General features: G+C 37.5%; 2 protein-coding genes across 8 annotated transcripts; one reads left to right on the top strand and one right to left on the bottom strand.

Annotated features, from left to right (window-relative positions):
• Positions 1-48445: 48445 nt before the first annotated feature.
• DNAJC1 (DnaJ heat shock protein family (Hsp40) member C1) lies at positions 48446-155092 on the top strand. Its single transcript, XM_032707866.1, has 12 exons — positions 48446-48625; positions 85895-85996; positions 86732-86778; positions 93095-93260; positions 94156-94253; positions 95320-95413; positions 105142-105232; positions 114730-114896; positions 140102-140221; positions 152861-152909; positions 153364-153827; positions 154882-155092. The coding sequence occupies exons 1-12, from the start codon at positions 48461-48463 to the stop codon at positions 154948-154950; spliced, it is 1632 nt and encodes a 543-aa protein (XP_032563757.1). The 5' UTR covers positions 48446-48460; the 3' UTR covers positions 154951-155092.
• Positions 155093-160832: 5740 nt separating this feature from the next.
• MLLT10 (MLLT10 histone lysine methyltransferase DOT1L cofactor) lies at positions 160833-286224 on the bottom strand. Of its 7 annotated transcripts, none has more exons than XM_032707796.1 (21): positions 286207-286224; positions 285519-285687; positions 281705-281784; positions 263347-263401; positions 251030-251139; positions 246780-246883; positions 244230-244323; positions 242228-242323; positions 228505-228600; positions 222753-223008; positions 220603-221169; positions 195090-195268; positions 179534-179651; positions 178127-178199; positions 173483-173637; positions 171505-171693; positions 171006-171094; positions 170530-170888; positions 165521-165623; positions 164571-164786; positions 160833-162460 (listed from the first exon to the last, which is right to left on the bottom strand). In XM_032707796.1, exons 2-21 carry the CDS (start codon positions 285685-285687, stop codon positions 162392-162394), a joined length of 3177 nt encoding a protein of 1058 aa, XP_032563687.1. In that variant the 5' UTR covers positions 286207-286224; the 3' UTR covers positions 160833-162391. The 7 variants fall into 7 exon arrangements, with proteins under 7 accessions (XP_032563687.1, XP_032563678.1, XP_032563695.1 ...); XM_032707787.1 differs by lacking the exon at positions 286207-286224 and adding an exon at positions 285874-285920; XM_032707804.1 differs by lacking the exon at positions 286207-286224 and having other exon boundaries at positions 160833-162443; positions 285519-285859.
• Between the last annotated feature and the right edge of the window lie 2134 nt (positions 286225-288358).

Here is a 288358-nt window from a genome sequence, read left to right as displayed (position 1 = left end):
AGTTTTAAAAAACCCATAAATCACAAGAGCACAGCTATACCAAGACTCGCAAGAGAATCCTGGGGGTTGCTAACCTTGCTGCCGAAGAATGCAGCTTCTGCTGCCAGCCTGGAGTCAGAGCTCCTGAGAGAGCTGGGACGGGCCCAGGCAGAGAATTCACTATTCCAACAAGGACGATTTCAGCCAAAATGCAGTAGTGGAAATGCTAGAGAAGTCTGTCATTTCAAAGTAATATACAGTTCTTTTTATAAGGTCTCCATTTTATTGGTACAATTTTTTCCTTGTAAAGGATTGTGAGTGTAATTAATTATAGGCAATAAATTGTAAGTGCATTTCATAGCTTCTGTATGTCTGGCTATATGACAGCACTCAGAAATGCAGTTATTAAACATACTGAAGAGCAATAGAGTAAGCAGTCATTTTCTCTAGATTTTTTTTTTTTTTTATCAGAGCGTCTGCAAACAGTGTGACAAAAATCAAAAATCAACATTTTCATGAAATGTTTTAATTATGAATGTCAACATAAATTTTTCCAGACACTATTTCAGTGTTAAGAGCAGCAATGCTGCTAAAAGTTAACCTAAAAATACAATTATAGAATTACGTTACCTGTTCTTGTTGGAAATAATATATTCATGAATGAATATGGTTTTGCATTTGTCTACAGTTTGAATTTCTTGTGCTTGCTTTTAAATATAACTTTGAAATTTAAAAATACAATGCTTTTAAAAAAACTAATTTTGAAGTTTTGATGAGAACTCAATGTTAATTTTAGCAATGTTAATTAGATATTAATTTTAGTTTGGTTACATTTAAATTAGTTCATAATGCCTTTAACTTATTAACAAGAAAAATGGACCTGAAAGAGCCAGAATGATTTCTGGAGATACTTTGCAGAAAATCTTGTTTTATTGTTTTCAGGTTTATAGAAATGTAAATTTACTTCATTTAAAATAAAATATTTAAAATTAGTTCAGCAACTTGAATTCTGCATGTATCTGATTGATAGAAATTGTTAACATTTTGAAAACTGGAAAAATGGAAAAAGGAAACTGGAAAAAATAGTCTGAATTAACAGGAAACAGTACTTCATGCTGCATGTCCCATTAAAACTGTTAGTTACTTTTCAAAATCTAATAGTTTTTTTCATTGATTAAAACCAGAATCCAAAATAATATAGGACAAAAACATACTAAAGCTGTGTTTGAAGAATGGTAGAATTCTTATTCATTAAGCAGGAATTAAAACAGGTTTCAGTAATACATAATCTGTTGTACAGGGGCATCTGGGTCAGCAGCTTGAGGCCAATATGAATACTTTTCTCTTTAAGAACAGGGCACATTCTACCTCTTCTTTTACCTAGTACTCCATTCTTTGGTGATTCTTGTTTTGTGTCACTGCTTTCATTCACCTTTAATTGCAGTCACTGTTAGTTTCAGCGACAAGCTCTATATGCTTCTTCCTTCTCCTTGATTTGTACAGTAACTAGCCACAAATCCTTTGACTTCTCCAGAACATAAGCCATTGGTTTCCACAGATTAGGAGTTGACTGGTTACAGGATATTCAGTAAATGTTCTTCCTAAGAAGTAAAACCATACCGTTTCTTTGTTTCAGCTGTAAAGAACCTGCCATGATAACAACAGCCTTTAAATGATGATGTCAAAATGTCAAAGAGGAAAGTGGCTGTGTGTGAGGTCAGGAGTCTCACTGATGCAGAAAGCAACTCAAGAAAAAACTAGTATGAGTTCTGGTGAATTTTGGAACAGGTTCAAAAAGGGAATGTTTCTGAGAGTGGCATAATATATTTATTCTGGATACAGGATCTGCAGGTTTCCTTTTTTTTTTTTAGGTTAAACGTCCCTCTATATGACTCACCTCTAGCCCTGCACACTTCCTCAGATGAGAGGAAGAAGGAGAATTTGCGAGTCTAATCCTTGTATAAGACTCTTATTTAAGCTGGAGTCTTGGATGCACAGAGTTGTGGATCTTAATTTATATCAAGATTGTGGTGATATTTTTGAATGATGTGGATTTTGTATATCCTGCACACTTTACATAAGCTGCTGTATATGTGGTCAGACTTCACACACACACACACACAGAGAAAATATTTTGAATTGGAAGGGACCCACAAGGATCATCTAGTCCAACTATGAAGTGAATGGCTGATACTTACACAGATAGCTGGGATTGTATCTGACTCATACTGCTGGTCTATTAGTGTGTGGTGCAGGTTTGCCTAAAAGACACAGGTGTTTTTTGCAGAATACAGACAACTATTGAAAAATCAAGCAGCTGTTAGAATGTGCTATTGAGGAAAGAAAACTGCTAGAATGCAGCAGTGCTTTCAGTGCAGGCATTTTCTCCAGTGTGTGTAATGACTGACAAGTTGTCTCTGATCCTGAGTGCTTGGATGGAGTCTGGGAAATCTCATCCTGGTTGTTGTTACAGGCAGGACTGTCTGGATGGTGCTTTGGCCTTCAAGCCAGACACTCATGGGCATCTGTGCTCCTACCCGTGGTCTGCTACCAGCAGCAGCAGATGATGGTAGATGATACTGATATTATTGTTTCAAGGAACTGCAGAGTGGGTTCTTTTAAGAATTATAATAACAATTGTCTAATAACAATTTGAAGGTACTACAGACCAGAAGGGTTATTTTATATCAGAAATGAAATTTCCAACAGTTCACTTTATGGGGTGCTACCTAGGAAAGCTTTTCTAAAAGTTTGTTTAAGGCACAGAGATAATTCTAATGCATAAATGGGATTTACTAGTATCTGTTATAGGAATAAATGAATCACTTCTTGCTTTCAGGACCAGGCAGATAATTTACCTGCGTTCATGTAATGATTTTTCACTTTACTGGACATAAATTCACACGTCTCTTAGATAAATCAGGCATTATTTTCTGCAAAGGAGAACCTATAGCTCCTATGGCACTTGTTGTCTGTCTCTGGGACATACCAGCATTTTGTGCACTTGGTTACCTTAGGTTTTGTAGCATGATTTCCTTTGTCCAGGGCTAGGGCTAAGTAGAGATGCTCACAGCTGCTGAGGATATCTCTGATCCCAGTTGCTCTTCAAGGCACAGTGGTGTTTCTGTGACCTTATTAAGTGAATGTGGATCACTCCACTCTCAACAAAATTATAGCACTGAGCAGAAACAAAGGCAAGACATGGCTGTCGTTTTGGTGTTGATATTTACAATTCACTGTTTTTAAATAGGTAATTTTTTTCCCAAATGTTTTTAAAATCTGGTCTTCTATTCATTGAGCAAAGAAAGGAAGAAAATCAATAATACTTGGTCTCTGGTGAGCAGAAGCTTCATTTTAACTGAGATTTCCTTATTTGCATGCCCAAGAGTCATAAGTGATGCTGCTTTGGAGTCAGAGAAAGTGCTCTGAAGACAGGAGATCTCTAATCAGGAGAAAACTTCCTTGAAACTCAAGCCAGAGAGTTTTTCTTACGACTCTTATTTGTCTATCTTGGTAGAATTATTAATTTTAAAAGAAAAGCATTTCTTGTCTTTTTGAGAAAATATAAGTGACGATTTTGTGTCATACAATTTTCCTACATTTGTTCTGAGCAGAGGAGAGAAGAGAGCTTCAAACTTTGTGTCATATGGAGTTTGTTTAAGCTAGGTTTGGATTTGTAGACTGCAACCATTTGTGAGAGAAAGGCCATTCGAAATACATGGCAACTGTAAAGGTTTCACCCGCTCTGTGAGATTTACTCATGGGCTGTTTGGATCTTTTCCTAAAACTCTTGCTATGGAAATTTTTGAGGAATCGATGCCATGCTATTTACTAGCTGTATGATTTGGCATGGGATTCTCTGCTGGCAGCAGCATGGGACTGATCCCACCTTGAAATGCCGTGACCCATGTTAGGCCTGGGTGTTGGAAAACTGTTTGTCTTTACTGTCAGATGCTGGAGGAAGATCAGAGCTGCAATTAACCTATTTACAGCTAAAGCTTGCACATGACTTAGAAAAAAACCCTAAACTGTAAACCAAAAAAAGATTTAAAAGTTATAGAACAAATGACTGAATAGAGCAAATCTGGGTTTAATTAACTGTAAAATTGGTTGCAAATGTTTTCAAAAGCTTCTAACATTATGGGTTGGGAATTTGCTATTTTGGAAGCTCTTGGCAAGTGGCACAGCTCTCCAGGGAGCATGTGGGTGGTGGAAACACTGTGCTGGTGTGGGTGATGGAGCCAGGTCTCCCCAAGGAATGCTGATGCCTCTCCCAGGAAGCTGCTGAGCCTGGGGCTGTGCGCAATGCTTGCTTGCACAGAGGAGTCCAATTTGATGGATGTGAGGATGGTTTAGGTCCTATTGCTGCTGCTGTTCCTGCGAAAATTCAAATAATTCAGAATTTCCATGCTTAGAGATGCTTCCTTGTGCAGTTGCCTTGGGACCCAAAAAGCACCTCGGTGTGGACCATCAATGAACAAAGTGCTGTTGACCCCTAACCTAGTGGGATTGTCCCAAACAGTGAATCAGGTGCCTTCCTCAGATGCCGACTGCGTGTGGAGACCAAGAGAAGCAGGGAAGGTTGAGGTGTTTGAGAAAAGCTTGTGCTGTCAAATGTTGCAACTGCAGATGTTTGGCAAAACCTTTTTCAAGGGATTGGAACAAGGGGCTAATTTTAAGAATTGATCTTGTAATTACTGTGGCTGAAAGGGATGACATAGCAAAGGAAAAGGTATTGGTGTTTCCAGAGCAGTCAGTCTTTCAGCTTGTATTTGTTTATTGTAGAGAAGCATCCAAAACTCTCAGCCAAACCTCAGTGCTTAAATAGCAGAGACTGGCATAGAATGAGTCAAAATACAGTGTATATTTGCCAATTTAGGTTGTAAATCTAACTTTTGATCTTTTCCAAACATATCAATGACCATTATAAAAATTGTGTTTGGGCAGAAGCCTTTGCAAACTGAGGTATTTATTGGCCAGTAATAGGAGTTGAATGTTAAAAAAAAAAATGTGTTTACTATCTAGGGAACATTTTAAGAACTATATAAGTTCTGTAAAAAATTCAGCCCTTTTCTGGAAGAGAGCAAACCCTGAAAAAAATCCCCCCGAAACTCAAAAAATCAAGCTTTGAAAAATGTTTTAATAATGAAGCTGAGAAAATAATTTAAAAAATAATTTATTCATTGTATGCAAATAATGTAATAGCTCACAAAAGTAATACATTTTTCAATTTCATTAACTAATATTTCTATATTTTAATTATTACCGGATGGATGAAAATATTTGATAATTGTCTGGAGTAGCTCTTGGTCAGAGTTGTTGTAGTAGTAATAATAAACTCTGTTCCAGTTCTGCGGTCGGATATGCATACAGCCCTATCATGGGAGATTTTTACATGTGTCTGTTTAAAATCTTCCCACATGTGAATGTTTGTACAGTAAGTGGTTATGAATGCCACTGTCGCATTTTTTTTGCTGTTTCAGTCAGCAGGCTTTTCTTATCAGCTCTGATTAATGCTTTTCCTCCTTCATTTTCACCGGTATAAGCTGACATCTCATTGGGTCTCTGTGATCTTGACTCTGACAGTGCTGAGAGCTGCTGGAGCTATTTTACCTGTCGTTAGCATATGTCAGGAATTCACCTCTTGCAGCTGTGATGATCTTCAAGCAGATCCCATTTTTGATTATGGAGATGACCATGTATCCTCTTAAAATTACCAGTTTGTGCTGAACACTTTAGCCCAGTGTGCAAACACTGGGGGGACGGTGCTGCTCTGCAGGCACTGCTGCTGCTCACAGCTCTGCCTCTGTCCTGTGGGGCAGGGCTGAAACCCCAACAGACACAGCATGTGAGTACCTCAAAGGCACATTTTTCACAGCCTTCAGGTGAAGTAGCAAGGTTATTTTGGTTTTACAAGTGACAGAAGAGGTACAGAGTCACTGCAGCCCAAATCCTCAAAGAGATTAAATAACTAGTTCCTCTAGAGGTGTTGGCCTCAAGTAGACATCATCTGTCTGATGCAGGTTCTGCAGATCTTTCCCACCAGAATGAGTTTCATTTTCTTCTCTTTGTAAAAGGAGGAAAATATTTGTTTCAGGGTGCAAAACTTCAGTCTCAGAGGCTACATGGGTGCTGTTAGTACTTGGTAATTTTACTGTTACAGAATAAGCTGCTAAATGGTGAATTTTCCTTGTAAGGCTAGGAGTTGTGGTTCAGAAAACTTTCACTAGAAACATTTACAGTCCTCATCAGGAGTAAGTAATAACTCTAATGCAGCAGTTAATTAGTTCTGCTCTTTTCAGACGGGATCATTAGAATTTAATGAGAATTAATAATTTCATAAACCATGGAAATATATTGCCCCAAGCAAAATATGGTAACACACATTTCACAGATAGCTATTTTAAATGAATACAGTGACATTTTCTCATATTGTTGGATGATCTATGCAGAAACTCAAGATAAAGTATTTGGCTCACATTATAATGTGTTACTGTTTGAAGATACAAAGTCCCCATTGTTTGTGAATAAGAATATAAACCTAAATACATGTAAATGTAATTCTTTATCACTGTTGGCTTTTTCCTTGAACATTTTAAAGGCAAAGCTACCAAACACCTAGAAGCATCGTTGAAGAGCAGCAGAATTCCTTTGCCATGTGCTGTAATATTCTCTTGTGTCAGTTCTACCATGCTACCTACCTTGATGAAAACAACTGTTTGAGAATAAGATGTCGTAAAAGCAGGACAGAAAATATTTATAAAACACATATATTTGGAGCTATTTTATTTGGACATTGTCTGGCAACGTAATAAGTAATGTAACAAGCAACACACAAGTATTTCATTTTGAGTCTAGCATTTTATGTAAATGCTTATCTATAGTTATTGTGCCTCAGCTCTTGTTCATGGTATAAAAAGAAGCCATTTCTCACTTTCTGATTTTGGGCTGCTTTAAATTGGCCTGACTTCCACTGACATTCATGAGGTTGTACCAATGTCTGAGTGGAGAATGGGGCACAAATGCTTTAATGAAGGCTTTGGAGGTCCTAGAAGAGGGGGAAGGAAATTCCTTCTGGTTCAAGTGTCCAAAGCTATTGTATGTACTATAACTGCTGATGACTCCTCTTCACAGAGTTTTTTCCTTTGCTGGTTGAATATACAGATGATAAAGTAATTGATCAATAAAACTAAAATGTGATGGATATTATGAACTGTTCCTCTGAATGTGGCCTGGACTTGCAGGCTAAACAATCATAGCATAAAATGCGGAGGCACCCAAAAAAAAGTGTTGCTCCTGACTGACCTCCACCCCTGTAGTGTGATGCAACATATTAAGTCTAACACAGTTAAATCAGTATAAAGCTGGTATAATGGGGCAGATGTGCAGACTTGCCCAGTTCTAATCTTATTCCTGAAGGAATTATAACTTGGACTAAACATGTCAGAGTGAGTAAGGGCCAAAGTAGAGCTCCCCTTCCACTGGGGCTAGGCTGTGGTACCCTATCATTAGAGTGCTGTTTGTGGGGAGATATGAATTCCTTACGCTCTAGCAAAACCTAGCCAAAGCACAGACAGATCAAACTATTCAGCTTTTCATGATGGTCCAACCCATTTCATACTTTAAAACTGCAGAGTAGTGAAATGAACCATTCTTTCTTGCTGGCTCTTCTGAGTGAAAAAAAAAATAGCAAGAGAAAATGCTGGCTCAAACTTCAAATGCATAATACATCTCCCGTCACAGATGTGAAAGAAAATTACCTACCAGATCTTTTTTTCAGTAGGAGTTTGTATTTAAAATGAAACATGACCATTACAGATTTTCAACAGTTAGATGAAAAAACAGCTGAGATGTAGATATATAGATATAGATATATATTTATAGATTGAAAACTCTACAGGAGATGAGTAATTGGAGTGAGCATTCCAAGTATTGGCCATCCAAATATGCAACAAACTGTATTCTGCTTCTTTCATTTTTTAAATTAACTTTTATAGATTTAAGACTAAAATATATTTTTTCTCAGCCTCTTTTTTGCCTTCCAAGCATGATGTTTTCTGTTACTATAACGATTGTTATGTACTGCACTAGTGGTTGGAAATCAAGAGCTACCGTTTCCATATAACAAAAAGAAAATATCTTCCATAAAGCTGGCAAATACAAGAATATAGAGAGAGGATTGGTGGCCATAACAGAGCAGGGAAGATATTGCAACAGCACTGCTTATTGTATATGCAACTGTGAAGGGTGTGATCTGACCAGTGCTTGGTAATCACTGGGTGGGAAGCAGAACAGACACAGGACCTGGAAGCATTTTAAAATCCCTGGTGCCTGATGCCTGCTGTGGTACCTCTGGTACCTGTGAGCAGCACTGGGAGTGAGAAACCTGCCCAGTCCTCCTACTGCTTCCTCTCCTACGCTGGATCATGTGCTGGAGGTAGCCCAGGTTTGGCAGTGACGGTCATTTTCCATTCCTGTTCTGCAAGAATTTTCCCTTGCTCTCCCTAAGCAAGTGGGGAAGGTGAGGGAAGGAGAGATCATGTCTGCTACCTCAGTTACTTCTGAGTTACATTTCCATCTGCTCTGGAAGTGTTGATGCTATGAAACGACCATGCACTCCCTGTGGGAGGACAGGTGGTGGAAAACTCTCCGTGCTCACTTGCAGGTAGCCAGCAGCCTTACACTGCTCCTCCTGACTGGCCCTGCTAGAGAGATTGCCAGAGTTTTCCTTTTGAAGTCTGCTTTACACCTGTCTCTATCCTCACAGGGTCAGGGCCATGAGGAACAATTGCTTTTCACTCACATAATGGGTCTTTTCTCAATATAACATGTAAAGAAAGTGAGTGGCGATAATGGCTTTTCTAACTGAGACCTTTCATGTTGTTTTAATGTTGGTTCAGGCATTAATTAGAGAGAAGTCAGCATCATCAGTCCTATGCTTGATCATATATCATGTTATCAAAAAATGAGCTACTTGATCCCATCAGATGATTAGTATCTTATTGCTGTATTTTATTAAATATTGATGCCAAAGTTTTGTTTTCAGCATTTGGAAAACCTTTTAGTCAATTAAGAGTAAAATAAAAAGATTTAAATTTGGTGAGAGCTACTGTAATTATGTTTACTTTGCAGTTTATCACCATACTTTGAAAATGCTTGTATTTTTGCATTGCACCTACAAACTCCATTAAAAGAACATTAAAGCTGCAAATGAAACTAGGACATTACGGAAGTGTGTTTTCCTGTGAAACTTTAAAACTCTTTAGGGAAACTAAACCTGTGTGTTAGCTGTCTGGATGCTGTCTACAGTGCATGAGGAGAGGCAGACACCTCCAAATGGGATTTAAACAAACATGTGAGTCACTACAATCACAAATTGGGAGTTTGAGAGACAGGGTTCCGTCTGAAATTCAAGCTCTCTCCAGAAGTGAAGCACCTGGCTGTGGTCAGGAAGGAGCTTCCTTGGTGTGTGTGGGACCTGCAGCCTGTAAAAGCAGCTGTGCTGGTCTGCACTCCTTTCCCAGGGGAGAGAGGCATCAGGACAGTCTCTGAGAAAAAGGCATATTGCTGGGGAAAATGCCACAGTTCCATAGTGCAGTGAAATTTCTATTTACTTCAGGGAGAGTGTAACATCCTGGCTGTTAAAGAGCTGCTTATGCATTGTACCTATGATTGTAACTGGATAAATATAGGAAATATTGCAGGAGTAGCTACTCACTTGAGAGCTCCGTGTCTCAGGCAGGACCTCCACTGCTAGGTATGGGGATGTGCTCTTGGCCATTTTCTGTGGCTCAGTGGATCTTCACTTCTTTGCTGAACTTCAGCACAACTTCAAAATGAAGGGGTTAAATGCCCCCGCACACACACATTTGCCCTGTAGATGGGAGCTAAGAGCATTTGAACTCCCTTCAGTCTGTGGAGAAGTAGTCTAAGTCTGCTCTTCCTGTGCAAGTCCTCAGTCAGGAAATGATTTTATAGAAGGGATTAGTGCTGCTAACTGCAGGGGCATCATAAAACCAGTGATCCCTGCTCCACCTCTGGAAGGAGAGTCTCGAGGTAGAGAGAGATTTCAGGCAGTGCATCCCAAAAGGATACAGGTACTACAGCCCCAAGGGAAGTGAGGAGCTGCCACAAGTAGTGAGACAGAAGAACTGCCCATGTCCTCAGTGCACTTCTTTAGCAGAGGGCTAAGGACTATTTGCTCTTTAATGAAAGTTGAAATTGTTTGATACATTTCAAGAGAGGCTTGGAAGGCAGGCAGAAACCACACATACGCACCTCTGGTTTGACCTTGTCTGCTGTCCCTTTCTTTTTATTCAGGAGGATCTTCAAATGTGTATATCCTGAAGATTTTACACAGTCTCATCCTGGATCTGATTTTGAACTCCGGGGTTACCATTCATGTGAGCAAAGAAAAACTTTACAGTGAGAAAAATTCCTGCTGCTTCAACCCACAGAGCTACAGAGCTAGCTTTTCGCCTTGCAATGGGCTGATTGGAAGACTTTTGCCTGGTGCCCTGGCTAGAAACTATTGAACTTGATTAAAGTTTGTGGGACTGGGAGCTATCTAAATAATAGAGGATTCAGGCGCCACTTTAAAATATTGTTTTCATGAGCACATAAATCCCATTTAGCAGTATTTTTGTCAAACTGTTCCTTTATGTGGTGTTCCCTATGTGATGGTATAGGAGCCAAACCTAAAATTTATTCTTCGATGTGTTTCAACCTCAACTTCTGGCTGAGTTCTTTAGCTGGTGTGAATTCATTTAGCTCCTTTGGCTTTAGAGGAGATGTGATGATTTACACCAGCTGAAGAGAGGTTCCCTCTTTCTAATCTCATTTCCCTGAGTCTTTTCTACATGGTATTTTCCTGTAATTTAATTTTTCATTCTTTTACCAAGAATCTTAAATGTTACTGTAAACATTAAAAATCCACTCATGTCTTTGGCATCAAATATAACAATAGAACTTGTTTTTACATCTCTCCATGGTACAATATAGAGGCATTGCCAAAAGCTATCCGCTATCATTACAAACATGGCAATGGAAGACATATATAAACATAGGAGTGTAACCCCTTTCTCGAATAAGAGTTTATAATAGCAACAGTGAACTTGACCCAGTGCGTTTCCTGCAGGGATAAGGTGACCTGCAGGGGTTAATGGCCCGTGGCTTTGCCTTGGGCTATCATCTCACCCAGCCAGTGATTAATCCTGGAGAAATGCCCTTTGCTCCCATCATTATCCCTTAAATGGAACCTTTAGAATTCAAAATGATTTTGTAAGGAATTTACCACTGCCCTGCACTCCATTCATTGCAAGGAGCTATACTGTAACTGCATGTCACGCTTGCATAAATAACCTTCAGAGGAAAAAAAAAAAGAAAGATGAAAGGACTGGCCCAGAAAAAGGAATAAAACTCCAGTGCAGGCTACCACTGCTGGTAATATTCCAACAGCAGGGCGATGCTATAACGAGAGGTTACAACTGCTGCAGCAAGTGGAGGTAATCAGAAAGTCCTAAAGTATTTGCTGTATGTAAGAATCTTCCTGTGCAAGCATTAGGTGTAGTATATTTTCAGGCAGCACTATATGATGGGGTTTGTTTGTTTACTTAGCTGCTTCCCAGGCTATTCTTGAAAAATTAGATTCTCTTATTAAATTTAGGATGGGAAGGTCCTTGCACTGGCAACACAATGGTCTGGAGAGCTGCTTAATGAACTGGTTATTCCCTTGGACAAGTGAAGTGCAGAAGAGACCATGAATGTCAAGGTAGTGTTCTGCATCAAAATCAGACAGCTTCAATTCCTCTGCTGATCTCTCCTGTGGGTCTATCACTTGCAAATTTTATCTGCTGGCATAGCAGCTCATGTACCTGTAGAGCCTATTGCTTAAATTTTATTCCTGAGAAGCCAGTAAAATTTATGTTAGTATAGAAATCTGCACCCTCAGTCAGTTCTACACTCCCTGCTTAATACAGCTGAAGTAGGTTTCATGCCTGACTATATTAAGATAAGCATGCCTAGTACTCAAGGTTGTAGAAACAATTAAATCTACTTACTGGGTTTTTATCTTTTAATAGACACAAGTTTCTTCATGCACTGTTTTAATCATGGAATGTTCCAGACAGAAAGATATTAAAGATCAGTGCTGGACATAACTCTATGATTAATACACTGGTGGCAAAAGTTTGCAATGCCATTCTTGCAGGCTCCCACATCACCTGTACTGATCACACACACCAGCAGGAAACATACTCCTAGTGTATTTGGAGTAATTTTCCATATGGAGCCATGTCACCTGTTGCTGAGATGAGATTGGTGGTAGGGATCACCTGGTGTATGTCTATTTTGATCCCAGTCAGGGCCACTTTTTATTCAATAGCATCTTGCTTTTTTTTTTTTTTTTTACCTTATTGTAGATCAACCTCAGGCAAGGCAACCTAATAGTGACTACTAAGTGGAAATGTTCTCCAGGTGGTTCAGGGTTATCAGAGTTTGGGATGCTCTCCAATAAGCTGCTCACTATTCCTCAGGTGTGTGGCCAGCATGCAGCAGAGTGAAGCAGGGCTATCCTGCCTGAGAAATTAGGCCTGGATCCTGAACACTGTCCCTGTGTGGTGCTTGTCTGCCAGAAGCTACTGACAGCAACACAGAGCAGCTCACAAGCAGAAGTGGCCATGCTTTTCTCTTTTGCTCTTTCAAGGAGTGAACCCAAATCAAGACTTCCATGGAAACTGCCCATTCGCCCTGGGCCAGCATTCCCTGCAGGTGGTACCGGGAGTGGTTTCAGATTAGTATGGATGGTGGTGTGGCCTTTCTCTGAACCCTTATCTTGCTTGCTTACCAATGAGCCTCAGATGGGCTTTGCCTGGTCTCTGGGCTGTGTGGAGCCCTGGTCTCAAATCCATGAACAAGGACTTGGTGGATCTGGGTCTGAAGGTACAGTCATAGGTACAAGGTCAGCATAAGAGGAATTTATACACTGAACAGCCCAGACTTTTATATGCTTAGGGTTTAGTTTTTAAAACATACTCCAGCTCCTCTCCTTCTGCAGTATCCAGAAAAAGCTGTACTGCTGTGCTATGGCTTTCTGTGGCCACCTGGCAGTAGTGCCCAGAGAGAAGTGCAGTTCCTAAGTTTGGGACCAGGACTTTGGGGGTCCTTTTCTAAGTTCCTGCTTTATGCTGTGCCAGTCAGACCTAACACAAGAGCATAAAATACAAATGTGATTCTTTGGCTTGCTGGCCTTCTTTCTTGATAACAATCTAAGCAACCTCTCTTGTGTCTCACCCCCCATTCATGGTGTCTCAACTAAATTGTGAAGTGGTTGGAGACTGTCACACTATGGGGAGCTGCAAGACCTCTCAGGATACTGTTGGAGAGCTGTACCAACCGGAGTGTGCAAATGCAGACCTTGGACCTACCTCTATCTGACCCTCTCCCTCATATTTTGAAATACTTTCCCCATGCTTTCCTCAAATTTTCTTCATATTCCAAAATCAAGCTAAACCCCTGAGTATATTTTTCTTACCTGCCTATTAAGTGAGCAGTAATTGCACATAAAGATTTAGCATTAATCATTTAAGCTAACATGGAAAAGGAAAAGAAAGTGAGGACTGGTTTTGGGGTTTTGTTTGTTTGTTTGTTTATGATGTCTGAAAAAGGCATTAACTGTTTTGGGGATATTTGATTTTTAAAAATAAGATTTATTTTCTTTCTTATTTTCCATCAAGATTGCAAACATTATGCAATCATGTTGTTTAATTATCAATACTTACATAACTCGGATGCCTATAGGATTTCTGGGAGAAGTCTTTGCTTCTTTGTTAAGAGAAAGCTGCTATTCAGCATCAGAGATTCCTGGTACATTCTTTAGCAAAACCAGGTATCAGAATAGATGCTTACATATAACCAGATACAGAAGTGTATGGAAGGAGTGGTGCATGTCTTTACTTTTGGGAATAATTTTAATTCTGGAAATCAGAAGAAAAAAGCTTACAGTTAAATTTTTCAAGTGTTACAGCTGTTAGGAAAAGAAGGAATTTTTATCTGAAAATGAATGTTCTTATTTTGGTTAACTAGGAAGGAGAAATAGTAATAAATTGTATCATGTTTACAAGCACCTGTACAAAGTGTTGCCACATGTGTAAAACCTCAGGGCATGCAGGGCCAGTACTGTAGCTGGGACACCCATCCTTCCTTCTGTTTTGCTGGAGGAAGGAAGTGTCTTGTCCCCATCTTGGGACTGGGAGAGGCAGTCTGGGATGGGACCAGAATTACTGCCATCACTGTAATCCAGGATTACCAGAATCAGATTTATGTCGTGTTTTTTACTAAAAGACAATGAAATTCCCATTAGTTTCATGTCTTTTTTTTTTTCCTGCTATACTACCAGCTATGAGAAAACATTTAAAACAAGCCTATGCCTGAAAATCATTATGAATTCTGTTAAATTCTCCCAACTGTTTTCATTTTATCATCAGCCTTAGAGTCATGTTTCATTGTGTGTTTGGAGGGAATCAGGCACCATGGAACCTGAAACCCAAATGAGACCCCTACATTTTATTAGGGTATAAATAATGGTAATAATTTGATGGGGCTCCTTGCATAACACAACAACAGAATGGGGTTTGGTTTACAGAGTCATACCTTGCCTTGTCTGTAGGGCTCATGCTTTCCCACAGACTGGTTCCTGCCAGTGAGAAGGCCATAAATGCCCACCTTAATCACTGGCTATGTCTAAAAATGCCAATTTAATCCCTATATAGGGCACCATGTACTTTTTAAGATGCAACCTGAAGAAATTAAAAGAGTGGAAAATACGTTGTTATTAAGATGTAGTTGAGGTTGCCATTTGATGATACAGGGGCTGGGACAGAGAGTTAGTCCCAAGTGCGTTAATCTGTAAAGGGAGCAAATAACAACCCTGCAAAGGGTTCCACAACACCCTCTGCTGAGACACTGGAGGGGCCAGGATTCGTCTAGAATTCCTTTTGTTTTATAAAATCATTTTCTTCTGTTTAAAACAAGAGCAGGGGATAGAGAGAAAAGACAAAATTTCTTAAAACTTGACAACAGAAACTTTTGTAACTTTTGTAATCATTTTTTAAACCAGGTGGTGTTTCTAGCCAGCTCTATGGATTGGCACATGGATGGCTGTGGACTTCAAGCTTCTTGCCTCTGCTCAAAAAGAATTCAAACATAAAATATCACTCAGGGGAAAATAAAATGGAAAACTTCTTTGGCTGACTAATTTTTTTCCCTTTCACTTCCAAGACTGTAGCTGATCATCATGACCTTTACTTCAGGGGAGTTATTGTTATATGTGTTGCCTTTGCTGGCACAACGAAATAGGCTGGTAGACACACTTTCTACTGGCAGTGTAATGTCTCTGTGCCCATTCCCTGGTACAGAGATCCTTAAGCCCAATAGAAGGGGACAGGGACGTACAGCAAAGCCATGCACGAGAGATCCCCTCAGTGTGTCCTCCTAGCCAGTGACCATGTGTATTCCCCAGACAACTTTTTCAGCGGAAGAAGAACAAATGGCCTTCTGGAGTAATCCTTGTTTGCAGAGATTTGAGTGCAGCTGTCAAGTAAAGGCAGTGGAGCCAGTATTGTTCCACAGAGACTTGTGGCATCATGGCCGTGATGCAGCCATTTATCATCAGACTCTGTCATTCCCAAACTGGGGCCTCTCACATGATAACACAGAGTGCCACTGCTCCTTTACTGACTTGGTCCCTGGTTAATCAGTTTGTTCAGGTTTTGAATGCTGTATTCAAGCATATTTTTAACAATGAAAAGCTCTCTGTGCTAAAAGAAAGGTCCTACGTATTTGAGTCACATTCTTTTCTTTCCAATTGTTTCAGGTTTTGTGTCACTTGATTTGTACTAGCTGGGGCTCACTATGAGAAGTATTTGTCAGTGTGGGCACTAAGGCACGCACAGCCCTACATGCAAAATTTAATTATGGGCATGGGAATTTCCTGTCCATTCCCTTGAAATATTGTTGCTTAAAACTTGATAGAGTGAAGGTTTTGCAAATTGAAAGAGAGAACCATGAAGGAAGATAGACAGAGGAATAGACAGAGGGGTCCAGAGATGTCTGATGTCTGGGGATTGAAGAAAAAAGCCAGGTTCCCTTAGGAGCAGTGAATGACCTTGTAGCCATTGGAACAGAGAAAAAAGAAGACACCCTGAAGGCACAGAGGGATACAGGATGGAGTCTGATGACAAACACTGAGGAATGGGTCCTCGAATCTAATCGAGAGAGAAAAAAGGGCTTTGAGGGGAGAAAGAAAGAAGGTTAGGGCTGGAGGGAGTCTTCTGGCCAGGGGACCTTTAAATCGGACATTGTGAGCACAGGATGCATGTGCTGATAATACAGTGTGAGGTACTCAGAATAGTTATGGGATAAAATAGGCATAATTTTTACTTCATAAATTTGCTCTGCCTCTCCTATCTCACTAAAAAGATTTGAGCAAGTGCCGAGCCCTGGTCAGCAGTGCACAGCTGGGCAACAGAGGGACTTTGCCTCCTGCAAATGAAGCTGTTTGCTGGGAACCTTCCTGCTCATGCAGTGATGCCCTTTGTGTCTCTGCTTAACAGGAGTTTTACAAAAGATGGAGAAATCTTTCTTTGCAGGTGAGCAAGTGATATCTTCACTGTCACACAGGACTTTTGTTTGTCAGGGACTGTATTAAGCATTTCCTAAGTATTCAGAGATTCTGGCTGCAGAATCCAGTCATGCTGCAGAATTTTACTTTGTCTTCTGAAATCTCATTTAAGAAAAAATCCCATAGTTTGTAGGCCCCTTTGCTCAATTTAGGTCATTATACCATGACAAGTGTTTCCTCTCACCCTGTAACCTACCTAGCTCAAGGCACTTGAGCTCAAGGCACACCTCTCCTCCCAGGGGGCATAGCTTTGACCCTCAGCTCCATGGTGGCTGCTGTGGGGTTTCCCCAGTGGCAGAGCATCAGTCCTATCATAAGCATCATCACATACATGGGGCAGAATTTTTTTTTTGAGAGAAGGAGATGGTAACAGGTAGCCTATTCCTGCTACAGCATCACAAGCAGCTCCAGCATTATAACAGAACTGAGGCTCATGGAGGCATTGAGGTTCCCTTAATTATTACTCTCTTTCTCCCTGCTCTAAATCCATTCCTCAACTTCAAGAAGGAGCTGAGGAGCCCTGCTAGCTGCAGCCTGACAGATAACAGTGGCATGTTACTCAGTGGAGGCTGTGGTATGGTCGCAAACTTCTCAGGTGTTTTTCTCTGCCTACCAGTGTGATGCCAGCCGCAGCTGCTCACTGGCTGCTTTTTACTGATGAACATCCAACAGATTTTGACCAGGCTTCACAACGGTGCTGTTATCACTTGTGGTGCAGCTACAGAGAGCTGCATGTTATCTCTGTGCTCTTGGGAGGGAAACCATCAAAACACCAGCAGACAGCAGAGTTGCTGCGTTGTCTTCCTGAGTCTGCAGATGGTATGAAAATAGGAACCTTTCATTTCAGCAGAATGCTAAAATCTGAAACTTAATTATGACAGCTGCATTTACATTAACTGTTTCAGTACCTCAGCATTTTAGCAACATGTTAAAACCATGAGTTCCTACTAGATACAGTTACCTATCAGTTCTGTCATGATCATGACCTCCAGTTCAGAAGTTAACTTTCAGCATCCACCCTGTTAACTTCTGATGCTGTTTTCAGTTGCCAGTCTACATTGGCACGTTGGAAACTGAAAATGTAGATACATTCATTTAATAAATCACACTTTAGACCTTTAGTCCATAAGTCCAAGTGTTATTTCTGGAGAAAGTAGAATGTGAAGTGATTGCAACAGGAGGTGTTTTTCAGTGCTATCAGCCATTGGACAATAGGAGAAAAGTATAAAACCAGACACATACTTGAAAGCTAACAGCCTTATTTGCAACTTATTTTAACTTAGCGCTATCAGCATAGTCTCCATTATTTGGTGCTGGAGTCATATAGTCTGCACTGATGTGCAGATAATGTCACAGTCTCGGAGTAATAGTTTTCTGTTTATAGAGTATTGAAAGAACAATTGTTAGGAAATTAAGACTTCAGAGAAGCCTGAGTCCTGAGATAAAATAATGCAAATAAAAAATACCTTATTTACCCATATTTCATTAGAATCCAAAAAGTAAAGGTATATTTCATATTGATAGCAAGTTATGAAAACATCACTATCAACTTAGTTATGGTTTAACAACTCTCACACTTTTAAGGAGAGTGGGAAGGGCACCCCACAAGAGAGAAGAACTGAGAAAGAAGACTCAATAGGACAGGACACCAGGACACACAGTACTAGGCAGAGAAAAGGAGGAAAAACCAGCTCACTGCAGACTGTAGCTAGTAGAATGGGGGTGGGATCAGAGGAAAGAGAAAAGAGACTGGGAAGAATAAAATGCTTAACCAGTATTTGCCAAGGGATAATGCTGGGGTAAAATGTATAATTGTTAGTAAGACACTGACAGATTTACAAGCATCAGACCAAACTGACTCACTTGCTATCAGCTGTGACTATATAAAACATGCTGCTCCAACTAAATTGGCAAAGGGAAATAAAAAAAGAATGGTTTGCACATAAAGAGCTAAATTTTATGTTGATTCACCATATGTCCTTTGCCACCTCAGAGAAATAAAGATCTGAAGAGCATAAATATGCAAAAAATGTTGGCCAGGTTTTGCATTTTTAGTATTTTCTAATTCTTCCACAAGTACAACACTCTTGCATCAGGTCTGACTGCTGTCAGCTGTATTGATTGTAGAATTCCACCACTGACAGATAGTAAAATACAGATCATTTATGGGTCCCTTTTTCTTCTGGTTGGAGCATGGGATTTACAGAGAAAGGCAAGTCAGCTTGTTGATATTCATTCAGTTAGAAGAGCGTTTCCAGAAAACATGCTTAACATGTAAACTTTTGGAGTCTGAACTGTCTTTTGTTCTGTGTTTGTACCAGGCGTCTTGGTCTCTAAAGAGGGGTTCTGGTTGCATTAATAATAAATAATCTTTAAAGATTATAGTAGTTCTTGATTTGGAGGTGACAAAGAGGTGTAGAAAGCAAGCCAGGCATTTGTAAAAATCCGGCCTAGGCTGACTTAGCCTTTTCAGTGCTATGAGCCAAATGTCAGCTTTGGGGCACCTCTGTAAGCTGATCTCTGGAGCTCCATCAGAGCAGGGTTCTCCTCCGACACAGGTGGGCTGACAGTTTACAGAGTAAGTGTTTGGGCATGTGGAGGTGCTCTGGGAGGTAATATGCCAGCTGACACAGTCCTGGCAGCCAGCTCTGACTCATGGGCTGCTGCTTTGATCTGGCCTTTTCATTGCACTCATGAGAACTGCTGCATTTATTTCAAACATGTTGATAAATGTATCGTTTTCCTCTGTATTTGCATAACTCATGTAATCGCTATGAAGTGACTTGAGAGTTCTCTGTAAGTATTCCATAATCCGTGCTTGGGAGTTGTGTCATCTTGATTAGGTGTGATCGTGTAGGGTCTTGCAATGAAGGTTTTGTTTCTGGTCCTTGGCTGAATGAGAACTGAGACACTTAGGGCAGAAGCGTGAGTGCCACCAGCACTGCCTTTCTGCCCACTATATCACGGCAAACACCACATTTTCAGGTGGAATCTCCTAAAATTAATCTTTATCAGACCAGTGTTCAGTATAAACAGGCAGTGGGATATAATTACAAGTCAGGATGAATGAAATAGGTGTCAGTAATATACTGTAGGCAATCACTTATTAGAGAAACACACAAATACGTAGCACTGAACTGTCTGTTTGCTCTTGTGTAAGAATCAAACCATGACTGAGCTACAGTGTGCACATTAGCACACAAAAGACATGTAATAGGGTCAAGTAATACATGTATGCATACAAATTATATTATGTTTCAAAAATTATGTTACTGTTTAACTTTGAATCAATTATTGAAAAAAAAATTAATGGGCCAGGTATTTGCAAAGAAATTCAATTCTATAGTATGCAAGTCAGGTACAGTTTGGAAATACAGTAGCAAACTGTGATACAAACCCTATTATAATTACAAAGAGATGAAGGGCTAAAATCAGAGTGAGAATAAGAGACCCTTATAAAAAGGAGCACATAATTCATAATACTTTCTAAGGTGTGTGTGTAAAACTGAGGATTAGCCTGATTGACCAGCAGAAGCTGGACCACACACACAAGGTTCAAAGACAGGATGGCTCAGAATATATGGGGGAAAAAACATTAGCCAAAAAATCTTGTGTAAACACATCATACTAATTTGCACTGTTTTGCTCCACCTCTTAAACCACAAGTTTTGGTTAAAAGTTGCTGCATTCACTCTCAAGAACCTGTATAGTGCTGGCTATCCTTTTCTTTGGAGCTCCAAGCAGCATGAAACTTCAAGGAAGCACCTGGCCAAGGTCACTGCATCAATGTCTCGAGAAGGATGCGAGGCCACGAACTTGGCAGCCATCAGAGGTAAAAGCATGGTCTGCCTCCCTAGGCAACTGCTTCCAATCTTATTCCTATCTCAGGAGAATGTGAAGAAATGTAATCGCTCCTGTTTATCACTAAAGGAAGGAAACGAAAAAGCCCTTACTTGTGGTCAAAGGGAGCAATCGAGTAACACATTTTGGCATATAAAAAGACAAAACCTAAAAAAAAAGAATTACTCCTATACTTGACCCGAGCAGTTAACCAAAAATCAGCCTCATAAATGTATTTTGTTGTAATAAGAAATTCCTGATGGATTCATGTAGTTCTTTGATGCTGTTGTGATTCTTTTCAAAGACTGTGCACAGACAGTCCAATCCCTGAACACAGCAGAAATGCGACAGCAAGGAACAGTACTTTTTTTCTATAGATCCAAGTACTTTACTGGCCTTTCTATTCCCTGTAAAAGGGGAATTCCTTTAACATAAAAGTAACTTACACAGTCACTAAGCCTACCATACAATTCATTTTCCTACTGCATATGTTTGACATCTGTAAGAAATATTGTTGTACATGGCTTGAATATACAGCCCACCACTCAAGCCATGCAGAAAATCTGGAGGAGATGGCAGAAGCTCAAGACATCTGAACAGAACTTTTACTGTTAGAGAGGTATGTGGGTTTTCAGTTAGAATGATCTTGATGCGCTAAAAAGGAAAAAAGAAAAAAGATAAAGTATTTCTGTCTTAAACATTTAATGGTGAGCTCATTCACTGCATTTCAGAGCGGAAGCAGTGGGGTTGAACAGCAAATGTTTCAGCAATGCAATTCCAGTCCCTCGAATGTTGAAATCTGGAAAAATTCCGATTTCTTCCTGTGCTCTGATACCACAGGAACAAGAGGAAATCATCAATTCTAATTTTTAATTTGTCCGTAACTTTCCTGTCTTCTACTTTAAAACAAATGACTAATCCTTTTTATTTTCCTAATATATATCAGAAATTTAATCTATTAATTTGTACTGATCTCTTATTTAGGCAAATTATCTATAAAAAAATTTTATTCTTTAATTGAAAATCTGCGTCTCTTTTTTTTTTTAATGCTAAGAGAAACACAATATAAAACATTTAAAAAAATTTATAGAGACAATATAAAACCAGACAGGACTACTACACAGCTCTGCAGACATCAAATCCCTGAGCAGGATTCTCTCCTGGCCTCAGAGAAGATTACAGCTGTTGTATTAAAGGCCAGTTCCCAAGGGCCTTTTCCCCCACATAAATTAGCTGGAAAGCACTGGCAGGGCGGTGAGGCCAGAGATGGGCATTGGCACTGTTGAGAGTTTTGATCTGCTTCTGTCTGGATGGAGTAGTTAAACAACTGCCTAAGGATTTAAATTTGAGGAGACAGTCCTGTAAAGTATTGGATTCTCTCAAGACTTCTTTATTTCAATATTTTGTGGCAGAACTGAGGATCTGGAAGAGCAGTACCTGAAATACAGAGAGTTGCACTAGCAGTTCACTTGTCTCTGACTTGGTGCCTGGATCTTGGCTGGCACTCTGGCCCCAGGGCAGAGAGAACCTGTGAGGTTTCTGGTCAAGACACTCAGGCATGGCCTGAATATGACGCCAGAGCAGAGCTCAGCTTTCACAGCCTAGCTCCGGCTCTCCAGGGCCTGGATCACTCCAGCCACCCTGGTGCTGGGCTTTGGGTACACCTGCACTCAGTCTCAATAACCCACCTACCAGCCCTGCCCTGCCCTCAGCACCTCATTGCTATGTCCACCAGCTGGTGGGTTCCCTCTCCTGTGTGGTTTTCTCTTTTTCTCTTTTCCAGAACCTGTCTCTGGGAGTTGTGTTGGCTGCCCAGAAAGTGGGAATCTGGAGATCAGAGATGTAACTCTCTCTCACTGTCTGGAAGTTTCTTTGCAAGATAAATTTTCTATGTGAACAAAACCATGAATCTCGTTGTCATGATAGGCACGGCCCTCAAAGGTTGTCTGGCCAGTGGAAGTATAAAATAAAAACCATAAATTGGTCTAAGTTGCCGGGGACCCAAAATAGTTCTCTTATAGTGCAAGGTGTGTATTCCCTGTTGTAAGGATTTTGTGGAGGTCAGTTGTTATGTCATATTCCTTCTTCTGCTGGTTTACTGTTTAAAGAGACACCTGGCAGAGTTCTGCCTTCTCCAGCCAACTCAGAGCACTTTTGGCAATGTTTTCAAAATGGTGTGAGTACCAGAGGTCATACAAAAGTGTATTGACTGCTCTGCCCAGGTTTCTTCTTGCCCAAATATAGCATGGATGCAACCAGAGCAAACAAAGACAACTTGAGATGACAGTTTGAGATGACCTGATCTTTGCCATTTGGCTCAGCACACCTAAGCCTGAACACAGCAGTTACTAAATAAACACTGTGGATGTAGCCAGGGCAACTGCACTCAGCAGAAAGTGGGTGGAATCACTGTTATCAGTCCTGTTCTAACCCTGCCCATCCCAATTCTCTCTTGTGGGATAGGGAAGAGGAGGCACAGAAGCTGTTAGCAAACCAAGCATAGATGTCCCATATTGTTAAGCTTCCATGCCAGACCTCCTGTTTTTTCCACAAGGTACTATCAATGTATTGATTCCTCTGCTTTGGGAAAGGTATTATAGCGATCAAAGGAGGCTCTTAATTAGAAAGAGAGAGTTCTGGAGGGAGTACTTTGCAGGGTGTAGGTGAGAACTATCTTTTCTGAAGCATTTCTAGCCCCATTATATATATATATATATATATAATATATATATTATATATAATCTAACTGCATCCTGTGGAGTGTCAGAGATGGAGGTGGAGGAGTCCTCCCAGATTACAAGGAGGTGGCTCTGTTTAGTACATCACTCCATCCCAGGGCCTCTGTGGAGTTTGATGTGGGAGGTGAGCAAGACAGGGAGGTGAGTCCAACTAGCAAGTATTTAACTTTTTTCTTTTTTTTTTAGCACAGAGAATAAGAGGGAGGGAGAAGAGAGGAAAAAAGGGGAAAGGTGGCAAGGAGCACTGACATCTGTGCTCCTGCAGTGGGCTGGGCTCTCTGGCACCAGTTTACCAGTGTCTGTTACATCTTTTGCTTAATTTTAAAAGGAGTTTCTAATAGTTTATCATGTTTTTGACAGAGCAGAAAGTAGAAATGGTGCTGTAAAAACTCTGGAAATAGTAAGCAAATTAAAATGAGACAGCTCTTTCAGGCTTTTCCAGCCTCCCAAGAAGACAGCTCGGACTGCAGCACAACACACACCACATTTCATTGGCATAGGTCCACTGTTTGTGTCATGGCCAGACAGCTTGCATTAGAGTTTGGCCTGAATGTGAAAAAGCCCTGTTATTTGAATTTAATTGAGAAATAGGGAGTTACATTCAGGTTTTAAAGCTTTTTAATTAATAAAAGGCTAGGACAGAAAGTTCAGTATAGCCTGTTACTGCTGAATCCAGACAGGGCTTGGAAGGTGGACATTCAGAAGGTGGGTGCTTGCAACAACCTTCATTCTTGCAGGTGATGAGCCCTCTCCAGCCCCTTTGGTTTCCTTGGGAGCAAATGTGCAGTCTTTCCTAGCACTTATGTTATCTGTCAGGTTAAACCTACAACTCTTGAGGGTAGGTGCCCACCTGTGACCCAGGACTCTGTTAACAGCTGTCGACAGAACATCATTTGGAGAGGTCTGATGCCAGGTGAAACCCAGAGCAACTCTATTTCCCACCAGTAGAGTTACACCAGTGTAAAGCCACTGCAGGAAAAATCAGAATCAAGCCCAGTGTGGAGAAACTTACTGGAAAGTGTAAACAGGTGATAAATCTTACTCAAGCTGCACTTGAGATGTGGAAGTTTTATTCTGGACCTGGAGTATTACTGCTTTGGGTGCTGAAGCTGTCTTGAAAATTACCTAAGGGTTTCCTCAAGTAAGTATTCCTCACCATTCCTCTACCTTCAGTGAAATGCAAATCAACACTTGAAACAGAGTGCTCAGGCTTCTGCTGCAGCGTAATATAGAGCAGTTTAGGAAGTGGGATCTTGGTATTATGCTGGAGTTATATTGCAAGCTGGTTTGGCCTTTGCCTAGACCAGGACTGAAGGAGAGGGAATAAATATGTGTTTAGAACTAAGATTGGGATTCAGGATTTTCAATTATTCATTCAGCCACCACAAGAAATTTGAGGGCAACCAAAGTTATTTGCAAACGTGAGCTGAAATTGGCAAATAGCTTCAGATAAAAAAAAAAAAATAGAACAGGAATAACAAAAAAAATTTGAATTAGATCAGTTTGGAATTTTCTGAACTATTTCCTAAAACCTTTTCAGACCAGATTCATAGGCACACCTGAGTACAGCCCATATAACTGAGGAAGATGAGGTCTGTTGCAGGGTGACAAACTATTTGCAAGCTGTTGACCATGTCTAGGATAGTCCTCTGAAATGGGAGATTTCAGTCAAATTCCTCATCTGGTCAAGTGAGAAGAAGGATTGGAGGGCAGCTCTCCTCCCTGTTGGAGGTATAAGAGAGGACACAGGAAAACGATACAATTTGTTGACTTGTTTTTAATTGATTAAAAAATAGCTTCATGTTAACTCAGGACAGGTTTTTTTTCCAAAGTCAGACAAAAATTATTTTCATATCTCTGCTTAGAGCAGCACTTCTGCACAGCTCCCCTTGGCTGAGCTGAGCACAAGCACAGCCTGTGTAAGCAACAATGTGTCCCTAGGTATGATGGACCATGAGCGTGGATGAAGGAATTACTGTATAGTCTTGTTCTTGATTTGGAATTATGGTAAACATTTATCTACCAATGCAAATCAGATTCAGTCTATGAAGATTGATTTTCATATAATTTGACCTTGTCTAATAAGTCTTCTCGACCAGACGAATTGCAGGGACTTTGCACTGATTTATTTTTGCTTATGCATAAAGTACTGCATGCTTGTTCATTTATTATGCTTAGCACATCAGACTCGGGAAGATTATATTATTTGAAAATTAAATTTCATACATTCACATCATTTTAACATAGACCTCTCTTCAGCTGTTTGACTATATACAGCCCTGTCCTCCAACACGAAAAAAATGCATAGAAAAAAAATTACTTGTTTTTCTGAAGTCTGCATATTACGTAATAATCCTAGAACTGTCACTGTGCCTACTCATGCTGTGATGGAAGAAAAAGACTCAGTAATACAATGTTACTTTAAGTATTTTACCCTAACCCATGTCCACAAATACTGACACGAATTAATTATAATTATAGTGTTATTGTGTCACTACAGGGAGATTTTGTCATTATTAGATCACCTTATCTTTATCTGTATTCTTTAACATATTTTGGTTTCTATTATTCTTTACATTAACTTCATCCCAAATCCAGAAGTTTTAGTGAGGCTTGATCCAAAGTTACTGGCATTAAGGGAAAGGCTCCCTTTTATTTTAACAGACTATATATCAGGCTCCTGAAGCCAGCAGTCTCTTAAACTCTTGATTCTATTTTAAACAATAACTATATATGAAGATAATTTTGTGAGGGAAAGATAATTAAGATTGTAATTAATCTTTCTCGTATTATTATCTTATATTTCAGCTGAAGTAACCTCATGCTGCTGCTTTCTTTTGATTACTATGGTTCTTTCCCCCTGTCTTTGCTTACATTGAAATTTTTAAAAAATCATATACTCCTTTAATCAACTGCCCATTTTAGAACATTTATGCTTATAGTAAATTTGTTTCAACACTGACTTCTTCAGTGTCTCCCTAGATACCTCTTTGCATCTATTTCAACAAATTGCAGCCTATTTATAATTATTAATTGTTTACAGTCCTTCAAGCAGTCCATGATTTACCTCAAATTATTTAATGTAGACCCCTCATTTTTTTTAAATATGAAGATGAATTATGTTATTCATCCAATTACCCGAGTAAATAAGGAGTGTGGTTATTATGCTCATTGAAAAATAGTTATGTTTTGGCAACTGTATGGTTGGACAATAGACAGAGCCTCTATAAAACTCAGCTAGTCATGTGTGTGTATATTTCCTTTCAAGCAAGCAACAATAAAAACTGATTTGTCATATGACTTTTATATATATCTATACACATGCACACACATACATATATCTGGAATCACATTCACTTCTTTTTTAAAATAAGATTTTAGCTCTGTTAGAGTTAAGATATTATGTGATTTTTCCCCTATAGGTCCATGTTTGTAGGGCCACGATTCTCCAAAGCATATAAACATGTTACAGTGTGGAATTACACTGGTGTCAACAGAATGAATATGCCTGAAGAGATGTATTTAAGACCTGTGAGTGAATTTAAGTGGCAGAACTTGGGGGCAAACCACTTCTAAAATAACTTTGTATGGTTCTTCTGTTATTGAAAGTGTGAACATTTAAACAGTGGATAACTGTTACTGTCTTGCCAGTGTCAGAAGCAAGCGCTGAGTCTTATAAGAAAACTATATCTATTTCTTTTTATGATGATAGAGATCTAGCCCTTTGGCTACTCATGTTTTGAGATTGAATAGTGTACCTCAGAAGTAGGTAATTCTAGCAGCAAAATATCTACATTTAAGAGGGAAGGAATATTTCCCTAGAAGACTGATGAAAATTAAATATCAGGTGGATGAAAATTAAGTACCAGGTGTTTGAAATTGCTCAGGTGTTTAGAAAGTTAGAATTTGCTGAAGGGTAAGGAAACTGTACCCAAAGATCAGGCAATACATTAAAAATGCATGGGAAAAAATGCAAAAAAACCCCATAGGATGCATTGTGGAACCACGTGATAAAATCGATTTCACAGTGATTCATGCAGCTCTGCAGTTGGGTGTTGATAACTCACAGTTCAGCTGAGAGTCAGAAAATATTTAGGTTTGGGGCTTTTTTTACAGCCCCAAACTCTTAAATTCATATGATTACAGCGGGAATTCCAACTTTAATTAAATTGATGTAAGTCTCTGCCTGCAGAACAATGCTACAAGCCATGTTCATGTAGGCTCTAAAGACTTAGAAATCAAAAGACAAATAAGAGCAACCTGTAAATTTTTGTTTGTGTAGACTTTTATTGCTACTAGATTGTAAATAAGCTTTATTTGTTTCATCTGAAAACTGCTTTATTCAAAATGAGTAACAATCTACAGTACTGAGCTAAATAGAGGAATACAGTGAAATGAGACAACCTACAAAGCATTCTATTTAATTTAACACAGGATTGCAGAGTGACAAACTCTATCTCAGTAAACTAAAGCTCTAGCAATAAAGGTTAATGAGGTAAGAGCAGAAATGTCATCTACCTTAATGCCAGTGAAAAGATCCGCCCAACCGCTGTGTATTTCCAACTAATAAAACACGATCAACATGTGTTACCAACTGTGTGTAAAGGAGCCAATAAATGATGGATCAACAGACAAATCATCTTTTTTCCCCTGTTATTTTTGCATAAAATACTCAGTGACTTTATCAAAGAACAAGAAAGGTCTTTTCCAAGAACTGCCACAAATTTACTTCTTTGAAACTCTGGGGTATCCTTTAAGGATTTGCTCTGATCAGTTCTGGGGATCATAAGAGTTATTACAGATATATAACACATATATAAAAATAATGATAACATTACTGAGGTTGAAAAATAAAGCTCCCCAAAATTAGGAAGTGCCACAAATGTGGCTTTGTGTAACTCCAGTCTTTTATGAACTTGTATCTAAGTTTTGACTAGCATGGCTAGTAAATCTTAACATGTGCACCTAATGTTGAAGATTGCTCTGTTTAAGACCTAAAGAGGTGCCTGTCTGTCCAAACCCTTTATCTCCAGCCAACACAATTTGATCTAATGAAATACACTACTTTTGACTGCAAATCTCACTTCATGAGTATTTCTGATAGTATTTTGTGATATCAGCAAACAACCATATAGTTGTTTGATGATATCACCATATAGCACTTAGTACAATTTTCCTGCATACATTTGGTTGGAAAAAGCATGTTCAGATGCTCCAGCAACAGCAGATGCCCACTAAAGCCACACAGGATTCTGGAAGCAAAGGAGAATACTTTGTGGCATGGGGGGAAGGCACATCTGTGCTGCAGTCACATCGGAGCTACAAGCAGATGGAGCATACTCTGTTTGCAAAGTGAATGTTTGGTTTTTGTAGATCTGTTCAATTCACAGATCTGTAGTTTCATGAAAAGAAAAAATGTACACAAAAACCTAGGCAAAGTTGCTTAAAGAATGTCCTTCTGCCCTTACTGTTTCCCCCTACTTCTTCATCCCCAGACATCCATTCCTAGCAAGGTGTGAATTCACTGCTCCCCACATTGGGCTGATAGAAATACTTACAGGGCCATCCTGTTAGCTGGCTCACAGCAGTGATGTGGTTCAGGATCACCACTGGGTCTATTCATAGCCTTTTACAATGTAGTTAACTCAGATTTCAAGTGTGAAACAGCTTATCCTGGGTTACGCTAATTCAAGTGACAGTGGCTGCAGTGTAAAATTTCATCTGGGGTCCTGTGTCTACATCAGCACTAAGAGAGTTATTTTTGTGGCAAAAATATTTCTTGGGATACGGCCCATGACCGTCAACCCTGTAGCACACTAATTTACTCTAAAAATTTTCCCAAGGAATTGTACTTTCTGGATGGACGAGGAGGGTGGTGGAGCTGCACAGAAGAATGTGCAGTAGAGTGGCTTTGCCAGGACTCCATAAATTGCAGGATGGTTATGTTAGCAGTTGATGAGTCACAGTGTTTTTAAGTTAATACCTCTTGTTGATCTTGGGTCAACCAATATAAACTGCAAATAACTATATTTGATTTGTTTGGTTTGTACTTTTTTGTGTTTAGGATTCAGGTCAATGTTCTAAAATGTCTGTTTCTGATTATTGTCACTTTTAAACATCATCCATCCTTTCTGCTTTAGTCTTCCCTTTTTGCAGTCTTCCTGACTGCTTGACTCAGTGTCAGAGAGGTGGCGAGAGCAGGCATAGAAGACAAGAGGAAGCAGAGGGGCAGGTGCCAATCTCTTCTCTCTGGTGACTGGTTTCAGGACCTGAGGGAACAGCATGAAGCCATGTCAGGGAAAGTTTAGTCTGAATATTAAGAGAAGTTTCTTCACCCAGAGGGTATCTGGGCACTGGAACAGGCTCCCCAGGGAAGTGATCACAAAACCAAGACTGACAAGAGTTCCAGAAGTGTTTGGACAACACTCTCAGGCATATGGTGAGGTTCTTGGTGTGGTCCTGTGCAGGGCCAGGAGGTGGACTTCAGTGATCCTTGTGGGTCCCTTCCAACTGAGAATATGTTATGATTCTATGAAATAGTGGAGGAGAACATGGGTATCTTTTGATACTTTCTGATGTCTTCCAGAATCGGTCCTGACTCAAACTGTACTTGTTCTAGTAACTGAGGGACACTCACAAGTTATGACTGTATGATTAACTATATGATGAAGACAAAAAACACTGAAAATTACGTCTTACCCTGTTTGTGGGAAGAAGAGATAAAGCATCATGGGATTTAGTGGAGCTGCTCCTACTGAAATGAGGAATAAATCTGGAAAAAAGCAAAGCTTAGTTTTGGAGTTCTGTGCTTTTATTAGTATTTACAGTTCATCAGCACCACAGGACCTTTCTCTGGAATTCAAGTGCAGCTTATGAGACTGTATCCCTGCAATCCCATTGCGCTCTTGTCAATAGGATTGTTGTGCTTTTCCCAACAAGATTATAAGCGCTCATTTGCTTTCAGCAGAAGTTTTACCAAGCATCTATTCATATCTTAATGGATTATTGACATAACACAGCAGACTGTTATGAAGTATTCCACTATGTGTAATTAGAGAGTATTTAATCTGCATAATAAAAATCCATACGAACAGTTGTTGTCATTTATGCCCAAAAGCTGCTCATCTAAATGAAGTATCTAGTTTGCCCTATAGATTTAGGGACGGGAAACAGCATTTTGAATAAATCTCATCTAAATTCAAGAATGCCAAAAAGGTGCTTTTACTCAGCAGTCCAGATGTGGGCAATGTGATTTCCCCCCTTCCCTAATAAAAAACCCGCATCTAGATTTAAATGTTACATTCCAACTTGCATCTCATATAATGTTTTTACAGCCATTTGTTAAGTATTTACTGTCCCATTCCTTATGCCATTGGTAGGATGCCAAGACAGTATCCAAGGAGCTTGCTCAGGGTCCTCCTGTGAGGGCTGTGGAGGAAGGGTGAGGCAGGTTCTCTGCACTGTAAGGCCTTGTGATTATTTTAACAATCCATCCAACCAGTGCTCTCACACCTATATAATGGGCAAAAGGTCAAGCTGGCATCTGTATATCATTTAAGACCAGCTAATGCATGTAAAGTAGAGCTTAACTCGGAATACGAGTTGTTCACAGAGCATCACTGGGTACTCTGTAATGGGAAAATTTTAGGGTTAAAAAACAGCAAGAGAAGAGAAGCTGTGACTGATAATGCAGCCTCATAGTGCTGAGAGGGTAACCAGTAAATAGGAGAAATATTTTATCCCTGTAGCCTGCTAGAGCTTCCTTCAAGAAAGGTTTGACTTTGCAAAATTTGCAAAGACAGTGCTAGCAGGAAAAAAGAGTTCAAAATATTTAATAATATGTTTATGCATCATTTTTTTACTTGTTTAAATAAACATTTTTGTGATTTTTATTTTGCCAAAAAAAATCCCTGAGTTCAAAATTAGCCAAACATGAAGAATATTAACTCCCATTTTAAAGAAACATTCTGTTCAACCACTGCCACTGCTTCCTATGTCGTGGTGAAAATCCATCTCAGAGTAGCTTGAAAACAGACAAATGAAAAGAAGAAAAAAAAAAACAACGAAGGTGAAACCTCAGCTGTAATTTTCACATCAGTTTTTTACAGTCAGAACACAACACAGCCATTTTGTGGTATCATAAAGAATTGTTAGTTGTTCTTCTGGTAATTTAAAGCCCTAAAATGGTCCACATAGTCTAGAATATTACTGTGCACAAAAGAAAACTCCACTGCATAAATTCCATAGAATCTTTTCATTTTGGCATCAAAATAATAAACTCAGTTACTTGAGAAAAGGCATGTGTAGGGAGTACAGTGGGCTTCTCATGCCGTTCATGAGGAGGGGTGTGTGTGTATGTGTTGAATTAAGCAGAACTGTTCACAAAGAATAGAAAAATCTGTGCTGATACATGACAGTAGTACAATATTCAGGTGAGCAAGCCCTATAAAGTGCCTAGTGCAGAACTCCTACTTCTGTATCTAGAACTTAATGCCAAATTAACAGGCAGAAAGTTGTTTTGGAATTGGTTCTAATTCTGGTATTTTACTTTTGAATATTTGCTTTTACAACCCTAACAATACTCCTTAAATGTAGCTTCTAGAATAAAGTGAATTTTCACAGCCAGACTCATAAATTGCATGCTCCTCTAGATTATGCACGAATGCATCCTCAGCTGAAGAGGTAGGATTTGGGGTTTTATTGCAATTTAAACCAAAGAATGTTAATTGTAGTGTATGCGTAAAACACTTGGAGCTATCTTAGAAGAGTCTCAAAAGGCTTTATCAACCCAGATACTATGCAGAGCTTTCAAGAAACAGGACTCTGAATGTCTGAGTTTAAGAAAAAAAAGGCAAATATGATAAGAAATATGCTGAAAGACATTCTAAATCCCTTCAACAGAGGGAGAGAGAGAAAAATAATAACACTCGGTAGCTAAAAAATACAATCTGTGGAAATCTTAATGAAGCCTAATGAATCATGTGAGCTGTATTGTTAAATTTACTACCCCTATTTTACAGCTACGAAAAAAGAAATATGAAAGTGAATACTGACATTTTCATCTTTTGGGTGTATTAAATTCTACAACTTAATCCATATTCTTACATGCTAGTGAAAGAGAGAAGCATTTAGTTCTTATTGAAAGTAAAAATTAAACTATCACACAGAGGGGGGAGAAATTTGCAAGGGAGAGAAAAAGACCCTCATTCTGTCAAGCATCCCTAACATGGATGGTTTGAAATCAGGATGCTGAAAGCTTTAAAATGGTAACCCCCAAATGTCTTTCCTGTCTAAAATAAGAATGTGTATTTCAACAGTTCTCAGTCCATGCCAGTTTGGTCTCCATCTTATGGAGCCTGCACTTGAATGCTTGTAGAGTGAGCATCCACAGGGTTTTACTTGGTGTGCTGTTCTGCACATAGTCTTCTCCTCATATTAGGTGATCATCCTTTGGCTTTTTGACAGTCTCTTCTTGGAATTTGTAAATTTAGGATCTTACTAATTTTCCTCCTTTTCCATCAAAAACCCTTCTGCAGTCTGTGTGTGACAAACACCATCTCTATGAGCCAATAATGCATTTTGAGCCCCTACTTTGCTGTTGTACATACACATAACGTACCGTACCATAGCGATTTTATGACACTTATAAAGAACTAACAATTTTGATACAATTTTCAAATCATTTAGGATTACAGTGTGAAAATGTTATGCTCAACATTTTGGTCTCCAGCATCAGGTTCTGGTCTTTCTTTTTCTTGGGCATACTTTACCAGTATTTTTATGATCTTATTGTGTCTATGTTTTTTGTCAATTTGCTGTGAGTTTAGCTTCCTCTTTTGAGTACCTATCTACATGTGTCTTTACACTGTCATCTATTGATGAGGAAGCAAAATGATCCAAGTGAGATATGCACAAATGCAGCCTCATTCCAGACATTAAGTTTTGAAGGATTTTGTGGCTCGATCTTAGTAGTCTGTCTGTTTTGGAGTAAGACCCCAGATCCTTGTTTAAAGTTCTGTACGCATATGATTATTTATAAAAAAGTTTCTTTATAGAAGGTATATATCCACACACAGATGTATATATACATATGTATATGTATGTATGTATAAATCCTATGTAAATAATATGAAGTATAGATTTTTAATTCCATATCAATATAAATACATGTAGATATAAACTCTGGTCAATCTTTCAGCTTCTTTTTGGCCAAAACTTCATCAGCTGTTATCTGCTTTCCTTACTTGGCATAGACTGCTGGACTTTTCCCTGGGGAGCCTATTTTTCCACTTCTGATAGCTGCTGTTGTCTTAACTGCCCTGAGGAAGGCACATCCCTGGCAAGATGTTCAAAGTTGGATTTGAACCATGTGGGGATCACTGGTGTTATCTCTGAGAACCCTTAATGAGGAGATTCAAAGGTTCTACAAAGTCAAACAAAGCCTGGAGAACAAACTGGCTGACTGACAGCTCTTGGACTGGTTCGTATTTCTACAACCAGAAAGAAACAAGCTTTTGACAAAGAGACCGCCGGCTCTCAAGATGTGCTTCGGTCAGATGTAGGTCTACAAAGGTTGGTTCTTCACCTTTAGCTCAGGCCATGTCTTCTGACACCTCCTGGTTTGGAACAGCAACTCATAAAACTCTGCAGAACAGCTGTGACTTTCACATTTTTGAGATCCATAATGGTATTCACTGTGTTTCTTACAGAGTCATTCATAGATAGGTCCTCTCTCTTCAAATAGCTTCTGTTTGTGTCCTGGGGTTTTCCCAGAGTTCTATCATTAAGAGACTTGGTCATTGATTCAACAGCATTTACCTTATTACCTTCTTTTTCTTTGAAAGCTCTTCTGAAGAGAAATTGGTGGACTCAGTAGCTCTTCCTCATCTTCCCTGGGAGTCAAAAAGGCTTTCCACTCTTTTGTTAGATATTCCTGAAGAAACCCCTAACTCCCTAAGCAAAAGCACAAGACAAAGATCATAGGCTCTTTAAACACTAACCTGTTCTTTTGAAACAGTTCTGCTTCCTCAGTGTTCTTCAAGACACAAGAGCAGATTGAAAGTCTTTCACTCATTTTTATGGTGAGGGAGCTGTGTTATCACATTACTCCTCCACCCTAACATGGCCAGAGTGATTTTGTATGGACTTACATTGACTTGTTCCTTGTGTAAGCCACATCCCCCACAACCTGTTCTTAATTTAAAAGCCTTCCTTTGATATATAATGATAAATTATGTCCCTTAAAGAAGCCCACTGAACCAACTTGGTGAATATCCTCTACCACCTGCCAGAGATTGTCCCCTATGCCTTCGAAGTCCACTGGAAGCACCAGTCTTTCTGCCCTGGAACTCGTTTATCTCTATAGTTCTTGTTAGGCAGTTTCTTGGTTTTTCAGCTAGAGGAGTATTTCTTCCCAGAAGTTTCTTTCATGACCGTAGTCACCCAGCAGGTAAGACAATATATGACTGTAGTGATTCTTCCATGGCCTAAGGCAGCTTTTTCTCCACTACTCTAGAGTAGCAGTAGAAACTGGCTTTTGGTACAGTTCCCTAAAACACTGCTTTTCAGTGCGAAGGCCTCCTGGTGCTGAGCTTGCCTCCAGTCAGCAGTAGGCAATGGCTCTCTGGATTACAGCTTACTGGTTATCCTGGTTGGTGACCCCTTGATAAACAACAGCAAAGATTTCAGTGGGCACATGCAGCACTTGTGCTGATGTATGATGATGATTTATAGGACAGGATGTTTTGATCAACTTGTTTGAAATTCCCCTGATAGTCACCCACTGCAGTTTGCTGAACGTTTTTGAAACTTCCCAGAGTTTCTTTCCATCAGGGACTTGGCCCTCATTGCCTTGTAAGCTTGTCTTTATGTCTTTGGTTGTACACTTTCCAAATCTTGTTCCATTCTCCATTTCCCAGTGAAATCAACCTCACAGTTATTTCAGTAAGGAGAGTAAAAGGAGATTGTAGCCTTTATAAACAGACTGCTGTCTATCTCTTTTAGAGTTTATACTCACCCTAAATACCTTCCTAAGTAGTGTCAGAATTCTCTCTAAGTTGGGAGAGTGACTTCTATCAGCTGTTCCTAAGCTACATGCTTCCAGGAGTGAGCTGTCTGGCATACCTTTGATATTATGTCTCTTGCACCAAGACATAAGTTATCTGGCTAACTGTGCTTGCATATAGCTAATTCTGACAGTCTGAGTGACATTCAACCACATATCTCAAAGAAAAGGGCACAGATAAGCTACCTTTTCTATGTTACTTTTCCATTCAATTATCCATTTAATTATGTTCTGCTTTTGCTTTATATTTTTTCTTGTGTTTTTCTTCAGAATTTGCTTTATCATGTAGGTATCTGACACTTCCACTCCTAAAAAAGAAACACTGCTTCATTTTTGAAACAGCTGAAAAACTTAGCTTTTCTGAATTTTATGTTGCCTTGGTTTGCAGTTCACATTCCCAACAGCACAACTCCTATGAGATGAGCCTTGTTTGTTTGTACTCAATACAATTAGAATTTAATTTCAAAAGACTTCTCTTGCTGTGCCTTCAAATATAGTATTACTTGTGTACTGTGTCCCACTGTAAATCATATGTAGTCTTTTCATATTCAAAGTGATAATCCAGTCTTTGCACGTAGCAGCCTCTTGCAAAATTTCTGCTGTGATTTATTCTTTCTAGCTCTTCTTTGCTTCTCTTCAGCTCTCATACAAGACTTTTGCAGAATTGTTTTACTTCTTACAAATATAACGGATTTGCCTAAAGGCTGCTTTGGTCTATATTTTATTTCAAGCCTTTGTGCAATCTTTTATGTGACTTCTTGCAAATCTGCTCTGATTGTATTTTGATGACTTCTCTATAGAGCCTTCAGTTTTGTTTTGCAATTGCATCTCTTTACGGATTTACAGTTGAAGTATATATATATATAAAGCATCACACATCCCCTTTTTGATTTCTTATGGGAAAATGATCCCTCTGCAGCTTTACCCTTCTGTAACTGAAGGATACTCTCCATATATTTAGTGCTGTGTAACAGCTGCCTTATTCTTTCTCACCTGCACATAGGCTATTTGTCTGATCTGGTACACCTGCCCAGCAGTATTTTTAGGCCACTTTTTCATCTTCTCAGGAGTAGAAAAAAAGCTGGTCCTGCTTTGCTTCAATTCTCTAGAGTATTTCTGAAAAGTTAGATGTGCAGTGCAGTTGTTACTGGTTTCTCTAAGATATCCTTTACTCACTATCTTTTCTTCTACTTGTTCTTTTTTGTTTCTATTTTGTTGCTGGTGGTACAGCATATTCTGGGGTGGCAATGAAACAGAACTCCAAATCAGGACTTAGAAGTACAATAAATCATTATCATAACTAAAGAGAAACCAATGCTTGGGAAAGATCAGCGTGCTTTACTCCATCAGGTGGTTAGCACTGACTTAGTGCAGCTAATTCAGACCAAAATTCTTTCTTAAAGTGCCTTTTACCATGAATGTTATTTAATGTTCAGAGGTGTTATGTACTTAAGACTGTCTCTGAAGTTAAATGAGGAAGGAATGAAGTGGTATATTTATGCACCAAATTTAAAAGACCAAGGTTAAAAATTGGCTTGTAATACCTTACTATTTAGTTCTTACATCCATTTAAGTTATTCAATGTTGTTTTTTATGGAGATATTCCAGAAAACTGCTTTCAGTTCTGGGATGACTGATCTCCTTCTAATTGAGTGAAACTTGGCAAACCTCAGATCTACAAGAAGCACAAAGAATGCAGGTACAATACTTTGCTATAGAAGAGGTTTAATTGAATACTATATTTCTAAAATCATCATAGCTGAAAAACCACCATTTTGTTTCACTTACTGTGAAAAGGCAAACTGTAACCAGAAAACAATAAGATTCAATTTGCTCATTCCTCAGCTACAAAATCTTTTTTCCAAAATAAATCTTTATACTGCTTCTTTCTCCTTCTAACGAACATTTTGGTCACTTGCTGGCAAAAATGAAAACAGACGGAAAGACAATAGTTTGTGAACAGTCTTTTCCCTTGGGAAATATGACTTTATAGTAACTGTAGTATCATCTGTCATAACTCCAAATATAACAGAGAAGTACAAAAAGAAAGCAACAATGGTAAGTGCCTCCCTGGGTGTTTCATGGTAATTACAGCTCTCTGGCTGAGAGAGCTGATGGCTAAAGGCAATTTAGACACTTAAACTGACCAGTTTGATTCCTTTCCTTTTAGGTTGAGATCACTCTATTAACAGGCATGTAGATTGATGGCCTATCCAAGATTTTCTGGAGTGGGGTGCAGTTTCAGGAGACAGCCTTCAAACATCTGGGTAAAAGAGTGGCAGAATCACCCACATGATAACTGAGGCATATTTAAATAATAGTCAGGAGAGTATTTTGACCACCATTTACAGTTTACCTTGACTGCTATTGCTATTTTGTACAGTTTTTAATATGGAGGAGACAGTGTGTCTGGTTGTCATAGAACCATAGAATATGCTGAGTTGGAAGGGATCCATCAGGATCATGAAGTCCAGCTCCTGATTTTTACGCACCTATAAGCTAAATGAATATTTGTCCTGTAAATACTATTACTAAATGTTTGCCAAATATTCTTTTCCATGAGACAAATATGTTTTTCAACGTAAATTAACAGAGTATTATCTTCAACAGTGAGCCATGGAGTGAAATTTTAGAACACTGATTACAACAGTATTTAACATTTTCTATAAAGACACACAGAAATTCTAGCTCAGGAGGGACCCATTGCTGTACTCTTGCCTCTTTCCAGATCAGCTTTGTTTTCAATATTCCTGTACTCTAAAAGGACCTCAAAGGGTGGGATTTTGGCACACATGGGAAGTGCTGCAGTTATGGAAGTGCTGCCATTTTGGTGATTTTAGTCCTGTGCCCAGTGGGAACAGGAGAAGTAGTGCAGAGAATGGGGGCAGAGTCTGCTGCTGGGCCTGAACATGGGGCACTGCTGTGGCAAGTTAGCTTGCTTATAATTGCAGAAAGTCCTAGGTTACATTTTTTAATACTCCTGGGAAACCAGACAACGCTAACAGTCACAAATGCACCCAAGGGATAAGTAAAAATTATTCAAAATCAAAACTGAGATGAAAAAACCCTGCAGTTAATCATTTTAAGCAGAAAACCTGATTATTTTTTACCTCTTGTGTTTCAATGTACTGCATTCTTCAATGTCAAATTTCAGAAATATACTAGGATGGGATTATTCCTTTACCTGCCACGATCTACAGCATCTGGAGGGTTCTTCTTCATCTCTGTCAGCCATGCAGAGGGCAGGTGATCATAGACACATCTCCTGCTCCACTGACATGCTTTGGCTTGTTTTTCATGGTCAGAGTACTCAATGCATTCTTAGATGGATCTAGTGACATAACAGAGTGGTTCTGCCCCAAAGTCCAGAACTTTAAAGGAAAAGCTACCTTGTTAAAGGAAAATTGGGTGGTAATGTAGGACTTTTGGCTAGAACTTGTCCATTATGACTAGCCTTTGGAAGGTTACCAAACACTTGTTCCCAAGCTGCATGGTCTAAATCAGTTTTTTTTCTCCCAGAAAAGTCAGCAGGAGTGACCATTGGCACATAACAGGAGGAAGCAAGAGGGGCACCAGCTCTGGCTGCTGCTCTGCACGTGTATGTGGTGACAGAGGACAAAAATATGTCCAGGTGCCTCCTCCACAGGAGGCTGAGGTTGGTGCAGATGCTGGGCTGAGCAGCAGCTGGGGAATTCAGAGAGGCTGGGGTGGACGAGGAGTGGGAGGGAGAGGAGGCCACACAAAGCAGCGGAGGAAGGTGTCAGGAAGGGGCTGCACGGCTGCAGGGAGCTGCTGGTGGTCTCTAAGACTGAAGGGCAGGCAGAATGGCAGTTCCCTGTGCAATTAGAAGCTCTCTGCAGGCCAACCTCGTACCACACAGTGCAGGGAGGGGCAGGTGCCAAGGCTCTCCTGCGTGTTGACAGCAATCAGCCCCACCACTGCAGCTCAGTTTGCCTCCTTCATCCGCCACATGCGTGATTTGCTGTGCCTACACAAGAGTGTGCACATGCCCTGCAGTCAGCTGGGACCCTCCTGGCTTTACACTGACCATCTCTAGCCCTGGGCTTGATAGGACCACAATCACTGATGTCTGGTGGCACATAAATTATCTGTCACTGACATATGAGTTGTGGGAGAGCAGCCTGCACCCAGCAGGAGGTACTGCGGAGGGAATTCCTTCTGCCCTTTCCTCTAACGTGCTCAAGAATAAATCACCTACTCAGCTTAAATGGTGCTTAAGTGATATAATGGAGTCCTTTGCTGGGTTGTAGACAGAGATAACAGCACTTTGATCTAGCACTGATTAAAATTCTGCTAGTCTGGTGTTTGTTTACTGTTTTAAAAATATTTTGCAACAAAAATAAAGCTGAAAAATAGAATTTGACTATAAAAGCATATCTGGTATAAATGGAATAAGGACAAGAGAGCTGTTGTTTGACAGAAATATTTGTGTTTAAAGATATCCTAATGTCACGCAAAGGACTTCGACATCAAATTCCTTAATATCTGCAGAATATAAGAGAGTTTTAGAACTTGCATTATTGATCAAAAAAGAAGAGAATATTTGTTTGGCCTCTGCAACACAAGTGAAACAGTGGATCTGTAATTTAACTAATCACATTCATTAGCACATCTATTAAAGGCCATTGCTTTTCCCAGTTTTCACAGATAGTTTTGATTTTGGGAGATTGCCATGCTATTGACAAGCTACTAAACAGTCTTTTTTGTCCAGTAACTTTTTGCTACTTTGTGTTGAAAGTATGACTCATTAGTGCTATTCATGTAAACATGGATCCAGGTAATACCACTGTGCTCCCCAAACACCTTCTCAGCCTGCCAGTGACAGAGAATATGTACCTGGAGCATTCACTAAGTGATTTCTTCCTGTATATGCCACGTGGAGAAGAAGTCAATATTTATACCTCTCACTTGATAGAATTAATTAAATATATTTTGGTAAATAATACTCTATATTACATATTCCTTGTCTAATATTTGCCCACAGAAGAAGTATTTGTTATGTGAATTGAATGCCTAGTTAAGAACTAAATGAGTACAATATATTCAATATTTATTTGGTAGCACAATACACTAGACATAGGGGAGGTGAGAGAGAATGCAAATACAGGAGAAAGAAAAAGTGATTAAAGGGCACAGACAGAACATGAACTATTTCTTCAATGACTACAGTGATTCTGAAAATAAGTAAGCAGCAAGTTATTTGGATTTTAGAATTTAAAAGTAAAATATTTTACGGAAAAAATATTTAAGGAGGACTGTAAATGACTATTCACAGCAGTCATGCTTTGTCTAAAAATGCATTGCTTCAAGAGTACTCCAGAGGTGATTCACTTGTAAGATCTGGACCATTTGGGTTCTTCGTGTTGAGACCACCTTCTATCTTCAATGACAGGTTCTTTGTACGAGAAATCTTGATTTTTCATTTTCTATTGTTTTAGTCTGTGATGTAGTGCATGAAATTCACACCACAGCAAAATGTAGCAGCAACACCAACAAACCCCCAGTTCCTGAGAGCTGTTAAAGCTCTGTTAAAGACTACTTACTGGAGAGGTTGGTTATGGAGAGATTGTACTGGCACACGGGATTTTGTGAGAAATTATATTGCAGAATTTTCTCAAAGAAAGTGCTTTGGACAGTAATTTGTTTTTCTGAAAATAACATTTTGTACTTATAATAAAAGTGCACTGCTCTATTTTCTGAAATATATTCCTTGAGAGCAAGCATGTACAGTCACAACTGTGAAGGCAGAGGCAGGATTTTGGCCATTTATGTTATGATTTGAAGAAAATTCAAATATAATCAACCAGGAGCAAGATACTGTGACATGTTTAACACTGAACTTTTAATTAATAAAAGCAAGTGACTGCAAGGAGCAAATATATGTCTACTTGATATCATATAAATGTAAGAAAAGCTATATCAGATGTTATAATGCTTATTTTAGCAGACATGTACTCGCATTTGAAGCTGTCAGTGGGATTTCAAAGGTGCCCTTTTGGTAAATATAATCACAGAATAATCAAACCTCATTTCTTTATATTGATTTCTAGCTATGTATTTTTTTGCTGTGTAGTTGTGATTATCCTATCCAAACTGGTCTTCCTAGGAATTTCTTTTTGGTATCTGTATAGACTGGAATTTTGTGAATGAGAATTCTATGAATTTTTTTTTCAAATCACAATTAAGCGCAGTTAAATTTAAGATGGAATTTGAAGAATTTTTACAGGATCTTTGTTAGAAAGACTCATGTACACATACATCATGTTGATGGTTTTCTGTTCCGTTAGTTCTGCCGGTTTTGCACTCTATAATCACAATCTGACTACTTTGTTAATGCAAGCCTGACGTGAAAACTATATAGCTTTAAATGTATTTTATAAAGAAAATATTTTTAACATTCTGAGCAAATTTCAAAGTATTACCCTCAATTTTGAACAGGACAGTAATTTACCATCAAAAAAAAAAAAATCTATGGCACAGAAACAGCAGTTTTGAGTAAACAGTGTATTCTATGCTCATCAATCATAGCTTTCAGTTCCCTCTCTGAATGGATTCAGTCATTTTATTGAAAAGATATCCCACAAACCAAATGTTGTCCATGATTAATTCCTATATATGTTTGCTGTAACAGGCTCTTCTGTTGTACTGTTGGCATGTTGTGCTGCTGGTTGCACAGTTTCTCTGTGCATGGTCATAGTTATATATTAGTTTATTTTATGGTGATGTAATTTTGGGTTTGGATTTGTCTGATTCTCTTTCTCTTCTACAATATTTCACGGTGCTAGCATGTTCCTTTCTCAGGAGTGTGCCCTACCAAATGTCACAAACATATATACCTACCACATTAATAAATGGGAGATGAATGTTACGTACTGACAAATGGAATTGCATGATCTTCATAACAATAGCAAATTCTCTGGTGATGTTTAAACTTGTTCTTTTCATTTGCAAAATCAAATTCTTTTTTTTTTTTATTATTCCTAACATCAGCTCCTCTGTGGCAAAGCAACAAGCAGAAGGAGGGACCAAGCAGGAACAAAATAGCACTGACAGCATTGTGCAGAGAATTAAAATCAGCTGAAATAGAGTGATTCTGTGATAAGTGTTAGAATACTGGTTGCAATGCTGAGTTGCTATTGTTATCTGGTTTAGTGCATAGGTGGTTGTCATTTTTTCTGTACCAGACACAGCACAGCGTGTGACTGACAGAGGCACGGAACAAACACATGCACAGAGGACCGAAGCAGCTCTCCCATCACAGCCATCTTGTACCACCTCTTCATGGTCCTCCAGCTTTCTCTCTCTCCCAACTACTGTCTTAACGTTAGAGCAGTCAGTTGGAAAAAAATGGTTAAGATATCCCTCTGGTGTATTTTTAGGTCTGCAGACTTTTTGTTTTTAATCACATCTGCAATTATTGTGAAGTAGAAAAGGCCCTTGGAAGGGTCATGCATCTATGAAACTGATATAAAATGTTCCCTCTGGAGAAATAGTTCTTTGCCCCCTGGTGGTGAATTAATTTTGAAAAATATTACAAAACATTTTTAGGAAAATTTACCTGAAATGAAAAAGAAATACTAATCGCTTCATGGAATACAAGTAATAATAAACTGCTAAGCAACACTTCATGCATCAAGCATAATTAGGAAAAATCCTATTATGAGCAAGCTCCATCAATCTTTGATAGTCATTGCAGAATAGAACAAAAGTAGTCTGAAAACTGTATGAGACCTTCAAGATTTCAAAATCGTGTTTCTTACTTTTCTTTTCTTGGGAGGGTTAACACAAATGTGTTGAGAATGTAGTGTAGTCTTGAGAACCCCTGATTTCCAGTGTTCTTACTGGAAATGGCCTATGGGAATTATAGTCATCTGAACAGCAACATTCCCTGGCTGAAAATTTTAAAAGAGCTGTACATATTTCTAAAAGTAGTTTAGAAGTCTTCAGCTTGGGTATGCTTCATATGTGAACAGACTACCAGGATGTCATTCTTGGAATAATAATAACAAAACTGACATTGGAAATCATCCACTTGGAATTTAAACCGCAGATTATTTTGAAAGGTGTTGAGAATATGTTGTTTAAAAAGATGGCATAGGCTTTCTAATCACTGATTTTGTTTTGTCTTTCAATTCTTGTGCCTCCAAAATGTCTGCCTAAGACAGTGCTTCCCCATGTTGATGTTCTTCACATATTGAAATTTAATGACAGTCTATTGTCATGCCATGCAGCAAAACATTATACATTTATGCTGGAAAAAGACCATTTATTAGGGCTTTCACATGCTAGCTTTATACTAGTAGGATATGGCTGATATTCTTAAAACGAACCCTCTTTTCCTATGCTACAGTCTGTGAGTCATCTTGTATGATAGTAATGTGGCTTCAGGTAGTTTTTTTCAGTTTGGAAAACAGCATCAAGGGTATGGCATGCTCAGCAGGCAGGGATTGTCTGGGTTTTGGCACTAACGATGTAACATGAAAAAAACGGGGAACAAAAAGGAGTAACGTAGCTAAAGGAGACGACTGAGCTGGCCAGACCAGGCATGAATGAGCTATTTCCTAAATAATATTCTTTCATGTCTGATGGACTGTAATAGCTTTCTGGTTTTAGTTCTGTTGCTTTTGCTTCTTTTTCCATTTCCACATCTCTTTCACATTACTTTGACTTATGTCTGGCCTAAGGTAAGAGCTGATCTACACAAACGGCATATTCCTTACAAATCTTCCAGTGGGCAGGGTTGCTATAAAGCGGTCCTGCCCCCCTTCTTTTCCCATTGCCACGCTGGATGTTACCTTCCCCCGATCTCCACTCCACTCGTCTGTTTGCGTGGCTAAACGCTAAACTGCATTTGCAAGATGATCTGACTTTAGAAAAAATCCCTTAAAACGGCAATAACCAGACCACTTGCCTATCGAGATGGAGCACTACAGGACTCCTCGGAGCAAGGTTACTGCTTCCTCGCCGCTTTGGCAGGAGAACCTTCTCTTCCGGTGCGAGTCTTCAAACGTTCCTGCCAGCTGTGAAACAATTCCTCCCTCCGCTCTGCTCAGCCTCGCACTGCTTGGGAAACAGCTTTCCTTCAGCTCTCCGGGTGTAGTTATACAAAGGGGTTTTTTTTTTCCAGTGGGAAAGCCAGTTTAAATCGGCCAGTTTCCTGCCTGCTCTGCCCTCTTGTTCTTGCTCCCTCATCGGGGTTCGCTGTCCCCTGGACTGCGCGAGTGCAGCTGTTTGTGGGTTGTGATGTAACTTGGCTCAGTGAAACACATCTGAGTTTTTCTGTGCGTGTGCATGTTTGCGCGCAAGTAGCCTTCAAAAAAAAAAAAAAGGAAAGAAAAACCAAAACAAAAAAAAACCCAACCCGGATCATTTCAGTCATTTGATTTATAATGTGGCCCACAAAGAGTCGAATTAGCACAGCTGAGGAGGCAGAGAACAGTGGCTCAGAGGTGGGAACGAACGCCTGGGCTGGGGGGAGGGCGCAGGAAACTCTTAAGCCAGCTTTGTTAGGAGAGAGAACTGCTGTTACTGTACAAACCCATGCCGAGCACCTAAACTAAACTGCCGGAATAGAAAACTGGAATAGAAACTGCAGAGCAGTCAGGCTCTTGAATTGCTGGAGATAAGGCTTTATCTTTCGGAAGAAAAGGGGTAGTCCCTTAATAAGCTCTTTCCCCTAGACGTCTGCTATTCATTTGAGACACCGAAATCGCAGGCTGTTTAGCTATTCAGAATATGATCGTGTGAATCCTGCTGGGCTTATGAAGCATGTTGGTCTTTCAGTGCTGTTAAAAACGCTAATAATAACTGGTTCATGCCTCGGGCCTTGGGTGCTACTGTCAATTAGCGTCAGAACAGAGATTTATTTAAACAAATTATTTCTGTATATGCTTCTTTCCCTTACGGTTTGTAAAGTAGAGCTGCGTGGCCAAGTGGACCTGATTTCAGTGACACCTGCCTGCGTGTGCACACGAGCTTGGGGCACAGAAAGAAAATGCCATCCTTGCCTTCATAGTTCTTCATATTCTTAAATTAAAGGAGCTGTCCCAGCTGCAGAGACTACATACAGGATTTAAAACATTTCTCTGATCCTGTAGCCATTTAAATGTCATGTTTGAGCCACAGGAAAAAAAAAATACTAATACCTCCCACCAGGAGTAGTTTTAGACAGTGATGAAAAAGCCATGTGTAATCCTCTACCTCCTCCTCTACCTTTGTGCCAAGTACTGAGATTTAAGTTGTCCTCACTGCTCACCCAATTCACCAGCCATTGCACTTGTCACTGGGAATTTCTCATGTGTATTGTTGCAGGCTCATAGCAAAGCCAAGCACTGCTGAATTTGATTATGTTTGTTTTATATTTTAAGTCTTTCTCTGAAGCCAGGAGAGAGAACTGACTTATAATTTAACTATTTTATGTTGGGGAAGCCTAGTGTAACTTGGATTAATTGAAGTATTGGAGAAGGGGGAAGGACTCTAATGACTCACCATCATGAAGAAGAAAACAGAAGAATGAGAAGATAATAATATGTCATTATTATGGTGGTGCTTACAGCTTTTTAATAGCATTTTTAGCATTTTCTTCACAAATTTCAGTATTTATGCTTGGAGTACAGAACAAATTAAATGGAAACATTTAAACTAATCTCATAGTCTAGAAATTTTAAAAAATCCTTTTTAGAATTGTTCCATGCAGTATTAGGCCTTCTGTTCTAATGATTTAAGGAGTGGAATAAAAATAAGTATTTAAATTTCTCCCCTTGTTAAAACCAGTTGGGATAATTTAACTATGCTTACTTAAATGTAAGAAATATCTTAAATATGTGTTTTAAATAATCATAATCCTGTTATCATTACTGCATTTTTTTCTCCTATTATTCTTTCTAAATTCACATTCCTCTTGACTGAAAGAAACTAATTTATTTGAAGAATTCAGAGGAATTTCTTTCAAAATGGCTATAATCTGCTGTGTTCTCAGAAGGGTTGATGCCACAAGCCACCTGCAATTGGTGGACAGTTGTTCCTAGTCTCAGTGGAATGGAATAGGTGCCCTGCTTTTATCAGGTTTTTTGAAGGCTATTTGAACAGTTTCAGCAAGAGCAGCCAGAGGTGGATTTTGAAAGGGGTCATTTTTCATAACAAATTCCAAATGGTGAAAAATAAGATCAAGGTAACAAATGCTTCTCTTCAAGGTTGATCATTGCATTAGATTAGCTTAACTAAGGAGGCTTATAAGATAATGAGGCAAGGGGAAGTAGATATGGAAAATACAGAATTAGTCAGAAGGAAAGGAGAATTTGGAAACATTTATTAAGGGGAATGAAGTTAGGGTAAATCTCACATTTTAAAAATTCTTTCACCTGGTTTAAAAATACCACTACTTTATTGAACTCTTCATATGCCCCTGAGGGTTTCTGAGGGTACTTTGCATCTTTAAACTTTGTTCTACAATCTAATGAGTAGGTAACTGTTTGAATCCAAAGCTGGTATTTTTCTGCAATAAAGCCTGAGGCTTGAATGCAAGGAGAATGTAAATATACCAGTCAACAAATTTATGCTCTGGATACTGATGTGCAAAACAGAACATGTTAAGAAAATAAGGATGTGGGAAGAAACTGATCTATAGCGGGTTCACTTACTACAGCCAAACAAAGCAGATGATAAATTAACTAGGCCATGACTTTCTCTGTACTCTGTCATTCTCTAGAAAAGGATTATTTTTTTGCCCTTATGATCAAGTGGGAGGAACATTTTTTAAGATGATCAGAATTAACAGTTAGGTGCTCCTTTTTAAGAAGAGTGAATTAAAAGGGGTCTACATAAGACACTGTTGGCTAAATTATATTTCCTGGCAAATGGGTTTAGGTGTCTTTTCAGAAAGCAGAGCCAGAGGCAAAATTGTGATCCTAAAAGCCCAGTGGGCATGCATATGGGATATGGAAACATGAGTTTAAATATCAATCTAATTAATATTTAAACAGTTTATACAAAAGGGAACAGTTTCAATAGGAGAGAATATCTAAGACTACTCTATACTTTATGAGTTGGAAAATTGATAATGGTTATGTTGGTTCAAGTCCTTACTCTGAATTAATCAGTGTATTTCAAAGCCACATCTTGCTATTCCCATGGAGTATCCAAGGCAGTGCTCTACTGTACAGTGATTCTGTAAATGGTGCCCAGCTCCTCTTAGGTGAATTCAGGCACAGACAAGATTGGCATTTGAGATTTTTTTTTTTTTTAATTGCAAAAACTACTTTCTGAACTCGATTTAGTTCACAAATATTTTTGGGATGAGTGAATCCATCTTTTCTTAGAAGATTCCCATAGTGAGTTACTAACCAGGCCTAGCTAAGAGAGAGACGGAACAGATGGGGTGTGCCAAGGAGTCTTACCGTGCCAGAGAAAATGCTGATAATTTGTATTGTTCATCCAGTAAGTTCCCATCTAATTTCTCATCTAACGTTCAACGTGAAACGTTTCATATTAATTTAAGCGAGGAAAGAACGAAAGGTCTGGGGAAAACCAGCTGAAAAATCGGGTTGATACCGACAATACGCTGGAGCGATTTTAGGGTAGAACAGGTTACAATAATCAATGCCACACCTCGAGAGTTTATAATAAAGGACAGAAAATCGAGAACACGATTTGGAGCGCGGGGTCCCCGCAGCCCCACGGGCACCGGGCTTCCATGGGCGCCACTGGGTGCCCGGCGCTCTCCGCCCGCAGCGGGCACCGGGCCGGGCCTAGCTCGGCTCTCCCGATCCGTCCCGGCTCTCCCGCCATTCCCCACAGGCTCTCCCGCCGGGAAGGGCGCGGGGGGGGAAGGGCCGGCAGGGCGGGGCGTCCGCGCGCACAGGGCTCGTGCCCGGCGCGCCCTTCCCCCTCCCCCCGCGGCCCCTCCACTGCGCGAGCGCCGGCGGTTGCCGGGCTGCGTGACGTCACGGACGACGGAGGCGGCGATTGGCTGCGAGGGGAGCCCCCTCCCCCCCCCGCGGAGCCGCTGCTGCCGGGGCCGGGCCGGGCCTGGCGCGTCCCCTCAGTGCGGAGCGGCTGCCGCGGCGAGCGCGGCCTGCGCGCAGCGTCCTGGGCAAGTCCCCGCTCCGGCACCGCTGCTGTGCCGACACCGCCGGCGGCATCATGGCCCGCACGCGGCCCGCACCGCGCCCGCGGCTGCTGCCGCTCCTGGTGCTGCTGGCGCTGCTGGCGCCTCGCGCCCGCGCCTGGGACAGCGGCGACCTGGAGCTCTTCGACCTGGTGGAAGAGGTGCCGCGGAACTTCTACGACTTTCTGGGGGTTCAGCAGGTGAGCGAGGGACCGAGCCCGCCCCCCGCCGCCCCCTACCCTGACCCGTTCCGCGGCTCCCGCCCGTCACCGCCGCCGCGATCCCCGGCACGGCTGCCCGGCTCCCCCTGAGCCCCGGGTGCGCCGCCGACCCTCGCCTGCTCGCCTGGTGCTGTCACCCGCACCCTGCCCAGGGCCTCCAGCCCCGGCTCCCGAGGCTCGGGGCAGCGCTTCTGTCGCTTCCCGGTCTCTTCCCTCCCACCGCGGGGGCTCTGCTCTCTTTCAGGTACTGCTCTGTTTCTTATCCTTCTGGCCCCACCATAAATCAGCGCTCCCTCCCCAGCCATACCTTTGTGTGTTCTACTGCCTGTTGCTCTTCTGAATGTATCTCTTTTTCTCCAAATGCATCTACAGACAGACAGAAGTAGCTTCTGGGCTTCTTCCACTTCCCATACATATTTTCAGAATGGCTGTTTTTCACTTTTCCCTCATTCTGTATAGCTGCTGGTTTCTTATCTTCTTCAGATTGTGCATTACCAGGTGGCGTGGCTCATGTTTTCTCTCACGAGTGCCATGTGGTAGATTGTGATCCTTTGCTATGGTAGTGGCTTGTAGATTGTTACATTTATTTACTTGCCGTGTATTTTGATTATTGTGCATGGCTTTCACCTCTCTTTGATAATTAACACCTAAGATTATCTTAAACTATTTATTACACACCTTCAGCGAATTTTCATGTCAATGTAGTCAAGATAGGAACTCCTGTTAGAAACACTTTTATCCCGTGGTTCTTGTGTGTATTTTAGATGCACTTGCTGGTTTTGCAGACACTTGACATGTTTTACTTGTATCACTTGTCCTGGCTCCTGCATGATGCCTTTCCTTCTCTCTAGAAGGTCTCATTGTGTGACCTTACTTAATATTTCCTCCTGCATCTTAATTTTTTTTACTCTTTATTCCAGTCAGTGTTCCTCTCCTCAATAATGAAATATACCATTTTCTATAATCTGTTACTTCACCCAGAGTCCCCAAAAGACATCTTTTCATTGTCTCCTAGTACATTCTGTACACCTAGTACATTCTCTTCAGTGCTACATTCTGGTGAGTGATTTTTCTATTCGAATTCCTTCCCTGACAACCTTGAAGTTTATTCTAATGTAGTTCTTGTAGTTTTTGAGAATAATGGCTGTATTTTCAGGTGCTTTTCATTAGAGGGAAGGTGTCGGCAATATCTAAGGGTCTGGTTTTGGAAACTACTGGCTGTGGTTGTTAATGATGGTTGAGGGATCCTGACTCGGTTTCATCTCTTTCTTTCCTTTACTCCTTCTTAAGCACCAGTGTTAAATACTATGGAATACTGTATATACTATCATATATATATGTAGCATAGCAAACACTGCTACCCAAGTTTCAGTTTCATGAGCGTAAAAATCTAGGTGTTAATTTCTCAAAGACAATTTTAGTGTTAGATAATGGAGGGACCCAAAACTTTGTGTGTTCCAGTTAGTGATGTTCAGATCTGGTATGCAACTCTTTGTTAACATCTTCCACAATCCTGTTTTCTAGGGCCAAATCTGTACCTTGTGTTGTGTGTTTAGCAAAATATATTAATGTTAGCGAGCAAATATTCTGCTAGTTCACACTTCTAATCATAAAGGAGAACTTATATGACTTGTAAAGTGCAAGCAAGAAAAAAGGTGGTGGAAGTCCAACACAAATGAAATAAAGCTTTGTTTGTTAAAAGTGTACAGCAGTCACTCATAATGTCATTATAGCCTGGAAGTGTACATAACGTGGGATGTTTTGCACATGCAGTGGAATAGACCTGTGAGTCCTGTAATGCAGGACACAGTGTTGAAGCTGAGCTTCAATAGGAATTTGTAAGCATTGGAAGATGCTATATAGGCATAGAGGTTCTTTCACTCTGTGTCCTTGTTCCTGCTGCTTGCTTCTCCAGCTATACCTGAAACTTCCAGCAAGATCCTGGAGCGGGATTTTGATTTGCAGTGACTCTCTAGGCAGCTGCAGCTGTTTGAATTACCATGAGAAGGGTAACTGGTCTTGTGATGGGGTTGAGGGAAGTGCCCAAATCTCAGGTGTGCTCTATCCTGCCTTACGTGTCTTAACCATACGGTTATGGGCCTTTTACCATAATGGTTCAATGTGCTGTTTGCATGTTTCTTCAGATTTTCTGCTATTTGTTAATATTATGGTTTAATAGAGCTTACTGGTTGTTTTGTGTGTCGTTATTGTTTCGGCTGGAATGCTTTTGATTAGAATGCACTTTTTGTAGTTCTGGTGCCAGTGATTTCATTCCCTGTGCTTAGGTGGTTTTCTTGGCATTTTAGTACAAGAGAGACAGTGTGTGTGACAATAGCCTTTGTGGCCATGCCTTTGGACTGTTTAATTATCTTCCATTCATTAAAGCTTGCTTGTCCCATCCCCCACCTGTTCCTATTTCATTCCCTTGTATCATGTCCTCATAATTCCTTCTTCCTTCACATACTTCTGGGGGAAGGGAGTGCTTCTCCTTTATGCAGGATGTAACTTCTACGTCTGAAACACGGATGCTCAGCTGTGTTTGTTAGCAGACACAGGGCTGCCAGATTTTTTCTAAATGTGTCATCTCGTGTTTTGAAAAAAGTACTGGAATGACTCAGTGCTTCCTTAAGGCATTAAAGCAGCTTAGGTTTTGATGGGAGAGTTGTGGCACTGACTGCTTGTTGAACTCATACGCAATGTCAGAAGCTGATATTGACCTCAACTCACAAAGTGCAGGAGGCATTGTGGGAAGTCCTGTAGCTCTCAAGCTTGCTTTGGTGAAGCCTCCGTCTGATGGATTTTTCACTCAGATTGGAGAGAAATTATGATTTTTGGTTTCATTTCTGCTCTATGGCTGCAACGGTATGGGGTTTGTGTTTTGTCATTTCAAGGGCCTTATGAAAGCTTCCTGGCATTGTCAAGTAACTCATCCAGCTCTGCTAGGGTGTTAGGCTGGAGCTGCTGCAGTATTTTCTGAGATCAATGGCAGAGACAGATGATGATGTAATGGAAGCGATTTTTGCTGTGATTGTGAATGTGGAATGACAAAGGAAGAAAGAGTAAGATTGTGACTGTCTTGGCTGTTAAATAACTGACTGTAGTGGTGACTTCGAGGAGTTGGCTGAGGAATCTGCAAATGCTCACAGAATGGTCCAGGTTGAAAGGGCCCATCTTGTCCAACGCCCAAGTGTTAGGTCTGAGCACCTGGATTAAGAAATATCTGATTTTTGTACAAGGACACAATCTATCCATTTGGTTTTTTTATCTGGCCTAATAGTAACATAGCATAAGAAAAAGTGTTGCATTGTTATGTTGTTACTATTGCTGTTCTGAATGATGTGGGAATTGCTCTACCTTCCCTTTTTTTGCTGGTTCTTAAGTTGATGATGTGATTAAATTAAATGGCTCATTTAAAGCATTGCTGTTCTCAAGAAGTTTGACCTAGCAGAATGGGAAGATAAGATAACCTTTGGCTTGAGAAAAAGGTTACATTTCCCTATGCTTTTCTTCAGGTGGTTACTGAAGAAAATAGAATCATAAACTCTTGACAGGTCAGATGTAATAATCATTTCAGTAATCACTTCAGTATAACCAATTTCAAATTGACAAGGGGATCAGGACCAAATAGTGTTCATCTAAAAACTCAGTTAAAGCAGCACAGTTAAACCAGAGGCTATGCAAACTCAGTAATATGATGACCCTGTTACCTGAGAATGTGAACATACAAATCTGATATCAACTTCTTAGAAAAATTCTAGGAAGATCTGAGGAGCTACCATCTTGTATAGTGGACAAAGAAACTGGTCAAGTTAATTTTATCATCTTTTACAGCTTTCAGTAGCTGATACCTTCATAAATATGATACTCTCTGGATGAATCAACTTGGTATCAGTTGAATCTGTGGATCTCCTTCCCAGAATGTGCTTTTGATTATAACTTGTTAATATGGCTTCAGGGGAATGACCTGCTCCTCCAGTCTTTTGTGCTTGCAGCAAGGAAGGCACTACAGGCATCTGAATGTCTCTTGAAACTTTGTGATACAGTTCTTGGATACAGGGGATCGAATCAAGAAATTATTAGGAAATGTTGTTTGTGAAGATGTGTTAAAATGCATGAGCTGTGTGGCTGGAATTGACCTGCATGGAGCAGTGTATCATGTGTCAATTAGGACCAAGGAATGTGTGAATAAGGCTTTGGCTTCCACTGGTAATCAGGTAAGGGAATGGATATTGAAAGTTCTGCTAGGTCTGTGCAGTGTATGGAACCAAACAGAGAAAGTGTCCCTGGGTACCTCTGAGGCAGCAAAAGAGACCCTGACACCTCAGATTCCTGAGGGAGAATTAACATGAGTGGGACTTGCTGGCCAACACTGTGAATAAACATATAACCCCTGAAAAATGTTGAGAGAGATATTTTCTTCGGTATTGGCTTATGCCTTCCTTGTGGCTCGATATTTATTTTGAAGCAGGCTCTAATCTGTTTGTGTGGCTTTACTGTTAACTAAGTGTTATATCCCTGTCATTGCAAGACGATGCAATTGTTAGATGATGCTGCAGCACAAAGTCATAACTGTGTGTACAAAACCTGATTTTGGTCTGACAGCCTCTGAGGCGTTGCTATGTTAGCAACTCCAAGAAGGTCAAGGCAAGAAAACTGAGCAGTTGGATTTCTTTGGCTGTGGGAAGCCACAACCTCTCTAGATGAGGTGGATGTATTGGGCTAATAGACTTCTTTCAGGAACGCTGGAACAGAGGAGCTACTGTGTCAAGTAGCAGGATCTGACAGGGTTGTGTCTGTAGGATGCAATGTTTGGTGCTGAGGAATTGGTGTCTATACTGTTTACATTACAGAGATTTTTTTATTGTTGTTGTTGAACTAATTCCAGGCTGGATGCATGGACTCAGTGTCCGTTTGTGTTGAAGCCTGGTGTTTGTGCTCCTGGTTTTATATCTTACAGGTCTGTTCTATCCCAAAGGGATCTTGTTCATCCACTCTAGGACTGTTTCATGATATGCAGACAGTAGGTACAATGATGAAGTTTGCTTTGTACGTGCACTCCTGGTCTGCACTGAAAAAAATGAGATAAATGCACTAAGAAGACCATAGTTTATTGTAAATGGGTGACATAGAATTTTACCTCTTGCCATTGCCCTGTAAGAACCTTACCACGAATGAACATCACAACAAATGGTGTGGCTTTTATGGTATTATGAAGCATTACTAGAGGCTGAAGAAAATTCTTGGTAATAGGATTTCCACAGTCTGTTTTATGCAAGCGCTTTGACTGATGGCATGACATATCACTGCAGTTTCAAAGTTGTCAATTCATATGTTATGTAAGTAAACTTCTTGGACATAGATTTGGTTGCCTATTTTTCATAAAGAATGGCAATCTCTGAAGTTCTTAGTGTTGTATCATGTGGCACTTCTGTAGTTCTGGCTTTGAACGGGTTACTGCCCAGAAAAAACTCTAGATAAAACTATTTTTCTTCTGGGGAACTTTGAGTACACAAAGTAGTCCCCTCAAGTGAGAAGAAGCATATGAGGGAGAGCTTTATCAAGAACAGCCTTCCTGTACCCATACAGTTCTGTCTTCCCTGGCAAGTGAGGTGCACTTATAAGTACGGCAAGGAAGGGAAAATAAGAAGGGATAGCCCAGAAACTCAGCAGTTTGCTTGTTCTTTCCGGTGACAAGCTGGATCACACTCCACAGACACATTTTGGTTGCTCTTCTAACACTTCAGACTGTTCTCCTCCCTGCTGCTTTTTAAGGTTAATGTATGTGGGTGCAGTGTTACTAAAATCATGGAGTGTGCATCATCTGCAAATGTTTTGGTGATAGTGCTTCAGTCTTCCAAGCTGTATTTGATCTGGCAAGACAGAGTTTCCCACACATGCAGTTATAACATCACTTCTTCAGATGATTGTGTCAAACCTACAAGCTGTAGGCTATTCTTGCTTTGTTTTGTAGGATTATTTTGACTTGCATGACAAATAGGATATTCACTGTGACCTTCAAAAGTGTTGTGCTGTGAAATGACATGGAGCCATGAAGCAGCTTTGTGTCTCAGTTACTAATTTTTGAGGTAGCAAAGTTGTTTTGGTGGTGATTGAACATCATGTCTAGTGGTCTCAGCCTGTTTCAAGATTGCTTTCTGCATCTTGTTCAAAATGTATGTTAAGGAGATCTAATTTGGAAGGCATTGGATTTTAATGCACTGTCAGTTGCAAGATCAGAGTTCTCAATTGGAAAGATGAAATATGTTTCAATTTTCTTGCTCCAAACTTTCAAAAAGAATTAACTTATTTAATACACAACTAGGTGAAAGTAGTAGCAGACCTTTATTTGGACAGTGAGGGATCTTTGTAATTCCTAAAACTGCATTTCTTTTAAGCCCACAAATGTACTGTCAACATCGAGGCAGTAATAGTCCATGTGCTGGTTTAAAGGTAAACCGGCAGGGGAAATGAACCCAACTCAAAAGAGAGATTATAAGTCAGAATAACAATTTAATAAAATAATACAATAAGTATGATTATACAGACAAACAATTGGTTTTAACCCACAAAACCCAAATGAATAACCCAGCACCCTGGGGCATGAACAGAGTGGTGTTCGTTGGGCCCTCTGAGTCCAAAGTAAAAGGAGAGGGAAAAAACCTGTTGGTGAGAGTGCTGGTGCAGTCTGGTTGAGAGTGGTGGTCTGCAGTCTGGTTGAGAGTGGTGGTCTACAGTCTTCCTCTGGATCCCACGAGTGGTTAAAAAAGTCCCAAGACTCCAAGATTATACATCCTCCAGTTCAGGCAGGAATGCCCAGTACTTCCCTCAGGGCGGGGAGTTCCACAATGGGTGAGGACAGGGGGCACCCTCCGATCTCACAGGCCTCTTAACACCCAGTTTATAGCCTGAGGAGTCAGGCTGCTCTGGGCAGAGGGTGTAAATGGTCTATTGATAACAGTTTCTGGGAAATGGCATGGAAGGCTATAGAATACACAGTTTTGGATTATACCCATACAGTGATGAACTGGTCCCAGCTGTTCTAACTAGGACAGTCCATTGTACCAGTTCAAACAAAAATAACATTAGAAAATCCAGGTTTGTTTCTAGTGGCTTTAGCTGTAATCTGAGTTCATTCCCTAAAAGTAATTGTGTGTTTTTTCTCAGCGTGCTATTGCGACACAATTCTGCATCCCTTCAGGGTTTAAAACCTCCCATTTGAGTCCGTTACTTGTAAGTTATACATGGAACTGAGATTTCCAACAGTTCTGGAAACTCTACTTTTCCTAAAAAATGCAAATTGTTAAAATTGTGTGAAGCCATCATTGCAATTATTCACTTGGATCCTATCGAACAAAGTTGTTCCAAACTGTGGAGTAGTTTAATTGCTCACAATTTAATTCAATTGTGTACCACAGAGAAGCAGGAATGATAACTGCTCAGTCTGTAACTGAGGATGGTGCAGAATGTGGGGGTTTGTGTGGTTTGGTTTTGAACTTCCAGGTAAACTGCTGACAGATAATGTGTTCTGTTCTGTAAGTACCCTGCCCTGATGTTTTTGTTGCATATAAAAATGATTGAAACATCTAGACATGTAAAGCTTGCATTTCCCATAAAAATGGTTTTTTTGTATTGTTGCCTATTAAATTTCTGCTTGGAAGTTGTCCAAGAAAATGCAGGGTTTTTTCTTGCTGTCATTGCTGTCTCCTTTCTTAAAGACACAAAAGTGTTTCAGAATCTACCAATTTAAGTAGTTTTAAAGACATTCACTCTTAACTTTCCCTGACAATTCATTCATATAACACTTTCCTGATTTATTTCAGGTTATACTCTTTCTTGCTGTGTAGAAGGACATACAGCGATAGGAAACTACTATATTTGGGAACCCAAGGGAACTAATAGTATGCAAAGTGCAGTGAAAAGGATAAAACAAATGGTCTTGATTGTGTGGGTTTTTGTTTTTCTGTCTGCAGCAGCAATAATGTTTTAGCTCTTTCTCTTTATACTTCTTTCTTCACTAATGCTTTAAGGATGTATCCATAATAGCTTGATTTTCAAATTGCAGAAATAAAAAGTGGGCTATTTTTTCCCCCCAGAAGTTCTGTGCTAGACCTGGGAGTGACCTGTTTCTTGGTGAGGAAGGGTAGGTAACCTCTGCTGGTGGCCTCTAGTGCTTACACAAGCCCGTGTGTCTTAGGCTTGTTCCTTTGTTGAAGTTTTCCTGCGTGTGCCTGTGTTGGTATCTGAAACAGTGACATAATTGATCTAATGTGGAGTTTTGTAAACAACTTCCTGGTGGCCTTTTGCTACTTGATTGCTGTGGATTGTGGTCAGATGTTTGTCTGTAAAGCTGTCTAAGGAAAAACCTTAGAGTCAGCCTTAATTTCATTCTGTTGAATGAGAAACCTTTTATGCTCCATCTAGAGTAATTTTGCAATTAAGATTAACGTGGCTTTCTGATCAGATCTAGAGAAAACTGTAGCTTTAAAGGAGATGTTTGCAGCTATCTATGGTGCTATTTTAACTTTAAGTATGTGATAAAAATTGAGAAATAAAATTAAAATTCAGTTTATAAACTGTTTCTTAGTTGGATTGGTTCTTCTGATGTTCTCAGCAGAGATGGTAACAAAGAGCCTGTGTGGTGCTGTTGAGCAGCTGAACCAGTAAGAATGAGAGTAGAAGTGATAACAAAGGTTTTTTCATCTCTAAGAATGGGTCTGATATACATTAATTTCCTCCTTTTATTCATTTTAATATCTAAAATGTTTTGGTTTTCCGCAGCATCCTAGTGGGCTAACAAAATTCGCACAACGTGTGAAAACCTGCAGTTTTGCTCTTGATTTACTTGCAGTGTTTGGGCTTTTGCTTAGCTAGATGCTGTGCAGATTAGAAGTTTGCTTCTCTGATTTTTTTTTTTTTTCCCTGCAGTCTAAAGTTTTAGGTTTTCCCTAAATTATGAGCAGATTTGGGGGTTCTGGGTTTCTTTTGTGTATTGTTTGTTTGTCTGTTGACTTTGTTTGGATGTTACTAGCTCTGTATAAAAGTGATTTGTAAACAGTTTTATGTATGTGGCAGTGTGTTGTACACATGGTGTGTGTTACAGCTGTGCAAATGATAACACAGTTAAAAGCAGGATTGTGTGCTGCTGGGCTCTCCGATGAGGGATTGCTTCAGTGCAGATTTCTTAAACGACCTGGTTTGCAGGCCTTGCCAGCTGTTCTTGATGTCAGATGAGAAGTGAAGAAAATTCATAAGCAGTCTCTGATAGATCTGACATTCTTCCTTCTTTGTGTTAATATGGAAAACTTATGGAGAAAACCAGAAGATGCATAGGAACTGTTGAAAGAAAGTCACTCTGCAATCTTTTTCTGACTGAAAAGAACTAGAGGAAGAACTAGAGGAGTCTTGCCACGTGGGCTGTAATTCTGAAATCTGCTGACTTCAATGCTAAAGTACTTTCGTTTTTTAAAGGAAGCATTCAGTGCTGGTGAGGACACAAGAAAGCTGTGAAACAGCATTATTTGGGATGAATAGCTTCTTCCTTAAGGGGCAATAATTGTTTTTACTTATCCCTGAAAATATTGTGAATTATTTTTTTAGTCTGATTGATCAATGTTTTATTAAATTTCAAACTGATTTAGGCTAGCTTTTATACTATTAATCACCATTTCATAGTGATTCCTGTAGTATTCTTCTGTGGGATATAAATACTGTCATGGGAGAGTAGGAGAGCTGTATGTCAGTTAACTTGTTGACAATTTACAGTCACTAATTGCTGTACTCGATGTTGTGTCTTAACAGGGGCTGCTACAGTGTTACAATAGAAGAAAGTCTGTAAAATTTCGTCCTATATGGGAGTCTCTTCCCATTTCCTATTAAGAACTATTAATAATCTTATTCAATTCAAGCATTTCTTTCAGTTGCTTAAAAATTTGAAATAAACTTCTTTTCCAGCCTGAGTCTACCTGTCTGTTGAATAAAAGGTATTTCTTCTGTCAGTTTGTAACCTGTGTGGCTTGTAGTTTCTGTTCTACTGAATATTTTTCTATTTCTGCTTCAGTAGCTTTTCGGCACTACAGGCTAATGCAGCAACGTTCAAAACAAAATAATGAATTTGAATGTTGGATTGTCTCTGATAATAGTATTTCAACAATGGTTAAAATACAGATTGAGAGGATCAGCCAATCAGTTGTTTCTTGCAGCTTACAGTGGTGAAAGAATGGACCTCTTCTGTACGTAAGTTATGTGCTATATTTAAATATTAGGTATAGCTGTCTTGCATTCATTCTCAGTTACATAGTACAGAGTTCCCATTTATGAGACTCATCCCATCTTGTGGCAAGTTAGTCTCTGTGGTAGCCTTTGGTGTGGAACCTTGTCAAAAGCTTTTTCAAAATTGGACTGTACTGTGTCTGCTGGACCTCCTCTCTCTATCCTTGCTGATGCACTCCAGTGCCTGGGTTGATGAGGCAGGTTTTCTCTTTTCAGGAGTTATGCAACATTTTTTCCAATAGACCTCATTTATCTCTGTCTGCAATGACTTTATTTTTATAGCACCTGCTGCCTTTAGTAAGGGTGGATGACAGACTTTCTGGTCTGTAATTCCCAGGATCATTTCTGTTTGGGTTGGGTTTTTTTCCTTAATGTGTCTGTGGCAGGCTGCCAGGTCCCTGGTGGCAGTTTTTTGCAGTACTGGGTTACTTTCCTCACCTGCAAGTCTGCAGCTTTGTATTTAAATTTCATTCTTCAGTCTCAGGTGAAAGCCATGATCCTGGTGACTTCTTAACATCTAATTTGTCTCTTTGGTATGTCTGTATATTTATTTCAAGCTGAATTAGCTTCTCTTGGCCTGTCTAATGCAAAGAATGTGTTGGTGTGGGAATGTCTTGAACATCTCCAACAGGGAAGATTCATTAAATAAATTATTAAATTGTGTGGCTATAGCTTTGTTCCTGAATGAAGCTTTTCATAGTTTCATCATCAAGCAGTCTGTAGCATCCTCGTTTTGCTTACATTTAAAGAAATAAAAGGGTTTTGAAAATCAAATAAATTGCCACTCTAGTTTGCTTGGACAAATACAAAAGTCCTACATGTTGGAAATAACTAGTCAACATGTTTTTTTAGCGATGTGTTCAATGAGTTCTAATGGAACTGGCACAAAAATCTGCCACATTGCTCTTGTAGTTGCTGACCATGAGAGGGAAGAATAGCTGCTGTTACGCAGTTTTCCTGTTTGATTAACTGCTATGCATGAATGATTAAGCACATTTTCATAGGAACTCATGCTTTGAACTGAGATATCTGGCGGGAGTTCAGGAATAAATCATCTGCTTCTGGTTACTTTGCTTTAGTGACTGGCCTTAACACTGTTTCGGACAGTAGTTTTCCAAAGGTAAGATGGAGGGCTTTGATATGTATTGCTACTTAAGACTCAAGCAGAGTTGTTCCTTTGTATCATAGTAATTCTCTGGATTTATTGATTCTGCAGCAGGGTTCTTACTGTGATGTACTCAAGTGTCTTGTTTTGGAAACAACGAGATTATTTTACTGCAGTTATTCTAATTTTGATGGTACCACATACAAACTATGTCTTTGCTCATTCCTACTGGTTTAAGCAAAATTTTGGTATTGCATTATTCCAATTATATAAATCACAGTGAAAACTTCAATTTTTGTGTTTTCTATGGAATGCTGACATTGTGAGGAGAAACATGACAGGGTTTTATGAAATACCTTCACTTCTAGAAATTTTAAAAAGGTAGAAACTTGCTGAGGTAAAGTTTTCAGCAGAGAACTTGTTCAAAATACAGGAACTTTAATTGGATATATTAAAGCTAAAAGTTGCATTGAATGAAATGTATTGCATTTCAAGGTTTTAGTACAGTTCTTTATTTCGTACAGTACTTTATTTAGTACTGTAGTTTTTACAATAAAGAACTGTAATTTTCTTTTTCTTCTAAATAAAGTTGATCTGTTTATTGTTCAGAGACACGATAAACTCATGCTTCTAGGTACTATCTAAAGTAATTGAACTCTGTATCTAATCCTACGTTGCTTCCGTGCTGTGCATGTGCCTTGACTGTCAAGATGTGGATTTAGGGTAGGCTGTGGTCTTTGCTAACATCTTCATGTCTGATAAGTTTCAGAACACAAAGAAACAGTAGCCAGAAAAAAAGTGTGGGGTAATGAAAGACTAAATCAGACTGTGTTTTCTAGGAAGTCTAACTTTATAGGTACAGTGTGTTGGGTGCAGAGTTCAGATGGAAAATTTCATAGGAGAGGTATTAGTGATAAGTATTTCCTATTTGGGGCTCCTTTAACAATTGGACCTGGGATCATCCCTTAAAAGCTCCAATCTGTCATGGCAAATTGCAATATATTGCAATTGAACATCATGTAGTTTGCAGCTGATTTTTATCACATATGCCTTACCTTCATCTTGATTTTTGGGTAAAACCATAGTGTTTAATTCTGTCAGTCTCCAAAGATGTATGTTTGAGTAGACTGTGTTTAAATCCAAAATGTTTACATCATACTACATTGTCCAACAAAACAGAATAGAGTTGGAGAGAAATGTACCTGAAGTAAAAATCATAGTCCAACAATAAAGAACTTAAATCTTGATACTACGCTTCCTATTTTACATCATGATGTTTAAAAGTTTTCAGTACAAAACATTTGTTTGCATTAATTTTGTAGTATCTGAAGTCTAAAAAGTAAATTGGGACGCCTTCTGTTTAAAAAGAGCCCTTGCATAGATTGCCATTTTTCATTGCAGAATGTTGGCTTCTCTTCTAAATGTATTTGTGAATAAACACTGTTTAATATTGAATATGGATATCTGTACTTTCTTTCTAAGGCATAATTTCATTTGTCTTCCATGTGTTTGACTTCCTCAAAGTTCAGATTTTTAACACAAAAAATATTTTTTTCAAGAGAAAACCTGACTGGTATTTAGACAACTGTTAATAGGGGCACGGTATCTTAAATTTCTGACCTAAAGGAAGCAGAAGGCTGTAAAATGTGAGTTTCTTCACTTCTGGAATATGTAAGATGCGTTCCCGTAGCTTCTCTGCTCTCTTGGAGATTAACTTGAAGACACTGTCACTGAATTAACGGTATCCCATTATTATCAGGGTATTGGTTATCCTGTCTGCTGTCATGAGATATGAGAGCCTTACATGACAGCTGGTTAGACGTGATCGGATTGATACTGTGGCCAGGAAAGACAGTACTGGGCTAGGTTGCTTTCAAAAATTGATTTCTCCGTCAAGATAGAATTGTATCTTGATCAGGTATTCAATATTTTGCAATTCAGCCAAGACAAATATACAAACTATTTCCCATTCCAGCTGCAACTGTAGAACTTGCTGTTATCATAAAGCCCAACACCCGCCCCCCTGGCTTACACAAGGGTTGCTTGTGGAGTCTCAGACTGTTTGGCTGCGAGCCTGAAAGGAGTACATATATCACAGTCATTGCCATTCTGCACCTAAGTGTCAGATTCACAGGACAAGTTGGTGAGATGATTACTTTGATTGTTCTTAAAGGGTAATTTGATCAAATAGAGGTGCCTTTTGAACTCTCCACTGGCAAGGAGTGGGTGGATAGAAGAAAAGTCACGCACACAAAAAAATATCGGTCCCCCCTCCAAAAAGTATCTATTAATGGATTTAGGAGTGAAGGTAAGAATGCCTAAAACGGTGGTATCTGGTATAAATTGGCAAAACTGGAAAATAGCAAATATACTTCCATGGTAAAAATCTGGTGTTTTGTCCTGTTATATGGTGAAACCACTATACCACTTAAAATGAGATGGTATAAATCCTGAAGTGATGGTCAAAAGAAAAAATTAAAGACTCCCTGAAGGATATTATTCTTAGAGTATCTGAACAATCAAAATATGAAAAAAATCCAGTGTGTTGTGAAAAGTGTGAATTAACAGATCCTTTCCCTCCCCCCATTTACTGTTGGGGGGGTGTTGTTGTTTTGTTGGTTGGTGATTTTTTGGTTTTGTTTTTGGATTTTTTTGTGTATGTGTTTGTTTTGTTGTGGTTTTGCTTTTGTGTTTGGTTTTTGTTGTTGTTGTTGTTTGGTTGGTTGGTTTTTTTGTTATTTTGTTTTTTGATGATTTTTTTTTTGGTATAACTAAATTAATCACAAGTTACTTATTTCTTTGCTAGGCTATACTAAGAGTATTTGAGATAATTGTTCAGTCTAGAAAATGCTGTTCTGACTCAGCTGAGTGCTTGTGCTCTGGGATCTACTGGGGGTCAATAGTAGCAGATTCATACACTGGCAGTAGGCACCTTGAAAACAGGACTTGTTTTCTCAAGGGGGTGGCTTGTAATGACTTGATTAAGGAAAAACGTCATCGCAAGAGGTGAAAAAATACTCTAGATCAGTTATAGTAGTGTAAAATCTATCGCTTAGTCAGGTGATACACTGTGTGGGATAGCACTTTGTTGAGTCACACTAGCAAGAGGAAGGAGAGCAGAAGAATCTGGTGAGCCAGCATGTGCTTGGAATAGCAGATTATTCCAGGCAAGTTTCTTGTGGGCACTTTTGCTGATTGCCTAGCAAGGTTGAGGTCTTCTGTATTAAATTTTTAAGGTAAATATTGAATTGGGGATTTTAGCAAGAATTATTGCATGTGCCCTGATATGAATGTTCTAAAATTTTGTTTAGTTTCAATTATCAGTAATTTGGAAAACGCATTACAGTTTCTAATGTAGCCCAAGGAAAGGAGCCAGTCTTCAGAAGATTCATTGCTGATCTTTTGATGACATTTTAAGTTGCATCTTGCTTATTATGCTGTCCTTTGATTTCTGTGTAGATTGAACTGCCTACTCTATTTTCTCACAAAGCCTGGTCCTGACAGTGTTTCGGATGAGTTGATCCTCAGTTTCTATGCCACAGCCTTCCTTCTAGAGTCCCAGTGGTAGTCCCATCTTGACAAAGGAGAGCAAAGCAGGTTTCCTTCCATCTACTACTAGAATAAACACCTGTGGCCCCAAAAAGGAAGCTGATGCTTCCTGTAGACTTCCTGCATATTTTGTTTTAGCTGTGCTTCGTTATTTTCTTTACTCAGAAATGATGCAAATGAATACTCAAAATGAGTGATCTATACTGATTTTTTTTTTTTACAGTCTCTTAATTTCTCTCTAAACTTCCTAGCAGATCTGTTTAGACCTGCCTGCCATGGCTTAATTTTCTAGATTAATATTTGGCAACAGGTTTACCATTTCCACTGCCATTGGCTTACTGGGCATCATGGTGATTTCCCCCCCCTCCCCAAACGAAATCCCTTTCTTCAAACTGTCAGTCCTAGAATAACGATGGAGAATGAGGCAGTTACGTAAATGGTTTCTTGCTCTTTGCTTGAAGCTTTGTTTTTCACCCAGACAGCACTGAGTGTTTCTGTAATGAGGGCAGTGGCCAAGGTCCCTGGTGGTCACAGGTGAGAACTGCTGTGCTTGAGTAGTGTTACGGCTTTGTAAGTACGTCTTAGGAACCTTCTACAATGCAGTTCTGGAGCTAATAATTATTCTCTTTTCATTGATGACACTTGCCGTGGCTTTTGTGCTAGTGAGGGTTTTTTTGTTTTGTTTTTTCTGCTCTAATTTTCAGAGGCTGAAAGAATGAATGGTCTGCCAGTCCTCTCTGTTCTGCTTGAGTATATACTGTATTTTGTCTTCTGATTCCTCTTATTAACTGGAATTGTCAATCAGGGATATGATACGGGTTTATCTGTAACTTTTAAAGCACCCTTTCTCTGGTTACTTTTTCTTATCAGTATATTCGATACATCCTTCTGAGAGATCTGCAATCAGAACTACATGCTGTTATGTTTGGAAGGAAAAACTAAGGTGGTCCTTTTTTAAAAATCTCTAATGTCTTCTGTTTGTCACTCTTAATCTTAGAGGTCATCTTTTCTCTTTATTGTGTGGTTGGTTTGTTTGTTTTTAAATGTATTCCTGCTGCCATCAAATTTTACTGTGGCTTTCACTGCTCATCATAAATTCAATCCTTTCTTTCAGCTCAGGAGCTGAAGTGGTTGCATGCACCCTGGTTAACTTACATTTCAATTACTTCAGGAACACCCTCTTTGTCTAATCCCTGTGCTTTCTGTAACTAAAATGACTGTCTAAAATTGGTTCTGGCTTTTCAGTTGGACCTGGAGATGAATTGCCAAGCAACAGGCACCTAATGTTGCCTTGATATTAAAGCTGCATGTGGCTTTAGGCTGCATGTTACAGTCCCTCTGTATATTCCTTTTTTTTTAATCCTGCCAATTTTTTTTAATCCTCACACACTTTAGTTGGTGGTGCTGCTTTTTTGTTTGTTTGGTTTTGTCTTTGCTAGTTCACCAATTTCTGTTTAGTTTTTGGTTTCTTCTTACTCATGTCATTTCTGAAAATCCATTTTTGCTTCTGCCTGTCAGTATCAGTCCAGTCCTTCCTTTCCCAAAATTGCAGAAGAAATAATTGTCTGAAGTTTCATAGTACATATTTTTATTATTTGTGGCTTTCTTAAGTCATTCTCAAATAAATACTTGATATGGTCTCAGTTTCAATATGTAGGTGTTGTATCAATTATTATTTTGAAGAAGGATTTTTCACAACTGTGTTTGAAAATTGCTTGTCTATAAACGAAGTGTCTTTGGATGAGCAGGCTGGGTTCCAGGGACAAGCAATGCAGGAGTCAGATCTTTCAAACTCACCTCTTCCAGCTGGAAAGTTTGGCTGTCTGGAGGTTGCTTTTCCAATGGCAAAGTTTTAGCAGACTGCTTTGTATGACCCTGCTTTTCAGCAGAGAGCTGGCTCTGCTCAGAAGTAGGTAAGTGGCCACCCAGTACTTACACAGAACAGATTCAATCTGTGGATTGGTAGACTCAGGATTTGATAGAAATTGTTCAATAGTTCTTTACCGATGAAGTAATGATAAGCATCTCTACTATAGAAACTGTTTTTTCCTATTAATTTTAATTTGATAACTACTCCTTTTTCTGTTTTTAAATTTTCGTAACAGAAGTTGAATTCTTAAATTCCATTGCCTGTGCTGGTCACTGTTCTGAATAACAGGACAACACCAAGAAGTCTTTGTACTTTATCTTCTGCCATGCACAAAATACTGCATTGGAATAACTGCTGAAAAGAAAGCATAGTGAAATAAGTCTGTGTGCATGGAAGAGCAGATAGAAGCAGTTAGTGCAGTTTCACTATGTGCTCTAGGAGGTTTATTTTAGTGGTATTCCTGGTCATGGCAGAGACCTTGTGGGATTTCTGGAGTTAGGGGCAACCATGGGAATAGTAGGACCATAAGTCACTGAGGGGTCGAAATGGAAGTAATCCAGGTCTTGCAGCCTGGCTTCATTCTGCTATTACTTTGTTAGTTCTTTTTCCTATTTATTTGATCTAGTCAAACCCTCCCAGTTTTTTGGTGTGTTGTGAGCTTGTTTCCCAGTAGGTCACTTGTGATTGTAGAGCATTAAGACTTCTCCCGACGTAACAAATGCCCACAGTTGATTACAGCTGTGGAGCACAAAGGGAGAGACTGACACAGCTGCATACTTGCTGCATTACACACTGCGAAGAGATGGGCTGCTGTTTCGCCCTTTCTTTTGAGATGCTGCCAATAGGCAACACTGAGTCTAAGGAGATGTTTGTGCTGTTCCTTCTAATTATGTTATGGAATTCCTCCTAATTGCCAAATTAAATATTTTTAAAGTGTTAAGCATTACGTATACTATTGCTTAAAAATTCTTTAATTGTGAGGCTTTTTTTTTAAAAGTATAATGTTGGGGATTATGGATGTAGAATTTTATTCTGTGCAATTTGAAGTAAAAATGAACCTTACAGAAAGAGACTTAAAACGATTGCTGAATTTATCGTGTGAAGCATTGTAGTGCTCTGGAGTAGATATACCAGAACTTCAGTGGAAAGAATCACAAAGACTTTCAGTATTCAGTATTTTAAGTTATCTCCCTACTGTACTGATCATTTAATCTGATTATTGAGATTTTACATTTTTAAGTTCAGTTTTGGCTTCTTACCACTTGATGGCAGTGAAGGAGCTAGTGTTGCCAGGCAAAGGTTCAGGGCAAGAACCCATTATGAATAACAAAAGAGGAGGTACAAAGGAAGCCTCTGACATTTAATATTGTTCACATTTCTAGGTGATATTACATATACCACAAATGACAGTAGAGGAAGAAAAGCCTCTAGATGGAGCTTCAGTACTTCCAATGGGGGAGAGATTTTTATACTCAAGTGGTTTGCTCCTATTTATAATAATTATTTCAAACAACAACTTTCCCATTTAGACCTGGAATGATACCAGACATAATCAATAAGTAATATCAGTGCTTCTGCTAATATAAACATACTACTTGAAGAGCATGCAATTCTGACATTTTTCTCACACCTTCTGTTCAAATCCAACCTCTCAACATTCTTAGGAATTCTCAGGTATTGTTAGAAATGTTAAATATTACAGTGCACGGATGTGTGTTTGAGGCACTTTATTAGTGAAGGTTCTTTTGCACTTCCTACACCCATGTACACCTCTTACCAAGCTGGTATGGGGAAATGAACCATATAATGGCCCTGCTATAGTAATTGGCTCCACATGGGTGGACTCTAGTACATAGACAAAACCTTATTTGAAGTAATTGGTGCTTTGTGTAGGTACAAGGGTCTGTACATGCAGATTTATTTTGGATCCTGGGTCAAACCTTGGCATTAGTAAAGGTTTCAATTTCATGCAGTGTCTTTGACATGTAAGTGATTTCGAATGAGTATCAAAAACATCCATGCAGATGATAGCAAGCAACTTGATTGAACTTGTTTGTTAAAATACACATAGCTAATACTTGCAGTTATATTTTAGATTGGATACTAAATAAAGAATTTGGTTTGTTAAGTTTTCTGAATGTACAGCCTGTTACTAATTAAAGAAAATGTCAAAAAGCAAATTATAAGTTTGCATAATTATCGAATATGTTAATCAGTGTCAGCATTATTCTAGTTCTATAATAGGCAGTACTATATAAACTCACAGTTGAAAATAAGTGAAAATTTACCAAAGTTATCAAATATTTACTTTAGTTTCAGATGCTACTCTTATTTTTAAAAAGCACTCTTATTTTTAAAAAGCACTCTTATTTTTAAAAAGCACTCTTATTTTTAAAAAGCACTCTTATTTTTAAAAAGCACTCTTATTTTTAAAAAGCACTCTTATTTTTAAAAAGCACTCTTATTTTTAAAAAGCACTCTTATTTTTAAAAAGCACTCTTATTTTTAAAAAGCACTCTTATTTTTAAAAAGCACTCTTATTTTTAAAAAGCATTTAAGCACGTTATTTCTAGTCTTAGCTGGCATCTCTTAGTCTAATTGATGGGTTGCTGTGCTGGTTTAATGTAACAGCAGCCAGAGCGTACTTATTGGGCAAAATTCAAGTTTATCTTACCAAATAAGTACCTAACACAAATTCTGTCTGTTGGTAGAAAGAAAAGGTTAGAAAATGGAGTTGAAAATAGTGCAATGTTTAGAATGATCGTTTTAGCCAGTGGAGACTCATTTGCTGGAAATGCCCTTGTGAGATTGTAGCACTTCATCTATGGCATTGGTTCATCCTGGGGCATAAAACGGTATTGAAATGAGTTTCTTCTCAGTGCTGTTTTCAGTAAGATTTGTTAGAAAACAATGAAATTTTACTTCATTACATGGGTTGGCTGCATTTATTGTCAGTGGAAAATCTTAGCTACTGTGGTGCAATACAATTTTAAGATAAAGGTAGTGCAAGCTTTTCCAACTGTTTCTGTTCAGGGGAATCTGAAATTTGAAAGGTACAAAGAAAATTATAACAGCATTTGGAACTTGAAATCAATTTGACTTAGGAAGGTAGTGTTAATCCTGCTGTGTTTTGCTTGCCAGGATGAACAGCATAATTGCCAAAAGTCAGATATGGGAAGAATACATATATTTGTGCAAAATAAATTTTATTCTTCTGGGTGGCTGTCAAGAATTTTAGCAAATGGTAACTTTAAAAAAATCTGGTTTGTTTGTTTGGGTTTTTTCACCCTAGAGATAAACTTATCTAGCTGATGGGCAATTTATTCATTCAGGGGTGTATGTTTTATGACGGCATACAATTGTTAAATCTTGTGTGCAAGAAATCACATTTTATAAAAGGGGGAAAAACAGGCTGTGGGTATAATGTAACTCATGCTTCCTGAAGGGTAACTAGTTCATACTAAATAGTTTCTATATTAATCAGTGCAGTAGTAGCAATTCCCTAGAAGCAATGTGTTACTTTTATTTCTCCTTATCTGGTAAAGAGATGCAGATTGGTAAAGGTTTCAATTTCTGGGTTTCATCTCTGTGAAAGTCAGTAAATTCATATTGATCTTTTAAAAATCCTTCGGCTTTTTTCTTTTACTGTGCTAGCACTTGGGATAATTTTTGCCCTGAAACTGTCTCTTAGTTATATCTTTATATTAACTTTATCATTAAAACTTTGAGGTTCTTTGATGGCATTAAAAAAAAAAGTTGATGGCATTTTTATTTATCCTTGACTGCTGAGCAAATCTCAAACGGTTACTTCCTGTTTGGTAGAAGGAACAAGTCCGTTCTTAGAACAGGCATAAAATTGCACAAATTAGGAACCAGTGTGTGGAGTTAATTTCCTTGCATATTCCTGTATTCACTACTAATGTGTATTTTGAACAAAGAATTAATTCCCTGTCTGTATGCAATACTTTACTTTGTCATTTTTAAATAAAAATGCCCTACCAGAACTGAAGACTGTTGGAGAGTTCATTTTGGTTCTTAATAGTGATAGAGGAGATTCACTAATTAAAACTACTGAATTACTGTAGAGAATAATCAGAAGTTTCCCTTCTGTGGGGAGATTTTCTAAACAATTTTATTTTACTTTATTATGATTATGATAATATGAAAAAAACCAGATAAAACTGATCACAGAAAACTGTGTAATGATTAGCTGTAGTGTTTAGTGGGAGCAGAATAAATATGAGGAACTTAAAATTGCTCATAGAATTAACTCTTCATGTTTTTGTTTTGCTTTGCCATGAGAGCCTTTCAGAATTCAAATTTCATGCAATTTATTAATGTAGTGAGCAGTAAGTTTTTTGTTTGTGTGTTCTTTATCGGTATTCACCTGAATTTCAGACTCAATTAAAGATGCCTGGAGACTCATTTGGTAAAGAAAGCAAAATCTTTGTCTGTAATTTCTCAGCTCAGGGATATTTTGAGTCCAGTTGGAGATCTGTAATATTATCGAATAAAAGTTTAGCATGCCTGTTAGTTTGAGGGCATAATTCCACCAGTATTTAGGCAGTAGTTAGTTGTATTTGACTCCCATGCAAATACATGCTTGAGTCCTGGGATTCCTGGAAACTTGCAGAGTTGGAATTTTAGTGTTTAAAACAATGTTGGTTTAATTACATGCAAAGTTTGATTGCCCCGTGTGGGAGTAATGTGGTTCTATATTTTCTTTTACACAGTGCAGGAAACCTACATCAAATATAAAATACATGAAATATTGTTTCAAAATATGACGACAAATACTTAGATTCTTGTTCCTTTTTTTTTTTTTTTTTAAGAAAGACTTGGATTAGTCATGTTTATTCAGCTTGATGGAATTTGTCTTCCAGGGTATATAAAGCTTTTCAGTTCTTAGTCAAATGTTTTACATTAAATGTGATGATAAAATGAGATAGAAGTGATACTGAAGTATTGCAAGTAGTTTTTTGTATTGATAAATGCTAACAATGCCATTCACATAAACAAAACAGTTCTGGATTGTTTATAACTTCTGAAAATGTGCCTCACAAATTATATTTCAACAAGATTCCAAGTAATTTAGTTTAAAAATGGTTGCAGTAATTTGTGGTCTGAAAGTAGACATCTCTATTTGTGCTTCTGGAGTACCCTCTCATGTAGGGAAGTTCTTCTGCATTATTAAGGAAGAATTTTGCTGTACCATAACAGAATTAGCAATTAAAACACTTAACCATTTTCTCATGTGGCTCCCATTACTTTTAGAATCTCATTACTTTCATTGTACTTGAGAGATTCTGCAAGGTGCTGGGGCTTGGGCTGCTTTGACTTAGGTAATAAAAATACATAAGCCTTGCAGAAAGTGCTTGGTAAATACTTGTGGGCCTTTGGAGACAAAAAGTACACTTTCCTGTAAGAGAATCATCAGTTGGCTGGACACTTTGTGTTTCAGACCTGTCCATCTGCACCTGGGCTCATCTCCTTGAAATACAGGCAGTCTCTTTCCCCCTCCTCATTGACGCCCTCGGTTTGCTGATTTCTCCCAGCTCTTCCACAATGATGTAGCAAGTGCTGGCTTTTAGTTCTGTGCAGACACCAGTACTGCTGCATATCTCACAGAAACCTCACGCTTTTATGGTTTTAAGGAAGAATCCATAATACATTATATTTGTGTTAAGATTTGTAATTTGAAATAGGCCAGTTGATAACTAACCAGATCGTTTTGCAATTTAGTGGAGCCTGTTAGAATCAAAATGATGCTTTGGAGAGCTGAGGTTTATTTGAAGAGGGGGGAAAAGCACTGCTTGTGAGTTAGTATTATAAAGCAGGTCTGCATTGCTTATGCAAATTTCTTTTTCCTTTCTGAATTTACTTGTTTCTGTCTTTTTGTACAACAGCCATGTACCTTAATATCACTTTTAAAAGACTAGTAATAAATTTCCAGAGCTGCATACTCTAAAATTAGGGAATGTCAGTTTTCAGAATGTCTCAAATCTTAATTTGGTTTCTTTGTGCTTGTTCATTGTGATGATTTTTAATTCACTACATTATATTCTACAGGGTCTTTACTTATTCAGGCTCAGGGAGAGATCTGGCCCCAGTGCAGCTTCAGGCTTATGTATTGAAAGAGACTGTTGTCTGTAAAAACTGTTTAACCTGTAGATGTTGAGGGTATGTAGAGAGTGGGGGAGAAGATTGCGGGGGGGTAGGGGAAATGGTTTCATGGGTAAGCTAGTCAGACGAAAAGCGCCCTTGAGGATTGAATTCTGTTCCTCTCTCTGCCACAGAATTCCTGTGTGATGCTAGGCAAGTCGTTTAAACGAAACTTTTCCCAAGTGGTGACTAATTGATTTGAGTGCTCTGCAATTCTGGTTGCATAATTTGAGATACTAGGGGCTTATATGCAGAAATGCTGAGGGTTTGCAGCTGCAGCTGAAGTCGATTAAAGTCTGTGCCCTGAATGTATGAAATGTTGTTTGATACTGAGCACTTGGAAAAAATCATATCTGAGATAAAATTAGCATCTGAGATTACTGAAGATTTTACCTTAATCTGTGCCTCACTTTACAATATATGAAAAAGGCAAGTACTGTACACTTGTCCCTTAAGATATTACAGTGGTAAATAATATTGATGAACTCTGGTGCCATTGTGATGGGCTACAAAACAAAAATAACCACGGCTTACAAACGTATTTGAACAGCAAGCAGCTAAGAGCAGATGAGGCCACAAATGAAAAAATGCATGGAGAAAAATCCTGAATAGCTGCTCGCTGGGTAAGCAGTCATCTGTGTTGCATAAAGACAGGGTGGCAGGAGTAATGACGACAGATTGCAGTTCCTTTTCAGGGAACTACTCAGTTCTTCCCAAATCCCCTTTACTGGTTCAGAGTATTCATTATTGTATGTAGCATCTTTATCATGTTTCTGTTATCTCCGAATTTTAAAACTGTAAATTTATATTTTAGATTGAATTAAACTTGAATTAAACTCAAGTTAATCTCTTAGCTTTTAGCAATCTCATTATTTTTTGACAATACCTTCTCTTGTTACTTAAAAAATAAGTTGCACCCTTTCTCTTGATTCAAAGAACAAAAATAGGAACTTGACCAAAAATTTTTATCCTTTTGGTCTGTTTGTCAGAAATGTGCTCCTTGTTAACATTGCCACAGGATATACAGCTTCCACTGCTGGCATCTGCCTAAAGTTGGCTCAGGGTGGGAATAATTGGAAGATGGGAACTAGACGAGGAAACAGATTAATTTTAGTCCCCTTCTTCCTTTCTTCCTGCTTCCTGGTTTCTTCATCCTGCAGTAAATATTTCTTTTATTTTGTCCAGCAGTACTTACTGTGACTGATTTTTTCGGAAATAGTTTTGCAGTATTTCTGCCACCACTGTTTTGTGTTTGGGTTTTCTTCCTTCCCTGAAAGAGAAGTTATGAGAAGAAGAAATTGCGTCTGATGGGGAAAAAACCTATGGATTAGATTCCATGGCTGGGGTTATGAGACAGAGGAAATGCAGCTTTGGAAGCTCGCAGGACTGTCAGTAACAGAATGCTTATTTCTATGTAGTTAGCTTGTGGACTTGCAGTCTCAGTCCTTTCCTCTCCACCTGTGTCAAAAGTTACCTACTGATTATATTCTTGCTTGTATGTTGACCTTTCTTTTAATCTTGACTTTTGTAACTTGAAAACCTGGGAGAGAACCCATGTTAGGGATTATCCTTGCTTCTTTTAAGTCCTGTGATCATAAAACTTTTCCTGTAGCTTATGCATTTGAAATATTCTACATTTGCCAGTGTTTCTACTTGAGGCAGTAGGACCAGTTTTATCTCCCAACTTTCACTGTTGTCTTTGACGCTGATAATCCTGTAATCCCATGTTGAGAGGCAGGTAAATGAGTGGGTAATAGCCACTACCTTCTGCAGTCAGTTGTCTGAAACAAGACTTCTGGTAGCATAGTTAATGGGATGTAACCTGTGCCAAGTTCTTATTGCTGCTCACTCAGCTCCTGATTCTTCTTTTCCACAGGCATAGAAAAAGGCATACTTTTCCTCTTTATTTTGGACGTGTTGCCTTTTGCAGTGTTCGTCTTGCTACCAGCTCTGCTCACCCAACTTTGTAGTCCCTGCAGTTGGCTATTGCTCTCTGTCCTGCTGGGTAATGCTTCCAGACTGAGGAGCTATCCTTAAAATACAGGTGTCAGAGGAAAAGTCCTCTTATCTGTTACTTCTGCTTATGATGATGGGCAAATGAAAATGAGGATGGAGGAAGCAAGAGATTTCTTTAGTTGTCCAGTTTCAATTCTGCTGTTAAGACTTGAGAATAGGCCTCTGTGGGTGGATGACAGCTGCCTTTCAGTATCAGTGGCTGAAAAACTGGCCTTACATTTGCCCCTTTACTTACTTTTTTCTCAGGATCAGGGAGTATTTCCCACTCTGTTTCACTCATGACTTCAGGGGCAATATTGGGTAAGAGCTATTATTGTGCCTTTCTCAGTCCTCCGATGGTGCTGATGGGCTACTTAGCTTCTCAGCAAAACAGGCTTGTTTTTGCTGAATTATTTTTATGAACAAAGAGAGAAGCAGGCACATACGTGTGTTTGATGCTCACTGCCTTTGGTTGTGACGAGGTTGTTGGGTGTTACACTCAGCTAACTGGAGAACGCTTAAAGTAGATTGGGAGAAGTGTTTCCTTCGTGCTCATCTTCTCAGCTCTTCTTCCTTGTGCAGACCTGCCCTCTGTCTCTTCTAGATTTATCTCAATTTCACAGCATCTGGTTCAGCTCCAGCCTTGCTGTGGATATTGCTGTGAGAGCAGAAGCTCAACTCATCCCAGCTGCTGCTTGGGTGCTTCTGCAGGGAAATGCCCCATCGGGAGGGTTTCCCAGTTTGGGTAAGGTCTGTCTTCTGCCCTTCTTTCAGCTCTTGTAGGCCACGAGTGGAGGCAATTTATGGATCAGCATGAATTACTCCCCTTCTTCCCTGATGCAAAAGATGCCTCCAATATAGTACTGGAAGAGAAAAGCAGTAAGTGCTTGTGGGGAGAGGCTTTATGAAAAGCAGGGAAGTGATCTTTCTGCCCCTCGCTTCGGCCTGGGTGGTTCAGTTAAAACATTTTAATTTGAGAAACATAAAGGGCAATTCAGGGAACAGCGTGCCACTGTGTGTAACAGTATCTGCCCACAGCTGCCATAAATCTTGAGAGGTAATTATCTTCCTTAAGGATTATTTGGCTCATTCTCACTAGAAATAATGTCAGATAAGCATTTTTAGAGACCATAATAGCAATTTTCCATACAAAATTGCTAGTGAATGGGAAGGGCTGTCTTCAAGTCAGTTCCATCACAAGTCATTGCGTATATGTGGCTTTTAAAATATGGACATGATTTTTAATTTTTAAGTTTATTTAGCTTTCAGTTGCTTATAAGTTATTTGTCCGTGTGAATTCTAATTAATGGTAATCCGAGTACATTTGGACATTGGCTGCCTAATTTATGACTCATACAGATTCTGGCAGATTTTATCAATTGTCTTTTGAGATGATAGTGTCCTCTGCCTTCTGCCCCGGCCCTTGATCAGATTTGCAATGTTTTGTGCCATCAAGCTGTGAGCTGAAGTGGCCTGACAGTGTTCCTGCTTTCAGTTTATTTTGTTAGGACTGGTTTAGCAAAGTGGTGGGCCATAGCAATAGTAATCTGTTAAAGCTTATTGGAGTTTAACTGAGCTGCTTTTCAGGTTTTAGGCTGGGATGTGTCCTACATGCAAAAATTTTGCTGATGCTGGCATCTGAACTACAGAGAGCGATGGAGGGCATTCCTGTATTCTTTCAAGGAGGCTATGTACTAACTCAGCAGTGAATTACTATATAGGTAGTGGCATGTTACAACCTCCCTGAGGTCTTCTGGGTCCCGAGGTAGTAATAGCTCATTAAAATGGTAGTTAATGAGTATAAAGGGATCATTATATGACTCTCCTACATGACGGGTTGGGCTAAATCCTAACTAGTTCAGTAGAAGGTATTCTAAATAACGAAGGAAAGAATTGGATAAATGCTGCTGGTAGTTTTTTATAAACCTAGCTATTTAAGGCAATGCTTTTGAAAAAATACTCATAGAAATACATTTTGAATAAATATATACAGATTCATAAATGTATTTTAGAGCTTTCAGAGGTATTAATATCCCATATAATCTCAAAGTTACGTTAACATAGTCTGCAGCATCTTTGGCTAAAAATATGCAGTGTTTTGCCTCTTCTGATCAGTTGGGTTTGAAGTTTAAAAAAAAAAAATATTTTCCCTCATAACTCCTTACATTTGGTGGGTTTTTAAGATTTCAAGATTTGTAGACGTTTTCTGCTCTATATGCCAAAAATAAAAGGTGGAACATTTTGTGGGAGGAGGAGAGTAACATTTCCCTAATATGGTTTTGGTCATGGAAAACATAAGCACCTAATACATGAGATTATATTTTTTTATGCTTTTCACTTAACTGGTTATTTTCTGGAGAAAGGTATTTAGAATTTATCCAAGCTGAACAATGTGAATTTTGTAGCAGGGAGATGAAAAACTTCACGATCTCAATAAATGCTTCATGTCTTCTTTCAGGCTCTAGAAGGACAAAGAAATTAAAGACTGCAGGCTCAGGTACACTTAGATCTCACAGCTCAAGTTCAGTGAACGAGGCTGTTTCTGAGTGTCCTTTACCTAAGGAAAATAACATTGCTTCTACAAAATGAGCCCTTCAGAAATATCATAGCATGGTACAGAAGCTAGGGAAACAATAGGAAAAGGAGGGTGGAAGCAGATACAAAATATATTCAATGAAAGTGTATCAATATATTGTAAACATATATAATATGTATATGACTTTGAGAGAGGTGCTCCTGCTTCCTGTCTTAAATTAAGAAATTATAACTGCTGTGCACGGATATGGTTTACTACAGTGGCTCTACCATATTCTCATTTAGGTGGTTTTGTTGCAGACATTGAGTATGTATTTATAATAAACCACATACATTTTTAAGGGAATAGTTTAATTTAAAAAAAGTTTTAGTTGTAAAAGTTTCTGCCTGGTTTTCTTGTTCAGTTTAGCCCTTATTTTCATTTGACATTGTCAAGGAACCTTGCTGATCATATCTGCTTTATATTGCCATCTTTCAAGGTTAAAGCTGATAATGGATGGAGAAAGTATTCTAAACTCAAATTATGTGGATGCCTTATTAGTGATCACCTACTACAAGATCACTTTCTTATGTCAGAGCAACTACTGTGTAATAGGAAAAATAAGCCCAATGCCTAGCAGTCCAAGTCATGGAGCGAGGTCCCATGGGACTTCATAGCAAAGAGGTGTTTCCTGCTGCCCCTTTATACTTGCCACTCCTTTCGAAGCCCTTTTAGGTTTTGTGAAAATCTCGTCTACTCTTTCTTCCAGCATGAGCATCTGTCACCTTCAGTGTGACAAGAATACTGTCTTTCAGCCAGGACCTTTTAAACCACATAAACAGGTGCAGTAAATCCAGTTGGAATATTTTGAGAACAATTATTAAATTGATCATCAAAAGGATATTTAAATTCTAAAATACAGGAATGTTCGTGACCTACTGTACCCTGCTGTGACAGAGCTGGTTAAATCTAAGTCACGCCTGATATATGTATGCAAGACCTGCTTGTAAAGGAGACTTCATCAATCTGTTCCACTGATATGCCAGTGATGCTTCTAGGAGGTTTTCCTGGTATCTAACTTGGATCTTCCTGTGCTGCTATCTAACGGATAGTGCTTAGCCCTGGTAGATCAGACAGGGCAATTATTCAAGTTTTTCTTTAAAGCTACCTTTTACGTATTTGAAGATGTTATGTCCTGGTGTCAGCTACCTTTTCTTTAGGCTTAAGTTACTCTCGTTCTTTCAGTTTCTCTGAACAAGTCACTGTGTTTTTTTTCCTCCTAGACCCCCTATTAGTAAGATTTTTTTGTTTGTTTCTTATCTGAGCAGGCTCATGGCTCTCTCTAGTCGCATTGTTTGAACTGGCCACGGCAATCTGCTGAGGTCTTACAATTGCTGCGTGACATGGCACGGCCGCTCGCTGCCATACTGCTCGTGTCACGGCGCTGTGCTGCACGGAGAGAGAGGCAGCACCATGCCACTGACTCATGCTCAGCTTGTGATTTACTGATTGTTTCTGCCTAAATGCTTTTTTCTATCCTGTGTTTGTGTAGTTGATGAATTCTGTCCAGATGTAGACCATTAGTCTTTCACTTAGGAAATAATGTCATATTTTTCTTAGAGCAGTTGTCCATTTTGTCCAGATCTTTTAAAATTCTAGTTCTCTTTGACTGCATCTGGTAAGTTTTCCAGGTTAGTGTTAACGACCAGATTAAACACGATTCTATAATTCAGCTTGCTGGCTAAAATATTGAGTGTGGTCTTGGGGCAAACCTCATAAAATTCTGTTTGATACACCTTTTAATTTTTGACAGTTAGAGCCCTTAACTATTCAAGGTATTATTTATTTTCTTTCCACTTTGTCTTGCACCTGTAAGAGAAGCTTTGTGATACCCATGTTTTTGTAATTTGTTTAAAAAAAGGTTGTACATTAAAAACATTACTTAAGTCACATATAAAAATGATCACTCTGTTCTTTCCAAGCTTATTTAACTGTGTACTTAAAATATTTTAAGAAGTTAAGCAGTAATTACGAATATAAATTAGGATATTGTATAAGTATTAAGTGCTGCTGGAAAGGTAAGCTTGTTTACACCTTGTTTTGAAATTAGCATGTGTATATGTATAAAAATATATAAGGTGGATGTGTGTGGGTGTATGGGCATATATATTGGTGTCTTTAGCTGCCGATAGGGCTGAGGAAGTTGCTAATAAATAGTTAATGTTTATTCTGGAAGTTGATGCCTGTGGGGATTATTTTACCCTGTAAATGTTGTGTTGATGCATAAAATAACAGGTAGATTTTTGAAAACTTCTGTGCTGGAAGTAATTGTGCTCTGTTGGCTTCTTGTATGGCTTTATAATATATTCAGTTATACATCCTATATCCTGTCTTGAGTGCCCTTTCCTCATTTTTTGGATGTCAAAAGGGAGAGTAATAAACACCTTTAAAAAATATGAAAAGTTTTAGCAATTAAAGATGTAGTCACAGAAGTGACAGTAACCATTCAGGTGACACAGGAATTCAGTAATTAGTAGCTCAAGCAATTTTTGGGGGCTTTAGTTTACTTATTTATTTAGATATTTGTTTTTTGTTAAGACCTAAATCTGTGGTCATTAGAAATCTCACTCCAAAAACTACCTTAAACTGAGATCTAGGAAGCAGTTATTTGAAAAGATGGCTTGCTGTGTCAGAGCATGAGTCAGTAACGTCGGTTCTGGTGGCAGCGTGTAATGAGAACAGGAATAGCAGGAGGAGGAAGGGGTAAAGCTCTGGTATGGATATAGCCTTCCTGATTCTCTGATTTCCTTTAATTCCTTACCCTTTGAAAAGAAGTTGGAAACATTCTAAAGCAGAAGTGTAGCAAGAAAACTATATAAACAATAAAATAGTATATTTTTGGCATTACACTGTGGGGAGGGTCAGAACTTGTCTGATCCAACACCCCCAAATTTTTGCTGCCTTATGCTGGTGCTCCACAGTGGTGAGTGTGGACCGCACGCAGCTGTCCTTGGGTATAGCGTCACCTCTCTTGTAAATCCACAGGCTGTGTTATCCAGCAGCAAAAGTGTGGGGCAAGAAATGCACTGTAGGAGACTCTACATTTTGCTTTCTCTGCCAGCCTGGACTGTAAGAGCAGTGGTCTTTCTTTGTAGCAATTTAGTTCCTGTGAATATGTTGCAGGATTGGGAGTTTTGTAGGTAATGTTTTTATCTGAGAGCGGTAGACTGGAAATTTCTGATACAATAGGCAGATTTTTAACATAACTCCCTAGAAACAACTTTCTTAAGCCTATAAGGTAATACATACAGGTATATATAAATATATATAACTATATTATAAAATATATATATAACACATGTAAATATGTAAACAATAAATTACATATATGAACTAGAATAAAAATAAATATGTAATAGTGTTTGTGGAAAAAGATGTGAAATAAATAAAAAACCTACTCATTCCTTCTGTTTGAACTACCAGAATAGAAAACTAAGTGGAAATAAAATATAACAGTAGGCAGGATTTTGAATTAGTTAGTGTTGGCTTGAGTAATGTCCTCAGCTGTTGTTTCACAAGTTCTATCCATTGTGATTTTGAAGAGTAATTTTTAAAATTTTGGGAGCTGATGAGTGTTCTCTGCATCTCAGAGACAAAGCTTATGTTAAAACATAACTTATGGTTGTACATGACAGTGTTCTCTTGGCAATCTAATTTTTCCTAAGTAATCAGTTTCTGAAAAAAATGTAAAAGCATGAAATAGTTTCAATGAAGAAAAAAATTATGTATAAATACTGTTGTTCAAATTGGTCAAGAAAACCCAAGCCCATGTAATTGTGCACATGTGCTGAGGAGAACACTTTTTTTGGTTTCTCAAGCATGAGGCAGCAGAATTTTCATTCATTTGGCATGCTAGACTGAAAAGAGAGTCGTCTTTCATTTGACACACTCCCCTGGAAACAAACATGCCAGGAAAGGGATTGTGCCAGTTATCAGAAGCTCACAGGAATACATTGTACTGGTTTGTATTCATTTTCATTTCATGACTTGCTTTAAAACTTAGCAAATAAAAAAGCATTAAAACACCTTTTTAGCATTATTTTTAGTTCCTATGTATTTCCCTGCTGTGCTGTTATTCAGTTTAAATCAATGGAATGTTGTGAGACACATGGCTGGGTTTGCAGCAGAGCAGATCTCTCCTCCTGCCTGCGTATGTTCGGGGCATTCATCTGTAGACAAGCAGCAAATTTGAGTTTCACCCATTTTACATCCCTGGAAAAGATGAGTGTCTTAGAAAGAAGTTGGATAAAATAAAGGGTCGTTGAACAAAGGTTATGCAGTGAGAAATTTAAGCCAAAACTCAGCTGGTATCTATTAACTATGAAAGTTCACAGATAATGCTTGGTCTTCTGGGAGACACTTGTTTTCCTTTCCTGGAGTCTTTTACACATATATCTGTATAACCTATATATATTCTTCAGGATTGCCAGCAGGTCCTTCCCACCTCTGGAATTTTCTACAAGATTCTATTTCCCTCATAAATGTTTTTCCAAGTGCAGACTTGGCAAACTCAGGTGTACTTCTTGGAACTAATGTGATCATGGGAGATTAAATTAGGACCAGGTTGAAGTGAATATGTGTGAAGCGAATCCGGGAGTGGTATTGAAGAGGTGTGTGTCAGCCTGTGCTGAACCAGCGTGAGGGGAAGAATCAGGCTGGAAGAAGGGTTGCTGCCATATGGTTTCCATCCTAAGAATTACCTAGAGAAGGGTTGTGGAGCAACAGTGGTCACTGTTCTGTCCCCATATGAGAATGAGACACAAAGGAGGGGATCACATTGAGTTCCTTGATGCTGCTTAAGGAATGAGGACAGGGAATATTTAATTGTTGACCTACAGTCGTGTTTGCTTGTTCTCTAACACTTAGGGATATTAGTTTTCTGTGAACTTCACATGAAGACAAACAGGTAGAAAGTAGCACTGTTGACACAGTGTTTAATAGACGGTGGCAGCTTCTGTCTGGTATCTGCCCCTGCTTGTTTGTGAACTCTGTGGGACAGCCTGTGCATCCTGCAGTTTCAAATCACGGAAGAAAAATATGTGATGGTGAATTTGCAAAGCTTACTTTCTGTTTCTTTTTCTGTACCATTCTTCTTCAACTTGTATGCCTGATGGTTACCAGAAGGAAAGTAGTGGCTTAGACCCCTTCTTCTACACGAAAGTACGGAATGAAATAGTTTTGTTGAAGAAACCATATACATTTGAATGCTCAAAAAAAAATAAAAATCCAAACACAAGTGTTATGTAACTTTGATTTATAATTTGGGAAGGCTAAAGAAGGCCTCATGAGGGCCTGCCTGCACTGAAGTTACTTACAGGTTTGCACTTGAAATAGTAAGCTGGTGCTCTATACAACTGTCACTTTTTGCAAGATAGCTTCAGTAACATGGCTGTGGAAAATTCTACTCCATCATTCAGCAGCACTGCAATGAAATAGATGCACTGATGTCTTTCTCCTTTCACCCATTAACTAGTGATTGGACAAACTGCGAGTAGAAATGTGATTTCTATCTGCAGACTTGTTTCCTGGACCACGTGCCTTCCCATTGCTAATAAAGATACTGCCACCTATTTGAAGACATTGGCAGGCATATTTAAAACCCAAGATGAATTGAGCACATTTACTGCATTAGAAGCAGTTGCTAAATTGTAAGTAACTAAGTCTTGTTGTATAACTGCATTGCACTCAAGGGAACAATTTAGATTTTGAATTGTGTATGTTGGTAAGTGAAAACTATGTAGACATTGATTATTTTTTCCCCTTGACCTAATCACTGTTTGCCTATGGCAATATCTGATATGTTATGTGTTCACCAAAATTGTCTTGGGACCACAATGAGGCTTTTTTTTTTTAGCTTCATTAGTAATCATAGTTACATTAGGAATAGAAGGCAATGGAACAGTATACTTGTACTGTGTACGACACCAGTTATTCTGTTTATTGTAAGGATGGAAGTGAAGTCTGTAGTGGGAATCTGAATTTGTATAGACAGAGGAGGAGACCAGATTTGAATCTTTGTGCATTTTCAGCAATAATTTAATTTTAAAAGAATAGAAGGCAAATGGCTATTTAGATTTTGGGGGGGGGGGTGTGAGAAAAATTCTTTCTGTGTTTCTGTGTATGTATTTGTAGTGTAATGATAGAACTTATCTTGGTAAGACTAGAGAGTATGAAAAGGATGCTGAGTAAAATAAAATTTAGTAATGTATTTTTCATTGTCTGAATTAAACAAGCTGCCAAAAGTAGATGTCATAAATAGTGAGAAGAATGTTTCCTCTTCTCCCCCACCCTTTGAATATGACATGTATTGTCCTTGAGGCAAAAATCTATAAGTCCAACAGAGAACTTTAAGAAATGTGTTTAACTTTTAACATTCTGTTGATTCCTTCAAATGGTAACTTTGTGTGTTAAAACACTGGTTTGTAATGTAAGGGATTATGTGAAAAATGTAGAAGATTGAACTTCTAACTTCTACCTAGAGGTCATGTAACTAGACACATGGATACTCTGATTGTTCAATAGAGTGTTAGGAATTTAAAAATTCCCACGTGAATACTTGCATATTTGCATGCATAAGAGGCCAGACTGTGGCCTACCTAAATATAGACTTGCAGTTTGGTATTTCTGAGAAGTAATTCTAGCCCAAAACAAAGAGATGGTCGACCTTGGAAGTATGATGGCACAATATTGCTTTGGAAGGATAGATAGGTGAAATAGGGTGATTCGTGAGATGTTTGTATCCACATGAGGGAGACACTGTGACAGGCTCATTTGCCTTAATTGGTGGCAAAATCTGCCAACCTGAAGCAGTGTTGGAGAAATCAGTGAATGCACTTGCTGTCTATAACATTACCAGCTCCTTCTGCTGTTAACTGAGGTACCTAATACAGGTTTTATTTTTCCCTCCCTAGATGTAACTGAGATCAAGGTTTCCAAATTCTAAACAAAGCCATCCAACATGTTCCCTGAGCTTTTTCTTTAAAACAAACAGAACTTTAGTGTGATCATGGCTTTCTCTAGTCTTTGGACTTCTGCCCTAATATGTAAAATAATGTCTTAGTCTGCAGAAAACACTGACTCTTAACTCTGTGTTATGTTGCTCTGCCTTTCTGAAGATGTTACTGAAGGTGGCCAACAGAGCCAGGTAGCTATAAATGATGGTCTCTTAGAACAGATGATTTCAGGTGGGAGATGTTTCTTCATTAGTTTGAAAATAATCATTCTTTATAGTTTATTTAGAGTCCTACATTGCTAGGAAGTCCTGTAGTGATGAGAGGCTTTTCTCAAAAACCAGCCATTTTTGTCGAGGGCAGGTCCTGGAGAATCTGGAACCTTGCCTGAAGATGCCTAACATTACCTGTAGGTAGCCTTAATTAGGAAAATGTTTGGAACATACAACATTCCCCAATGTTGTGTTGGGTGGTATTATGAAGAGTTGCTTAGCAGGCAGAATTACTGCTTTAGAAATTCCTATGTGCCAGTTGTAATGAAATAATTTACAGTAACATCCCATATTTAATTATCTATTGATTTTATTGTACCCTCTTCAACCTTTTAGGGGCTTAATTACAATCAGCTGATATGGTGATAAAGATCACTTTCATAGTTTAGCTAAAACCATAGCCAGTAAACTATTTCCTTTTATTTGATACAGTAGTGTTTAAATAATTATATTTTGTTTGAAGACAAGCCCGTGTTGTTTATGAAGTGGCTGACTGGGTTGGTAGATGAGGGGAAACAAAACAATCTCTATATTATTTCTGGTAGCTAAGATGAACAATCTGTTTTTGTGAATTTATACATTTTTTGTTTCAACTTCTCAAGGTGAAGCAACATAAATATTTAAGCAACTTGATTATTTCAGAGTTGCCTTGGGATCTCTTGCTTTGCTTAAGCATTAAACATATAAACTACCTTTTGTCTTGATCTTTTACACAAATAATCCTGCTGCTCCCAAATAAAACTAAGGTTTAAATTCTTCAGATACAGCTGAAAACACTGTAATTTTTTTTGCTTGTTTGTTGTTTGAAGTAATTGGGAGAGCACTGTGGGACAACTCGTTAGTGCTCCAAAAAGAATACCAAGCATCTAAGTGCGTGGTAGAAAAGTAGTAAACTGTGGTTGTTTATCCCAGGTACGTGGTCTAGAGGCACTCATTTGTTGAGGTTATCATGGTCTCAATCCCTAGTTTTTAAAAGATATTTTTACATGACATTTTCACATTTATTTCGTGTAATTCTATTAAGTCTACGTCTCAAGAATTTAATGTTTCTTTGAGCTTAGAATAGATGTTTAGTCACTGTCTCTTCCTTCCCCTTAACTGAAAGTTAAAAATAAACCTATAAAACAATGGCAATTTGAAACAACTCATTGGCAGTAATCAAGCTGGAAGCAAACTGGTACTTCAGCGAGGAATTCTGCTTTGGTGTGCACATGCCTTAGAAGTAGCTGCTGAAAATGGAAAAATTAAAAAATGCATATGAGGTCTTTTCAGGAAAAATCTTCTTTTGAGTAATAAAAGCATCTTCCTTTGACAGACAAGAGACTATGGGCACTCCAGTCTTGTATTAGGGGATAATACCAACTTCCTTAAAATATAATTTCAGAGCTGAGTTTTTCAAATTCTGCATTTTCCTCTTGTTTTTCTCCTTCCCCTCATTCAGTCTTTTTTATTCACTCTGGGCCCAAACTTGTATACAGCATTGTAATAGCCTGATGTTATAAAACTGAAAATTTTAAAATGAAAATAATGATTTGTAATAAAAGGCCTGACAGACTAATTACAGTATTGCATTAATTATTATCTTGTTTCAGCTCTGTTCCACAGCTAATTCAGATCTGGGTTTCGTTGTTTTTTTAATCCCTATTTACACTGTAATTTTGAGAGAGTGACTATACTTGGGAACAATATAAATAAAATCAAGAAATAAAAATTGTCAGGTAAAGAGTTCATTTCTAAAATGTTGCCTCAGACATGTGATGCTTTGTGGATCTTCTGGTGAGGGTAACACCTATATAACATAGAATACAACTCTGGATATCTTTGTTTCTGGATATCTTTATAGCATGTACTTAATAGCAGTCATTAACCCAGAAACTTGATTTGTGCAGCTAAGTTGGTACATCATTTTACATTTTGAGTTTTATTTTTTCTCCTAAAATGTGTGCAGTTCTTATAATGGTTAAGGTATAGATTGATGTCAGTGCTGCAGTATAGCTCCAAGACCACAATTTGAAGCTACTTTAGAAAAATGCAGTTCTTTAGACATAGTGAAGCTGAAGTTGAATGGAAGTCCTATTAGGAGTGAATTGCATGTAAATATTAATAAGGGAAGAGTTCTTAGCAAGTCCTGAGTTTGGGAAATTGAGCATAATTTGCTGAAATTATGTCTGTCTTGAAGATATGCAGATGCAATAATTTTCAGTTTTCATTTGAACTTTTAAATGGTGCAGAAGGTGCCTGGGTTAGGTTTTAAGCAAGAAAGTGTTTGGAAGTATTGGCAAATGTCGTTGTAATGGATGTATGGTAATGAAGGGAGTTAGAATGAAAGATGAATTGGGCTGAATGACTGTTAAGTCATTTAGGCTGGGGTGGTTGCAGGTTTGGTTGTTAGATGTCTCAAAGTACATTTCCTTAGTTCCTGCACTTGGTTGGCTGTCTTCAGATCTTAAAGTTCAGGGAATCAGTTTCTGACAAATTGCTTTGTTTTCCTTTTTTTCCAGGATGCTTCATCTGCAGACATTCGGAAAGCATATCGAAAGCTTTCACTGGTTTTACACCCAGATAAGAATAAAGATGAAAATGCGGAAACACAGTTTAGGCAAGTAAGTGCATTGTGTGGCAATAGAAGTTTTAGGGCAAATAGAATCAAAATTTTTTTATGATGTTGTCATTTTAGTAAGAATAATGGTACACCTTTGAAATGAATAAGTTAAACACTGAATTACACTTCCCCTGATGTAGCTATGCTAAAACCAAATACACTTTTATGGAATTAACTTGTTGAATAGCCTGGATTTAGTATTTACCTGTATATTAAAAATAATTTGAACATAATACTTATACTCTTAGGAGGAAAATATGTTTTGCACTTTCAAAAGCAGTGTGGAAAATTTCTGATCAGTTCTCAACACAAGACCTAGGTAGGCATAATTTAATGAAAATTATTTGTTTTAATTATTTAATTTTCACTCTTTGAATCTTTATAGAAACAACATGGATTTGTAATGTAGCTCTGATGACTAAATACAGCCTACTTAATGATACCTACTTAAAAATGATACCTGTTTTTAAGATGTAACTGAAATAAGTTTGACAAATGTGAGGAGGGGACAAAGTCTTGTGCAGGAGTTGCTTGTTCGTGTCTGATGACACTTTGTATATGAATATGTCACTGTTTCTTTTGCATATTGGGTTTGCTTCTTAGTCTTGAAGGGAAAAGTGAAAATTGGCAGAGGTCATTCGTTGGCAGATGTAAATATGATACTACTATTCAAACTTTATAAACTCAATCATAAAGTAAAGTCTTTTTGTGTGTGTTTGTTTTCTGTTTGTTTTAGTTGGTGGCCATCTATGAGGTTTTAAAGGATGAAGAAAGGAGGCAGACGTAAGTTAAATTGCACAGGTTCTTAAATAAAGCACTCATACCAATGCTGTATTCAAGTCCTATTTGACTTAATTGTAACACATCAGATGATTTTTTTTTTTTTGCATAATTCGAGTTTGTAATTCCTAGGTAGATGTTTAATTAAAGATTCTATGTGGCTTAAAGGCGAAGGTGGTATTTTTGCATGACAGACTTTTTTTCTCCTTTAAAACTAGTATTTGAAAGAATTTTAAAAGCCAGCTGTTATTTCAAGCAATTTTTAAAATCTCTTAACAGTTTTTTTTTCTCAGTTGTGCCAATTATCATTGCTTATTTTATTAAAAACTGTGGTAAAACTGTGGTAAAAATATTGGCCACCGATTCAACTGTCAATCATACCTCCCTGTGTCAATACCAGGTTTGTTGCATGATATTTAGGGGTTTTTTTCCAGTGTATGTCATCTTCAGCATTGTTTTCTGTTGCTTAGTTCATAGGGTTTTTTTTTCTTTAAGATGTATTCTCTCTAATATTATAAACTTTGATATATGTAGCATATTTTTTTTAATAAATGCTAGTTGTCCTTGCTACTTCAGGAGCAGTTCCAAGAGAACCTGAAAGGGATAGCATAAAGAACTGAAAACCTGGGGCTGATCTGCTTTCTGGAAGACTATTTCGAACTTTTTTTTTTTTTTTTTTAAAACAAATAGGCATTTCAACCAATGATTACCAGGAGAACGGAGATATAAAAAGAGTTTTGCTTTTGGGTTGGAGTTTTAATAAATCATCTTTCAGCTTGCAAGTCTTCAAACAGTTTTATGAGACATTTCTTGAAGGGATTTTGGCTTTGTAGATATCTTGGCAGGAGTCTGGGGTTTATACTACAGATTATATACTTTGTTAATCTCCTCTTCAAATGTCATGACAATGTACTTCATAGAAGCACTTCTGGAAATTTGTATTTTTATTTCATCCCTCTAAAGAGAATTTCATTGTGAAGTTACACTTCAGGAAATTTAAAAAAAAAAAAAAAGGTAAGTGATTTCAGACCACTTGAAGTGAGTTATCCCCCCCCAAATCTTCCCAACTTTTCGTTTGTAACATTGTTTACATTGTACACTTTGAGATATTGCATCTCTGGAATTTAGCTCCATCATGGAACTTGTAGGAATTTCCTTGCAGCTGTAGTAGAAGCTTTTTGCATGGAACTGTGATGCAGTAGTTTGTAAAAGTTATGGTTTAAACCATGCATACGTTACAAGCGTGACTAATGTACCCAACTACTCTTAATAAGTGCAGCAGTGATTACAAATGAGAAGTTAAAGCAGCAGTAGATTGTTCTAACTTAGATTGATTTAATTGTCAGTAACTTATTTTGCACATAGACAATGTCGTATTTTTCTTGCACAATGTGGATATATGGATGATACTGATTCTATAGTTTAATAAATATAAATGTAGTGGATTAAATAGTGCTGCTTTCAGAGAATTTTCTGGAAACAATATACTGAGTTTAGAAATAACATGTTGAGCAGAACTATCTGGTCTTACTGCTCTGAGAAAACCTTTGTTGTTCCGGTTTATTGCATAGTCTAATGATAAACCCTGTTGGGCTCATAAACAGAGGGTGGCTTGTCCTGTGTCCTGTAAGGCGTTGTTGTAGCACGTCTCTAATACAAGTCTTAGTAAGTGTGGTAGGAGCTGCTCTCCCTGTAATATGGTTTCTCATGTAAGGTAATTGGAGGGTTTCTTGCAACTCTACAGCAAAGGGAAGTGGGGAGTTGTTGTTTGGAATCTTTCTACTTTAGTTGTTGATATTTGCCTTTACATTATGTGAGGTGATGGACCTAGTTGAAGAGACTCGAAGTTTATTGTGATGCTCATGCACTGGGGAAAAATTATGCACCTTTGGTCTCTCAGGGCTTATTAACTCAGTTTTATACTCATTCCAGAGACACTGTAACAAGACTTTCTGCCAAATTTCTCTGGGTGTTTCTTTTCTTGAGGGTTTTTTTTTAAACCTGACCTGAAGACCTGATGAGGATGAGATGGAAATTAGTTCTACTTCTTACAGGTTGGTGAGAAATTCTGGCAGTTGAGCTATGACTTCACAATTAGGCACCTAAATGATTTGGAACATGGGTTTGCACCGCTGAGAGAGAAGAGTGAGCTGCAGGCTTCTGCTTCTGTAGTGAAGTTAACTGTACCTGCCTCTTACTGTTCATCTCCAAAGTGATGTAATGCAGCATTGGTCCTGTGTGTGCAGACACTGGAAGCAGCAAAGGCAGGAATAAGGTCTTACGCTGAATGAGTGATGAACTCACTTTGAAACAATAAAACCTCTTCTCCACATCTTGGCAAACGTCAAAGGTGTTGTTTGTGTGAGTAGAGAAACAGTGTTCTAAAAAGGTGGATCTGTTGGCCAGCTACATGTAATTATTTTTCTAAAACCATCAGTGTATTTTTACTTTATCTGGTGGCAGAAGCCTTTCTTAAAATGTTCTATTTACTGACAGTTACAGTATAGGGCTTTAAAATGTGGTTTGCTTTCTTGAGAAGGTTATAGTTGCTTGTGAGGTACACTAATATCATTAGTAGTGCTACAGAATATAGTAGTATTATGTGTTAGTACTTTTGTCGTCACACTTGGAGTGATACATAATCAAAACATTCAAATATTCTAACAGTAAATGTATGTGCAGCACTGTTTAATGTAGCACTGTTTGACATTAAACATCCATGCAGCAGAACACAAATTTTTGTTTTGTGTACACACTGTGTATTTTGCTAGTGTAAAATTCTACAAAGTTTATCTTTAGAGTGTGTAGAGATAGATGCGTTTATTGTTAAATCAATTTATTAGCCTTTGACTATTTTAATTTATGAAAAAATAGATAGTCTTATGCACTTCTGGTAATTGTAATTAGGCAAAAATCTTAGATTTTATTTTCACTGTTTGTTACCATTTTAAGGAGCCTGTATTACTTACCAGGCCCATCCTCTGGAACAATGTGGGCTTGATTACAGCAAGCATTTGCAAAGGAATCAAGATATACTTGTTTAGAGTAAGAAAGGTGTTTATTTTAGTTCTCATTATAATTAAATGTCTGTATTCATAGGTATAAATTGTGCTAACTGATGCCACACTGGAATTTTTTGCTAGCTTGAGGAAAAAAGGCCCCCCCAAAATAAAAAGTAGCAGTGCAGTCTTCCCGTAGTTCAGAATAGATCTCATTAATTCAAGGTTATAGTATATAAATGATATCAGATCTCTGAAATAATTTGAAATATGAAATGAAGTGGCTCTCTTAAAGGGAAAAGTAAATTGTAATTATATTGAAATAGGTGATACTGTAATTAGTTACTACAGTTAATGGATTTTTTTCTTGCAGTGTAATTGATTCACAACGAGTTCTAAAAACTGTTTTGTGAAATTTTACAGAAGAAAGAAATTTTAATAGCCTTACAATTTGTTACTTGTTATTTAGAAGACTAACAAGTCTTGTATAGAATCCTGAGCTTTAAAGTAAATATTCAACATACTTGTAAGTGGGGATTTGTTTTTGTCTTTTTGTTTTGTACGGGTGCTTTGGGGTTTTTGCAGCTTGTTGTCCGCTGCATTTCAGAGGTAACTGGTAGACATACTCATGTGTAAAAAATTTGCCTTATTCTGTGTGCATATGTTTTAGGGAAAAATACTACAGATATATGTTTTCTTTTCAGCTTGGGGTTTTTTTTTTCCTTACATAGATTTACAGTTAATACAGGTTGCCAAAATAATGCTTTGTAATTAATTGTGAATGTAGTTCTTGATGCACACAGATTAACTAACTGTCTTTCATAGTTAATATAAGTTTCTATAAAGAAATACTTTAATGAGAAACTTGCTTTTAATGAAACCACATTATAAATTTGAAAAATCAAGATTTAAAAATTATGGGAAGCTTCTGAGTTTCAGTAGGATCATTTTCCAGCTGAAAACCTAAAAATCATTGATATCTTTATTTTTCAAATACAGAGCTTAATGACTATTGAAAGCAGTGATTTATCTTTTAACAGTATATATTCTAAAAAGTGGGTTATAATAGAAGCTATCTTCCCTTAAAATGGCCAGTCGTGTGAGCCATAATGCTCATTGATAGTAAAATCAATAGAGCATTGATTCTGAGACTTAATCCTTGGAGACTGTTGTTCAGAACAGCGGCCGTGGCCTGGTAAATACCGAGTGCTGTTTAAAGCGCTTAATGCAAGAGACTCTGCTGTCTTAATTTATTTTTTCTCAACAGATAATTTATAATAGAATATGGTTGCCAAACATTAGTTTGAAATCTTGGTTTACATATTACTGTATTATTACCATCGGCATATATGGGCCTTATTTAATCAGTGGCCACTTTTTCAGTACGTCAGTTAACAACCATTAGTGTATAAGAAAGGCAACTGCTTAATAAATTTATAGTAGTATTAAAAAAACTACTTGCTTCTATATGTATTTTTCTGAAGCTTTCAAAAGAACATCTTATGTGAAACCTTGTTATGAACCTATTTTTTTAAAAAAATGGTTTTGTTTCTAAAAACATTCTATTGTCAATAAAATCTTTTGTAAATGCATTAGTATTTTTTAAATGCTAAAACTTCTACTTATTTCTTAAAAAAAAGTAAAGTAGAAGTTTTAGTTTTGGAATAACATCCTACGCAATTTTTCTGAACAGAGTTTGTGTTAAGGCATCAGTAGCTAATTCATTTTGACTTACTAGGAAAGGAAAGAAGTTACTATTTCAAGTTTTACAATAATGGATATTTATCTTCGTATTCTTGTAGTTGTCATCGAAGACAGAATTTTGTTATATGAATTTTACTTCTGGTAGCATTCAGAACACAGAAGAATCCTGAGGTGTTAAATCTTTTGCATAGAAATAACGGTGACAACTTGAACAAATGTTTTATCAGAAGTCAGCTTTCTAGATATGCACTAAATTAAAGTGTATTTTTTAATTGAAAACCACTGCCTCTTTTTCTGCTTAAAAAATGAATTTGCATGTGGAATCTTTTTTAGTACATCTCCAAGGTATCAATTTAATAACTATCAAAGTAGCTAGTGCAGTTGTTGCATTTAAATTGATTTACATGTCAAGACTGGCAGTTTAGCAGCTGCGCTATTATTCCTGGATTGGTCAATTTACTTGAGAAAAACCTACTACTGAGTTCTACTGACCTGCATGACAATATAGGCCCTATTTCTATTCCTGTAATTAGGCCCGCGACTAACTCAGAATATTTTTAATTAAAATATTTTGGTCAATGTGTTGCACCAAATTAGGCCTTTCAGTGCAGATTTAATTCTGGAAATGGTGTGATTAGAATATGTAATGAGTCATGTTCAATTTAAGGTTAACAGGTTGTGTATCTTAAACATACAGGTTTTTGAATTTACTGTAGAGATTTTTGTTTGAAATTTTACTCTGAAAAGTTAATTAAAAAAATCTGGTTTGCATGTCTGTGGTTTGTTTATTTTTAAATTTATTATATACCGTAAATAAAAGACCCCAGACATACTATGATATTTCAAAATATTTGTGTGAAGGAAAACAGACAAATTGTCATAAAATGTTTTCTGTACGGTTAGTAGTGTTAGTAAAATTAAACGGTCTCAAAATAGACTTATTTTGGAGACAGCTTTTCAAATAGAAAATAAAAAAGTGGTGAACTTTGTTTTCAAACATCAATATCAAGGCTCTAACTTAAGTTCATATCTTACGCTGAATGAATGTTAAGTCTGGCAGGTTTTTACCTAATGGATATCGTGCTACTAAAGGACCAAAAAAAAGCAAAGATACCTCTCCCCTCCCACCAGCACTTGTGCATTTAATTTGTAAAAGAAAAAAGGGTTTCTAGTGCTACCTATTTAATACTTAGTGGGTTGTTATTTACTTCTATCACAGAGACCTGGCCACTGATTACTGGGCAGGTAGAACACATCTACGTTTTTGAAGCCTCTTATTTCAGAAGTGAATGAACTTGGATGGGCTTGACGGGCAGGGTGTGTGTGTGGGGAGTGTTGCAGGAGCATTTGAATTACTTTTTTTTTTTTTTTTCCGCGAAAGACTAGGAATATTTCCCAAGCGTTTGGTTCTGGCCTCTGTTTGTTTCCAGATGCAAGCCTAGCTGCTGACAAAACAAGACATTGCTCTCTTAAAAAAGAATAAAAAAAATTACAAAATGGTCTTTTGTGTGCGTATTATTCAAGCGCGCTGTGGATTATCTTTTGTTTTATAATTGGATGGTTTGGCTTATTTAATTTTTAGCTCTCCATGAAACCTGTTATGTTTGCTACTGTAGGTATGATGATATTCTGATCAATGGACTACCAGATTGGCGACAGCCTGTGTTCTACTACAGGCGGGTGAGAAAAATGAGCAATGCTGAGCTGGCATTACTCTTGTTCATTATACTCACAGTGGGTCATTATGCTGTGGTTTGGTCAATCTACCTGGAAAAACAGCTGGTAAGTATTGGTAATAAATCAAACTTGCTTCAATTATTAGTATTGAATTTCCTGCAGAAGTTTGCATGTTATAGAGATCTTTACCACTTCCCCTTGTTTAAATTTGCATTTCTCATATTTCAAAAGGATTATGTTTTAAATGGTGATAATTACAGCATGAAATATTTAATATGTCAGAAATAGTAATCTAAAAACCACTTAGTTTTCCTAGAACTGGTAATAAATTGCAAGAGATAGTCCTTTGGTTTTTAACTGAAAGGAAGAAGAGAAAGTAAAACTCTTCTGTCATTTGTTGATGCAGAATAATATGCTACTGTAGTCACGTCTGTGGTTCTCCTAAGTGGTGTTTAAAAATAATCAGGTTTTATTAGTATAAAAGTCATACTTGGTTTGCCTTTCTTCTTAGCTAAATGCTTTTTTGTTGTGGGCTTTTGTTAACAGTGGGGAATTGGTAAGCAGTATAAACCACATTATTTTTTGATAATTTTATTTTTTGTCGTAGAAAAGTCTATTGCACTTAGTAGACTAGGAAGAAGACTTAACATAACTTGAAAAATATTCATACATTAGCATCTATTTACTTTTTTTATTTTCCACTGCATTATCGAAGTTGATGAATGAGAAAGGAGGCAAGTTGAATGCTTTCTCCTCTTAGAAAACTTTGATTGCTATGGAGATACACATGAGTGACAGAACTGGACTTCATGTGTGTTTAAAGACTGGATACCATGGCAACAGTTATTGTTAAGATAGATCATTTTACTTAATCATGTAGGACTCCAGATGCATTTGCATAAATGCTACTCTACTGTTTACCCTTCACAGAAGAGTCCCAGTAACATTTGTGGTTTACATGCTAATGATAACCTGTAACCATAGTTCTTTCTACATCAAGGATGAACTGCTTAGCAGAAAAAAGAGGGACAAGAAGAAAAAAACAGGCATCAGGAGTACAGATGAAGCCAAACTCGCTGCCCTAGACAAAAATGAAAGGTGGGAAGGAACTCTCTTGTTTTCTGCATTTTAAACATTTTGTCAGTTACTGGTTTAGTTCTACCATTTTCTGTTTGTGTCTTTGAAATGTTTTGTGAGAAAAGTAACAGTATTTGTAGCAACAGCCATTGCTGATACAAAGTGTGCAAGTGTAGATGTGTTTTCAGGTTTTGATTTGTAAATTCACATGTGGTATTTATCCAGCAGATAAACAATAATTGAAATATTAAGGCTGAATTAATGATATCTGGCTTATCGAAGTGTAATATTTCTGTAAGTTGATTTTAGAAGACTTTATGACTTTTTCTGTCTTAAAAGGTTTTTGCCTTTGATTACAATTAATGAATTTCAATTAATTTGAACCTTGTTACTATACCAAGCAAGGAGTTTTTATGGGGTTTTAATGCTTGTCTGATTAAATGCTTTTTATCTGATCAACTTAAAACCAAGCGTGTTGCTAAAGGCTTCTAACGCATTGTTTGTCAAGGAACACATAGGGAAATAGTGACTTTCAGGACGCTCCAAAAGATACCACCATTTCTTCAATTGATTCATAGAAAGAAATAAAGGGTTTAAATAGTTCACACAGCAGGGGTATGAACTGGATCAATGTGGGATGGAGATCAGAGACCATTCTGCCTGTCGTCTTTCCTGATGACATCAGTGAGTAATGCTCCAGTGAACTGCAAATGACATTAATTTTTATGTATTGTTTTGTTTATGCTACAGTCTTCATATCTGGTTGTCAGCACTTGTGAACACTTGGTTGAGGCTTGAGTGTTCTTTTGATTTGGGTTTTTTTAAAACTGATTATGTGGGTTATGAATTTATTTTCCTGAAGAAAGGCCCTTTAAGGAGATCAAAATACAGTAATAATTAGAAGTTAACTGTTACATATTTTGAATTAAATATTCAAAATATATGTTTAATATTATGTAGTTAGACATTTTTATAGGAGTTGACAAATGCTAATCATCTTAAATGATAATGGGAAATTTCTTTGGCTTTTCTTTCTTTGGAGATTGTGTGGCAATAATGAAAAAACTACAATTTTATTTGACTGCAGAATACTGGACAAACCACAATGGCATGACTTACTTCCATGCAAGCTGGGAATATGGTTCTGTCTCACAGTGAAAGCTTTACCTCAGCTATTCCAGGTAATAGTAATAATTTTAAATTGTATTACTTTATTTTTCTTGATGGTGTTATTATGCATAATCAGATGTATAGCACTTGTTCTTAATTAATATTTTGGCTCAAGCACATACCATATATGTGTGTGTGTATATAAATTACTCTTTGAAGGCAATTTTAATATCAAATTCATGGGGATATGAATATATTCCAACTGGATATTAATCTTAACATGCTAGGGAAGCAGTTTCTGTTAGGCAAAACTACAAGAATAAATGATGGGAGAAGAGTGATATATATCCATCTAATTAGGAATAGCAATGTCTTTTAAGTGATTTTGACAGAAGTACTTTTATCTCAAATTGGCAATTTCATAGCAAATTTTAATATGTCATTTAAATTTGAGGTAACAGTGAAATTGGTTTTTCTGATTGAGTTTCCTTTCTTTAATTCACTGGATAATGATACAAATTGATACCTGGAATTACTAAGATAAAGTAACAAAGGTATGGTTGTAATTTGTGAACATCAGTGTGGCAGACTTGCTCACGATTGTGGTTTTTAATCTAATAGTGTAAACTGTAAAATTTAGCTGGTATTCAACCAGTGTAAGTATTGTCAGATCAGTTATCAGAATAACTTTTTTAATATCACCTGTTCTTTCTTTTATTTTCCCTTGAATACACGATTTTGTTTTTAATACCCTTGTCTCTGCTAATATGGATCAGGGAATGCAAGGTGGATTTACCTTGGTTTACAGAAATACTGGGTATTAATTTAAAAGTACAAGTAGTATAAATGTCATTAGTGTTTGTTTTTTGTCTGTGTTCAAGATGGAAATAAACCTATAGTTCAGAATTCATACCTTGTTAGCAAAAACCTTGTAAAAGTTATAAATGCAATACAGTCTGGTCTCTCAGCATCCATTTTTATAGCCTTTAACTTTTCCTACAAAGAGATGCAAAAGTTAATAGTTCTTCCTCTTTTAAAAATTTCATCAGAACTATGTGGCTGTTTTATTAAAGAAACCTTTCTTTTTGCAAGCTTTAAAGCAAATTAATTGTGCTTAATCAACTATTGTGTCCCAGTTAAGCTTTGATGCTCATCCCTCACTGAGGTGAGTCAGACAGAAAACAATTAAAGTCAGCAAACTGTTGCTGCATTTTAAAAACTTTATTCATAATTATAGTACTTTCCCTTTTGTCTTGATTGTAAAATATTCAAAAAATACAGGATATAGTAAGATTCATGAATAATTTTAAATTAGGACTTCTTATGGGCTTCTTATCACTTTTATGACATAGAGTGTTACATAAGTATAACAGGTTTCAGATTTGCTCTTCAAAAAGCAGCTCCTATGTCTGCTTAGAATAGGCAAAAAAGATGAATACAACAAAAGCGATGTTTTGTGCTTTGTAGAACTTAGCCTTTCTTTGGATTCCTGATTCACTGAATTAATGGCAGTAGAAAAAAAAGTCCAATAACTTCTGGAAAATTGGAGACTATCAAACGGGTTTGATGGCACAGGAAGCGTGATGTAGAGAAAGTCAGAGCAGAAAGGCTTCGATGCAAGGAGGAAGAAAAGAGATGGAGGTTCTAGAGTAGGTGGTTCTAGAGTAGGTTGCTCCATATATGAATGACACTACTGCTTAACTGAAGGGTTTGTTTTGTTGTTGTTTAATGTGACTTGCTAATTATGTAAGTTAAAATACAATACATCATATATAATCTTCGATAATAAGAATATTAAGGACTTCAGGTGACTGAAATAAATTACTGTAGCTTATTAGTTAACAATACTTAAAGAATTATTACCTCTTTTGAAGGGTGTAAAAGCAGCAGTGACCTCATGTTGGAGCTGTTTTCTGAAATGACAGTTGAAAAGATGCCTGGTAGGTTGTAGCTACCTGGACAGAGAGTCTGGGCTTCTTTTGAGTTATATTTAACATTTTGGCAAGTTCTGCTTAATTGCAGTTACCAACATAGAGTAAAAAGTTATCTGTACTTGTAAGATTATACCCTGGTACAGCAATCCTGTTTTGAATATAAGTGCTTTTCTCTTCAACACTAACACAGGCTTGAGATTTCTGAGTATTTCATGCTTTTAATGTAAGTAGAATCACTAGGGCAGTTTTTCTAGAAGAAGGAGGATCCTACAGATACTGAGTAGTGTTACATGTCCAGGTTACACATGCAGATTATTTAACGTGGTATTGCAGTGGTTGACATCAGAATGGACACTACAAATTTTAGTTGTTTATTGCTTTAATTCTAAGGATTTCTTCAGTCATTTAAGAGCCAACAAGTTGTTTTCAAAATTGGCTGTCATTCACCTGCAACTAATGCAATTGTAGATGGACTTCTAAAAATGCATCCATATTTAAATGAACCCTGTTTGGGACAGGGTAGGGTAAGAGTTAATACTTTTAATTGGATGTTTCTTCTACCATTGAGTTTTTCAAAGCCCTGCTGGAGAAACAGCTGAACTGTTTCCTCAAATTAAGGAAACTAAACCACCTGCCTGTGTACACAAGTTCTTCCTCAGAGGAGACTTTATTTAAAACAACCCCAAAACAAAACAAACACAAAACCAAACCAAGAACACCAACAACAAATAAAACCCCAACAAAACAAAAAATACAGGCAGAAGTCTATTTAAACTTTTTGTTCTCATATTGAATTTCTTTTACCTAGCATCTCTCTCTGCCCCCATTAGTTAATGTGAATATTTTGCTTAGAGCAGCTCTGTCTGTGGGTTCAGGTTGCTGAGCTTCTGCCCATGCCTGGCTCTCATTTGTCCAGTTGAGTGTCTTTCTCCTACTTCCCTTCCTCCTTCAAAATGTCAGATTTCAGAAGGAGGCACTTAAAATAATTAAGGTGGGCCTTCACTGAGGAAAAATGCTTTGTTTGCATGCCCTTGTGATGGCCTATGGCATTTTATTGTAGCCTGCATTTTATGTCAAGAAACTGGAAGAAAAATGGGCGAGAGGATGAGAGAAACTAAGAAAATGAGTGGTTTTTTTTTTTAAACTGTTGACAATTGTATTTTGAGAGAGACTACATAGGTTTTTATATCCACGCATTTGGTTCAGTTAAATTTAGGGGTGAAAACAGTATCTTTAAGCTTGTTTGCAGAAACGAAGGGAGTTGAATATGCAAAATGTATCATAAATCAAATATCTGTGCTATGAAAGAAGCATTAAGTGGAGTGTAAATTACATAGACTATTACCAAGTTTAATTCTTATAATGTGGTTAAGAAAAAGATAGGAAAAGAATGCAAATTGTTTCTAAGGTCATTTATAGTTAACTCTTTCATGAGAATGACCTGGAAGAAAGTTTTTTATTTACAAAAATAGATAAAAGAAGAAGGGGGAAGACCCCACAAAAAATCAATTAAAACTATCATTGGAACTAAAATTTCTTCTTAGAAAGAAATAAACTAGCTACATGTAGTGTGCAAGAATTTCAGTTCAAGTAGTGTATGCAATATGGAGCAGACAGTTGTGTTAATGTGTTCTTTTGTGGAAGAACTGTCATAAATAAATTGCAGTTTATTCCAAAAACAGCTGACTGGGGATTTTTCTTTGCATGTGCAGACACACAACTTAAGAAAAGTGGTCTTTTAAAAAATATTGTTAATTATTCTTCACAAAATATTTCCTTCAGAAAACAGAAGATAGGAGTGTTTCTTAGTATTCCTTTCAACTACTTTTCCTCCACGTTGATGTGGTGAAGTTTAGCAATGAATGGCTTTATTTTTACACCAACTAAATCATGAGCCCTTGTCCTGAGGGTAATGAAACAGAAAGCATTTCTGTTTGTTTCAGACAGAAACGAGTTCTTTATAAGAAAATAAAGTGTCCTTCTTTTGTCTCTAATCCTGTAGGTGTAGTGCACACACCCTTGCAGTGAGCTGATGGGAGGACTTCTGGTGGCTTGCCAGTAATGAGAAGGCAGTTCGTGCTCAATATGTAGTTGCACTGGGTAAAACCCAGTGAGATTATCAACAAAGCTTTCAATTACAATTGAAACTTGTGTTTATAAAGACCTTTGTGTAGCACAGAGTGAATTAAAACAAAAAGGCCAGTAATTTATTTTTATGTAGGCTACCAGATGGTAATTACTGTAGCTGATTTAGTAGCCTGGAATAGATTCAAACTAGTGACCCAGAGGTGTTTAATTTCTTGGCATTTTTTGCTCAGGTTTTCTTTTTATCCATGATCACAGTTCAACACCTGTTTAGAGATGGTTCAGCTTTGGCCTTAAACGGATTGGCAATGTGTCATTAAACTCAAGAGGCTTTGCCAGCAGGGCATCTCCTTTGGCAAGTTAGCTTTTAAGCAAGATTTGATTAGATCAGCAAATGTATTTGTGAGTTGTTTTTCTCTTCACATTTGACTATATAAAATGGTGTGAGATTAAAACAAACTTTATTGCATTTAATAATGTATGCCTTAAAAATATTTTTTTTTTAAAAAAAGAGCTTTATTCAAGTCGGTAAGGTTAAATATATCTTTATTCCCCAGCTTTACAGGGTTTTGATGTTCCAATTCACTGTACAGCACCAATGTTGATATAATTTGTGGGGAGTGAGCAGTTGCAGGATGTGTGGCACGAGTGATTGCCCATTTGCTCTGTTTCTTGCTATTTCACAGCTGTTGGGAGAACCAAAGTAGGGATGAAGCTCTTGACCCTGAGGTCAATTAGAAGCTTAGAAGCGGGTCAGAGGAGAGGGGATGGTAAAACAAGTATTCTGGGTGTATGCAAGTGAGCAAAAATAATTTGTGCCTAACAGGGTATTGTTTGAGGCTCTGGAGACAAAATGTGGTGCACAGTAAAAGTTTCAAGTAAATGTAAGACAGTAAACAAATTTGCTTTTAATTGCCTGCTCTGCTGTGGCAGCTTCTTCAGATCACTTACTGTAGTCTGCATGTCCTACCACACATGTCAGAGGAGCGTAGATCCGACAGGAGCTCCTGTGTGTGAGGCAATACTGGCTCTCAGTTAATGGAACTGCTCTGTTGCGGTATGAGGCTTCATGGGGTGTGAAATGGGTCCCAGAGAGGCCTTGCAGCACTGGCCTCTGTTCCCACTTCTGGCTGCCTTAGTCTCACCACTGGGCACGTGGAATTCCCAGCAGGTACTGCAGTGCCACCGCCAGCTGCTGGTCACCTGGTGCACTCGAGGCTTGGGAACCAGGCTGCAACTGCCCACAGGCTGTGCACAGCTGAAGAGCCTCACCACACCTGGTATTATTCCAAGGTCGAAGCGTGATTTTCTGATTACACAGGAGAAAATAATGTAATTCTTATTTATTTACTAGATTGCCTTTGGGCAAAGATGTAAAAATGCCAAAGAGAAGTATAAATCATTATGTTCAACTCTTTTTTTTTTTTTAAACATTATTTCTTACCATAATATGTTGAAATCACTGGTTTAGAAACCCATCCAAAGAGTATTTTTGCTGTGGTATAATGGCTTGCATTTTTATTGCATAGAAATAACAAATTGAAGGTCAGCTGTTGCAGTAAATTTAATTTAATTCCTTTCTCTCTTTTTTTAATATAAATTGTACAATAACACTGCACTCAAAAAAACCAAAAAATTGGTTCGTGAACTCCGTACAAGTATTTAAGTCTATAGATTGATTTAATAAAAATTAGTCCAAAGAAAATTATTTCAATATACTGATTTTAAGTATGCTTGTGGGAGAGTTTTCAGTTAACTGTAAATTCTGAGGGGATGCATTTTGTTTGTATCAATCCCTTACCCAGGGAACCAAGATGTGGAACTGATTCAATCACAAAATCTGAAATGAAGATTCACATAGGACAAATACAGCAAGTTGTTTCCAATGTTTTTCTTCACTCTCCTAATCTCCAGTGTTTCTGAGGTAGACCAGAAAACCAGCAAGATTAACTGGAGGAAAAAATGGCCAAAATCAAAAAACCGCAAAGCAAACAAACAAAGAAAACCTCATCACCCTCTCCAAAAGTCAAGGAGAGGCCAAAATGACATAGTCTTACTCAGCACTGAAGTTTTCGGTTCTAGAATTAGCACAGTGTGAATAAATGCTGTATCTGCTGATTTAAAAGCAACAAACAAAAAACCCACATAAAATCCCAACCAAAACCCCAAAGCCCCAAACAAATGAAAAAAACCCCTTGAAAGTCCAGTATCACATATTTCTGTATTTCTGTATAATGCAAGCTCAGTTTTGTCTTGGCAATCTCAAATTTATTAACATGACATGATACTGATATAAAGCGAGAAACTATATTTTCAAGGATTTTTCAGTATTCTTGTTTGTGATTAAAATATTGCAAATATGTGTTTTCATTTTTATTCCACAACACTTTTTGAAAATTTTTATTAAATATGAGCGTAAACACAGGAACTTCTTATATATGACAGTTTAAATATAATTTAGAAATACTAACAGCAGAACTTTGCATTTCCAATACATTCTTTCTACCTTCTGTTCCTTTTTGGAAAGTCTATATTTGAAATTGTAGTATAATAAACCAGCATATATCAGCCCTCTTCTTATTTTTGCTTAACTAATTACATGTTACTGCTTTGGTGATGAGAAAAAGTAATGTATTTGCATTGATGCTCTTTCTGAAAACTTCTGAAACTCCTGCAAATGAGAACAAAATATTTCTGATTAGGTAAGGTTTAGTTAGAAGTGTTCCAAACTTTGTACTTGTGTGTCTCTTTTCTTTCCATCCCCAGAAGTACAAAAATGTTGCTTTTCTTATGATTATTACCTCTAGAAGGTGAAGTATATGTCAGGTATAAATTTTTGATGTTGCACATATTTTGAGCTGTAAAATCATTACCAATTCTTGGGGTAGGAGCATTAGATTGGAAGAGACTGTATCGATGTTGCCAGTGTCTTCAGGGCCCTAAAATGTTTGCATTGTGGCAAAACGACTGCTTAAATTTATCATGTTGGAAAAGTAAAAAATCTGAACATAAATCTATTTTTAAATACTTATGCTACCAAAACTGGTATGCTTGAAAATGAATATTCCTGTTTAGACTGATTGAAAGCTAATGAGGAGTAAATTGAAATGGGCTTATTTATGTTAAGGCAGAAGTTTTCTTCAAAGAACTTCCTATTTAAATGGTTTTCTAGTGTTTTTTTCATTTTGAGCTGTAAGGTCTAATACCCATAAAATTTGTGTCTATGGCTAAAATCTTTACTCAGGTATGCCTTTTAATTTCTCTTTACAACCTGTAGAGCTATTTTTTATGCTTTTCTGGGAAGGATTTGATTTTCAAATCTTCAAAATCCATTTTGAATAAAGCTTTTAGTTGATTTTTTTCCCTTGCTTTTCTTTATATGTATACATTTGTCTGTGCTTCAAAATGTGCAGTCTCCCTTTTTTTTTTTTGCTATTATGGTATCAGCCATAATAAACTTATCAATAAGATAAAAGACTGATGTTACCTTTATTACCTGCATATTACTCCATTTGTAGTGATAATCCATTTTATATCTATAAAGCAACAATACTACCAAATTTCATTTATGTGCTTCTGACTAGTTTTCTTTGTTGTTCAGCTATTGTGTCTCATTTTCATCTGAGCCACATTTCCAATTGTTCTGTGATTGACGTGCTGGAGAGATTGACAGTTACCCCCTAGTGCCTGCTGTCTGGAGATCCCACAAGCAATAATGGATTTTACACCAGAATTTAGCATCAAATATTGGCTTTCAGTGTCAAATGGGTTAAATTTAAATGCCAGTTAATTGTAGCCATTTTGAAATCATAGCCTTAAACAAAAGCGTTTTTTGGATATCAGTATGTCTGAGTCCTGTGTATGCCACGCAACCCAAATGTCTCAAACTTACAGCAGAAGTAAACCATTGCATTTATGGCTGTTCCTGTTTCTTAATGAAGCAAATAGTCCAGATCTGGAGAGTATAAGTAAAGTTTCCATATGTGGTAGAGAATTCATATTTCAGGTAAATATATATATATATATAAAAGAGAACCAATAATAAATATAAAATATAAATATAAATATAATTATATATAAAATATATGTTAAAAAGAGAATAAATGTTGATCCTAATTTTCTAATTTAATGTTCTAACATAGAAACTGAATAAATTTCCTCAAATGTTAATACTAGTCCTCCTGTACCTACACATTTTTTTTAGCCACAGTTCTACTAAAACCACCAAAAAACCCCTCTTCCCCATCCCCAAACCCAAAACTTATAAGCATGTGAGATGGTCTGTTCTGTTATGTTCCAGCAGCAAAAAGTTATGTAAACTCTTTAAAATTACTTCTGTGTTCAGTGATTTCTACATACACCTGGCAAAGAAACGTGACTTCCCATTTCCTGTACCCAATGTAAAGACAAATAGAGAGTAAAAAGAGGTATTTTGGAAGGAGGTGGAACCTTACTGTTCTTTTGTGGCAATTAGAGTTGTTCTTCAAGCCTGCTGACTTGTATTGATGAGATGTCTCCAAAACATTACAAAGTTCTGCTCAGAGCTGGGCCTTGGTTCCTGTCCTGTGTTTTCCCACCTCCCTCAAGTGTCTTTGCAGGGGTAGATTCCAGCATAACATGAGGAACAACTGTTGTGTCACAGTATCTTTGCAGGAAGAAACGGTTTTGAATGATTTCTACCATTAGAGGCAGCAATAATGACTGCTTACCTCAGTTTGTTCTTTTCAAGATTTGTTAAGATGTCTTATTTCATGTTAATGATACCAGGTTGTGTTCAAATCTGTGGAATTATAGTTGAAATTATAAAAAACCATTTACTACTGTTTTACAATACATTTTACATTAAAGTTTAAATCACCCTTTTTATATATAAAATGGTACTGTTAGTGTTATAACAAGAAATTATTTTTAGCTATAAAGAACTAAAATTGGGGTTTTCTAATTCTGTAATTTTTATGTAATACAATAGATATTCTGCATGCTTGGAAAACATAAATAACTTGTGTATTTCGGCATTTCTATTATAAATTCCTTGGTTTTGAATGAGTATAGAAATCTCTTAAACTGGTAAGTGAGAGTAAGAAAACTCTCCATACTTCTTACTTCAGCAATCTAGTTGTTCAATTTGGAAAGCTTTCAATGCAAATCTATAATTATTAATTCATCAGATTTTGGAAACGTGTACCTTATTGTGGTATTTGTGACAAGACTTCTAGTTTTATGTATACATTTGGTATATGGATTTCAAACTGGAATCTAATCCTTGGAGAAAAAACCAGTATACATTATTTTCAACACTTTAATGGCAATGTAGAAGTTGATTTAAAAAAGAAAGGGGAACAAGCTGGAACATGCAGTTAGTGTTACCTTAATGAGTTCACACTAAGGTGACTGCTACCTAGCAGTCGCCTTTGTTTGTCCCTGCACACACTACTTTAATTAAAAACTTTTCTTTCTCTGTTGAACTTCCAGATTGTTGATGTCAACAAAGGTGGAGGTACATGGCCTCTTCCAAAGCTGTAGGTGGTTTCTCTAATCATTTTGCTTTTCAGGTTGTCAATGAGCATCATAGTCTATAATATCAATGCTATTACATTTGAACCTTTATTACACAAATTCTACATTCTGAGCAAATACTTTCTAGACTGAAAATTGATGTAACTCAAGGAAACAAATATATCTTAAAATTTTTTTCGAGGTTAATTGAGAACTTAAAACAGAGCCATTGCAATAACTTGTTTGTATAAGGATGCTAATGCCATTGCAACGTTTTCTTAAAGGATGCCAGACAATTATATATAGAATATAAAGAAACAAAAATGAAGGCGAAAGAAGATGCCCTGGCTAAGGCTGAACTTGAAACACTTCAGAGTGAGTTTTTACCACTGTCTTAATAAACAAAGATGTAATATGAATGCCTTCTGCACTGGATGTATATGAACAAACATTTTTATAATCTCCTAAAATACATGCTTTATATATTTCTGTCCTGCTGTTAAATTTAAATAAGCTTTTAATTTTGTGGCTAATTTTGCAGTAGGCTGCTGCTTTTTTCCTATAGAAGCATAAAACTCAGGTGATAGATGTATCGTAGCAAAAAGAACATACCTTGCTAGAAATGTTGCTTTACAGGAGCAGGAGATCTTAAAATTATAGATCTTGAAGTAAACATTTTCCAAAGTGACATCTTGAATTTTGAGCATTCTTGTATTCTCTTTGTCTGTAAATATTTTTTAAAATAACGTGTGTAATAATTCTTTTGTGTATATATTGAGTTGATTTTTGTGATAGAAAGTGAACGTAATGTGAATTTCCAAATGCATGAATGCAGACTTCAGACATGGATTCATGCTATTGTTGGAATAGGTGCTTTAAAGTCTTTACACTCTTAAAAAAAGACCAGAGAAAGCAATTAACATTTCCCTTAATAAAGTATTCAGAATAATTATAGGTGACTTTTCCTTTTCTTTTTTCAGTTCATTGCTTTTGACAATGAATTACCCTACAAAAAACCTACCCTCTTCTGAAGACAATTTGAAAAGTTTTTTGTCTGCGTTTGTATGTGCATGCTTGCTTTATTTACTATACTTAAGTGCATGCTTTTAAGTTCCTTTATTCTGACAAGTGCATTGAGTGCCCTGTGATAATTTACTAGCTTGGAGTATGCATAAGCCGTTAGGCACTTAAAATACAGCTGCATAATTTATATTTACAAAATAGCTTAATTTTGTAAAATCAGCAGAGATCCAGTTTCAGTGGTAATTCCCAACTTCTCTGTAGCTGAATCCATTTTGGGAAAATGGATAACATTCAGCACCTCAGTGAGCATCGTGGACCCAGGCCAAATCTAGGAAAATAAAGCATTTAATGCTTGTTAGGGAGGCCTGCCATTATGTTTGAGATACCTACCACAAAATAGGCCCTTGAAAAGGGTCTTGACTTGGGTTATTAAAAACTTGTTAAATTGTCAGATAGCAGTGTATTGCCATTGTTCATAATAGCTGGCATGCATTCCTCATTGAAATCTGTGAACTAATGTTTTAAAAGGACTATTTTTTGAAAGCAGAAGTGCAAATGAAAATATAAAGTCATTAAATTGTAGTGTGCAGATTCCTGTGTCACTGAAAGGTCGGGGGTTTTTTTTGTTTTGTTTTGTTTTTTTTGTTACCTCAGCAGCAGTGCCCACATGTGAGAGGTTGGTGCATTTCCCCCTCCAGGTCACCCCTGACCTCTGAGAGAAGCACCACCCTGTCCCCTGTCACACTGCTGGGTGCAACACTGCATAACCCCCATGTCTCACTCGTGAGAGCGGGGTCCAGTCCTCACCCGTGTCACTGGCTGGCATCCTGCCCTGCCTTAGTAGGCTTGCTGGCAGGGAACTCAAGAAGAACTGAGAGTCACCACCTATAATTAGCAGAGTTTGAAATTTGGTACAGAATTATTTAGTCAGCCGTAGCAGTGCAGCAGAATGAGCTGTCAGTTACCTTTTTAAAAAATAAATAAGACTCCCAAGAGAGGAACAAGAGATGCATCCATGTTACTGTAGGCAAAAAAAATTATATCATTTTTTCCTGAAGCTTATGTGCAAAGCATCTGCTAAATTTGCTTATTTCATTATGTTACTCTGCATTGTCACTTCCCAATTAGCATAGAAAGGTTGTAAATCACCAAATGTGCATTTTATTTGCCCCTGTTCTTCTTAATTTTAGAGACCATCCCTTGGATGTGAGTTCATAATAACAGTTCCATCTATCTAATTGAGTAAACGTATCTCATGCTGATTAGCAATAGCTGTTTTACAGTGCTTGTTTTTTCATGGCCTAATTTCTGGTTTGCCCCCATGTCTACCTGCTTTCCTGCTCAAAGTGTGCAGTATTCTGTAGGCAGCTTGAACTAAAACCAGAGAATGGTACTGGAGGAGGAAAATATAACTTGCAAAATAGGAACAAGAGGACAGTATTAAGATGTCACTAAAGTGCTGTATTTGGTAAGGAGTGTGAAAAAATAATTTCTTGGTAAGTCAATATTATGCACAGTTTTGATTTAGTTTTGTAGCACGTTTGCAGTGCTTCTTATCACTTCTCAATCCATTCAAAATGGTCATTATTACCTTAATGAAATATAGCAACTTTACCTTACAGAAATACAGCAACTTACAGTATAATCTTATGTCTCTAGGAAATATGGGTTTGTGTGGAATTACAGATAACTGTGTGTTTTAGGGACAAAAACAGAGATGTTTTGCCTTACGTTTTCTGATGCATTTTTCACATTTAGATATCAGAACACAAAATTTATTTTTAAATGAAAGTGCTTTAATTAATAAACTTTCTCTCAACTTCTTCCTCTTCTGTAGTGTCACATGTATGTGATCTCTTCATCAGGGAATGATTCTTTAACAATATGTCCTTCATAGTCACAGGATGTGAAATAGAGTATGTATTAGCTGAACCAAATAGTCATTAAACGAAGATGACTTAAAGATACAGTGTCAGGACAGATGACTGACAGTTTTTAAATTTAAATTACGAGGTTTGAGTAGTTATCAGGACAAATTCTTGCAACTCTCAAGGTCTTTTTGCATGGATACTTCTTTCAACCACATCCATTTTGGGGAAACGCATCTATTTTTCTTTCTTTATACTTAGCCTTGGTAGTTCTCTTACTTTCCATTCTTCTTAGTTTCTTTTCCCTGTCCTTCAATATGAAGACTTTACATTTATTTTTACAATATGCCCTTTTAAAGAAATGGCACCTGGTAGATATTGCAGGTGAACTCTTCACTGGCATCCCAGTTACCAAATGTATTTGCATTGTAAATCCAGAATTCTTGTTGTGATGTACAAGGCATCTGGAATAATCTGTGGCAAGTAACTGTTTTGTTTCTAGTTATAAACCATGTTGAATAGTTTGTAGTTTTTTGAGGCTTTTTCCTTATCACTCCCATCATTCAAGCTTTAACTGAAGTACGAAGTTACGAGTCCTGTGGCTGCATGACTAGGGCTGTGTTGGGTGATTATGATGTGGTGTGATGTAGTATGATGTGGTTATGATGTGTCTCTTCACAGGGCCTTATAGCAAAGCACTCTTACCCAAGTGCCCGCCACCAAACATCCAGAGCTGTAGTGAAACCTTTTATACATTTGATCATGTTTGGTTAGGCTTGGTTGTTCTCCCTTTCCAGACAGCTCAGAATACAGCATGCTGCTTGGGTAGCTTTTTATATTGTTTCGTGAAAACTAGGATAGGAGACATCATTAGATCATTCCGTATAATGTGTTTATTTCAGACCCATATTGGCAAAAGTCAGTGAAAAATACTGACTCTCCTGACTTGTCTTGTTTGACTTGTACCAGTGATGCCCTTTAGCTTTGTGCATCTTGTTATACAAGAAATTATATTGATCAGAAGGCCTCGAAATGCCTTCTCTTCTTCATAGTTTGTTGAGACAATTAATTTTACTATTATATAGTTATATCTTAATTTCAGTATAGATTTCTCTAGATGTAGCTTTCGGTAGTTCATTATTAGCATTTGTCTGTGCCTTAATATAAAGCATTTCTTTAGCACTTAATTTTTGTGGATCTTCTGTACTTAGTTTTCCAATGTAGTGGGGCCTGGGTTTGTATATAGTCTTCTAAACTTTGTCATCTTCATATCATAAAATTGTGTTCCTTTGTGATTATTGTTCTGTTTACAGAATCACAGATTACCTAAGTTCCTATTGCTCTGATAGCTCATTTCAGGTTGCTTGTCCACCATAACTGTGAGCCCTTACATCAAAGGTTCCTTGCACACAGTCCCTTGTAAGTGCAGGTATAGCACAAGATCCTTAACTATATTTTTCAAAAATGCTTTTGATTGGTCCCAGACTACCAGCTGGTCCATGTTCCTACTTCTTCCTGTGCTTTCCTCATCCCTGTAAACCATTTTGACCAAACTGATGGAATCTAGCACTATACTGAAGGTGACTTTCCTTTTACTTCCAAATAATTGACAAATATCTTGGATAATTGTGTTTAGTGTTAATCTCTGCCAAAATGCAGTGTTGACATGTCTGCTCAGTAATGATTTGCTGACAGGCAGGTTCAGAGAAAATTAATTCATGCCGTGCATGCTTTTTTGGTCGGTGTGGGTATGAATGTTCTGATCACTTAATTGTTACCTCTGAAGCCTAATTATGGCAAACTATGTATCATCCATTTCACTGATTGTTTTGGCAGGCCTGCCGAAAGAATTTTGAACTTGCAAGCTCATGTGCTTTTCCCAGTTGTTTCAACTAGGCTTGTACGATACCTCTCCCCGCAAAACTTGGTTCAGATTTTATGGAAAATATTCCACTAACATGCAGTGTATGAGCAGAATCCACATTTCATTGTATATTTGTTGGAAGGCAAATTAGCTCTCAAATATTGGAGCCTTGTTTCTAACCCTTTTGTATTTGGGGGGAATTAGAAGTTTGGGGAAGGATAGATACTCAGAGAAAAAGATGAAAGGCATCAAAATCTGCAGCTTGTGAGAAGTTTTTTGTGGCTGAGGATACATTCATCCCTGAACATGTCTTTAGTCAGTTTACTCGAAAAATAAACTAGCTTGTAGGTCCCAGTACAGTAGAGGTGTATATCTGTCTCTAACTCATTCATATAATCTCATTGACTTTATTATGAGTACAGAAATGTGTACTTTTTTGAACATATGTGTGTTTGCCCCATATTTGCATTGATATTGAACATGGTTTGCTCCAGTTTTTCAACACTGTCAAAACCTTAGTAAAAAATTTTTTTGGACATCTGGGTTCTTTGTGTTCTGTCTGACTGTGTTGCTGTATGTGCAAGTGAATTTTTCTCTGTCACGTTTAAAACAAATTTTAATGTTCTAAAAGCTTTGGTTTGGTTTTGTAGGTAAGTGCACAGTGTTGAAAAAAGAGATCTCAGTGCAGTATCTTACTAATTTGGCAAAAGGATGTTTGCTGTCTACCTCTGTGTGTGGTTCATATTTCTTGCTTATCAATGCATGAGATATCAGGCAGCCTGTCCATTTGATTTTCAAGACATCACTGTCTTTTTGGACTATATTTTCTGTGAATTCTTGTTCATACTTAAAGCTTAGAAGTCTTGAAGAGAAAGGGAGCTACAACTTGATGTGTCATACTTTCTTTGCAGAATTCAGAACTTGTTTTTGGTTTATTTCTTTCTGTATGAAGCAGTTTTTTCTTTCTGTGAAAAATTCTCTGAATTCTTTTTATTTACACCAACTAACATGTAAAATCAGTATATATTTTTCTTCAAACTTTAAAATACAGGACCTCTGATACTTGTTACGGAAAAAAGCACTGTTGTTTTAGTACGTGATTACTTGATCCAAAAAGGCTAGCTGGTTTCTTATCTGACAGCTGATATATCTTAAAGTAAGGAATCATTAGCCAGATACTATTAATTCTACCACTGATAAAATTAATGTAGTAACAGCATGGAAGAAGTAACAAGGAAGGTCAAAGTATCTGACCATGTGCAAGTAATTCATCAGACTTCAAAACCCAGATCATGGCACCAAAAACTAGGAAAATGTATAACCAGTACAGGAATAGTATTGGAGGCCTTTAGAAACATAAAATTATATACTTTATGAGAGTTAGCTGTGTGCTATCTGTTAAATTCTGTTAAATACACAGTCAAATTTATTATTCTGGTAAAGAACTTGATAGTTCTGCAGGTGGAAAATACTTATAGAAAACTAGTATCCTTGCAGTATGAAATCAGCAAATGATAAAATTTCTTCTGCTACAGAAGGACTAGAACTCTGTAAAGTCATGAATCATTTTACATTGGAGTGGTAGATACCAAAAAATTTCCATTGTGCTTATGACCTTGGATTCCATTTAGTTACTGCTGTTGCCTTGTTTTTTTATTTTATTTAATAAACTAGCAAAGTTACTACACTGTAATTTGGCAGTTGAAGTACATGATGTTCTCAGAAAATAGTAATGAGAGTAAGCTATTCATTTATCCTGTTGAGCTTGAAGTTAGGCTCTGTTTTTACCAAGATTGTTTTCTCTCCCCTGCTTTAGTTGTAGAGCACAAGTAACTCTGATTAAAGTCAAGGGATTTGGATATTGGTGCCCACATAGGGCGTAGAGGTCTGATTGGGTCTCCAGCAGACAGTCTACAATACTGAGAAGAATCTGTGAAATCTTTTTCTGAATGCTTTTCATGCATTTCACTTAGGTTTGTGTGTAACAGTATTAGAACAATATTTGAGACTAGAGGAGAAAAATGCATTTTAAAAGCCTGTTCTGTTATAGTGGATAGGCTAAACCCAGCACCATTAGAAGACAACAGTAAGTGTTCAGGGAACAGTTGCATTTCAAAACTCTGAATCACAGCTCTAATTGTCACTACTGTCAGCACAATCAAACACATCCTTACATTAGGTGGTGGTGGTGGCAGCTGCACCAACTTCCTGGCTGGCTGTCAAACCTTAGCAGATACAGGATTCAGCTGTCTTGGCGTTATCTACTATTTGGAAAACCTGATCCATATTCTCTTCGGGGGAAGCACTAGGTCAGATTGGAAGTATCTTTTGGGCTGCCATGAATTGGTGATAATGAAAAGATAGCATGAAAGAGGGAGGTTTTCTTCCTAAGTATTTCCTGTGGACTTCCGTTGTTTGGGTGAAATAGTTTCAGTGAGGTTTTGCTTTCTCCATCTTCACCTGAAAAAGCAACAGTACTTGGCTGCCTTAAGTTGAGACATCATACCTCTGAATATAACTTCTGAAATTCCTCTGTCTAAAATCCTTCGTGATGTTACCATTAAACCATTTTTATATGCATTCCTGTTTTAAAAAATGACTTTGAAAATTCTGAGGTGAAACTGTTTTCAATGGGTTATTGGGAGCCCTATGTCAAAGGTGCTGTGACTTCAATTCTTTTTTTTTTTTTTTTAATTCAATATGACAGCCATTGTGGTATTTAAGGGATATGCTGAACTCCTTCATCTTTTTGTATATGCATGGGAGACAGTAGAGATAAGGTTTTTTTAATTTTGGTTGAGTGCTTGTTTGAGGTTGTACAGCCATCTTCTCTAGGTGGGATTTTGTGTTCCTTTGATTGTCAGCAAACAGCAGGGTGTCTTATCTATGTTAGGTCTTCCTCTGTCACTTAACTGTCTGAAGAAAGCCTAGATACTGTCTTTGATACCTCATTTTAAAGAGAGGTGCAGTGTCTTCTGGAAATACTGTTACAGAATTTTTTCTAAAACTACAGAAAGAGCATAGATGACCTATTGGCAGGCTCTGCTCTTCATTTTTAAATGTTGGTTAGAAGCATTCAGACTTTAACTATTTGCATATTTTGAGAGGGAAAATTAATAAACAGTAGGTAATGGGGTGCAAGATAAAAGAAAAACCAACTGTCTCCACTGTTAAGTAATTCCAAGTGAACACATGGTGGGTTTGATTATTTTGTAGGATTGAAATACAGTGATGAAAATTGTCATTTAAGTTAACATGCTGGAATATTTTTGCCAGTACATGTGTTTGGGGTAAATAGCTAGTGAAGCCATTGTTGCTTATCCATGCAAATCTTGACTCTGACTCCAGAAGCTGTTACACATGGCAATTTTGGAGTAAAATAATATTAAATATATGTGATTTGATTATAAAAATTACCTTTTGAAATAGACAAAAAGAATTTTGCACCAGTGTTGTCTTTAATAGCATCTGCACAATGAGAAAAATGCTGGTGTTAATACTTTTGAGTTTTCACTTAGTTTTGTTTTTTAGGGAGCATCTGTCATTTCATTATATTTACTATGCATGCCTATAGAGGGATGCTAAAAAATTCCAAATACAAGTTTTTATTTAGTATTTCATTTATTGAGAGTAATTTGACAAGCAAAGTTAGAGATTTTTCACAAAAACAGGTCTCTGAACAATGTACAATGAAACTGAACAATGAAAAGTTGAATTAGTCATGCTGTTAACTTTCAAGATCTGTATAAGTTTCCTGCTCTTTTTGGACTTTCAAAAGGTGCTATGAGACTGTTCTCTCCGCCTCTATTATTTTCTTAAGTAGTCAGTTCCTAGGAGTTTGTCAAATCTGTGGAGTTTTTTTCATTATGCTGTTTCTGCACATATACAGTTAGGAAAAGAAATTCTGCATCAGAGCCTGTAGGGAACAGTCCTCTGTCCTCTTCAGGATTTTCTAAAAGAAGGTTTCCACGAAAAAGATTTTTCCTCTGAAGTATTAGGGCATGGTTGGAAAGGCAGATAAGCTGATCTTGCAGCCCTCCGCTGCTGGCAAGTATGGTTCTTCTTTTCCTTGCCCACCACCTTTAAATAACTTGGATGTTTTTCTTTTTGTTTGAGTGTAAAGAGTGATCTTCTACTAGCTTAGGGAATTGAGTTAGTTTGCTAAGTTGATTGGATGACTGTCAAAGCACAGAAGATGACAGAGGAGCATAAAAACATGCAGTAGAGAGTGGAAAGGTGGAGTCAGAGTAGAATTTCTCTCTTGGTTGCAGTGAGGTATTAGATCAGTTCTTTCAGTTTAGAAGCATCTAGTTATTGTGAATACAGCATATTTTTAAAACATGAGGAAAAAACAGAGGAGTCACACTGGGCATACTGAGTGTTCAGGCTTCTCTTTCTGCCCCTCATCTTCTTGTCTTTCCAACAGCTCTGTCAGTTTTCCATCTTAAGTCTTTCTTCTGAGATCATTTTATTTGCTGGGGTTTAGGTTATGTTGTCCCTCCTTCCTCTCTGTCCCTTAAGTTTGCTGCTCCCATTTAATACAATTTGAAGGACAGAGAGAGCAGAGAACAGTGATCAGTGTGAGAAACGAGGTCCAACATTTAAAACTCCCAAAATGTCCAAGTACTAGAACAGAGCTGTTTGTAGTTGCAGAATAAAGACGCTGTCCATTGACAGAGATGTTTGTAGGCAGCATAGCTGACCGTAAAGTAATACAAAAATGGTCTAAACATCACCTTTCTACCTTTACCAGTGCTCTGAAGCTAGCTGAACTTTTGAAATCTTTTAACAACTCCTGTGCTTTTGCCTGTACTAATCTTCATTGCCAGGTGGTGCAGCAGTAACAAGAGCTAACTGATTTTGAGGAGCTGATCTGGCCCTTAAAGGCATAGTTCAGATGGAAGAGGGGCTAAATGGGTGCATTCCTCTTTACTTCTAATAAAAATAAAATTATTATGCAAAACTCTGCTTCTCTTTTTAACAAAGAAATTGAAGCCTTTTCCTCAGTGGAAATTTTAATATAGGATTAAAAGTTGAGGAGCTAAGCCTGCTTCTGAATTGCACATCTCTGCAATACTAGTAGCATTACTTTTTCTTCTTTTTTTACTTTTGTATAGAGGAGAAGAAACCTAAAGTCAAGAAACCGAAATTAGAATTCCCTGTGTACATGGCTCTGGAATCAAATACGTATATACCATCGTATGATCATGGAGCTTCAATTGAAGAGATTGAGGAACAGATGGATGATTGGCTGGGAGGCAGGAACAGGACACAAAAAAAGAAGGTAAGCTCAAAGTCTTTCATGTTGTTTTGTATTTTAAATGTTGATTTGTTTGCTTGCCTCTTAGGAAAATGGAATATTGTGTGTATACCACCACTATTCATATACCATTGAAGTCTAGAGAAGTAGTAATTGTCTGGCAGAGACATAACAGAAGAAATTATATAAATGTTCAATGTAATTTGTGTAACAATACTGGAAATGTTGTTATAATAGGATGTCATTGACTGAACTGTATGAATGCTCTCTATGACTGTTCTTGTTCACTAGAAATTAGTAGAACATAATGCTGTCAAGTTATATGAGGCTTGGTTCTTTCTCTTAATTGCAGTTAATAACATTGCTTGCAAGAATAGATTCTTCTCTATTTAAAAAAAGGCAAAGGAAAAAGAAGCGTTCTTAATATACAGGTGTAGTATCTTTTGATTATGGAACTGCTTATGTATTTTGTGCTTTTCATCTGGAAAAGTCCTAACAAGTTGATTTAGGCCTTTTGTTAAGGTTCTTTCTACTCAGAGGCAAGGGTTCTTAGTGGCAGTTAGTAAATTTGTGTTCTGGTAAATTTTATTAAATCATACTGGCTTGAAAACGTATACTTTTCATCTTAGAACTGAGATGCACAGATGACAGAAAAAATGCTGTAAATTGGTCTCCTGACTTGAAAATCTGCCTTTCTTGAAAGACAGATGAGAAGAGTGGAGATTGGGCAATACGTTGACTTCAGTGTCATAATAGTGAAAGAAGTTCCTGCTGTCGTTTGTTTGATTCCTCTGTGCTGCAGATTTGCTTACTCATTTGTTTTCAAGCCTGTGAAAAATACTCTCTCCCATTTTTAGCCAGACCTGAAGTTTTTGCAAACATAATTTGAATTTTGCCTAACCCATCTAATCATCTGCTATTATTGAATTCAAGTCTCCTGACTTCGCAGTTGTCACTTTTCTCTTGCTTTTACTTTTTTCGTTCTGTATGATTTAGTACATCTGCATTATGTTTGTTTTTACATTTCTGTAACAAATCAATTCAGCAAATGTGCCTAACATTTGACTTCTGTGTAAGGGATTGACACACAGAATCCTTAACACTGGATCATATTTTCACATGCTTACAGAAAGTAAGGGCTTGGGTCCTTAATTCTACAGATGAGTTGTCTGGGAGCTAAGAGCATATGTACAGTCATTGTTTTGTTTACCTTAATTCAAGAAGTGCCTTTGGATTGGATTCCTGTTAGTTGCATCTCTCTGAACAGCTGTGTTTGCCAGGCTGTGTGGGCAAATATTTAAAGGAGAAAAGATGTTTGTTTGTTTTTGTTTACATTAGCTTGGGTTGGTTGCATGCTTGACTATCTGGGTCCCCAAATTCACCTTCCTCTCTGATGGAAATTGAGTATATATTTGGATTTCCATGCAAATGAAGAAGTTTAATAAAACTGTGCCTGTTCCATCTATAGATTTGCACCTCCCACACAGAGTATGTTGAAGTTGTGTCTTCACAGACACTGCTCAGAGAACAAGTTGTAGGTAAATCGTTTCAGATGTTCTCAACGAAACTAACTTGGTTTTCTACACTTACAGCTGGAAGTTCAGTATTGCATCTCATTGCTCTGATTAACGAGTGTATTTTTTTAATTACAAGCTGTTACAAAAGGGATTAACATTTTAGAGACAAGCAGGCAACTCGTAGGAATGCTGTCTGGCTAAGGTGTTTGACCTGAACAAACTGTGATGACGTGTGCTTCCTTTCCTTGACAGATAATATGTTATTAAGATGCAACATTGACATATAATACAGTAGTGGAGGGAAACAGATTAACAAACTGTTCAAAGAAATGGAGAATATACACTACTGGCTCTAGTAGCCTGTAGGAGCCATTTGTGTGTAATATGAGTCTGTGTCATGTGATTTGTAATAAGCTCACTGGGAAAATGGTTGTACCGCAACTGAATTGTTCCTAACTGTCATTCAACACATTTTCTGTTTTAGAAACATTTATTTTCCTTCACTTCACATCACAGACAGCTGAACTGGGTCAGCTTCCCTCTTCTGCCTTTTGCATGGATGTGAAATCAAGTGGTGTATAGCATTCACCTCTCAGTTCTGCTTGTCTTAGAAAAAAGTTACTCTTTCATAAATAAGTTTACCATCAAAATTTTTCTCAGGATTCTCATTCTTCACTTACAAGGAAACATCTTATGTTTTGTTTCTTTTCTCTTGTTGTAGCTCAGGGCTGTGGACTATATACAGCCAACCAGCCTTGAGAGCAGTTATGCATGTGGGGGCTTGGTAAAGTAGTATGTTACTTTGTCATCCTTCCAGGAGTAAAGTGGAGTTGCTGTCCCTGCTGTTGGTATCCCAAGTGTAGATGATTACAATTAATTTAATGTTATTCATCAACTGCTTTGCACTGCTGACGTTTGTACTTTAGAGGTGCCCTTAATCCATGGACTAGTGCTATACCCTGCAGAGTGCCCAGTTTTATAAAAAGTTCAGATTATGTTCAGTTGTTAGGTTGAAGTCAGTCTCTGTGATTTTATTTTTTTTTGATTACTGTTTCTATAGGATTTAAGTATTGAAGTAGATAAGGAACAGGCTATAGAGAAGATGCCTTCCTTCTTAGATATAGTAAAATGATCCACCAAGGGAAGGAGAAAGAGAAATGTTTTCCATATTTTTCATAAGGTTACATGGCTGACTGAAAATGTGCTTATAGCATAGTGAAGTTATTCTTCTGTCTGAGAACACACTAAGTTTATCTTCATAAGGAGCTTGTCTTACCATGTCGTTACTCTCTACTTAGCTCACTTTCTTTTAATATTCAGTTCTATTGGAAGATACTCAAATAATATCAGTACTGCAGAAGTGAGAGGTAATTTTTCTTCATTTCTGTAGCAGTGATCCATCCACCTTTAGGACTTTTTATACAGTTTTGATCCTTGTACCTTAAAAAAAAAATAGTTAACAGAAAGACTAGGTCAGCAATAAAAATAAATTTAGAAAATCATATTTAGGAGGGAAGGCTAAATAGATGGAGTTTTAGACCAGAAAAGGGAAACTGTTGGGGAATAATTGGATACATTATTTTTCCAGTCCATTACAGTTTTGTTTTAGGTAAAATTGTAATAATTTATTAGGACTTACTACCTTTCATAAATTCAGAGGAAAAGAAATACTGGATTTGTTTTGCAGCCAGGATGCTTCACTTCAGATTTGGGAATACATGTAGGGGGAGGTGCATAACTAGAGCATGTTGCCTAAACCATTTATGAAACATTTCTTTCTAACCTGTTCTTAAACTCAATCTGTTGGAAATAGTGCAGGGTGACTCAATTGTATTTGAGAGCATGGAAATGAAGTAGTGGGACTCTTGAGGAGGTTTTTTTCTCTATAGGAAATCATATACTTGTCTGAGACTAAATTGCATATTCATATAGAGCTGTTTATACTATTCATGTAAATTGCATGTGACTGTGAACCTCAGAGGAATTACTAAAAGCTCCTTCTCATGCTGATACAACAAAACTCTTCAAAGCAAGTAATGAAAAAGTTTATTTCTAAAATTATTTTTATTTTGTCGCTGAATGTTTGTACTGTTTCTGAAAAGTAGAAGATCTGCAAGATCTTTCAGGTTGTTGAGATAAATAGCTTAATTTACTTAGCTTGAGTTTCTGATTTTTTTTTTTTAATCTGTCATTGAAAGTGACTGGAAAACGTGTTCTGTGTATGCTTGTTAGGAATTAAGAGAAATTTAGAGGGAATGGACTTCCTTGGAGGTGGCCTGAATATGTTGTTAAGCCACTATTACATTACTTAGTAGACACTTAACTCTTTATTTTCCTGTTGAGCAACCTGTTCTGTGGAGCTTGAAGAAAGAAAAGCAACTTATTAGAGGACATATTTTGTTACATCTGATTTTGTTCTGTCATTTCTGCAAATATTCATGCAAGAATATATGTATTCACTGTTTTTGGAATCATTCTATTGAATCATTTCTCAGTGGGATTTCTCTCACTCTTTGTTCTGATTTGATTTTATGTGATTTGTAACACATGTTGTTTTCATGAGAGTTCATTGTTTATGTGAATAATATTGTTCTTTCATGAATATCTTGGCCCTTGAGAAATCAGTGGGAGATTTATTGTTGTCTTCAGTGGGACCAGGATTATAATTCCTTTTGGTTTATGGATTTCTCATCTTCTCCACTGGAATCACCTCTTCATTCCATATCGTTATTTGACTCACTCATCTCTGAAGGTAGAGTTCCAAGTTCTTTCTCAATGAGGAGTGAATACTTTTGACCTTTTCATATTTGGTCTGTAAAGGGGAGATAAAGGTGGAGAAAGGCAGTGCCTGATCCTTTCCAGCTGGACCAGATGTATGGATAGAAAATGATGTTTCTCATTATTTTTGTTTTTCATGTTATCCTGCAGCACTTCTTGGCATTTGTGTGTTTTTGATATTGCAGGAGCACCTGGCTTGATTTTACTAAATCAGGAGTAGTAAAAACTATTTTTATGCACAGTGCTTGGGAAGCTTAGGTAACATACATCTTCTGCATCTGCTATACTTTTTACCTTTAAATTAGGATTATTAAAAATACTGTGAAACAAAAGTATACATAAGTATTGTTTTTACACAGTTTATTGGTAGATGCTGGAAACATGGTAGTTAATATTTTTTCTTAATCGTTGAACTGTAGACTCTGATCATCTGGTACTGAACTCTGAATGCAGTTTATGTTTTTATTTTTCTCAGCGTGGGCCATCAAAGCACTGTGTTTCAGAGATAGGATATTGATAACTGAGTGAGCTTTTTAATCATGAAGGTTTTATTTGAAAGCTTGCTGTGGAACAACAATATAAAATAACTTTAAATGTACAAAAGAAATCTCTCTACTTTATAACATTAAAAGGCAAAATGCCATACAAATGCTAGATTATTTTGTTAGTTTAAAATGTATACATTTGACAATTAAATCTTAGTAATTTTATAATCTTGCACATTTCGTAATTGCCAGCTAGCCTGCCACCTGCTCTCTTCTGCCTCGAATCTTCCCACATCTGTGCTGCTTTGAAATCTGAGTATGCTTTTTCCTTAGTAGCAAATAATGTGATGCTTGTTCTAATCAGACGTCATATGACGGATTACCTGAATACAGTTTCCAGGCTTTTAAAAAATGTTTAATTTCTTAAGCAAGCAGTTTGTATCTTAGAAGGATTAAGGTGTTGTGTAAACCAGATGTTTTAATAAATTGGTCTGTGAGAGGAAGGTTTATTCTGTTTTAGTGTGCTGCCTGAGGTCATCTAGTTTTGAAATAACTTATTTTTTCTTTCTAAGCAATGACACAAATCTGGTATTTGAAAAATATGTCTGTATTCTAATACTCTTTTATTCTTGGGACAGATACAAGTAAGCAACTCGCAGTCTGAGATTCCTCATGGTGTCCTGCTAGTGTGCCTCAGCCCTAACTCAGAGGGATTGCTGTAGGTCCAGAAAATAAATCACGCTGTGTGCCCATTGAATTTAAGGTTCTATATTGAGACTGCCAGCAACCATAGCTGTTAGTGTCAGTTATGAAGCTATTCACTAGGAGCTAGTCTAAGCTCATAATACATTTTAACCTAAGCTCCAAATTCTCATCAAATGGTGATGACTTTGAGTCACTATTGATCTGGGCAATATTGAATTTAGTAACCCTGAGGTGAAAATCTCACGATATTTTATTACCAGACTCTTAAAAATGTAGTGTCACTGAAAAGATGCTTCATTAAAAAAAATTAAATATCTGCATTTGAGTGTTACTGAAAGTGTTAAGTCAGAAGAGTCCAGGCTTTCTTGTGGATTATTAGACTTTGTGTGAATCTGCAAATGCTGCAGATTCAGCTACTCAGTCTGAGTAGAATATTGGGGTTTGGATGTTAAATGAAACCTACAGCTTATGTGCCATAGTCAACTCCTACAGCTGGCATATTTACATCAGAGTTATTACTGTTAATGAAAACTATACACATAACTTTTAAAATAACTGTTTAAGCCTACCTGTATAATATATTTGGGCTGCTACCTGAGGTCAGTGAACAAATATGGAACAATGTATACATTTTACTTCTGTGCAACAAAATACTAGTGATAAAATATTGATAACAGTTCGAATGGTAGAATCATTTAGGCTGGAAAAGACCTCTGAGAACATGGAGTCCAACCATTAATCCAGCACCACCATGTTTAGCACTAAACCATGTTTCTAAGTGCCACATCTCTAAGTGCCATGCTGTGTGATGGCACTCCAGTTGATCTGCTCCATGACCTTCCCTGGCACCAAGGGAGAGTGTGGAAAAGACATCCTTTAGTTGCATACTGTTTGTGACATAGGAAACAGGACTTGATATAACAAAACAGTAGCCAGATACCGTGGTTATTCTAAAACGTTTGTGTAATTGCATATTAGTGATTCTATTCCTCTTTCTTTTCCTCTTTGCTAGACACCAAGTTGGTCAGCCTAATGAACAAGAGAAAACTAGAAAGATTTTTTAATTTTTCATGCGTCATAACTAACAGCCAATGTTTTTTGTTGGTTTTATGGCTAATCTATTTGTTTTCTTAAGTAACTGTTGAACCAGAGCAGTCTATTTCTAGGAAATTAGTGTATTTAGCATATTTCTATCCAATTGGTGTACTTCTTATTTTGTTTAGAAACAATAGATTTATGTACTCTTTGAATCATCTTTCCTTAAATGCAGATAATAACCTTCTTTTCAGGCTTTTCTCTTAAATATTTAAGTCTCCATGGACTTTACTTTGAACTTGAGTAGCTTTAAGGAGAGAATAAATGTGATTCTAAAAAATATTATTTTTAATTATGGAGTTTTCCTTGGAGAGGATGACCCACATTTAAATCTAGAGTAAGGCTTGTCTGCGTTTGAGCTGTGAATATCAAATCACTGGGGTCAGGAATCTGATTTCATCTGCAGTTTTAAACATGCAATGCTTTTAATCCTCAGCTTTCCTTAAGGAAGAGTAAAGTTATAGGATGATGGTGATGATATATTCTTCAAGTATCGTATCAAGTTGGTGTTTTGTGTGTTCTGGCAGATATACACCAAAGAACAAATTGTATTTGTAAATACAAATGAAGAAATTGGTTTCTCCTAGCAATGGATTCAGAGAAAATAGTTTTTATGACTGGGACAAATGTTACAAGTAGTAAGCATAGAACCAAGAGTTAGAGAGTTCTGCCTAAAATAGGTCAAGAACATATAAAGACTGTGAATAAGCATTAACTGAACAACTGCTATGTAAGTACGTGTAATTTATGTATTTCCTTTTCTACCTTTCTCTCTTTGACCAATTAGTTAGGTTAACAAAGATAGGAAACTTTATTTCTTTATCTGTTCTTGTATTTGTAGAAAGTAATGGTGTGGTTTTAGAATATATAATTCAATAATATCCTGCTTTCAAATATACCATGCTCAGGCTGGCTGCAGCTATTTTGGGTGGAGAGGTGGTGTAATCTGTCTGTGCAAGCAGGAAGGTCATGCTCTGAACCTTTAAGGTTAATATTAAAAAGTATCTAAATGATACGGAGAAGTTATTTGATATGACAGCCAGAAAAAAGGGGGTTTGGAAATTATATGTTTCACAGCACAACCAAAATTCAATCTAGATTGCAAAGGAAACAAAGAGCGAAAATATATATTTCCCTAAGGACATTTTCTAAAGATAGTAACAATATGTTATATAAACACTTATGCACTAGTTAAAAACGTAAATCAGAGATGCATATGTATTGAATTAAGGCAATACTGTTGACATTTGCCTGGTATTTCCTGATTTTGATTGAGTTTTAAACTTTCCTTCTAATTAAATATAGTAGCATAAGTTCTTGTCTTGTACAGACAAAAAGAGTAATATGCTGATTTGAACACCGTTCTGTAGATGTTGTGGTGTCAAATTTTAGGTCTCAGTAGTTTTCCAACTGAATCTGTGCTCCAGAAGTGATTGATCTGACTTGCTGCCATAATTCAGTCTGACTAGTTTCACACACGTGCTTTCAGTACATAGTCCTCAGTTTTTTGAGTCTATCAGTTGAAAACTACCAAAGAGCTCAAGTTAATTGTGAGAAGTGTCAATCTGTGTGGACAAACACACAGGGCTTTTCAAATGCTGCTCTGTTTCTACACTGGGCAACACTATAACCTAGATGTAGGCACCTGCCTGGGTCCAAACTTAGGGCTGTATGGCTTCTGTGACGTTAACTTTTATAACTCAGGTTGGATGTGTTAATTTACCTCAGGGCTCAAGTTCTGTTGCATTTCTGAGATTGCCACGGTAGTTGTTTATCACAGAAAAACGTGGTAGTTGACATAAGAGAAACCGCGTTCCTGTGAGGAGAAACAGGAAGCTGATCTTTCCCGGTCAGTCCTTGAAGATCTGACTCTTGCTGTTGGTGATGTCTCTTCTGTCCTGAAGTTCATAACCATTTTACAGAAATTTGAAGCAACTGTGCAGTGCCTTTTAATTAATGGTCTTCATTGCATTGGTTTTGTTTTCTTCTCAGCCTGGGAGAGATGTGGAAAAACATCAGTGGAACTGCTCTGATTTAGCCCAGTTCGGGTCAGAGGGTGGTGGTTTTCCTAGGTAGAGCTCCCTCCCAAAACTTCCCAAAACAAAGTCACTCCTGTATCCACTATGAAAGGAAGAGTAGAGGAGCAGAAGGGAGTAGTTACACGTATAGGGTAGGAGCTGGAGGAAGATGTGAAAGCTGGTTAATCACTGTGGCCTTGCCCCACTTGCCTGCCCATTGAAGAGAAGTGAGAGAGAGCAGTTCAACAATCCATGTATCCTCAGAATTTTGCCAACAAATGAGAGGCAAGGGTGTTAAATATCCCTGAAATGGAATTTTCACAGAATCCACAACTTAGAGATTAGAAAGAATTTGCAGTTTATAGCACTGACTTCTGCAGTTCAATTCACTGCTACTTTTTGGCTTTTTAATATGAATTTGAGAAGTGCAAACTGTTGCAAAATAGTTACTTACTTTTCTTGGTATGATTTTAGCTATCTTTCCGTTGGAGAATGAAATTAGCTTCAAATAAATCTAGTTCTAATTTATAACTGTAAATCAGTAGTGATGTTTTAGTATCATGTTCCAGACAAACCAATTAAAATCTGATTAGATTCAGCATCTTACCTTCTTTCACAGTGTTTAGTACTGCTGCTTTCCTCTTCTTTTCTTCCTGAGGCCATGACTATAGTGAGCTTTGGTGAAACTCATTTATAGAAATTGCCCAGAAACTATAATCTAGGGTAAACTCCAGCAACTAAAAATAAACTGAACAGTGCGAGAGGTGGGGTTTTTGGTGCTTTTTTTCCCCAGCAAATATAAATACATAATCCTGCCTTGCAAGGAATGATTTAATACTACTGACATAAGCATTTTGCCACTTCAGAATTTTCAGAGAATCTCAATCTAGTTACTAGTCATTTTCTGTAGGTTTTGTCAAGTGGGATGCAGTTTTGAAAAGATCACTTTTAGTCTTCAAACTCTGAGTTCAGCACACTTGAGCATGCAATTGAGTTCCATTTAAATGACTAGGACTTGTGTCCATAACCATTCTTATAAAATGCTGCTGGATAATATATTACTTGCTCAAACCTGCAAAAGAGAAGAGCACTCTTAATGTTGGCACAGTATGAGAAATGGTACATTACAGTGAGGTTCATTTATCATATTGGTGATGGCACTTTCTATAATTTCCAAAAGGCTTAATTTCTTTAATGCAGTGACTATCCTTGAGATGCAAATTGTGAAGGAGTGGAGGTTCTTGCATCATTTGCAGTTGAGTACTATGAAAAAACTGTGTTTTGCTGCAGGCCCCAGACTTTCCCAAAGTAAGCGTGCACTTATAGCATGCATTCACTTGATGTGTTGTATAGCATCAGATTTTTTACACAGACCTCTTTAGGGAACATCAGCATTCTGGCCATCCAAAGTTCACCTAGGTGTATTCTCTCTTTAATCATGAGACACTGTGTGCCTGGGTTTGTTTTTTTTAAAAACATAGAAACATGAACACAATTTTTGCTGTTTACAAGGTAATATTTGTAATTCACGTTGCAAGTGTGGATTGGAACAGAACTGGTCTAGAAGGAAAAGGTGTCAATAGAGAATATAGGTAGGAAGTTGGTAGCTTTTTGTGTGTGTGTATGTTTGGAGTTTTTTTTAACTATACTGGTCTTGATTGTATAGTCAATATTGCTGTCAGTATCAGCAATATTTCACTGCCTTGGGCTTTTTTTTTTAATGTCCTTCTTTGGAAAACTTGCCTGGTGATGAGAAAGGGAGTACAGGAAGAATGAGACTGACATGAATGGTACGTTTTCAAATGGCCACAAGTTATGAGAAGAAAAATCTGTGCATATGAGAAAAGGCTAACTTTAATTTTTAATTAGCCTAGACTTTGTGGTTATATTTGGGAATTTGACAGGCAAGTTCAATGTTTATATGTTTAACTAGTTTAACTGGTGCTGCCCCTACTTTCAATTACATGTATACTATTTCATGATAATTAACAATTTTGAAATTTGGGATTCTTTTGGAAGTGCTCTGCTTGAGGTTGTCATCATGGATCTGTGTTTTATGAATGCACGAAAACTTCTCAGATTTCTCCCCCCCCCCCCTTCATTTTTACTTGACAACTTAGACTGTTGGAAAACAGAACTGAAAATTGAGTTTAGTGTGGGCCATGTTCATGACATTTTCAAGGTAGTCCATTTAGGGCCCTAAATGCATATATTGATTCTGATTCTTCCAGGCATAATCTGCTGGGACACTAGATTTTTTTTTTTTCTTTCCTTTTTGATTTTTCCTCCTTCATAGCCAAAATTCATGGTTGCCTTAAGCCATTCAAAACATCTGTTAGGTTGTCAGCTAGTTACCATTCTGGTTTTTTTGCTACCACAGTGAATTTGTATACTGAAACTAAATCTCTACGTTTTGGTATTTTTTGCATAGCCAAATTTTATCATATTTGGACATCATGTCCATTTGGAGAAGAGTCTGAATTTTTCCTTTGGGTTTTAGCATACTGATAGACCTGACTTGGTGAGTCATACTTGGGATAGTGCTGTGTTCCACAGTATGTGCATTTCGGGGATGCAAAGTACCTCCTGCATTTGACTTAAAAATTAAAAGATCAGAATATCTGGGCATTAGAACAAGATTGCTAGTAAAAGAATTTAGTTTGTCTGGTGTGGAAGGAAGGATGTTATTTAGACATTATCTGTAGTGATGAAATGTTTCTGAGGGAGGCAGTTGAAACTATATTATGAAGGAAGGCAAGGGAAACAAAAAACCCCTGATTTTTTTGTAAGCTGTTTAAGGGTAGTGGAGGTAGGAGAAACAGTTTGTCAGAAACAGACCAATGTAAAAAACCTCTACAAAACTCAGACAAATCCAAAACTTATTTAGATAAGATCTCTATCTTATGATAAAATGTGCCAGGAAGCATGACAGAAAAACTGGACAACGGAGAGGGAAGAAGAGGACAGCACTGCAGAGCAGTCAGTCAGCAGGATTAGCTGTGTAATAATATCTTGTTCATTATGACACCCTCACAGGATGGTTTGGTGCAGTGAATGGTTTTTAATACCATACGTTAATGTTTTCAAAATATCCATAACATGACACATTGCACTGAAGTGGATAAAAGAAGATTGTACAACCTGATGCTGTTAAATATTTCACATTTGCTTAGTCTACCTACTATTTCATGAGACAAATAATAACCTTGTAAGGAGAAACACTCCTTATGCGGATAAAGACTAATCATATGCTTTAATGTATCTTCATGCTTTTGGGCTCATCTTCTCCAGTGAATTTGGCATGGCTAAAGATTTTTAATGTATTAAGTAATTATGAAAAAAGTTGCCACCTGCAATCTGTGGAGGACTTACTGCCCTAAGCACTTCTTTACTGAAGTTTATGGAAGTTATGAAATTCTTCTCCTGAAAATTTCATTCATTCACCTATGTGCTGTAGAAGATTTGCAATTTCATGTTCTCTGTCAAATGGAAATACTTTTCAAACTGCATTTAAGAATCCAAATAGAGTGGTGTTTTAAGAGAGAATTAAATTTAAAAACATTTATTCCCTTTCTTTGAGAATTGGTCTCCACATCAATGTATCACAGGCCAAACCTAATTACCTGTTCAACCTATAGTTTATTTGATCTGCATACCTGAGTGTCCTACAATCAAATTTACTGAAGAGCTTCTCACTTTTTTCTGCATTAAAACAATTGCCTTGAAGCAGCTAACAATTAAAAAATAAATGAGTTAACACTTTCTGCTAAGTGCTACCATTTAAGTTGTAATATGCAATTAAAAACTACATTTTAATTTCTGTTCAATTACATTGACCTAAATAGTAATTTTAGTGTTATATTTATGAACCATTTAATTGACATTTTTCTTCTGGTATGTGTGATGCAAAAGTAGATTTGATTTTGAGAATGTGGTAAGAAATAACCTTTTCCCCCCCATGGTTTGCTGTAATGACAAGAAAAAAAAGACAGAATTACCTGGGTTTTGTGTAAATATGACAGAACAATTTAATTTCAAGAGTCGTAAAAATGTGTTGCAATTCAAATTATTTTTCATGTTTTTGAAAACTATCTACTTTGTAAGGAGGAATACTCAGGTTGCTTTATGATAATGTAGGTGGTATTTGAACCCCCCCCACACATATATTTGGTTGTATAAATAGCTATAGGTTAAAGAAAGCTTTGTACTAAATCTAGAATCAAGCCTGATTAAAACCTGAAGTGTGAAAACATGTATTATAGAGCAGTGCCCTTTTTCAGGTGTGTATTGCTAGAGACAGATGCTTTACTAGTTTTGGCTTTAGCTCCTTCTTTTAGAAAGAAAACAGTGTATGAGTTGATGCATTGCAAACAAGTAGTTAATGTATTTTTATGTTAATACTAGAGGGAACTTGCTATGGAAGAAGGTCCTTATTAGAATGGATTAAGATTTTCTTTTCCTGTCTGAGCCCAAGTCCCTCCAGGTCCTTTTAGCATGCTGAAAATCACCTTTGAAGCATTGTCCAGATTAAACTTACAGTAAATGAATACCTGAGTGCTCACATCCCACTTCTGTGTGTGGAACTGTTCTGTTCATGTAACTGGCTGTAGGAGTGCGAACAGGATCAGAAAACCATTCATGATTAAGTAAATCTGTCTCTTTTTATATCACTTGCAGTTGATGAGCTTCCAGCTTACATATAAATTGAAAGTTTCACACACTTTATTTAATGCCATCCCAATTGTATTACCAGATCCATAAAGTTATTAAGATGTGCCAATCTTTGCAAAGAACCAGAATTTTAAAATACCGGGTTTTTTTCTGGTGTTTAATCCTGTATCTTAGGACTGGAGTGAACATTAGGACATCTAGTTGTGTTTCCTTCTGTTTAACAAGTTCAGGTATTGCAGTGATCTGTGCCTCAATTAGATACCGAATATATCTCATTTTGGTGAGGACACAGAAACTTTGCTACCAAGAAGGATTCTTAGTATCATTAAATTATTAAATTACATTGCTGGAGAGGTCATCACAGAACAGTGTTGTGGTTTAGGAATAGTATTCCCCAATTTAGTGCTCACACTGAAACCCTCCAAACCATGCGCTGCTTGATCACTCATGAAATGTCACCCCTCATACTGTAGGAAGGACGACCTCTGAAAACAAAACTCAAATTTACCAGAAGTGCAACAGCAGATTATAGGAAGCTGTGCCTCTGTGTGTATGTTGTGACTGCACGGAGGAGTTACAGGATTTTGGATGCATTTCTACACTGAGTTTGATAGATACCTTTTTTCCCTCAAACCATGTAGACTTTTAAGAAGTGGAACTTTGAAAAACATTTTTATCTTCATTAAAGATGTCCTAATCAATAAATGGCTTATACTTTCACCCAAATTTAACTGTTCTAAAAGGGCTTTGTGGCTCAGGATACAAGAATGGGTACAGGTGTGAGCATCTCTCTGAACATCAGGAAATGCTCTTTCACTGTGAGAGTGACAGACCACTGGCACAGGTTGCCCGGAGAGGTTTGTCTCCCTCCTTAGAGACAGGTATTCAAAAACTGTCTGGTCATGGTTGTTAAAAACTTAGCTAAGATTCTTAGCTCTGGGTGGCCCTGCTTGAGCCAAGTGTTGGACCAGGTGACCTCCAGAGGTGCCTTCCAACCTCAGCCACCCTGTGATTCTGTACTGTATTAAGTGGTGTGCATTTACTCAATGACTTTAATCCCGTTCTCAAACAATGCAAGGGTGATACCAGTTTTAGTTGACTAAAAGAAATTGTACAGAGAGAAACATCTTATTCATCAGATATGTTATGTCCTATATCTTCCTGATCAAGGAAAGCGGAAATAGAAATGATTGTTTAAAACACCTCTCATTAAAGAAAACTATGAGTAGAAACTTCATTAGTTAATTAATTTAGGCTTCTGATACTATTTGAGGACTGTGTAAGGAGTAATTGTTCTCTAACTTTAAACGAGGACATTTACAATCTAATAACTTTTTTCTCGGTTTTGTGTCCTTTTCATATATGCTCATTTTATCTGTGTTTTATGGAATTACCATTTTTATCTGTAATATCTTTGAACCTTTGTGATTGTGAAAGGGCTTCAGCATTTAAGTGAAGCTTATGTTCTACCATTTAAAAGAGGTGACAATAACATCTTTAGAATGTAGACATCCATGGAAGATTTTCCTTTTTTATAAGCTAGTCAAAAACAGAAAAAATGTGAATAATTTTTTTCAGAAGTACCTAAATCACTGAGGGAGTTACTTGTTATTAAAATTATCATTAGTTGGTGTAGGAAATTCAACCAATTTGTTACATTATACCAATAGATACCAATTTTTTTATATTTATTTCTTCTGGAGGTAGATCTGCAGACTATTATATTACTAGCAGAGTTTTACTTTAAATCTGGTATTTGTGCTGTTGTAACCAACAGCAGCAATTGTAGATGCTGATAATCTTCTGTTCATGTCATTTTGAGTGGAGATCACCAAAGAACTCTTCCCCAAAACTTTTCTTAGCTACAAGCCTTTTATTTTGGTACTTCATAATTCTTTGGTGGGTTTACTGAGGCTGGCTGCCAGGTCCCTACCAAGCCACTGTTTCACTCCGTACTCTCAACTCTCCTTATTTTATGAAGGAGAAATAAGATGAAAAAGCTCGTAGGTCGAGGTAAAGGCATGGAGATCAACTAATCAATTGCTGTCACAGACAAAACAGACTTGACTTGGGAAAAATTAATTTATTGCCAGATAAAAGAGTTGGATCATGAGAAATAAAGATAAAATCTAGAAAACCTCCCTCCCACTCCTGTTGAAGGCTCAACTTTGCTCCTCTCCCAATTCCTCTACCTCCTCCCTACTCCCACTGGCACAGAGGGTATGGGATATCAGGCATTTGATCAGTAATAGTTCCTCACTGCCACTCATTCCCTCTCACACTTTCTCTGCTTGTGTGGGTCCTCCACAGGCTGCAGTCCTTCAGGGTAAACCTGCTCCAGTGTGGGTCCTCCATGCATTGTGGTTCCTTCAGGGCATATCCACTTGCTCCAGTGTGGGGTCCTCCACGGGCTGCAATGTGGATATCTGCTCCAATATGGTCTACTCCATGGAGTAGACTCCCAGGCTGCCAGGGAGTCTGTGCTGTGCTGCCTGGAGTACCTCCTCCCCCTCCTTCTCCCACCTTCCCTGTTTTTCCAAGGTGGTATAGCTTTAACCAGATTATTATTTCGTATCAATGGCTAGGCATTAACAAGTCATTATTTTAGAGCAATTTCAGCTCTATTGACAAGAAAATATTTTTATTAAAGTAATATAGGGATTTTTTTTTGAGGTGTTCTTGTTCTGCAAAACTTGAAAACTATGGCTTAAGCATTGCCTTCCTCTACACATTATTGATGATGTAATTGGAGCACTTTTAAAGACAGTACTAAAAACTGCTCTGGGCTCTGAATTCTTGAAGTAGGAATAAATAATGAGTAGGAAGGGGGAGGAAAAAGCAGCTCTGAAAGGCTTTTGGTAATTTGGGGATTTATGTGAAAAAAAGATGTAAAATAGACATAAAGAAAATCTGTAGAAATGACTGAAGGGTTGGAAATGGTATCTTACTGATATTCAGAGAGTGACCTTCATGAGAGAAAATACTTACTATTAAAGTTTTGCTTGGTCTGGGAGCAGAAAAGCTAAGGGTTAGAAGTGAAGGCCAGAGACGTTGGAATGAATGAAGTGTGGTAGCAATCATGTGCGTATATAGCACATGTTGTACTTCATTTTTAAGTGATTGTTTGCCACCTTTTCTGTCAGATGACTGATTAATACTATTCTTTGAATATCTGCAACTTTCTGCATATAGTCATAACTGTAAAAAATTGTCCTACTGTTTCATGTAGCTGGTTCTTAACTTGATTTATGTTTAATTCTCCTTCTTCTTCCATGATTTTTGTCTGTTTGAACACAAATTTTTCAGTCTTAAGGTATGGCTTATTTTAAATATAGGAATAGCCTGGCAGCACCAGGTAATGCTGCTGAAGGTGGTGGTGGGAGAATCTATTATTCACTTCATGCTGAGGTTAAGTAAGGGATACATATATATATACTTATATAGAGGCACATCTTAGGAATGAGAAAGTCCATTTGGACCTGCATTATCTGTGAAGTGTACTCATAAATAAGTATTTTAGTTGATGTTTCTGAATAGATTGCAAATGGTTTTGTTTTCCAAAAAAACATACAAGGCCTGTTATATTGATATTATATGCTTATAGACATATTTGCATTTTGGTTTCTAATATGCCTAAACTCTCAAAATAAAGTTGGATTTTTTTTTTTAATGTCTTTTTAATGCTTACAGATAATTTGTTGACATGCAGTTAGGATGGGCTAACATACTGCTTGAAGGTAAAAAAATTGTCAGAATTGTGAATAATCAATATAATAGGTGGAAGAATCTCAAATATAACCATTTTACTGAAGTTATTCTTGTCTCAGACTAAGAAGTGAGGGGTTGAGGGTAGTGAAGAGCTTCAGAAAGGGAAAGACTTATGCACATCCAAAATAAGGTAAGCCCAAGAACAAAAAATTACTTCCCCCAAGGATTTTGTTGAAATATTGGATGATCAAAATATAAAGCAGTTTCAAGAAGATACTAGGGCCAAAAGTCCCTTTCACTCATGTTTACTAGAAGGAAGTTTACGGAGTTTTTGACATCATATATTGAAGACCACGGAGTGTTTTAGACTCAAGCATTCATCTGAGTATGATAAATAACAAATTGCTTGGAACAATGATCTTCACCATAAGTTGACCTAAAAAGAACTCTAATATCAAACGAATTTAATACTGCTGTTAATATTTTAGCAATTACTTTAATGAGCCTTGAAATGAAAGATAGAAACAGGATACCAATTTTTGAGCTTCCTTGAGGATTCTGGGAAGTACAGACTGGTTGGCATGAATTCCATACTGGGTAATTTTTCAAGTTATGAAATGAATGGTACTATTAGAAGAACCAATTTAAAAATAATAGTAAGAAGTCAGTGGGAATTTAAAGAAAAGTTATACCTTACTGTTAGAGCTTTACAATGTACTTGGATTTTATAAAACTTTTGACAGGTTCTGTCAGCAAGACTTCTGTAGAGACAAAGTAATGTTAAGATGGAAGATCTTTAGAGTAATGCTTGTCAAGAATAGGAAACATACATTTTGGTTATTGCAAAATGTCACTAGAGGAGTATCATGTATGTCTGCAAGGAACTGGTACGTACTGGAAATGGTCTATAGTGCAGTGAATTGCAAGGGATAACACGGAATTATTCAGGGAAGCACTAATTGAAATGTCTGTGGAATTCCCATTCTCAAACAGGCAAGGTCTAGAAAAATCTCTCCAAGGAGTTCTGTCTTTTCCTACTGCAGAAAAATTGTCCTCAGCTGTGTGTTTAGAAAGTAAAGAAATGACATGGCTTACTAGTAGTGGGGGTTTTGTTGGTTTTTATTTTTGGTGGGGGTTTTGCCTTCTCCCTCCTATATTATGTCTGGTGCTGTAGAGCAGGGCAGAAACCTATGGGACAGAGAAATAAAAAGGCAGCAGGCTATGGTAAGAAGTGAGGAACTGAATGTGTGTAGAAAGCCAGCTTATGATGTTGATTAAGAGCAAATATGGGATGAGGAGAGTGGACAACTTCATCATTGGCTTTGTAACAGAAATGGATTCAACTTCACACTTAGGAAGTCCCTAGTCTGGGCTGGGAGCAGAATCTCTCTGTCCTAAAACATTTGCTGCTGGATGTGGTAGAAGACCTGATACTGAGGCAGATGAAACTTCACGCTTCTGTTCTTAGGTTCTCATTCTTCTCTAAGAGCTGTTGTCTACTTATGTATATTGTTTAATATTTTAATGCTTTTAATGGCAAAGACATTCCTGTCTGAGGAATAGTATAAACAAAAAATTATTATGGTTAGGTTATTATTTTGACAACTTTATAAGAGAGAACAATTACTTGTATCTTCATGTTTACATACAGTTGCTTTGAAAAATTCTAGAATATTTTTCTTTTAAACCTGTGTTTATGTATTGTTTAATATTAAATTATTCAAGTTACTAGGACCAGAATATGTGCAACCAAGAGTTCAAAGAAAATTTAAGGATTAAATAATTCAATTAACTGTTTCTTTTCTTGGGTGTCTGAGAATTGGAATGGGAAATGTTGGTTTCTGTGTATTTGTTGTCAGTGGAACTCACGGACCTTTACAGGCCTGTACATCTAACACCTCTTTAGAGAAAACTAACAAAAAATTATATAAAGAGTAGAAATTGTGAGCACCAGGTAAATATGACCTACATGGAACCCTGAACACTACTTCTACAATGGGAAGACCTGCCTTAAACCCTCTGGGCTTCATAGAAAGATTAAAAAAATATGCAGGGAGAAGGTGATCTCATTGATAAACCAATGAAATGTTAGAAGTTGTTAAGAAAAGAAAAGAGAGCAAAGTGGAAGAGTTCGTATTCCACTGTGTAATTTAAGATTAATCCTGCTCAGTGCAGTCTGGTACCTCATTTCAAAGTGGTGGGTTATGATGAAAAAAGGCATCATTATGCTTTTACATGAGAAACAGCTGAGTAGATTAGGACTCTCTAGCTGGGAAGAGACAACTTACAGGAGAATACTATTGAGGGATATTTTGAACAAAGTTGTAAGTGACATGGAAGTCAGTACATGGAGACTATTTGGATGTGATTCTCTCAAAGCCAAGAGGCAGGTGTCATTAAAGCTAGCAGGAACCAGGTTCAAAACACAAAATAAGCCGGTGCCTTGTATAATGAGTAGCAGATGTGTGCAACTCCTCATGAACATGAAGTTGCAAATCCAGAAAGTTTATGTAGCTTCACAAGAGACTGGAAAAATCTTTGAAAGACAGATTCATTGAGATAGATAAATCTAAATAGATAAAATATATCAGTCTAGAGAAATTGCCTATTGCCTGAGCTGAAAATAATTAGTGTCCAGGAAAGTATTAGGGGAAGCATAGGTAACCTATATGCTTGCCTTTGTCTTACTCTTGTATATGCATATGGTCCCTGTTATTTCAGAGCAGGATGGGACTGGAGAGAATGAATGATAAACATAACCTTTCTTGTTATCATAAAGTTTGCTGCTGCTGCACTCCCTGAGCACAAATGATGAGTTTACTGGCCTGCTTTGGCCATTGCTCTGAAACAGCTTAGCTGTCCTTGGTTTTGTTGGCTTACTTAATAAAAACAGTCCTAGTGGAAGTTGGATTTAAGTAAGAGCTTTGAAGGACCAAAGGGTTATATGAACATGTGGCTTTGAATATGAGTTCAGATCATTAATATCCTTTAGCAGATCTTGAGAGCTTCACAAGAGATCTTTAGAACTGTGGCAGACCCTTTGTGTTCAGCAACAGCTGGATCCCAGTGCCAAATGGGACTTGATAAAACAAGACTGACTTCAGAATTCTTATAGGTAAACCAAGAAACTGTAAGAATATAGAAGAATATTGTAATAAAAATACATTATGAGCAAGAAATTGCATCAGGAAAACTTTTACGTTCTGTTCCTTAGTTACAGGATAGAAGCACCACCATCTTGTAGGTTAAATATTTCCTGTTTCGCAAAATTGTCCAGGGTTTTACTAGGACCCTTAGTCTAGAAATATTTGGACAGGTATTTCTAAATAGATGCTGCCTCATGTTTTATTTGCAAGATCATGGACTAGATGTGCTCAAATCAATGAACCACCAAAATTAGATGAAGTGTAGCATAAAGTTCTAGCTAGATTGAAAGTTTAGCCAAACTTCCTTACAAAAGTGATTTTAATTGAATCTTCAGTATATTGATGACAGGAAGAAATGACCTAAAGCTAAAATTTAGTCTAGAAAAATCAAATTATCTCATTGTCAAGGCACTGTAAATGACTCTAAAAGTTTCCTTATAAACTCTCAAATACCAGTCACTTTCCATTTTTATCAATAGAAGTATATATATATATATATAATATATAGTTTTATACTTATTAATGTTAACAGATCAAAACGAGTCAGACTTTTCTTGACAAGAAATGCTTTGTTGTCTAAAAATTTGTTTTTAATGTGATTGAAATTAATGTTGCTCATATTGTAAAAAATCCTAATAGTGTAAAATTGTCATGCTGAACGAAGTGGGATGGAATTGCTAAGTGCAAATGCACGTGTAAGAGTGATGCTAAACAATATTTCTTTCCTATAGAAAGGTGCATAGTGGTTTGTGTGAACTAATCCTTCAGCATTGCCAGCTATGCACACTAAACCGTGTTAAAGGATTATTCGTTATGGCAATGGTATGAAACTTTTATATCTACACTTGTAACTTATTTTCATTTTAAAGACTGTAGACCATAACTCTGTACTTTTAATTTTATATTCAGTATGGGGAGTTAATCCCAGAGTGGGGCTTTTTTGATGCAAAATCTGAATGCTTGTATAGTAACAACAGCTGTCCCCTCACCATGTGGTGTCTTCCATTGCTTTACTGTAGAGATGAATTTTGGCCCAGTGTTTCAGTAATATTGGACACACATGGTTTTAGGTGACAAAGCAGTATGTTTATGCATTCATTTGATTCTCACAGTTACAGTTGGCTACAGATTAGAACAGGGAGAATACATTCACACCATGACCACCCTCATAGCTGCTTGTAGTAGTTGGATCACAGTAGGTGCTGTTGCATCTAAAGACACAATTAACTGTTGCTGAGGAATTGTAAATTCACAAAAGCTCTTTTACAGCTGTTGGGAGTTCATTTTCTAAAAGCTTTTTCAAAGATTTTCCAAATTTATAAATGTTTTAGGTCATCACATTCTAAAATTATTGTCAGATTGAAGTAAGATTAAGAAGTTGATATTTTCATGTAGCTAATGAATTCTTGTGCTGTGAATTAGCTGTGTAATTAACTACAGATATGCAGAATGATTGTAGGTTTTGTCCATTATTTAGGAAGATAACCTTAGGAGTTCTGTAATATTTACAAATGGGTAGTAAAATTGTGAGCTTACAAAAAAGTCTGAAAATAAAACTTACCAGAAAGCTTCTGACATATGTATATCACTGAAAAGATCATCTTGATTTCCATGTGTAATTGCTTAGATATGCTTTGGATATGGTAAGAGAATGCACTTAAAAAAAAAAAAGAGAAAAAACTCCCCCAAACCAACAACCCCTCCCATGTTTTAGTACAAATTAAATAGAAAATTACAGTAAACTGCATATTAAGGCTAATTATGAGGTATGAAATTTGACTAATTTTTAAACAAAAGGCTTTTAACCAAAACTCATAGAAGAATTCATTATTTAAATTACAGTGATAAAATTTTTATAAGTAGAACATTAAGTACTGCAAATCTTTCTTTTAAAAATAATATAAAATATCTACATGGAGTATAATATAAAAAACGTATGGAGTATATCATCGTGTTTAAAATAGTAAAATTAATAAGGTTATTGTGCAATGTGAAGATTTTCTATGTATTTATCATTTCTTATGGAGGCCGGAGCGTAATTGTATAATGAATGTAATGTATGTGCAAGATCTCTCACATACACACACATTGTTTAAGCATCTTATGTTTGAAGCATCAATGATAATTCATTTTATTCTTATATGAAAAACTATGAATGTTTGAGGCTTTCAGCATTTAATAAGGGACTACATGGATCCAAACCAGGACGATTGATAAAATCCTTGCTACTATTGGCTATTATTTACTGTCTTTTAAGTGGCAGGTTGTATTTATGCCAATTTATCTGCTTCAGGGAACACTCTTGATAGCAGAACAAAGTGAATAAAAGTAGTTTGCTTTGCAAATGAATGCAAATGGTGAAGCCTTTCGGGAAGCCCTTTAACAGGAGCAATGCACTTTGATTATGAGTGAAGCTGCCATTTGGACATGGTGAAAAGAGCACGCTTGAACCATTGATTGAGGGAGACAGTAAAAAGTCAGGAAGGGCCCCGTTAAGCTTGCAGTGCGGCAGGCGGATGTCAGTGTGGTTAGAGCACAGTGGGAGAATGACAGGCAGGATTAGTGTCAGGGAGAAGCTTTGCTGTAGTTGTGGAGATGGTCCCTGGGGTCACTCACCTCTGACTGTTGTTCTGTGCTGATGGCTCTGTAATGCAAACCGCTTGATATGTGCCTGTTCATTATCGGAAATAGTGATTAGAAGAGGTATGTCATAAAGAGTTCCTTAAAAATAAATAAAATGGCAAACTAGTGATGGTAATGAAGATTTGGCTCTGTGGTCGTTGCCAAAGATGCTGCAAATGTCAAAGACGGTTACTGCGTCTTGCTTTCTGAGACAAGCACGATTTCATGCCTTAAACTGCTCTAATTGTGATTCCTTGCTTTGTTCACTTTTATTTGGCCGTTATGAAGACAGTTATTGTTAACAGATTGGCATGTAGTTAGAGCAAAACATTTTTATATCTGTTGGTTATTGGTTGGTAGGAGCATCCGGTTTGGTTTTGTGGCATAACTGCATTTTAGGGATGGGGGAGGGTTATTTTTAATAGTCTTAATGCAATATTAGAATCAACAGATTTCATTCCTGGATCATGCCAGAGTTCTAAAACACTGGATGATAACAGTGACAAAAAGCTAAGATGACTGTTCTGTTTTATTTAGAGGCTTTTTTAGTATGTAAAAATTGAGATATTTATTTTGTCTTTGCTGAAAAAATATTACATATCCAATTAAATGTCTAAACCTTTATGTTTTAAACTGTGATTTAATCATGGAATCTCATAGGTTGGAAAAGACCTTTAGGATCATTGAATCCAGCTGTTAACCCAGCACTGCCAAGTCCTCCGCTAAACCGTGTCCCTAAGTGTCACATCCAGATGTCTTTTAAATACCTCCAGGGATGGTGATTCCACCACTTCCCTAGGCAGCCTGTTCCAGTGTTTGAAAACCCATTTGATGAAGAAACTTTTCCTAATATGTAATGTAAAGCTCCCCTGGTACAACTTGAGGCCATTTCCTCTGATTCTATACTTTGTTACCTGGGAGAAGAGACCAACCTCCACCTCACCACAACCTCCTACCTCAGGTAGTTGTAGAGAGCCATAAGGTCTCCCCTCAGCCTCCTTTTCTCCAGGCTGAACAACCCCCAGCTCCCTCAGCTGCTCCTCATCAGATTTGTGCTCCAGACCCTTCACCACCTTTGTTGCCCTTCTCTGAACACGCTCCAGCACCTCAGTGTCCTTCTTGTAGCGAGGGGCCCAAAACTCAACACAGGATTTGAGGTGCAGCCTCAGCAGTGCAGAGTACAGAGGGACAATCCTGTCCTGGTCCTGCTGGCCCCACTGTTGCTGATACAGGCCAGGATGCCACTGGCCTTCTTGGCCCCTGGGCACTGCTGGCTCATGTTCAGCTGCTGTTGACCAGCACCCCTAGGTGCTTTTCTGCTGGGCAGCTTTCCAGCCTCTCTTCCCCCAGCCTGTAGCCCTGCACAGGGTTGTTGTGACCCAAGGGCAGGACCTGGCACTTGGCCTTGTTGAACCTCCTACCACTGACCTCTTCCCATCGATCCAGCCTGTCCGGATCCCTTTGTTGAGCCTTCTTGCCCACCAGCAGATCAAACGTTGCCACTGATCTTACTGTGTCTGTAAAGTGACTGAGGGTGCCCTCGATTCCCTTGTCCAGATCATCAATAAAGATGTTAAACAGGACTGGCCCCAACACTGATCCCTGGGGAACACCCCCGGTGACCAGGTGCCAGCTGTAACTCCATTCACCAGCGCTCTGGGCCCAGCCATCCAGACAGCTTTTTAGCCAGTGAAGAGCACACCCAGCCAAGCCACGAGCAGCCAGTTTCTCCAGGAGATGATGTGGGAAACTATGCCAATGGCTTTGCTAAAGTCCAGGTAGACATATCCACAATCTTTCCCTCATCCCCTAAGCAGGTCACTCTGTCACAGAAGGAGATCAGGTTGGTCAAGCAGGACCTGCTTTTCACAAACCCAAGCTGGCTGAGTCTGATCCCCTGGTTATCCTGCACATGCTGTGTGATGGCACTCCAGTTGATCTGCTCCATGACCTTCCCTGGCACCCAGGTCAGACTGACAAGCCTGTGGTTCCCTAGATCTTCCTTCTGGCTTTTCCTGTAGATGAGCATCACATTTTGTAACCCTCTGTCCGCTGGGACCTCTGCAGTGAGCCAGGGCTGCTGGTAAAATGGTTGAAGGGACCTCTGCAGTGAGGGCTTCCTCCCGCTCCCTCGTACCCTTGGATGGATCCCATCCAGCCCCATGGGCTTGTGTGTGTCTGAGTGGTGCAGCAGGTCACTGGCCATTTTCCTTTGGATTATGGGGGCTTCACTGCACTCTGCGTTTCTATATTCCAGCTCAGAGGAATTAAATGTGTTAGTCTACATACTACACACAGTGCATTTTTTGAGTGTTCAGGATTTTCAACAGAGGGAGAAGGTACACAGCTATTTTGGTTTTGTTTTGTTTTTTTTTTTTACAATATTAGATTAATTTGTTTAAAGAGATTTTTTTTTCAGTATATTACCTTGCAAATATTTGTCCAATATCCCAGTGTAATGAATGTTTTACAAATGTTTTACAGGCACCTGAATGGACAGAGGAGGACCTAAGCCAGCTGACAAGAAGTATGGTTAAGTTCCCAGGGGGGACCCCCGGTCGATGGGAAAAGATTGCTCACGAATTGGGTCGATCAGTGGCAGATGTGAGTTCACTCAGATTTGCATTGTGTAGAGGATGACAAACCAGAACAAGACAGGCAGTGTAGAAGGCAGACATATATGGGGGCCGACATTGTCTTTTGAGAGAAGCTACAATCCTTTTAGGACCTGGAAGTGAACCATTAACTAACTATGCAAGAAGCAGATGTCAGCCAGTCTCTCCCTCCACAATTAACAGCTGTAACTGATCAGCTGGATGGGGGATTCTGGTGCTTACAAACTTCAGCTACTGCAACCCAGTAACAGAAAACAATATGCTACAGGTTTTGTAGCAACCTCCTTTCACTGCAAGTGAATGTTTGTGTGACTTGGTTAAAGATTACATTTCTGTTTCAAGCCAGTCTTTAAAAAATGCATATGAGCTCATGGTGTTTAGACAGGTGGTTTCCATTAATTAAACTGAAATATCTTTACAAATTTTAAAACGAGTAATACATATGATACTATTTCGCTGCCTTTTTCAGGATTATGGCATGCTTAATAATTATATCATGTAAAAATGATTAATGTCCTTGTTAATTCATATTTTATAGTATTGTACCAGATATCAAAGCAAGCTTGTACTTACGGATTTTAAGTGTTATGATCTTAAAACCCTAAGGGGCTAGGCTGTAAAAGACTTTTCCTTTCCAAGCAATAGATCACAAGAACATGATGTAGTGTCTGCTGAGGACCATTTGAAAGCCCTTTCAGCTGACCCTATTTTATAGCCTCTGTAGGGGTTAATGAGAATAATGTTTAAATCTGTTGATGTACATTTTGAGATTAGATGTTCTTTATTATATTTCAGAAACTATCTTAAATAATGGGAAACAAAGCCACTGGCTAGAGTAACATGTAACCTCTTATAGCCTCCTGGGAAATTTGTGTACTTAAATTTTTTTTTCCTTATTGATATAATTACAAAAAGATATTTTTAGAAGTTACTTTTAAAGTTTTAATGCATCTATACAGTTCTGTTGCATATACCAAAAAGTAAGCCGTTTGCATTCTAATTTTAGAACAACACATTATTTGCAAAAAAAGTGTATGTAAGCAAGAAGTTACTAACCTGCTAATGCAATGAAATTAAGGGGTTTAAGGTTTTTTCTCATTAGTATTGTTTATTATATTTCTTGAAGTATTCATACTACTGAACTGGAATGATTTTATTAAAAAGATGCAACATTTCACTGAGCAGATATTAACAGCAAAAATATATGTGTTGGTAGTGTACAGCGTGCATGGGAAAGATCTTTTGAGATTGGTTTGGAAAATCTGGTTATTATCTTGATTCAGATAATACAGACATGTGGAATGGTTCCACATATACCCATCACAAAACTAATGCTGTCTTAGCATTGCCTTTTGCACCCATTGTCAGCTTTATTCCTTGACTTGGGTGTAAAAACACTCTTTATTAGGAATTCTTTGCATAATATATTTGGCCACCATCGTTTCAAACATCCAGTACTGGCAAGAAAAAACAAAGCTCACTTGCTTCTTCGAGTAGGTGAGAGGTCTTCAACATGTTCCTTTGTTTCAGTGAGTTGGAAAGAGAAATGAAAAGAGATGTGATTGTTCTAAGAGTTGTCATTTTCTCATATGAAAAAAGGAATTTTCAAGGATTTTTCTGTGTGGAGAAAGGTCTGAGTGTAGTCCTTTTTACTTTCAGTGACCTCCAACTAAATGATTAATGTGTTCTCCACACAAGTTTTTACTTCTCTAAAATTTCTGACTGCTGGTAATGCAAGGTCAGCTTTCCAACACAAACTGCATTACAGTTTCTGCTATGTTTATCCTCACATAGCACAGAATTGCAGCCATTAGGTATTAAGAGGAAACAGAAACAAAAGCTTCATGAAAACATTTTGCAATAACTCAGACTGTTACTGCATCAGTACTAGAAACATTGAAACTGCAAACTACTTCAGATATATCCATTCAGCTGTTGAACAAGATGTACAATTTATCCTTTTTATTTGTTGAAGGTGACATAGAATAGCATCTAAATTAGCAGCAAGGATTCTTACTTGTTTGGGCATTACCAGAGTTGAATAAGAAATGTTATGTTAAAGCTGCAGGAAAAATTTCTGGGTTTGTTAAACTTTGAGCACAGTAAAAGAGGTGTTTGCGTGTGCAGGCAGCATTTGCTGCCCAAACAACTGCTCACAGTTTCCTTTGGGAGCAGTGCAAGGAAATAAGTTTTGGTGTACGAGGCGCTGTTTTGAAATGGTTTGTGCAGCAGAGTTTGGGAATCCTTTGCTTACTGCTGATTTAACAGGAGTCAAGCCAGAGAGAATTTGAAGTATGTATTATCTAGCAAATGCACTAGATCCTAAAAAAGAAAAACATTCCAGAGCAAATTTGAATTTGTTTTTCTGACATTTGCTAATACAGAAAATACTTTTTAAAAAAATTGAGATCACTTTCTGCTCGTTTCTTCTCCTGTAAAGCATCAAGAGCAGTAAGGGTTGGTTTTCCTTTCACACTCAGAGAACTATAATAGAAAGGACTGAGAAGGTACAATGTGCTTGTTTCCATGTGATTTTAAGCATTCAAACCCTTTTTAACAGTAGATTAGCTAAACAGGTGTTAATAAAAACAGCTCAAAGTAATCCAGTCCAAAATAATGTCTCCATTGTTGCTTCCGTCTCAAAGCTTTCTTCTCCAGCAAAAGAAAGGTTAGAAAAATATCTCAATACTTTCTGAAGAATAAGCAGAAACCATTCATATATACTAGAAGAGAATCAGTGAAATTCATTCCCTCTAACCACCTCAAAAAAATTCTATTTTAAGTTGTCTTAAACTCCTTCTTTTTCTAAAGAAATAAATTCCTATGTCCAACTACATTCATTCCCACTGGCAATTTTTAAGCAGTGTGAAGTGACTTGAGGAGAGTGTTCCTGGCTTTTTTGAACTTTTCAACTTCATGGTGTTGTTTTAACTTACTACATCCTTAGTTTGTGACCAGTTTTCAGTATTGCGCTTAAACATGTCATTTGATAGAAGGAGTCCAGATGAGAATAAAGAGAATAATAGGTTCCTAAAACACTACTTACAAGGAAAGATTGTGAAGGAATTAATGTTATTGAACTGAAAAGATATGAACTGAGGATGTAAGTATTCAACTACATGAAAATTATAATGAGGAAGGGTCTTGTGCACTGTATTACTTTTGGAGGGCAAAATTTTATCACAGGCTTCAGAGTTAGAAACTGAGGGGCGAAGAATTACAATGGAGATGATAAAGCAGTGGAATAGGCTGCTATGGAGTCTCTGTATTTGCAGGTCTTAAAGAACAGGTTACACAAACATCTGCAAGAAACATCAGTGTAGTGGTTCTGCCTGAGGTTAGGTCCTTCTCTTCGTATGATCTGTGATTACACTAGCAAGTGCAAGCTATCTCGGAGGAAAGGGGGAGGAAACAAACTCTCCCCTACAATTGGAAGCATGTGTGAACTCACTTTTCAAAATGTAAAATTAAAGCCAGATAGTCACCATAGTTGGTTTGTAATCCTTGCATATAACTTAGCTTGACTTCTGAAATTCAGTAATTCCTAATAAAGTGTTCCTTCATGTTTTTTTCTTTTCTATTACTATTCAAATTGTCATTTTGTAGACATTTAAGTTTGCTAACTGTTATTTCCCAAAATACAGCCCAAATAAGGATTACTGTAAGGCCCATTATATGGGTATGTCTACAAGATTCCCCATCCAAACCTGTACATCCACATGATGTGATGCAAGCTACTGGGAAAGTGCCAGCCAAAATCCAGCAATGAACAAATGTCCACACTGTAGTGCCCCTGAGCTCATTCAGCTCTACTGTTTCTATTTATGCTGCCTGATGTGATACCAGCATAAATATCTTTGCAGCATATTCCTGTGCTCCTGAGTTCAGAGGGGTTAAGCTTGCAACTGTGGTACGGACATACTGTAAGAAGGGTTATTACTTTAACTGCTGTCATGTTAAATATAGGATATGTTTATCTTGTCTCTCTTCAGGAAGACATCTTTTAACAGCCAATGAATAATCAACCCAAAATAGATGAGGTTAAGTTGTGCTTATTTTATCAGTATGTTTAATTATTTAAATTATTTAAATTGCTAATTGTCATTTTAATATGTGCATATTGGGAATTTAGCAACCTTTTCCCATAAAGATGGTTTTCAGCTGTCTTAGTACAATGAAATCTTATTGCTTTCACTACTGAAAGCTTCTATGGCTTTTTAAGAAATTTTTATTGCAATTGGCTGGTGCTATAAATTAGGTTTTCAAATATTTTGATTATGAAAGGGAAATGGAGTTCACTTAACTCTAATCAGGATTCCTGCCTGCTGACCTGGTTACCTGTACCACTGCTCTCTGTCATCCTCCAAACATCTGTTCTTTGACCCATTTTCCTTGCTGAATTTGTTGCTCCAGGGTTAGTTCTCATTCCTATCCGCCAATACTTAAGGAAATAATTGACCTTTTAAAACAAAATAAAAAAGTTATGTTTGAATGTCCTAAGCACTGTGAACACTCTACAACATAGTATAAATAATGAATGGAGTTGCAATACTACTATTTCTGCTAAAATTATATTGTTTGGTTTGACAAATGCTAAGCCTTATGAAGATTTATGATTGTCAGCTTTTACTGAATTCAAAAATTGAGAAAAAGCAGTTAGATGTGAATTATAGAAGTATATTGTATTTGACAATACCAACCTTTATAGATAAAAAGTTAAAAAAAAATATTTGCTGAAAGGCATAAATTAATTTCAGTAACTACAAAGGACGTTCAAATTGTAAAAATAACAGAGGAAGTAAAAGCTGTCTGGCATGCCAAACAGACTTTAATGTGATTATTAGGTACAGGTTTTTTAAATTAAAGGCACAGAGATCTCAGATTTCATACTTGTGAAGTAATATCATTCACTTGTCTTACAGGATTTAAACTGATTCTGTTTGCTCCTGCAGTCACTAATCTCATGCATTTGTGTTGCAAAAACAGACTGATTGGGATTTGCTGCTTGTATGGAAGAACACTAAGGTAGACAGCAAAACAATAGCCAGGTGGCAGACATTCTGAATTGCCATGAAACCTGAAAGCATAAGGTTTGGGGAGGTGGGTGCTTATTTTGTGATATCTCTTGTATGCCCAAGCAACAGTTTCAGCCTTGAAGTCTGACTCTGTGAGTTCATACTCGTTATACTTTATATGCCTTTGTAAAATAGATTTCTTATTTTTGACAGATGCAAGCTCATTACTTTGCCAGCAAGAAAACATCTATATGAGAAATGGTCCATATGTAAAAGCTCATGAATTTATTAGGTCTTTTGCTTCTGGAGATTAACTGTTTTCCTAAGTCAGTTTTACATTTCATTTTGTCTGTATTAACTCAGTTACTGTGCAGTCCAGTTGTGGATATTCTGAAACATTCACCCTTAGTTTGCATATATTTATGTAATCAATAGTTCTTCCAGTTGCTTACTGAAGTATAAAGACCTTGCTCTGGATCAAGGTCCAAGAGAGGTTATGAATATCTGAGATGGGATTTAGATCATATGTAGGTCATGCAGATCCCTCAGTTTGAGAGTGAAGTCTTCGAAACACCTCTCTAATCCCACAGACACACGAGAATGACTCTGTTCATACCTGAGGAAGGAAAAGGTGGTTGCTGTTCACAGTACTCTCATTGTACAGTTTTATTCTGTGCACTCCTACAGTTGCCCCTGTTGTTTTTGGAGAACTGGGCAGCAAATAGATGGCTTGTGGCTGGAATGAATGTAATATCCCACATAGCTCCTGATGAACTGGGTTTGAATTCCATTGCAGAATTCAAGTCTTCTGACTCTCAAGAGAGGCAATGCATTTTGCATCATCAGCAACAAAATAAGATGTCCAAATAGTTGTTGCAGTGGGCATTTGAGCCAAAATTCTCTCTTATATGAGTGCTCATAGTATTGAGCTAAAGACTCTCATGGATTTTAACTGACAAAACCCAAGCACAGTATGAAGTCTCCAGTATCATCACAATTCTAACTGCCAAATTCTTCCTCTTGTGTCCTGAAAAAAGGAGCAATTCTTCTGCTGCTTTAAATTAACTATTTGGGCACTTAAACTGGAGAGTGTTCTACATCTGGTGATTTAGGCCAAGTTTGGCTTTTTTTGGAGGCCACATTTTAAACTGCCCCATAATTAAACTCACAGTTGTTTTGGGGATTTCTGTTGAGGTAGCTACCTCTGCCCCATCTGCTGTGGCAAAGTTCAGAACCACACACGGCTTCAAAGTCCATAACCATAAGAAAACTATTGTTTCTGGCTGCAACTGGTGCTTCTAAGCAAATTCAGTTAAATTCATAACATGTTTCTTAGTTCTTTCAAGAATAAAAGCACATTGTCCTTAAAATACTCATTTGGCTGCTTTAGCATCAAATTCAACCTATCATGTACACAGTGGATAAAGACTGGTTATGTTACCTGCGTCTGGAAAAGTTGGTAACGATCTGCTGAACAAACTGTTACAAGCAGTGCCAAAGCAAAGGCACACCTTCTGATTTGAAATATTTCTTTTCAAGGGGTCTAGCAAGTTGCAAATGAGGGTACTTGCAAAAATGGAGAACGATTTGGCTTGATGCTTCAGTATTTGAAGTTTCACCAATCTGTTAAAACTGGAAGACAATTTTAGCAGCCCTTTTAGTGTCTATAAGGGAAGACACTTTATAAAGCAACAAATTTTGAGTCACATGGAAATAGATGAATGGGTCATTATTGTTGTCTGACTTATGACAAATGTTGCTGGATACAATTGTGGATGCTATGAAAAAAAGCTGTTTAGATCCAGATTGGAAGAACAATTCAGTGCAGCAAGTAGTATATTGGTTATAAGGGGAGAACTTTAAATTTGACAATTTATTCTGTGCAGTTCTGGAAGGTTAGATATGTAAAAACCTACTACTTTGACAAAGGCAGGAAGGCATTAAAATTCTTCTGTATCTGGCTTTCCTTTATGAGAAAAATGTGATTATAACTAAAATTCACCTCCAAGATTCAAGAAATTCCTCATTGCTTCACAGTAGCCTCAACTACTCACAGGCTGCCTCCACATTATTTTTTCGATAATTCCACAGATTCTGGCATTTTGGCATGACATAACTAGATGGAGAGCATGCAGTAAGATAACAACTCAATGAGCAGACACTGCTACTGGGACAGCAAATTTCTGACAGTTGATGCTGAGAAACTGTGGTTGCTTTAGTAAATACTTAGAGGACTTCTGCTCAGGAAGATGCTAAGAATAATAGAAAATGTTATCAGAACCTCCAGTTTTCAGTAGCACAATAGCAGGTCATCCTTCTTTGCAAGAAGTTTATGTACAGTTGGGAAGCCAAGTGACATGGATTATTTCTTCGTCTACAAATTCCACATTATTTTATCAAAATATTTTCAGAACCCGAGAGTTTTGTAGTTCTGTGATTATCTGTTGCAATCCTAGTCAAAATATTATCCTAGAGAAGGAAGGTAGGTTGTTGCCAACAGAAGATTCCCAGGAGACAGAAAAATGGTAAAGGCTTCAATGCCACGTGTGCCCTGTGAAGTTGGGCTGTTGTGGTGCTGGAGGGGTCAGCTGAAGGGATGAGCTGGTGGCTGCTGCTCTGAGAATGGCAATTGTTCTTCATTTCCTACCCAAGGGCTCTGTCTGGGCTCTCTCTCTCTCTCTCTCTGTTTGGCATCAGTAGCATCACCGTACTTGACTTTACAGAGTTTTCCCTCTAGGTCTGTCACATTTCTATGCTTTTTTTATGTCTGCCTTCCCTGCAGGGTGAAAAGTACCCTCTCATTCATGTGATAGCAAAATTTGCTTTTGCCTGTGCATCTGAGAGTCTTTTAAGCTGATTCTGAATAATTTTTTTTCTCCTGTATATCTCTGAAGCATCAATTGTTCCATCTGAAGGAGGTGGCAGGTGTCCAGGGTAATAAGAGATTTAACATCTGGATGGTCATGATGAGGAATGTTTTTACTGCTAGGTGTCTTGTTGAGTAGCAACTAGTCTTTGTGAACTGGACTAATTGTCAGCAGTACAGGAGGAAACCAGCTCTGTCTGGCTTTCATCACATAAAATCATCCCACTAATCCCACTTGCTTTCGATAGAATCTTTTTATAGCTGAAGAGCTATTGAAACTGAGTTCAGAAGGGAGTTCTCAGAAGCAAACTGTTCCTGTGGTTTCTTTCTGTAGGTCCCATAGTAAGATGGTTTGATTTCTACTTCAGCAATTTGATTGCTTGCATCGAGGTTTTTTTTGTCATCTTTATCTGTCTAAGGAAATCTGTTTCACTGTTCATGCAATGACCTGACTTTATTTGTGACTTCTGTTATCCCTGGTGGACTACAATATTTAAAGTTGATTCCTATAAAATAATGCAGTGTGTCTGTTCAGCAGGACAAATACTTGAAGGAATATGAGATCTGCTCTCTTTGGTTTTAAATCAATTTCACAGTCTTGATCCTTATTATTTAAGGTGTCCTCAGACCCAGGATTTCTTAAGGGGGGGTGGCTAATACTCTGGTGAAAGCTGTTGCCAAGAACAGTAGGCTGTTAGAACAACTTTTCACAGTCCAGATAAAACTCATAATTTAATAGACAAGAAAACCACAATTTTAAAGCATTATGCAGGAACAAACAGCAATAATAACTAGAAGAGTAATTCTACAAGTGCTTCATACTTTGAATAACAGTATTTCCAAGTATGTTATCTGCTAACTAATGAAAAAGTAATAATATCAAATAAGCAAGTTATGATAAGTGAGTATAGAAAGCAATGGAGCAACTTATGTTGGATAACTTAGTGAATTTTTTATGAATCACTTAAGAACTAGCTAGTAAATAACACTACTCACCCCTGGAGAGGAAATCGAAATTGATATTAAGGATGTCAGAAAGCATGGAGGAACTAGCAATGGAAGATTTGAGTGGCAAGAACAATGATTAAACTCAAACAGATCAAACCAAAATACAATTTCATATGTTCCATAGGGTGGATTCCTAATAATTCTCAGTGGTTTAATACTGACATGTTAACAACTCTTGCCTTTTGTCAGCATCTTTAACAACAATGACAGTTAAAGCTGATGGACAAATGAATCTGAAGTTGAAATAAGTGATACCTGAACTCTCAGTGAAAAGAGCTGGCGTAAACATGAACTGCACATAGCACCTGGAAAAGGACTTGCAATCACCCTTTTGAAGAAGAAAGCTTACCAAAAAAAATAGACAAATAATCTCCCCCTGTAACCTGTGAATGATGATAGTAAAGCTGTAAGAAGCCTGATGAGTTGTCAAACTTATGTCAACTGAAGGTGCTTGTTCAGTGTTTGTAATTGTAGATTTTCAGTATCTAAACCATATACACAGTTGTTATTTCCAGCTTACCTGGTGAATGTTTAAATTGAAAGTCCATCAAAATGTGAACAGATACCATAAAACCTTCAAAAGATAAAGTCTTGGAAATACTAGATGTGATAAATGGAGTAACTTACTACAAATGTTACATCTGGGTTCACCGTGTTACAATGACTGAAGTTGGCCAACATAACCTATGGCAAGACCATTTCTCCTGGATTTTTTGCATGTAAGGGGAAATATGAAATGCAGTTAGGATCTAGGAATAAGCCAAAGTCCTTCACTGTTCAAGTGGATGGGGCTGGTTTAGATTCTAGTCCTGTTAGATGTAATATGCAGCAAAATTTGTATCTATTACGGGATACCTGCACTAACCTAATTTGGGAACACCTGTCTTGTAAAGGAGACTTAAATCCAGCAAATTGATTTGCACCACTTCCAGTGTAAAGTTTGTGTTGCATGTGTAGTCTCAATTTGAAAGATATAATTATAGTTGCTGACCTCTGAAAACTTCAGAGGTTCAACACAGAGAAAACTGAACATTGGCACTGGATCTGGTTTTGTCTTTGCTGCAATTTATTCTGCTCTGTTTTATTCAGGGAATCTTTTTTGCTCTCTTTTTTTTCCTGCCTTCATGGCCTTATGAGCAGGCTGTACATCTTTGAAAGACATACTTAAAAAATAGCAAAATGGTTTAGGAACAGTTTTCTGGAATACATGAACATAGATAGGGCCTTGTCATATTTGCGGTGAATCCACTGCATCATTGCAGGAAGCTCTAAAGGATCAGCTACTTGTTTACTTGGCAAGTTTGTCTTGCTCTTCTCAAAATAATCTATTATAATCCAGTTTATATAACATAATTTCTATTTAAGAGATGCATAGCAGGACACCACTAAGGATCCATTCTGTTCAGCAGTCAAGAATGGTTTCCGCTCCCCTCAGTCTTTTAAATCATTGGCCCTATAGAGACACTTTCCTAATAATGAAGATGGAACATGAACATTTTAATTTGGATTATTTTAGACTATAAATTATTCGAGGAAGTCAATTTCTATTACTGGATCATTTGTTTCAAGGAGGATCCATCCTATTGTTTCAAAATTGGGGTCATGCAGATCCTAGAACTGTTAGTGCCACTTAAAATTTTCTGTTGATATTACAGTATTCTGAGATTTTTCTTTGGACAATTTAAACTTCATCATACTGCAACAGTAGAGACTGGAGTTTTCAGTGCCAGATGTATACCTCTGGATAAAGGTTTTGGTTAATTAGAGTTGGGATTTCGTTGTTCACAGGGTTTTCATTTGAACTTAATCATCCCAGAAAATGAGGCCTAATTTTTAGGGAAAATAGACCACTTTGCCTTGTTAAGTCTTGCTGTCATTTCCTTAAGGAGATCCAGCACCAGGCTATTTTTACAGCAAACTACTGCAATTTCATGGGCAGGAAGATGAGTGGGAGGAACCAAACAGGCAAGACTAGAAGCAGAGGGTACCAAAGTGTTTTAACTATTGAAGTACTCACCTATGAATCTTGTCATAGAAGAAAAACCCTAAATCTTTATATTTAATTCTTCTCCCAGCAAATGGCTGTACAGCCTTCTGGCAGGTTTGCTCTCTAGTGCTGCTCTGCATAGGGGAGAATTGTTACTGTTAACATTAAGCAGCTAAAACAGCAGATGTCTGTGCTGTGGCTCAGAGGCCTAAATCATTCCTACTGTGGGTCAATCCCATGCAGAGGAATTCCTGACTTTGTAAATGATGTATTTTTTATTTTTGCTCTGGGCAGCACACTGCACACACCTTACCCTAAATGGATGTTAACATCCGAAGTCCCAGGTTCAGACAGCAGGAAACACAGGGAGCCCATCCCACACAGTATCAGTTTTGATCCAGTGTGTTGCCTGTTGGCGTTTTAAGTTTGATTTGGGTGACTCAAGGCTACCTGATTTTCATTTCTTTTCACAAAGACCTCACATTCAAAAAAACCAAAAAAGAAACTGAAATCTGGTATTCATAAAATATTGTCAGTATGTAAAAAGAGTATATAATTCTTTGAATACTACATTTTACGATGATTTTTTTTTGGTACTTCAATTTGGGACTCCAGTACCTAAAGGGAGCTACCAGAGAGCTGGAAGGGACTTTTTAAAAGGGCCTGTAGTGACAGGACAAGGGGGAATGTCTTTAAACAGAGAATAGGTTTAGATTAGATATTAGGAATAAATTCTTTACTGTGAGGGTGGTGAGGCACTGGAACAGGTTGTCCAAAGAAGCTGTGGATGCCCATCCCTGGAAGTGTTAAGGTCAGGTTGGATGGGGCTCTGAGCAACCTGGTCTCGTGGAATATGTCTCTGCCCATGTCAGAAGGGCTGGAACTGGATGATCCTTCGACCCCACCCAACCCACTCTATAATTCTATGATCACTTGATACAACAAAGACTCTAAGTAATTTAAAGGATCTTAAATGAAACCTGTCTTCTTTGTTATCTGAAGTGTGGTCTAGAAATTTGGGACAGGGAAGCTCCTCATTCTGGGTGGGGGAAAAGCCTGTTTGTTTCCTTACAAACAGAACAGACTTACAAACAATAATTTTTTTGCTTTAAAAACAAAAATGCTAAATCTGGTGTTACTTTTCTCCCAGGACACATATTTCAGTATACATGGAGTGTTTGAAGCAGACAGCTCTCCATCCTTTGGATTCTCAGTGATAAACTTTTTTCCTGAAGTATCAGGATTTAGGAGGTGTCTTTGCTGATGTTTGGCAGTCAAACTGTTAAATTTTATTTTAGGACTGAATGCCTGTCCATTTGTATGCTTCATCATCTGGACCTATGTCCGTTCTTTTGTTTGGTATTTAGAAACTAAAGTATAGAAGATAACTAATTAGTTTCGGTTTTCCCCCTTCTCCTTGTGGTATTTTTAGGTTGGAAAATCAGGTTTTAACAAGGAAAGAAAATAAAATTTTAATATCTGCAGTGGTGTAGGATGGTGATAGTAACAGAAATGTGTTGCATCGCATTATTTTAATCAGCCAGGAACGCTTTAGAAAGGACAAAGTCTAGAAAGTTACTTTTAGCCACTTTGGGCTCCATGTATGAGCACAGCCAGCCAAAGGACATCATCCTCACTGTATTTAATGTATCTTCAGTGCAGGTATTTTGCAGTAAGCTGATAATGAATTCTTCAATAGCCCCTATACTGTAATTTTTTTAATAGTCCTTTATTTTTGTTGTTTTCTTGCAGGTTACCATGAAAGCCAAACAACTGAAGGATTCTGTTACATATACACCAGGTGTGTGCTGTTAGATCCTCACTAATGCTTATCAAAATCACTGTATTTGGGTGGTAGCTGTGTTTTTCGGGGTCGGCTTTGCAGAGAGACTTCTGCAAGCTTGCCTTACTTTGAGCGAAGAGAAGAACTGATGGGTATTCTGTGGGAACACTTCCCTTTAGTTACATCCTCCCAGACCTTCTTACTTGGTTTATTGTGGGTTTTGTTCTCTTGTTCAGGCTGTTCTGTTTGTTTATATTCTGTGGGAATTTAGTAGCACTTCCCATATATCAGATAAGCTCCCAGTTGGCAAAGTTCATTGCTTCACCACTTTGATTTCTCAATAAGCATTTTCTCTAAGCTCTCAGTCCAGAAGAGCTTTTTCTCCACTCTGCACTATTCCATGTACCTTTAATTTGTGGGCTTGGTGGGGTGTTTCACTGTCTCAGAAGTGTAACAGCAGTACTTCTAACAGGTACCATTAGGCTCTCCGAGCTTAAAACGCTGGCCCATTCCAAAAATGTCAAAGTCAACGTGAATTTGCCAGATCACATAATCACCCAGCGAGAAAGGGAGGAGGAAGAGGAGGAGGAGGGGAACTACTATCATATACGGGAGCAGATGGATGTCCAGACAGATCCAAAGGAGACCATTGGAAGTGAAACCAGACACCGCAAACGCAGAATTGTCAAAGCACCTGAAGTGGCTCTGCTGGCACTGGAAGAGAAGGGCAGAGGGAGACGTCAGAGAGATTTTGATAACACTGACCAAGAGGAGGAGAGTGATGATGAGATCAGAAAAAGAGAGAAAAGCCGTGCCCCAGAAGAACTGTGGACTCAAAACCAACAGAAACTTCTTGAAATGGCCTTGCAGCAGTATCCGAAGGGAACATCAGATCGCTGGGATAAAATAGCAAAATGTGTTCCTGGAAAAAGCAAGGTATGCTTAGTTTTGTTGGAACTACAGTATAAATTGAGGAGAAACATATTTTCTACCAGTTTATGATTACCTTGAGGGTCCATGCAGAAAGGTGAGGACTTTACTTAGCCCATCAGTCCAGTCGTAGGCAACCTAAGCAGCATTACTGTCATGTTTGTTGCTTTATTTAAAATATTTTCTCATTTATTTCAGTTTGTTTGATCTATTACAGAAAATGTTGAGATAACTCCTGTTTCATTTAAAATACCTACCTCTCCTCTGCCTTTGCAGGACAAATTAGATTTTAGACCAAATTTTGATTCAAAGTTAGTAACCAAAGGTTGGTGAGCTGCTTTGCTTAGACTTTCACAATACCTTTTTCAACCTATCTCAGTGAACAAACACAAGAAATAATCCATCTGCAAGTGTTAAATGCTCAATAATATATCTAATGTTCTTTTTGTAAGTATAATCTTTTAAACATAGCATTTTCATTGATATAGTTGGTCTGTGCTAGATTTCCTAATAGTTGTGATAGCTTAGTTTGCTTGCTTCAGTCATTGTAGCTGCAGAAAATCCTTGTTTTATTTGTGCCAAACACAGTGTGAAGGAGCAGGAAACATGGTGGGGAGGGATTTGTGTGTTTCTCTGGCTCTGAAGCTGTTCTGCGGTATCTGGTGTCAGTAGGTGCTGTGTTAGTGACCTTGAAGGTTTATTTTAACCCATTTGCAGAGTGGCTTATACCAGAGAACTGTTTTAAATAGATATTACAATACAGCTGTTTAATAATTGCTCCTTGCAGTCATTGTTGGGAAGCACGAGGCAACTGCTTCTTGGGTTTGTGTGCTCTTCAAAGAGAGAAATTATCCATAAAGAAACATAAACTGCCAAGTTCATTTTTCTAATCTGTTCTTCACTAGATGTAGATCCTCCTTCTGAAATTCAGTGTGCAACTTTAAAACAAAACTCAACCAACAATGACCAAAAAAAACCAAAACAAAACACCAAAATGAGACAAAAACCCCTCAATACCAAAATGTCACCCTTTGAATAACACTTTTGTGTTTTCTTTCAGGAGGAGTGTATAGCAAGATACAAGTTGCTTGTTGAACTGGTACAAAAGAAAAGAATGGCTAAAAGCTGAATGTGGTGAGCAGAAGAGATGTAGCTCATCTTTGTCAAAGTTTTAAATGTCATATGCAGGAAACTGCATTTTTGTACCTCAGTATTTCTATACGTCATGTGCCTTAGTAAAAGAAAATATTAATAAATCTTATACCATCTTACCTGTTTTGTGTGTTGAAGAATGAAGGTGTGTTTGTATTGAAGAGCTGCTTATGCAGATGAGTGATAACAATGTCTTAAAAATGAGTGGACCTTTAGGAAAACCCCCTGTGACAATCACATACTGAAACTGGTAGGTTTACAGCTGCTGGATATTGAGCATATAAATAATTTATGTTTGTTTTGAAAGAGAGAATTGACATGAAACTGTTAAGCAAGCACGAGAGTAATGAAATTCTGCACTCAAAATATATTTTTCTTTCTTGCAGCTCTAAAACCATGACCATATGCTTATAAATATCTTATTCTTATCTGGTCATATTTTGAAGTAAGTAGTATTTCTAATCTTAACTTCCACGTACATTTATATATACCTGCAATATAGTACCTTTTTTGCCAGCCCTGCAGTGATACATAGTGATGTTTGATTGCATTGTTAACTGGGCAAAGTTGAAATGGGTAAAAACACTAAAGGTCTAAATTTTTAAATTAGAAATTAAGAGATATAAGACACTTCAGGATCACTTTTTAAGTACAGAATGGCAAATATTATTAGGCTAAGAGTTCTCATATTTGGGGAGTGGTTGTACACCCTGGATTCAGTATAGTTGGATTTTATATTTGAGGAATAGGTAGTAATGGTTATTATTCCATTCTTGTTATGTTGTTTTGTATAACTTTTCCAAAATTATGAAAAGGTTAAAATGCTGGAATAATAACTTAATGGGCTCTAAATAACAGCAATAAATCAGAGCAGTGATCACAGTGTATTGCAAGAAACATTAAGGACTTCCATTTTTTAAAGCAGTGTTTACCACTCAAATTCTGATTTAATACCAGGATTCTAAAAAGGTTTTGAGCTTTAATTCAAAATCGAAATGAAAACTCAGAGGATCATGTATTTGAACTCAAAATCTAAACTGGGTGTCTGAAAGTCTCCGTTAACTTTCTGCCATTTCCACTGCTTATTTCCCCAGTAACTGTTTGTCAACTGTGCTGCTTCTGACAGATCAGCATTTCACAACATTTCATCCCATTCCCATAAAACTTTAAGGGTGAAGTATTTAGAGAATGTAATAATGTTCCATATGCATTCCTTTACCAATTGGTACTTTTAATCATATGTAAAAAAATAACCTTAGTTGGTAGAAATATTATGGAAACTTAGCTAGGCACAAAGTAATGCATCTAAATTTTATTTCACAGAGAACGTCACAGGTTAACTGCACTGGAAAATAAAAGATAGTTAGAAGCTGAACTTTGAGCTGGGGTGCTAATTGGTCAAACAGTAATTACCTATGAAGGAAGAATCTTAGTGAGATAAGTGAGGTATTTTCAAGAGGTATCAGGAAATCTTAAATTGAAAAAGCTATTAGTCATCCATAACACTCAAAGAGAGATGATTGTAGCTATAAAAAAAGGTCACTGAAGTGGCTACAATGAAAAGTTGCTAAAATGGCAAGGGGAATTCATGAAAATTAATGGGTGGAGCTGGGGTAGAAGAACACAAGCAAATGGAGACATATTGTTCATGAAAATACAGACTGGTAATGGGAACATTTCTGCTTTTTCAAAAAAAGAAACAAGCAAATAACAGGAGAGTTTGGCCTACGAGAAAAGAGTCATCTTTCCTTTCCACTCTGGATTTACAAGACTTTGCCTGGAATGGTGTGCCCGGTTCAGTATATCACACTTCAGGGAAGATGTAGAGCATCCAGAAGAGAGCAGAGGGAATGATCCAGTGTCTACAATGCCTGACTTGGTGGGAAGGACAGAAGGAATTCTTGCTATTTGCTCTACACTAGAGAGAGAGAATCTTCCAAGTATGTAAAAGAGAACTTTGCACTTGTGTGATCTGTGTGTTTCCCTGTTACATGTCTGTGGTGGCTCTGAAGAATAATAATGGGCTGGCTCCGTTTGGAGTGAGAAGTAGCCTAGTTAGGTCTTGGGGCAAAATGCAGTAAGGACTTGGGAGGACTTTGATATCTTTATTGCTGGAAATCCAAAGACTTACCTGAGTACCTGCTCCAGACCTGCCCATATCCCTGCTGTGTATGGGGCAGTGGTTACACACTGCCTGCCCAACACATTCAGCTTCTCTCTACCCCACACTTTCTGCATGGGGGTCTAAGGAAGAAGAAGGACAAGAACCACTGACTGCTAAGAATTTTTTAAGAACATTCACATTGAGAAACTTAAAGCAGTACTTCTGACAAATCCAGTTTACTTGAAGGAAGATTTTTAAGGATGGGCAAAGATTGTACACGCCCTTCTGTCACACTTGCCAGTTTGAGCACCTGAAGTGCTGGATGTCTCCTCCTGCCTGGAGAGAAGGGAGTTGATGGATTGCATCCTTATTGCTTGAAGTAGCAACCTGCCTGAAAGTAGAGGGAAGTTGGCTGTGTCAGAGAAATGCACTGGCCTTTTCTGCAGTGGCACTGCTCCGGGAATTGGTGACAGGGGCAACTCAGCATCAAGAACCGGGAACGTTTTGCACAGTGCTGGTGGGTCATTTGGAACTGAAGGTCTTGGGATGGGGAATGTGAGTCAGTGTCCTGCATCAGTGGATCTGATCCCTGCCACCAGATGCCCAGAGATATCCATCGGGGAGCCAGAACACGGAATGAGGTACTGGCAGCTTCATCCGGGGCCCATCCAGTCTTATTGTCATGTTCAGTTCCTCAAGGGCCAAAGGAGCTGGCCCAGCCTTAGCTTCAGCTTTGGTATTTGGTGGGGAGAGGAAGGTGGCATGGCTGAGACTCCAAGACTTTCAGGGCCTCTCAAGAGCCTCTCCTGAGGGTGCCACATGTTTTCTGGATGATGAAACACCTGGCCCTAACAGCAGTGGCTCTAGTCTGCGGTGACTGAGGTCAGAGATGCTCACTAGAGAAGCGGAAAACTGTAGCCAGGGCTTGTTTCTATCCATGGAAACCAAGGTGACTCAAGGCTTGGGAGTTAAGCAACTTCTTCCAACTTTTGTTCTAGCACAAAATGCAGATTTCCTTAAAGTAATGTTAATATTTGCCTTCAAACAAAATACATTTTCTTTCCTGGGCATTTGTGAGCTGTAGCTTGATGGTGCTTTTTACACTGAAACTTTGTGTTCAGTCTCAGAGACAGTCTGTGCTGTAGCTTCTGTTCTCTGAGTCAGATCTGAGCCTACTTTTGAGTGTCTTTGCATGTCCCTCTTGATGGGACAGGCAGAGTGCTGTGGAAAGGGGGTATTTGGTGCACATGACCCAGGGAGGGCAATATTCCTGTGCTGAGGATACAGTCCAATGCCAGGCTAAAGCATCAGAATTTTGTAAAATTACAGCCCATCAACCATACACAAGTGAATGAGTAGAACATGAGTGAGATGCTGTGAAGGTTGATAGTGCTCTCATTTAGGCTGTTTAGCTCTAGAGGAAAGACCAACAGATGCTGTTCTGCAGTGTCTTCTTGCAAACCTAAATGTTTGGACTACATTACATTCAACTTTACAGCTCTAAGCATATGAAGTAATTTTTTAAAAAAAAAGATGTTTCAGAAAAATTTTGCAAAGTGACCTCTCTGTGAGATGATGGGGTCTGAAAACAACAGGAACACTGCATGACTTGAGCTCTTCTTTAGGCAGAACCAACAGCAAGATTTTAGTGCAGTATATGAAAAACAGGCACCAGAAAGTCAGTCAGTTAATTTCTAAAGTGCTGTTGCTGAAAGAGTAGCTCCTGCTAAAACAGCTTGAATGGATAAAGTTGATAAAACCAGGATTTAATATGTCAAAGGCTGTCCAGAATTAGTTGGCTTCTCTAAGCCGTAAGGGATATTATCATTGATGTCAGTAAAGTGGGATTTTGGTGAAAAATCTTCTGAAATGCAGGGCATTTAGTCTGTGCTGCTTATGAGACTGAGCCCAGAGCAGCTCCCAACACATGTGAGGGGAGCTCAGTAACCAGCAACTTGGCTGCCAGGGACCTGCTTGGGCTGCTCTGGCATCCAAGGCATCCCACAGGGACAGCAGTATCAGCTTTAGTGAACTGGTGCCAAATCAGCCACAGACCATCATCTTTGATGTCAGGATCTGCAAAATCATTGAAACAAGGTTGGTTTTGACTACATCTGGCCCTCATGTGAACTTGGCTTTGATGTGCTCGCTCTTTAAAGGGCTGCTGAATTGGATTTTTGTTTGGATGTCAGAACTGTCCTTTTCATTTCCTTGTTGTTGCCTGTTGGTCCACCAGGACCGTGGTATTGTGAAACAGCCACTGCTGTCCTGGGCTGCTGGCACCAATCTCTTCTGACAATTTCACTGGTATTTCTAACTTTGTCTCTTTGTATTTCTCTACATCTTGGCAGAAGACAGGTACCAGAGTTTAGGCACTCCCTCTCCAATACAAGAAACACACATGGAAAGGCAGGACTTATCACTTTTACTGGTTCCTATGGTACTGCTCCAATAGGAGCAGGGCAATTTACTGATACTTGTCTAACATAAAAACTTTTTGGCTTCAGCTTAGATCCAAGAATAAAGCAGCAGTCCCTGCATCCAGTGGAAGGGATTCCCTGGAGGCCTTGTGCTGGCAGCAGGGTCATACTGGGCTTTTCTTCCTCTCCATGTCTGGCAGGGCCCAGCCTACATGTGCTCTGTGGTCTCCCTGCTCAGCACTGACCAACAGTCAGTGCTCAGCAGAGCCAGAATACTGACAGAATACTAGACCCAGGTCTAGAGCTCATCTACACTGTTAATCTACAGGTTAATCAGTAAAAATGGTTAAGTCTTCCAAACCTCTTCACCTCAGAGCATAAACCAGTCATCAAGTACCCCCAGAACATAGGGAATTTTTTCTAGCCCTGATGGCCAAGGCACCATTCAAAGGTTGGGGTGGGGAGGGGGGTATTACATTCCCCTTTCACCATGCCAAACAATGTTTCACATTCCCCTCCTGCTACTGCTGAGCTTGCCCATTTACCAGTCTTCTTTCAGGACTCCAGTTTTCCCCATTGGAAAATGAAAATATTCAGTACTCAGGACTTGAGCAGATGGAACAACATACAAATGGCACAAGCCTATGGCAACACCATCTTCCTGCTGCTTGTCCCAGAAGCTGCTCTCAGCCTGAGGCTCCCCCTCATTAGCAAGGGGCTAAAAATTGTGAGGAAGCCATAATGCATCTCTTGTCTGCCCAAACCAGGACTGCAGCCAGCCTCACATTTTATCTTCAAATGACAGTAAGGGAAGGGTCAAATTCTCTTTGCTGCCTGGGAAATAAAAGACCAGGTGTCCCTTCCGTGGACAGTAAGCAAAATTCATGGAGAAAAACACTGAGCAGCTTTTATAGAAAGTACAGTGCAAAGGTTACAGCAACAACCTTGGCCTCCATCACCTGAGCCCCAGCACAGTGCAGATAAAGAACCCATCCCATCCCCACAGAGCCCTCACTGAGTCACTTCAAAACAAACTGGGCCCATTGGACAGGAGCCACTGCAATTCCAATCATTTCTCTTTGAAGGGTGGAAGCAAAAAACTGATATCCAACCCAGGGCTGCAACTGGGCGTTTCTGTTCTGTAAGCAGAACCATCCCTGGAAAGTTCTGCAGCTGCATCAGTGTCTCTTGAAAGCAAAAAGTTACATGAGAAACATTTTTAAAAACTTGTTGTAATAAAATTTAGTGGCCACATGCAATTGAAATCCTTCCTTTCTTGTGATGTTAATAGAAACACTCTGTTTTTCTACAAGATTCACATTCACGCAAACCACATACAATGATAAACATTATTAAAGTTTATTAACAAAAGCTTTGTACGTATCTTTTCATACACTTGGAATTTTACATCTAGTCAAAATAACAGCACATTTCCATCTTACCTTTTGTACAAATTGTTACAGAATATCCACCAGTGGGGCGAGTAAGTAAAATAAACCACTGGTTTACTTTTGTAAAGTATCTACAAAAGTGATTTGTGACATTTTTAAAAAATTCCCCAGAACATATAAAAATAAATTATTTTTACTTTTTCAATTAAATCTACTAATTAGAAATATTACAAATCAAAATATCAATGTTTTCTTATGAATTCTTCACAATACAAAACAGATTCACAAAACTTTATTTACAGAAATGAGGTAAGAACTGTGCAATGTTTAACTAAGAAACATATTGCAGAATTAACATGTTCTTCCAAATAAGTACACAGTGGAGGTCTAATTACAGCTGGGTCTTTTCCTCTAATAATTCCCACCTTTATATTGATTAGTGGTCATTACCCCCATTTGAACTGTCCTTCACTGCATAGACTCACGCCATGAGATCAGCAACTGCCAGAAGTGTTGTAATGAAAGTTCACCCGTTTCAACCACTGGTAAATTTTAGTGGGAAATATTAACTCACTTTTTTGGTAATTTATTAGTGAAAGTGACCCAGGTAACAATCTGCCTGAGCTCTCTACAGTGGTATAAACACCTCTAGGAAAGGCAGAACACGGCTGCTGGTGCAAGACAGAGTATTCCCGCTGCTAACAAGGACACATCTAGTGCATGATCAGCTGTTTGCAGCCATTTCAACAAAGTGGAGGTAGCAACAGGCACTTGGTTTAGGCCAAACACTACACGAACTTCTTCCCGTGTGGCCTTCTCATCTGGTAAGAAAACTTTGTCACTGGAACCAAACCAGTTCCTTTAAAAACCTCAGAACTCTAAAACCTACACCAAAATTATTAAACTTTGGATTCCATACTGTAACATACTCAAGAAAAACTCCCACTATATAACAATAGGAATTTAAAGGAGTAAAAAGTTCAAAGTCTATTCCCTTATGAATCAGGTTTCAAAACAGGTGTGTAAAAAAAGAAAGGACAAACAGCAAGTCCCGGCTGCCATTAGAAGCTCAGTCTAAAAGGATCTATTGCAACCGCAGCAGCAGATCAGATGGGCTGGGGCTGTTAAATTACTGCTCTGAGACCAAAGCAATGCGTGACTGCAGACAGTTTGTAGCCTTTAAATTCGTAAGATTAAGACTGAAGAGTCAAGTATATGTTCTTCTGTGGTTGAATTCGTACTTAGTACCATCATATTGACAAAATAATTATGATTGGCAGAGTTTTATCTACTTCACAGTCTGAAACATTAAAAAGTACATCCATTTTAGTGCAACAAGAAAGCAAGTGAAAGCCTACCAAAAATATCCGTACGAAAATTATTAACCTCTTGCTGTGCAGTAAGAGTTCCTTGTTGCATTTTTTCAGTCTACAGAAAGGACAGGCGTGGTTTGCAGCCAGATGAAGTGCTATAACAGCAGGACGTGCAGGTCTCAAGTGTCATTCAAATGTCAACTCTTCTCTGACGCAACTGGTCCAGTTTTATCATTGAGCCTCTGTGTAAGAGAAAATACTTCTACAAATCAGATTATAACATACAGAGCTGAATAAAATTAAATTCATAAAAGTGACAAAACAGATGAGGTTCATTCACTACAGCCATATACATAGTAACTTCTGCATTTGTAAAGAACATGTACTAGGGAATAACAAATAGGAAAGGAAAGAATAATTAAAGGAGTAGTCCTGCCCTGAAGCAAAGAATGCTAAGGTCACCACAGCCAGCATTAGAAAACATCAGTTTTGCTTCTACTTTCATTCTCACAAGACTGGCTGTGGGTCTCTCCAGAACCACAAGATGGTCCAGGCAAATACCAGGTGACCTCTACTGCATTTTGCCCACCTAGAGGCCTGAAATCTACACTTCCCCATCAGAACAGAAATACAATTTCTGTCTTGCCCTCTCACAGTTATCTTTCTTCCATATATTGCTGCAAAGACATTTCCTGCAGGTATTGAACAGGACCAAGCAAAAACCTCATCTCACTCACTGAGCATTCAGAAATACCTGAAAACCAGTTCCAACTGCAAATGAGATTAAAACACTCAAACTTTGGCAAATAGAGAATTTGTTAAAAAACAGTTCAACAATCCAATGCAACCTGCCTCGACTCTAACCTTAAAAAAAAATATAAGCTATTTCAAAAGAAATTTGTTTCTTTTTGTTTGAATTGTTGGAATTATGTACAGCTCACTGCTACAGGAACATAAACTACAACTGCAATAGCATATTTGTAAAAATATGCTACATTGTACAGACCCAGTAATGGCCATGTCAAAAAGATCAAAATAAAGTCACATGGAATAGTTTGTTTGGATGCAAACCAAATAGAGGGTCTCAATTACATTCAATTTTTGGAAAATGAGGGGAGATAAATTTTAAACATGCCAGAGCAAACTGTGAACACTTCTAAATGAAGGCCAGGCATGGAGCCAACCCCTGTGACAGAGCACTTTTGCTCTGGCAGTGACTGGGAGAAGGGATCCAACCACGGCGCTGCCGTTTGCGGTTCGGCTGCAGCACCACAACCAAACCAAAACAAACGTGACAGGGACACTGCTCAAAGCTCAATAAGATAAATGCTCACATAGCTGAGTGGAAGGGAGCTGTTTATAGGAAAAATTGTCTTGAAAATTTAACATTTATGTTTTGTGTCTCACCTACTACTTGGGAAGTACCAAAGAAGCCCAGACTGAGTCCTCCACTACAGTGCTCCTGAAGTAGCTGGAGGCTTTGGGAGTGGGGAGCAGAGAGGGGACTGATATGTCGCCCAAACTCTCCCTATCTGCTTTTGCATACAAGCTCCCTTTTTTCCTCTGCCACTGCCACTTGATGTCTTCTCCAAGGAATACTGGAACTTTATGTCTTCCTTCTTCTATTCATCTATATACATCCTTTGTTTTTCCAAGTTTCCTTCATCCTCTCTTATCTTAATTGTATGATCCTTAGAGAATGAACTCTATTTTCTGACTTCTTGAAGAAAGAATTCCCATCCTGGGGATGGAGATTATGGGCCAATACTCAAGATAATGGAATATCTTCGCCAGAAAAGAATGTGTCTTGTTTCTTTTTCTGTCTAGGAAAGGTTTTATTACTCTATCAAGGAAAAGAGCCGCTCAGCTTCCCAGTGTACAGCCTCATTTTCCCAGGCCAGAGTCAAGATGCACACAGCCCATTCTAACACACATTCCACCTTCCCAGCTAAGGGCTCCTCAACTCTCAAGTCATCAACTAATCTCTGCAGCTCCACAGTGCCTGAGGCCTGGCCAGGGCAAACTCGCCAAGTAAGGGGATAAAAGGAATGATCCACAAAACAGTGGACAAACTCTGGGGAAGAAGTGGGGTGAGGAGGACTAGGGCTGTAGTTGTAACTACAAGGGGAAGGCAAGGGTCACTGGGTTGGTGTCTTGATCCAGGGAAGCAAGAGTGTGCAGCAGACAGGTTCGGAGTGACTACAAGTTCACAGAGTTCTGAGCCTCATTAAGTGCAGCCCATGGCTCCAGAAAAAATAAATGAAGAAAAAATCCACCATCCTTGGTTTGTGAATACAGGCACATAACCTGCTTCTTTTGGTTACCTCCTGGAGCCACTGCATTGAAAGTGAGGTGAGAAGGATACTTACTGTCACCTTCTGAGCTGCGTTATCTCCATGAATTGTAAGGAATGGGTTGGTAGCAGCTGCATTAAGTGGTGAGGCCTGTGTGCCTGAGAGTAAGTTGTTTATGGGTATCTGTGCTCCTCCAGTAATCTGCAACTGCTGTACTTCAGATTGATGGTGTTGGTGATGGTGATGGTGATGTTGCTGCTGTACTAATTGATACAAAAGGGCCTGATGTTCCTTGAGTAATACGAGGAGAGGGAGGAGGAAGGAAAAAAAAAATCAATAATTAATTACTGAAAAATAGCTCCTCCCTGGGTTTCTGCTTATCCAGATCTTCAGTCAGGGCAACCCTTAACCTAATCCCAGTTAATTTAGGTTACGCTAATGAAGTTCCATGAGACTGGGGGAAAGGGGAGAATCCTCTAAGATTTCCTGAAATCAGTAGCTCAGCAGAAGCTCAGCTAAGCCTGCTGGCTTCATCAGGCCTGTCAGAACAAACATACCATGTGCTAAAACTACACAATTAATACAAATAGTCAAACCAGTTACCTACTGGCCTATATGAATACTGCAAACAGAGCAAAGACAGCTCACAAAATGATATCCAAAAATCTTCTGCTAGTGTTCTAGTGGAATCAGAGAATAGTTCCCAGGATATTGTTAGAATCCATACATGTTCCCAAACTCTGCTACCCACAGCTGATGCTGAGACAAGCCTCCATGTCCACATAGGACAAAATGAAACTGAAGGCACTAGCGAATGATTCTTGTAGCCATACACACAGCCCAATAACATCCTGTCATTTAACATGACTGTCATCAAAAAGGTTGAAGCAACTGAAAAACTAAAATATTATCAAAGCCTTTAATATCAAGTTAAACACATTTCTAGTACGTCTATTAGGCTGAGGAGTTTTTCCATGCCTTAGAATACAACAGAGCAATAAATCATGATTAACTGAAAAACTTACTGAGGTGAGTTGCTGGGTACTTAGTAATTGCTGAAATTGCTGGTGCTGTTGATGGAGTAAAAGTTGTCTCTGTTGGTCAGAAAGCAATCCTAGTCCCGAGGCACTGTAGGGTTTGACAGGGTAATACTGTAGTTTACATGAAAGTATGGGAACTTTTTACTTCAACTTTCCATTAAAGCAAAGATGTACACAAACAGAGTCCCTATTTAGCATTTTGATTGCATATTGTAAACATTAAATTGTCTATCTGTCCAGTTGCATTTTGACACATGCCTACACCTTATCACCCCCAAGTCTCATTTATGCTGAGCAACAGCAACATCTTGCCTGTAACATACGTCTACTCCATGCACATTATTTGAAACTCAGAAAATAATTACCAGTTCTACATTTTTTCCAAATACTTTATGAAGAAAGTCCAGATTTTATATTACAAGACAGCTCTTGCCAATCTTTAACACTTAGTTACCAAGCATTTACTTTGCCTTGGTTTCCTTCTAATTCCCATCCTTTGTGACATTCAAATCACTCACTCTTCCCAACCTTGTCTGTAATTTAGCAAACACCTTCAGTCTGTGGATGCTGCCTCTGCATTTGCCAGCTACTTCACTCCCAGTCTCCATTTTCATGCCTGCATATAATTTGCTGCAGATACTTAGGAAACCAGGCAGGGCATAGATCCAGCTGACAACTAGTCTGGAAATAAAGGGTTTCTTCAGCTGTGCCAGCTGACTGCAAGACCAACAGCATGAACAAGGGTGTGTCGGGAACACAGGACCAGAAAGACAACTGGATTTACTCTTTCAGTACCAGCGTTAGCTTCTACTAGTTTAAAACACCCATTAAAATATTAAGGTGTAGTTTCATGGTAGGTTTATCTTGCTGTTGAAACATTAAGTATGTTCCTTTCAGCTGTACACTTCTGTCCTCTCCCCTCATAGTGGCTCTTGCACAATGAGCTGCACCTCAAGGGAACTGAGGTGAAACTTAAGCCAATACAAAACACACTGAAAGATTATCTATTAATGTAGATGAAGTCACTGTGTGATGCACCAGCAAGAAGGTGTGCAGCAGGATGATCAAGAGGATGACAGGATTGCTTGTTGTGACTGGTAATAAGGAATTATTAACTTAAATCAGCCACAAATCCACAGCACTAGGCTACAATCATTTAGCTCCCCAGCACATAGTATTTATCTTGCATTTTTACAGTAGCCAGCAGACTGTAGCCCAACTCCAATGTAATCTGATTTTGTATTAACCAGCCAATATGAAAATGCCCAAAGCATCACCATTCTCTCCTGTTGGGACAGGGCAAGCCACATATGAACTTTGTTTCATACTTCATTGGATGGCCTCAGCCTGGGAAACACCTGGTGGGCTGCACTTTATTTCCTGTGGGGAATGGGAAACCTCTTCCAATGAGAAGGCTATGGAGCAGGATGGGATCCACCCAAGGGTAGTGAGGAAGCTGGTGGAAGTGCTCACAGAGACACTTTCAGCCATTTACCAGCAGCCCTGGCTGACTGGGGAGATCCCAGTTGACTGGAGGCTGGAAAATGTAATGCTCATCTTCAAGAAGGGCTGGAAGGAAGATCTGGGAACCACAGGCCTGTCAGCCTGACCTCAGTGCCAGGGAAGGTCATGGAGCAGATCCCCTTAAGTGCCACCACACAGCACGTGCAGGACAACCAGGGGATCAGGCCCAGCCAGCTTGGGTTTGTGAAAGGCAGGTCCTGCTTGACCAATCTGATCTCCTTCTGTGACAAGGTGACCTGCTTGGTGTATGAAGGATGGGCTGTGCATGTGTCTACCTGGGCTTAGGTAAAGCCTTTGACACTATTTCCCACAGTATTCTGACTAAAATTATCACTGTTTCCTTCTCTTTTTACCTTACTTTTTCTGTATTTTTCTATAAGGGAATGAATCTTCTCAGATGGTTTTTTTCATTCTTTTATCCCATTTTTTTTCTCAGACCATGTTTTACCTTTGCACTGCTTTTTTCTGTTGTTCTCCCTTCTCTTTAATCGCTCTGCCTGCCTCTCTTGCTCTGCATTGGCACTTGAAAGAAAATACCCTCAGTCAGCAGCTGAGATCTCAATGTTTAGAAACTAAACCAAACCACAGAAGACAAAACGGTGTGGCTCCCAAGCTTCCCAGAAGAGACAGTTCACTGGATTTCACCATAAGAGCTTTCTCTAAACCAGATCAGCTTGGAATGTAAATTTAATCCTTTTTAGATTCTCATTAAAAGGTGCATAATCAGTCTGAAACTCTCCATCCTAGTCTTCTCTGATTGCGAGAATGTAAAGAAACAATCCTATCTTTTTCCTCAAATCACTTAATCTCCCAGTTGCTAGCAATCTGCATTAAGCCATCTTTTTCCCAGAAAAGGATCAAGTATTTTTCTCTGGTGAATGAATGTGGGCTCTTTTACCTACAACTTGAAACTCTCTCCAGCAGCAGTGTGCAAATCAGTGTTTTCTCACCTCCTGGTGTCCCACAGTTCACATGAGTAAGGACAACATGCATAAAGAAGTGTTTGTGCATTGGTGAACACTGGCTATTTTTCTACATGAAACTGTTGAAACAGATTCTGAAGCTTGTGAAGTTACTGTAAGAAGCAACTTACAGGAACATCTGGCAAGTCTTTTAATTACAGAACTATACCTGAAAGTTAGAGAGTAAGGCTGAGCTGTCATGTGGCTTTCCAACATCTTGCCCATACTGATTTAAACCCCCTCCAAACTTGACCACTACCACACCATCTAACCAGGCTCTGAGAGCTCACAAGGCCATGGCACCAAACCTTCATGCCTGCCTGTGCCTATTTAACCTTCCCACCAGGGCAGTTCAAAGAGCAGTGATATCGTGGGGAATTTAACATTAAAGAAATAATCAACTAGTTGCCACTGAAGCAGCATCAAACTCAAGAGTGACAGGTGTCCCATAGAGCTCCAGAACCAAAGATTTCAACCAGTGGAAAATTTTTTTGGTATTTTTTTTCCCTTCCTTGAAAGTCATCCCAGAGCCTCTTCGCAACTTAGTTCCTTAGTAACTGAAAAGTTTTTTCATATTTTTCACTGAAGCATTTGTAATGGAAGAAACAGGAATGAGGAATGTACATGTCATTACCAAAATCATTTTAGCACTAGTTACCATTAGTGCTTGCTCAGCCTGAACTTTTTTCTTCTAAGTATAAAACCAGAAAACTCAGAGAAAATGGGGCTAATTGTGAAACACCTCAAAAGGAAGGAGGCCCAGGAAATAATCTGGGTGAGCTCAAATAAAGCAGAGAATTGTGTAAAAAGCGCACTTTTAAATTTAATATAAACGTTAATTTTAAATTAGTATTATGGAGGGCGTGGTGCAGAAAGAGATCATGCAAGAACAGAAACAGAGAAGTGGAAGTGCTGGCAGAGTTGTACATCATAAGCTTGTAGCAGAAAATAGGAAATCATTGGGAGTATGCCAGACTCTACTAAAAGTCAGAATGAGAGCTTATGAAGAGGATACTAGTTGCAGTATTTTGCATGAATTAGAGCATTCTACTACTAGGTTACACACTGAAGACTTAAATTGGTTAAGATGGATATTAAAAAAGAAACAAGAGAACTTCTGCAATATAAAGAATTGGAAGTAAATCATCTGTGTATAAAATCATTTGAAAAAACAGTGGCATGACTGGTATTTAGCATAACCAATATATTCTGGCAGTAGTGAAAGTGGAAAGCATTATGCAACTGGTTAATATTATTGATTTTGTCTAGTATTTCTCACTCCTTACACTTCTGGGGAGAGTAATGCAAAAATTCTGTTTTTCACAAACCTCTGATACTCAAGAAAGAAGATAGCTGTTCATTAACAAAATGTCTTTTGTTTAACCTATGGAACCTCATGTTCATATATGATATAAACTATGAAAAATACAGGCTCCTCAGTAAAAATATAACACATCCAAACAACGGGATACACTTGAAAGTATCAGATTTTATGAGCCTACTGAAGCAATACCACACAATTATATGGTACACGAATATTCAGGAGCTGCCAAGCCAACAGCAAGGAAAGAAACTGAAAAAAGAAGCTGAAAAACTAGGGATCTTTTGCATCATTTCAATCACATATGCCTTTTTTTGGTGGCTAATCCATCATAATCTCCAAAAATAAACTACTTAACGACAAGTAATCCACTCCCTATTTGCAGGCATTTCTTTCTACGTAGAACCTGTGTTTCTCCTTCCTAAGCAAAGGACAATACAAGGGGTGGGGGGAAGGGCAGCAGGCAGAATGAGTTGGCCCGGGCTCTGCTCTATCCCAAAATACTTCCAGACCAAGAAGTCCATTCCCCCTCCTGGAAAGCAGCTGTCTCCTTTTGTTACCCATTTGCCTTGCAGCTCAAGCAGCAGCAGTTCATGCTACTGAGGGTACCTGGTTTTGGTGAGGGGCTGTTATGAATACTCACACGTGAATCTTTTTATGCATTTAGAAATCCTTCACACCACTTGAAAAACTAATTTTGTTGGTTTTGGAGTCAGTGCAGGCAACTGAAAACACCATGCAACTGTATTACAACTCTGGTTAGTTATGCCTATTACATCTTGAATTACATGACCATATACTCTTCTTCTTCTCCCCCTCCCCCGTTCTTACTGCAACAAATGGTAGCTTTTCCAGTGCTCCTTTAATCCTGGAAGAACAACTGTCAGGATAAAGAATATTGTTTTCTGAACTAAAAAAATGAGCTGAAGAACATTTACATAATTACGTTTGGGAATGTGACTTGATTAAAAAAATGGGAATAAATGGACACAAAATTCCCAAAGGCTAAAGAGAAAACTGTTTGTGCTTCCATTAAATCCTCACTTTCATTCGCAGATCAGGAGCAGAACTCAGTTTGACAATTACAGGCTAAGGAAGAAACTACCTACGGAGTAAGATGAAAAACACATCTAACCTGAACAACAGAAGGAACTATCAAGAAAAACATAAAATCAGCAAATTCTTACCTGTTATTTAGCGTGGTTGGCAGAGGATGAGTTGCATTGGGTGGCACAGTTGCATGAGTGAGAGAAGGGTTCTGTGATATTGTTGCTGGGGTCTGAATTACCCCATTTAAAGCCCCTACAATTCCATTGATTGCCAGCTGGCTGGCTGGCAGTGCTCCAATTATTCCACCCACACCAGGCACTGCAGGAATGGTGGAGGTTACAGTCTGCATACCACTAGCCAGTGCCCCCACTGTCACACCATTGACCTGCTGAACTCCGGTGACTCCCGAGCCTTGCTGGGCCGGACTCTGCCCAGCAGGTGGTGGAGTGGAAAGCGCTGATGAACTGCTGGTGCTTTGTCCGCTGGAGGTTATCTCCTGGTGTCAAAACAAACAACAAAACTCCCTCAGCTGCTTAAAATTTTACCTAACAGCACAATGCAAGGACTAGGATGAGTACTTGTAAGAAGTTTAGAAGAAAGAAATAAAAATTACCTGATTTAATACTGGAAGAGAATTGTCCGGTAAAAAACTGTTTCCCAGATGAGGACTTTTACTGCTGTTCAAGGAATCAGTACTAGGTGCTAAAGTAATTATTTCAAAAAACACACAGTGGTTACATTTCTGTAACATGTAAAAAGATTCAGAATAATTATTTCAAAATAATGTCAAAGGCAAACACAGAAAATGCAAAGTCAACCTTAAAATCGCTGCTGAACAGTAAAATATTAACTAAGTAATTGGTGAATCAACAGATTCAAATAGATGTGCTCCAGACTGAAGTAAAAGAGAAACTGCATTGAAACAAGTAGTAATGGTTCAGATAAATAAACCAATTGACTTTTAAACATTTAAACACATCAGCAAATACTTGGTCTATATTCATCCTACATGTATATGCATCTCCCACCGATGGCATGTGTGGATGAAATAGATATTTCATATAAATACACGATCAAATGACTTTGACACTTTAATAATCTCCTCTACTTACGTGCTTGGACTGGAAAGGCATGTACTTGATGAGAGGGGCTGGGATTTGAAGTTATTGTTGGAAAGGGCACCGAGAGCTGTGCATTGAGAAGCTGAAGCCGTTCCTTCTTAGCAGTCAGATTCTTTATCTGTTCTTCCAACCGCCTATTTTCAACCTGAAGTTGGTGTAATGATTTAAGCATTCCTAAAACTAAGACAAAAATGATATATTTCAAACAGATTCAAAGAACGAATAACATCTTCACTTGGTTTTAGTTTCTGTATTACATTAAGACTAGCATTAAATCATATGTGAAAATACAAATAAAATTAAAAGTTTGACTTTTACTGGGAAGACTGAAGATCTATTTTGTGTAATTTAAAGTGCAGAAAAAAGTACATAGTGTGTGATAGCAATTTTGGAATACATCTACAACCTGGCTTAAATACTGATAAAGTAGCATCATTAGGGCAGCATTCATTTTAAGCAAACAGCAGTACATGATAACTTATCCCCAAATTAGACTATAAAAATCGTTGTATTTTAGTAGCACAGGTTAACTGCATAGTTGTGAAAAATCCAGTTCAGCTGCAGCATTAGGAATATTAAGCATTATAAAACAGAAAAGTTTGACAAGTATGCATTCAACTAATAAATACAGTCAACCAGTAACATTTATATAAAAACAATCAAGTTTGTGAAAAGGGAGTTTTTCCTGCATTAATGCCTTGTACAGTGAATCCTAAACGTATAGAAACAATGAAAAAAAAAAAAGTGAACCAACGTGAACAAGTTCTCCGGGCCCACCTTGCTGGGAGCTGTGAGCAGCGATCTCGGAATCCCCCAGCAGGGAGCACTCTGTGAGCACCGCACTTACCCCCCGCCTTTTGCATAACAAGGGCATCACCTTCTGTACTAACCTGATTTTTACCAAGCACAGTTTTCTCTAACTCCGATTTGGTTTCAGAACTTGGATTTCCCAGCTAGTACTAGAGTGTGACTGTAAAGCCATAGGGAGAGCCTTTTTTTTTTTAAATTCTAAACTGTATTTGTTTAACATGACCTCTGGGCCTACTACAGACATAAGTCTACTGGTATAGGCACATCTGGTCATTTCCCAAGGATTTAGCTTTTATCCCTCCTCTTCAAGAACATACAAAGGAACCCTCAGTGAGCTCAAATGAGATGCAATAAGACTTAGCTAAACCTGTCCTCCAGCTATCATGTTTAAAGGATTATCCCTGCATGAATTTCCTCACAATTAGCATTTTTGTCAGGATACCATTCATAAAAATACTAACTAGATATCGCTTTACATTACCAACGAGAAGAATAATATGTTCAATAAAACACAAAGCCTAACCTGGAATCAAAAAAATTTTTAACACAGTCAATGATTGTCTTTGATACTGATATATTGTTGAATATGGAGACCCACGTGATCTCCTGATCACTTATGCTTTTAATGTATTCATTCTTGGACTATTCCACTCTATTAAACATAACTTGAAAAATCATATTTGCTTGCTTTGAGAACTTCACAAGAAAGGTAGAACATAATAAAGACAAGAAAGCTCAGTAGGATACCTTTCTTAACATTTATAAATATTTTCTTTTCAAGCAGCAACAGAAGTAGGCAGTTTAGATGTAAAAAGAATATAAAGAAAAATGGGGAACTGTACTACAATATTTACACTAGTGGATCTAAGAGTTCAGAATTCTTTTCCAAACCCTGCAGCTGACCAGCTGGATCTGCAAGTTACTTGCTCTTGCTTAACACAATTTCTCCATCCATAAAAGCGTAGATAGCCACGGAGAAGTTGTTTGTCACCTACTGATGCCACGTGCTGCATTAAGAACTGTGTTAGAACTATACACCACAGTTATATTTCAAGTCACAACAGAAAATAAATTTTGTTAAAATTCTTGGACAAGCACAGAATAGCAGCTCTGAGTAACAGTTAACAAAAGCCATAATAAACAGACTGTGAGTACTTACTGTCACTGGGGGTGCCTTGCTCTAATAAAAACTGTTGTCCTTCACTCCACTGCCTCTCCAGAAGCTGTTCTATGCTGGCTGCTACTGGGGGCAAATTCTCCCCACAACTGTTCCCTGATTGATCATAGCGAATCTGCAAGCTGCTCACAGGGGATCTGTTGAAAATATTGCAATTTATTGTTTAAAGAAAAGAATGAAAGGAAACGCGTTGGAAAAAGGTTGTTGAAACTTCTTATTTTATATCAGCCCTTAGCACCTACGTATCTTATGTTTCCAAGACTAAGTTAATTCATCAACATCACTAAGAACTCCTAGTTCACACACTGTCAGTGCTTTAATAAAAAAAAGATGTATTATTACAGTGTGAGAATTTATACTGAGAAAGCACATAACCTCTTCTTGCATACAAACTAACAAAATACTAACTGCAAAATAGCATTGAATTAAATTATACAACATGCACTTCTACAGCAGGAAACCATTATATGTATGGATACACAGGCCACCTGTCTTTGGCAGGTGGGGGGAAAAACAACCACCACCAAACTTCAAACCTTTCCTAGAGAAAACTGGGGAAAATAAAAAGCATTTATTAAAATCAGTACAAAGCAAGGCCATATATAATTCCACTAACTAATTGTTCTAAAAACAGTAATGTAAACCCAGATTTTTGAGGGACTATGTGAAAATATTATTTCACAAGGGATGCAATGAAAGTTGTGTTATCCTCTGCCTGTCCTGTGCACACTTAATATACCTCCTTTTCCATTCATAATCACACATAGTTCAAGGAACAATCCCCTTGCCACATGTCCTTTCTCATTCAAGAGAAAACTAAATATTCAGCATTCAGCCACTGAGAAAGATGGGTTTCTCTCCCAGGTCCTACGAGAAGACTTCTTTAGCATTGGATGGTAAAATTCAACTTGTGAGCAAAACCAGATGTTTGGTGTATTTCTGACTCAGGCTTCTGGGCTCATGTATGCATGGTCCCATTCCTCACACAGGATCAACACCAAGGCCCACTAAAAGCTGGTTGTTGGTTTTGTTGTCAGTTGTTTGGGGTTGTTTTTAGTCAACTCCAGTGAGCTCAGATTCTCATATATTACTTATTACCGTGAGCAACTGGTGCCATCACGGGGTCACAGCCGTACTATTTACCCATAGTGGAGACTTAACAACAAGACCACCACAGTCCCAGTACAGGATAACATGGAGAGCTCAGGAAATCGGTGTGTTAATTATGATTACCGTAATAAGCAGTGGTCACAGCACATTAGCTACCTAATGACTGTCAAGCATTTTGTAGGCACCGGAGCAAAGCGATTTTTACGAGAAAAGGTTATAAGTAGGTGACTTAAGAGCTCTGTAAGTATTTATAAATAATTCCTCTTTTCCATACAGAATGAAAGAAAAGCACTTGTTAAAACAAAAGCCCTGATGAATGAGTAACCAAGGTGGTGTTTTTTAACAAGAGATGACAACAGCATTTAACAGTTCAGCACAGACATGGCAAAACCAGCCTTAAGACTGGCTGTTTACAAGGATATGCTGAAGCTGTAAGAAGGAAGGCTTATGCCTACACTTACACTCCACACAAACAACGCACTTTAAAAAAACTCGAAACAACAAAACCAAAACCAAATACAGAAAACCACCAATCAACTCCCCCAGCAACTTCTCTCTCTCTGTCTGCGTGCTTCTGAAGGGTGCATAATGCTACTCTAACAGATTGCACTGTTTGAATTATAAATCACCAACAAAATTCTTCCTGGGCTTTGTACTGTTTCCTATCAATTTCAAAAAGGTAGAAACAAAGCAATACATGACTGTATAACTTCTGCAATCCTTCACTGGAAGCCTGTACAGGAGAAGAATAAAAAAAAAATAAAATCTAGATTTCTATGTATTGCAACATTAGTCAATCCATCATCTTCCAAATGAACCCCTACCTCATCCTTTAGATACGATATGGTTCCTGCACACCAGAGTCAAATCCTTATTCCAAATAGCATTTGATCATAGTTTCCAACAGGATTATAAACGTGCTGCCTGCACTAATACGATGCCGTCACGGGAATTCCGTGTTTCATACCTTGCTTGCTTTCACAAATGTATTTTGTTTAAATTTGGGGTAGAGTTACTCATAATATTAGAGCATTAATTGGAAACAATAGTGCATTTAGATATAAGCACACATACAGATTTCAATGCAGGTATCACACAGCACATTTTTAAATCTAAGGTTAACTACAGGGTAAAAAAAAGTTTAAGTGCTACCTTGGGAAAAGCAGTAATTCCTTTGCAAAATGGAAACAGCTCACATATACCAGGTATATTTATATTTCTCATATATTTATGTATATTAAAAGTTAAAATACGACAGCTTAAACATCAAACGCTGTGGTTATATTGGGGTACAAAGATACAACAGTGTGAATTGGAAATGACCATACAAGCTCATGAGTCACATATGTCTTCTCCAAAGAGCTGCAATCAACTGCATCATCAACAGCAAACGAATGTTTCTGCAAGTGTTTCTGTTTTAAGCAACTCACTGAAAATCACATGGTTCTTTAGGAGAAGTGTGTTATTTATGTATCTCATAAGCTTCAAAAGGAACAGTCAGAACTTGCAGCAAAATCATTTTAATAGATAAAGCAGGTAACATTCAGAGTTGCAAAGTTTCCATATAGCAGATTTTTTAAGTTAGCTTTTTATTCATTATAAACCATATTTTAAGTAATCAGTTACTTATTTATTGAAGTGGGGAAGGTGGGGAGTTACCTACACATTTCAGAAACGTCGACATACATGTAATCTTTTTTATCGCCCAAACCAAAGGTGAAATTTGCTGACTACTGAACTTAACTGAATGAGTTTCTAAAGCTTTCTAAATTTTTTCCATGCTAGGTAATTCAGACTTAAGTTTTTCCATCTTTGAATTCTGTAACAGCAGTAATTCCTCCCCCTTCCTCTGTCACCCAGCACTCCCCATCCTCTCCCATTTTTAGCTTGCTTTTGAACAATCCGACTGCCAAGCAAAATCTGTCTGCTCTTTGTGAAGTGCTTCAGCTTCCACACACTGCAGGAAGCTTTGCCATTGTGGACTGATGTGGCCTTCGTATCATTCAGTTCTCCTTTACCATCCACATTGAAAACAGGTGGGATTTTACCGTGTAGCAAATACTGGACTGTATATACCGTGAACATACACTCTACAGAAGCATCATATTTAACAAGTTTACCTACCCGAATATTTGACCAAAAGACAAACTGAACACAACTATGACCTATGCAAATTGTGCAAACACCAAGTCTTTGCACATGAACTAAGAAGGCATTAAAATTCATAAGTACCAAAACATGTATGCATAAGAGGACTTTTTAATACATAATCCAAAGTTCTCGAATTTCCTAACTGTTGAGCATTTCAGAGCATCTCTGAACCTCCTTGTCTGTATATATAAATTTATATGCTCAGGTATGTATACGTATTTATAATGAGAAAACAGTCTAAACTCATTTGTAAATTCTCTATTTATTATTTTAGAAGCAACACATATTGGAAAGCTTAAAAGCAAGTTCATGACAAGGTAATCCTAACACCTAAGTATGATAATTGATAATGTCACCCCATCCAGCAAGATGTCTTCTGATTAATTAAGAAATAGAATACAAAATCAACAACACCAGGCATGTACATTAAATTACCTAATTTGGAGATATTTGTTATAAATTACTGTAATAAACACATGCTATAACAATAAAATTCATTATTGCAATGCTATTCCTGTGTAACTACCATTTTTTAGCTATCCTAAAATCCTTTTCAGGATAAAATTCCCATGATCGGTCCCTAAGTAAAAACAATACAGTAATACCACTATAAAATTTAATTCATATGGGATTTAGTATGGAAAACAAAGCCCTTTAAAAACAAAGATTCACTTAAAATATACAGAAAATACTACTGAAGTATTTAAAACACAATATTGAAATTTTAACAGCAAGTACTTTAAAACAAAATAATGTGATACAGTTCCAGAAGATTTCTTATCTCAAACTTTTCTAGTAGATGTGAATTGCAGCAGAACAAAAAAAGTATTTCTTTTTTCTACAGAGAATTGCTGCATATTTTGAAGTTGGGAGGGAAAGGGAAGAAAATATTTCTTTGAAATTTTTAACTATATTTAATGTCTCACACCATCTTATTTGTGTGATCATTGTTAAGTCTGTGAGATTTTGGAATTTTTGCAAGTATGACTAAAATATGATTGTAGTAACAATTCTGAGGAGGTAAGTAGCATACGTGGATTAAATGACAGATAAATCCCTCAAGAGCAAGTCGCCATTTCTTAAATAAGGGAGTAAACTAACTTACCTAAAAACCTTCATTTGTAAACCTAACTTCAGTTGATATAAAAGTAAATTTCAGCACAATTTTAGCTCTCTGAGCATATTAGAGATTTTTTTTTAGAAGGATATATCTATATAAAAATAAAGATATTTATACATGTGTGTATACACATTTATATACATAGGCTTTTAAAACACTTCAGTATTACTAGCAAAAAGACAGTGAAGTTTCCAAATCTTAAAACATTTCCTCTGCCTGCACTCTCCAATGTAAATAACGCTTACCGTGGTGAGAGACTTCCTCTGGGTGATCCTCCTCTGCCAACGAGGCTTCGGCTATTATCTCCGAGATCTTGATCTGCAGTGTAAATATTTCACAGCTGATAAATCACCTTTTCTTAGATAAGAGTTTTAATATCTCATGGAGATATTTTAAAAATACCTTAAATCTCAACTTCTATCTGTAGTAACTGCTGAAGAGTGAATAAGTAACTAGTTTAAGATTGCTGAACTGTAGCATGTAAGGTGTTGTCCTTACACATTTCTGAGGCTGTACCAGGCCATGGATTATGTTCACTTCTTTCATTCCTTTCAGTTTTACAGCACAGAAGCGTGGTTTGCATTTGCAGTACCCTCCCCTCAGCCACTTTTAATTTGTACGGTGAAAGTAATGAATCACAGCTGTGGACAGCTAATCTGTATGCTTATCACAGCAAATCCTGATGCTCTGTATTTTTTTAACACTTTGCATCCCAAAACAACTCATAAAATATGTAACGTATTAAACTTACTGCTGCCATCTAACAAGCACACATTATTCTGCAAATTTACTGAAAACTTTATGAAAGCGTATAATTCACTAATTCCTATTTATAAGCAGAAGCATAGGAAAGCCCCTTGCTAAAAAGGTAGTAAAACAAACAAAAAAGGCCTCATTAAATATATGAAAACGTTTTGCTTGGAAGGACTCAAAAGGGTTATTTTCCCTATGGCCTCTCAATAAAATAACCCTATCTGCCCCCTTCAAGGTTGCCCTCCCCCTATTCTGAGTCAAGCGACCTCCGACCCCTCGGAGGGCAAAGACATGACTGATCCATTCTTGGTAAACTGCTAAACTCATTCCCTTCCCCCAAACAGGCATGACTACTACGACATGTCAACAAATCCTTACGGAGGGAATGAAACAAAGCAAAGCCAGCGGCTCATTAAAACCGCAGCGGAGAGCCTCCGGTACCAAATGCCAACCGGTAAATATTCACAAGATTATTAAATGCTGCACAAGTTCTCTAACGGGATCTCTTTCACACGAACTTGTATGTAATGCAATTTCATGAATTATGCAAATAAAGGTTTCAACTATTCACGACAAAACCCAGAGCTGTGTTACTCCGGTTGCAAAGAGCCGGGAACTGAGCGCATCAATCACAGGAGTCACAGGAGACACTGGTGCATTCCTGCCTGCTGATGGCTCTGCTTAAACATTTACATTTCACACACCGAGGGGAAAGAAAGGGGGAAGAAAACCCGCGCTGTTCCACAGAACAACTGAGAATTTACTTCCAGCACAGAACAACTTTGTACAGACATTTAATAACCAAATGCCGAGCAGAGCTCACAAATAAAATTTAACAATCTTTTTAAAAATACTGAGGTCTGTGAAGCTGCACATTTGCACCGGCAGCAGAAGCTTACCTGCTTGGCTGTTTTCAGACTGAGCCATAAGTGCTGCCATGGTTGAATTTGGATTCAGCCTATTGCCGTACATGTGGGATGGAGGCAGACTGAGAGAAGATCCAGGTAGGGTGTTTGCCTGCAAGAAACCGATTAAAAACTTGAATCCTTGTTTTAAAAGGGGGAGAAATGCTAGATGTATTTTAAAGAAGCCTTTCTACTGCACAATTATTGTTTTTGTAAGCTGAATGTTTTTTAAAAACAATGTATTTAAAAGAAAAAAAATATTTTTCCTTTGTGAATACAGAAACAAAATTGCAGTACTTTGAAAATATGTCAGTTTTAAAGTGTGTTGTACTTGTCGTTTGCAAGATCTGTCAATTAAAAAAAATCCTTCTAGTAAAAAAAGTACTGTGGCAAATATTAAAAATACCTAAATTGCATTTTAAAACAACCACAGTGTAGCAGGACGGGCAGATTTCCTTGCGATCCTGAAGTATGCGCTCAATGCTAGGACTTAGTAGCATGGCGACCATGTGGTTATCCCTACTAATTATTTAATCTTATTAAACCATTTACAAAATAAGGGCAGGTAGACAACAGATGTCTCACAAATGCTTGGGTTCCTTACATCACAAGCCGGCTGTGGAGGTCAAAAGGTCCAACTTTCAGCTCTATAGTTTAACTACACAGAGCCATATTTCCTTTGCTCGACTCCGTCATTAGTAAAACGTGCACACTATTTTGTTACTTCCTATTTTGATAGACTTGGAAGCCTGGTGTTTTTTTGTTTTGTTTTGTTTTTATTTTAAAGAACGCAAACAGCCATTACAAGTATGTTTTCTATACAATAGGGGGCTTGGGGAATCACAGCTTTGCCCTGACCCCATATAAGGAACTGTATTTTTGGCAGTTGGCCAGCTCTACTTATTGAAGAGCTCCCAAAGTTTGTGTTCATTCATGTTGCTAACCACAATTCTGAAGGTCTCTGCTGGGACTTGTGCCAAACAAGCGAAAATGAACCCTTGAACAGATGAAGCTAAGGAGGCTGGCCAAAATCTTGCATAATCCAACGCAATAAAAATACCTTCTTCTTTGGCTGCTGATGCTTTTTCCCTTTCGAAGAAAAGATTTGTGTCAAATGCTGAGTTGCAGAGACAGGCAATCAAAGAAATAAAGGCAAGGCTGCTTATTTAAAAGGCATTTTCCTACCTGATAAAAAAATTATTTCAGAACAAAGAAAAGACTGCAATGGGGATGGGGTGGGGGGTGGAACTGAAGATACACAAACCTGTGTGATCACTGGTTTTAAAATTAATCTGCTAAGAAAATGTAAACAACCTTTACACATGAAACTTTTTTTGAAAAACAAAAAAAGAAGGTGAACAGTAAGGAACTCAATTTCTGGGACATTTTGACATGCATAACTGTACACAAGAGACAGGGGAAACATACTGGTTATTACAGCAAAATATTACAGAGTATAAACTATGTATCTGGAAAGAATCACACACTACCATTAAGTTTTGGCTTTCAGCCAATATATTAAACTTGATGAATGGACTTTTATGCATTCACACAACTGTTTTCAATGATGCTTTATTTACTACATACTGGTGAGAAATTGTGTCTGATACTTACATTCTTCTACTGTCACAAAGTTAGAAAAAGCCACAAGTAATTGCTTACAATGATCAGGGTTTTTTTCACTTTTCAGTTTATAGGTATGTGCAAGATTGCTAGACATGGAACCAGAGCATCAATTCACATCTGGCTGTTAGTTCTGGTTGTTTGGTTGGGTATCTTTAGTAGAATTAATCGGAATTATTTCTAAGTCTTAAAAACAATGCAGGCACTTCCACCTATATACGACAGCTTCCAGAACTCCAGTATGTATTAGTACTGTGACACTGACCGACAAAGGCAGCAATACTGCACAGCTCCTGCTATTTCCTTTAACAAATGCCCATATTGCAATTCCAACTCAACTATTACTGTTTACTACCAACCTTCAGCTGCTTTCCCCTCAAAACCAAAAAAACTCCAAAAACAATACAGGTTTTTGTCAAATCCTTTCACTGAAGAAACCTTACAGAATGGAATGTTAAGAGATTCAACCAGTATTACCATTCAACCATATCTAAAAGGTCAGACTAGCAAAATAAAAGTCTACACATACTTAGTTTAAATAGACTGGTTGAGGTTATGAATTCTACTAATATAGTTTGTGCCTTTTTTTTTTTTACTCCAAACACCAGGTCTTATTTCTGTTCAGTTTTAGAATATTTCTCTAAAAGATTTCTTTTAATTCCAGTAAGTGTACTGCTCACATTTTGCACAGAAGATGTACACCTACTCTCAGTCCTTGTAATTCACTGCAAGGCTGCCTAAATGTGCAATAGCAACTCTATATTAGTTTATGATGGCAGGGTAGCTATAATCAGCAAGGAGAATATGTGTTAATTTGACTGAAACATGCACAAATAGCTTTAAGAACCTTCTGAAAATATTTAAGTATCTTGAAGGGAGTTGCTAAAGTTTGTTGAGTAACCATCACATCACAAAACAAAAGACATCAAAGGAATTAAACAATGTTTGCTAAGTGGGTTGATAGATTAAAAGACTTAGCGGGATTTAAACAATATCTAAGAACTTGAGGTGTTTCACAAGTGGTGGTTTCACCCTAGACTTAACCCCTGTTTATACTTAATATTAAAGGTGTCCTACAACAAGTTGGAACTACCAAAGTTCTAGTGCCATCCTGCATCCTATGCAACTCTCACAGGAAAAAGACAATAAAATTGTTCAAGTTAAGTTGGAGGCAAATTAAAAACTTTGAAAATACTTTTTTAAAACGGCTACGTAAAATGACAAGAATAATGATTTGCGAAGCTTTCTTCTGTATGTGACAACTTCATCTGACAGGGAAGTAGAGGAGGTGGAGGAGTGCTACATTATTTAAAGGTGAAATAGGAGCTTCATGTTTCACTCACAGTCGAAACAAGCTGTAGCAAGCATTTATTAAAAATGCGCAATCATCCTGTCAATACATATTAAGGTCACAGGACTGAAACATGTTCTAAAATGCAAAACTTTTAAAGCTGTATTATTCTTTATTTCAACTGATACCATTTAAACACTCAACACAATACATGATTAAAATGTATGAAGTAATGAAAAAATGAGACTGCTAAGTATTTATTTTGAAAAGGCAGCAAATTTTCCTAAAAATATTTTAGCAGAAGGATTTAAGCCCATCTAGAGGTACGTAACACACTGCTTTCCTTTATGGCATGTTCGATAAATCAGTAAAGCCATAAGCAGCAGAGCAGCACAGAAGGACGATGCATTGTAATTCACAGAATGTGCACATGCAATAAGAATAAATGATTGATATTTGACTGATGCTTAAAAACACTTCCTCCACAGCAAGAGAGAAAGTGCAAGTATATTCTTCTAATTAAAGAACAAGACTTGCAAGTTTACTAAATATATAATCCAAAACATTTAAAATACTTTTGTATTTGTCTGCATGACTCTCAAATTGTATTTTACTCTAACAGTATGACTACAAAGTTTCCCAAGTAACTGAATATTTTACTTAAAATTTCCAGGGAAAGCAGTCTGTTCATTTCAAAAGTTTCATGTTCTTTAAGCAGAAAAAAAACTAAGGGGAGAAAAATTAGGCAATACTTAGCTGTATGCAACTAGCCTAGGTCTCAAAACTTTGAGACCCTTTGAACATGCTTTTTCCCCTGTTCCTTTCAAGTTTTATGCTATGAAATATTTTCTGATAACAGGCCTCATTTCTGTCTCAGCTCCACACCAGTAAGGTTTTAATACTCAGCGTGTGATGAGAGATGAAACCAAGTGTGAACAACTTTTGGGTCCCATGAGTAGGCTGACTGTTGAAGCTGTCAGGTTCAATTGCATCATTCCACATTATTCAATGCCCCAAACTGCTCCCTAATTGTTAGGGGCTTAACATATTCAAAACCATTGTTTAGGCTAATGCTGAAATGCCTACAGTTGAGTTTCCATAAAGAAAGGGGAGGGATTTAATTGTAGTTAAACCATTACTGAACTCTCCTCCTTTCATGATAGGACAACAAGGATGGCCAGAACAACCAATTCCAAGACAGTTTCTTAATCAGTTTATATCCAATCAACATCCCTTTTCCCCTCTGCTTTAAAAATAGTCACTGCGATATTGTAGCTTTGTGTTATATCATCATGATGCTTTACAATTAGTGACAGATCACCTAATTACCTATTTCTGCCAATATCTATTTGTCAGAAATAATTTCAAAGGTTAATTTTATTTCTTGTTTAAAATAAAAACATATCATTGTTCCTGTGGTTGGGGTCATACCATTAACCAATCATACTAGGTTCTTCATCACAGCACGATGCTGGATATAAAGCACAAAACTCCCCCTTGTTCTTATTAACACAAAGTTAAGAAATAAAGAGCATTAGATACCACAAACAACTAGTTATGGCCAACTACTACTGAAAGCAGTATAAAAGATTTTGATGTAGATGAAGTTAAAAGCTACATTTTCTGCAAGCTTTTCTGCTACACTTCTGAGAAGATGTTACCAATGCTTTCCATGCAGTTGTCGAGCTTCATGAAACATGAAAGGAAATTCAAGCACCAGACCAAGTATTAACATAGCTTAACTTCATCTAGAAGTCATCTTAAGCTCATGTATTTTCGTCTTATGACAAGCAACATTTATCTGAACAATGTATTAATTAATTAAAACCTGCATTGCAATTAAATGAGCTTAGATATGAACACATATTAATGCTAGGCACATAATTATAATAAAAAATTGATAATATGCATATATATAAATTAATTGCTTTTCTTGAGAAGTGAAAAGAGCTGCCTGTCAACCGACAGCAGCAAAAGTAGCCTGATCTTATGCTTCCTAGCTTAACTTGGACAAGTGAAGAAATATTATTTTTATCCCTGGAATTTTTAAGGCCTTTGCTTGGGTATTGAAGGCAATGGGAAGAATATGCTATTGCTTCCTTTTTTTCTTTCAGTACCTTTAACTTCATTTAGGAGATGTGAGGGAACCACTGATACACAACATCACTTGCCTTCTCTGAACTGTGGTCAGCTGTTCATCTGGGGTGGCAATGCACACCCACAGGGGGTGGTCAGACCACAGGTAACTGCAACACAACAAAGCATCTAGGAAGCCCAAGAGGAAGGTCTGCCACAACAGCAACAACTTCTCATGTATCACTTACTGCAACACAACCCTTGAAAATTTTCACCACAAATATGAATTTGCTTAGAAATCTTATGTAGACCTTATTTCTAATGAAAAAAAAAAATTCCAAATTCCTGTTTATTTTCCTATATGCCAAGAAATACAGATGGAATGGAGGACAACTCGGAAGATCCTTAATCAAGCACTGTTTCCACATTTCTTTTGAAAATTATCATCTTTTCAAAACAACTAGCACAACACAATATTAATCTGCAGCATGACATTTATATTTAAAATATTTATATATATTAACTAAACTCATACTTTCATTTACATCTTATTAATACACATTTTGGCTGTCATAAGTTATAAGTTGAACATAATTAATAATTAATTTTCAAGCAAACTATACTGACCTACTGATTAAAACAGACTACAGGAACTACTGATGACTGAAAGCACAGAGCAAACTTTTACAGCTAACCTCATCTCACCTGCTATCACACATCATCAGTGTGAATCAACCCCCAACAGCCACTGCAGTGTTTTACTCATTCATTCTACGAAAGCAATACTGAGATTAAAAAGATAACCCTCCCATACTATCATCCTTACCATCCAAGCACTCTGAAGCCCTTAAAGTCCAACGTTTTTCTTAAACAGATAATCAAGGTCCAATTACACAATAAATGTTTTCACTACCTGGCTGAAATAAAAGAATTAACTCTTAGAAGTTTAATTAGGAGGCTGGAAAAGTTAAGTCAGAAAAAGAGTTTATGAAGTCCTGTATGGATACAATATTCACATCATTAGTACTTTTTCTGTTACTAACAAAAATACAACTTTGAACTTCCAGCTGTAATGAAGACTCTCACTTATGAACAAGCAAATAATCAAATACTGTCTTTGAGAATCAACTGTTTTGATTAAATGTACAAATAAATCTTTCAATTAAATGAAACCATCTAACCTTCAAACAGCAGCACTCAAATATTTTCCAAGAAAGGCATGAATGAATGCAACTGGGAAACACAGTGGGATTTGAAAAGCAAAATGAAAAATTAATGGCACACCTACAGAAACTAATTTATACCTCTGCCCAGTGTACAACAAGGGCACATCAAGTCATTAAAAACCACACGGATAGAAGGCCTATCTTCCAGTAATGTGAAAACACTAAAACCTCAACTGTACTACTAGTTTACTCCTCTCCTCCATGTTAACTAACCTGGATATTATATAATATTTTAACAGTTAAAATCTCTTTAGTTATATAGCAGACATAAAAAAGAGACTTGTACAAAAACTAACCAGAATGCTACTTCATTAAGAGGTCCTTTTTGGTTGGTTGGTTTTGTTGTCTAGGCTTTTTTGTTTGTTTGTTTTGTAGTAGGCTTAGGTTTTTTTTTTTTCAAAGGAGGCTTTACAGAAATAAGACCCTGGGATTCCTCCAGCTCCCCCACAGACCTAACTGAAAACAGAACTATCATTTCAACACAAATCCCTTTTACCTCAAGTTTGTTCCTCCATCCTTTCCATCTACCTCTCTCTTTATAGCACTTAACCTGTATGTGCTCTACATAGACAATGGAAGCACTGTCTTGCCCAAGAATCTGCTTTTCTTAAGAACCTTAACCTATCTATGAGGAATCTCAATTTCACTCTCATATTGACTAGCAGAGAAAATGGCTTTATTAGGGAAAAAACTCAGTAATTTATTTTCTTCGTATGAGTATCCCAAAGAAAGCCAGACACTTGTAATATGGCAAATAATGTATCTGAGAGAAAAGTAACTACTTGAAAAACTATATTTCAGAAAGAGTAATAATAAAAATCAGCTACTTGTTCACAAACATTGACATTTTAAGTAACTAAATAAACCTCAACAGTCTTTGCTATTTAAGTGATGAAACACCTACAGTAGCAGAATTGCTGCTGTGTAAAAATGCTTGCAAGATTCTCAACATTTATAGAAGGCCTATAAGGACACTGACTCAGCAACCAACTTTGCAGCTTATAACAAAGCACACACCGTGTAAACTTGAAATCTTTTCCAAGTCAGACCTACACTTTCAGTTCCATCCAAATAGTTTTATTATTTCCATTGCATACAAACTAGAAAATTTTTCACATTCAACACTATTACTATTGTCTCAGGCAACTAAATTGAAGTAGTGCTACACTCAGTTCAACGAAGAGGTCAATGTGCCTCAGTTGCCTGGAGACTGATGGTTGCTACAGCAGCACCAGATAAGCCAAGCTAAATAAGCTTCAGCTTGAAGGCAGAAAACATTTATTGCTAGACCGAAACATTGATGCAGTTGTCTCAGCATGCAGCCTGTGCAAAATCATGCAACTGCCTTTCAGACTACCTCTATATTGCATAAGTCTATGCGAAGACAATCTTACTGAAGCAAGAGGAAAACACGAAAAGTAAAGATTTTCATTGGGCTAAATACTAGATTACTTGCAACTATGATTCCTTTGTTCTTCTACTTGAGTCACATGTTAGAAGGAATTTTCCCTCTGGCTGTAAATTCTTGCTCCTTGCTACTCTCATCCACCCCCACCCCAAAAATCCTCAGTTAGATTGCATGAGAAGAAAATTAGATTTTTACCCGTTTTCCTAGAAGTAATAAGGAATTAAAACCTCTTTTAAGTGAGAAACAAGAAAATTCGAAGCAAAAACCTTTACTAGCACAGTTCTTTTACATTTTTAATTTTGCAAGACTCAAATTTAAGTGGCTGTGACACAAATATTTTGGAAGAAAAGTCACTGTTTAGCACTGACACCTTACACCACAATATTAAACCTCTCTGTCTACAACATTTTGTGGGGATGCATTCAGCACACTTTCTAAATCTCCAGAGCTGGCAATTTCCTGTGGCAGTGAGTCTCGAAGATGAGCAACATATTCTATTAAGAATGATTTCTTTTTGTTCTGGTTGTGCTGACTTTTCCTTTTAGATCTTTTTTTTAAGTTATGAGACAAAGAGAACCAAGAAATTTCAGCATCCAAACAGTCTGTGATCCACGTTGATATTTTACCTTTGACTCGGTGAGCAGGAACCTCTTTCAAGAGACTTTATCATCAAGGTGTTTTGATAGTAACATAAAATATGTTAACTGGTTTTCATGTATCCACCATTTCTATTGATTAGAGAATTCTAGTACCACAGTAAAGGCACAATTTCTTTTTTCTGGAAGGATGCTGCTTAAGCCATGCAACATCATTACCTCCAGATGTTTTATTATTCTCTTTTTAATTTTCACTCATATTAAAGTTCCTACAAATCATCTTTAAAAAGAAAAATGCAGAAAATACACCCAAACTGATCGCAAATTGGTAAAACTGGGTACTGTTTTGCATTTTAAAAAAACAACAAACCAAACAAAAAAACCTCACACCACCACCACATACTGTATGACAATGTAGAAACTGAACTTAAAAAATGAACTAATAGAACTTGCTTATTTTGGAGAAACTTAGCAATATATTAACATATTGCCATAATCACTGTCTATGCTTTACCTTAATGACTAATTACTAAGGGGTGAGAGGTGTCACCACAAGGCACTCAGCTGTTACTACCTTTGCAGATATGCAGTAGAAATCTATCCTATCTGCACTCTGGACTACCTAAGAGCTCTTATGGCATTCAATATCTCAGTGATTTCTATATTAAGAAATAGACTTCAGAAAGTGGCTTGAAAAAAACGTAAAATGAGAGTCAAGTTCTTCCTAAGTTCTGGAAATCATCTCTGATTACTTGTCTAATGCAATTTAATATAAATAGGATAAGTTCCTTTGCATTGCAAACTCTAACTTTTAACTTCCACATTGTTGTGATGTGCACCTTCAGGAGTGAAGCAGGAAACTCACTTAAGCAGCCAACCATCTAACGCAGGTTACCACAGTCTGAGACTGTCACATCCCAAAGTCCTCCAACTGGGGGCAACTTGTCTTGTTCCATGTACTCATCCTACTCCCCAAAGAAAAGTTCATTAAACATTAACAGCTGTTAGACCCACCATTTTCTAGAGTATCCACAGGGAGGATGGCCCAGAAACTTCCCTTGCTGCCTTGTTTCCCAGCCTCCCCAGCTCTAGCAAAATTCAGATGCTTATTAACCTGAAACTTTCCTTCCTTCCTCATGTTTACATTGAGCTGAATATTAAAAACCAAACCAAAACAACAACAACAAAAACCACCACAAGCATCAAACCAGCAGGAAACAGAGCATGTTTCTCTGAGCAAGACTGGGAAACAGAAGTGGGCAACAGTACCTTCCTTTGCCATACTGAATTTGAGAATGTGAGATCCATAATTTGAGGCTACAACTGTAAACCTGGAAGAAATATCAATCAGGAAGATGCATTTTACTGTCCTATGAAAATGCCCAAATCTCTCTGCTGAAGACTTGCAAAAACTCCGCTCAACTTTAATTTTCAGCAAAGAAACAAAGGGTATTTGTTTAAGATGTACTCTCAAATTCCTTCATAATTCCACTCCTGTTGTGAAGGTATAAATAAGAATAGTCCCAAAACTGCTCCTATCTTCTGCTTTGAAAGGGACAAGAACTAAGTATAAAGTTCCTATTTCCTGTATTTTCATTTATTTTCCCGTGAGTGCTAGAATATAAAATAAAAAGGACAAGAAAGTCCCTTGATAGCATGCAAAATGATGAGCAGACTTAAACTATGACAAGAAAAAAAATCCACTAGAACAGGAAGCCAAAAATAGTGTAGATGGTGATGTGGAGAAAGAGCAGGGGACTACAGAGATCCAAAATTAGGGACTAGATTAATTCAGAAAGTGAGAAAATATAAACTGAAGGACAGATGCATCTGAAACATCATGTGCCCTACACTCAGAACCTGAAAAAAATCTCAGGATTCCTGAGCTTTCACATTCCGCTGTTGCTAACAAATAACTCCAAATCTACTGGAAAAAAGTAAGCCTTATCTCCCTCTAAAAGCTGGATCAGACAAAGAAGGATAACCACCACTATATGAATGCTAAAGAAAACCCTGCTGCTTTTCTACTGCTCCTAAGGGGAGTAAAGCCAAATGAACTTCAGAGGGGACAATGGAAGTGATAAAAAGAAACTTATTTCACTCAGCATTGCAACTGAGCAGCAGCACCTACCTTCCCAATTATCATGTCTCTACCTTGGAGGCAGTACTTCATTACACTATGCAGAAGTGGACCTATCATGTCATCACAAATAAATCCTGGATGTAAAAGAATAACAAACAGCAACTATTTATTCAGTTTCCCTATCTCTGTGCAAGCTACAAGGCCTGCTGTTACAGACACTTCTTGGCTTTTTCCTTCTTCATTATCTGCCTCTGTGGCGAAGGAAGTACAAGGCATAAAGTAAGGGCTGAGAATTTAGGCAGAAAATAAAACAGAAGCTGCAGAGGAAAAAAAGAAGAAATAATAATCCAGTAGCAGCAGCAGGAAAAAAAAAAGTAAGAAAGAGAAAATCTTTTGAATTGTATCTGTAGAAGAGGTTAGTGGCCGGTGTATGCAATATTGCTTGATAATGCCTCACAGATGTGCTTATTACAGTCACTAAGAGATACCATCATGCAGTAGAATGAAAAAAATTCATCTACAAAGTCAAAATTTTATATTGAATTGTCAAAAGAATAAATCCTGAAAATTTCTGAATAAACTGAGATTACTTTAATGTAAAGATCCTACCTTACTGAATCATACGACAGCAAACCCAAAAACTTGATGAGCTACGAAGTTTTAAAGCAAAAGGCTGTATATTTAAGCAAACTACTGTGTGCCATTTCCACTCCCACTAAAAATACTACTGAAATGAGATTACAAAACACTTAAATGCATTTTTTCTTAAAAGCAATACAGTCTGAGACACTAAACAGCTTTAATAATCAATGACTGAAGAAAACCCAGTCAAAACCTTTACTTCCAATCCTGCAGTTTGATCCTGCCTTCAGAACATGGAGACCCCAGAAACAATCGACCATAGAGCACCAAGAGGGTAATTTCACTCATTTAAGTCATCAAAAAGAACAGAAAGCTCAACCTGTTTCATTCTCAATCCCAACCGAAGTAGCAAATATTCAGTTATATAATACTAAATCTACTAAGCAAAAATTTGGGGAAAAAATAATTTTTCAATCTAACAATCATCTATCTGCTGACAAATAAAACAAATCTTGCTGTGCAATGCCAGAAGACACTGAGGCTCCCAGGTCACTGCTTTTTCTATGAACATATGTTAATCACTAAGAATAATTTATCAGAAAGAGCAATACAGCAAACTGTTACAGAACAGCATAACAGGCTGACAGACATTTTTGCTATAATTATGAAACACAACAAAATCCTTGAGATAAAAATTGAGCATAGGACCTTAGAGTGGTGCAACTTGTGAGCTGGCTTAAAAGGAAAAAATTCAGATTATATTCAAAATCCAAATGCAAGAAAGTGATGGTTTTTTTAACAGAGGACACATATAAAGTTTACATGATCATGTAGAAGTTAAACATACACTTCAGAGAGGAAAGACAGACATTTGGGATATAGTAGTTTGCTGTTACATACAAACCAGGCAGTATCCACAAACATGTCAAGAGGATCAATTCACTGAAAACCAGGAGCAAATATTTGTGTGGACTGGACTGTTCCCCTTTTCTCCTGTATCCCTTTTTTCCTACATTCTTGCAATTATTAAATGCATTGTTATGCTAATAAAGCCTCACTTGAATTAAGCAGTGTAATCTATGTGAGGCTATGCCCAAGACATATAAAAAAGAACAGGATGCAAAAAATCTGCATTTTCAGCAAGTGGCATTTTTACTAGTCCAATGATTCCCACCTGGTGAACAACACCAGCACTTAAATTCAGTTATGGCACAGCATGAAACACAAGTTAATAATGTCTTCTGGATTTATAAGATTGGAATAAAAATTATGAGTGGCATGAGAGAAAAGAAAATGAGACAGAAAAGGGGATTGTAACAAGGCCCATACTATATTTTTGTCTTAAAAACAAACAAAAATTACAGTATGGGAACTATCATTCTGGTCGATAAAATGAAAAAATCAAAATCCAGGATTTTCAAGTTGTGAGATTTTTTTAAGCTTTAAAATCAATGTTGTTTAGTTGCTGAAGGAAAAGCAGCACTTTGAAGTTCTAATCGCTGAAGTTTTATATGGGCATATAAAATTATTAAAAATAAGTTATTTTGTGTAGTATTAAATTTAATAGTAGTATCATTTAATATTATTATTACTTAATTTAGGGCAGTTGCTTTCAATTGCTTGCAAGTTTTTTTAATACTATGAACAAAATTTTCTCTATTAGGGGCATATCATACCATCCTAATCAAATATATATCAGCTAATTCTGAGACTAATTCTGTGGAAACATATTTTTTCCCAAGACCTTCTCTTTAGAATTTCTTAAAAACCTGTCTTTTAAAAAAAAGGGAAAAAAAAATCCATCAAAAATTGGCAAATTTATGATGTCTCCAAAATCGTAATTACAAACACCCAACAGAGATCTAGGAAAACAGCTGAAATCTTACAGGATACATCTTAACAGCAGATCCTAGAGGCTATTCCAATTTTTAGTACCATTCCAACTGCACATCTGCCACCCTGACCAGATAACTGAGCAGCCAAGGTTTGGTTATACTTGCTCTCTTAAGTAATAGTAGTTTAAGTAAAACCTAACTTTTTAACTACTGCTTTTTACCTGCTATAGAGGTAGCTTAGCTTAAAACCTAGGGTGACAGTTTTCAGAACACTACACAAAAAATACATTGGCACACTCTTATTTGAATACTTCCATGGTCAAGAGGTGGGTAAACATTGGGACTACATCCACAAGAGCCCACTAAGTAGACACTGCACTCTGATGAAACTTTGCAGAACTAAGTAGGTAAACCCTAACCCTTCACATGTAATCAGTCATTTATGCTAAAATGGGGGGGGGGGGGGGACACCAAAAAAAAAAGGTTTGCTTCAATTGGAGAACAACAGCATGGTAAACTAGGCTCTCTTGACAGAATCTCTTCAAACTAGTAAGGAGTCTTTTATACTGAAAAAAGACTCACGGAAGCAGTGGAGGACTTTGTTAATTCTCTGTTCAAAGCCAGGACCTCACCTTTAAGGTTGTCAACCAAAGATTCTCACCATTTGAATCTCTCTGTATAGTTCAGAACCAAAAGACTCTTTAAATGATAGTACCTGTGACCAAGATTCTGAGAAGTAAATCTGCGACCACTTGAAAACAAGTTTGGTAGTGAGGTAAGATACATAACTCTTTTGCTTCTTTGGGGAGGGAAAAAAAAAAGCCCCCAAGGCAACTCCCAAACAACAAAGCCAAAGAAATGACAGGAATTTCAAGCACTTAACCTATGGAGGGCTCTCTAGTTCAGCTAAACAGTAAGAGAAAGTCTATCTCCTAGGGTATACTTCTCTCTCTTTGTGACAACAAAAGCTAAAAAAAATACTATGGTATTTCTGTTCCTGACTGCTAAATATGGGGTTTGTCCCATTGCTTTTTGATGTTTATCCTCTGACAGAGGTTAACAAATAGAAGTGATGGTGCACCACTCTTGCTTATTTAACTTTTCCATGTCAACTGATTTTACAGACCTTTGTCTTATCCCATCTCAGTGTCTCTTTTTCAGGCCACGAGTCCTTCACTATTTACTCACTCCTTATAAAGATGTTCTTTGCCATTGTTCACTGCCATGGCTCTTCTTGTACCTCTTGTGGCATGTACCGTATCTGTTTTGAATAGAAACTGCCCTCTCCCCTTAACATGGACTTTATTATTTACCCTCTTACTACCTTATCAACACAGGCTGGTGAGGTCTTTCAGCAGTTTGTGACAGCTGATCTTCATAATGGCTCATTGCATAACCCATCAGAATCAGGAAACTTGGCATCTGTTCCTCCTCCCTTCCCCAGATCATTTATGAGTTCACTGAGCCACACAAAAAGCCAAGTCTTTCCAAGACACTGATGGCAAACCTCTCCACCGTGGAAACTGAGCATCGACTTATTTGGGTTTTTTAAATCTTTTCACCTGCTCCTAAACTATGACACAACCTCTTCTCGTATCTCCAGACTGTTCAGTTTAAGAGTCTTCAGTGAGTAACAGTGTGTAATGATCTTTGGAAATGAAAAAAAAAAAAAGAGAACTTGCCAAAGCGCCATATTTTTAATTCATTTCTTGAAAGCAATTTCTATCAATTTGTACAAAAGAGATGTGGTTTTGGGTGAAACCACCTTATATCTTTAGGAAAACAGTTCAGAAGAATTATATAAAAATATGAACTACCACCTAAAACAACTTGTTATTTGACATTGAAATGTATTCTGTGTTAGTCTTCACATAGTATTGCTACTATACATGTACTATATTCATCCTCATACACACACATTAAGCTTGATTTTAATTCTTCATTGTTTATATCCACTATCTTAAATCACTGCAGGTTCTTTAAAAGCTGATTGCTTGTATGCACACAAAAAGATATATATTTGATACATTCATTGTAAGAGATTCCCATCATAAAATGAAAAATACAAGAAACAAGAAATATAAAATCATCTTGTCCAGTGCAGCATTCCTTCATACTTGCACACTAACCTTGGTGGCTTTCTCCAACTACAACTTTGTACTCTCTTGTCTTGCTAATGTAATCTTGTCCAACTTAAATTCATCATACTATCATAGCATATCAAAATACATCACAAAGATATTTTTTCTAGTTCATTACTTCTATTATGCCACCATTCTGCACTTCTCCCATGCCTTCCTTACTCCTTCATCATCAAACATGAGCTACATAACTTCATTTCCATGACCTTTCATATACAAAACTATACCATGTCAACATTCGTTATCAAGGCCATCTCTTTGCCAGGGCTAGCCTTAACTGCCCATTTGTCAAACATCCCAAACAAACCCTCTGTTCTTTAACTGATACCAGCATTTTTGCATAAAACATGGAAAACTTTACATATTTTCCTCTTTTAAATCCTTTCTTGACTGGTTCTGATAAAAGACATTGGTTAGAGCACTGACAACTTGTAAATAAAATTTTTGCTACTGGTCATAATATAGTCATTATTACTAAACACTTCCTCAGACTATTTTTTAAAAAATCTATGTGCTCAACAAAGATGAGACTATGTAATATCATGGGGAAGTTCTAATCACTATAACATTTTCACAACAAATATAATGTTTATTAACCTATTTTCCAAACAAATTATGGTTCCTTTTAATATTGAAAATAAGCAGGTCAATAACATGGTTTGCTATCTTAAACTCTTGTGATAGTTTACCTGAGTTGCAGCAAAAACAGTAGTTACAGAAGGCGCAGTTGAAGGTGATAGAGCTCCCACTTGCTGCAAGTGCCCTGAAGCCTGCTGAGGTAAATGAGAACTGGAAACGGGAGTGCTAGATCCTGAGCCAGATACTGCATTTGGAAATGATACTGCTACATCATTGCTGCTAAAAATACCTGAAAAAAATTACAAAAACGATTACATGCATCTCTCTCTCTCCTCCTCCCTTTGTTTTCTAGTAACCATGTAAATATGCAGTAGAAAAATTAATCAAGACAAACAAGATCACTTAATACATAATGCAGAAAGCTCCTGTATTGAAATTCTAACCATGCTGATTGATAAAAGTGCTCTTGTCATTTGACATTCTACAGTTCAGGGAACACAGATTGATTCAGTTTTAAGTTTTTGTAAAACGTGTGATAAATCAAACACTTATGTGCGTTACAAACTGCTCAAATATTAACAGTAGCAGAATTTTTGGCTAAAATGCCTGCCTTCGGCCGAGTCTGCTATCAGAGTTTGTTCTTTACATGAATTACTGTTAAGTAAAGAATGAAGTATTGGGCTATATAACTGAACATACACCACACAAATGGAAAAAATACTTTTTAACTTTAAAGTAAATGTTTCTAAACAACATACATTTATCCAAAACTGTAATTTTGGCAGCTAAGGATTGCTTGTGCTTTTTCAGAAAAATACTGACAGCAAGTCTGAGGACGAAGTACTCAGATTTGCCCATAGAACTGGTGGTATTTCATTTATTCACAAACAAAAATTCCATCCATGATCTATATGAATGCTTGACTAACATTTCTGCTAGAACAGTCAACAAACAAATGACTAAATACATTAACATTAGTCAGACTTGCACGTTAGCAATTTAAATAGGAAGAGTTCATACCCCTCTGTGAAGCCATTACTTCTGTTCATCTACATGCAGGGTAAAGTTCATTATAGAGGTTGGGAAAAAAACCCCTACTGACCAGAAGCCCAGGACAAGAAGTAGTACCTGTCTATGAAACCGTTAGGCTCCACGTGCATTAGATAAGTGAGCTGTCAGCTGGCCAAGGAATATCAAGCATGGTAGCACTGAACTGCAGTTAGAGGAAGAGTGCCACAGGGAGTAAACAGAAGTAGAATGAACATGGTTAGATCAAAAAAAGCAACAGAACTGAAATGCCAGTTAGAAGGCAAAGGGTGGAGCTAGTTTGTCACTCATACAAATAAGGATTTGAAGAAGGCAGTGACAATAAGAAGATACTCAATGTTAAAACACCACTTGCCACCCAGATATCCCTCTGAGCACAGGCAGTCAAGGGAGACTAACATCATCCAAACCCACACATAATATGCAAACACTGATGCATCTTAAATTCCCTGCCTCCATTAACTGTCAAGAAAAATGGAAGAGAAAATCAGCCAGTCCCAGCAGAGAAAGAAGATACGAAAAAACAGCTGAAGACACATCCTGACAACACTTTTTTCCTGCCTAACCAAGGTTAGTGACTTGTCATCTTCTCCCCAATCTCTTCATTACAGTGCAATTCAATACCTGCTCTGCTGTTCTTCTGACTTCTGTATCTTTTTCCACTTAGTACACCTCCCCCTCCTTGTTTTTTTTCTTTTTTGTCACCATCCCCAAAATCTACAGTTTGGCACTATTAGCAGTTAAGATCCTTAAACTGTTCACTTTGTAATGATCTTTTCCCAGTTTTATCTGCCTCATCTAACTACACAGTATGTTTTATGGATCCTGCTCTCATTTGTCCCTACACACCACCAAAATGAACACGATTAACAAACAGCCTTGATACTGAGTCTGCTCTTAAATGTGATACAACGACAACCACGAAAGCTGAAATATAGCCCAGGTCCTCAAAAGATTTATCTGCTTTTAATCAGCAATTTCAAATTAATAAAAAGGATGAGATTTGCCCCTTTGTTTTTTGAATGCATGAAAACAATTAAACATACAAACATTCTTTAAAAATATTAGATTCTCATGCAATTATCAGGCTTCAGGAACCATACATTTTAAGAGTAAAAATAATGAAATATCACAACACCTATGATGAAATCATAAGAGCTCATCACCACAAATACTATCACTCTCATAAAATATCAATAGTAATGAGAGGAGAAAACAAAATTTTTGGTGAGAGTCAAGTATTAAAAAAGTAGGATATTTTGCCAGAAAGGGAAAACAACTCCAAAATTTTAAAGCTCTTGTAGATTTTTTCTTAATTTTTAAAAATCTTACACATTTAGTAACTGCAGAGCTTCTGCTGCTTCTATTTTAATGATAAGGTTTATTCTTCCTCTTAAAAATAAAATTCTGGAATACAAGCAAGATAGTTATGAAATCACAGGCATAAAAATATTTCAAAAGAAAAACAAGCAGTAAACTAGTTTGCCAGTGGAATGAGGTAAGCTAATATTTGATGCCAATAGCTGCAGTAGTATTAAAAACACTATTTGTTGCTGTTGCAAAATACAGGACAAATATGACCTATCCGCACACTCTGTTTGGGATAAGTATTTTTATTTAGCAATACCTTACTTAACACATAAAGTACATGCACCTTGTGGAACTAGTCATGCAACCAAGATATTACTCCATGCGAGCATTCAAATAAGAAGTGTACGCTAAAAATACAAATAATTCCTTGATTTTCACGCCATTTCAAAAAAACTTGTGTAAAAACTAGGTGCATATCATATTAGAAAGCCAAGACAGAACACATTTGAAATGTCTCAAAAGCACTAAGTTGTCCTTTGATGTTTGGGGAGAGATAAATTCCTTTCTGGATCAGGAATGAATAATAACGAAACCCTAAACAAATCACTGTAAACTACACTGATGTTTAAAACAAACCAACCACCTTGACTTTCTTCCCATATTACTGAAAAGCCAAGTAGCTATAACTTGTGATGAATGGCATTGTGTAATTTGCCAGAAGCATAAATAGCATGGTCAAATATAATCTTCAGCATTTTGAAGAGAACACAGTTCTTTCAGCTCCAGGTGGAAACAGAAATGTAACCCTGTTCAGGTAAACCCTGACTGTGTGTAACACCACGAGCACAGCTGCACAACACTAATTTCAGGTTCTAACAGATAAAATGCACATAGAGCCTGCACTGTTGGAGTGAAAGGCTTAAAAAAAGGCAACAAAAAAAAAAAGGCATCTCTGGACAACAAGTAACTGCCTGTGTAGTACTGTAGAGCAGAGAACACATCAGATAATGCATATTGGGGAAAAAATGCATTCTTTTTTTGCTGACAATCAATGACAAAACAGCTAGTAGAGAAAAAAAAAAGAACTTCAAGAATAGTGAAAAACAAAACAGCCTCGACTAAGAACTAGCATTGCAGCAACATCCACCAGGTGACACACAGTGATAAAATCACAATTTTAGTGATTTTATTCAAAATCGCAAAAGTAAGTAGTTACATGAGCAGAAGACTTAATATAAGAGATTAAATTCTGGCTTTCAACAGTGTTGCATCTCACAAACAACACTGATACATTAAGCTTTCTCCACTACAACTTCTGTATCTAGCTATGAAATCCTCAGTTCTTATTTTCTAGTACTACAGCCCCCTCCGTTATCCCTTACGTTCCCTTCCTATGCTGGTGACTGCCTAGTTCAGCAAGAGACAAAACAAGCAGTGATTACTTTTGTAGCCATACACCGTCCATTCCTATTACAGGAACTTACATGTTTTAGACTCCTTTTTTTTGCTAAAAATTGGACAAGAAACTCAAAGCTTACTGCGGGCCAAAATCAAGAGACAATGTGTAGACTGCTTCCCTAGGAGGCTTGGAAAATGTTCTCCCTAAAGCTGTATTTTCTTTTGTAGGTCAGTAATTTGGAACTCTTGAAACAATTGTGAAAAGAGGAAGTTATCTTTAATATGTCATAGGTTGCTCATCTTAGCATTTTGCCAAAACTTCAGGAATAAGCAGTATATGGTCAAGGAGGTTATTCTTACAATGTAAACTTACAAGTCCACAAAAGTTGCACAGAACTACAGAACCTTGCTACTTAGGGGAAGACAGATGGACATGGGGCAGGCACAACAACCTCAAGGGGCCTTATAGCAGAACTCACAGTAATAAAAGGGAATTTTGAGTTATGAGAACTTCTTTACAAAAACTGAAGCTATATACACATTTTCAGCACCTTCACTTCCTGTGGTAATCTCAAAAAGTCTCCCCTAAACCCACTGACAACTTTCTATATCGAGCAAAATGAAAAAGTGCCTTTGCATAAAGCAGTCCATTAATTAGTAACTAAACGTGTAGAAAAAAATTAAGTTCTGTTATATAAGGATGAACATGTTCTATTCCAGTAAAATTTAACAGTGGAAGAGGTACCCCTCTACATTACTTTGTAATATGGACATAAACTAAAGTGAATCTAATGCAAAACACAAGCAAATAAAAACAGGTTATTTTGACAGTTGTCCAAAAGGAGAAGAAAGTTGTATATGAAACTGCTGAGCTAGCAAGAGAATTTCATTTCAATTTATGAGATAATGAGCTTGGATGCTAAGGATCAATCTATTTCCCTCATGAAGAAACCCGAAATCTAAGAAATTATCAAGCAGTTTTCCTGCGGCTGATGAACAAAGTGGTAAGAGTTCACCTTCAGAGAGGTTTCTAAAAGATTCTGCAGTAACAGTTCGAGAAGTGCACAGTAATGCAAGTAATACCGATCTGCAGCTGGATAACAGGCTACCATTCCCTCCCTTTCAGTAACTGGGCATCCATTTTTGATGGAAGCACAACAGCCTGTCACAGATCAACAGTCAATGCCCTCCATTCATGAAGGGTATTCTGAGTACTCTCCATGATAAGGCAGAAGGAAAAAAAGCTCCCAGACTTGAAGTACCCAAAGAGTACATACTGCTGGGGGTAGAGGGGAGGAGGGAAGATACAAGTGTACGAGCTTTCAAACTGGAACAACTGTTCTAGTTTCATACCTACTGACGGAAGGCAGACTGCCACAATTATTCACTTTGAGAATACTCTACACTCTATAGATCAGATTTATATACGAAGACCAAAACTCCTGACAAGAGTTTTGAGACAAGAACCTTGACATAACTGAAGAAAACAATTTAACATAGCCAAGTCACAGATATAGCAAATACCTGAAGTCTGCTATCAAACTCCATTAAAGTTATCCTCAAATCCTTGACAGCTCAGCCAGCAAAAGATGTTCGGTCAATCTCTTCTGCCTACTCCCATCCCTATGTTCAAAACCCTGACTGTACAGCTGTCTACAGTCAGTCAGAAATGTATTCAATAATGGCATAAGGTTGAAGGATCGGAACTGATCTGTGTAGCTACCAAAATGGTCTACTCTTGTGTTCAGCTAGCCCCACCTGTGAGAGTGAACAATGGTATTTTATACTTGATTCCACGTTTGTTAACGACCACACGTCAGCAGTGATACAGAACTCACTTTTCAATAAATTGCAACAGTAAGGAATACATATACCAGCTAACTAACATGAAACAACACTTACAAGTTGCTTAGACCAAGCTCAGTCAGTGCACAGCCCTCAATTAGTCTTTTATTTCCACACGCAGATTTTTAAGTACAACATTTCAAAACTGCCTAAACCCCTGTCAGAAAGGTTACAACTTCCTGGTGCAGTGTGCCTTTTCCCACTTCCAATTATTCCAAGCTGATACAGGTCTTACACTACAGCTCTCCACTGCAGAAGGGCTCAAACCCACATTTTTCATAGCCAACTCAAGATGAATTTGCTCTCTGAGAGAAAAGGTTTAAATGTGACACAAGAAGACAGGTGAATGACATGCTGATCTAGGAACACTGGGAGAACTGTGTCGTTTTTCTAGCCCACTGTATCTGTCTCTAACAGTGAACAATAATAGCTACCAAAGTACACAAAAAAAGGGCAAGCATGTAGTAATACTTCCCTCAAATGTTCTCCTAGTCTCTAGAAATCTATAACGTATGGACTTGGAGCTTGAGGAATGGTCTTTGTAATTATTAGCCTTAAATTGGCTTCCAACCTTGTCCCAGTGAATTTCTTCCAGTCCTTTCTGAGCAGTTGTAACTTTTCATACCATGCCTCATGGCAAAGTTATACCTTAGTTAAACTGTGCAGTCTTTTTTTGATAGTGTAGTAGTGGAAGATAGCTGACAGAGGGACAAACCTCCTTTCACTTCTTTCCTCCAGACGATTTCCCACAATAATTGCTGAAATGCTTTATAACTGCCTGTTTACATTTCATAACTAATTCAGCTTTATGAAATAAGACACATTAAGAATTTCATGCGTATTCTAGTCTGATTCAAAATGTTTTGAAGTATTCTTCTAGAATAGAGCACTAAGATAAAGAGCTCCATGATTGTATCTGAGACACATATGCTCAGAACTACAGGAAAGACCTGTAGTTCAAGTGTGTCACAGCACAGAAAGATCTTGTAAAAGAAAAAGCTGGACAGATACGGAAGAACAATTGATAAAGATCTTAACTTTTATGTAGTTGTTCACTTTCGTATGGTGAGCTAATACACACAAGCCTAAGTCACTTAAGTATGACAAACTAAAACCAAAGCAGTTCTAACCTCACTTAGTGAGTTCCCTGAGTAGGAGCACGACACTTGTGATCTACATTTCTTAATGATTTCCAGAGAAAATTTACCATGTTTGCTTAAGATCTCTGAAAACACACCATAGCTTCAAACTCTTCTGACAGTAATCTACCTCAGTGCTGAAATGGTGAGTCACTGGAAGCACTAGATTCCTCTTCACTGTTCACATAATACAGTCTTTTACTGGAGTTTCTACCTCCGAAGTTCTCTCTTTTGGATTCCAGTGGGAAGCTGGGAGAGGGGAGAACAGCTGTTGCCCAAATTGGTGAAAGACTACATACAGCTGTCATTAGCAACAGCTAAAGCTTTGAAGTGGTATTCTAGAATCTCATGGACAGATAACTACACTTAAGGTTGTAATATTTTACAACCAAACAATAATTACTCAATACTCCAAAAAAAATGTGCATAAAGGAACTATTTCAATTACTTTGTAATGTGCCCTTATCTTGTTCTTCTTTTTTTACAATTTACATAGTTTAGCTGGGCACTATTGTTTCCATGCTTCAATAGAGGCAGATGCCTTTTTATTAACACTGAAAAACTCTGCCCAATTTGGGCTAGATTCCAAAATCTTAATTCATGCTCAATACAGATTCTGTTTAGTTCAGGTTATCTTGTTAAAAAAATCATATCATATATATTAAATTTTGCCTGCACAGATGCAGAGGCCAAAGGCTACAAAACTGAAGTTTCTTTGGAAATGCATTGTCTTCTAAAGCCAATCACAGCACCAGGACTTGGCACAATGGATGTCTGTTCTGTGCTATAACTCTCCTCACTGCAACTCAAAAACTAGCATAAGACAGAACAACCAAAAACAAAGACCCGAAAACAGCAACAGAAGTATGAAATAAAACGGACAGAAGACAGAACAAGCAAGAACAGAAGTAGCCACAGAAAGGCTACAATAAACATTACAATTTACAGCTAACTCTAACATAAAATAACCAGGTCATTGTTTCCCATAGTCTTTTTTTAAAGTATGCATTAAAATCATCAACAGACATGTATGTCTGTACTCCCCCTTGCTCCTTTTCAGTATTAGGCCCATAAAACAAGAAATGAGAATGAAAGGCCAAGTCAAAAAAGTCTGACTGTAAAGTCCAGAGTAAGATTGAGAAGGACAAAGCACATTGTTATCACACAGTGATTAGCAGTGAAAACTTCACATCTCTCAACTGCAATTTTTGTGAGGATTTTTAAAAGTTTTTGAAAAAGCATGAAAAATACAAGAAGTTGACCATAAAACCACAAAACACAGCACTGAATATACAAAGTCTCTTACTGGCAAAACTGCAGTGTGCCACTGTCTGCCTTGAAGTGTCTTGACTCCTTTCTATAAAGGCAGGCACCTTACCAGGAGGATACAGCTTGCATGGCTCCATTTTCTAGCCCTCTTTTTCAGGACTAGACCCTTTCAAACCACATTCAACACTTCAGCTATTATCTTTCATCCTTTACAGTTTGTCAGCACCAAATTTCAACTGACAGGCTTCGCCCACCACCTGTACAGCATAACTATCACAAACAAACAAACCTCTCTCCTCCAAACTTCTATTTGTCTCCACTCAAAATAAAACAGTTTTTCTTTCTGGTCTTTTACTGCTGATGTGCAGTCAGCTTAAACTCAGTGCAATGGAAAAACAAGCTCTGGATACAGATTCCATCAAAACTCCTTACTGACAGTGACACAATCCTCAGGACTGCCTAACTCGTAATCTGAATATGCTGTTGGAGTAAATGATCTTCCTTTATTTAAATATTTATCTCAAGCTTGAACACTTTATTTTCATCCTATATACATACATGACAGGATCTTTCCTTGCTGTTCATACTTTCAAAATTTCTACCTACCCTCATTGATTTCACCCATATATATATGCTTCTACCAAAACAAGAGCCCTGCAATACTGGGAGAAAAAAAAAGAAACCAACTTAAACCCGGGAAAGTACCATGAAACATCACTATCACCCTCAAAAAAGGTAGGTTAAATGATAAACCCTGTCCAAACACCATTCTAAAACAAACATGAAGATTATGCTGCTCCACAACAGTAAGTCATATAAAGCATTATTACTGCTTGTCAATGTATGTTCTTCTAACATCTATGCTATTAGTTTAAAAAACAAACAGTGCAATGTGAAAAGAAGTCACAAATGTTGTTCCATCCATTTCTATTCTGTACTCTGTTGTGAACCTATATCTCCTCAACATTAAACAGCAAAAAGGCTCTGCTTATAAAATAGCAGAAACTCACCAAGTTCCAAATTCAGCACACTTTGTCAGATACCCTTCAGATGTTTTATTTTTGTTCAGAAAAATGGTGAGCTTGCTTTCCTTCATCTCAAAGCTGGTGCTTTGTATACCTGGGAGAGTGAGAGGGAAACCCTATATCAAAAGGCAAAAAGCTAAACCTATTTTACTACAGCAAAGCAAATCTAGAGAAATTTCAATATTTCTCACCACATGTAGACTATGAAATATAAATTTAATGTAATATTATTATTTAAGAGACCCACTACTGTAGACATTTGCCTAACAGATGTAATTCATAGCTCTGACAGTGTGAAAAACAAAACCTTAATGATTTGTAGCTTAAAATGCTAAGAACTTCACCATGCAAAGTTTCAAACATATAAATTCATTTCCATATGCTGAACTAAAGTCAATATAATACAGTGTATACAGCACTGCTCTTCCAACATACTTGCACAGCAATAAGAAAATTTCTATTTTCCTGACACCAAAGGATAAAAAATTCCTATTTTTATTAACAGATCACCTGACACCAATTAAATATCACATTGGGAAATAAACTTGATCATCTTCAAACTAGCCTCATGAGAGAGTTTAAAATCTTTCAGTAACTTGTAAAGATGATGTAAAGATGGTTGTTTCTTACAAATAAACAAAGCCTTGAAAGAGTAAACCAAGGTCTAATTTAATAAGATATATTTCATTTCCACTTGCTATCAGTGAATACAGAAATAAGGGTACAAAGCCAATACTGAATACTAAAGGGAAGCTGCAATTAGATCCATTAAAGATTCAATATTTCTCCCTCTGAAACTGATAGTTCTGTTATCAGTGACACAAATGAGCAGCATCAGGCTGTCAGAACAAAGAATGGACAAAACAAGGCTACCTTCACATGTATTACTTGTAGTAATTTAAGTAGTCAGGAAGGCAAGTGGGAGAATGCCTGAGGTAGACACCACTATAACACACCTATGAATGGAGCACTACAGAAGAACTAGAAACACTATTCACAAAATTAAAGAAAAGAATCTCAGAACTGGAATAAAACTGCTATCGTTTTACTTCACACACACAAAAAGATCATAAAAAGAGAACTGAGGAACTATTGACCTATCAGGCTCCTGCAGACAATCTACAAAGTTTTCACTCAAGTACTGAACAATTGACGCACTGCAGACCTGTATTTCACTCAATCCATAGAATATGCAGACCTTCAATCAGGCTTTTCCACAAAAGGCTACCCTTTGTGATAAATGAATCTCTGAAAAAGATTCTAATATAACTTACCATTATGTATGGCATTCATCAACTTCGAGAAAGCTTTTGAGTTAGGAGAAAAAGGGCTTCATGTTAAGATCATGTTTAACAGACACACAAAAGAATATATGTATAGACAGGAATTGCAGTGAACAATAATATACCTGAATACATCTTTCTTGTATTAGAGCTCTGATCATTTACAGTAGCTCAAATTGTAAAATGGATTTATTTCTATCCACTATAATTTTTTACTTATATTTCTTTTATCAGTGTTGGTTAGATTTTAAATGTCAAGTATAAGAACATTCCAGCACACGCCAATTAGCTGCATTCTAAAGCTACTATTACAAATAAAAATTCAAATACTTTCAGAGGCAATCAATCCTCCCAACAAAAGACTGATTTCAATTTCATTGTCTGCAACAAATTTAAAAACTCAAACGAAGTTGCCTTGCCAATTTTAATCACGAGGCATCTGTTTTGCTTCACTGATAGACTGAGACAAACTCAAGCAATAAAGAAGTTTAAAAGAAAATGGTTGTGTCCCCTGGACTTCAGAGAGCTCAGTTCAAGAACAACTCAGATACGCAGAGAGAAAGAATGTACAACTAGTGGCACACCAAAGGAGATGCTCACATGAATTTCCTTTCCTTCAAGGGTTGGGGTTTTCACAGAGTATTGATCTCTGATCCTGAAGTGCCAGAGCACACTCACATCCTCTGCTGAGTGGCTGAAGTCTCTAACAGAGCCTCCGCAGCATCAGGACACTTCAATGCCCAGTTGCAGAGTGGTGACAATCATGCAGATGCTGGTCCTCTTACACTTATGCCACCAGTTTATTCCTGATTAGGATAATGACCTCATGACTACAGAATTATTTCAGTTTCAGCTTACTTCACTTTTTCACACTACTAATGAACAAATCCCTCAGCTTACACATCTGGTGTGACAAGATGATTGAATGAAGGATTTTACAAGTGAGTGTGGTGAGCACCTCTGTCATACTTCCATGGATGCATTTTCTACCTGCATCAGCCTCTGAGGTCTAGCTGTAATAACTGTTCATCTTCCAACAGGGTAATTGCCTTGAATGCTTTATTTTTCTTCTTTGCTCTCATCACCATTGGAAACTACCGAAGATTGCTGTCACAACCCATTTTTTAACTGCCAGGCTATTCTGAACATAAGGATTTTAAAAAAATGAACTAACAATAAAGACACCTTAAACTTCTGTCATTGACACTCAATTTTTACAAAACTAATTCAGACGTAATTTTAAAAGAAAACAAAATAAAACAAAAAGCCTTGACTTCTATCTATTGACTCAAGTAACTAGCCAAAGGTATTTCAATTGAAAAACTTTTAAAATTTCGAAAACTTCAATTAAAGCTTTACATACAAAGTCTGTACTGTAAAATATACAGTTGGGGTTTTTTTTTTTCATTTTGTGGTACAGGAAAAGAACCCACAATATACAAAATCCTGAATGAATCTTGACAAAAGTGCATTAATCCAATAAAACTGAAACTGATAATTTTAATTAACTTTCTCAACAGTTTTCAGAGAACTAACAAAATGTACAAGAATATACTTAGAAGCAAAACTACTACTTTACACAGAAAAAATATTACTTAAATGCACAGTTACTAATGTCTGGAATCATATACATTATACTATTTGGGCAGATTCAGAGAACAGAATGCAACTGCAGTTTGCCACCCTCAACAGCAGAATCGTTTCACCCACATCTACTCATTATAGCCTTTATTTATTATTATTATTCTATCAGTTTGTTCCAGTTATGCTCAACTTTTGTGCACAAGAAATAACAGCCATTTTGATCCACCACCGCTTTCGATATTAAGGAAAGTCCCTTTCAAATTCAAGGAATAATCGAGTAGGTTTGGAAGGGGGCTTGGGGGGATGGTGGTGGGCAGGTTTTATTTTATTTTATTCAAACAAGCTCAGCCCTAGATTGCCTGAAGATACAACCTTTTGCTTTTGTTTCTTTAAAACTGTACCACATGGGAGCTATCATTAACCCAAGCAACCACAATACAATGAGCATCACTCAAGAGGTATGAGAAAGTTTTAAAGCAGAATACACTAGATATGCCACAATGCTAAATGTATTACTACAACATACACATTTCATAGACAAATGAGGAGGAGATGCTGTTAAAGACCTGACAAAACAGTTCAGTAGACCTAGACAGCAACATGGGGTTAAAACAACACTTTTCTGGCAACTCAGTAACACAAAGTAGGAGAACAGTGAAATAAAGCAGGGGAAACAAAGTGCAGTAGCACCACTTCCAACTGCAGCTACTAAATGTGGGGGGAAAACTTCTTTTTAACACTGACAGTATATACGATCCTTAAGAGAACAATGCCAGTTGAAGGACACATGAATTACACTTTAATAGTCTGCTACCGTGCAGAAGGAACTTTTCACAATAATCATGTGCTTCAATGAAATAAATATGTGAGGAAAGGATTCACAACTTTGATTCTTACTTTCAAAGTCCCTTCTTCTGGAATCCTTAAGATTTCCAATAGGAAGTAACAAAACTATCATGCAATGATGAAAAAAAAAAGAGAAATATGGTGTTTCAAATCATCAGAAGAGAACAGAAAAAGCATAATTATGATACTTTAAAAATTCATGTTGCACCCGTATTTCAAATACTATCTACATCTCATAGAAGAGGATATAAGTAGCACTAAGAGACATCTAGAACAGTTAGGAAGGATATATAGCATGAATGACAAAAATGTCTTAAGATATATAGGTCTAAAAATGGTAACAGGGAAATTACAGACTTATCAATTATAAACCCTGTAAAGATGCTGAACATTTTAATGATTATTCACTGTATTCAGAGAGGTATCAAAATATGATCAGCAACAGTTGTGGAAAAAGTACATCCTTTTACAATGCATAAAGATTTGAAACTCACTTCTCACTTTTGAGGTATTAACAGCATAAATGGCTTCAAAAATTATTACACAAATTCATGGAAGAGACCAATTAATGGAAAAGATCGACAGCTGCAGACATCCAACTCTGAGAGATACGCAAAGGATCCTAGTAAGAAAACAGCCCGTTTAACAGAATTCCTTTAAAACATTGTTCTAACACAGACCTCATCCAGTTACACGAGGAAAAGCCAGCACTTGAGCCGTCCTCCTTGGGACTGATGGAGCTAATTCTAGACTCTCCCCAAGCCTCAGCATAGAACAGAAGGAGAAGTGTTCCCCTACCACTATTCCCTTCAACACTCCATAAATTAGTAGGAGGCAGAGGAAAAAAGGTGTTTTATTCTGGAAGGAAAAAAGGGCCACTGTCTTGGTTCCTTGGTTCTATAACTGCCTCTATTGGCAGCTATGTCCTTCCTGACTTTCCTGTGCCCGAGCACCCTCCCAGCCATCTAGTTTTCTCCTACAATTTACAGCCAAGTTCTTGAACTCCAACATTCTGAGGTGTCAAGAAAGGTTAGATATTGTGAATGGTAACCACATATATGCCAAAAAACTACATGCTGTAATAGATGGACTTCACATTCTTTGTTTTCCTTTATTTTTCATCTCTGCTGCCTTACGCACTTTCCTCTTAGTCTTGGCTGAATCCTTCCTCTCTTTATCCAGCCCTTATGGTAGCTACTATTGCTTGCTTTATTTAGAACCTCACACTTACTCTTCTTTAAAATCAGTTCTGCTCAGAAAAAACTTTGATGCTTCCAGTTCATTCACTTTAGTTTCAAAATATCTTTGAACTGACTGTGTAGTAATACCTACATTCAAGTCACCATCCTTTGGCCGTTTGTTACTTGGTTTTAAGCAAATTGGTTACGCATACAAAAACCAAATTTCAATTCTAAGCTTATCACTACTCCCACAACAGAAAAAGAGCCTAGTGACTTTGTGCCTTGAAAGCCTGTCACTTGCTGTAACCCACCACTCAATCCCTTAGATTAGACATTTGCCCAGGACAGTTATTACACTTTAAGAGAATTAAAAAAAAAACCAAACCAACCAAAACAAAACAAAAACCACCACACTCAGAACAAACAAAACAAAACAGACAAAAAACCCCCAACAACTCGAATCTGAGATTCTTATGTGAAAGCTAACTATAATGACAGCTTATGAGCTGCTTTTTCATTTGTTTAGGAGAATGGGGCAATGGGGGGGGGAGGGCCTGCTTGGGGTTTTTCATTTGTTTGGGGGGTTTTTTTCGGTGTGTGGAATTTGGGTTTTTTTTATTTACTTGGAACCTCTGGTCATTCTTATCAAGAAATCCTTCTCCTAAATATTCAAAACAAATAAACAGTGAGAAACAGAAATAAAAGCAAGTCAAGTACAAAGGATCTGATAGGATTACTCACACACAAGCCCCAGCTGCATGTTCATATTCTTCAGCTCTGTTACCAGATTCCATGAATCTGTTCCCAACTCAAATTTCTAGAGCTACACAGGTCCAAACACCATAGATGCTCACTCACTCTTTCTTGACAAAAATTTTCCCTTTTTTTCCAGTTACTTAGTTAAATGAGAACTCTCTTCAGAAACTTTTTACCACTGTAGGTAATTCTCTCTCACAAAAACATATGCAGCAAGTTAGATCACTGTCAAAATCAAGTTTTCTTACTGCTATCCTTATGGCCTTCTCACAGACACCTCACATATCTACCAGATCTCACAATGAAAGATGAAGACTTCTATTTAAACGCTGGATAAAAAGTATAGAAAGAACAATATGAAGTAATGAGTCTGCATCTAAACTAAGTGTTAAATCCTAGTTTACTTCAAATGGACAAAAAATTTGCTTTAAATTCAGAATCAGATAAGAAGTAGCTTTTCTAACAATACAAAATAGTTTATTTCACTATTTCCAGCATTACCACCACAGAAGCCCTGATAAGAACTGCCCTGATCTGTATTTTAACAGCACATTTTGTGTTTATGGCATACCTGTATATCAAGCTCCTATAGCACTTTTTCAGGTATGCCTAATGCTCCTGAAAGAGAGGTTTATTTAACTAACCTGGAAATACAGTGTTGGCTTACCTGTGCTAATGTTCTGCACTTTATTTATGCTGGGGAGGGTTACTAAAAATGAGCTCCCACTCAGGTGTATGAACACAAAGATCTTGCAACTACAGGTAACGTTTGTACAGTATCAGGTAGTGCCATATAGTGAAAAGGCACTGGGACACACTTATTTAGTGTACCTAAGACACGTCTTTACATCTAGACTGACACTGGATTCCACAGTTTCTCTTTTTAAAGTGTTTTTAATGCAAATGCTATTGAAATCTTCAGGTGTACTTGTAAAGCTATCCCAGTTGGCTCCTGCCATTTTAAGTGCAGCTGGAAGTTCAGACTGTCATCAGCCATAGCACATGGAACTGCCCAGGGACCACCCGACAGCACTGCATATAATAATATAATACTTCACTACACAGCAAGAACTGTTGTGGGGCACAAGCTGCAGTGTTGTACCAAGTGACACTGCACTACCACAGCCCAGGTTATCTAGAACTTCAGAAAGCTGTTGTTCTTAGTCCTATCACATCCATATAACCTATTTTAGGAAGTAAAATAAATTACTTACATAAAAAGGAATCATAAGGAAACGTGGACTTGATAAGCAGACACTTGGCCCTATAATATCTGGTTTAAAAAGCAGTATAGGTCCTATACATCAACACATGAATCTGTCCAATATAAGTCTGAATGGATTTGTCCCCAAGCAACATCTTTCAGTGAAAAGCTCCATTATTTTAAGGTAACAAGTCTTTGTATACCACTGCATTATGTTAGCATTTCTATTTAAATTTTTTATTTTCTGTTTAAAACTTTACAAGAGAATCTAAGCAATTATTACAATAATCAATAACAGCTCCAGATATCACAGCCTCTCCTCTCAAGTGTAATCCTAAAACAATCTTCAATTAGTTTAACTTCTGGTACTGCAGCTCTTCACATCAAATAAATGGAAAATGTAAATGCAAAGTACACTTCCTTCTGATTTTAAAAACCCGACTGTAGTGCTATCACCTCTGACTGATGACAACAACAAAAAAAGAATTTCACCATATGAATTGGACAGTCTTCAGAAGGACAAAGATGCTTCAAGAACTATCAACACATACATATCACTTATTTTTCAGCTATATTTGATTTCTGAAAGACCTGAAAGTCTGTAAGATCTGAAAAGTACAATTTTCAAGGAGGGGTAAAAAACCCTACTGCTCCTTTTATAGTCAAGTCTCTTCTCTACCCTCCCCCCCCCACACTTTTTTATGTTCCCATGTCACCTTTAACAGATTTTATGGAGTTAAAAGACTGATTGCTATCTCACATTTGACTTACAAAGAATGCCATACTCCAGTAATTGACTCCAGATGCTGAAAAATGTTCACACTCAAAAAGATGAATATTTTAATTTTAAAATCTATCTATAAAAAACCCCCTCTTCATTTGATACCATTTTATAAGACTTTTTTAAGTTAAGTAATTTTTAAAGGAGATCCTGGGAACTGAACAGTTTCAGGAAAGCAAACACCACCTGTATCTCACTTCATTTTCCATGCAACAGTAGAATTCCATCTAAGGATTATTTCCGTGATCTTCAGGAAAGAGACACACCTCTAAAGCAAATATCAAGTTCTGCAACAAAGACATTTGATAGGACAGAAATCTTAATTGCTTCACAGCGTCTCCCTGTTCCCCGATGTAGCTATTTTAAATTCTAATTCTTAGTTTTATAATAAGAGTTAAAGAACTACTGCAATCTAAGCACAGAACTGAAGTTTCAGTGCATTTTCTCTTTCTGCCTTTTTTTTAAATATAATAATGATAATACCACATACTTTTACTCCATGTATCTACAAAGACAATCAGCCTCTGGAAAAGGAGAAAATTTATTTTCTTCACTATGTAGACAACAGCAATAGCAAAGCTGTCAGATAGATCTCATCCATACAGTGTAGTTTAACCAGATTACTCAGGCCTAAAATAAGTGAGGTTTTATTAGGAGTTCAAACCTAACACTAAATATATACAAGGCACTTTGTTGGCTTATGAACCAAATAAAATCTAAAAGCAAACAGTTCACAAAAAGCTCATGGACTTCTTTGAAAACCTTCCCCTACCAAACAAGAAAGATTTATAGTGGAATTTGAAAATAGTAACTACAGAAACTTAAGTAGCCTTCAAGCCCTTCCCAGTCCATTTTCTTCTCTGCCAATACAGATACAACTAATGAAATAGTGTATTCATTCAGATACTTACTACGTTTCAAAAAGTTGGTATTTACACGCCAATTCTGAAAAAAAAATCTATATGGGCAAAATCTAGACCTGCAGAACTTCTTGTATTTGTATTAAGTTCATATTTGGGTAGAAGAGTCACAAAACTTAAATAAAAGCAAAATTTAAAACAGTTTAGAAATATTTACATGGTTTTGCTCAGCTGTTTGAAACTATTACGTCTTTCTCCTGAAATAATAACTACCAAAATTTTCTTTACTTCTTTATTTTGTTATTAAACAAAGGACCTAAAAGGGAAGTCAAGAAAACATATATTCTCTTTCCTGTATTAATTTGCTTTTTGCTTTGTTGCATCTGAAATGTATTACAAGTTCATAATTTAAACATACTATTTGCTGTTGATTGTTAAAGAATAATAAATAAATAAATAATTACATATTTTGAAATTTAAATAGAAACTAATGCCCAGACTAACCATAATTTAGGACTCTAGTTTAAAGATATAATCTTCAAAATTTCCATTTTAACCTGAGAGACACATTCTTATAAAACAATTAACCAGTCAGGCAATTTTCAAGGCTGCCAAGATCTTCTCCAGTATTAGCAGGCCTCAGCAGCTTGACATGGAACCTCTCTCCTAGCTAACAGAACTTACCTTACCTTCCTTGGGACACTTTTTTTTCACTTCAGAAAGCCCTCACATCTGTTTTCACTCAAAAAAAATCCAAAACAAACAAAGGAAAAAAACCCCTAAATTTTTTGTAGAAAGGAAAACTTTTTTTTTTGTTTTGCTTTGTTTTAAATCAAGTTTTGTTTCAAAGCAAGTTTTGTTTCAAAGTAATGCTCCAAGAGTTTCTAATCTTCCAGCATTCACAGGGAGCATGATTTGCATCTCAAGCAAAACCCACTGCTTCCGTGGAAAGTCAGGCAGCTTGGAGACTCCAGAAGTGGAAAGGCTGAACACTTCTTGTTTTCAGCAGCCCATCCAATTAAGTGCTATAGGTTGGTATTTCCATGTTAACCTTTTTTTTTTTTTTTAACAGAAAACGAGGCAATTACAGTATGCAGTATGCAATTACCAATAAAAACATCTTGACCAGGAATATTAATTCTTCCTGTATAACAATTATGATCATGCTTCTAAACATTTTGGTAAAAGGAAATATTCTCAAATTAAAGATATTCCAGTCTAGCAAACAGCTTCAGACTCTTTGAAAAGGATGTTTTAAAAACATTAATCTTTATACGCCTCTTCTCTAACTTTCACATTCATAGTCATAATTTAGGAAGAAAGTCATAATTAAATACAGTACTCTGCTACCTGCAATATTCATGGAGTAATTTTAAGTGATGTACCTTTTCTATCCCTTCTTGAAATGACTGTCACAGGGATCACAATAGCCTTTTTTTCCCCTAAAGCATCTCAATATGAAATAATGTTCAGTTCTCCATTATTATTCAGTTTTTCATAATTGTTTTCAAAACACATCTCTCTTAGAAGAGATGTGTTCATTGTTCATTGTTTTTTTGTACACAGCCTTCTCAATCGAGGAATTCATTACATCCAAGTACATTTTTTACAACATACAGTTTTAGAAACCACCCTAAACCCCCAGAGCAAGCAGAAAAGATGACTTAATTTCTTCCAAATCTCCGATAAAAGTATAAACATACTGTGTTGCAAACCAATTTCTACAGACCCATGCTGCCTAACAATTCACTACTAACTACTGTATTTTGAAATGCATTATTTGCCCAGTTACAGACTATTTCATATGCTAAACTGATGCACCATGCTAATTTTTCTTTTAGAAATCAAAGGGACAACACAGTACAGAATTAGGTTCAGAGGTAAGAACCAAACAAGAATCTCTGCAAGCACATTGATTGCTTAGCTCTAGAATGTCCTTCACCTGCAAATCCAATAAATATGCTCAACTAAACTGTATCTTCTAGAAAATATATCTAAATTTTCGGAACTGAAAATTGTTCAACTGTTACTTTCTCTCACTTGATCATGTTCTACCTTTTTTGTTAAGGGTGACTGTAGCACCAGTTTTCAGTTTCTCATGATATTCACAGTTCGATAAACTCTCTCCTTAGCTGTTCTCCAATAACATGCTTCTTCCAATCACAGAATCTTTCCTGTGGCTCTTCTTTTCTTTACACAGAGCAGAGAGCAGAACTAGACACAGTATTCAAAGACCAGACGCTCTGAGCACAGAGCTGCCTTTCTCATTAGTTTGCTGTTTATCCATTAAAACATTTTTAAACACAGCTCAGCACCGGAAACTCAGACATGGCTGATTAATTACCTTTATACTTTTTCTCTACAGCCCTTCCTTCCCCAGAAGGTCATCCTTATCCTGCAAGTATACATCCAGCTTTCTAAGATGCAATCATTTACTTTAGGTCCATCAACTTTACTCTTAGTTTGTATATTGCCCTCATAACCAGATTAGTTCCAAAAATTGCAGAGCTGTCCAACAGATTTTACAGAATATTCTGAGCTGGAAGGGATTCACAAGGATCATCAAGTCCAACCCTTAAGTGAATGGCCCGTATGGGGATCAAACCCACGACCCTGGTGTTATTAGCAACACCTGGCTCTAACCAACTGAGCAAAAAATTGATGACTGATGCAAGGGGAAATAACAAAATAAAGTAAACACTGGTTTAATAATTGCTCTGATCAAAATTTAATTGAGACTTAACTATTAACTACAGTTAATGGAAGGGTTTGCTGACTTCCTATCATTACAGTTCTTTATTTAAAATGTCATGCTGTATCAGCTGAAATGTAGACATCTACTATGCCACTTTTAATAAAAAATAATTAATAAAATTATTTTTTAAATAGGAAATTAGTCCAATAAGTGCTTTTCCATAACTCACAATAACCACCATGAATCATTACATCTTTGTATCTCTTCCTATCTTTCTTCTGTCAGGCACATCGTAATTGCGCAGAATTAACTGACTCACCAGTTTCTTACCACTTCACGAGTTTTAAAGACTTCCTGAAATTTAACACTGACAGTCTAAGAACATGGAAGTATGAGGTATTCCTCGTCAGGAACTGTCCATACTTTTAGCTGTAGCTGCTGATAACAACTGTTTTAGTTAAGAACACTGATGAGGGGGTCCCTTTCATGATAATCCCCATTTTTAGAAGCTACTACCATCGCGTGATTTCTTCCCTGTTACCTGATGAATGTCTCCATGTTTTCTACACCAACAATCATCAATTTTAATATTTTAATCTTGTACACCGTTTACCAATCTCAACAGCACTTCTGCTAGCCTCAAATACAAAGAATGAAAAACCCTGCACGTTAATTTTGACTTGTGTGTTTTCTACTCCATTTGCTTAGTCCTAAAAGGACATTAATATCTATTAGTATCAATTTGTTCTTTGTATTCTGCCTCCTCTGGAATACAAACTGGCTTTTAACACAGCAAGACTACTTCTTCTGCTTTGATGTCCTTAGCAGATGAACCTAATAGCACAAACTGTTCCAGAATAACTTTTTCTAAACTCTTTCTCCCAGTAGATTTAGTTAGTAAGACAAACTAAACACAGCATCACGAAGATTTAACAGAAGTACTGAGGGACTCAGTATCTGAATAAGAATGATTTCAAGTTACATTTCTACTTTGAAACTCAGTGTTCTCTTACATCATCAGCACGACAACGAGCTTAACAGTACAATGATCTTGCACAGCATAACACTTGTAACACTTGACAAAGGTTCCAGCACTGCTTGAATGAGAGGAGGAGAACAAAATACGTGGAACCAAGCTGAAGCATTTAGAAAACTTGTATGTAAAGCTGAAATTTGACTGCATAAGACCAACTCAGAGAGACCTGAGTCTCTCTCTCTCTCCCTAAAAAACATTAATACTTTCCCAATCAGAGCTTGAAACATTGCTATATTAGTAAAATACTGGGTTCAGATGTGTCCTTTATTTCAAAAACTGTCTAGTATTATCAACCAGAGCATACTGAAGGCTGGTTAAGGGTAGAATATATATGACGCAGAGATAAAAACGTAGGAAGACAAATTATAAGTTTGCCTTAATCGAGACAAAGGAATTCCAGAAGATGGGCATAGCAATAGTGCTGAAACAATGGGCTAACCATTTTGAGGCCAAATTTTTAAGTTAACTTTCTCCAGTCTTCATAAAGGAAAAAAAAATAACTTCATAAGCTTTTTTAGGGTTTACAGTACTCGTAAGGGCACAAAATCAATTATACAAAAATTAAAATATTGAAGCAAATCATCCCTTGAAGTACTTAGTTACTGAAGTTGATACTATACAATTTGTTGTACATTTGTATCAGTAGCAAACCTGGGAAAGGCAGAGAAGTGCTTGAAGCACTGTAATACTTCCAGCAGCAAGTATCCATGGCCGAACTTGGAGACAACTGCTCGAGAACTTTATCTACTGTGAAACAGAAATTTCAGCTGACTTCTGATACTTGACTGCTTTCCATTTTACCTTGCTACATTATTCTACAAAAGCCAGAAAGTGCTGTATGCCACATAAAATGTTCCTTTCCCTATTGCTGTGGGACATGAGATCTCAGGAAGTTCTTCATGCACTGAAGCGTACTCCAAACAAAGAGGGGCCAGAGCCACACAAACTGCTTGACAGAAAAATACAAAATGCATGAAAGTTATTTATCATAACTGTATTTTTTTTTCTTCCCATCACCTTATTAGCTTCTGCACTCCTGCTGAAATAAAGTGCAAGTGTAGTAAAAGAACATTTGATCTTGGAATTTGCTACTGGGACAAGGTACTACTACCATCTGTTCTAATCCCTCGGCTAAAGTTTTCTGTTCTTTAATCAATGCTGTTGTGAAAATTAAAAAAAAAAAGAAAAAAATTAAAAGCCTTCAGCAGAAGGGATCAATGCTTTACATACTACAGACTAGAATTCTTTAAGTATTATTCCCTAGAAGGATGCTGAGAACACAACTACCGGACTTGAAAAGTTAAATAGTTCTTTAAAATTGTAGAACTCAGATGAACTCACCCTCTCGCCCTTCATCACCCTTGGCCCCATTAAAAAAATTCGGATTCTGAAAGCACTCCAAAGACCAACCCCATATGAGGCGAACTAGTATCAGCTTTATATAACTCCCACTGACAACTGACTTATATCTTCCTAGACAATAATCTTACAGTGCCTGTGAAATCCCAACAGAAAGATAAGTGTGGTTTGTTAATCAGCTGTTATTAGCTAAAGAATGTTTTTTTTAAACAGGGAGAGATATACTAGTAAAATGTTAATTTACTACAAAAATTCCTTATGCGCCTACCAATTAAATTTTATAAAACCTTATTTCAGTGTTTCCTAAGAGGTTATAAATACATCTCAGAAAAAATCATAAGGGGCATAAAGATTGAACATTTAAGTGATCAAAATCCAAACACATCAGACCAGTTGCATGGCAACTGTAATAAAACCTGTGTGTATGTGCTGCAGCAGTTTTTAATCACGTCCTTATACTATTCACGGTACTTCTCTGTTCTTACTAAGCAGGAAACAGAAGTCTTGTGGACTAGATAAAAGTTTGGAGAGGACAAATATTTTCAGAAAACGAGCTGAATATACTTATTCTGAATAAAACCTCAATGGAAGACATTTAATTATGATAAATAGCACATGATGAATCTGCATTACCTCGTAAAATAAGCTTTCCTTCACATTTCATCTAATTTGAGCATTAACTATGAACAAAATTATCATACATCTTTGAAGTCATGTTTTTCATAATTTTTATGGATCTCAACAAGTACTCTTCAGAAAACTGAAAAAGAATGGTAGCTTCAGATAGCTGCAGTTAGGAAGGTTATTAAAAAGGATAAAAAAAGAGGAAGAGATTCTTGAAAAAGTGCCTCAAAAGCTTTGTTTAGTATGGTCTAGCTCATTCCCAATTCTGCTTCTTTGAAGTAACAAGGCAATTCCAAGTGAGAGTCAGTAAAAACTTTGACTTGAGTACCCTGCATTTTCTCTCACTACATTTACGTGCACAAAATCTTACTTGGGGGTTTGGGTCATATAATTTAGATTCACATGTCAGATTTTGTTACTGGACAATGTAGACACATTTCAAAGAGAAATATCCACTTATCATACCTGAGAAAATGTATGCTGCTGATAATACTGATAACACTCATATGCCCTTCCTCATTGTAACAAAGTTGTAAATGGACTGCTAAACCCAGAAAATGCTTATGATGAAGTGAGGAAAGCAGCACTAAAACCATAAGGAAAAGGGGAAATGAGGGAGAAGAGTACATTAAAACAATATGTTGTGGTTCAAACAGTATTTTCTGGATAAATTTAGAGCTCACGCTCCAAGACAAAGACATCCCTTTTGGTTTTGTATCTTTGGGTTTTCTTGTTTTTATTGGAGTGATATTGTTTGTTTGTTTTTCATTCATATTCTTTGGCAGCTCAGAAAATACCAGTTTTAGAGGACGGGTGTAACACTGGCTACCAAGACTCTAAGTATGCTTAACAGAAGTGAAATTATAGGCTGAATATCACAATAAGAGTAATAAAACCTACCCAGTATTTCCAACCACATCTTTCAAAACAAGGAGTTTAACGTTATCACTGGTATTTTATAGATAGAAGAGTGAGATCTAATAAAGAGGACAGAGGAAGTAAGAACGGATCTGGCCAGGGAAAGGCCTGTTCAAGGTGCTGACAAGACCAGAATATTCAGACAAATATAAGGGGCAAAACATGGGTCATTCACTTCAAACTAAGACCTTGTACTTCTATCTGTTACCCCAACTACAACTATACATAATCCACCTCAAAGAGATTACAAAGGATTAAGACAGTTTGTACTATAATAATCAGAACGCTGACATAAATCTGCAAGATGGTCTCTGTTCGTAACAGGTATGAGGTGAACTTGTTATTAAAATTGTATTTCAAACAAAAAGATAAACAGTGAACTCTAAATTCTGTCATAAACCATTTCTCCCTGAAGATTTCAATACAGGAAAATAATATTTAATATAGTTGCCACTGCTATTGTCTAATGAAATAGTCATTTTTACCCCTAATAAAAATCATAATTTGCCTATATCTAGCAGATTTCAAACAATGTGGGTTTGAGATCAAGTTTTTAAGTACCTGCCTTCCTTGTTCTAAAGAAAATATGAAGTTTTTTGTTTCTTGAAGCATGTATATTTTAGAAGTATCTCTTGTTTATACAATGAAAATATACAGTATCAAAAGCAAATATTCAAGTTCCATTTCTCTTTTCCACCATAACAGAAAAATTAAGCAAAAATCTCGCTACAACAAAAAGGACAAAATTTCAAAGTTTCAAAAGCCAGGTAGTTTGTTATTCTAATCCAAACACAAAAGCTTTGAAAGAAACTTCAGAGCAACAAAGACTTTGGTAGATACAGTATTCTGCTAGGCCATTCCACACATGTTTACTGGGAACAGAAAGCCTCTCACAGCCCCAGATGTACATAAACAGAGGAAGAACAAACCAGCCAGCTTCAATTGCTAAAAAGCACGCAAGAATATAAGAATGACATCCAGCTGCACAGGGGTCCAGATTCAGAATATACTTTTGCATGTTTAAACTGGTAATTCTCCATATAGACAATTTGGCTTTTAATGAAGTTAAATTGGGAAAAAATAATTGAGGGACATACTCAGCACAGCTGACATGCTTGGGTAACAATTTTGTTTTCTCTGTGTAACAGAACATACAGACAATACAGTCTGTATTATCACTTATTTTAGCTAAACCTGTCACATGTAATTTCCAAAGAACCTATTTTCATGCAACTTACTTTCCCCCTATAGCTTCAAAACCTGCATTTATATTGCCTATAGGCCAATACATGTGCCAATCTACTACAGCCACCTACAGCACAGTGGCACCAATACACGGAACAAAACTTACTCTTCCATGACACTTTAAATGATACCCTGTTTTTGAAAGCATACTCAGAATTACAGCTAAAATAATAAAAACATATTTCAAGGTAAGAAAACAAATCCAATAAATGCCTACCTGAACCCACTGGAGATGAGCCAACACTAAGACTTTGTAAACTTCCATTCCTGAGCAAAGTTGGAGATTTTTGAAGACCAGAGCTTGTCACACTTCCTGCAGCAGATGCCACAGATGAAGTAGGGGAAGCAGAAGAAACTGAAAGATGGGAAAGACTTTCTTGACTTTTATTTCCTTTGGGTCTACCGGGCCCATGTTTACTTTGTTTATTTCCTTTCCGTTTCTTCTCTGTTACAGTTTTTTCTTCTATTCCAGAAGTTTGAGCTCGTTTGTATGCTGTAGAAGTAAGGCTTGAATTACTTATGTCTCCAGGTGAGCTTTCAAAGTTTTTAGATTGGGAAACAGCTGCTGATGAAGGGAGACCAATTAGTGAAGTGAAACAATTAACACTCCCCTCTTGACTCCCAGCCTCTCCTTTATGTACATCTTTGGTTGACGAAGCCTGCTGAGAATGCGTGAAACTGTCACTTCGCAGATCTGTGTCTGTAAAACTCAAAAAATCTTGGGGAGACTGAACTGAACTTCCAGAAGATGACTTTATGCTCCCAGGAGTGCCCAAAAAGCTTCCTAAAAAAGAAAAGAAAAAAAAAGTACTTTTTTTTTAACCTGCAGTTGATGAAAACTGATGGGAAATATTACTATCTCAGAATACAAAACTTCAATGTGGAGGGACTTTATGAAAAGCATTACAAAGAGCTAAAGAACTTATTTTTCTAAATAACTCATTGGTTCTCCTGCTGGTCTTCATTCTGCTGGATATGATTCTCGGATTCGTGTCTGAGATTCAGATTCAAATTTGGAGCACAAAGAAAGTAAAATTAAATACTAGGAGAATAACAACTTTGTTGCTTAGGTAACTTAGACATCCATCGTGTTTTGAAGCCACTACAATAAACAAACACTTGGTGCAAGTCAGAGCAGGTTTTTATAAACATGCACATATAAAAAAAGAAGGCTGATAGAAATGTGCTATGATCATACCTACACTATCTCTGCAATCTTCCTTACCATTCTACCCAAAATCAAGGGTCTGGCACAGGTCAAAGGAACAGCAATTGCACTTAATTCACCCTGGCTGAGGAGGTGTTCCACAGAAGAGGTATTTTTCAAAAGCACAAGAAAGTAAGTGAAAAACAGCGTATAAAATTGGCATTTTAAGACTTCTTTAGCACTGTCACAGAACTACAAATATCTTTTGTGTAACAGAACTACATTGTTTCTATAATATTTGGAATGCAGTCGTTTCATTACTGTATTAGTGCATGCAAGGCAGAAAATGGAGCACTCTTGGGAATTACAAACATCTACTTCCACTGAAATTCAGTAATTTTATATGAGTGGATGCATGTGGGTACTATTTCACAGAACTCAGACTGATGACAACTATCCCATCAAGAAAATATTTCTAAATATGACATTAGGTTTAAAGAACCCATCCCCTTTAAAAACTAGTGTTTTGTCATTAGTACTCCAGAAAATATTGTTAAGAATTCCATTTAAAATACAATTTACATTAATACAGCAATTTTTTTAAAATTTGTTTTTTAGAAGTGTCAATAGTGCATGGTTTTAGTATGTTCGTAAGGTAAAAACTTTGTGTTACTTAAGGTAAATAAACCATATATACTTGTCACATAATCATTTTCTGTTAATATATTTCAACAACAACAAAAAAGTTGAGTAAAAAGGTCTTTCATTTTGAAGAAAATGGTATACTTTAAATGTCTGCATCTTGAAAAATTATCTGGGGGCTACTGTATCCTATCCATTAGGTAATCCAGTTTCATTCTAATGTGTGCTGACTACAAACCATTACTGTTACTTCCTTAAAGAGCTAAGAAAGACCTCTAGACTCAAATCCATGCTCAAGTTTATCCCAGACTAACTTCTCAGCATATAAAGACACTTCTCTTTTTAGCAGATAAAGAGAATACTTTAACAGTCTGAACAAAAGCATCGCTTCTGCACTTTAAGACGCACGACCTTCTGTTTCATGTTACGACAACAAACTTTTTGGCCTGAAAAAAGTTGGGTTTTTTTTGCCGAAGTGAAATAACATTCCCATTATTGAGGAAAAAAGATAAATTACTTTTCAAGTTTTAAATATATAAAATTTCTAATCCATGTCATTACAGCATAACAATCAGTACCTTGCTGAAAAGGGCTAGCTGCAGTCACAGTTGTTCCTGGATTTCTTCCAGCAGCAGGCTTTCTTCCCCTCTGACCTGAGCTGTGACCCGCAGATTTCTTCCCTTTGCTCTCTGACCCTCTAGCCTCTGAAGAATCTTTTCCACTTGAAACGTGTGTAGGAACTTCCTGGAAATTTGCATTTGTAAATCGAGCTGTGGTATCTTCCAATCGCTTCAAGGAGCCTGACATGGAGTTGTTGCTAGTGCTTGTGTATGTCTAGCATTTTGATAAGAGAGAAGAAATAAAAGAAACAGGTCACACAAAAAAATTGCAAAAAAAAGAACTGTTAAAAGACCCCATTCTTTCAAACAAGCTGAGAAGTGTTCAAATCCTAATGTAACCGGAAACAGCAGGAGTTGCAGAAACTGAACCATGAAGATTCTCAGCAAACAACTGAAGTACATAAAATTTCATTTTGTGGAAAAAAATGCATAGAACTAATGGCTTTGGTTGAAATTTTTACTTCACTGAGGTCAATGCATTAATCTCATATCTATGGTTACAGTCTTTATAGTCTATTTAAATAGCATATTGCTATTTTATGCTCAAAATTAAAAATTAAAAACTAACTTTAAATACTCTTCTGAACATACACCTTTTATATAGCTTTTTTTGTGAAACTGGAAATATTGTTCCATCAGCAGTGGAACTGTTAAAGGCTTCAGAACCTAAGAACTTGCATTTTTAAGATTTTACAATCCCAACACCAAACCAAAATCAATAATCCCAACTGCCCCTTATGTCTTCCTTTCCCATCATCACATCAGGATTCTCTGCCATCTGAACTGTCCCATTCATCCAGTTCCCTAACTATCATCAAGTAAAGAAGACATATGAGATCTACTTGGCTAAGACACACCTACTTCAAACACACTGTCTGACAGGAAGTAAAAGGAAAATACACTCTTGAGTTTCCAGTGCAAATTTCTTCCTCAACCCCCACCCACCCCCAAGAATTCTGGCCCTTCTCCTACACTCATACACTCTTCACAGGGCTTCCAAAAATTTTATCTTTAGGTCCATTATTCCTCTGTTAAATTTTTTCACAACTGCACATATTGATGAATAATAGTCAAATGAGGTTCACAGAAAGTAATTAGGAGGGCAGGGAAATTGCATGCACAACATTAGAAAACCATACAAAGGAACAGAATTTTCCTCATGACTAAAAAAAAAAGTGGAGATGTGATAGCAGAATTTTAGTAACAGAAGAAAAAAAATGAAAGCAAAATCATGAAAAAGGAAAAAACATTCCGATGTTATTCATACTTAAATCATCTAGTAAAATAGCTGTTTAAAGCTTCTTAAAAAAATATGGATCAAACCTAGAAGCTACTCATCTGTTCAAAATGAGCTTGTTTCTCAGTTCTTTACAGAACAGAATTTAAAACAGTATCTATATTTATCTTGATTAAAGACCACACAAACACATGCCTCTTAAAATTGAGCATATACACACATTTTCCCTTTCCCAAGCGGGATGCTTGTTGAATTTAGGCCTAAAGCAAAACATTTCTTCATCTTTACAAACAGCTTTATGTACCAGCTATACAAAGTTTTCCATATTTCACTGAAACAGCTAAGACATTTACATAAACCTTACTTTTCAGTTGCAAATGACAGAAGACAACTAAATAAACAAGCTTTGAGGAAGGCAAAAGTTTCAATCTGTTGCATACCACTCTGTATGAATTACTATCAGCTGCTATAAAAATATACTACAGATTTTCTGTACAACAGTGAAGAAAAATCAGTTTGAGTCTGTTGACGGTACAATGTTAAAAATAATTTACCTCAAATTCATATAACTATATTGGTGTTTCTAATGAAGATGAAGCCAACCCTAAGGCAAGTATAGCAGTTAACTTTTTGAACTATTATGAAGTCCACGGTACGTTCAATTTTCTGGAAACTGGTATGTCACCTGACCTGAATTAAGAAGCAGCAGTTCAAACTCAGGCCATTTGAACAATGAGTTTCCAGACACACAATAACCCAAACCAAAAGTCAGGCTTCTTCTAGGATCTGAGATTCCTCCTCTTATCAAAAACCTTCCTAGACTAATTCATATCTCCTATCAACTCAGTTAATATTAATTGCAAGGATAGTTCTCTATAGATATCAACATAGTTTAATGCTATTAGTCCCTCTTCCCCGTTCCTGCAGGATTTTTTAAATACTTGTTTATTTTAAAGGGAAATAAAGAGTTTAACAGAGCCATACACACTGGCCAGGGCTAGGCAGTGACAAGTAAGCATTATTTTGCAAATACTGTGTGAAGATTTGGTTTGACTGCAAGCCTGAGTCCCGCTCTTGGCCGATTTTGGAGAACGTGCGTGCACATCACAGTTCTGCTTTTTTTTGCTCCACCAGCTGTTTGTGCTTTGGAAGGTGCTCTAAAGTGTACTGGAATCTACATGCTTACTCAGCCTATCCAGAACACTAATATGATGCAACATACCCTAATTAACCAAATAAAATTAGTATCAGTTGGTTGGCTGGGTTGGTTTTTTTCCCCACAAATTATATTCCTTACTTTAAGGAGTTAATTGCAACAAAGTGCCCTAACCCAGATACATCTACATCAATTGCTTCCAGAATCCCTAAGATATGCAATAGAACCTAAGGTAAAAGTGCAGCAAAACTTTAGCTTATTAAGCTAATTGGTTCATACAATAACCTTCCCACCACTAAACAAACTGCTGTCTAAAATGCTAAGTTCTAACAGAAAAAGACCTAATAGAAATGTTTCAGAAAATATACCATGGCAAAGTTAATATACCATGGCAAAGTTAAATTGTTTGTTCGGTTTGGGTTTTTTTGAGATCAGGAGTGTGAGTGGCAGGGAGTAAGAACCTGAGGACAGAGGCAGAACACCTTTGGTTATTTACTGAATGGCTTCAGCCTCTGCAGCCCCCCTGAGCTTGTAATGCTGTCCCCTCCCAGCACATGTGTTTTAAACGGAATACACTCCTCGAGGCTGCCCCACTGACTGTTCACACTGCAGTCAGTCACCTCCCTTCATTTCAATGCAGACATCCCCCAAAAAGGAGATTCCACAGATGCTGTCACACAATGCCATTCCTGAGGTAGTCTGGGAGGACTTGACTATTTCACGAATGTTAAACCTATTCTCAAAAAACACTCAGTACCTGCTAGTGCAATTACCAAGCTGTGTGTATCAGGGTTCCTCTACGCTTCCCATAAACCAGTCTGCAGGGTTTTTTTCCGGAAAGCACACTTTCACATTGCCCACTTGGCGCACAGAGAGCTTCTGTCATTTTTACACTCCCCATACATCACTCTGTGTGCCCTGAAGAGTTATATCATCCATCTGCAGCAGGCCTTAAAACTTCCGAGGAAAGATTTAGATTTATGGTAAAGGCATAATAATCATTCTTGCTATACACAGTATGTTCCAAGGTTTGAGTAGCCTTTAGCCCTAATACAGATATGTAAGGCAGTACTCTTGCACAAAAATGCCAGATGGTAAGAGTAGAGTCCAAAACCAACACTGGGTTTTGCGTGGCCAGGTTTTGGTAGCGGGGAGGGGTGGGTGGGTTACAGGAGTGGCTTCTGTGAGAAGCTGCTGTAAGCTTCCCCCAAGTCCAGCAGAGCCAATGCCAGCCACTTCAACACCATTAGAAATGGTGAAGAAGGAAAAAAAAGTTACTGGGCAGAAGCCACTGCAGCCAGAGAAGAGTGGAGTGAGAACATGTGAGAGGAACAACTCCGCAGACACGAAGGTCAGTGCAGAAGGAGGGCGAGGAGGTGCTCCAGGCTCCAGAGCGGAGGTTCCCCTGCAGCCCCTGGTGCAGCCCCTGGTGCAGCCCCTGGTGCAGCCCCTGGTGCAGCCCCTGGTGCAGCCCCTGGTGCAGCCCCTGGTGCGGCAGCTGTGCCCCTGCAGCCCATGGAGCACCACAGGGTGCAGAGATCCACCTGCAGCCCAGGGAGGAGCCCACGCTGGAACAGGTGGATGCCTGAGGGCTGTGAACTCATGGGAAACCTAGGCGGGAGCAAGGTCCTGGCAGGGACCTGCAGACCTATTGAGAGAGGAGCCCACACTGGAGCAGGTTTCCTGGTAGGACTGGCAAATACAGGGCTGATGGCTCTTCTCCACCAAGAGAAAGGCCAGAAGAAAAGGCAGCACGAGAATTCAAATTCCTAAGTTATACTATTTCTTCTTAAAACATTCTGTATCTATGTCCCAAAAGTGAAAAAAACTGCTAGTAGATACATCAAAGAGTAGTCAGGGATTTCTTATTTCAGACTTTTTCAAACTTAACTGATTCGGACTAAAAAACGTTTACTGAGGCATTACAGGGATGCACGAAAGTGCCTCTCAAAATGGCATGGACTGGAACCTCAGTAAAATTTCTTGAAATTAAATTCTGCAGGACAAATAGGCAGTCCACATACACTAACTCACATAATGTAAATCCACAGTTCATTCTGCAGCCTTCCATGATGTTATCTTAAGAAGCCACTCATCCAGATAAAAACATGCTTTAAAGGCATCACTTGCACAAATGGTCATTACCATTATATCACAAAGGATTTAACATCTTTAAAAAGAAAAAACAAATTTCATTTCAAATTTCAGTTCCCCGCACAGCAACACCAGGGTAGCAGAAATGATTATAATACACTTGTATTCTCTTGTCAAAGAGAATACAGTAGAACCAGAAACAAGACTTAACAGAAGCATGAGTCACAAATAATGGGATGTTAACAGCTATGCATTCTTAACTTAGTAATCTTACTACACAGAATAAAGAAATATGCAAAGCATACTAAAAATCTAACTTTCTTGACATTGATACCACTATTTGAGGGAATACTTCCAGAAACATAGAGATGAACTTGGTGTTTCAGTCACTTCACCCTGACAAGATCTTGGTGTACCATATGCAGACACACATTTGTTGAGTATAACAGCTCAGAACCAAACCACACACAGTTAACGTAAGCCTCAACACCCCTGGTAAAACACAATGATCTACAATGATCTATGCAATAATGTTTTCAAACCATGATTGCCTGACTCTGATGTCAAACATTTCCACATGAACAGGACAAATGTTTTCCAACTTTGAGATGAGTAAACCCATTTCTCAATAGTACCGCCCACCCCTGTAATGCCAACAACATTCGTGTCACTGGTGGATAGCAAAAGTGATTCTTGTCGAGTACAATGAGAACTGTCATTATTTAACCCTGTATGTTGCCCCTGGAGTTGGGTATTTGCTAGCATATTATCAGGAAGGAAAGGCCACAGAACCTAACAGAGCAGACTGCTAAAAAGGCAATAGGATATTACGAGGATATGAAGCATGAACTGTAATTTCATAATTACCAGTTTTAAATGTTACAGGTTCAGTGTCAGCACACACAAGTAAATTTCAAAGGAAAGACCTTCTAAAGCTGCTCAAATTATTAAATACAATTCAATTAAATAAAATTTACGGAAGTATCAGTGGCACCTGACTGGGGTCATTAAACCCCTAATGATTAAAATACAAAACTCTTTCTCCATATGGAAAATTTCAAAGTATTTAGGATTTTACATCATAGGAAAAAATATCAAGCGTGCTTGATAATTATAGAATTTATGCCAATATAAAGTTCCTGTATATAGAGTGGAATGATTACACCATGAAATTTGAACATAAGTAATTGAAGTGGAAGAGGAGAAAAAATACATTGACTTACTTTTTCTGTAGTTACAGTAAGAGATGGAACCAAGGATGGTGAGGACTCCGACTGCTTCTTGTATTTTTGTTTGTGTTTATCTTTCTCTTTATATTTCTATAAGTTGTAAAAGAGAATACAAACTAAGTTCAGCTTCATCTTTAACATAACCCATTTTACAGAGCATCAAGTGTTACCAAAATTTAAGAGATGGCAATAATGTTATTTCGAAACCACACTAAAGTTCTGAAATTTTGTAATGTAATTTTTAAAAAGTTAATCAAGTATTTACATTTGCTTTCAAAGCACACAAATTGAAATTCTTCAATTATAGCCAGCATTTACGAATCCACTGGTGTTAATATTCTCCATCTTTCCAATAATCAGTTAATCAACAAAAGAAATTGGATTAAAAACTGAGACATGGCTTCTGCTTCAGAGATCTTCCTCCATTTTTCACCAAAGATCTTTCTGCATTTCGGCACCTCTACACTATTTTTTGGTTGGATACTAATGTAAATTAAAGCAAGGTTTTAGCTTTGGCTCCCCTACTGACATCTCCATGCATAATAATGTGAAATCTGATTTAGATTTCATTCCCAAAAAGGTGCATACATTTTACAGACTAAGTATCTTCCATGGTAAACTGAGTAAAATACCAAAAGCTATACAAGTCAAATGTACTTTCTAAAAGAGCTGAGAATTTAATGCGGTTTTTCTTAATTCTTATTTTTTAAACACGAAATGAAGCATTGGCAGTGTGAATGAAATTGTGCAGAGAGAAAGTAACTTTTTAACCCAGAGCCTTTAGAGTATAAGAAAAGTCTTTCATACCAGCAGAAATCAATTCTTAGAGGATTACAGAATCAGACCCAATTTGCATTTGTTTAAACAGTTCAGACAAATACTTAAAAAAAAAAAAATGCCCCATCTGACAAAACTAACAATTAAACTTAGAGTAAAGGAGTTCAGTAGTTTTACCAATTTAATCATAAACAAGTAATTTTCTTCCTTAGTGTTATAATACAGTTTATTTAGACAGCCAATGTCAGAAGATGCAGAGAAACCGCAGGTGTGAGAGACAGTTACTTGTAAGCTACTGGCACTCAGGTATTTTGTTTCTTTAACTATGTATTTGTGAAATTTTCATGCACTAAGACAAAACTCCACAGAACTATGGCTATTTGTTCAGAATGACTGTTTCAGCGGAAAGCTAATAAGAAAAAGTGCATACATATGGATTGACACAAGGGGTTTAAAAATCCCATTGAGCAGCTTGAAAACATAAGAAACACAAAATGTGTGAGTCTGCATAACCATATGAAAACTCGGTAACTGTTTTGCATCTTAAAAATTACTCATGTTGATCTTTCTCTAGCAAAATGATTATCCAGACTCTCAAAAGAAAACATAATTTGTTCAACAGCGGCTGCACGACCACTCTCACCAAGCACCAGGACAAGATATTGAGGTATGACCAAGTATAAGCTTTCTATTTCAGTCACAATGGAAGAAATATGAGAGACTTATTTCATGGAATCAGCCTAAGACATTAAGAGAATGGGTTCTCAAATTCTCTAATAAAGTAGAATCAGTTAATTGATAACCTAGATGCAAAGCTGAAAGCAAAACACATTTATCTCTATCTTTATGAACTATACCACTAAACTTACAGCCTAATTTTGCCAGAAAGGAAATAGAGTTTAACCCAGACAGTTCATTAAAAAAGTAACAAAGCAATTGTCACCAAAATCTCATGTAAAAATATACTTGCTAGAATACAACAGATAAAGTTCTTTTAATTCTTGTACATTCCTTAAAACTCAAAGGTCGGTCTTTAAAAAGCTCATGGGGATTTCTAGGTTTGGGGGTTTTATACACTGAAGTGAACTTGGGGTTTTTCTCTCACTGTGCCACAGGGAATAAAGAGTTCTTCCTTTGACAATAAAGTGTACAGGTGTCATAACTACAATGATATACACCATAAGGTAGGATTTAAATTTCTGAAACCTAATATAGGCTTGTTGAAGGAGTTTTAGATCAGAGAGGTTGATTTTGGGGGTTTCTGTATTTTTCTGTAGGGGAGATTGTATGCCTCTTTTTAGACATGGAAAATACACGTGAAAGAAAAAAAAATATGGAGAGGAGGCATTCAAATGCAGTGCTCAGTCTTTTCAATAACATCTTACATTTAACAATCCCAAAAATGCTACCCATACTACCAGAAAAACAAGCAGGGATCAAGAAAAAACCAGAAGCATCTACACCCAGACTGCCATGCTGTTCATCAAACCTGTTGACCCAAAAGACTTTCACCAGCGCTAGTTACCAAACTACATTATCACGTGTATGATATTTAGATAAACTCAAGTAACAATTTCGCTGAACCCCAGACAAGCCTCAAGAATGAAGCTATGAAATGGCTAAGCCACTGCCTGAGTTTCTTTAGCTTTTATCATTCTACTAGGAAATTCAAATCACTCTAAAGAATTTTTTTTTATTTATAATTTTGGAGCCAAGGGGTAATGACTTTAATATGCTTTAAGATGAAACCTCACAGAAATATCAGTAAACAATAGGAAAACTTTTAAATGAACATGTTTTACAATCTTTTCTGTTGACCTTCTAGTGCTCTCTTACTTTCAGTGTAATTTCATCTAAAAGGCGAAGAAACATAAAATTCTGTTCAAAAGAACAGTTAGGAGAACTTCAAATTACATTTTGGATGTACTGAAATCACTTTGACAGCAGTCTCAACACAAAAGGAGGTGTCAAGAAGAAGGAAAAGGGGATACAAGAACAGTAGGAAGGGAGAGGGCATAAACGAAAGAATATGCTTAATTTCTGTAAAGTGAAGCATCAGCAACCACATCAAATTCCTCTCCCAGATCCAAAGCACCAGCACAAAGTCTGACAGGACAGCTTACCACGGTCACAGCTTAACACTCAAGGACACTGGAGGGGTAACCCATCCAAAGGCCTTTTGGATACAAATCTCTCACTCACAGGACATCTGCTGTCCTTACCTCTACATTCCCTCCTCCTTTTAAGTTATACTTCCTCTAATAATTCTCCCTCTATGTTTTTTCTTTTTACTTCTTTTTCTTCCTAAGGAAAGTTCAGAAGTCCTACTTCTGAATGTGAATTGACTCCAGATGCATATAACATCAAAGAAGTGGAGAACACTTCACTGCAGGAAAACGTTTGAAAGAAATGCTCAGATTTTACATTGGTAAGAATAAAAAATTTCCAAAACAACCTGCTGAGATGAAGAGATGTAGCTCCCACAATGCAGTTGCACCCTCTTCTCACCATAAAGATGCATACTAAGTATAACAAGAGTTCTGCAATATCCACTTTGGAATCCAGAAAAGTAAAAGAGGGACACAAATTCCCACAATATTTAACAAATATGACAGCTTTTAATCAAGTCTGTCTCAAAGGCCATACTAACTAATCATCTCCCCTACCGTCAAAAAAAGAACAAACCACTAGCCCTTCATGGACAACTTTACATGCTTCACTTTTGTAAGATCTCTGTTCAGTTATAGCTCTAAAAAATCCCCAAAACACATATCAGCAGCTCACCAAGATAAACATCCATCCAGAAAGCCACATGGGAACACCCCATTCTAAGGAAGGTAATCACATCAAATATCTGACCTCCTACGAGCTTTACAGTAAGGAATATAAAAGGCAGAAGTTACTGTTAACAAGGACTGAAAATAATATTGCCAATAAGTAAAAGCCAAGGGAGCACTAAGGGCAGGCAGAACCCATTCATATATTTAAGCATGAGTTCAGATGTTCCAAACACCTATGCAGAGCTGACAAATGCAATATTACATTCTGTAAACCCAAGATTTAGCAGAAGACACATTCCAAGGAAGAATATAATAAAAAAATACAGCACCAGCTACAAAATTAATGAGGGAAATTTTAATCTTGGTTCACAAATAAGGTAGTTCAGCAGACCAGATTTAGGCAGCTTCTGAAATCTTTGTTACTGTGAGAAAAATAAAGTGTGACTGCCATGCAGCCACTGGGTAAGCAGTTTAACATTATTCAACCTAGAACCTGAAGAGCCCTGATTTATGGTGCAGCTAAATATCAATATAAAATACCTAGAGTTCATATGTCATGATTAATCAGAAAGCTTTATTTATCACCAGAGATATCATTTTTGGATTTTGTTTTTTATCTAAAAAATTACATAATACCTTCTTAACACCAACACCTACATGCTGCAAGATTAGAAAACAAATAAGGTGTGGTATTTCTTAATTCTATAGCACTTTCTGTACATTGGCCTCTTGTGGGGTAGGGGAGAGGGGAATGGAGAAGGCAGAAAAAAGCACATTGATTGCTTTTATTTCTTCCACAAAGATTCAATCTACAAAATTATTATATAATATGACTTCATAAATACAGCTCATTTTAGCTCATTTACATGTTGGATCATTCTAAAGGTCAGCATGACATCATTCATTTTCTTTAACATACTTTCAGAGAAACATTTTGCCAGACTCCTGAACAAAAATACCATCTCATGGAAATATCAAATTAAGGATACATGTATCACTTCATTGTAGCTCAGATCTGCTACAAACATGTCCTGGTTTCCCACTGGCCAAGCCATGTGGGTGTGTCCAGGTTGTTATTCTATACCACTCACATCATCACTGGGGGACAGAAGGAAGGGATTCTCGCTTCCAGGAAGGAGGGGAGGGGCCTGGCTTCCGGCTGGGAAGAAGGGGTGGCGTGCGGAGGGTCCGCCGACCAGTCTGTTCATTCTCTCGGGGGTCGCGCCACGTCAGTGAGCAGCTTGCATGTAAAACACCCTCTCTTTTATACACTTGCTGTTATTAGGACTGTAGCTGTTGCTGTTCGGTTTTCTTATGTCATTGTAACTTGTTCTCATCTCAGCCCATAATCCCTAGCTTTTTTATCTCCCACTGGAGGGGGGAAGGAGCAAGCATGGGAGGGTGGAAATAAATTAGGGAATGCCGTTCCTAAACCATGACACAACAGAACAGATGTAATCAAATCTATCTTTTCACACGTTGGACTTCAATGTTTGAAAATAATGCAAGTGAACAATAACTTTTCTAGTACAGATGGAGTGGATAAGTTCAGCTTTTCTCTTAAATAGCAGTATTAATTCATAATATTTCCACATGGAAGTATCATTTAACTTGCTGAAGGTATTTACATTTAATTACAATTAATTTTTGTCTCAAGAATGCACAGCCCTCTCCAATGAGGTTTCCACAGTACTTTATTTCATTAAAATATGTTCTGAAGTGCAGCAGTTAACAGTTCAGTGTTACAAAGGAGAAAAAAAAAGTTTTCTGACCCTGCTCACCTTTTCCAGAACTGTTCAGCTTGTGTGCCCGCTCAAACTGCTAAAACAGCAGCAACAAAAAACAAAGTGCAGTGTTTTCTGCTGTTTTAGTGAGCTGTGTTAGTTCTGTGAAGGAACATGAGAGATGGACAGTAACAGGCACAAGAGGAGGCAGACGCAGAACAGAGAAGAAGAACTCACCTGCTCAGGGAGCAGGAGACTAACTTCTGTTTTGAAAGAATTAAAACACGTGCACACTATCAGCAAGCACCAGCGCTTAGTCCTTCAAGACAAAACTGCTTGGGTTGACCTTGAATTATTCTATTTTTATACCTTCTCCATTACAAAAATCATAAACCTCTACTACCTTTGGTTGTCCCAAGTTTTCAAACCTTAGGAACATTTTCAAATCTATTTTCCTTATTGATTATTGTAATCAAAATCATCTGAATGTCCAAACCACTAATTTTTCAGCTGCTGTTTTTGATTCCCTCAAATAATTCCAATTTATCAGAATGTTCTGTTAGTACAGAGTATTTAAATTGGTGCTTTTGTCATTTATAGGTTTTCTGCACTATCTTTGTGCCACCAAAGACTGTAAATCCAGAGCTGTCACCATCACAACTGAATGGAAAGCTGCACATAGCTCTTGTTAATCCCCAATAGCAGATCAGCTTGGCCTCTTATTCGGGACTAGGAGCAATAGAACCGTAACAATTCCAGAATGAAAGATGCCCACAGCCCACAAGTTTCAAATTCAAATCCTAATTTATCTCATTTTTACAACAACAACCCTTGCTCAGGCATTCATCTAGCTATCATTTTAAATGGTATAACCCACAGCAGAAAAATTCAATGCAGCAGCAGTGTTGCTGCAGTCACAGTAACAAAAGGAGAAGGCACGGGATAGTTTATAGGGAGAGATTGAACACTATTGCCAGCATTATTCAAACACATACATATGCAGCTCTAAGGATAAAACTTGTTCTTAAGTACCAGTCCTTGATGTAATTACTTAAATATTCAAAAGCCTCACTTAAGTACAGGAATGATGGTCCAAATTTTCCCTGTTAATGGTAAAAAGACTCAAGAATCAATAACAAAAATGCCATCCAAAGCTTCTATGAGGTCCAAGACTACCAGCTCTTAACCAGAATGAGCTACTCTTCTTTTGATATTTAATATTAAAATATGCTTCTTCTGTTATTTGCACAGTTTAATATTAATGGTTAGTAATGGATACTCAAATGCTACACACTTGAGTAGCACTTTTCAACTTCAAAAATGGTGCAAGATTAAATCAATGCTCAGCTTCATTTATTCCTATAAAAACTGCAAGTATTAAAATTTTAAATTATGTATTATGTTACATGCTGTGAAATGCTCCACTGTCTGCAAGGTAACTTAAAGATACCTGTTAAATTTATGTTAAAAAATAGGCAAATAGAATGGCAAACAAAAGGAGTACATTCAATTCTCCTGGCTCAGTCAGCTTAACATTGCAGATCATCTTTAACTGCATATAGTCTACCAGCACACAAAACATTGTACCTGATGAACAGCATATATATATAAAATATTATACATATATGCAGATTCATAAAAAAGTATCCGAAGTACCTTCTAGAAACCATTACAAAGTATTAATATTGTTGTATTAATCTAGGATCCAGAGCAAAGAAAAAGAGTCTCTTAAAGCACCTTTTCATTCTACATCTCTCACAGTTATAGGATTGAAATTGTGCTGGTTTTGAACGGGATATAGTTAATTTACTTCACAGTAGTTGGTATGGAGCTGTGCTTTGGATTTGTGCTGAAAACAGTATTGATAACATAGGGATGTTTTCATTTTTGTTGAGCAGAGCTCACACAGAGTCAAAGGCTTTCTCTGCTCCTCATCCCACCCCACTCCACCAGCGAGTGGGCTGCAGGGGCACAAGAACCTGGGAGAAGACAAAACCAGGACAGCTGACCCCAACTGACCAAAAATATCCCATGCCATGTAGGGTCATGCCCAGTATGTAAAACTCAGTGAAGACGAAGGAAGGGGGGATGTTCGGAATGACGCATTTGTTTCACAAGGAACAGTTATATGTGATGGAGCCCTTCATTCCTGGGGATACCTGAACACCTGCCTGCCCATGGGAAGCAGTGAATGTTTTGTTTTGCTTGCATGCACAAATTCTTCTTTACCTATTAATCTGTCTTTATCTCAATCCATAGGTTTTTTTCAGTTTTACACTTCTAATTCTCTCCATCCCACTAGGGGAGAAAAAGCGTGTGGCTGTGTGGGGCTGAGCTACCAGCTGGGGTTAAACCACGCCCACAGCGTAGGAAGATACATTGCTCAAAAACAACAAAATCAAGCAGCAACCTTACTGACCTATTTTTAGTTTTCAGGTATCACTTAGTTTTCAAAAAAAGTAATTGTGTCATTTTCTCAAGCAAGAAATCTTCATGTTTCTTCAAGGTACAGCTTATCTTCCTCCTCAGTTATTCAAAAGTTACTCTCCCCTGTCTTATAATGTGGTGGAGTACAAACATTGAGGAGCAAATGATGCTACAATACACTGAACTTCTAGAAAACTTAAAATCAACATCACACAAAAAGTATTTTCCTAAAATTTTGTGAAGATAATAATGAAACTGAAGTAATATATAATAATAGGATAAAAAAATAAGTAAAAGTAACACCTAATAATACCTCAAGTGTATCATAGCAATTTTTCAATGAAAAAAATATTTTGGTTGGTGACTCCAGGGAATCCCTAAGGATGACAACTGGACTAACAATGTGATTTTTCTTAAAAAAAAATACAACTCTTGTTTGATGAGCACAGTAAGAACTTATTTATGATTCAAATCTACTCAAAATTCTGAGTCTCTTGGTATTGCTCTAGAGATGTCTCACTTCTTCCGATAAATGTTTGAGGATTCTGCCACCCGTGGATTTTCAGTTTTACAATCTACAGAAACAATTATCACTTACTATTAGTTCATGCACAGTTTTGAGTTTATTTTCTTTCACAATGAAAAGTAAAAGACTAAAATGTGTACTTTGAGAGGGAGAAGGACACTTGCAACTTAGGCAGCCTTACAAAATTCTACATCTTACAGAGTAGTTTTTAGGTATATCTGAAGTGGTGTGTTTGTCATTTTGATTTTACAATAATTAACAAATCCCAGGTGACAAGCTTAATACTATTGAGGTGTTTGCTGTGCTCAACACCTCAATACACGAAAAGCATTGCTCTTTTTTCAATAATATATATGATGTATTACTGTAAGGTTAAAAAAATGAGGTAATGAAATCAGTAATTCCACAATAAGCGTAAGAATTGAGACAAACAGTTCCTACTTTTCCTCTTACTAAAAGATAACGTAAATAAAAATGACCTTATCTGTTTATATAGTTCTTCCTGACCTCCATAAGAGATCATTTTGCTGTGCCATCTCTATATACACCAACTGGTGCCAGTTCCAGTAAATTACACGCAGTTGATTATCAGGATGACAACTGAATACACAGAAAACAGCACAAGTTTTTTGAGAATTTTAATCGGCAAGAAGATGTCACCTTTCCTCTTAATCCTGCAGATTAAGATATATATTACTGAATATACTCAGAGTAGTTTTCCAGTGAAATTTTGTTTACACAATCACACTCCATCAGTCTTCCCAAAGAGTTAGACTTTCAACAGAATTTTACATGAAGAGATTATTAAAGAATGAACTACACTCCTACAAAAGTCAGCACAGAACAGGTGCCCAGAAGGAGGAATACTATTTGTTGGCAACAACAGTAAAGACTGAAGCATGAAGTCATCCCCCTTTTTGAACACATGGAACCCACAACAAATTTCAGTCTAAGGAAAACAGGAACTGGGTTCTGCATGTTAGATGTATATTAAAGACCATCTATACAGTGAGATACATATGGCATATATTTATTGACCAGCTTTTAGGGGTGTTTTAGAGGCATTCTTCTTTCCCTCTGACTGAACAGAATTTGGAATAAGTTAACATGGCTAAGCATCACCATTAGCATCCATACCACGCAGTTCTCATTTGAATAATATTTATCTAGTATTACTTCAATTACTAAAATTGAAGTAATTTCAAAGTGGCTGCAAACCGCTTTTCTTCTAGTTATCTTTAGCATTCTTATAGTTTTGCTTCATACACCAAGATCAGTTGAAAGGACTAAAGAGTCAAATCTATTAAACTGATTAACAAAAACTTAAAAAATTAAGAAAATGAAATGGGATACTGCATTACTGAGATAAGTCGGGAGCTTTTCACCCTGAAAGTCACACAAAATTCCCAGTGCTCAAGTAACATCATTTAGTTTATGAAATGGAGTAATTAGCAGAGGAATGACACAATTAGAATCACCTTTGAAACACTCCATACAGCACTGTAAGTTGACTCTTCAGGACTAAATCAGATTTATTTATTTTTTTAGTGAAAAAAGAAACGATTGCTTATGCAGTTGAATGGTAACTCAAAAAACTGCAGTCTGTTCCTTTTTTTGCCACAGAATCTTATGTGATGTATGGCAGGGCAATTTTACCTTTCCACAGTCGGTTGTTCAGTGAGAAACGCCTCATGAACACCTGATCTGAGTGTTCACGACTTGTAACAGCTCACTCAGAGCATTAAAATACATTAAAAAGCATGAAGCACCTTTCTTCAAATGAAATTCATTGCCCTGACACGTGACCATAGGCTATTGGAAAGTTTGGGCAGTTCAGAACGCAGATACAAACCAACACAGAGCTCGCCTATGGAAACTTCCAATGTGTAGAAACGTTTTAAATTTCCCTTCCCCTGGGCCCAACAACCAAACTCGAGTTACACTGGAACACACTGAGTGTGACACTGCGTCGAGCTCTTCTGAGGTGTTCAAGTTTCTACCTGCGAATCAGAAAAGCTGTAATGTTCCTTGACGAAAAGGAGAAGCAGCAAAAACATGTCCATACTGAACCATACTGAACACATAGCTCAGGGTTTGGAACACTTATCCTGGTTCCTGCATTTTAGGTTTTCCTCTGACACTCTCCAGCTTCTGTAATAGTGGCCTGAGGCTCCTTGTCACTGTTTTGTTCTTTTTGCCTCTCCACAACTTTTTACACATCTGCAGTCTTCAGTCACAAGCCCAGTTTTGTTTAATTTAAATCATATGAGCCATCATAGCAAGAGTTTTAAATTTCCCCTTCCTGTTCAGTCCAGAGCAAAGCACTTCAATAGTAGAAAAGAAATTAGGTTAGTTAATCTGCTATAAAGTAGTTACTTTATATGCAATATATTCACATTTTTCAGAAGTCACAAACATATAAAGCTAGTAATCTTGACTAATTTTCATGTAAGTGGCTAAAAAGACTTCCTTTATACAAAAGTCAATTCCAGATATATTTAGGTCTTTCTTTAGTCCTTCCAAATATAAGACTGTCAGGAACATTAAAGCAAGGTGTTCTTCTACAGCCTCATGGTGGCTTAAATTTTTCCCAAGCAAGGTGTTCTTCTACAGCCTCATGGTGGCTTAAATTTTTCCCAAGAAAGCTTGAGGCAAACACCTGGGCCCTGAAAAAATGGGATATTATAATGGAATGTCAAGCAACATATTACCAACCCTATTTATGAGGGATGCAGCCTCATCACTAATCATTTCTAAATAGCATCTCTGCCATAGAAACTAACAATACTTAGGCAGCAGTAATCAGAATATAATGAAGCTATTTATTCTGTAGCTTCAAATTCATTATTACAATTAAATCATACCAAAGGTTTGGTTGAATTTGTTCAGGATTTTTTTTTTATTATTATACCCTTATATATTTGTTATCAATTTTGTTAGCAGGGTATCCAGAAGAGACTAACACATTCTATGAAGGAAAACACAGGCTTTCAGCAGTGTCTGTTTGTAGAAATGACAGTTATCTATCTACATCAACATTTTCAGACCAACCTCTTCTTACTCCAGTCTCTAGTATTCCATATGCACAAATGGATAGCTTTTGAGGTCTGAGAAATAAAAATTGTTCCAAGCCACAACTCATACAGCTACTGCTTGGCAAAAGGAAAAGCTTTAATAATGCCTGCAGATCAGATTATCCAAATTTCCAAAGAAAAAAATGAAGGATAAAGAAGAAACTACAGTGGCCACAGGGCAGGTGGGGTGCCACATACAGAGACACTACTGTATCTGTGAAGAAATATATACATATTTTCCATAATATGACAACAATCTAGATTCCAAACAGATTTACAGAAGAGGAAATAAGGAAAGTCACCCTAAAAAATGACCACAGTCCTCCAAGATACTTGATACAGTATATCAAATGTACAGTATAAGACATCACATGCAGAAGGTAATCAAATTTACCAAGAGAATGAGCCTTTATAACACCTACAGTTTACTGACTGAAGATTAGGATTTTGCGAAGAACAGTCTGTTCTTCAACTATAGAATGTATAAGATTAAAAATGCCAAACAAAGAATCTGTGGCCACAAAAAGTTAGACGATTAACAGCTTTAGGAAACTGCAACTTTTTTCACCGCTGGGTGGTTTTAACTCGAATACTGTTTAATTATTCTCATGCCATGAGAAACACTGAATGTCAAATGACAGGTTAGTGCTTCAAACTGCATTGCTTCATGTGGTATTGCAGATCATGAGATCTTTTGGATTACCATGTTTCACTTCATGAAAGGTAGAACTTAAATATCCTATTTCTAACAAAGTTTAAGTCACAGAAAAGGGCCAGGACTTGCAAAGGCAAGCCACAACATTTACTATTTCTAGAAGGTCTACACCAAAACACTTCCAGAGCAGGAGAAGCTGAGCAGCCAGCTAAAAAAACCAGCTGATATATGGACTGAGCACACTGTTACAAAGTCCCTCCAAGTATACCCTGAGGACTTCACAGGCATTGTGTGGTCAAAGCATTTTCAGTCAAAGTCATTTAAAAAACAAACAAAACAAAACAAAAAAAGCAACCCAAAAAACATCAGCCCACCAGCTTACAAGTTTTCTCCACGTGAGTAAAAATCCATGCATGTTATTTTGACAAAACATGACCTGAAATATTACTCTGGTGAAAAACGAAGAAAAAAATATGGCAAATATTAGTAAGAGTTTACCTTCAGCTAATTCTGTAGTCTATAATTCAAGACTGGTTTTTTTCTACCAATGTGTTACTAAGAGAAAAAAAAAGTCTGCCAAAACCCCATATGTTTATTATTTTAGCCATAAATTTTGATTTAGAGGTACAACTGCATCTCAATGCACAATCTTTTCTGCATTACCAGATGAAGATCGAACTATTCGCCTACACCACTAATAAAATCTAAAGATACTTTGTAGAAGATAATCCAAGAGTAACTGGAGATCAACATCCATCCAAAATGGAAGTGATCTTAAAATCCAAATCAAATATTAAGGAGACTAAGAGTCTGAAGTCTGACATTTGTTATTCAATTTCCTTTTACTATAAATATAGCTCCTTTGCACAATACACATTTGGTCAAAAGATTCTTTGATTTCAATTTTTATGTAATGACTTTTAATAATGCAGAACTAAGTTTACTCACAACCACACAAAATTCTATTAAGCTATTAAGATGCACAGGATGTGTGCAAGTGAGCAGTTTTGCATGTATTCTTAGAGGACTAAAAAAGAGCCAAAGCTTATTTGCATTATTGTGCCATGGTATGTAATCACCCCCTACTGAATTCAGATGACAAATTTTTTATAGACAACTATTAATCCAGCAGTAATAAAAACACAAAATAGTAATCATCATAAATTTAAAATTCCTGTTTTAAGAATATGTGATGTCAAATTGTTAAATGTAATATGCCAACATTAGAAATCAGCAGTCAGTTATGTTCTTAGTACCCTCACAGGAAGATTCACAGGTGAGTAACAAGGTCTTCTGCCATCACAGTGGGCCTGACCACCAGTTCCAGTAAAATGTGTCAAGAAGAGATGTCAGTTCTTTGATGAGAGAAAAAGATACAGCAGAGCAAAACTAGATGCAGCTGTTTAACTGCACAGTTGCTAAAATGTGTGCTGCTGGTTTTCTTTCCTACATAGTCACAAAGGGTATACAAGAAAAACTCTAGTGGAAAACTAAAGCAAAGGAAGTTGCATGGAAACAGCCATTCCAACGACTATGTTTCAGTGCGTATCCCAAAACAGATGATAAACAGTAACAGGAAGCTGCATGTACAAATGCACCCGAAAATCTCTCCTCACTGGATGCTAGTACCTCTATTATTATTCTGTTCTTCAGGAACAAGATTTCCTTCAGGCTTTTCATCAAAAATTAAATTTATCAGAAGCGCTACTATTAAGCAGATGTGCCACATAATTAGCAACGACAAATCCACTTACTTTTTTCTCCTTCTCATGGTGTTTATCCTGAGAGTGAGAGGAAGAATCACTTAAACTTTGATCATATGACCTATTAGATCCCCGTTTGCTCTTTTTCTAAAAAGAGAAAATATATTTATGGACAGAGAAAAGGAACCATTTGAATAAATAAAAAGTATAAAGCATTTCAACTGATAAGATGCCTTATTGCTTGAGAAAAAAAAATTCAGTACTTCAGTTACTGAAAAACTGACACTAATAAAATTCACAAGACTATCTCATGTACACCAGGAAAAAAGCCTAACCCTATATCAACTTTTAGACCTCCCACAAATTTACAAGATATGCTTTCCACAGAGAAATGAAATATGCCACTTTTTAAAGGTTAAAAAATGCTAGACACATTTTCATAACATAAAAAAGATGCTGCTGAAGCGAGTATCTCATGAAGCCACAGTGAAGCCCCGACACATGACTGAAATGCTTTGTGAGGTGGCTGTTTTGTGGCTTCATGACTTATTTATTATTCAAGTGATCTGTCTGTAATATTTTCATTTAAATGGATTAAGAACCAGGATACAGAATGCTGTAGTCATGTATGGGTTTACAAGCAGCACATGTAACTGCCTGTATTTCTGTAATGTCTGAGAGCCTAGTCTGGGACTGAGAATACTTTACGCTAGGCCAGGGTTCTAAATGTTTGTTATTTCATCATAACTGAGGCAGCATTATAGACACTTCAGGTTGGTGTTTTGTCAACCAGTGGAATAGTAGATATACACCACCCACCACCTTCAGCAGTAAATACTAAGCACTTGTATTTACCAGGCATTAACAGTCACAATAATCCTAAAGCAACACTGAAACACTTAACACGATCCTGCCAGTCTTTCCTCTTCTTACCACTACAGCTTCATAACAGAAAGCTAACTAATCATATGTCAAATATAGAGTTATGTCTTTATCATTAAACTTGCTTTTTAAATAAACATAAATGTTCTCAATCATAGCAGCACTGCAACATTCAAATCAAATGCATAACAGTGTAAGGGCTTGCCTTCACTGCTAAGTAATAGACCATTTTTGCTCCTTTTGTATAAATTTACCACAAGATAGTAAAAAAAACCCAACTTAGTTTAGTAAGGCCCTGAAAGCCATGACCTATCTTAATTATGAAGCAAATTCAGCAGTATTCACTAGAGCAGAGAGCTAACCTCACCAAGTTTAACTTCTAGGAAGCTAAAATAGTTGACTGGCCCCGTGTTGCCTCATTGCAACCTATTCAAAAGTCACACTAAGTATTCACCTTTTTTAGCAGTGAAAACAAGTAATCTGCAAGTTTAACTGTACTTACAGCAGTATCTGAACATAAGTCTATATATTTATAATTAACATTTTTTTACACATCAGTAAGTCCTTCAAGTCCACACCCTCACACGTGTACTCAGAAACAGTTCTCTGGATCTGTCAAACTGGTAAGGAGTGATATGAAAGACCCCAGAGGTCTGATCCAAAACCTAATGAAATATCTGAGACATTTCAACAGCTTTTGTTTGTTCGTTTTTTAAAAATCAAACCTCAAGTCACTTCCTTAAGGCCATGTACAAGAGAACTTATAGGCAGGGAATATCTGCTGGCTACACAATGAGAGAGAGAACAGAAGACACGGGGAGAAGAGTAACAGAAGCAGAAATAAATGGATGGCTTCTTTACTCCAAAATGGACTAAATTCCTAGAAGACACCTAAACAAATAGCAAAAGAAAACATTACAGGAACTCAGTGAAAAAAACTACTAAATGTTCATGCTATTTCTGGCAGAGAGGAAAAACCCACACATCTATAAAGTAACCACTATAAAAACATTTTCAGCTAGTACTCCTGTAACTGTGATTAAAACATTGTTTTAATGAAATACAATCTACCTTTTGAGCTACATGAAAATATTATTTCTAAAGTTAATGGCAATTCAGAGCGAAAAAATAAGTCAGTGACATTTATTTATAGAATTTAACAAATACATACCAGTTTATTAAAATGGTATTTACAGTAGCCACAGTATTGGACGTTATCTGCACCATTGCCTTCCTCTTCACAAAGAAGTCCTGCAAACTGTGCACTAAAAATAAACCAAACAACATTCAAAGAAAGCAAATTTACACCAGCTCGTACCACAATATCACAGCTGATAATGTATGGATGCTTAGATCTGCAATTAATAAGAGATTTCCACACAAGTGACTTCCAATGGCACATGTGTATAAAACTGACCTTTGTAGTCCAGGGAAAAAGATGTAAGGTTCACACTTTGGCCTGATGCCTTTTTCAGAGTCTTTAAGCCACTCACACAAGCTTATAGCTTGCAAAACTATACTTACTATGCAGCTACTCCCACAAATATAAACCAAGCAATCCACAATGATTCTCACCTCAAATTCAAGCCAAAAATTATCTATGGAAAGAACAGTTTTAAACAAAACTATACCACAGATCCAAAGGTTTTTTTCAGAAGTTGTATACATCCTTCTCTGACATGCCAGGAACATCACTTTTTTTTATTCTAAACAGAACTTGAATTATATAATAAATCAAACCATATTTATTAGTTTAAAATACTATGGTAGGTTAATCTCTTTTAAAAATAACAAGACTTAGAAGTTGCTTTGCCTGGGCTAATTATTACCTTATTCTACTACAATTTTTTCAAATCAATTTTGCTTTTCACCGTTTTTAATGCTGATTTATTTTCTTTACCAAAATCAACTTAGATATTGAAAAACCAAATATTCAGTTTCATTTTCTATATCATTTTCATTACCGTAATAATGCAATGTTACAGTCAAAATGATGCACAGGAGTATGAAAATTAAAATAACAATATATAAGGTGGTTTATTTTCACTGCTTTTTAAAAATATGTTCTTGGGAAATTCAGAAATATCATTTCCTAAATACATGCACATCTACAGCAGATTCTAACTACAGAAAACATTCAAGAGGGTCTCTTCAAGCAAAGATTTATTGTTCTACACTTGGCGTACAAAACCCAAAGGGACTAAAACTCATTCTTCATTAGACATTAGTTTTCTTAATCCCAAACTGATATGCCTTGCCCTGGGTTTTTGCCTTCTGTAGTTTTCACATTTTTCTTCCATTTTTTTTAAACATTACAGAAGCCTCTCAATATCCCCAGCCATAGCCATAGCACTCTCCTGCTAGATATCATTTTATAGTAAAGACCAAGCTATTGAATCAAAACATTCTAAAATTTGGCAAGATAAATGTTTTAATTTTTAACGTAAACCTCATGTTCTTCACAGCATTCACTGAAAACAGGGTTTTGGAAGAAAGTAAAAAGATGAAAAGAACTCTTGTATGCATCCAAGGGTTTGAAAGGAAAGGGACCTTGTCATACAAGCACTTGGATGTATATATTTTTTCACATCTGTAAGTAATCCCTTTACATGGTATGCATGCTTTGAGGAACACAATCCATTTTCACCATAAAAAGAAACTTGACATTGATCACATCCAATGAAAAATTAGATGCTCATGAAAGAATAAAACCTGCAACACAGTCAAGTAATCAAAAGAAAAATAAATAAATTAAGAGTTGCCAAGAAATCAGCACTAAAACATAGAAGTAAATCCTTTAAGACATACAAGTTATCACTTAGTTACACTGAAGCAAATACCTTTAAGTAATTTAAGCAGATTTGCAAATACCATTTCCCTGACTGAACTGGTCATGAAGCAGCATACTGGGGCAGCAGACAGGTAAAGCCACATATTGTGTAGCTAAACATCCTATATAAACCTGCAGCTACCTACTGCAAAATAACTTCAGCTGAAATTGAAATAACAAATAATGCCTGTAAATTTTGGGGTGGAATTCTTTTTGCCTCCTTTTACATGTTAACGTGCAGTTTAATATAATTATTCAGCCTCTTTTAGAAGTCTATAAAATGAGACAAGTATCTCCTGAATGCCAGCAAACCTAAATACCTTAAATCGTAATGAATCAGATGGTGGAGGACACAGCTGTTTTTCCCCAACAGTAATACATGAAATCTGAATATTTCAGGATAGATCTGTACCATTTAGATAAAACCAGTGAGGTGAATTACCCCCAAATGTTTGGAAATCTGTACTGGAATGGGTGAATCTAGGGCATTTTTACATACAGCTCAGTAATTTTCCCACTGATTTACTAAAAGTAAGCATCAAAATCAGTTAGCAGGTAAATAATGTCTACACACTCCCATATCCTAATAAATATCATCTAAGAAAAACAACATAAGACCAAGAGAAAAAGCCAACCCGCCCTAAACCTTACTCAGAGGGGCACACACCATTTCATACAACCCAAGGGAGTATTACCAGACGGCTTTTGCAGCACAGCAATATCTACACTGCCACTGCCATATTGTTAGTAAACCCTTTTATAATAAAAGCAAATCACTTTACTATATTTCTTTACTCAAAAAGGTACTAAATAAAATATGTTTGTTCATCACACTGTGTGCATTGACTCCTTCTGGAACATCAGAGATATTAAATAATAAAATATACTTACCATGTTACGTGAAAAGCTTGTCGACATCCGTGCTTATTACATGTCATACAAGCACCAGTGGCTGCTTTACTTTCTCTGCCTTGTTCATCACAAATATAGCACGTCTATCAAAGAGAAAATACTTAACATGATAAGAAGAATACAAATAAGTTCTGTGTTACAGGAGATTCTAGGCTGAGAAGTGGATTCTGCAGCTAAGCCTGTATAAGAACTTTTTTATGAAAGTCTAATTATGCTTGTTTGCAAAAGGAGATCACCTGGTAGACTCTTGGATTCTGTGTAACACTTCACCAGTGTTAAGGCAGTACAAATACTAATTTACTTACATTCCATACCACTATTCAACTACCCAAATGGTTAAACAGCCAAGGGTTAATAGCATTAGGCTTCAAGACTGTCCTTGCCTTCAGGTTTGTGTTTACGTCCTTTTAAGTCTCAATTATTTTTACATTCATTTAACAGAATCTGTATTGGTGGCATTCAGAAACATTAAATTAGACTGAGTGCCTACTGGTGCAATATACCATACAGTATACATGAGTGTGTCTACACAATTACACACAGAAAAACTGCAAACTTGAAATTTTTTTCTATGTTGGGTGCAAAGAATTTTCAGAAGTGTCATAGCATGCTTCAATATACATATGATGCTTAGTTACTTTTAATAAAACTGGTATTTAAAAGAACTCTACTTTAATTTTGGCATGACTTGGACAGCCCCATAAACATCTTGGAAACCAATCAAGCAAGAAGCTTCTGCAAACAACGCTTAAATCAGTATATCAAACCCAATTCAACCTCCAAAACAAGCTAAAATGAAACCAACCTATCTAGTACCTGAAAATCTTTTCACAGAATTTTTGTCAATTTATTTGTTTTACTGGGATTCTATGGCAATTTTTAGTATTTTCAAAAACGTTCTCAGTAAAACAGAAGAGAAAAATTAAGATGAAAGAAGTCCAAATTCCTTCTCATTACTCAATACTTTGTCTTGGTTTTTTTTAACACGTGGCCAGTAAACATGCTGTACAGAAGTTTGCTACTATACCAGGCATCACTACAATCTCTCACCAGCATTCCAGAGAGAATTATCAGGCAAAACTAAATCTGTTTCCATTTTTTCCTGTCCTAATTACCGAAAATACCATTTAGAAAGATTCTATATCACATTACATTTATGCGCAAAATGTAACAATTTAAGAATAGATTCTTAAAGAAAGTATCATTCAGCACTGGGGCAATTAAGTGTTTGTTTTTAAATGAGAGAGAACCTTGCTGAGCAATAAACTTAAATGACACACTGCTTCCTCTGTAGAAATCCCATTACAAGATCTCAGATGAGAAAAGATAAACTTTTTTATGTAAAAATTGTCTATATTTTAATTTACTGCAATTTTATCATAACCTCCCTTCAGTGCAGCAGAGAATGAGTAGAATAATAAAAAATAAATAACATCAAGCAAGGTAGTAGAAAACACAATTGAAAAAAATGGACCAAGATACCATTGAAATAAATAAATAAATAAATAAATAAATAAATAAATAAATAAATGCAAAACCAGCATTACTTAGACATGAAAATGACTGAAATTCTGAGTTCAGAACAGCCTTTTACGGAGAGTTTTAGAACACTTAACATGAGATGTCAGCTACCTAAAGCATTTTTGTTAATATGCAAGACTTGAAGGTAGGCAAGTCATTCTTGTACAGTTTCCACAAGACTGTAAAGAAGCATTCCACCCAATAGCTAATATATCCTAAAATCATACCCTATATCCTAACATTTGAAAGATCAGAAAGGGGATAATCCTGCTTAATTCTTTGCCTTGCTTCTTTTGTACATCAAGGTGGTGTATACTGATAATTCAGTTGTTTGACAGGGTCTGAGACTGGCTGCTTTTTAGCTTTCCATACCATGACCTGACACATTTAGGTTTTAGGGACAAACAAGGTCATGGTCTATCAACCTCATCTTAGTCATTATATTAATTGTAAGTAACTTCAAAGTAAGATACTTCTATAAACAGAGAGCTCAACAGACCTCATAAAACTCAATCTTCATTTACTTTCTGGGTTTTTTTTAGAATTCTGTTTAAAGTTCTTTATTTTTTTCCACACCAAAGCACAGAAAGAAAAGCAATATAAGCGTTCCACTTAGTAGAGATGTAGGCCCCATTTCTTCAGCATTTACCCTACATGGAGGGTCTGCATTTCAGGACTTCTTAAACCAATTTACAGTAAAATGACTGAAAAATCACAACAAACAACCAGTTACATTACGAACAAGTTTAAACACAACATGGTAGACTGCTTACCAGTTTTAACAAGCTCAAACTGTATTTCCTACCACAGTTATTAGAAATATAAAACCTGTTTCCTAGTCTTTCATATGAAACGGGGCCAAAGGAGGTTCATCCTCCCGTTCCATGACGAACAGTAAGTTCTCTACAGCTGAGGTCTCAACTTATACCTTCTCTTGGACACACAAACAATTCCAGAAGCCTGAGAGCCTTTGTCTTTCTTTCACAAGGAAGACTTTCATGCATTTGCAAATCAATGCAAATGCTACACCTCCAAAACCTCTGGAATATGGAAGCTTAAAACTCTCACTGTCCCACCACCTACAATGGCACTGCTCTTCCAAGCTCTTAAAGGAAGAGAGTACTCTGACTTCTCCCAAATTCATTGGAAAAGAAGCTTTTGACTCAGCAAGAAAATTTTACTCAAAAAAACACAACAAATATCTTAGTTTCTTTAAAGGTAAAATATACATTTTGAAAAGCTGTCTTTATATTTCTGCCAATACTTTCCCTTCAAAGATGAAAAATGTAAACCTTCTTTGCAAAAGCAAAGACAGAAGGAAAGATAAGGCAAAAAAAACCCCCCTTATAAAGCAAAAAGTAATTTGAGAAATAGTTTACTCTAACAGCTACTCAATGGCACTCCCTGATCAGTCAAACCTAGGAATTGTATGGAAATTTCTCATTGTTGCAGCAAGTGCTGAAAGAGAAGTCTAACAGCTGCCTTCACTACCAGGCAAATCAAATGCACTTATTTTTTTTATCAGTTCTTAGAAGAGATTCCTAAAATCCATAATTATATTCAATTATCACATAGTTTCAAATGAACCTGAAAGAGACAAATAAAGCTGACATAAAACAAAAAGATACTATCCATGCATAACCATCCAATAACAAACACCTACTAAATAGAAGAGCAACTAATAATCCATTTCTTTTTGGAAGCAACTGTATAGGAAGAGCTTTCCTGATAGCTAACCCACTAAATAAATCATTCAGTGGATTCGTTATGTAATGTGATGATTTTTACCCCAGAAGCAGGTAAACTTCAGGAAAACAGCAGCCAAATGTCTCTGTACTGACAAGCCTCATGCTTTAGTGTCTGCTGCATTTCTTCTTGCATTTAAGATTACTGTACTTGGTAATTCTGCATATTTTGCAGTGTTTAGTAAAGAAAAAAGTGCACAGAAAAAAAACATGGTAAATTAAGCACTATCTCCTGGCAAAACTCCAAAGATGTTTATTTTAAAGACTACTATATAAATTTTCCCTCCTGGTAATTTTCTTTGGCCTCTATTTTCCCCTGATTCTATGTGCTAGTGCACTGTTTCATTGCTTTGCCTTTTGGATTTTTTATTTAAAGTCTCACCACACTTTATAAAACATTCCATCTCACTGACACTTATTTAGGAGCAGTTCTTTTATAAGCAAATAATCCCACTAAAGTGAATATTGTTTGCAAAGGCAAAAGTCCTTTCCAAATGTCCTCTGCAAACTTCTGTCTTAATGTATTAGCATACCTTTTCTTCCTAAAAGGAATGTTTATGAACTTATTTATGTTCATATCAACACTTAAAACAGCAGGACTTTGTGGTAATTAATAATAACATTTCAAATAAACTGTAACAGTATTTTAACCTATAGGAAATATTTCACATTCCTTTCAAAATAAACTGTTATTCAAAGATCACGATATTTTAATTAACAAAATAGTCCCTAATCGGTAAAAGACTAATGAGACATGGCAGATAAGGTTACAGCTTAATTTAATAATATAGCTTTATTAATTCTTCAATTTACCATAAAGTCATAGCAGAAAACATAGAGCAGTACTGCACACATATATTAATTTTTTATATAAAGCGCATTCTAAGAAGTGTAGTTTTATATTATTAAAGCTCACAAATTTTAAAATAAATACATCAGATATAAAAAGACATATAATTATACCTTATTATAACGATCATGAGGAACAGACTGCAACACGATAGGTTCCATTGTAGAAACATTTGCAAACTGCACCTCGGGAATGTACAGAGCACAAACCACATGAGCCCAACCTACAAAAAGTTACAATTGTATTTAATTTTAATGTTTTCTAGAAGCTCAAAAGACATTACAATTATAGTACAAAGAATCTTTTGCAACATTTTTTCTTCCATGGACTACTTTAACTGTTTAGAATATTACAGGCATTATGTTTACATTTCATTTTTGTTATCCAGAGTTTAAATGAGCTGTAATACATTTTTTAATTTAGTCAGGGGAGAATTTATACAAGTAATACTCCATGAAATTCAAATACTAATGATTTATACAGTGACACACAAACGGAAAAACAGATTAGTCTTAAAATTTCTTGGATTAACACAGTCATTGCATAAAAGCTATGCAAATTCCTGCAAAAGGGAAATATCATCTGACCAAACTAATGTTCAAGGAAGCCTTACCATCATAGGAAACTTCTATATATAATTTTTACTTAAACAATGTCATTCTGATTAGAATAGACTCCTGTTTTCTTTCTATAGAAGGAAATTCCAACACACACACACACCCCCACATGCCCCTCTGTGAAATCTCTTCCTTCTGTAAAGGTGTGCCCAGCTCATTTTTTCATAGGAATACAAACTCCTCCATCCAGTCCTATTCTAACTCATTAATTTGGGGGCATCAATAAACGGTTAGTTACTTACCATACTGACTTTAACAACATTTTGAGAAACCAAGGTTCCTAATTGCCTAACATTTGGTTGGATGGGGCTGGGGGGAAACACCAATTCTACTACTTGGAAGTCTTTTTTCAATACTAAGATGCTGAGAGTTGTTGGTTTGTTCCAGTGGACGACTGTTTGCTGTAACTGTAAATTTAGCAGAAGCTGCTATACAGCTAACCCAACATACTGCTATACTGACACTAATAACAGGATTTTTAAGAGTAATAACACCTCATCTGAAAGTGAATTTGCTGTGGCTAATCATCTGACGTGAATTCTGCCCTTTCCCAAGAGGAAAACTAAAGTCTCCCATCAAAAGACCTTCAGTATGCTTTAAAAATAACTGTGCTTTCCTCGTACCCAGGCTTACTTGTATGCAAACATTAAGGACATAAAATGACAGACTCATATAATTAGATGATCTAGCAGATTATTGGATTAGGCAAGCAAAGAAAATTATCACTGTGTAAATGCATGTTATAATGAAAGAAAAAGACAACAGTAATAAAAAAATCCCACACAAACCCTACCTCACTGCCTCACTGCAGGTCTTTCTGAGATTTGCTTTCATCTCGGATTTTCTCTTCTCAACTACTCTAATGAATCTAAAGGTTTTTTATTTCTTCACCTAAGTGTACTTTGATTCAAACTGAGCTAAACACAAAACTGTATTTGCTTACAGTAGTATTGTTGACACTCTGGAATGATATTTAGAATAAAAAGCACATATGCCATTCCAGAGGCTTTTCTTAAGGCACAAATCTTCTCCAGTTGCTGTGTTCCCCCTTCCTATTTACTAAATTGGTAGTTTTAATTTCTATAGAAAATGAAAAGTGCACACACACAACAGTATATCACACATATCATGCTAGTATTTCAACTGCAACTAATATAATATCTCTGCTGCTTCATTATTTTATCCACAGATAGTTTCACTAGGTAAGTGTTATAAGGGCTTTTCTAAGATTTGCAAACTGCAAATGCCAGAGTCATTTTACTGAAGAGAAATAAATGTTAACATGGTGTTAATGGAAATATTTATCTTTAAAAAGAAACACCATTCATCTAATAAAGCCATTAAGCCAATAGAAAAGTGACACTAAGATTTGGGGAAAAAATCCTTCTTCAGTTAGCTACACATAATCAGATGGCAAAAGCTTTTATTTCAGATGTAATTAAACATGTACTCCAGTTACCCTTCCACATAATGAAAAATTATTATGTAAATATACAAAATAAACAAGACATTTAAAAAAATCACTTACTAAGCAAACTGAAATTTAGGTAAAGAATTTTCGCTACAAGAAACCAGTTTCAGAAGTAACTTTACCTGAATACTGCTCCATAACTATCCAAAAAACCCTGAAAACCCAAACCCTATAAGCTTAACATACTGCTATTTCCAAAATACAAAGTGCACATCCAGGATACCTGTGGGCAGTGGCCCCCTTTCATCTTTCATGGAAACAAACCCAGTATCTGTACAACAAAACAAATGAGGTACCACAGCAGTAATGCACTTTTTGAACAAGGGGTCAGTAAGAGCCCAGAGAATTGACAACAAGGGACATTTTCCATTGGTTTCCATCTGGCACCTTCAGATTCCAGATAATCTGACCTTGCTGAAAAATCACAGTCTGTTCAACAATAATTTAACCATAATGGTGGTTGCAGCATTCCTATTACCAGCCTCAAATGCCTCCATCAAAAAGAAGCCTAACTCCAGGACCAGCTCCCACTAGGATTCACACACCCTGTACACAACTTCTTATATATTCTTTTGTCCAAAGTTTAACTGGTGAAGAAATATAGAATTCTTAGAGAGCAACAACCGGCTCACCTGGAAAAGTCGAAAGAGACAAAGCAGCAGCAGCTGTCCCTGAAGAAAGAGTAAGGAAGGTATTTTTCCATAACAAGTGTGGTTAAGGACTGGTTGTCTAAAGGTGCTGTGGAATCTCCACCTTTGAAGAACTCAATGTCTCTAGACTCCTCCACAAAATTTTTGAACTTAAGGGAGGTCAAGCAGATTCAGTTTTGCCACGTAAGGACCAAACAGTAGTGGAGGAAAATGGAAAATGAAGCAAACCACCACCATTTTCTTAAGCATCAAAAGACTACTTACAATTGTTAGAAGGATAAGCCTTACAAGTCAGGACACCTACAGTCAAACAAAGTGAGTGTGAGAGCTCTCCCCTGTCTCACTGATGAAAGAAGGAGCTACTAGCATGGAAACAGACTTCTTACGTTTTCTGCAAAAAGAGTGCTCTTGAACAAATAACACAGTGCAAGAACTCCTTCCCAACCCTCTGCTGACACTTCCTTCTCTTGTAGACAACTACTCTCCAGCTGAGCACAGAGCTCAGAATCCCAACAGAATAAAGGACCTATTGCCATGTCCAGAGTTGAGTGCTTCTGTCTGCTGTTTCCTACTGGATGACAATTGCCTACTTTGTCTGCAGGGATAATGAAACATTCTAAAGAGACATCCATTCAAACTGTACATAAAAGCCCAAAAAGTAAGAAAGCATTTTAAAGGATTTATGATATTAAAGACAACATTAAATTCATATTTTTCAATTTATTCCATCCAAGCCATAAAGACTGCTCTATAAACTTCCTATTCAAATCATTTGTTATGTTATTTCATCAGCAACTATACATCTTTCCCCTCCTTCCCACCCAGGAATGAAAAAATCATCATTAAATCCAGTCCTTTTGAGCTTTACAAATGTTTAAGAGTGAAAAATACTGCTGTACATCCATGTTTTAGATTTTAAAATAAAAACTTCCAATAGCACTGTTCTACACATTCAACAACATGTAAAACATTCTAACTATTTTCTGTTGCAACTGAAATAATTTTATCAGCATTCCTCTTCAGCCAAATACCCCACAGAAATAACAGCAGGATACTCTTATTTTTTCCTAATTGTTCTCCAAAGTTAGCCAGGAAACTCGTGCCATTTTTGAGATCACTTTTGTTCCAAATGAGTTTATTAAACCCATTTTTATAAACCATATCATTTACTGTTTAAATCAATTACAAGCTTCCATTCACTTTAACTGTGCATGGTTTGAGTCCAAACAAATGGTCACAGATTTTATTATTCACTTTAATTTTACTTATGAAACTTGCAGTAATTGCTAACAAACTCTATTCCCACTAAATACTTCAATTCACTTTTGTGACTTCAATTTACTTTTGGACTTCTGCCCTTTCAGGACAATTTTAACTGGAAGGGAGAGACATACCTTTTTGCAAATGCAGGTATTGGCAGCTTGCAAAATGTTCTTAAAATTTTCTCTATACTCAAGATTACTTTGTTTCATTTTGGTTTTGTTATTTTCGCTTACTATTTTTCGCTTTGAGAAAGTGGCCATTTGACATATGTGCCTTCTCAGTATCTGGTATTTTTACCAGATAACAATGCCTGGCTTGCTTACTTTAAAATAAACTTAATTTCTTTTTTTTAAACTAAAGCCTAAGAAATGTATTATAACGATTCAAATCAGCCACTGAGTTTGCTTGTTTCTGTGCATTCTTATCAGAACTGCTTTCTCTGAAACTGCTGGAAAAAGCCCCTCAGGCTACCACGGACTGACAGACTCAGTGCCTTTTTTGTTTTAAACAATCCAATATTCTACAATAATCAACGTCTCCATCCAGAAATTGTAAAACATCAGCAGTTTTTAGTTTTTACTTACTGGTGATAGACAAATTAAAGTTAGGAATATGTACTTCAACTGTGCTTTCAAGTTCAATAACTTCAGGAAATGTTGCTTACATTTAAAGAAAATGCTTTCTAAGAAAACATCACATAAATATAACTAAGAAATTTTCTTTTGAAGAGATTTTAGAAACAACTTCTACCAACGTTAAAACAACATCAAAAACCATACATAAGCTAATTCCAAGATCTACTTCAGTAACAACCATTTTTTCCAATATCAGAAATTGGAAATTCTTGCTGAAAAGTCTTCGAAGTTTAAATACAGCTTATGAAACTTACAGCATTTCACTTGAGTCCTTTTTAATTGTGATTTATCCCTCAGAAAGACACTCTATTGAATTTTGCCAATTTTTAAGTTTTGTTCTAGGTCACAAAATGTTTAATTACCAGTATAGAATTATCCAAATTTTACCAGTCTTTCACTGAGATTTTTATTTCCAGTGCCTAACTGATTTTTCACTCAGTAAAAACCTAGCAGTACATATTTAGCAGGTATAATTTTATTGTACATTGTTCATTAACATTCAGAGCAACAACACTCAGACTCCAGACCCCTAGCTGATCTCTCCTAATGTGACAGAGAACAAGGAACTCCTAACAACTTCATTACCAGCAGACACAAGACTGTTGCCAACAAAGAACCTTGTAAGTAGAAGCAAACTCGACCAAAGGAAGCTAAAATTAACAAAGAAAACTCAGGAAGATAAATAATACAGAGTATGTTAGCCACCTAACTAAATTTTTGCCTTTACAACTACCGCTTAATTGCCCAAAACTTGATTCACAAACACTTTCACCATAAATAAACTCACGGTACTTTTAAATAATTTTCCAGTGCAAATTTTGCTTTGGTAGTCTTTTAAGTCATATTCACAAAATAACAGCAAGTGACTCACAATCCATCCTACCATCCAGATCAAGGGAAGCACATGTCTAGCTTATGAATTAACAGACAGAGAAGGGACTACACCAGCGCTACACAGACACAGAGCAGGGACTACACTACGTCCCACGGTCAGTGCTGAAGCTGTGCTGCAAAGCACTAATGGACTGCAGAGGACAAAATCATGAAGTCACTCTGAGTTCCAGCCACAAGAGAGTTCTGGGATATGATCATCATCTCCTAACCGTGCATCAACTCCAGAGCAAAATTTGTTTATGCATTCTGACTAAGTTCCTAAAGAGCCCTTTGTATCTCATTAAGGAAGTTTTACTTTATTTCTAACTACAGCTCACTTCCAAACCAAGTGAATGTATTTATTATTGCAGCAGGTGCCAATTGAAATGTTAGTTTCTTATTAGAGTTCCTCCAGGTTGTCATTTAAGGATAGGCCTCAATCCATTTCAACTACGGACTGTCAATAAAAAGTAGGGTCTCACTTTACTCTTCACTCCCTGCAGTAGGAGTTTGCCATGTGGCAGGGTAAATAATTTCTTTTTCATCTGATTACTAAATATGTGAGAAATTGAAAAGTTTACCTTCCAGCAAGATCAGTTAATAGGTTGATGCAATCCACACTGAGGTTATATGATTACCATACACAAAACCACAACCGAAGAAACACCCAGTCATGGGAAAACCACAGTCCACTCCTTTCAGCAGAGGTCAGCAGCTGTCCTAGATTATATGAAAATTGCACCTTCCCTTTCCACAACTATCAGACCTGCTGGCTGACTCCGAGACTGAGCTCTATCCAACTCTGCTGGATTCACCTTTCAAAGGTGTACGTAAGACCATTACTGCTACTGTTTGCCAGCAGGAAAGATTAAGTACTATTTTAAACCTTTAGTTAAGTGTCTCCTCATTAAGGCATTTCATACACTTTACTTTTGACTCTGCTCTTTCTTTTCTGCAAAAACAAGAAAATCTGCAGAAAATAAATCCGTCAGCTTAAGTTACTGTCTTTTTCTTCCTTTATTAAATACAGGTTTAGAGTTTGCTATTGTTAATATTGTTAATATTGTTAATATAGCATTATTCACTATATTGTTTGATCCACTCTTCAAAAAGATGGGTAAAAAGAAGGTGCTCATACTAACTGCTAGAGCTCTCGTCACTGTGGTTGGTACCACAGTGATAAGTCAACCTTATCACTGGTATAGAATGGACAACTTCTGCTAGAAAAGTAAAAAAATATTATTTGTCTATGAAGAAAAGGCGTCATCCCACAGTCCTACTATTGAATTTCACCAAACTCTCGATTTAGAAAAATCTGCTCCTGAACTAAAGAACTGATTCACTTTCAATCATCACTCAGCAGCACAAAAAATAGTTTGTTTTTAAAACAGCTACAGATAAAGTTCCATTGGTCCACTGAATAAGCTAATAATTTTAATAATTTTATCCGGCATGCTGTGGAATTAATGAGTTTCTCCCACCTCCCTCAAGAAATCTTTTCATACAACAAAAGGAAGAAATGTCATAAATAAGCACCTAAAACTTAAAAAAATTTCTAAATATACATTATGATTATTAGCAATATAAATCATAAATATACAATATCAAATCAATAAATATACAATATATTATATAGTAATACATATATTTATATTGCTAAAATATTTTAAGTTTATTATCAAGTTTTACTGTCTTTCCCAGTTAAAAAAAATAAATACACACTCCTGCAAATCTGCTCACAAGGACCAGAACATTTGTAGCTAAGCACTTGCAAAATGCATATACCTTGGTGTGTACATATGACATTACACCATCCACATTCTTAGACATTAACACCAAGAAAACTCATCAGAACAGTAAGACAGTGAGAGCTGCTGACTCTAATAGTAACAACAGCAACAGGAAAACGTAGCATATAATGTTTTTATAGACTTGGGAGATCCTGATGCTAACCCATGGGGTGGGAAGAGGGCCTGGACATTACATAAAACCACCACATTGTTATCTGGCCTTTTCCCAAGCAGCTGCATGAAAGAAGTCTTGGTGAAAAGTCACACAAAGAATGCTGTTACACAGCATTCCTGATCATCATCCACTGGAATCAGATTTCAAAGTAACAACTTATACAGAAAAATCAAGCCTTTTAGGCTTACAGAAATTCATGGACAAAGGTAACTGCAAGAAAACTATTTAATTGGGAGATGCACAATATTAGATACAAGTGAACAATCTGCTTAAAAAACAGACTGCACATTCAGTATTATGAGAAGATAAAAGAATTGGGATTCAAAGAACTATAATCACTTCAAATGGTCATGATTTTATTTTCTCCTCACTGAGTGTCAAAAATCCAAAGGAAATTACTGCAAAAGTTACAGAAACATTACTGAACTGAAAGGCTCAAAACTACCAAACGTCAACAATTCTCAAGTATCTTTAAAGAAATGCTCACTTGTCACTGTTCTGTTTTTCAAAAAAATGTGTTTATAGTTTATGCAACTCCTAATCCACATGCAAGAGTACCAAGCTAAAGAAAAATTCATCTTTCAATAGCCTTCTTACACATAAGACAGCAAATCAATAAGCAACTCATATACATATCAAGTTTTATAATTTTAAAAAACTTTTATATTCAGTCGTGTTTAAAACCACAAAGACGCCCCTAAATGAACATGAATACCAAATTTATCACAGAATTCTCTCAATAAATGCATTCAAAGAGAAAAGTTCCTTTGTCAATTAAATCTTACTTTTCTACTTTTTATCAATAAGAAATTAATAAATAAAAAAGTGTAAAAAAACCTAGTAAATAGCTTAATATAATTTATAGAACTTTAATCTATGAACACTGAAGAAGTCCTAATGCTTATATAAAACCAAAGATCACATATAGGGAAGAATATTTTTGTTCACAAAACCTAACCATAGCTGTAAGAGAGTCACGGATATTAGGCAAACAAAATAATAAAACTTATTCAAAGCTTCTTCCTAAAATTTCTGGCAAATGCCCCACTCGTAACTGTGCAATATCCCACTACTTTTAACAAATTAATTAAATAAAATGTGCAGCTAAATACAGTTAACTCCTAATAATCCTTAGGATAGATAAACTCATTGGTAGACAAGCCACACCATGGATATTAGTTCAGGTTACACTCTGTTAAATCCAAGTGTATTGTTTCCAAGATCTGTGCAAGTGAGGGAGCAGAACAACCACTTTCACACAATGTGCAGAGACCGAACAAACATGTGCAAACAGACCTTAGCTGCTTCTGTTCAGGGTCAGTTCAGGTCTCAACAATGGAAAGCACAGGAGGGACACTGAAGCAGACTAGGACATATTCTGCTCAAATCTAGACAGAATTCTCTCTTTGGGCTCACTACAGGTTCTGATTACAGCAGCAGCAGCCACCATCACAAAGCCAAGAATGGATGTACTCTCCAGTGTACCCAAAGAGGTTACAGGAAGGAGTATTGGAAAGGTGAGCACAGAATAACTGATCTTTGCCACTTCCTGTCACTTCACAAGTGCCAAGTGGCATCAAATAAAACCACAAGGTAACAGGTTCAAAACAAACTGGTGTACACTTTGACACATCGTGCAGCTCAACTGCAAAATGCCTTTCCACACAACATTATGGACACTAAACCTTTATACAGAAGGGAACACTCTAATAGTGTGATGGAACTCTTCTTTTATTAAACACAAAAATACCATCTCTGATTCAAGAAGGCCCAAACCATAAATATCTGTAGGCTGGGAAAGTATTCAGAGAAGGCACATGAGAACTTTCCCAAGAATCTAGTCCATGGTGATAAAAAGAGCAGGCCAAATGTTATTCAGCCTCCATGATATGCTCCTCTCCTCTTATTATCTCCTGTTGTCACTTTTACATTCTAAGATCCATGACAGTACTGCTCCAAAAATACTGTGCTTAAGGTATCACTGAAAACTGTAATTCTGTATTTGCCACAGATGATACTAGAGAACCCAACATTAACCCTTGGCAACTGTACTGATAAACACAATCAACACACGGCAGATGGCTCCAACCAGAAATATAGAACCTAAAAAGCAAATCTAAAGAAAAGGTGACCACCAGAAGGTCAGATAAGCAGCAACAGGCCAGTAAAAGGAGAGGGAGCAGGAGGAAAAATGTACACAAAGAAACCTCACACCATTTGGGAGTAGGAGGTAGGGACAAAAAACCTCACAGAATACCAACACAACCACACCATACACCACCATAATGTATAGACAATTATTAATACTTACAGTCAGTTTAAAATACTTATAAAAAACACAAGTTTGATTCCCAAACTTTGTCACACGTTACAGTGCACCAGAGTTCTTAAAGGCAAGATAACACCTTTACAGAAGGGCTGTAAGATTAGGCTGCTTTCAGCTACAGTTGTGTGACTATGAGTGAAGACAGCCAATGTACAGGCTGCTTCTGACAGAACAGTCCTGGCCATCCCCTTACATCAGCAATAGCATGGGGGGCTGGGTCAGGGAAATGACTCTATGCACCTCACCACAGGTTAAGAAAATCATGGAACCCTATAGTAAAAGCTCACTAGACCATTAAGATTCCTGATATAAAAGAAAATACAGTACCTTCAAGGCCCAAAACACATTTCTTCACCTTATTAAAAAGCAAATATCCAGAAGACTGTTAAAAAAAAAAATCTACAAGATCAGCAGATCATGTATGAGCTCAGCTATCTCCATATTCAAAACAAAAACTGCGTTGGTTTTCTGGCTACAAAATGAAGTTACTTGTTGCCAGAAGACAGAAGGAAGTATAACTTTATATCACTGACATAAAATCAGCAATTTCTTCACTTGTTCTGAAACTCTAAGACCATTTATTTCTATACTTAGAGATGGAGACTCCATAATTACAAGTTTATAAAGCTAGATCATTAGAAGATTTTATCAGAAATCTTTGTTTCAAAGTTTCTTCAGGAAACCTACATCATTTTATCATTTCACTTGGCAGTAAATGGTATAACAGCATTAAAAAAATTAAGTATTAACATACTGTAAATGCCACTTTCAATTGGAAAGCCCAGTACATGATCTTCAACAATATTTCCTTAAGTTTGAAAATCTTCTGACACAACATCTTGTTAGACAACTCTTCGAAGGAAAGTTCAGGTCAAGAATGTAGATTTCTGAAATGCAACACCAGTCAGAGGTTGTTTTTTCCAAGGTTCATATCCTTCTGTAAAGCTGTTATTTAAAGGACATTTGGTCCATTGCTGTGTTGAACACCATGGACACGGTCTGTTACTGAGGCTGGATGTTTTCAGAAGGAAATATAAATTCTTAAGCCTCTCACCCTATGAGATTTTCACTATGATGAAAATACTTGGGCATTAAAATTATAGTGCACTGTAACATCTTTGCTATTTAAACTTAAATAATTTCAATCTTATACAGTAACTCACTTTCAGACAAGAATTTATAATTACAATAGAGCCATAAGAGAGATAACTAATAGGATGCTCAGATCTTCGACGCACACTGTCAAAATATGTTCTCAAGACTTTATGCAAAGGAAAAGTTTCAAAACCAACACAAACAACAGCAAAGCATTCCCAAATGCTACTTGAATACTACCTGAAAACACTTCACAAAGTTTACTGTATATTTCAATTGATTTGAGGCTTCCTTATTAGTTATTTCCTAAAAAAGAGAAAGTGTTCAGCTGCCATTTCTGAAGAAATGAATTCCACACGGTCTTGTACCAACCTGTCTTGAGAGGAATGCTGAGGAAAAGGAATAAAACTAAAGTACTGAGCTGGTACTTAAGATGATAGTTTCACTGACACAACAACACAGCCTCAATACAATCTCCCAACACAAACAGCACCAAGTTCACCAAGGTCTGTGAGAGAGCAGACACTAGAATGGTAAACCTGCAGCATATACTGAATGAAGCAGTCCAAGGGTAGACAAGGGAAAGGGTAGATCATCCCAAAAATGAGCAGGCTCTGTGTTCCTGCAACTCAACTGCAACAGAAATATCAAGCTGCATTGACACTAAGCTAAGGTATAATTAGCTGAATATTATGTATACAGCATAAAATCTGCAGAATACAATTTACATAGACACAGACTATGCAGATTACATAGACTGTCCAAATGAAATCCATAATCCAGATCAACACCTCCTCTCACAAGAGAAAGGGCTCAGTATCAAACTGACCAAGGCTATTTACAGATAAATGATGGAAAGGAATTTAGAAGTATCTAGTAAAGAGAGAAGAAGGGATTCCAGAAGGGATTGAAAAGTTCATTGCAATTTTTCACTCATATCACCCAGCTATTAGTACAAACATAACCAAGACAGGCTACTCAGTGGATATCTTCTCTAGCAGTTCTACTCAGCAGGAGCAGAACTGATGATAACCTGAATGGTGAAATTAGAAAGATGCAAAGGAGGGGTAATCACTACTGCAGATTTCCAGCTCTAACTTTTTTGTTACAGACCCTATTAGTAAATCAGGCATGAAAGAGCCATCCTTTCAAAATGCACTGGTGCATTTAGTCTGGGCTATAGATATAAAAATTCCACTTTCCTCTGTGAATGGTGCACTTTTAACAGCTTTCTATAAATGCTCGGGCTCCAACTAAATACATTTAAAATTTATCCACTTTACACATTAAAATCTTATGTTAAAATGCCATTCTTCTCTTCTTTTTTCCTAAAAATGAAACTAAGAATAATGGTAGATGTTCTCAAACTAAATTCAACCTAAATTGAACAAATAAAAGTTACTGTAAAACAGTTATTTCTTTCCAAACCAGCCAGTGTTTTTAATTATGTTTAGGTTCCCTGTAATTTTTTTTCCATAGATTTTTTTCCCTCATACAAAATAAGAGAGTTCACAAAAAGTAAGAATAAAACTTACCCCCATTATCTGTTCTCTTTAAAGCACCATCCTTATGAGGGCATAATTCACATCTCTAGGAAAAAAAGCAAAAATAAAATAAAAAAATGGAATGATCATAGAAGCATTGAAAAAGAAACCACACACATCAAAACTGATATCTGACATTAAGGAAGCTACCATTCTTTAAAAGTGAATGGGTGTGTTTCCCCTTAACCTTTATTTGAATATTACTGTTAGTTTGTGACAAATGAAGCTTTCTTCTCTAGATCTTGAAACTATGACATATATTAAAGCTACTTGCAGCTCTAGCTCGAAGATTTTATTCCTGGATTCCATACTCTGGAATTCTGGAGACAAGCCTCCAAAAACTATAGCATGGGGTAGACTTACACGCTGAGAAACTTGGACACAGTCCAAAACCTCCCTACCGTATTTCCTTCTCCTACGATGTCTGTATTGACCAAGGTGTTCAATCACAAAGGTGTGCCATGGACATCATCAGCACATGTGCACACACTGCTGACTGCACAGTCTCTGCTGACTCTCACTCATTCTGAGAGCCTAAAAAACCTCTCATTTTATGCCTCAGAAAAAGGAGGTCAGAAGTTGACTCATCCCTAAAATTCTTCAAGACTGCATGTCTGGAAATAAGCATTTCGACATAACATTCTTCTGACACACTTCAAGATCACAATAGAACAGTCTTTCTGCTACCACTGCCTCCTATCAAGTTCCTAATATCAAGTTTATCTCTAAGTGTCCTAGGGCAGTGTGAACCAATTCCAAACCAGAGATGACAGAAAGGGAACAGGTTTGACACACATACCACTTCAAATGCTCCAAATGACATGCAGAGGAAAATCATTATAGGAGATCCTATACTTGGGAATCACCTTATTGCAAACTTTATGTGTTCCCAGATTAGGGACAACTCAAAGCATACCACCCTAACAAGCTCTTTAAGCAAAGGAAAAATAGTCTGATAATCAGATGCAAACTTACCACCACATCCTCCAAACTGAGAGGGGCACCTGCCATTAGCACAGATTTTCTCCGTGCTCCCTGAACAGTGCTATTCTCCATTACCAGCTAACGAACAAGACAGCAGATATAGGAGCCTATGATGCTACAAGTGCCTCAGAAACAGGTTGTGCAAACTAATGTAAGGAACTAGAAATTCCATTCCTGAAATTCATATAGCTAAAGTACATCTTGATGACTATCTTAACCTGTAGGACTAACTCAACCTGTGAGAAAATTTATATTAGCAGTAAAGAGGCTTTCACAAAAAGTAGAAGAGAAAAAAAATATTTTTGCTCAGTGTATTGGTATAGAGAGCTGCACACAGAAAGAAGAATCTTTAGGACTCTAGCCTTTTGTCTTCTGTTTCACTCATCTGTCCCTTACATTCACTCACTAAAATAAGCAGCAATCTATCAAAAGGTAGCATTAAGTCTATGGTGAAATTAAGATATAAAAGTGGTTGAAAACTTCTGAATCATTCTGTAAGATGCCTGTAGACTGGGAGCATTACATCTTTTTCTTTTTTTTTAAAGTCAAGACACTAAAATGAACTGATCAGTTCATTTTGAACAAAATCCTACATATGCAGTATATATGTAAACTAAGTTGTACCTTAACACTTCAGCTCTCCAAACATTAAATACTAAGTGCTGCAAGACACACAGTAGTAGTAGTTTCATTTCAGTGAATATATCATACACTGAACCAGATTCCTAATGTAAGAAGCCTGGTATATATTCACAGTAACAGTGCATTAAAGTTTGTTCCCACCCCAAAGCTGCAAGCTGGCAGCTTAAAGCCAGTGAGAAGACGATGATATATCTGAGATAAGGGAAGCTGCTAGCATAGTCTACCTTGCCCCACCTCTGCAAGCCTGTGGAAGTCTGACATATACTTTCACTAGCAGCAAAACAAGTTTAGGAGGTTCTCTTCTTCCCTCCACCACTCCCTCAGCTGCTGATACAACTATCTGTATAGGGCTAAACCAGATCAGTGATGTGGAGTGAAATGAACTTTTTAACATTTTTATTTCAGGTTATATCACTGATGCAATTTAAGCATAAACCCACAATCAGTTGCACCAGCAAAACTGAAGACAGGGAGCCACAGCACTGCAGCATTAATAATGAAAAAGTTAGTAAGCTTCTTGAGTAAACTTCACCACAAAATAAATCAAAATTATTCCAGGACACTAAGCTGCAAGGAACTAAACCAGTCCTTTATGCAGAAGAGTTAAACACAGTCCATTCACTCTCATCAGAGCTTAGCTTCACCTGATTTATTTTTGTCTCCTATTGCCAAGAGGACTCAGGTCCGTTAGGCCTTCCCCAATTACTTCTCTGCAGTCCTGGCTGCAATCTGAGAAGATGCAAGACAGAAAACTGCAATGGAGGAGGGAACTTTGACAGCAGGAGAAAACTCCAGTGCAGAGAGTTCTGAAGAGTATCCTACTGGCAGGGAGCAGGATGCTCTCACCCTGCTGGAGATGGACAACTCTGCAGTGACATCTGCACTCTAATGACACAGAGCACTTCTGGTACCATGAATTCTGGGTACAATCTGAGATAAAGTAGCACCCTGGTAAATTAATACACCAGATAGTGATCCCTTCTACTCCCTTCTCTGGTTATGAATCTAAATCCTTCCCAGCCTCCACACTCAGATTCTAATCTGTCACCCACTTCTGCTCTGCCAAATTACAATATACACCAAATAGTAACACCAGTAGCTTTGCCAGGTGGGAACAGCAAACCTCATCCCTTAGCAAATTATCCTTTTATTTTACACTTTATTAATAGTTCTGAAATGGATGGAATAAAGTCTTAACCTTTTTGTCATGTATGTTGATGATGAAACAAGTACATGGAATAATGTGACCATTCATACAGATGGTCTCTAATATTTAAGCACATGGAGCATGGCGGGGCTCTTTTCTCCGGTTGTGTGTTTTGAGTCTTATCTCTAGCAAAGGATTTCTGACACAGATTTATTGTCTGAGCATTCAAAAACACTGTGGGGAACTACTAAACTAGCTGTGGGGGGTGGAGGGGGCGGGTAGCAGGGGCGGACACAACACTCACAAGATACCACAGCATAAATACAGCAAGCTGCTATGACTGATCAACAATTCAGATAAACATCAGCAGGTTAAGCTGTGCAAATGTGAACACTACAGAGGCTGACTGTGATCCAAGAGAATAACCACATCCTTTGGTGTGCTGAAGGGCACTAGTCCCATAGTAAGGAGGTGCAGCAGGTACAGTCAGCTGAAGTAGATCTAAAGAGGAGTGAAAAAGACACAAATACTGGCTGAAGAAACACTGAATGAAGTTGTAGAACATATACATCATCCCTTTCCTTCCTGTCCTTACAGAGTGTAACATGGACATCTCATTTTTGCAGCTCTTTGGTGGAAGAGCCTAGTTCATGGATCTAGCTTCTGTTCAAGCAGAACCGGGGTGAACTCTCGGCAGGAATTGCTTTGGAGTATGAGGTCTCCTGTAGAGGACTAAAGTAAAACCACTCTCAAAGCTATGCAGCTGGAACAGTCTGACAGTGCAACTGTCACAACTCACTTCTGAGCTACATAAAAAGCAACTTAATTAAGCAAAGGAAGACTGATCCTATAACCTTGGTGTTCAGGCGAATGGAGACTGCTTGGGCCTGATGAAAAACCCACTGCTTCCTGAGGAGTCCAATCTTTAAAACATCACCCAGCAGAGAACTAAAGTAGCCAGAAGAATGAGAGACCCATGCAAACAGTGAAAGACAAGTTTATTCCCCTGACATTATTAAAAAGTAAAAATAACCAAGAAGAAATAAAGAACGGTAAAAAAAAAAAATGACACAAGGTATCCACTGAAGATATCCATCAAAAAAAGTTCCAAGACTGAAGGTGAAAATCAGAGAAGAATAAGCTAAATAGTTCCAATTTCCTATACTGAATCAGTTACAGTCCAACTTGGCTCCATGCATTGTGGCACAAAGTGTTCTCCCTCCATTTTAAATGAAAATGCCTTTCCATTTTAACTAGGACTAAGAGCTACCTTAACCAGAAGTGGATAACATTAGACAAATCTAATTACTCACATCTTTTTGGTTAACCTCACTCTACCAATTTTTCAATTAGAAAGGCATAGAGAAGCTGATTTAATCCAAGAGACTACCTTATTCATATTGAATGAAGAACAAAAGGCACGTGGCAGATAGGAAAGACAGAGACAGGAACAAGACTATACAAGTAGGAGAGAAGAAAGCAAATAATAATAGGAATATAACATTGTTCTTCCCCCAGGGTTCTGTAAATTTGGAGCACATTCATAAAGCATCATCTGCAGACATCCATTATATGCTGTCTCTTGTTATAAGAAAACAAAGGTCAAAAAATTCTTGTGCAAGTAATTTACTGGATTCAGTCCAAGCTAGGCCAATGGAACCAGTCACCTAAATAATGACTGTCAACCAAGTAAAGTCCTGCAGGACTGAATTCCCAGCATTGCAATGAGGCAATAAAACGTGTCTCTCAATATGACCTGTTAACCTAAATAACTCAAGAAGATCTACAGCAGATTAAACAGACCACAGTTCCTTAAAGTTAGCCTAGAAATCAGGCTGCAGTTCCAGCTGACTTTACTTCAGGCTCTTTAAGGTAACATAATTGAACACTGCTGCCAGAAGAAGATCACTGGCCATCCCCTGCTGTGTACTTCCTTCTGCCTTCCTTGCTCTGGGAAAAGCATTCAATTGACTATATAAAAATCCTAATCAGCAACCTAAAAATAATTTTTTTTTTCAGCCAGATCACTTCTTTGAGCCACCTTTCCATAAGGCCATATGCAAAAATGTCAGACAACAAACATAACAGGAACACAGATAGGGAGGTGGGAAAGGAGATGAAGGATATAACTATCCTGGTTCAAGAGGTGGCATCACCTACACTGGTTATAAATGAAAGTGGAAGTCCAATCAAAGGTCTTATTTTAAATAATAAATAAATAAATTTTAAGAAAACATACACCACACCTGAAACAGATTAATTTAATGTTGGTAGTAATATAGACAGACTTCTCAGGCCCAGATCCAGACATATTTATTAGGTCAATTTTATTTTGATATTTCCCTGATATTCATATATTCCAAGATTTTTAACAGGCATCAGCCATATACACAAACTGTGTAGTTTAGAAGCTTATTTTCCTTGCCAAGGTGTACTGTACCCAGCATGACACACTTCCAGAACAGTTTTTATTCTCCAAAGTACGTTTTGATCACAGAATTACTGTTTCATATTGCTTGACAACAGGAAAAAAAAAAACAAAAAAACAAAACCCCAAACCCCAACAGTATTTAACTGAAACAACTTTAAGATACTGCAATACATGATCCATAAAGTTACAAATAACAAAACAGTTATATAAAATCAGCATCACAGTTCTTGAAACCTGACATAACCTCTTCCAATTCTTTCATCAACAGGAGTTAAAAGTTGTCAGACAAAACATTTTATTCTGCTGCTCCTGTTATTCATTATTTAAACATTAAAATTACTTAAATGTTGCAAATTTTAGTTCACATTTTAGTGAGCTAGAAGACAGAGACGAGGAACAGAATCAAGACCCCATAATCCAGGAGGAAATGGTCAGCGACCTGCTATGCCACTTAGACATCCACAAATCCATGGGGCTGGATGGGATCTACATGAGGTTACTGAGGGAGCTGGCAGAGGAGTTTGCAACTTTCAACCATTTACCAGCAGCCCTGGCTAACCAGGGGGGTCACAGTTGACTGGAGGTTTGCAAATGCGACACCTATCTACAAGAAAGGATGGAAGGAAGATCCAGAAAATTACAGGCCTATCAACCTGACCTCAGTGCTGGGGAGGTCACGAAGCGGATCACCTTGAGTGCCATCACGAGGCATGTGCAGAACAACCAGGGAAATCAAGCCCAGCCAGCATGGGCAGGTCCTGCTTGACCAACCTGATCTCCTTTTGTGACAAGGTGACCCATTCAGTGGGTGAGGAAAAGGCTCTGGATGTGTCTACCTGGACTTTAGCAAAGCCATTGGCACCGTTTCCCACAACATCTCCTGGAGAAACTGGCTGCTCGTGGCTTGGCTGAGTGTGCTCTTCACTGGCTAAAAAGCTGTCTGGATGGCCGGGCCCAGAGCGCTGGTGAATGGAGTTACAGCTGGCACCTGGTCACCGGGGGTGTTCCCCAGGGATCAGTGTTGGGGCCAGTCCTGTTTAACATCTTTATTGATGATCTGGACAAGGGAATCGAGGGCACCCTCAGTCACTTTACAGACACAGTAAGATCAGTGGCAACGTTTGATCTGCTGGTGGGCAAGAAGGCTCAGCAAAGGGATCCGGACAGGCTGGATCGATGGGAAGAGGCCAATGGTAGGAGGTTCAACAAGGTGAAGTGCCAGGTCCTGCCCTTGGGTCACAACAACCCTGTGCAGGGCTACAGGCTGGGGGAAGAGAGGCTGGAAAGCTGCCCAGCAGAAAAGCACCTGGGGATGCTGGTCAACAGCAGCTGAACACGAGCCAGCAGTGCCCAGGGGCCAAGAAGGCCAGTGGCATCCTGGCCTGTATCAGCAATAGTGTGGCCAGCAGGACCAGGACAGTGATTGTCCCTCTGTACTCAGCACTGCTGAGGCTGCATCTCCAGTTCTGTGTTTAGTTTTGAGCCACTCAGTACAAGAAGCACATTGAGGTGCTTGAGTGTGTCCAGAGAAGGGCAACAAAGCTGGTGAAGGGTCTGGAGCACAAGTCTGATGAGGAGCAGCTGAGAGAGCTGGAAGTGTTCAGCCTGGAGAAAAGGAGGATCAGGGCAGACCTTATAGCTTTCTAACACTACGTGAAAGGAGGACAGAGGAAGGTGGGGGTCAGTCTCTTCTCCCAGGTAACAAGTGACAGGACAAGAGGAAACAACCTCAAGTTGCACCAGAGGAGGTTTAGATTTTAGGAAAAACTTCTTCACTGAAAGGGTGGTCAGCCATTGGAACATGCTACCCAGGGAAGTGGCAGTATCACCATCCCCGAAGTGTTCAAAAGACATGTGAATGTGGTACTCGGGGACATCGTTTAGCAGTGAACACAGTGGTGCTGGGTTAACAGTTGGATTCAATGATAGTTTTTTTCCAACCTTAACCATTGTTTAATTCTATGAATCCATCAAATTCTTATGACTTTTTTTAAATTAATCTAGGAGAAAAGAGTCCATTGCCAAGCAGAAGTCCTTTTATTACTTTACTTCTGAATTTGCTTTCAAATACATCTATTTTACAGCACGCCATGCTACTGGGTGTTTCTCTATATATCTAAATGCTCTAACTCAACACACTTCTCCAAAGCACATGGACAGATTTCCAAAGGTAAGCAAAGCAAAGCAGCTGATCAGAGCATTACTTTCTAATCGATGGCTTTCCAACTGGCAGCCCCTGATGCTCTGAACCCTGACTCCCATTTATCAGTAGCTGTAAAAATCTTGCAGCACAACTGACTGTGTCTAGGTATGCATCTCCCAAGTTCTGTGCTACAGCTTCACCTGCCTCTACCAGTATTTCATACCGTTTTATTTCATCCTTGGGTGTTACCAGAAAGAAACATACATACATCTAAAAATCCCAATCCTACAGACTTCGAATATGCTATGTATCTACATATAGTACTTATATAGTACTACTTCAGATAATACCTTAACAATAATAAAATAATACCTTCATAATAATATAATACCTTAATAATATCTTAATACAGGTTTAAAAAATTATTTAGAAGGGTAAAGATCTTGATTTAGGTAGTTATTTTAGTTAATGTAAAACAATTTAATGCTGGCAGACACATACTCATTGCTGTCAAAAACACAAAAGTCCTGGGAAAAGAAAAAGATGTCTAGAAAACAGCTCTAACAGCTCTGGATATGAAGCTTAGTACAAATCATGGCTAGAGTTCAGTTACACCAATGCTGCACATACATCATCCCACCTATTTGAAGCTCTTCATTCACTTTTTTGATGAAAAACTATCTTTTAAGCTCAAAACATTTTTTATTTATTTTCCTTCTTCCCTAAAGGATGTGAAATGAGTATTCAATTTTCTCCAGAGCAAAGAGTTATATTTTTAATTTCCTTTTATACTTTCCACATCCCTCTTACCCTAATGTGTTTTCTTTACTAGGAAAAAAAATTAAAAAATAACACATGTACGTTGCAATGAAAATGCTGAAAATAGGAAAAATTCTGTTTTCCCCCAGTACATCCAGAGAAATTTGGGATAATTTTAGTGATTACTTTGTGTTAGATTCAGGCAAATATGGTATTAACAAGCAATGCAAACATAGCTCTGTCTATAAAGAGATGCCATATTCTAAAGACACTTCAATAAAAGTGTGCTAATTGAAATTAAGAACCAGAGACAACTAGATAATACTTAATAAAAAACCTAACTCAAATTCAGCCAATCAGAGGCTATCTACAATAGAACAAATACTTTAAAGCCTACAAAGGAACAGTTTTTGCAAAATCCAACAACAAAAAGAAAAAGCCACAGATAATTTGCAGAGTGGTGCAAACCAGTACACTGGTGCCAAGACATTTTTATCTGGAAATCTAGATCTTGGTATAAATTCTATCAATAGATGAGAATTCACAGGCAGTTTGCACAAGAACAGATCAGCAACAGGATGTGCACCAGACTGACCATGTCTACATCTGCTGGCAATAACTTACCCCAGCCCTCAGAACACAGTAACATCTCATCCTTCCATTCACTCCTTCAAGCCATCTTCTATGATGCAAAATCACTGCTGCCAACGTACAAAGACTAACCAGAGAAGATCAACCTCTCAGCCCTTGAAGTCTCCAGAAAGTCCAATAAAATGCATAAGCATTCCCAGCAGCTGCTGAAAATTATGGAAACTCTACTCACATCAAACTTAGGCTATCTATTCACACCAAATCTTTTTACTCTGTTATTTTACTGATCTTTTCTTTGGTGGTTTTTTTCCTTAAAATCAGTTAGGTACTCTGAAAATTTCCATAAGAGTTTATTTCTATTTTAACACCCATGCTTTGTAATACTTGGCAGAGTCAGAAGTTCATTTTTCACTTGCTCAATACAGCAAAAAGGATGATTTGCATACCCGTTTTCCAAAAGCTTCTTTAGGAACGATCCAGCCAAAGAAGAAACTGCTGTCTACAAAATCAAATCCACATTTTCTTCAGTTTCTAAACTACAATGGGATAGCAATATACCTTATCAATTGTCTTAACCTGCAGCATCTTAAGACCTTACTTGTAAACTCACAAAACACTCACCTTCCCTATTTTGATCTAAATAGCTCTATAAATGATAGCTTGCAACCATGCAATGATCTGAAGCAGAAGTCAGTGAGTAGCTAACTACAGAATTTTTCAAAGTATCCAAAGAGAAGCAAACAAAAGTTCTAATGATTCCAACCTATGATTCACACCAGACTCCAGCGTTTATAAACCACAGTGAAGAACCAACAGGAATCAAAAGATCATCTGCCACATCCAAGAATCCCCAACTGGCTGACACCACTAATAGAGCAAACGAACGCATGCTGTCAGTTATTCTCTTCCCAAGTGCTATGTTCTGCAACTTGACAACTTAGGAAATTAAGTCATCTCCATCTTCAAATAACCATTTCTTGATGCTGACAAATTTGCCAAATCTCTGCCCCATGTCTATTCAGTCATCTGTCCCAGGAGAAGGAAAGAACTTTTTTTTAAAGCAGACAGTTGACAAGTAAAAGAAAAACAGACTGACTACCTGAAGCATTTTGGGTTTTATACCTGGATAAATTAAAGAGACTCAACCTAGTTCTTTTTATCAAGGCATCAGATAAAAATATATGCAGATTCAGTTAGCTCTGTCAAAAACATCTACTATAGATAATAAATTTGCAGACTATGACAAGAAGATTAGAGGCACTCAACATGCAAATCAGCATTCTTCCAAGACTGTAAGGTGATAGATAAGGCCACACAAAAGAAGAAAAAAAACCCTCCTGATGGCTTCCTGGAAAACCCCAGCATCTGGGGAGACATTCCCAGAATCTCAAAGGATTAAACCAAAGAAAGGAGCGATATGGAGACAACACAGCCCTTTTTTGCAAACATCCTGGTTGCTGGGAACTTAGAAGTGGACCCTTAGGCCTACTTAGGCCTATTTCATCTGTCTATCACCCCAAAATTAGTTTACTGACTATAGCCACTCAAACTGCTTAAGAAAAAGGTACAAAAAGAGAGTGAACATAAGCAAAAATCGGGGAGAAGTTCCATCAACTCTGTGGAGGTAACCAATGGGCTACCTTTTCTTCCTCCACCTTTTCAGGACACCTCGGGGTGAGCGATTGCTTTATACTAATTTTACTTTTGCTCCATAATACTTTAAAATTTTTACTTATTACTTCGTTGTAAGTTGATTTTGTTTTATACTGTAGACTTAAGTTTTTTGTTTTACTTATTCTTTGTAAATTGTCTTACTTATTTGTAAGTTGCTTTTGCTTTAGGGCGTGTGCCTATGCTTTGCATTATTATTATTACTACATAGTTTAAGTGTGTTTTTAGTTAGATCCTATTCCAGACACAACAAACCCCATAAACTGTCACAAATTTGTATTAATAAACGTGTTACTTAGTGAACTGTTAGAGTGAGTCCATTTTTAGGGTGCTGACCCTTTCGTCAATGGCAAAATAACTCATAGGAGAAACCTGCTGAGGGGTTTTTATACTGCTTTTTATAAAAGGACTGCAGACATTTATAAAATGTCCTGTCTGCCTCAGCGAACCTGTTAATCAAAGGGTGTCATTAGGTGAGATGCTAACAGACTGTTTTGGACATTAAAAGGCTTTGATCTCCTGGGGGTGGGACACTGATAGACAAAAAGTTAATTAATACAGGTTGGACAGAAAATTCTTCTTTTCTGCCCCTTTTAACGTGACACGAGATCATCACACATACTACAGGTGACATTTAATCATACTTTTACTTAATATATGAAAGATAACTAGAAGAGAGAGAACGTTGAGTACAGTGTAACATGGTGATGACACACAGCTTGTATCATGATCTGGCTACTCCAACTTCAGAAGTCCAAAACCATAAATCTCCCATACATATTAAAGACTAGTTAGCCCTGCTAGATGTTGCAAGAATCCAGGATATAAACATACACAAACTTTTTAAGATTCTCACATTGGTCTTTAGTGGAAAGCACCATGGGGGCTATGAGAAATGCCTGTCACATTTGGAAGCATTTCCAACTAGACATCCAAGGTTTTTTTACCGGCCTGAAAGTATGCTACTGACCCAATTCAATCTACATTAAGAAAATACTGTATGTAATAGTTCACTTCAGTGTTCTTCTGCAACATACCACAGTTTTATCCTAAAGATTCCTAGCATGCATTTTAAGTAAGGTTTCTCACAGCTGAGAAATTGTTTACTTTAGAGACTACTTCTCCCGGTGAATACAATGGAACAAACAGTCATAAAACATTTCCACATAAGAATTAAGCAATTGTTAGCGAAAATGTTTTGCTCTGGTCTCCCTTCAGTTAGTAATTTTGCCACAGAATCTTTAGACCATTTACTAAAGTACCTGCTGTATTGACATCTATGTTAAAATATTTTTGATCAAGTAGTACTTGAGTGATGGAACACTGCTTTAAAGCCTGAATACTCTATGTATCCCTAATTAGCATAATGTAATTATAAATTACTGCACAAATTACATGTACATTTAGGTAAACTGTAGCTAATCAAAACTCGAAAAAAAAAAGGTAGTAGACTTTGTGCTGTAATGAAGTGCTTCAAGTAAGTTTACGAACTCAGCTGTGTATTTAGAAACCAAGTAACAAATATGCACACAAGAAGGGAAAAATGCAGCATGCTCAAAAAAACTTCATGAAGGAAGTACAATCAGAAATGGCTTTAATACTCCCACTGTGATATGCAGGGGAAAGTACACAGAAACTATACTGCACTTCTGCAGCACCTTCTGCACTTCTTGTACTCCTAACCTTAATGACCAGACACTATGCAACGCTAAGCAAGTCTGTCACCTTTTGAATTGCAGTACAGTAAGGTTATGGGTCTGTATTCACTACATACACCAACAAATACTGCACAGGAAAAAGTATTTTCTTGTACTTATGCAAAGCAACAACACTCACCTACTATGTCATGGACCAGTAACACACATCACTCAATCAACAGTATTTCAAGATATGAATTTTCACCTTCACCCCAATCAGAACAACACACATTCTCCACAATCATTCTGCTTTTCTCTCTCTAACTCTGTTTTTCTCTCTCTAGCTCTGTTCAGTCCAAATTTTGCCCACTACCTCTCTCAATTACTATCCTTATCTTGACTTTCTCATGCCCCATGTGTGGTACCAAGACAGTCTGTAGTGAGTTGATCCTGGCTGGATGCCAAGTGCCCATCAAAGTGCTCTGTTACTCCCCTCCTCAGCTGGACAGAGGAGAGAAACTGAACAAAAGGCTCTTGGGTCAACATAAGGACAGGGAGAGAGATCACTCACCAGTTACAGTTATGGGTAAAGCAGACTCAACTTGGGAAAAAATTACCAATCAAATCAAATTTTATTACCAATCAAATCAGAGTAGGGTAATGAGAAAATAAAAACTAAATCTTAAAACACCTTTTCCCTACCCTTCACTTCTTCCCAGGCTCAACTTCAATCCCCATTTCACCACCTAGCCCCCCCCCCCCACCACACAGGGGGATGGGTAATGGCAACTGTGATCAGTTCATCACACGCTGCTGTCCCTTCCTCCTCAGAAGAACTCCTCACACTCTTCCCCTGCTCCAGCGTGGGGTTCCTCCCACAGGAGACATTCCTCCACCAACTTCTCCAACATTAGTCCTTCCCATGGACTGCAGTTCACAAACTGCTCCAGCATGAGCCCCTCCAACGGGAAGCAGTCCCATAGGAAGACTGCGCCAGTATGAAATCCCCACAGGGTCGCAAGTCCTGCCAGCAAACCTCCTCCAGCACGGGCCTCTCCACATGGGTCCACAATTCCTGCCAGAAGCCTGTTCCACTCCAGGCTTCCCATGCCTTCTTCACACACATCTACCTGTTCTAGTGTGGGGTCCTCCACGGGCTGCAGGTGGATCTCTGCTCTGCTGTTGGCCTCCATGGACCACAGGGGAATCTCAGCCTGCGTTACCAGAGTCTTCACCACTGGCTGCAGGGGAATCTCAGCTCTGGCACCTGAAGCACCTCCTCCCTTCCCCTCCTTCTCCACTGACCTTGGTGTCTGCAGAGTTGTTTCTCTCACATATTCTGACTCCTCTCTCTGGCTGCAGTTTCTGTTGCTGAGGGGTTTTTTATCTGTTGTTAAATGTGTTATCTCAGAGGCACTGCCACAGTTGCTGACTGGCTCGGCCTTGGCCAGCAGCGGGTCCGTCCTGCAGCCGATCAGCTTTGGCTCTGTCAGACACGGGAAGCTTCTGCAGCTTCTCAGAGAAATCACTCCTGTAGCCCCCTCGCTAACAAAATTTTGTCATACAAACCCAATACAACATGTTCTGCATAAGTACCTTTAGCAGACGTTTTATTCAAGATATCCAGCTACAAACTAACATTCACTGCCTTCTAGACTGCACAGTCATTCATAAAAGGTAAAACTGTGTTTCTGTAAAAGCCATACAAATAACAAAAGCACAACAATCAATTTTTCTATTGCACACTCAAAACTAAAGCAATTTTTTCACTAATATTTGTTACAGTATTCTCAAAAGTAGGTACAGTAATATTCTTATATAAAGTGTCCTTCACGAAAAATTATGGACACATCAAAGAAACATTCATTTCAAAATTTCTTGAAGAATTATTTCAAGAGATATCTTCAAAAAGACTGCATAGTATACTAGTTCTTATTGGTGGACAGTATTTAAAATTGAAGAAAAAAAAAAGAAAACAGCAAGTTTTCTTCTAAAAGTTTAGTTCACCTGTACTGTGACCATATTTATCAGCGCTCATTCTGGTTTACAGATACAGGTGTAATAACCGCAGAGATCCCACTCCCCTCCAGGCAGCCTGTTGAGCCAGAGTTGGCAGAGCTCTGATCACAAACCTGTCTCCATACTGAAAGGCTACATTGCTAGTTCCTCCTTTTTTGTTTCTTTCTGTTTAGGCAAAAGGCAGGTAATACTACACCTATGGTTGTTTTATACTAGATAATGTTGGGGGGTGAGGTGTTAAACTATGGATATATCAAACAACTCTTATGAGCAACTCCACAAAAAAGAATTTGTGGATGCCTGTGATGAAAGATTTTCTTAAAAAGGAAGATTTGGAGAGAGCTACAACCGTTGTTATATTAATGATTTTTTTTTTAAAAATTAAAACTCAAGCATTCAGAATGTGGGTCATCTGTGCAGCAGATGCAGGAACAGCTCAGGTCTGGCAGGACAACAAGCAGGAACTTATCGCTATGAGCACACAATGTTCGTGAACTGGGTGTGGAGGTAAACAGCATAAGCTGCATTTCTACTGCCCTGAATCCTTCAGTAGTAAGTACTGTATGATCTAAACTTATTCTGTAATGACAGTCTTTCTGTCTCCACACCAAGTTCCAAGAAACACATGTGCAAGCACAGAGACTGCAGTTATGCCAGACTGTGCTGAGATCCAGATGGATACTATCTCAAGCCTTATGTGGCTAGCTCCACAGGGAGTCACAGCCCCCTCATTCCCCAGGACTAAAATCCAGGTGGCTTATTAGACAAGCTGTAGTGTCACACAAATGTGCTGACTCAGTTCTAGGCCAGGACTGCATTCAACTTCATAACCCACTTCATCAAAAACAAAAGAAAAACCCCACAAAAAACCCAACACAGAAGTGTCAAGCGAAAATCATTGTGTTTATGACATTAGAGTAACAGTAATTCACCTGCAATGTAAGCAGTCTCACCTCACACGTATCACCTGAGCTCCTCACACGTAGTATCTGAGCTGCGCTTTGAGGTAGTAAAACTTCCCGGAATTCGTAACTCTGAAGTTCAGTACTGAGATCTCCTGATGTCTCTGAAACAAGCTGGATTCACAAGCAACACATCTACACACAGCTAAAAAGCCTGACCAAGCTAATCTTACAAACATTGAACACCTCTGTGCTGCCTGGTATGTTTATCACATGGATTACTGCAGCTCCTTCATGATGAGTATGAACAGTGGTAGCTTGTAGTAAACCATAAACACATGGTCTATTTATACGCCAGATCATCAAGGAAGACGTCTGACATATAACAGGATTATGGTGAAAAAAGATCTTTTTGAACAACAGTTGTGCTACAATTCCTAAGCTTAGTTTCTCAAGTCTCTCTCTGGATGCCAGAATTATCGGCCCTCAGACAAGACAGATGCACTGGACCATTTCTCAAACCAGGACCCAAAGTTCCTTACCTACTACTCCATATAGACCCTCACATAGACCCCAATACTACCTTTTCCTACATCAGTGTGTATCTGCCCTGGGTTTTGACTCAGAAGTTCAGGTACATCTGAAGACACTACAAGGGCCCACTATCCAGGGTAATAAGAGCTGCTGCTGACACAAAGCTGGGAGCAGTTCCAGCCATCTTGCAGAGATTCACATTCCAAGCTCAGCACAGGTCAGCTACGATAAATTAGCTGATTTAGAGAAAACTAAGACTTTTCAAGCAATAGCTAAAAACTTATACAATCATCTCAATATGTCCATTATCCAAACAGTTCAGGTTTACGAAAAATCAGTGATTCCCTCAAACACAGAAAAACATGATCCTGCTGGAGCCAAAACTCAGTACGACTTGACCAGCACAGAACAGCACTTTCCAACTAGTGACTGACCATTCAAAACTCAACATGTTGGCTAAAAACGCAGAAGTCAACCAGCCAGGAGGCTTGTGTGTCAAAAAAAAAAAAAATCAGCCACCACTTTTACCCACACCCATATGTACCAGCTTAGCAGCAGCACACAGAAGAAAGGGAACATGGTACATATGAGTGTATAATGGTTGAAAGTACATGGGAAGCCAATTGCCCTAATCTGCAGCTAAGTGAACTTCTCTGGGGACCCACCAGCTTGGGTTGTCTGCTCCCAAGTTAGTCTAGATCTTTCCATTGTTAAAGCAAGCCTAACTTAAGTGTGAGCAATTATTCACAGTTTCTTATCAGAAAGAATTTATTTGCCCAGTAACTGCAGCTTTACAAAATTTAAAAAAAAAAAAATATCAAGAAACAAAAACCACACACCCCAAAAACACACAACATAGACAGCATCAGCATGGAACAATATGCCTTAGTTGCAAGACTGAGATCTTTTTAAGATTAAAAATAAGCAGAAGCACACTAAAAGTAATGTGATTAATTTCATTCCGGTTTTGTTTAGAAACAAAAACACCAAGAGGAAAACTAAGCATCAGTCTTACACAGTGATGATAAGCATGTTTAACTTTTGTAAGCAAATGCACTAAAACTTCTGTGTCTAACAAACTGGTTACAGTAAAGTTCCAAATTCCATACTGAAGTCAGGGCTTCAGTTTAGTTTCTGAATGTTAAGATCTTCTCCAAGATGCATCTCAAATACAGCCACCATGTTTCTAACTAGCATGCTAAAACTTCAGCTGTTATTAATCTATTATACCTCACATGCAATTAGTTTGACCTGAGAACCACTTAAATTTACACTACATTACAAATGGGATTTTATTGTTTTTTCAAAACAAAATCAGTAATCAACCTGTTGAACTAAACAGACCCTGTTCAGTTGAAACAAGAGCAGAATATACCAGGCAGAGAATTCAGTTAAGTACAAGCAATATCTCTATCAAAGCAATTCTCATTGGTAAACTCAAGAAATTATCAGAATGCAGTCAGACATCGTTTACTGTAGAACTCTGTACAGTTCTCCTTCATTCCTTGTGCCACAAGAAGCCAGGAGTAACTATATCCCAAATGCTGATGAGGATTCCCTATCATGCACCTGAAAAATCCTCTTTATAGCCACCAGCTCTCTTTCCCCCCCCTTTATATTTTTAACTTTGCCATTAACCTGTACATATCAAACTCAGCAACATTAAAATATGCTACTCTTAAAACTTTACACTGCTGAGGGTCTTCCCAGGAAAAGACAGAAACAGCCTTTCTTTAGAAAGGGTTTTCTTTTCTGTTGACAAATATTGGAAGAGCACATAGAAATCAACCTCCTCCTTTCTCCCACCAAAAGGTCTGCTTTGCAAGAAGTAACAAAGTCTCAGTTACCAGGGCATTATGAAAACATTAGTGGCAAGTTGGGAAAAAGAAGAAGGAGATTCTTTAGAGCTGTGCCAAAAATTCATACAACATTAAATCTTCCCACCATTTTTATAGTACTTTATATTAGAAAAGGAAATAGGTACAGCAAGCAGCTCGTGTAAACACTCCAACAGACAGTAACTGAAAATTCGGTGTCTGACTCTTCATTTGTTTTTAGATATGAAAAGTCAGAAACAGTTTACACACTGCCCTAAGATGCCACAACACCTTCTCAACCAATTAAACTTTTTTTCAGAGGCAAAGGAACAGCTTAGTCTTTCCAAATACTCTCATTTCTCTCACTTTATCTTTTGCTGGAAGAGAAACTAAAAAGTGACAATTAGGGAGAAATGTGATTCCCCTTCTTTAAAAATGCCTGATATCATGCAGTTTGATCTAACAACATACAAGTCTGACCAAAACAAAACCTCATCTAATCAAAGTTAAAAAAAGAAAAAAGCCTTATCTGAATTTTCAGTATCTATCATAAAAAAATTTAAAAAACAGAGAAAGAAAATGCTTCTTCAATTGTAAGTACCATATTCCAAGTAAGCATTAGATTTTGAAATTAACAACACTACTTATTGGTCAGGTGCTCCTAAACTGAAGCTTTCAACTGGTAATCTAAAGCTGCTGTAAAAGAAAATTAGACAGAGATTTTATTTCCTTCCTGTACCTAACTATGTAAGTGCTAAACTGATAAAATTAGCCAAAACCTACACCACAGACAAAACCAAAATCCTTTAAATGGTTGGAAAACAAAACAAAACAAAAAAACCCCCACCACCTAAAAAACAAAAAACCACACAGACCCTGAAACTGTCAGAACATTTAAGAGACAGTTATGTATTTCCACTTAAAAATAAGAAGAAAATCGGTCTTTCTGAACAGCATCTAGATGGAATTACAATAGAAAGCTAAGCTCTTTTCTACTATTACTGTAACACTTGGGTAAATATTATCCACACAAGCATTATAACCAGCATTACTTAATAAACAAAACACATACCACTCTAGCTGCTCTTTCCTGAGATTCACACTTCCTGCAAAACCATGGTCCAGTGGGTACTTGAACAATTCCATAGCAAGCTGTTTTGAACAAGACAAAATATTTCAGCAAACATAAGCAGCACTACAATACTACTAATATGAATGATATAAAAAAAGCTTAGTATACTTGATCTCACATCATTTTAATTGTCAAGAAAGCCAAATTGACATCTACACATTGCACTTGAAATCCTATCACAATGGGACTAGAAATGAAGTACAAAAAGCTTCCACTTAAAAAAATTATGCAGAATTTGTTGAATTAATAAAAAAACCCAAACCATTAGCTTGAAAAGTAATATATTCATTCAAAAGCAGCAATGTTTCACATGTGATTTGTTTTGCTATTTATTTACCTGTAAAACAGGTGAGACACTTTACTTTAAATGATGGATACTCGTTATTGTGAGGTCTTTTTTAAGAGAAAACTAAAAGCAAATAACAAATCTGAGTTTTTGATAAGACATTCATTCATACACTTACTTACTATCCAGTTCTCTTACTCATTATAAGTAAAATAACTGGTCTTGAGCAGGAAATCCATAATAAACTGAAAAAAGATACAAAGTTTGCTGGTTTTCCCCTGCAAATTCACACAGAGCTGCAAATACAAACTTAACTGAGCATCAGGGCTAAGATTAGTCGCAACTACAACCAGGCTACAACATAAATCCTTAGGAAAGAATTTGACACAACCAGATTTATCTGCAAGACTGTCATCTGTATTTTCATAGTATATAAAAGCGACCCCAGGAGTTTGGTAAGAAATTCCACAGAAAAAGAGTTTAGCAATTTGACCATATTGTTTATGTTTGAAATGCACACATCAAGCAACTTTAAGAATGTCTGAGGGAATTAAAATACAAGAACACTAGTGCTGTATATTCTAATATTGGTATGGGCATAACAAATAACAAAAAAATCAAAAACCCAAACATTTTCCTCAAAAAGACAATCCTGAAATGATGTCAGACTCAATTCCCAACAATCCTGTTACTTAAATACAAAAATCTGGTTTAAGTGTGTGAGTAGAAAAAAAATATGTATGATAAATTAATAGTTAGGAAGAACACTGAGATTAAATTAGTAACTTCTAGTGTATATACAAAAATATTATTGGTTTTGTGCTAGCTTGAAGAAGACAAAATAGTAATGCAACAGTAGTATAAATACACCTTTCCTTCTATGAAGGAAAGCTAATGAAATAATTTCCTATTATATACATACATGTAGTCATATTAAGATCATTGTCAAGTTTTCACATACTGTATCCAAGTACTGACAGGACAAACTATTCTGACAATCCCTTTCTACTGTACATTAAAGTTCTTTAACGTAAGAAAAAAACCCCTTGTTTTCCTTGCATCTATATTAACCCCAGATGGGGGGACTCTGAATTCCTCTTCAGAAATTAAAAGGGAGACTTTAAATGTGCAGTCACACATTAATGTTAGCAAGTGACAGCGCAGAGTAAGAAACAACTATGGAATGCAACTCAGAGACAGGGCTGGCAAGTAGACACAGAGGAAGCACTAGCTGGGCAAAGACCAAAGTTGAAGTGCTTTTATATCTGTAAAAGTAACAGAATACATCTAGAGCCTAGAAGAGTCCATCACTGGTTTGTGCTCTGAGATACTGTGATACTATGATACTGTTCACAGAGTTCCAGGGCTTCCTTTGGTTTATAGTTCCACTACTATGCAAAGCTTTGTTAGACACATGAAGCGATTCTGTCCTCCACAATTTGCCAGTGACTTAACACTTGAAGTTTTCTCTGAACTAAAAATAATTATAATAACAAAAAAAAAGCAGTTAATAAAGGCTCATGGGTAATACTGCTGTCTGCACTTGAAATACAGACTATCAGCTTTAACCACGAAGACACTAAGTTTACTACAGAAAGGCCACAAAAAGAGCAGATATACTTCCCCCACCACCTTCATTCATGGGACATGTAATGTAAAGTATCCCAAATGTAAAGCATCAATGATACAGTAAACCAAGACATGGAGCTCTTCTTAAGATCTCTACAACAGCATCTGGATTTAGAGGAAGCAGTACTCTGCACACTTCTTGACGGATTCAAATTCAGATTTGGATATGACTTTAAAAAAAAAAAAGTTCATATTCTTGTACCAAATCTACTGAAGTGTGTCTCTCTATTTTGGTAATACCTCCTATAACTGACCTTTGTTCCCACTATTTCAGTTCCAAGTGTTCCCACCAATCAGGTCCGTCACTGAAGATATTAGCAAGGCTCTAGATACAAATGAAGATGCCCAAGATAATGCAAAAGTAACAGCTGTTTCGAGCGTGGCTTCTAAAAGTATTCATGTTTTAGTGTTCTTCATGACTCTAAGATTCCACAAGAGCAGAGTTAACTTACCAGTTAACATTACTCAGCTCTTAAGACAACAGAAAACCAATTCAAAACCAGATTAATTTCACAGATCCTGTCAGCTCCCTTCTATGTTCAATCCAACATTAACAGGAGTAACCAAATTCTTCTGCAGATCTCCTTAAATTTCTCACTATCTGTCAGCTTACAGAGAAGCATATACTTGAAACAACCAGTTACTATATCATCTTCAGAACAATTTAAGACCTGAAACAACCAGTTACTATATTAGATCATCTTCAGCACAATTTAAGACCAAGCACGAGACACTCATTAGTAGCATTTTCACACATACTAGGCATTCAGACTAATGAATTGGATTTAGGATTTTCTGTCTCCTCCAATTTGTTCACCACCTATGAGTAGCCAAAGAGCCAGTCTCTGAGTTCACATGACAGCTTAGAAGTCGGTATAGAAAAACTACCATCTCATTCCTTATTTCTGATACCATAAAGTAAAAACCATGATGACTTCCTTTCTTACAATATAAGCAGCAGAATCCAGCCTCTTCTGCTCTCACACGAAGGGTCAACCCACTGACAGAAACAAAACAATCACACAGAGGGAACATGCCAGCTCCTGAGCTGAGCTGGAAACCAACCAACGAGCCTCCACTAAGCCAAACAAATCCAGCATCAGCTATTCCGACTAGCACCCTCCCCCTGCAGAACCACAACAGGAAGTCTCTTCATCTACCAGGAAACATCAGCCAAATGACATTCAAGGAAAGGCAGGCAGAGGTAGAAATCACATGACAGCTAAGTCTTTCCTACGCCCGCTTCTCTTCCAATCCTAAACCCTCCTCGTGTACTGGCTGCCCCTCAAATAAATTTTTCAAACTTGGGAAAGGCAGGGACAACAGGGATCGAGTACAGGAAGAAAGAAATACAGCAATAATTGCCAGAACAGAGAACAGTAACAAATTCTGCAAAGAGAAAAAGGAAGTTTAGATAGTCTTTGGAAGGTTGCAGCTGGCGTTAACGGGGTGCAAAGGCAGACTGGGAAGCATGGACACAGAAACGGTACAAGTGGAAGAGAGAAAAAAAATTGGAAAAGCGGGTTCTTCCTTTCTCACAGCCACAATATAGGAAGTCATAATAGAGTAAGCCTCATGTGAGGGAAAAGACAAGCAGACTGGAAGGACAGGGGATGACAGGACAGGTCAGACCTGAAAGCACGTGGCCTTGGAAACAGGGAAACAGGTTTCATTGGTAATGAGAAGGAGCTGGGAGGTGATGCCGGCATCAGAGGGGGGAGGGAAAAATGGGGAAAAAACGGCCGGGGGGGGGAGGGGGAGGTGAAGCAGGGCCAAGGGAAGACCGAGAAGGAAGCGGCGAGGCCGGGGCGGGAGCGCTGCCCTCGCCTGCCCGCTCACCTTGATGCACTGCGACATTGCAGCCGTGCCCGTCGCAGTAGACGAGCGGGTTCTCGGCCCAGCCCCGCTCGTCGGAGCACACGCAGCAGCCGCCGATCATCTCCTTCATGCTACTGGAGAACTCGCCCTCCAGTGACACCGGCAGCAGCAGCGGCTCGCTGGAGACCATCTAAGGGTTAAAAACACCGTCGTCAACACCGCGCACGCCACACGCGCCTCGCCCTCCGCCTGCCCCCTCCCCCGGCGGGGTCTCCCCTCAGTCACTCAGCCGGCGCCGCCGCCACCACCGCCGCGGCAACGCTTCGGGGCCCATGACCGCCGGCTGAGCGCCTCGTCTCGCCCCCGCCCGACCAACCGGCCAGGCTGTGTCGGCCGGGCCGCGGTGGCGGCGGCTCCTGAGGCGGACGCGGCTCCGCGGGCGTGCACGGCGGCGGCGGCGCGCAGGCGCAGTGCGCGCGCGCCCGCGGGGCGGGCGGGCAGGCCTCGGCCCGGGGCCTCCTCGCGAGGGTTCGCGCGCTGCCCGCGGAGCGTGAGCGCCGCCGCGCCGGCCCGGGCGCGCGCCCCGCCGCGCACACCCCCCGCCGAGAGAGCGTGCGCGGGTGCGCGCGCGGCGCCCCGCCGGCGGCGCGCGCCCGCCCTTCGCTGCGCCTCGCCCGCGCGCACCTGACGGCCCCGCGCGCGCACCCACCTCGGCGCGCGGCCACGGCCCGTCCCCCGCGCGGGACATGGCGGGGCCCGCCCGGCCCCTCCGCCCGCCCCGCTCCGCGTCCCGCCCGGCCCAGCGACACCGGGCTGGCCGCGGCCCCCCTCACTACCCTCCCCTCCCCTCGGCGTGGGGGGGCGGGGAGGCCGCGGACATGCGCCCCGCTCCCACCCGCGATGTCACTCTGCTCATGCCCCCTTCAGGAAGGCTGGAGGACTCGCCCCATTCCCGCCCCCTTCCCACCCTCCCATCCCCCCCGAAATCGTTTTTACTATCTTGTTTATTTTCCCCCTGATGTGACTGCAGGAGTAATGCATTCCCCCTCCCAACTTTTATTATCCTGTTTATATCCCCTCGGCGTGCCTGCAGGACTAATGCGTTCTCGCCGTTACGCCACTTGCCCGCCCTCACCGCAACTTTTACTGTTTTGTTTATTTTCCCGGCGATGGGGCTGCACAGCTAATGCATTATTAATCCCGCGCTTTCCTCTCCCCCAAAACTCCTGGCGTGGATGCAGCGCTGCCCGGCTATTCCTGCCACAGCAGCCAAAGTGATGCTGAACAGGAGATGTGACAAACACAGAAATCAGGGAGTCCGCAGACACAAAACCAAACGTGTCCTCAACACAGCTGCTCTGGGCGTTTGGGGTTTCTTTTTAGTGAAACAATTCTGTAATTCTGTTGTCTCTCTTAATTAGAAGAGGAGGGAAAGAAGAAAAAAAACCGAGAGGAGAGAGCTGAGGTGGTCAGCAGAGAGGAAAATCTCAGACTATTGAATTCACCATTGTAAGCAGGTACGCCTATGGCAGAAGGAACTAATTGTGGTGATTGTTAGAAGCACAGAGAAATTAAATGCAGCCTTGCAAAATTCTGCTCACTCACTTGCCCCAGGCCTAGCATTTATTTATTTATTTGTTTGTTTATTTGCATTGGACAAGGAAGATATCATTGATTCATGTTCATTATCACGCTAAAAGACGGAGAAGCAGAATTTGTGCGTGGACTGTATTTTTCATGATAATCTCGCAAGGGCAGCTCAGCTGGTATCCCTACAAATCACTACTGAATTATATACATTCCTGGACACATCACTACCTACACCGATACATATCCAGGTTATATTTTATACATTGTTAACTAATAAAACATCTGCACTTGTGTACGGGAGTATCAGGAACTGCTACGTGGAAGCTACATGGAAGGCAGAGGTGGGATGTGTACAACTCTACCCCCTACAGACATTTGACTCTGCAGTTTGGAAGCAGGATATCTTAGGTCAAGCTCTTTTCTCTCCTTGAAAGTTTTAAGTGAAATTATTTTGATAGAGAAAGAACGGTGGGCAGGGAAAAAGGAGTCATAGAGGTAGCTTCCTACATGCAGGGCCCAACCAAACATGAGATTAATGCAGCCATGTGGGGCACATTCTAAGCATTTCTCTGTAAATATATGCTCCAAATATCCGTAAGAGTTTAAAAATGTTTAAGACCCGTGTAAAAAATGGAGGGGGAGGAGACTGGAACATACTATCGTTCAGTTTGTGTAAAATCAAAGATTGATCGCCAGAAAAAAAAAAAAAACCCTGCACCAAATGTCCTACCAACACTGAAGAACACAAATTTGAACGTAAAACTATTTATGTTATAAAACATACTTAAAACACTATTTTTATTACTTTAAAAGCTCGTAAAAAATACCCTGAAAATGGCAGGTGCAAGCAATTACTTTGTAAGAAAATAACGCAATTAATATATCCTGGTGTTTTAAAAAAAACCGCAAAATTATTTGAAGCTGATAGCTACAGTGTCCCAGCCCTTCTTCATTCTTGTTGAGAAAATGACATCTAATTTAAAAAGCATCCTCAATGATTTTGCCAACTCTAACTAAGAAAAAAAAAAATCACAGTACAGCAGCAAATCTATCCTTTATTTCCCTGACAGGTAAATTAAAATAAAGATCCTTTTAAAATGAAAATCTATTAAATATATTTTGTTGGATGAATTCATACATTTAGTAAAGCTTGCAACAAACAATTGTAAATTTTCTCACCGCTTTTTTTTTTTAGTTCATTGAGGTCTTCCTGCAATTTCTTCTTTGAAAAGCAACTAGTACAATTCCCGAGTCTTTCTTTTTTTCTTTTT

Source organism: Chiroxiphia lanceolata, chromosome 1, assembly GCF_009829145.1.
Source record: "Chiroxiphia lanceolata isolate bChiLan1 chromosome 1, bChiLan1.pri, whole genome shotgun sequence".
Lineage (NCBI taxonomy): Eukaryota > Metazoa > Chordata > Aves > Passeriformes > Pipridae > Chiroxiphia > Chiroxiphia lanceolata.
The sequence above is the reverse complement of the archived record's forward strand: the minus strand, read 5'-3'. Positions and strand labels throughout refer to the sequence as shown.

Excerpts from the sequence above, each read along its gene's own strand:
- DNAJC1 (XM_032707866.1), top strand. The coding sequence starts at position 48,461 with ATGGCCCGCACGCGGCCCGCACCGCGCCCGCGGCTGCTGCCGCTCCTG. Across the intron at positions 48,626-85,894 it reads ACTTTCTGGGGGTTCAGCAG|GATGCTTCATCTGCAGACAT; the intron begins GTGAGCGAGGGA and ends CTTTTTTTCCAG. Across the intron at positions 85,997-86,731 it reads CGGAAACACAGTTTAGGCAA|TTGGTGGCCATCTATGAGGT; the intron begins GTAAGTGCATTG and ends TGTTTGTTTTAG.
- MLLT10 (XM_032707796.1), bottom strand. The coding sequence starts at position 285,687 with ATGGTCTCCAGCGAGCCGCTGCTGCTGCCGGTGTCACTGGAGGGCGAG. Across the intron at positions 263,402-281,704 it reads AGGAAAGAGCAGCTAGAGTG|AGATGTGAATTATGCCCTCA; the intron begins GTATGTGTTTTG and ends TTTTTTTCCTAG. Across the intron at positions 244,324-246,779 it reads CAAGCTTTTCACGTAACATG|TGCACAGTTTGCAGGACTTC; the intron begins GTAAGTATATTT and ends GTTTATTTTTAG.